Consider the following 288,358-nt stretch of genomic DNA (forward strand, 5'->3'; position numbering starts at 1 on the left):
GACTTAAAATTTTGTGACCAGGTTTGTCAAGTCTTGCATATTGTGTGTTCCCTATGCTTCTCATGTTTTGTTTTTGTATAATCAATGTTACAGATGTTGTTAAGAACATACGGCTTCTGTTGTGATTGTTTGATAATGTTGGTTAAATTAAGTAAAGATTTTTGTTTGTTTGTTTTTCTGTAATATTACTGACTGACAAGTGGCCCTTACAGAAGCTTGTCCTGTGAGACTAGATTTGGGTGACTTTTTGAATGCAGATTTTATTTTATTTTTTTTTTTTTTTACCAATTTTTAATCCATTTTCAATCTTACCTTTTTAATTTTATAAGGAGCTGTTACATTTAAATAATGAACTAGTTAACAGATCCTTTTCTGGAAATTAGAAATGACTTGTCATAATTTCATACTTGGTGCAAAGCAATGAAATCTAAAATGTTAATTTAATCATTTTGAGAAAAAAAAATCCCATTTTTCTCTTTTGTGTAAGGGGGCTTCGTGTTTGACTCAAAAAATCTCCTTCCTTTTCTCCTTTCCTTTTTTTCCAAAGTGGTTTTTATTATCGGTACTTGCATGTACATAGATCCCTGAACTATTCATTAAAATCAATTTAATGTGATCGTTTGTGCTTCATTCACTGAGTGATCTAAAACGATGATGCAGTAGAAATGTAAGGAGGCTATGGCTGTAGGCCATGATAGGATCAGCATAACAAAAGGTTGCACAGAAAAGGTGTAGGCGATCTTTCATATTGCTGCTCGATATGCAGTATAACTTAAACACAAATAACAAAAAGATAATGATAATAATCCACCAATTGTTTCAACTCCATATTTCCATTCCTTTAGATGTTTGGCTAAAGGTATATTTTCACATTTTAAAGTAAATAATTCGCCTTTGAATTTGCAATCAGGGTAAACCTGAAGCTAAATAAGTTATCGTAATGATACTTCTAAACTATCAAAGTAGTGTGCATCTGGGGATTGGGTTTCTCGCGGGATGTTTTTACATACAAGAGTCCCGAGTCTCTTTAAGTGACGCTGTACGTCATGACGTCAGAACAAGGCGGGTCTCCGGACCGTGGGGCAGATGGCACTCAGAGGAGGGGTACTGCCGCTCGTTCAACGTCTGTGTCAGCCCCAACTGTTTGCCCTCGCTTGTGTAAGTGTGAAATATGTGTTTAGTGTCTCTTAGGAGGATGTTATACGGTCTGTTTTTGTGTGTGCGAAGTACGAACCGTGTGTTTGTCCTGTGAGAAAAAGCTGTTAAAGTGTCGGTGTAGATAATGCATCGTATTAGCCGCAGCTGGGTACTATGACACACTAACGGGACTGTCAACCTGTGTTAACACATCACCATTAAATCAACATTATAACGACTTTCTGTTGCAACGTTTTTTTTTTTCTTTGCTTCAGGTAGTTCAGGGGCCTACATGATGGCTAGTCTGTTATTACTTTTCTTTCATGGAGCGTGAAAGTGCTGTTGTGTGTTTCCCTCAACAAATATTAGATTATCTCCCCTAACGGTCGCTATATGTCATCTCCTGCTGTGTCACGTTAGTGCAATTACACCGGCGTCTTGCTCTGAGTTAGCAATAAAATGACAAACAGAATAAAATAATGTACAAGAGGTTTTGTTATTTTCTCATTGTAAACTAAATAATCAGGATAAAATAAAAATATATGCTTGTAATGGACTTTTTAATATTTGTAAATCTGATTTTTAAATCCTGTTAAGTCATTGAACTTTGTATTTATTATGTTTTTATTTTGAATGCATGTGTTGCTTATGTAAGCCAGTTGCTTGTAACTTGCTCAACTTTTAATAAACTCGAGCAGGTTGTATTTAAGTCTCAACTGGCTAATGCAGTCTGATGAGCTATGATATTTAATAGCCTAGCAAGGAGAGATGGGAATCTGCAGCCTCATTAAATGTGATGGCTAATATTCTTTACAGAGGTGCATTTTATTATCAGAGTCTGGAAGACAGGCAGCCATAGGCACTTACACACAGGCATACAACAGGAAGACAGGGAGAAACAGGCTACTGTGTGCCAAAGAAGCGTTTAAAGGATTAGGGTTTCAATCTCACTTTTTTCTCCTCTTTTTGGCAGACCTGGAGGCCTGATGAATCAGGTTGTCATCTCCTCTGCAGTGAAGAAATGAAGGAAATCTGCTCTAGTATCATGATCATGGACTGAAGGTTTGTTTATATGCTTTGATCCATTTTGAAACCATCCTGGTTGTTTTTTATGCTTATGTGTAATGGGCCTGATGAGTCCTATATGACTTAATGTATACTAATATCTGCTTATCACACTCTTCTAAATGGCTGAGAGCTTGGCTGCCCCTACAGGGCACTGCTAACACAGCCATTCATGTCTCACTCTGACGGTCAGACCACCACGATGACGCTGCCCTCCTCCTCCGCCTCCTCCTCCTCCTCCTGTTCCCACTGCACTCACATTGTATCTTTCCCGTTAGGAGCCGAGCTCAGAATTGGGAGTCTTTGAGCAAGTGCACTGCATTTCTGTCTCTATATGTGTTTTCATGCATGATGCCTACAAAACAGAACCTACTGGTCTCTTGAGATGCAGATGCCTCTTCCTTATTTTTGGCATCAGCTTCATGTAACACTTACGCATTAGATGTGGTAGAGATGTTCTTATCCTGGATCAGATCCTAAGATTACCACAGCTTGCAGGCAAAGCTGTCACAGAGGCTGATTAATTGGCTGTGTGTACAGGAAGCATGCATTTCTCACAACAAAGCTGCAAACACTGGATTAGAAAGACGACATAAAGTGAATTATAGTGTAAGTTAGGGCTACTTAATTGTGGCAAAAATCATAATCAAAATTATTTTGAGTAATACTGAGATCAGGATCAACAAACACCATCACTCAATGATTTTGCTAAACCTATATCGTATGCTTCTATTGTACTTTATCACTCTTAACACTTAAGAATTCTATCTGACACTGAGAAACAAGCAATAAATATACGTAAGTAGATGAAAATATAAATTCATGAATTAATATAGTTTTGAGGTAGTGGTGATAAACTTTTGTAGAAACAAGTACTTAACCATTTATCACATTTGACAAAAAACATGGATATAATTTCATTTTTATTTTCATTTTATTTATTCATTCCAATACAGTGATTGGAAAGGAGCAGGATGAAGCAAACTTATAATACCTGCACCTTTCTTAAAACAAGCAACCACTTACATCAGACAAATTGACATTATAATAAACCTGTGTACATGAGTCCAATTAAAATAAACAAAACTGAAAAATCCATAAATAAAGATATTCCATCATGACGTGCTTTTATATAATTTCCCTATTCTCTGCTTATACATCTTCTTAAACTGAAAAATGTTTTTACAGCCCTTTTCTTCTACTGTCAGTGAATTCCACATTTTCACACCAACAACAGAAATACACATCTGTTTTGTATTAGTCCTCGCCATTTGGTGTTTGAAATTAAATTTTCTTCTATGCTTGTCGTCCTGTGAAACTAAAACAAATAACCCCTGCAGATTTGCAGGCAACAGTCCACTTCTTGCTCTGAACAAAACCAGTAACGTCCCTAATTCAACCATCTCTTTAAACTTCAACAAACCTGACTTTACAAACAACTCATTTGTGTGTTCCCTGAAATCAACATTGTACATTATTCTTATAGCTCTTTTCTGTAACAAAAACTATGGCTTTGTGCTGCTAATATAGGTGTTTCCCCAAATTTCACTACATAACTCAAATATGGCCTGATTGGCGAACAATACAAAATCCTCATTGCTTTATAATCTAATACATATTTTGCTTTTCTTAAAACAGAATTTTTTTTGACACCTTATTCTGAATATAAGCAATATGCGGTTTCCATGTTAAATTTTTATCCACTATTACACCCAAAAAACGAATTTCTGACACCTTTTCGATCACAGCTCCATTAATAGACAACGATACGTTTTCATCCTTTTTTCTATTTGTGAACACCAATTTACAGACGATTTATTCATATCGAACCATTTTTTGAGTTTAACCATGTCATTCTCTATACTCTCTGTTAAAATTTTTAAATCATCTCCTGAAATAAGAAAGCTTGTATCATCTGCGAATAGAGTACACTCCAAGATCTTTGATACATCACATAAATCATTAATATATAAAATAAATAATTCTGGCCCCAAGACCGAGCCTTGTGGTACTCCACATTCAATATGTAAACAATTATATATTTTCCCAGCAAACTGTACATATTGTTGTCTATTATATAAAATAACTTTTCAACCAATCTAAAACAACTCCTCTCAAACCATAAGAATATAATTTTGAAATAAAATTAGCACAACATGGAATGCAGCAGCATGGCATGTAATCATTTAATCTCAGTTATCTTGTTATCATGATCATTGGCAACCAAAATTGAGAGAGATTAACATTTAAACTCAACTAATGTTCCAGCACTATTGTATAACTAATCCACACTGTCGTGAAAATATAGGTGTAGTATAGAGAACTCCTATGCAAATAAACCACAAAAAGAGGTATTTATGTGAAGATACTTAATCCTGCAACTTATATTGATATTCCACACGTTTCCTTTAGATGGGCTGCTTTAATGACGACCTTTATATAAAAACAGTGAAAATCTTTAACAGGATAATAGTAGGGGTGCACTGATCGATCAGCCACAATCGGTATCGGCACCGATTTTCTTAATTTTAGGAGATCGGCGATCGGCCGATCCTTGTACATAAGATCGGTGGATAAGATCGGTTTCATATGCCTCTACCTGCTAAAATGTGAAAAATGAAAGACTAAAGGAACTGATATAATTTAGTAGTTTGGACAGCAGTGCCTTAAACTTTTCATTTATATTTGAGAGAACTACCTCATGTGCAGTTAAAAAAACAAGTTTGTATTGTTTCATGGGTATTGTTCAATGTTATTCAGTAAAATAAGATTGGAACATTGAGGTGTATGCTGTCAGTAATAAAAAAATCGGTATCGGCCAAAATCGGAATCGGCAGGTCAGGCTTTTTAAAGATCGGTGATTGGCCAGAGAATTGCAATGGGTGCACCCCTAGATAATAGTAAACAACAAAACCCCACAGTGAGGTGGTTGGGTTCATGCTTTGGGATTGTTTCTGGTCCCTTTGGGATAGACCTTTTAAAAGTTAAGGTTATGAACTGTTTCAAATATGTGTCAGTTTTGTCACAAAACCTTCAGGCATCTGCTAGAAAACTTAAGATGAAGAGCCCAATTTTACCTTCCTATGTGAAAGTGGCCCAAAAATGCATCGAAATAATGGCCTCACCAAACTAAGATAACATTTTTTTGGATAGCCCAGCCAGAGCCCAGAACTGAATACTGCTGAAAATCTGTGGGGTGACCTGATGAGGGCTGTGCATAGGACACGTCCTCTTAATCTGACGGATTTTGAGTGCTGTTGTGACGGAGTAAATTTTGTCAGGTCATGGTACGTTATGCTGATAAACTTTCACCCAAAAAGGCTTCATATTTCTGATGAAATCAAAAGGTGCTTCAAGAACATTTTAGTTTAGGGGTTGCGTATTCATGCAAATACTTCTTGGATTTCTCCATGGATTCCTCCGATTTTCTTCGTTTTTTTCCATTGAACTGTGCATGTTATAAGTTACATCAGAGTGGTAAACATTGTGTAATGATTGATCTTTGTTACATTTTTTTAAACCCCAAGAATGTGGAGGGGTCTGTAGACAGGGGTCTGTAGACTTTTGAGAGCCACTGTGTATATATAAATTTTATAATTCCTCTATTCCTAACCATAACTTAACCATGGACCTCATTATGGGTTGAAAAGGAAATTTGAGGGGCAGATAAATTTTGACTTGTGCACTGAGCTGTCTGTGAGTGTTTTAGTCAGTGAAACAAGACATTAAGGTGCAGTGAAGTTTTTTACGGCTGACTGCAGAGGTCAGCCCTACACATGGGTGTGTATGTGTCTGACTGACTGGCTCTTCTTTCCGAGCCATATATATGGAGTTGCGTTGTACTAAAAGCCATCAGTAATGACTGCCTCTACTGCGGTAAATACCTCAGATATAGCTTTAGCATTGCATCCATTTTACTAGAGCTGGACCCTGTGTCTGTGTGACATAAAGAATAAAAAACAACCCTAAAAGCTTTTCATGTTGGGAAAGATGTTTTTGCTCTTCGGCTGACCTGCTTCAGCATGAGTATGTGATAGTTAAAGGGAAGGGTGACGACTTGTGTAAATGCTTGTATACAATGACTGCTAGTGGAGCATTTAGTTTGGCATTAGCCACAGCGGCAGTTTGGTCAGTACTGGACAACATTTCTTTATTAAGAAACACAGAGAGCAACACTGAAAGCCTTCTTTTTAAGATTTATTTTTGGGCTTTTTATGCCTTTATTGATTTCAGAGCACGGATAGAATGAGAAACAGAGATGATAGAGCTGGGGAGAGACATGCAGGAAAGTGCCACAGGCTGGATTTGAATCCGGGCTGACAGTGGGTGGACGTATCTTAAAACCGCTAGGCCACCTGTGCCCAACTGAATGCTTTCTTTGACAGAAAAGGTGTTTTCTCTCTTCTGCTGACCTGTTTCTGCATGAGTGTGCCATAGTTACAGGGAAAGGGTGAGTTGTTGTGAGTGGTTGTATACAAGGCTTGCTAGTGGAGTGATTATCTCAGACTTAGCCACGGCGGCGTTTTTTTGGTTCTGAACTGGACAAGGTTTCTCTATTACAGCAAGGGCAGAGAGCAACACTGAGAGCTTTCAGTGACAGAAAAGATGTTTTTGCGCCTCTCCTGCTCTGACTCGGCATGGGTTTGGGATCATTATGCTGCTGTGGTAGCTGTTAGCTTGGATGTAGCTTTAGGAAAGCGGCAGTTTAATCGGAACTGCACCACATTTCTTTTTGAAAGAGAGTCACACCGAAAGCTTGTCTTGGCAGAGAAGATATTTTTGCGCATCTTCTGTGGTGATGTGTCCCCTCCCCGCATAAAAGAGCACAGACTAATTTCTCCTCATTGGTCTGCCACAGCCAACACCATGAAGACACTTCCTCATTAACATAAGGCTGTGGTTGACTCGATGTGTGTGTGCATGTGTTTGTGTGTACAACTTTTAACCAAAAAGATGTGATAAGAGAAAAGCTGAAGGGGAGGACTCAGGACTCAGAGAGAGGGAGAGAGGAGAAAATGTAGCTATATAAATTTAATTAACCATTAACAATAAATTTCTTATAAATAAGGACTGGTACCAAGTTGTGAAACAGCTTTTACACAAAACAGTATGTAAAATTTTGTCATTCTTTGTAGGGATGCAGGGTAGTGGATTTTTGCTGATATGCTGATATTTCAGAACTCATTTTGCCTAATACAGATACCGATATTTAATTACATTTTTTCCACTGTGAAAAACATAATTCCATCCTGTATTAGATATATTTTCTTTTAAATATGGGTACTCTTATGTTTTTTAGAAACTGACAAAACATTTGATTTTTATCAGAAATGAAGGATGTATTGTTTTTTCCTCAAATACAGCCATACTCTAATGAAAAACTTACAGTAATGTCTTTGGGTTACATGTGCATTACATGCTGCATGTATTTTTAACATTACAGCCAAAGTCATCTGCATCTTTGAGGGCAATAAATACAGCAAAATGACCTGCTGACACCGAGCTCCACCGTGCGAAAAAGAAATAGCTTATACATTTAGATTGATTCTCCTCATAACTCAACCAGTTTGCAGGATGGCTCCATGAGATACTCCTGACAAAGTGCTTTAAATAACAACAACAAAAAGACAGGTTCTTAAATGCAAAAAATCTAGCTATACAGTGTTTCTCCTAGGTATACTTCTAACAGTCCCTTGTTCAAATTTTAAATCTAGAGGTGATCGTGCATTTGCAGTGACATCTGTCTCTGTCTGTCTGTCTGTCTGTCTGTGGTGTGTTCCTGTGCTCAGAAATGAACTGTAAAAAAACTTTCATTTTGGATAAAAATGCTCTGTAAAGCACCCATTAGCCACTGTATGTGGATGTCATATCTATCTGCGGGATAATGGGTTCTTAAGGTCTTCAGCAAAGCTTTACTTCTGAGCAAATGCTGCGTACATAGCCAGTTAGGAATTCAGAAAAGCTATTTTTTGCCCTAAGGAGTCCAAATCTGGACTTAATTTGCAGCGATCAGGATTCACTGTTAAACTATCACAAAGGTTTGTGGTAACTAAAGAGGAAGTTTTGTATCTCAAAGAGGAAGCACTCTTTCCTTTCCTCCCTTTTCTCTCTCTCTGTGTTTGTCTGACTAACTCACCTTTTCCTGTTCCTGCAGGGCTTTGCTTTCAGAAAATCCACTGGGATACAGAGGTGGTTGTGCAGCATAATTTAGATGCAGTCGCTCTTTTTCTTTTATGCATTGTGTTTATACTACAATAAAGATGCAAGAAGTAAAACATTGGACATTACCATCCTGCCTGCCTATGCTGTAACTGTAGACACTGGGCTTCTCTAGTAGGACTGACTCCTACACATCTAGAATAAAGGTAAAATTCCTTTATAAAAGCTGTGGTTTCTAGTGGCAACAAGCTACCTACTTCCCTCTGATTCCCTTCCTGTTTAAAGACAGAGGGAGAGAGTGGCAAGGGTCATGGGAGCTTGTACTTTAAAACAGGGCAGAGGTCCAGGTGTAGTTTCACAGAAGTTCATAATTTTTCAAGTCTGACAAAAGTCACATGTCTGTACTAAAATGTAGATGTTTCTTTGCAGAAAGTAGATATGATTGACAATCATTTGATTTAGTTTGTTCACATAGACGGTGAACTTCAGAGCACCCTCACATAGTAGTGTTTGGATGTTAGCAGGCATATCTTCTTTCAGCTTGAATCATCTCCCACTTTAGACCTGAAATTGTTGACCTACAGCCTACGTGTTGAGCCCATTACTACACTCATTATAAAAGCTTAAAGACTAGAGTTTGGTTGTGCTGATCCGCACTAACCCCCCTAGTGGGCTGTGGAGGTGTCTGGTTACCTGAGCTCAGAGATCTGACTGAAGAGTTATTTAAATAGGTGATGATGTGCATGATTTATATCGAACCTGCGTAAAGTTGTTCTCACCTGCTAAAACCACAAAGAGCCAGATGCCCTTAGACCTGGTAACCTGGCAGGTGTCCTTCTACCAGCACACAGTGTCTGTTGACCCCAACTCATTTTCCCTTTCTCATTCCATATGGCCGTGCGCCTCTAACACACCCTCCAGTGTGAGATTTCAGTTGGTGTGTAGGTGCTTTCCAGTCTGTTGACAGAGCTGGTGGAATATGAGCTACGCTGGCAAACTTGGAGGCCTGGTCACAGTTAAACACCTATCAGGTTTGTAAGTGAGCTACTTTATAGAGTTTAAATGTACTGATACTCTAATAATTCACTAAAAATGCTTTAAGGAAAAAAATGGCTTTTCTAGTTACAGCAAGACCCCCAGTCCCACTCTCATTGCTGCTGTTGTAGGCGACATCGATCAGTGTCAGTTCTATGTACATGGTAAATTATTCATCAGGACACTTGCTGTGGTGTTGCACACAGAAACAGAGGTGTCCCTTGAGCATGGCCTCTCCAGAATCAAGCAGCAACCTTGGTTGAAAAATCAAGATAATGTCAAAGTCCAAATAAAGTGTAGTTCCTTGAGTGTTTATATATACTTCACCTGTTTTGGTTTAGATAAGGATATTGATTCAGGCATAATTAGGGGCATGACTGATATAACAATAATGCAGCTTATCAGGAAGGAAGCTTGAGACCCACCTGATCTCCACATTTTTGTCTTGTTACACTGTTTATCTAAAGTAAGTTTGTAGCAGCGTTTTCAATATGGCTGCAAAGACTGGGTACAGCCTTGTGGTGTAATACTTATCATGGTATAAGCCCATACTATGATACTTACCGCAATACATGTTGATTTTAGATCATGTCCTACACAGACTTCAGTACAGCAGCTGCTCTAAAGGGTTACTGGAAAGGAGCAAAGGCATCGTTTTATGATCCTAAACTGTATCCTCAAAGATCCAATGAAAAAATTGAAATATCCTTTTTCTAAATACTGAGGGGTTTTTTTGTATAAATTTAAATAATGAAGTATTTTAACTTTTAAGACTTGAAATAGCCTTCCCTGTTGTTGCTCTTGTTGATTTTGTACAACAGTTATATTGTAGTTTCTGTTTAAGATGAGCCATAGACTGTCGTTTTGTTTTACATTTGCATATAATATTAGCACTGCAGTTTCTTTACAGAACCAGTGAGTGGGGATTAAACAGTGCTACTGACATTAATAGTCAGAATCCTGAAGCCTTTATTATAAGCTGTGCTGCACAGCCCAAGTCTTATTTAAAAAAGCATTATAAAGCATTTTAATTCTTGTGATCTAGAAGCAGAGTAAAATTTTGGCTGTACAGCATCATTCAGGCATGACATACATTCCCCCGGTGTAGTGAGCACTAACTAATTAGCCTGATGTCCTGTCATGTGTTGATGAAGATAGGTGTTGCTGCAGTATTTTACCTTGCAGTGCTTGCATATTGCATGACTTACATCAAACTCTCAGCTTCCTGGTGTTTGAAGAAACCAGATAAATCCAGTATCTTTTAGAGATGTTCCAGTACCACTTTTTCCTTCCCGATACTGATTTCAATGCCAATACCAGAGCGTTGGGTACCAATACTGGTGGAAACTTGAAGCTGTTTTTCCTGCTAATTATTATGAGTTTTTTTATTATGAGTTTGATATATGTATGAGCAGGGAGCAGGTAACCTTCAGTAACCAAATTTCTGACGACACTCAGGCTTTGTGCAACATCACCAATAGTCTATGTTCAGAACATGTACATTCTTGACCATTTAATATTTAACACTCAGCCTCAGGGGCACTATTATTATATGATTATTATAACATTTGGTACGTCGGCTCTGAAGTGTGGTCTGAAGTTTACACTGTCCAACCCTGCCATGATATTAACAGCCCTTTGTGCAACCAAAGAATTGCAAAATAATAGTTCCTCTTTTGTGATGATATTAAAATAAGTCTTATTGTTAAATTGTCTTTGTAATCATCTTAGATGAGTCAAGCTTATTTTATAACAAGTTTATCTCCTGTTTAGTTTCAGATTGTGTGCGGGTCACTGGAAACATCCACGTTTTCAGTCAATTTTTTCTGTTTTTTCTGTAAGTGGTAAATGGTAACTTTTCTCATGCTGCATTAGGAGCAAATGATCAGAAATATTTGGTGAGAAGGGCTTCTAATATATTTAAGCCTGTGTCAATTTTTGAAGTAAAGATTTGTGTCAAGGTCAGTTTAAGACAAATTCAGGGCTTAAATTAGCAAATAATAGTCTTCCTGGCAGCTGTACAAGCAGACAACATTTTTCATTCCTTTGCTGTGAGTACAATTTAGTGGTGTCATTTGGCAAACTTTTGTGTTTGCTTTGTTTGAGCTAATGATTGTTTGTCTTTTGGTTTGTCTTGTTCCTGGAAAGCTGATCACAACTTTGGCAGGAGGGCCTCCCTGTGGGTTTCATCTTGCACAATAGGGCGTTGTGCCTGCCTCTGTCAGGGGACTACCTGCCATTCACCTGCCCTAATTCAGACACGCTCAGTGTGGAGCGCCCCAGCTGAACCCGACACAGCCAGTTGAAAAACACGCCTTGGACGGATGCTTTTGATCCAGTCTGGCCTCATTCACTCCCCTGTAACCCTGTGTCTCCCTTCTCTCACTTACTCGCCCCCCTCTCTGTCTGATTCAGAGTTTTGTCTCTTATCAAGCTCTTTGCAGTGTGCTGAAGTCACCTCCTGCACTGTCAGAGATGACATGAACGCGCTATTCTTTGCCTCCCTGCCCCATGTGCACATGCACACACACACACACACACATACACACACATACAAATACAATAACGATTGTTCCTGTTTCCTGCCTATGCTGTCATTATGCAGCTGCTGAATGAGATATGGTTCAGTTTCCATCGGTCAACACACACAAACATACTGCATCTCCACACAATATAATTCCAGATATATCGCTGCCTCTGTCTCTGCTTCTTAGTGTCTTTGTCCGATTAAAAACACAAACGCACTCACATATTCGTGCGCTCACACACAAACAGTGCTGCCAGAACTCTCTGGCCTAATTCCCCTCTTATTGATGTGTGTCTGTCAGTGAAAGAGTTGCAGCACAAAGAGCAGTGATGGCCCTGTGTGTGGCTCAGAGGGAACAAAGAGTGGTCTATTCCATGCCAGCTCTCAGACTCTTCTGGAAACACTGCAGGGGCTTGTTGAAGCTAGGGCCGTGTTTTGAGTTAAACGACTGTATGTTCAGCAACGAACAACAACATGGCTGCTTCAGTGTCAAAGAGCAGTGGCCAGATTGACCTCCACTTGTGTTGCAAATATCATTAACTAATTTTCTGATGTCCTGGAAGTGCTAAACAGAAGATTGATGATGAAAGAGTGATGAGGTTATTGTGGAATAGATTTTAAAAGTATTGTCTGTATAAGACTGGATTGTTTTGTGTCCCACACTCATACACAGTTTATCCCTCTACTAGACTGCATATTTTCTGCGCATCTAACTCTCTGGAGCAAAATCCCCCTTTAAATAATCACCTATGATTGTCATTATTTTTCAATAACAATAATGGGTTTGATTTATAACTCTTTAGTACATGCGTTCATTACTATAATCTTTATGACTGAATCTGTTTTTTTTCTATCCAGGGAGCTAAAGTGAACATTTACAGGGAGCTGTGACACTTGCAGATCTTGCTTAAATAGGGCAACAAAATCAAGAGGGAAAAGGAGATTGATCTTTTTGTAACGACATCCCTGTGTGTCATTTAACAGATCTGCTATATGAATTTGTCCCTCTTAGCACAGTGACAAATTGCCAGCCTTAAGTGTTTTCCCTCTGACACAGCTCTATAAGTTCTCTCCATCTCCCCACGCTGGTCGGCCAGTGACAATAACAGCAGGACTGGACGATTGTCAGCTCAGCTCAGTGGAATGAGCTGTCGAGTTAAGGACAAGGACATGTGTGTCCACATGAGTATGAATCAGGGATGGCACGATTCCAGAGAGGCTGTTGTGTAGTCATTTGTAATTCACCTTTGACAATGTTGTGAAATTTCTCAGAAACCTGCTGACTCACTGAGGCTGGTGACCTCGGTTGTCACTGACACCTGTTAATCACTGATGATCGCTCATCTGTTTCAGTGGTGGACAGGGATTAAATACACCAAAATAAATCCATCCACTGGCATGTTTATGAGGTTGATCCCAGGAACAAGTGCAGGGAGAATTCCTCTAAGAGGATCACCAAAGTATTGGTGTCTTTATTTAAGCTGTCCAAAGCATATATTGTTTAACATTTTATCCGCAGGGAGAAAGAACTTTACTTGTGACTTTTCTGAATTAAATTGCTAGTCAGCTCACATTATTTAAAAAAAAGAAAAGAAAAAGAAAACTGAAATCAATTGTTAGATAGCGACTAATGTTACAAGAATCCATCAGATGTTACTTTGTTTGCATTATCATCACATCAAAGTAGACTGAAAAGCCTTTTTTTTTATCAACAGAAAGATGCAGTACTCCTCACACATACACCAAAAAACACAACAATTCTGACAATAAAGCTCTGTTCTCTACAGGCTCCAGAAAGAGGATTTAGTTTGAATAAAAAGGGTAGGCAATCAAGAAAACATCCAATCCTGCTCTGGGATCAGCCTGGGGATGAAGGATGGGATTTACGGACTCAGAGAGAGGGATGGGCATCAGGGTCGTGACAAGGCTGCAGGTTCAGATTCAGCTTCAAAACAGGATTACCTTTGGTTTACCCATCCTCTCAACAGCTCTTAACACAACACAAACACATAGATTTATCATAATCAATTGCACTTCACTATGACTGCCAGAAAGATGCCACTTAGTGTCTCAGTGTGAAGGTGCATGAGTGCATGCATAATCAAGTATTCATGTAAATTTGAATGCATGTAACTTGATTAAGTAATGTGTTTACATGAATATACATCTTTGGTCACATTGGAGGTTCGTTGAAAGTTCAGCAAAGAGGAAAAGAGGTAACAAAATAAATATAATCAATAGGGCTGTCAAATGACTAAAATTTTTCATATGATTGATCTCAATTTCTATGATTATTGATTGTCACATTTTAAAATTCCACTTTTTGCATTTAAAACTTTTGTGTGATGTTGGATTTGTGCACTGTCTCAAACTAAGGGTAATTGACTTCCTGTTTCGATACAGACCTACTTGTATTGGCAAAGTTGAAGAAAACAACATGAACTTAAACAGAAAAAGGAACTTGTGGACTGAACAATAAATAAGGGGACAGTAAAAGATAAATGTCTGATAACACAAGGAGCAGATGATTTTGACTTGTCCAGTAAGCTGTCAGTGTGTCTTTTTAAGTGAAGTGAATAAGGAGGCATAAGGGTGGATATTTGCCGATATTTACACATTTTGGTCATTAAAACACACTTTAAGAAATGATGATAAATAATTAAAAAGAGTTTAGCTGGCATAAGTCTGCTGGTTCAGCCTAAATTTACCAGCCAGCCACTATCAAATTGTTCATATTGCCAATATTTATATGCCAGATTTATATAGCCAAAATATCAGTTGTGAATACTGGCAGAAATATTCATATCTGCCGACACTGATAATTCACTTTTTGAATGGTAAATGGGCTTGAGCTTGTATGGCACTTCTCTGTCATCTGACTTTTACACCACAGGCCACATCTACGCATTCAGAATCAGAATCTTTATTAATGACCACACAAACAATTTGGTGGAATTTGCTTTCGGTACAGCACTTGAAAAGGATGCTCGCATCAACTGTGTCATCACAGAACAGACAAAAACATTAGACATCAGACAACAGTACAACAAAAAGGCATATTTAGTCAATGGCTTGATTTAGTGTTCTTATGGCAGAGGGAATGAAACTGTTTTTGAGTCCTACTAACTTGGTTGGCAGAGATCTGTTGCGCCTCCCTGAGGGCATGAGAGTGAACAGGTGATGAAGAGGATGGGAGGGGTCTGAGGTGATTTTGAAGGCTCTTTGTGTGATGCGTCGATGATAGAGTGTGTCTATGGATGGGAGGGGTTGACCGATGATTTTGGAGGATTTGTCGACAATGCACTGTAGTTTTTTGTGTGAGTGTGAGTCCAAATTACCATACCAGACAATCATTGAAAAGGTGAGCATGCTTTCTATGATGGCGGTGTAGAACTGTAGGAGAAGGTTGGGTCTGACTCTGAATTTTTTGAGCTGGCAGAGGAAGAATGAATGTTGGTTGGCTTTCTTGTAGGTGTGGTCTGAGTGGAGTTTCCATTTGAGTGTGTTGGAGATGTGTGTGCCGAGGAATTTGAAGGCTATAATAATGAACGACACCTAGAGGGGTCAGGAGCAGAAAGAATCAAGAAAGATGGAATAAAGGAAAGAGGAAAAGAGAAGGGGACTTGCATCAGAAGAAGATGCAAGATACTCCATTTATTCCACACTCTGACACTGACGACAGAATTGGCCTTCAGTATTAGCTAATCCCATTTAAATGCATCCGTACCCATGTGCTCCCCACCAATGAAGCAGTTTTTTCCTACCAAGGAAATAATCACTTTCACTGACATATTATCTGTATTGTTTGTCTCTGATGCAACACTAGTGTATTTATTTTGCTTTAGCTTCTTACATTAAGAAGTTACACTGGTTTCCTAATCTTATCCCTTGTTCTACTTAAATCTTTTTATATTGCTGCAAATCATTAAAGATACCCTGACAGCTTTTTTTCTACAGCCAACTTTCAACACCCTTTTTTTCTCAAAAGTATTAATCCAGGCCCTGTTTAGGTACCAGCATCATAAAAACTGTATCATTTAGCACCATTATCAGAAAAACAAACAAACAATACCTAACCCTTAACATTGGCCTAATAATGTGGCATGAATAAAATTCAGTTACCAAAGTTGATCTGTTGTGTTCAGTCAATTTAATGCTCACTTCTGGTATATTTAGTTGCAGAATCAAATAAGAGCTTTTTGCCAGGGTGGACAAAAGTGACCTCTTGGATTAATGCTGATCTGATTTCATTTTGGCACACAAGGAGTCTTACACTAAAGAAGCAATAAAATGTCTGTATCGCATTGACATCTGCTAGATTGTTATTTAAAACATTAGATTTACCCCTGACTTTCACAATTGTGCATCTGTACTGATGAGAAATAAAAGTTCTGCTGCTTTTCTGCTGAAAAGACTGCAAGGCCATTTCAAATAGTGACATGCTTACCTACAAGGATGCTCAAACCCCTTCTTCTGCTGTCTCTGGATGTAGTAAAAATTCTGTATCAGACTATATTCATGACAGAGTCAAGCCTGCCACTGTTAAATTTGCATAGACTGCATTCTTGCAGTTATGACATGTTGTGGTGTATTTATGAGTGTGCGTGCCTGTCTGCCCTACTATGTTTTTCTTCATGACCTGACAGTGCAGCTGAAGGAATATAGTTTGAGTATGCAGCCACCCCTCCACAGGGCTCTGAGTGTTCCTGCCTTGCTTGTTTTGCTTCCCTCAATGGAGTCACTATTGATGCTGCAGGGAGGCTTGGGCTGCCTGTCTGTCTTTCAGTCTGTCTGGAGTTGCATGTCTGAGGTGATCACTGCTCCACCAATGAGGTTTCCTTTTGGGGAAGACGTTTGGTATGTTGTCAGGCTACCACTCTGTCGGTTCTGGGGCTGACTTAGATTCAGCCAATGCCACATGCAAAGCTGCAGGGGGATGTGTTCTGTCTTTGACTCTGAGGAAACCTCTGTCTCTTGATACCTCAATAGGATAAGATGCCTTTGGGGATAATAAATGAGCTCCTGAAGAACAAAAACAAAAGCAGTGCTGAGCATTATCAAGCATGTTGTGTGTGCACTGAATAGTAGCTACTAAAAAGAAAAATTGTAGTTATTACTATTATTGATTGCAAGCAGAAAGGTGTTCCAGATTTAGGTCAGTGATTACACTTGAGACTGATTTTTCAGAGTCTTGAAATTTATTCTCTGCACTCTCTCTCCTCATGCTCAGGTTAACCACAAGAGTGAGTCACACTACGCTGACAGCTGGGCTGATGGTAGGTGGGTTTTTCTTCCTCTGATGCAAGTCCCCTTCTCTTTTCCTCTTTCCTTTATTCCATCTTTCTTGATTCTTTCTGCTCCTGACCCCTCTAGGTGTTGTTCATTATTGTCGCCTGCATGTTATCAGTTTATTCTTTCATTCATTTGTGCCTTCTTTTGTAATGTTTGTATCATGCTAGTTAACCTAGGTTCAGTTTGTTTTGTTTTTTCTCATGCAAGTATTAGCTGGTTTGAATGTAGAGCTGATATTCACAGCATGTACAAAATGATCCTGGACTACTGATATAGTGTTCATTTAACATACTTTTTCATAATTACAATACATTCCATTCATTAGAGTGCAGATCCATGCTGTCAAGCTTGCATACTTCACTTTGATTGCATTCACAGTTTCATACATTTGCATGCCAAAGTTGCAAAAGATTGCATATCACTGGATTGAGGCATCATTTCTGCTTCTCACAATGCTTTTTCTCTCTGTGCTAGACCAGCATGGCTACTTGTTCCTGACTCAAAGATGCATGCTCCCTCTTTGGATTCTCCCTCTGACCATCACTGAGCTGATCCACCCTTCATCCCACTGTTCTCTACCATGCTCATCTGTTTTCCTCTTGTTCAGTTGTTGCCCAGATCTGACTCTCTGCTTATTGACAGGGAATAGTAGTAGAAGCATTGACAGAGTAGTATTTTTCTGCTATTCATTAGGGGTCAGCGAGGCTTTATGCAGCAGGGGGATGACAGTCAAAGGGGGCAAGAGTGGGTGGGCCCCAGTTCAGGTTCTGGAGCTAATAAAGAGGCAGGGGAGTCACGAGGCCAAGGGCTGAAGAGGGCCTCTTCTCAGTCAGAGCACCCCTCCTTCATTAAGATGAGACAAAACGCAAGGGAGAGCATGGGGAATCTTGGCCAGGGGCTTAAACATCTGTTCCAGCAGCAGCGTAAACGCCTCTCCCTCTCTCACACCACCATCCCCTCCTCATCTTCCTCCTCGTCCTCCTCTGTAAAATCAGTAGGTGGCTCCTCCCCCTCTGCTCCCGAGGACACCTCAGGCTCATGCTGTCCTGAATCTTACCTCCTCTGTGCCCCTCTGGTTCCCTCTGCAGCTGGGCAGGGCTCAGCCGCTGTGGGCAAGATGAGGCGCGGGACCAGCCTGCAGAGCCGGCGGAGTAAGGGCTCCGGGTCTGGATCAGGGAGCGGAGACCGGGATCCTCTCCTGAGGGGTAGTCCTCAGGCTCCTCACCGCCGCTACACCCATGACCCACAGCAGCACATCAGCCGTCCACGCTCCTCCTCCACCACCGAAACCACGCCCAGCAGCCCCACCCCTGGATACACTGGCGGTGATGTGGTGTCATCAGGATACCAGTCCACAGAGGAAACAGACAGGGTAAGTGGCAGCAGCTTTACAGACTGATCAATTTGTCTCTCTGACCCTTTCTCTGGTGCCTGGCCTTGTTTGTCAGTAAACTGTCAATCAGAAGCTGAAGTTCATATTTGCTGATGATGTAACCCTCTGGCTGTTTAGCTGTAAACATACTAAGTATTTCCTGCTCTCTGACACATCGATGCCTGAGTTGCTGAGTAATGAGGAAATACACATGATCTTGCAGCCAATTTTAAAGGACAGGTACACTTTTTTTTTCAAAATAGTAGCTGTAGCCATAACCAGAGTGTGAATTATTACAAAAACAGAGCAGCTGGTCTTTTATCTAAAGTCTGGCATAAACTGTATGCTTTAAGCATATTCTGGTCTGAGTTTTGAGTCATGGTGTGTAGTTTGTGGGGACACAACAGCTGACCTCTGTATTAGCTACTCTTGACAAATGCAAATATAAGGCTGCTCTACAGTTGCATAAAAACACAGTTCAGGGAAACAATAAGAGAAAATATTGATATAAACTGACTTATGTAAGATAATATTTCACTTCAAATTTTGTATTATATACCTGATTAGGTGTGTACATCCTTAAAATGTTCCAGAACTAGTAAAACACAACCAGAACATTTAACTTGTATGTCACCTTTGTATCATACATCTAGTCTGATGTAGAAAATCAGTGTCACCTTTTACCCATTGACACCTCATTAAGCATTCTCCTACACTGCTTGCTCCCCGATTAGAGTAATTTATCAGTGTCCCAGAGACATATTGTTTCTAGAAAAGACTTTGTAGAGTCACAAAGTAAAGTTAAAGAGATGAATATTAGAATAGAAACTAGAGATGGCCAAAACCAAATAAATGTGAGTGGCTCATGAATTTTGTTTTTTGACTATACAAACGCTTGCTTAGCAAGATTAATGTCTCTGGAAACTAAGTGTTCACTTCGATGTAAACATTTAGAGTAAACAGTTTTTCTTGTTAAGGTTGCATGAGGTGTTTAGTTGGCCCAAGAAGCTCTTGAGCAAGGTACCTAGAAATGGCTGGAGGACTAGTATCCATAGGAACCTGACCGTGTTTATAGATAGATTATATTCCATCTCTTTTTGTAATACCTGTACCTATGGCTATTGTTTAAAAACATAATGAAAAATAAGAAACAGAGTGTGTGTTTGTGTGTGTAATTGGTAGAAATCTGCTTTCACCCCAGGTTTGAATTTTTACGCCCCTCAAACATCAGACTGCAGTTTGTTATGTCTGCCACCAGAGGTCACTGTTAGATCAGCTATCATGCACTGGGCTTGGTTCATTTGGAGGTTGTGTTTGCATTATTAGCACATGAGTGTTGTAGACTTGACTGGCCCTTATCTTAATTAAACCAACGTACAACTTTGTTACACACAAGGTAAAGTAATGGTCAGCTATCTAACCCAGCAAATGAAGCTCTTTACTTAAACTGACAGCGTTTGACCTTTGAGCTAAATTTAATGTACTCCTTTCTGCTTGAAATCCTTCAGTCCTGTGTAAATGACCTTAGCTAGGATGAAGGAGCAGCATTGAGAGTTTATGTCTGTGCTCTCTTCCTCTGTGCTGTGATTGACCGCCGTCAACCTTTTAGTGTCTGTCTGAGACTCGAACCTGACTCACCCATTTCAAGTCAACATTTCTGCACAACGCACCAATGTCATTCAGGTCATGCAAACAGTCACTGTGGTTACCCCTAAACTTGCGGCAAGCCGCCCACAAACATGCCCTGCTTTGGTTGCCATGGTAACAGTGTGGTCGACCTTGGAGAGGTGTGTGAGATCCTCTCTGAGTGGAGGTCGAGGGGAGATTTTTTTTTCAACGTGCATCAATATTTTTTACATTTTTTTCCCCCTCTTTTATTGTCGTTTTTCCCCTTCAACAATTTTCCACATCCCCTCCCCTCTTTTCCTGCTTTTTTCTCTCATTCCCTCTCTGTCCCTGGAGAGAGTTAGCACAGACAGTCAGCTGGTCCCTACTCCTCCTCCCATCTCCCCCTCCTCCACCTCTACCACCACCACCGTTGCCGCCTCCTTCTCACCCCACCCTTCAGCTCTCTGACAGGAAACAGGAGGCAACCTTGCCTCGTCCTAGATGAGTGAGAGCCGGCACTGGATTTGTGTGAATGTGTTTGAGGAGAGGATGTGGAGGGGTGTGTACATGTGTGACTACTAGACCTAATTTTTGGCTACTTAATGTTTGTGTGGGTGTAAACTTGAACTCATCAGTGCTTTGACAGCCATGTGGTGTGATTGACTGTCTCTGAGAGAAGGAGACAGAGCTGAGGGATCTCTGTAAAGATAAGCGGAGGGCAACACAGCTGAGCTGTCTTTATCTCAGCCTGCTCTCCCTCCCTTTTTTTCATCTCCCTCTCCCTCTGTCTCCCTCTCTCTCTCTCTCTTCTCACTTGTGTTTGCATAGTAGACGAAAGCAGTGTGGACTACAAATGTGTGCGCACATGGATGTTTGGAGAGGAAGGTAGTGTGTGTACCTTCAGTGTGAATGTACAGTGCACTATATGAGGCGGTGTGTACTTTGGAGGGGTATCAGTGGAGAGGAGTAGAGCAGGGGTTCCAGCTGTGGGTGCAGCATTCAGTCAGGATGGTGCAGCGCTTCAGTCTTCGTAGACAGTACTCCAAGGTAGGTTTAAGCCAAACAAGCTTATTTAATCATTGAAACCACATCTGTGTATTTCCCCATCTCCATGCAGAAGCTTCATTCATGGCTAAAGGCAGAGTAGTGTTTGATTTTTGCTGCCGGCAAAGCCTTTTTGTTTTTTTCAAATTCTTTGTCACCTTTCTGTCTTCATTTCCTCTCAGCCTTTTAGTATTGTACCACAGAGTTTATGTTTTTAGCTGCATTCTCAGTGATCTGTTCAGGACAGGAAAAAGGATGACAGTCAACTCTGCAGTGTGTTAAAGATTTAAATGTACACTATCAGTGGGATAAAAGATTACTCTTAGTTATTTATCTTAAACTTTTTTTTCTTGCTTTTAGTTCCATTAACTTTAAGGTTAGTCAGACCATACAGTGACTGAGTGGTCTGTCTTTACACTTTATCTTAACTCCTGTTAAACAGTAACCCATGCTACAACAGTAACAAAGTAAGCCCATGAGGTCATTTGCAGCCGTCACCAGGGGATGTAATGATTGGTAAATATTTTGTTTAGTTATTGCTGATCGGGGAGCATTTACGACTCATGTGCAGTAACATCCTGGTTTACTGTGCTTCTTAACTGTCCATGAAAGTAATATCTGTTCCCTGGTGGCAGTGCTAAAGAGGGCAGAGGGGCTTTTTTCAAATCAAGCATTTTTTTGCTGTCCCACTGTTTTGCAGCTGGTGCTCAGCTTGTGGGATTAGCTGCTGATTAACTGATTGTGTGGCTACACCCACCCTATTCATCTTTAGCTCTGTGAGACAATGCTGGTGGATGCTCATGTGGCCAGAAGCATCATGCACATGTGTGCTTGAACCCACACATGGGCAGCTAGCGGCAGAGTCTGACTTTCAGGCTTGAAGGCCTGATCCCAGACTGCTGGAGACTGATTTCCTTTCTTCACAAGGGATGTAGGCACTAGACTGAAGTTTATAGCTGCAAGGTGCAACATTTTTGGTGTCAGGATGTCAGATTTGTTTGGGTCTGGAGATGAGGAAATAAACCAGGGTAAAAAACTCTTATGGGATATGAGTTTAGATTAAAAACGGCAACCTAGCCATGAGGCTGCTCCTCTTTAAAAGCTAAGTGTTTTGTATGTAAGTAAGATTGAAGCTGCATTTGTTTGTGAAGAAGAAAATGTCCTCCAGGGCTCGTCTGCAAAGGGTCCCTGACCTTGTCTCTACTGGAAAGATGACCCTATCTCTTTACTTCAGGCCACATCTCCACATACCCACCTGCCTTCCTGCACAAACCTCCTCTTGTCTGTCGGAGCATTTTGGTTTTTATGCCAAAGATTACATCCCATGTTCTCCTTCAGTAACTTCTAACCAGCTGAAAATGCCTCAAATTTTACACATTTCAGAGGACAAACATCCTGCTGAGCTGAAGTCATGCAGCTGTGTGCTGACTAACACTGAAGAAAACTTGGAGAAACCGTAACGAAAGTTAAATGCTTGCCATTTCTCTGTTTAAATCCAGAATTTTAGCTGCCTTCATATAATTAGAGTTAAATTGAATCCACTAATTGCACCAGAGAGGTGGAAAAAGAGAACTGAGAAACAGGTCTGTTTTGTAATAATGTATAGGGGAATACCACACCACTGAATACTGCAGAAGGGGGTTTTAGGGTTTGTATCCTGGTGCCTATCTTTGTGGCGTACTTTGGTTTAAACAAATAAAGGCATGTATATATCATATGTCGTCATATGATATTGGATTTTTGACAATATCTGAAATGCTGATTTACAGATTTATTCTGGCTGACACTGGTATTAATACTGATATTTAAATATGTATTTAGACAAGTGCTGCGCAGTTTATGAAATCGCAGTTGTGATACCAGGCTGTGAAATTAAGTAATTACTCAGAGGGCTGCAGTTATTTTTGTATTAAGTATTACTTGAAAGGTTTACAAAAATGCCTGCAGAAAGGCCATTATGTTTATAAATTGCACTATTGCAGTTTGTAGCAGTGCATTTAAAAAAGAGAAAAAAAAACATTTTTTAAAAGTTGTTTTGAAAGCAGTAAATCAGGTTTTGTATTTTTTATGCAACTGAATATTTGTATGCTCTGAGCTGAGAAATGCATTGATTTCAGTTCAGCTTTATCGCCCCACAGGGACAATAATTGGATTTGAGGATGCTGATACAAGGACAGTACACACTTCAAAACTCATTTATTTCTACATTTCTAGATAACCATGCAAGTGGACTTATGATACCATTTATGTATTATATATTAATCCCAACCGCATATCACAATATCGTACAGTATTCACAATCGCGCATTTTAACCTAATTATTTATTCAGACTTTAAACTTCAGTCCTTAAAATACATTTTAAAGTTAAAAGAATATTGATGGACAATGAAAAAGACTTCAACTGGTGTAGGACTGTTGGTCAAGCCTTAAACTCCACAATTTTATTAGAACATATGGCCAGTATTTACAGTCTGTATATGAGGTATGGCTATTAAATGATAAGACTGCACTTATGAGGATAAAACCATGTGGTTCAGTCCCACCGAGTGTTATATATGAAAGGTTGGGTATTCTTGCACCATTGCTGTAAGTTTCCAAAAAGTGATGTCTTTAGTTCACTGCTAGCTACTGACTGAAGTGCACTTTTTTAATAAGGCATCAGAAAATGATTAGTTTAAAACTTGACCAAAGTATTAACTTGACATTTTTGGTTAAACTGAACCAAAGTGAACACGTGTGTTTGAATGACACAAAAGATTTTGTGAATCCAGAGAGGATGTCCAAGACAGAGAAGGTTCTGGGCACCCATGTTCATCAAAAACTTCTAAACATTTTCAGAAGTTTTTGATGAACAACAAACTGAACAAATCATTCAAGATGATGAATGACTCAGCATGGTCATTCATCATCTTGATGAATGATCAAATGGTAGCAGAAATGGTTTCCATTGATAAAGAGACAGTTCGGCAAATTTTGCATGAAAATTTGAACATGACAAAAGTGTGTGCCAAAGTTGTCCCAAAATTTCTGACTCCTGATCAAAAGGAAAAACTGAAAGAAATTTGTGGAGACATTTTTGAACAAAGAATACCAAAATTTTTTAGAAGGGGTGATTACCTACGATAAAAGTGCTGTGCTCAAAGAAGCACGTTATGAGTCTGTGTCAGAAATTAAGAAAGGAATGACAGAGGATGTGAGGCAACTGTCTGAAGGAGACCTACTGCACTGATTTGATTAGTGAAGACCTGAATGAAGCAGTGTGTTGCTGCAGAAGGGGAGTATATTGAAGGAGAAAGACACTGAAAAATGTTTATGTTCAATAAAATTGTATTGCAGCTTTTGTCTCATTTCAATAGTCATACCTCATATAGTGCATGAGTGCTCACTAATATAGTGCATTCCTAACTGGAACATTATCGAAAACCAGAGCAGCAGCCAATAAAAAGACACAGAATGTATATGTTTTAATGAAAGCAAAAATAAAATGTAATTCTTACATCTAACAAAAAAACTGTGTTTTTGTTAAACACAGTATAGGCTGGATCAAAATAACTTAAGTCTTCTGCATCTTAAGACTGTTTGTTTGTTTCCAGACATTTTAAATGCATAGTAAGGGAATTTCCCTATCATGGGCTCTCAGTCCAAACAATTATAAAAGATGGCAAGTAGAGACGCAGTGATAAGCTCTGCCCACCCCCACTGCTTACTTCTTGATTTTGGGCTATGTTTGATAAAAATCTTAAGCAGAGCGCTCAGTTCAAGTCAAGCCTTGAGGAGTACCATGTTTTGAGGGGCACTTGGATGATATAATAAGCAGCTGGTTCCAGAGACTAATCTGAAAATCTGAAAATGTCAGCTTTCAGTCACAGTTCACACTCCCTTATGTAGCTGTGTTTGATATCATGTCCTTCACTTTGGCTCTGCCCAAGTGTTAGAAACACACTTCTCCAACTATGAACATGAAAAACTTTTCCAGCTTGACTGTTGGAAAAACAGTAGTTAAGGAAATGTTAGTTCTTAAAAGTATTGGGGTTTTCATATTTATAATTAATGCAGACACATCAGGGTAGAAATGTCTTCAATGTCTACAGAAATTGTACCTTTTAAAGGCCTAAGTTGCATGTAGGGATTGTCTTGTAAAGATTTCCCTGGAATGTTTTGTAAAGAACAGATTTAATGTGACAATTTTGACTGTAAAAACTCTCTCATGAAGGATTTAAATGTGTCTTGTAACTCCACCACTGCTGTCCTGTAAGAGAGCAGAAAGCAGAAGTGTCAGTGGGAGGTGCAGAACATCACCTGGTCCCCTGGGGCTTGTTCCTGCCTGCAAGTTCAACATCCTCATCAGTGTGCTCTCATTGTCTCTCTCCTCCCCAGGCTACTGGCTGCACTTTGATGAAAGCGTTTGTGCCCTTTGCAGCAGGACACGTAACTTGTCCTGGAACTATTTTAGTGACATTGAGTTATTTGTGAAATCTCAAAAGACAAGATGGATTACTGCTGAAACACATTCACTCTTTAGTAAGACTGGGCTGCAGATGCATATGACTTTTCTTTCTCTTTCTGATATTATTACTAAAACTATGACGTCTTATCTAACCAACCAAAGCAGAGCTGGTTATAGAGTAGGCAGAGGCATCAGACCATGCTGTCAAACTTGTGTATAATAAACCAACTGAATTTTGATTGACTGTTAGAGAGAGAGGCATGGGGCTGGTCAAGCATCTGCTCTTACTCCACACGGGAGGTGATGTCATCCCTCTTATCATCCAGAGCAAACAGATTTTTTCAAGCACGGTGTGTGTGGGTGTGTTGTCTGTGTTCAGTCATGACATTCTATGGCTCAGAGTTATTGACTGTAGTAGAGAAAAATGGCTCAAAGGTTTGGCAGATATGTGGCTTGTAAGCTAACCTGAAGTTGTTTTCCCTTCTTGTCTTTTCTCAGAAGTCCTCTTCTCCTCTTCATAAACAAACAAAATGCCACCTTTCCCTCAGGGAAAAGACTAATGAACATATCAACTTCCTTTTTGTCTCCTCATCTATTTTTATTGTGCAGTGTTGGCTGTGGATAAATGTGTAGCAGTCAGGCAGATATTGATTAGAAGTACAAACACTGCCATTGACTGCTATTGACTGTGATAAAACACAATGGGACTCCTGTTCTGGACCCGTCTTGTTATGTAGTCTTCCCTACAGCTTTGTATCTTTACTTATTAGCAGTGGGCAGGGGCATGTGTGTGTTTGTGTATGCTAAATATGTTTTTAATTATTTAGATGGATGGAATAATAAAATAAGGTTCTGGGCCACCATGAGGTGCCAGACTGACTTCAGTGCTCCCTTGCATACTTTCAGCAGTGCTCCAGACTTCGCTGGAAGGGTTGAACACAATTCTCCCCAAAAATAAACCCTTGTGTGAGGATTAAATGGTGTTGGTGGAGGGATCTGCCTGAAGGTTTCTTAACTAAACAAAAACAGACAATGTTATGGCAAACAGAGTTTAGTAGACAGAGGTATTACCAACCTTTTCATTAACAGAATCTGTGTCAGTATTTTGATGCAAGCTGTGTTTTATCATCAGATGCCAAAATATGCCTCAGGGCAGTGGTTACCAAACTGGGAGGGGCAAAATGCCAAAGAGGGAGTCACCTTCAAGAGAACAAAGAAAATGTTTTAATGATTTCTTATGTACCTATTATTTTGATATATATTTACATATATGCTGAAATTGATTTTGTAAAAAAAAAAAAACTTAAAATGTAATTTATCACGAGTCTTATGCTCTTTAAAGATTCACACAGACATCATTGAATTTACTATCCCCACTCAGTGATACTGTTTATTCATGGAGGTTACTTGTGTTCTGCTTCTAGCCTTTTCTTACAATAGATGTGCATTTAAAAGCTGGTCCTGAAGCCTTACCCAAACCCTAACTGTGTGCGTCATGGAGGGGACAGTTAGGTGGATACCTGAAGAGATGGGGGCTGGGCCGGGCACAGGCCCAGAGGATGGCCATCAGGAGGAGCAGGACAGGACCAAGGTTGGTGCGGAGAAGTGCTGAACCAGCATATGCCCCAATAGCTGACCTGACCTGACCCCTATGGGTAGCCTTGGTTATGAGCTCAGAGTTAACATCATAGTTACGTCCACGATTTTCTCCATGTTAGTTGTTTTTATCTTAGACATTGCATAGTTGTATATGCCCGGAGCTCTCTCATGTGCTGTCTGTTGACTTCTAGTAACACGTGTCATGTATAGGCAAGCATATTTATAGTAATGCTCATGACATGTTGGTCATATATGTGAGCAAAAGGTGAAACAACAAGTATACTTCAAGCCTACAGATCTCACACCAAAACTCTTGTACTCATTGAACTTAATCACCATCCAGTGATCATGAAGCCCTTAGTGCATCAGTCACGCAAAAATAAACTAGCAAATGCTAACAAACAATTCACCTGTCCTATAGGAAGACTTTTTCATATGAATTATCTATTTTGATATTATTTTAGGTATTTTTGCATGTGTTTGAGAGCACACTGTTTTGGGAAGAAAGACTGTACATCCTACACAAAGATAATGATATTAATCTGTGGTTCACTTGTTCAAATATTTTTATCCTCCATTCTCTTTCACCTCTTTCTTTACCTTTAGAGACAGTCTTTAGCTTTTACCCCTATCTTAATCTCTCTTCCTCTCATCTGTGTCCACCGCTCAGTGTAGCCGGTTGCACATCTCCATGGTAACAGGTTGATGTTCAAAGAGGGACGTAGCAGCTTTACTCAGTTGAATGCTCACAGGTTCATCATCTGTCTCACAGCCACCTCATCAGCCTGTCTGTGGGAAAAATGACCTTTTAGAGCAGAAGTGTACTCTAAAATTAGACCCCTGAGCACCTTGCCGAACACGCCTGCTTCTGTTAAATTGTGTTTGTTCTAAACCTCGAAAGTGTGCTTTCTTTTTTGTCAAGCATCACAAATGGCACAGGAGACGGGTTGGAATGGCAACCTAACGCTTAGATCTCAGCGCTGGAGACTGCTGTTTCCTGTTTTTCTAAAGATGCATATTTAAAACGAGTCCTCAGCATAACGCTCGGAGACAACTGTGATGTGTTCCAGCGTTAGTGAAGAAAAGTTTTTAACAGTTGACACACCTCTGTGGGACTTGTCTTCCACTTCAAAAAGAATGAACAGAACACATGAAACAGATGGGATGTAAATGTTTTGTGTTACCACGCGGCCTTGAATCAGATGCTGATTTTGTGTGCAGGTCGGCATGTGTATGCATTCATTGTTTGTGTGCGCTTGAACCCTCCACCCAACTGTTTGTGCTCCCTTTGAAGCTTAGCTCCAGCCTGTTTAATTAGGCTGTTGAATATTCATTTGTTATTACACATATAGGCCAACGCCTTTATCTGGTTGTGGTTGCTAATAGCATTCACAACACTGGAAACTCCTTATTTCACACACAGACACTAGTAACGGACTTCACAGTTGAGGCGTAACAACTCAAGCAATTTTGTGTGAACTATTAAAGTGGAGACACCAGTGTTAGAGGAAGGTGGAGGATATTTGATGGATAATTGTTGTGTTTTTTCATCCTGCAATGCCCTTCCTCACACACAGTGAGGAACAAGAGAGGAAGATAAAGTCACTAGTTTCAAGCCATTCTTCCCTCTCAGACAGTTTTATAGGCTCCTAATCTGGGTCTGAATGAGGAAGGAGTCTGCGGCAGTTCTGCCTGTTTCTGTGCTGCTATTAATAGATGTCAGAAGCAGTGCTGGTCAAGTTCATTCATTGTACTAGGTATCGAAAATATGTTAACAGGAGCAATTTTTGGTTGGTCAGTAATCGACTGTGAATAAATCCATCATTATATCATTTCCTGTCCCATTAGTTGTTTTTGTGATCAGACAATAAAAACTGATTCATCTTAAGATTGTTCTAATCAACATTACACTTAATCTGGCAATCTCAGCAGCTTATTAAAGGATGAACTTGGTCTGAATATTAGAGAGTTTTTTGTGCATGTCTGTGCAAGAGATCATGTGCATTTCTCTGTACATTCATGTCAGCAGTGAGTCACTATGGGTCATTCTTTGTGTATTTATTTTTGGCCTGCAGCTGGTCCTTCCTCTTTAGGTTTTGTGTGTTTGTGTGTGCGCAAGTAAGAGGAGGCATTAGCATGAGTATGCACGTGTTGAGCTGTTTTCTCAGCCGTTGCACCATCGCCACATATTTGGCCAGTTGCTCACTGATGCTCTGGTCGATCTTGACCCACTTGACTGAGGTCTGAAAAAATGCAGTTCTTGTCAAAATGCACTCCTGTTCACCTTGATGAAAAGTCATGTTTGTTTTTTTTACCAGAAGAGATTGCTTTCAAAGGAAATTTGTCATTCCAAGAGACAGAGAGAGACAGGAGCAGAGCACACAGGCAGACAGACTCTGAGAGGACATGCTCCTCATCTCTGCCACTCCCTGCTCAGTCTATATCATTTGTGTGACTCTGATGAATTATGGATGAGGCTATAGATCGCTGAGCTCAGCTCTGCTCCACTGACCCACTTAGAACACACATGGCCACACATTTCAAATCTGATGGCAATCTCTAGAGAATATCATCATATTTTCTCTCCTCTAATATCCAGAACCATTCCACTCATTCTTATGTGTGTCAGGCAGAAGGTATCATGGGAATCATTTCTTTTTTTCTGTTTCAGTCTCTTCAGAAAAGCTCAGTTTCCCACAAGAAAACGACCTTCAGGCCACTAAGACATTTGATGTTTTTGTTTCTGCAAATAACTGAGTTGGCTGATGATGAGAAATCACTGAAATTCTCTTTCTGGTTAGCAAGCACACTAATTTCATCCAATATCTACGTTTTATTCTGCTTTTCCTTATCTCATCTCATGATATCCTGCCTGACTAAGCTACAGTGGTTACACCCATCCATACCCTTCATATTGCCATGTCGGCTCCTGACATTTCATTCCTTCCTCCCTCTTCTCAGAATCAGCCCATGAGGCACCCGTGTGCCTCTATAGCACATAAGGTTTGCATTATGTTACATAAAGGACTGCATGCCTGTTAAGGTGGGGGTACGAGGGTTGATAATAGAAGAATGTAATAAAACTGAAGGGTTATTGACAGGAAACCTGTCAGGAAATGTTTGTAGTCAAAGACAGACTGGTAGCAGAGTCAGTTGTCCATATTGAATTTCACACAAACACCGTGTTCTCTAACTCCCCCTTGTGGATTGATGTTGAAGTTGGTTATGATGTTAATTTATATCCTCCTTTATTTCTGTATTGATAGTGAAAAAAACATTCATACTTTGTACTTAAAGTAACCTAAAATATGACAGTCATGTCATAATTAAAAGTCATGGGAATTAGGAGGGCTTTTTTGGCTCTTTCAACTAAGCAAAGTCACTCTACTGTTAAATTATCTGTATTTGTAATGTGAGAATGCCATTTATAACAGCTGTAAACCTGATGGATGCTACCTGAATGTTAATCTTCATTGTATTTCCTTACATTCATCATTACACCGCTCATCCCATTTGTGGTCGTGGGGGTCATTATATTTCCTCTTATTATACAATCCACTGCTTCCAGGTGGCCTTCCACAAAGTTTGCTCATACTACCAAAACAGCACCCAGTCCCTGCACCATAAGACTAACCTAATAAGACTCTGGGTTCAGCTTGGGGCTGCGATGTTTGGTATGGGGTTTGGGAGGAGAGGACAAGAAAACTGAGATGGGGCCAAATCAAATAAACTTTCATGGCCAAAAAGTGGGGACTGTTTGTTCTAGATTTTTGATCTTCCTGCTTATGAATAAGCTGGCAGTGTGTTTGGGCTCGCATACTGCCCCATGGTTCTCTGTGTATTGTACATCAATCAGCCAGACCAACTCTGCACATTGGGCTGCTGTCCTTGCTGTTTCAGTGTTGCATAACTGGGATGAGTTGAACACAGAGGCAGCTCCAACAAATACCAACCTCTGATCAACAAATACTGTTTCTCTGCACGTACCCGCTCTGTTTTCCTTCACATACACACACTTCTGGACATACACATTATGTCTCAGTCACCATACCCCTAATGTTGTTTAGCAAACTATTTTGGGCTGTTACAGCTTGATGATAGATCATATTTTTAGACTGAAGTAACAGTGATATAAATGTTCATGAAGGTTCCTTAAATTAACAGAGACTGTCTGCACTGGGCATAACTAAATGAGCCATGGTTAAACCTAAAACCCTTTCTGCAATGTCTGGAGGAAAGGTAAGTATGATATACAGTATGATGTCCAAATATCATACCATGAACACAAACTGCACACACGTATTTTTCAATAATTCTTACCGGTACCAGCCAGGTCATCTTAGAGCAAGAGTTTGATTTTTTTTTTTGTGTATTTGTTAAAGCATTAATCCACAATAACACAGAGATATAGCTGTAGATTGTCGTTACTGAAAGACACGTTTCAGAGGTCTTTTTGTGTGCATCCCTTCACTTATACTTTTCAATAACCTTTACCCTGAGTTACTTGAAGTTTTGTTTTGTCTTCATGGTGTAATGGTAGCCAGGAACACTGACTAACCAGTGACTGGACCTTCCAGACACAGGTGTCTTTATACTACAACCACTTGAGACACATTTACTGCACTGTTGTGAAATTGCTAGCACCATCTGGCTGGACCTCTGTTGAATTAGGTCATGCAGTCACTTTTAAGGGGGTGAATATTTATGCAGTGGCACACTTAGAGACTTGATTGCACTACTGTGAATAGTGTCCTTTTTATAAACATGCAGTCTTTTTGTAAATTGAGCAAAATTTTATTTTATCTTTGTTTTTGTGTTCTATGGTAGGTCATAAAGGGTTAATTTAACACTGACATTTTTATTATTTAATGCCATTACTCTGTAGAAATTTTTCAGTTGGACATTAAAGAGAGTTTTTGTTAAATATTTTTGGTAAAAACGAAAACACAAATCAACCATGATTGATTTATAAAATCAATAAAAGGGTAAGACATACATGGGGGTGAATACTTTTTATAGGCGCTGTGATAGACCAAAAAAGTACAGAGATTTTCCTGTTCATATGTTGAGCAAACTGGTATGTGATCATGTTTCTCAGTGTTTTTTGTAGATAGTTGGCCCTTTCATTGTAAAGCAGCTGAGTTAACTATGTAAAAAAAAAAAAGCATTAAGGCTTTTTTGATTGTCACAGAAATGTGTGGCACTTTGAGACATTCATTATTGTGCTGGTTTCTAGAGTCAGACTGGTTTGCCAATTTTTACAATCATAAACAGTGCTAGCAGATCTAGCTCCTGGTCATTCTTGCATTTTAACGTCCACATGGCACGTGCTGGATGTAGTTACACATCAAGGGTTTGTATGTGAGTACTGCCAAACTGTGTTGCCCTATGACATGCCAACTGTCCATGGCTCTGGCTTGTATTCGCCCAGTAAAACAGACTGAGCAGGCTCGTTTAACAGAGCTACAACCCTGGCTGGTGATGGGTGGCTGCATTACAGCTCATACAACATTTAACCTGCATTGTGGACTTGAATTAGTAAAAAATAACTTTCACTAGCCAGTATTTTTGTTGATGTTTTATTACTGGTTGACTAAATGAACCCACGCCTAATCGTTTTTGAGATCTTATGTAACCTATTAAGCTGTTGATGTGTCCCTTGACTAGCAAGTAAGTAACACAGATTGTGCAATTATTTTTTAATAGCCACCTCACAATTTTCACTCAACAACAAGGGCAGGATTAAACAAGTAGATGGAGTAAATAGAGCATATAGGATGACTTTATCTACCTATCTCAGTGCTCCTGCTTATTTGTCCATACTTAGTCACATTTCAGACAAATCTGCTGTGAAGAAAGCAGGTGATTTTTCTGTTAAAGTGCAGTGAGGCTCTGTGCTGACCTATCTTGTTAGACTGACAGACACACAGAGTTTTCTGACATGCTTGTCCAGACATGGAATGCTTGTGTTGTTATTGTTGTTTGTTTGTTTTCCTTCCTGCCTGACCCTTGGAGTTGCCAGTGTTTAAGCTGGCTCGAAAGATGTTTCACGCTCTCTGACCTCGCCAGCCATAATGGCCCCTGTGTAAAAAGTTGCCAGTGGTTTATGTAACTGCTAATAGGGCCATTGATTATACCCGAGCTCAGACGAGGGAGAGCTGGACAGCCTGGGTTGCACAGAAGGCTTCTTTTTTATGGGGTTGGTATTGTTCAGCAAGGCCTGAGCCCCGAGTCATGGTTGTCTCCTCTCTCAGGCTTGAATTACCCCCAGTCCATGCAGACAAAGCTCTCGCTCTTCTGCCTTTATGTAACCTCTCACTCCCCAAACCACACCACAGCGTAAACCCTCACAGTTTACAATCACATGGTGGAGCCTATGGTGTGGACCAATGGTTTGGTTAATTCTACACGAACACACACCCACACACACTTAGATATGTAGATTTTCACGTTTTTATATTTTGGGGTTTATTCCCTTTATCTCTTTAGCTGTTCCACTTCATTACCATCAGAGCTTCTTCCCCTTCTGGTTTGGATTCTTCCAAAACTTTCTGGCTGTCTAACACCCGCCTGGCCTCAGTTCAGCAACAGGCTCTGTCTTATGAATGACAATGAGGATTATGTATCATGAAAATCTTGTTGCTTCTGTCCTTAGACTGAGAAAACATCAGCACAAGTTTTTTTGTACGGTAGATAATAACTTAGCCCCAGGACTCACTAAGGCCTCCTTTATGACAAATTAAAGCCTAAATTTCTGCCTGTTTTCAAACACTACCATTTTATCATGAAAACTGGTGCAGAAACAGACCAGAACTTCACAAAAGCAACCTTAACGGATTAACATTTTTATGTATGTTGTATAGAAAACAAGACTCTGTCTATATTTTGAGAGAATTTGAAATCTTGAACTCACCCCTAAGCTGCAAATGTTGTTGATTTGCTTTGCACGCTTGGTATTGTCGTCACCTGACAGCTTCATTTTTTCCTGATACTCTTTTCCTTGTGATTGTCATTCATCAATCCTTTTTAACAAAGCTTTTAGAACAAAATTAAATATCAGGTTCTTTGCAGATAACATCACACAGCAGCAGAGAACTCCCTTTGGGGGCAAGAAGTCATTTCTGCATAGAAAAACTGCTAAAGGCCATGTTTTTAGCTGTTTATGACTATGCCAAGAGTCGAAAGTAAGAAAATATTAACATTCTTAATTCTTAAGATACTTTGTTGTGGCTTCCAAAAAGCTCTTTGTTTGGTGCCAGTTTGTCATTATTTAATCCACATTTTAAAAAAGCAAAAGGAAAGGAAACTGACACTTAAACAGGAGCTAGCTACAGTGGCTAACTGTAAAAAGCTGTTTAGGAGAACAGGCTCATTCATGAATGGCTCATCAATTCTTGGTCTCTAAATCCACAAGTTTTTTTCTGTTGATGGTTTATCACAGTTTCAATTAAAGCATGTTTGTGTCAAAATGAGGATTTTTTTTTTAAAAAATATATGTTAAAGGGGCTAAGCTAAACTCTTTAAGACTCTTGTCTCCCTTCATCTGGATGGACAACACTAGAAGGTCTTCAGGACTGGGTAATTTGTCATATTGATCACCTCAATGCTAGGTAAATCAGTTAAACTGTGGTAAAAATCACTTTTGTGTAGGGATCATATCAGTGTCTGTAGAAATGATCTGATGATAACTGACCCACATAGTTCCATTTAGAGCTGTAAAGTCCTAACTTTCATCTGTTCCCATTTATTTCTAATGACTGTGCCCACTTCCAGACCCCCCAAAGACATTTTGGATCATGGCAAAAAACATACACCATAAAAATGAATCCAAAAACAGAAAGAAATGATCATAAATGCCAAACAAACAATAAAAGCTTAAAGAATCATATCCAACACAAAAAAATAGTGAAAGGCAATTCAAAAATGAAGTTCTGTAAAAGTGATTTAAACAAAAACCCAGAATTTTCCACCCTGACCTCCTCAGGTAGGTTGTTTCAAAGTCTAAGAGCTGTGATTGCAAAAGCTTTGTCACCTTTGTTTGTTATTTCACTGGAGAACAACAAGGAGGGACCCATCAACGGTCACGTGACGAAAAAATATCTTTTTATACACATTTTGGGTTGTTTAAAACTAAACACAGTCTTCACACTGACTACTACAGTATCAATGTTTTACCCAGGAAGACACAGTTAAAGAGATGGAAAGATTTCTAATGAATATTAGAAACATATGAAATGTTTGATATTGTCTCTAGCCCTACCTTGACTGTCTCCATGAACTCTTTTAAATGCTGTACTGCTAATCCTGAAAATGATGCTCTTTAAACCACAATAATGGATGCTAAACTGTAAATCAAACAACACTGTTATGTCTTAAGTCCTTCTGCCAGGCGTGTCATTCTGAAAAACCAGATAAGCATTGCTGCTCTAGATTGGCCACATACTTCAACAGTTCAGCGGGTCATGTCCCTTAAAGACATGAGCAAAATGCACGTGATGTATTCATCCAAATAGGTCATTGTTTTGTCAACAAGGTACTTCCCAGTGAATGTGATGGATGTTTTTTTAATTCTCCAACACTGACCTATGAAAGCTTATCTTGATTAAATGTCAGAGACAAACCAATTGCTTATATGAGGAAACGCTTGTATTTCCTCTTATGACTTGTTTTAAACGCGTCTTTGTAAACATCTTTATTCAGTCCTAGTTTGGGTTGAGATGAGTAGAAAAGATTCAGTTTTGAATATGCTTTGATGTGATACACCCTTTGAGTTCTGAATGTCTACATTTACAATTCCTCTAGCTCTTTCCCTACACGTCAAAGCAAGTTTATTTCCTCTTTTTATCATAAATTTCCAAATTCTGCCAAATAAAACCTGATGACAGCCATAGATTTTCTTTCTATTCTCTAATTTTGAACAGCTCCTGTGGCAGGAATATGATTAGCCTTTCCTTGAGGACGACATCTCCATTTTCTAATTAGCTCTTAGGCAACAGTCACTTGTCAAGGCATGAGTGACCCCCCTGTGAATTTGTCATTGCGGAGCCTCTCTGTTATTCAAGGCATGTTATTAAGGAATGCAGTCAGAGTTTGTAAAGATATCCTGAGTCACCCTGAAGATTTCCTGGACAGACAGGAGCTGCTGGGGGCCCCAAAGCCTCCATAGGAGACTTGGACCTTAGGCTGGAATGACGTGCTGAGGCCAGGACAAAGAATGATAGTAATGGTAGTAATGCATTCCTGTCTGAAAGAAGCCTGTTGGTCTGAAGATAGTGTGGGATTCCCCAGTGTGACTAATGATTGACATCTAAGTCATCCGTAAAATAATACCTGATGTTGTTTAGTACTTTTAGCTCTGACATGATGTTTGACTTACTTACTGATGATTCAAGTCCAGGAACCAGTTTCACCAGCTGCTCATATTTTTAAACTTAGTGCTATGTTAGTGGTTTTATTAAGTTGAAATTGCTAAATTGCTAAATAAAAATGTGGTAAACAAACAAATGGGGGCCTCTGGGGATATCGACTAGTAGTAACTATACCACTACTAACTTAATGCTAGATGGAATAAGACAAAAAAACTATTGTGCTAAGTTATGTGTGTAGTTTGCCATCAGTGTTTTTTCCCTCTACTGTAATAATTCAACTGGCAAGACTTTAAATTATATGTTTTACAGCTCCTGTAAGGAACTTTCTCTAAGAGTTTTGGTAACCCCCTGTGGACAAAGTGGTACCTTTGTTGATCCTCATTTTTTTTAATTAGTAAACTTCCCCTTGCTCTATTCTGATAGATGCATTAAATGTATCATTCATCCAACATGCAATTCAGGCTATGGCTAAAGCTTGACTGGATCATTTAATTAGACTACTGTCTTTATCAGAATCAGTTTACTGATGGTTACACTGTAGAGGGAAACAGTGTGGTTCTAGAAGTAAAATTTACATTCATTTTCTCCAGCAGATTTGATAATTAACAATATTGTCAAAAGTATCCAAGCCAGACTTACCATGGGCTATTTCAGTGTGAAACAATGGTATATGCTCCTATACAAGACAAAAGTTCAGAAGATATCAACCTCTTGAAAGAAAGATTGACGACAATACACTGAATAACGATAAGATTCCCAACCTGGGGGGGGGGCGCCAAGGATCTCCCGAGGTTTTGTCTGCAAAATTAGATTTGCAAATATTGACTAAAGCCATGATAAAGCAGTTAATAAGTCATTTACACAAAGGTCTTTAGAAAAGGAAAGCATGCATAGGCCTTTTAGAGGGTTTTATCAGTGTCACAATTAAAATCTAAGTTGATTTTTGGCGGCAGTGTGTCACTTTTTCTTTTCTCTTGGGTCCTGGGGGGGCTCTGCTTTTCGTAGGTACATGTTAGGGGAGCTCCAGGAAAAATGGTTGGGAAACACTGGCATAGTTCCTTCAGTCTTGTAGAAAAATGTGAACAGTCTTTTACCTTTTAATCCATTTTCAAATGCCATTTTTTGTGCTACATTAAATGCTTTAAATTCATGAGTACTCACGTAGCTGGTTAGCTTGCTTCAAGCATTAATAATAAGGATGCTGTAATAAGGATTTTACAAAATGTCTATGGGATATTTGAATGCCGAATTTTTCTTCCAGAACCACAGCTGCTGAAAAAGTGGTCAGGTATTATTTTGCTCTATTACCCCACATACTGAACAAGTTAGGAAGCGCAATCGCTGACTGGTTAAAAGTGGAGTTAGGTGAATTTCATTTGGAGTAACATGTTGACATCGGTGGTTCTCAACTGGTCTAACAACATGACCCACCACCACCTCCTGAACAACAATCTGCAACCCAAATTTCTTCATTTGTCAATCATAAGCAATTTTATTGTACGGAAAATGGGACAGGATGTACTTAGGATGGAGCAAAAGATATAAAGGAACAAAGCAAAGGAGACAAATCCTTAAAAAAAAAAAAAAAGCAGACTTTTGCCACAAGGCTTTTTCCAGGCACACATCTGGGACCCCCTGAAACACCCTCTTCTAGTTCTGCTTGACTCAGCCTATCTTAGCGCTGGAGACACTTGGTGGTTTTACAATTAAAAAAAAGTTGGATAAATAAAGGTACTGGCTAAAATGAGTTTGAAAATATTTGCATATCAGATCTCTGCAAAAATCAAATATCGCACAAATCCTCGTTTAGCCTGTAATATAAGATAATTGACCAGATAAAATAGGCTGGGTCAATGTAAATTAAATTTTCATTTTCCAAATAAAAGCAACTGAATTAAAAAAAAATATCAAACTTAATCTTACAATTTAAGATGCTGTGGTGACATTTATTTTTGATTTAAGATTGCTTTAGATGTTTTCTATCAGCATGTTTGATAAGATAAGATAAACTAACGTATTTTCTTTAACTGACTTTCTTTTGCACTGCTAATGCCAGGATCAGACATTACAACTGACACTACCATGCGTCCATTCGATGGGACACTTGGAACAATCCTACATCCCACACACTTCCACTTTCATCTGAACAAGTCTGAGTTGCTCTTATATAAGCAGCCTTAACCTTCTCCCTCCTGGTCCCCCCCAACTCCTCCTGCTCACTCATTAAAGCCTGTATTCATGCTCTCCTCTCCCCCTCCCTCCTGCCGGCCTCTGCATTGAAGTCTTTAGTAGTTGTTGTCCTGCTGTACCCCCTTGGCTCACTGCGTTGCTTCTCTGCCTAATTGGTTTGTACACTTTAGGAAGTGATGGCTCAAAAGAAACCAAGACTTGCTCTGGAAAACTATGCACTGGAGCTCATAAACTAGTGTGTTTGGGGGCACTTGAATATGAACTTGTAAACCACTGAATTGATATATTGATAGTCAACAAGCGTAAACAAGTTGGAGCGTAAGATTGTATTTTCTATCTTACTTTATAACGTTAACACTGCCTAAGAATTTTTTGTTGCATCTTTGCTGTGAAAATTCCCTAAATAAATACTAGTAGTCCAAAGCAGTGATGAAGCATTTCTTTCATCGGTGGATTTGTAACATAGTGACGCAGTCTGGGGCTGATGTAGTGTGTCCCTACATATGCACACTTTTCAATAGCAGCTTTGTAATCATCATATGACTGGGTAATCTGTGTAATCTGGATGTTTTTATGTGTGCAAATATTTTCTCCACTTGGAGCTAAAAATAAATCTGAACTCCTTTTCATCTTTGTATTTCATGTTATACAACCTGTGCTTAAAAACATACCTCTTTACTTTAGGTCAGGGGGGAGCCATGCTTGGTATTTTTGAGCAGAAACCTTCAGTTTAACAGTGGTTGTGAAAGCACACAGGCAGCCGAAGGTGACTCATGATCACTCTGTAAACTGATTGTCTGTGACAATCAAACTGTGTGATAATTGAAAAGCAGGAGACTAAGGTTTTTCCCCTTTCTTTCTGCCTGAGCTAGCCACTGTTTTGCTGCTGAGCTGGCCTAGAATCTCCAACAGAAGAAAAGCCTTTCCCCCCCACCCTTCACAAAGCTTTCTCACAACCCCTCTCTCCTTTGCTCCCTCTCGCTCCGTCTCCCTCTCAGTGACAGCTCGTGGTGGGCTCTTTTTTTTTTTTTTTTTTTTTTTAAACAGTCTGCTCCCCTCACTCTCCTCACATCCGTCCTCTGGGTCTCTGCCTCTCCTCCCTCTGAGGATTTTATCCCTGCTGGACTCTTTGAACACTTTACTTCTCTGTAAACTTTTCCTTCTTTTAACCGAGTGTCTAACAGGCCCTGCCAGCCTTCATCCGATTAACTGCGTCCGCTCTATCAACCTAAACCTGCTTCTGACGGACCCTTTGCTCCAGAGGAATCTCTGCTTTCCCACTGTTGAAGGCTGTCTGTGGGAGTTCTGCTTGTCCAAGCGTATGTGTGTATTTCATAGGCTGTCTGACGGTTGCTGTGTACGGTGGAGCGTGTGTTAGCACTGAAGCATGCTCATGGGCTTTGAGGAGCTGCTGCTCTATGAACCGACAGCACAACACTCCCTGGACTCTGCAACCATCAACAGTCGAGGTTTATTACTGGAGGGGCTGAGAACTCTATGGATTCTGAATATTCAATCAAGCTTTAAAATCCAGACAATCTGCTTTCAAGTGGAGTCTTTGTCCAATTGAATTTGAGTCAAGTGGATTTTGTTTGTCCTGAGTGATGGGTGCTCTCCTTGGGCCTAGCTTTTTCCCTCTCCCTTGCCAGTGGTCATCACCCTAGGGAAGCAAAACAGATAGACAGACCAAACAGGATCCAAGGTGCACGCATGCGTCTCCCTGCTATGGAGGTCATCCTCAACCTGGTTACTGCTGATACCTCTCCTCTCCCTTCTCCAACTGTGAGTCTCCACCTTTGTTCAGTGTCATTGTTTTTGTTTTACTTCCTCTTTGACTCAAGCCTTCATGCATCTAGTTCCTGTGTTTACATTGATATGTCTGTTCTGTGCCTTAAGATTGGACCTAACGCAGCACTCCAAAAGGAGGCATTTCAAACACTTAAAAGCTCCAAATCTGGAAGGAAACCAGTCTCTTTATGTAAAAAGGATTTGTCTGGAAATCATTTGGACTAAAGGTCTTTGTTGCAATTGTTAGGCCACAGAAAATCCTCAATTCTTTTCTTTTTCCCAGGATCAGACCTTTCAGCTGTTCACGTGTTTCTTTCTTCTGGATGTGAACACAAATGGCTTTTCTCACAACTTCTGAATTCCTTACAACACACTCCACCAGGTGTTCGTGCATTCACGACTGTGCGTGTGCCTATTTGGTGCAACTTTGAGCTTTGTGCTAATTCATGAGTGCATGTGTGAATCTGGCCAGCATAACAAGGAGTTATGTAATTTTCTATATCTGGTGAAAAGCTTTCATTGTGGCTACACTGGATCCCCTTAACAGCAGCAAAAAGCGGATTTCCATTTAAAAAAAATTAACATCCCCTGTGTCAGTCAGTTTCAGCACTGCTTCATTTGGCCCCCATTTATGAGAATTGAAACCATGAGTTAGTGGGTTTGTTGTATGTGCTGATATTTCTAAATAACTCAAAAGTGCAATCACATACTGCATGGATCAGGGTTGGAAATAAACTTTTTCACCTTCTTTTCACAGTGGCTAGTGGATTCAAAAATCTACCAGCCACTCACTTTTTTACCAGCCACTTCTTTTTACGAGCAGCGTAAGGTATAGTTTAATAGTCGAGGCTTACAAGATAATCAATTTATTGTTATGAGCTTTTATTTTCTTCTTCTGTTTGCTTCTGCACACTTCAGAGCACATTGTTAACCCTTATTTACAACCCTTGTATACAAATACAGTATAGTTTTATATTAGGTGAATATTCACAATCATCTGGGTTATGCTGGAAAGTGTGAGTGTTGTTTTGTTGTCCCGTATTATAATGCTTTTTCCACATGTCTGTATCAAGGACATATTTTAGAATTACTTAGGCATGTACTGGACAAGGTTAGAGAGAACGAAGATGCCCCATTTCTTTACTGAATCACCAAAGTTAACACCAACTATTAGTTACTGCTGTAATTTTAACTATAGGTAGGGCTCTTTGGTCAGGGAGCAAGTAGGTCTGCGTAGCTCTGCTCATGAAGTCAGTGGGAATAAGCAGAAAGCCAAGATTTAGTTCATGCTGTTATTGTCACAAAACCACTCCATTACATTACTTTTATTTACCTGCCCCAGTGGCTGGTAGGTTGATTTACATCCCTGTAAAGTTAAATCTGAAATTTGTGTCTTAAAACACTAAATATGCTGGAATAAAATTGCTGTAAACATGTAAAAACACTGAGATCTATGTGTGACTTAATTTTGGATTTAGACTATTAGAACTTTTTTCACCTCTTTCCTGGCTTACTTTAATTTGCAATTTGCAAATACAGCGCCCCACCCTATCACTGGCTGCTATGGGGAATCATCCTGCCCAGTAACGCTAAAACGCTATAAAATCACTGAGCAGTTCATCTCTGTACAGTTGTTAGCTGAAGTTACTGCCTTCACTATGTTAACAGCTAGCTATATTTTATTTTTGTCCATTGTGAGGTAAATTTCCCAAATTTATCAGCCACAGTCATTAAACATATAAAAGAGAAATTTGTACCAGAAAACAGTAAATTTAATCCCCAACTTCTGTCTCTGTTTTGGCACAACGCAAGCTGCACTCTGACCAGAGTTCACCACAAGGTCAGGGAGCAGGCTAATTGCTGGAGTGCTTGTCTATTTTTCATTTGAACCAGATACGATACAATACAATACAATAAATACAATACAAGAACTTTATTCATCCCCGAAGGGAAATTCAAATGCAGCAGGATTAAACATCTTACCTGCTGAAGGTGTGTTTTAATTCATATTTCACTTGTCTTTAGCTCTGGATGGTTAAAAGAAGCAGACTGTGGCTGTCTCTCTCCAAGCAGCAACAGTTTAATCCCTCATGTCTGTTAGCATCGCAATGCTAAACTTTAGTAAAGCTTCTGATGATAGACATGTTATAGTCCCACCAAGTCTGTCCCAATAAAAGCCTCCAATGCTAACCATCATTGAAGTCTTGAACTTTGAAGAGCAACATCAGTAAATTAAGCGTTTTCAGCTGCAACTTAACAAAGGCGTCTCATAAACAGAAGAGAGACATGACTTCACACAACTCAGAAAATTAGATAAAAGGAACACCTAAAGAGTTAAATACAGGATGAGAAAATGAAGCAGAGACTTTTTAGCTCTAAGCTGTCTTTCTGTCATGACATAATTTCCTCCGCCAAGGAGGTTGTGTGATCGGGTGGGTTTGTTCATTTGTTCGTTTGTTAGCAACATAACTCTAAAGGTTGAGAACAGATTTTGATGAAATTTTCAGGAAATGTCAGAATTGGTATAAGGAAGAACTGATTAGATTTTGGGAGGGATCCGGATCACCATCTGGATCCAGGAATTTTCTAAAGGATTCTGTACTATTGGGAGATAGGGCTAATGGTGGAGGTCTGCGCTCTTACCACTTTACACCAGGGGATGGCAGACATAAGTAACTTCAATCCTAGGGTGTGTTTCTATTCAAAGTTTTGGAGTTTATAGAGTTTGAAAGACGCACGCCTGGTCGAGGAGACGAGTCAGAGCATAACAGAGAGAAAGACAGCGAATTGTAGCGAGAATACTCACAATGCTGGGAGGAATAGAGGAATATTCACCCTCTGCCATGACTTCCAGTCGTCCAGTGAGACCATGGGTGAGACTGTCAGTGCATCTGTTGGCACCGGCAGGCAATGCTTCCGCCATGTCAGTCCACCCATAGCGAAGCCAATGCTTTGCCTCACCACGTGTCCACCCCACTGGGGAGGGATTATTCGGCGAATGCCATGGTGGGGGGCACATGGGGATGGATCCAGGAATTTTTTTAAAGATTCTTCACTATTGGGAGATAAGGCTAATGGCGGAGGTCTGCGCTCTCCGAGTGCTTTTCTATTTGTGATTGTTTCTCTGGTGGCTGACAAGGAGAGCTGATAGGTCCAGGAGAGCACACAGATGATTCCCCCATTTAAGTTGGAGCAGTCTTTAGAATTTGAGAGGATCAACACACCCACACCTTTCCTTCCTTGTAAATGAGATTATTGATCTCAATGAGTTTTTCCTGGTTAAATAAAATTAAATAAATAAATGGAGCAGTGGCCTGTCATGCAAAAAAACTAAAAAAAACACCTGATTTTTATATCACTTTACAGGGGCTTTAAATTCACAATTTAGTCAATCTGATGTTGGCATTTAATAAAGAGACTAAACATGTCATACTCTGCACTGCACAACAGTATCTACCATCATGACATTGTGAGTGGGACCATGCCTTGTTAATGTTTAAGAGCCCTAGGCTTTTGTAGGGTGAAAATAAATAAATCATTGAGACACATTGAGTCTGCATGCCTAGGTGCTTGATTTTATACACCTATGGCCATGGAAGTGATTGGAACACCTGATATCAATTGTTTGGATGAGTGAGTGAATACTATATATATATATATATATATATATATATATATATATATATATATATACACACACAGTGCCTAACAAATTTATTAGACCACCACCCAAAGTAAGGTTTATGCCACAACTGCCCTAAATTAACAGCACTGGTAATTACCAAAATCATTTTTTATGTTTTTGCAATGGTTAATACACCAATATGTAAAAGCTCTTTAACCCAAATGATATTCTTACTGCTAAAATATAACTATTGTTGTTATCCATGAATTTTCAAATTTACTGATTTACAAAAAAAACTGAAAAAATAGTAAAGCACATTATTATTTCTTGATTAATATGTCAAATTAGAGTTAATTTCTTGCATTCCTGAACAGAAAAAATGAGTTTTAGTGGTTGAATGCTTGATTCATTTCTGACTTCTCAGAGAAGCCCAGTGAGCCAGATCACATTTGGGTATAAAAAGGTGACTTCAGTTTGAAATTCCTCATTCCTGTTCAAAATGGTAAAATGTGGAGAGCTGACTGAAAATGAAAGAGTCTGCATTAAAGCACTTCATGATGCTGGATGGTCTCTGAGACAAATATGGCAGGTGGACTAATTAATTTGTTAAGCACTGTATATGCCCATGTATGTAGGTAATATGTTTTAATTGATTGTTAACATTATAGGTGATCGAGTTGGCAGGTTTCTTCCAAACGCCCATCCCTACCTGACACTGCTCAAAAATACCTGCATATGGTGGGTGCCAATTTCCCTGACATGGACCCACATGCAGTTCACTCTATGCTTATGTCATCTCCATTTACACATCAACCACACACTGTCACACAGAGGCAACCTGAGGCACTTTCATCTATCTAAAAAAAGATATCAAGATCACTAAGTACTGTCATGTTGTCACTATGACAACCACTTTCTGATCCTCAGACTGCAGGGTCGAAGATCAAACTGAGTAATCAGGGGTGTGAAGTTCAGTCAGTCAAAGACGATTGGCTTGGATTCATGCTGAGTGATGAGGTAAGAGATATAGAGGGTATAAATGGAGAGAAGAGCTGTAAAATGTAAAAATGACTGATTACAGGTGGAAGGATCACAGAGAGGAGGATCACAGTCCTAATGATGTCAACAATGGATGTGTGATCTTGTATTTCTTGAATTTTGGACTATTCAGATCATCTGGTTGGAGAGCCACAGCTAACCCATGCTGACAGCTGCTAAAACGTGCTTGGACTTAGCCTGGCACATTTTCTCTAAATAAGAGAATGTTGCCATAGGAAAGATATAGAGCAGAACAGATTTCACAGAAAGTTAGATATCACTCTTGCGTCTCTGCATGCGAAACCAGTGCTGCACAAGCAGACATGACCAGCAGCTCACAGCCCAGCCAGGAGGAATGCGAGGCTTAACTACCAGTAAGGTACTGTACTTTATACTAACACGCTCAAAAAAGAAGAACTTGTTTTGAGCAAAGTTAATGAAAAAGAAAACGGAGAAAGGGCGAGATAACAAGAGTTTAAGACAAGAATGTTTATATTCAAAACAATCACAGTGCTGCTTTATCACTGCCATGTTGAGGCTAAATACTGTAAGAACATTATATAAGTCGAAAACATAACAAATGTTATGAGGAAGATGTTTAGTTGTAGGGCTGTAGTGGAAAAACGCATATCTTTAAACAGAGTGAAAACAGTCCCTCCTGAGCTGGTCAGGATGTAGATATCAATCGCTATGTGACAAGAAGCTTAAGTCTGTCTGTTTCCATTCTGTAACCATCAGATGTTCACTGAACTTGAACTCAATGAATCATGATCAAAAATTGCTAAAGTAGAAACTGTAAAATTGCCTAAAAATTATGGAAGAGTCTTATGACAACACCAGTGTATTTTCTGCTCTGTGGAGTTCATTCAGTAGGGAGGAACATTTGTTTGCCCTGTTAGGCTGATAGAAATTGAGATGGGGTAGTACAAGCTGTTCTTGTGGTGTGTGTATCTAATTATGTGTGATGCATATTTAACAACATTAGCATGCTAATGCTCTCTAAATGCCTGTTTTTGTATGTGATGTATGGCTGTAGGTCTGAATGTTTAGGCTTGGATTGGTTTCTCCAAGGCTTCTCTTGGATTGCTCAGGTAATTTGGAGTTGCACCTTCATGCCTCTAACCAGTTTTACATGGATCAGAGGCTGTTGCACAACCAGACCTACCAGCAAGCAGACCCAGTTTTGGGATTTGTGTGGGGTGAGCCTTCTTCAACATTTGCATTTGTATGTAGGGAGCCACCAGGCAGGCGACAGAACCAGGCATTACTTTTTCTTACTGATAATCAGAGATACAGCAGCACCCCCCCTCCTCCTCCAGCTTCTTCCATTAGGCTACATAAACTCCAATAATGCAGCGCCTATCTCTTCTTGCTTCACTGGCTCAGCACATCAACATCATGTTTGGCTGTGTTAACCCTGGGAAATTAGCCTACTCCTTCAACTTAGCATCTTTAATTACAAGCATGATTAGTTACAGAAAAAAAAATCGGCCATTAGGGGATGATACTGATCTCACAGTCTGCAAGGTAACTGGAACTCTTTATCTCCGTCACAGAGCTCAGGATGAAGCATCACTTTTCCGTGTGGTAGCATAACAGTATTAGTCTTTGTAGAAATGAACCGTGCAGGGCCCCGTCAGAGAGAAGAAGTGATCCTTCTGTACAGATAGGAAACCACCTGAATGACCAGTTGATTGTTGTTTCCTCACTTACATAAGTGAAGAACTCTGCTGACTAGGATTTTTTTCATCAGTGTAAGGGCGTTGATTTGGTGCCAGTGTGTGCAGGTCACTAGGCCCTCATATATCAATATCTAAAACCTTTATCCTCTCTGTATTGCAGGGCATTCCAGTTCAGGGATAATCTAAATCAACCTTTGCCCTCTTTATCTATATGTTTGCTTTTAGAGGCATACTTGATTATGCAGATGACCAAACTTGGAAATCTCTACATCTAGTCCATGCATTTATTGTAAAGGCAATGAATAAGCACTCCCTTCATGCTGTGCCTCATAAAGCTATTAATACTGCTTTGTTAATAGCCGAGAACAGGCCAGGTGCTGCTCTGAAGCGTCACCTCTTAGATCTTTACTGCACCAGCACAGCAAGCTATTCTCGTTCTCTGATTCATTTGATCGCCTCGGCTGCCTGTCATGAGAATTAAATTAAGATGAGACTTACTGTAAAAACACAGACTGTGCCTTCTTGCATTTCCCACTACTGTACAGCAGTAAATGCACTACAAAAGCCTAAAATTTCATAGCTAATTTAGATAAAAACTTTGAATTAGTTTGAAATCTTTTGTCTCCCATTTACAGAGGAATGTGCCCCTGGCTAAATGTGTGTGTAGTTTAGGGATGTCAGACTGGTTTTTCTTCTCTTCTACTGTAGTACTCCTTTCTATTGGCTGGCACATATTCAAACAGCGAGACTGAGAGGTAATAAAGTCACTGGGGGGTTACCTGGGGTCCAGACTCTTACTGTGCCCTTTGGCCCTTTATTTGACTTGATGACATGATTTCACTTGACAAATCTGAGTGCAGGATATTTACAGACCATGCCTGTTCTTTGTTCTGTGCATGTCAATGTAGTTGTGTTGTTAAGTCTTTATTCCAGTTCATATTAGGTACAAGATTAAGGATCTAGCCTGTATGCAATCTGATCCCCAGCTCCTTAGTGGTTATCGAGTATGTTTCAGTTTGTGTTAGTCATTTAGCTTGACAGCCTGATTGAAAGCCTGTACCTGTATTTTCTAGGAAAAAATGCTGCAACTAGGAAATATACTCCATTACATGTAAAAGTCATGCTTTAATAAGATCACTAAAGTGTAGATAGATTAGCATCAAAAGCAGATTTTTAAAAAGTTGAATTGTGTAAGTTTATCGCATCTTTTTAACTTTTAATCCAGGAAAGCATTGGCAGATATGAGAATTTCTGTAAAAAATTACAGTTTCGTGTAAATATTGGCAGAATGTAATTTCCAAGTGTTTGTAAAGGACTGTAGTTTAAGGTCTAACCCATAGCTAGTTTTAAGTTTTACACCATAGAACAATTTGTTTTTTATAATAGGCACTTTGTCATGATTGCTTCAGAGAACCACTATGCACCGCTGCTGTTTAATTAGCAAAATTAATCTCAATAGCTGGTCAAAACTTCTGTAGTTCAGAAGAGACTTGAGACTTTTGATACCTGAACACTATATATATGTATGTATGTATATATACAGTGCTTGACAAATTTATTAGACCACCTGTCATATTTGTCTCAGAGACCATCCAGCATCATGAAGTGCTTTAATGCAGACTCTTTCAATTTCAGTGAGCTCTCCACATTTTACCATTTTGAACAGGAATGAGGTTCAAACTGAATTCACATTTTATACCCAAATGTGATCTGGCTCACTGGGCTTCTCTGAGAAGTCAGAAATGAATCAAGCATAACATTCAACCACTAAAACTCATTTTTCTGTTCAGGAATGCAAGAAATTAACTCTAATTTGACATATTAATCATGGAATATTGATGTGTTTTACTATTTTTTCAGTTTTTTTGTATATCAGTAAATTTGAAAATCCATAGATAGCAATAATAGTTATATTTTAGCAGTAAGAATATCATTTGGGTTAAAGAGCTTCTTCATATTGGTGTATTAACCATTGCAGAAACATAAAAAATGATTTTGGTAATTACCAGTGCTGTTAATTTAGGGCAGTTGTGGCATAAACCTTACTTTGGGTGGTGGTCTAATAAATTTGTGAAGCACTGTACATATATATATATATATATGTATAGTATTCACTCACTCATCCAAACAATTGATATCAGGTGTTCCAATCACTTCCATGGCCATAGGTGTATAAAATCAAGCACCTAGGCATGCAGACTGTTTCTACAAACATTTGTGAAAGAATGGGTCGCTCTCAGGAGCTCAGTGAATTCCAGCGTGGTACTGTGATACGATGCCACCTGTGCAACAAGTCCAGTCGGGAAATTTCCTCACTCCTAAATATTCCACAGTCAACTGTCAGTGGTATAATAACAAAGTGGAAGCAATTGGGAACGACAGCAACTCAGCCACGAAGTGGTAGGCCACGTATAATGATGGAGTGGGGTCAGGGGATGCTGAGGCGCATAGTGTGCAGGGGTTGCCAACTTTCTGCAGAGTCAATTGCTACAGACCTCCAAACTTCATGTGGCCTTCAGATTAGCTCAAGAACAGTGCGTAGAGAGATTCATGGAATGGGTTTCCATGGCCAAGCAGCTGCATCCAAGCCATACACCACCAAGTGCAATGCAAAGCATTGGAGGCAGTGGTGTAAAGCACACCGCCACTGGACTCTAGAGTAGTGGAGACGCGTTCTCTGGAATGACGAATCACGCTTCTCCATCTGGCAATCTGATAGACAATTATCTGGCTGCATTGTGCCAAGTGTAAAGTTTGGTCGGGGGGGGGGGGGTTGTCTTTCAGGAGCTGGGCTTGGCCCCTTAGTTCCAGTGAAAGGAACTCTGAATGCTTCAGCATACCAAGAGATTTTGCACAATTCTATGCTCCCAACTTTGTGGGAACAGTTTGGGGATGGCCCCTTTCTGTTCCAACATGACTGTGCACCAGTGCACAAAGCAAGGTCCATAAAGACATGGATGAGAGAGTTTGGTGTGGATGAACTTGACTGGCCTGCACAGAGTCCTGACCTCAACCCGATAGAACACCTTTGGGATGAATTAGAGCAGAGACTGAGAGCCAGGCCTTCTCGTCCAACATCAGTGTGTGACCTCACAAATGCGCTTCTGGAAGAATGGTCAAAAATTCCCATGAACACACTCCTAAACCTTGTGGAAAGTCATCCCAGAAGAGTTGAAGCTGTTATAGCTGCAAAGGGTGGACTGACATCATATTAAACCCTATGGATTAAGAATGGGATGTCACTTAAGTTCATATGTGAGTCAAGGCAGGTGAGCGAATGCTTTTGGCATTATAGTGTGTATATATATTAAATATATATAAAGTATTATGTTAGGCCCACATATTTTTTTCACAGTGTAAAGTTAAATAAAAGCATCTCTTAAATTCATTAGTGACTTCAGGTTCGGTATAAAAGGAAATGTAAAATGTGAGTAAATAGGACTTGTACCTTGAATTAGTGCTTGTTAGTAATAGCATGTACAGTTCTGAAGATGAACTGTACAAAAATAAATTAATCTTGGTTACAATAGAAATGCATTGAGAACATATTAGGAAAGTTTAAGATGAAGCTTATTGTGCCTTCAGTTTTTCCTATGTAAATTCTAAACTACAGGGTTTGAGTTACATCATAAAATTTCAGAATAAAGACGCTTTCATTAAAAAAAAAAAAAAAAAAACCTGAAAGTTGCGGTCACGGTAATCCGACGAAGATAGTTTTATAATTTTTTTACATTATTGCTTATCTGGTCTCTGGTCATCTGGTCATTACTGCCTATCTGGTCTCTATATCTTTGTATCACCTTATTTTTCAACATTTTTTAAATTAGGGAAATAAACACATTTTTTTCTTCTTTGTTGCAGCTGTTCCACAAGTTTCACCCCTCTGACAGATAAACCTCTGCTTTATACTACTCTCATTGTTTTCTTTAAACCTGTTCTCTAAGTTCATACCAGCTGTCTCTGATTTCAAACAGCCTCTGAGGAAAAGTAAGTTATTTTATGCTTTATATGAGTGCTGTTTTCAAGTTATCTAAATCGTAAAATTTGAGTGTATTTAATTCAACAGTTAACAAGAATCATTTTACCTTATACCTCCACACAGTAAGTCATGAGTTATAATATGTAAAGGCAGGGGTAGAAAGTAACTAATTACATTTACTCAAATTACTGTAATTGAGTAGTATTTTGGGGCACTTGTACTTTTTTGAGTTCAGTTTGGAATCAGTACTTTTACTTCTTCCTAAGTAAGTTTTATCCAGAGTAACTGTACTTTTACTTGAGTACAATAGTGTTGAATTTTTTTCATTTCTGTTGACTACACGGTAGCACATAGAGGAATGATTTCACATCGCATCCCAAATCAGCTGTTCTACACAGCAAAAACTAGATGTGTTGATATCTCAGGTTAAACATTTCAAAGTTGATTTCAACTCCAAAAGTGTCATTTTACCTCAATTTTGAAAGATATGGTCTTCAGTATTAGTCATTTAACAGTGTTGAACCACCAGTGTTAGTTCAACTCCATAAAGAGCCAGCTGATCTAAGCTCCACCCACTGCTATTTCATATCTTAGGGGATTGTGTTGGTGGAATTCCCCATCATGCCCTTGGGCAGAGTGTTTAGATATGTTTTGGATGTGTTAAGTTGTGTTGAGATGTTACCTGTTGTACATTGATCCTTGCTTTGTCATATTTCTGGTGGATTGTTGTTTTTGATGTGAGACACATGAGTTAAGTTATCCACTGAGTTAGGGTTCTCGTCTGTGACTTTAGGTGCTTCTAAAGAACCCCTCTACGGCCCTCATTTGTAATACAGTCCAGCCTCACCCCCACCCCCTCCACTGTTACTACAACAAAAAAGAGTATTTTAAACTAATATGACTTCCAGTTAAAAGTGAGGTATGATAGACCATTTAGACTACACAACATGATAAAGGGGAGAGAGAGCAGTGTTTAAAGAAACAGTACCATAAAATGATAGTTAATACAGGCTAAACAGTGCAGCATTACATTGAATAAATGACTAGAATTGAGCATAGTCAATGTCTGTGAATAATAACAACAAGAGTGATAATAGTAATATATAATAATAATAATAATAATAATAATAATTACATAAAATCAATTGTCAACGAAATGCATATAAACTCCAAATTTGAACAATAAAAGTTAAAATACATTGTCACTGAAGAACATTTAAGGCATGCATTTCAAATTTTCATCAATTAATTAGATAGTAAATAAAGATTTTCAAAAATAACTGCAGCCCTTTCATATTCTAAAATGTAATATGGACAAATAAAGGCACGTGCAAAGTGTTAGATGTAACTCTCTGTGAAATTAATTACCACCGACAATCTTTCTGTGTATTTAACTTTATTATAGATGTGTGCCTTTACCTGAACAAACTGGTTGGAGATCCATATCGTCTTGTAAAGGCTACTTGGTTCTTCATAGTCAGTTTGTAGCTTCTTCGTTGAATAGAGCTGTTTTAAGTGTATTTATTGTAAGCGGTTATAAACAAGTGAAAAAAAGCATTACAGAATTGTTTTATTGCTTGTTATTTTATTCCTTCCTGAGTAAACCTACAAGAAAGAAAAGTCCCTGACTGAGGAGCTATTTCTGTCCTCGTGAGCATGATTGACGGCTGCGTGCCGGGCAGCTCAGAGGGTGATGTCATCCCTCAGCTGAGGGGAGGAGGAAGGGGCGGGGCTCCACGCTCAACCCAGTTGAGTGAGTTTCAGGTGCGCTTCAACTTTCACAACAAGAAACCTGGAGAGTGGAGGCGACCAGACAGGAGTGTCCTGCGAAACTAAACTACCGGCGGGGAGGATTCATATGCTAATATTTAGCTGGTTAGCTAACTTCAAACTGATGAAAATATTGAGCTCCTCTTCACTTTTGGGAACATGCATTGGGAACAATTTCTCCGTCTGACCTATGGAAAGGTGAGCAGCTTTGCGCACGTTTAGTTCGTTTTGTTGACAGAGCATGTCCTATCAAAGAGAGCTATTTTTGTTAGTTCGAGGTTTCTGCTTGCTTAAAATCTTTTGGGAGGCAGAAACTTGTAAGTGAGTCTTGGTTTTGCCCCGGATGTTTTGTGGTTTGTGAAGCTGGCTTTTGATTCAGTCATCAATTAGTCACGATGAAGCACTCTCAGGTGAGCCTCCGCAGCATTTGTTTTTACCTGTTATGGATCTGTAGTAAGAGCAAGCCTCTGTTGAAGCTGCGGGATGTGTGGGCAGATGATACCACTTCTCAGATCTAAGGCTCTCCCTGAATCTCTCCTTTTCGTTGTTCAGGGTACTTTCTGACCTCCCACTGTGTGGTGTCTTGATCAAATGCATATTTTTTGTTTACACTTAGCGATGAGAAGAACATTTTGATCACAGTTCCTCCCCGCGGCACACACTATAGCTGGAGCAGTGTTTTGTGTGTTATCCCTGAAGTGTTTGAGGAAATGAATCACATCAGCTGTCTGTGATTGAAGCTCCTGGGTTCATCGTCCTCTCATGTAGAGTTTATCTGGGTTTATAAAAATACAGGAAAACCCCATTTAGATGTTGTCTTTGGTTTTCTACATAGATGCTTCGTGGCTCACTGGTAAAATCAGATCTCAGAAAAGGAACTATCACAAATATTCCGTGGTAGTATTGTAAACAAAAATCTAATATCCTGCCAGTTTTGTCTCATATTGTTGCTCTCTGAGCAAACAACAATATAGATTTGGCTGATATTATTTTCACTCTGTTCTCATACAGAAAGACAGACTTGTGAATAGCTCTCAGATCACAACTCACCTTTTTATATGTGCATCGAATTATAAAGTAGTATTTCTTCCACTTTCTGTTCCTTGTAAAGACAAATGTTTAAAAACTAACCGTCATCTTCCTCTTTATTAAAACTGACCGTAAGTGGCTTTTCAATTGACTGGATTTGCCCTCTTTCTAGTCGACTGGTCACAGAAATGCAGAAGTCCTTCTCTTTTTGCATCTGTCAGCAAAATGATGAAAACACCAAATATGCAACTCACTTTTTCTTCCCTGTTTTGCCTCTCTTTTATTTCCATCTCTAATCCCCCATTTTCCACTCCAACCCTTTGTCCCCCCCTTCCTTTTCCCCCCTGCCCTCACCTCACTCCAGATCGACCGGCTGGAGGTGAGCGGGTTGGGCCAAACACCCCTGGCTGTTTCATGTGGGGCGGACGGTTCATTCCCAGGAGGTGATGATGGCACTCCAGACCCACAGCGCACCAAGCAGGCCATCGCTCAGCTGCAGCAGAAAATCCTCAAACTCACAGAACAGATTAAGATTGAGCAGACTGCCAGGGATGATAACGTGGCAGAGTACCTCAAACTGGCAAACAATGCTGACAAACAGCAGAGCACACGCATCAAACAGGTAAAATGAGCCGCTGTTGCATTTTATAGCGAAAACACTGTGAGTCGGCTGGTATAATTATATGTCAGTCACTTCAACAACATTAAACCTGTTTGATAAGTTTGTTTGTCCCTGAAGGTAGGGAGGGAGCTTTCTCATTTTATTTTAGTGAAGTTGTTTTTTGCAGAGTAATAATTCAAAAGCTCAGTAAACCCCTTCTGTCATGGACAGGTTTTTGAGAAAAAGAATCAGAAGTCTGCGCAGACCATCCAGCAGCTGCAGAGGAAACTGGAGCACTATCATCGAAAGCTGCGGGAAGTAGAGCACAACGGCATCCCTCGCCAGCCAAAGGATGTTCTGCGGGACATGCAGCAAGGCCTGAAGGACGTGGGAGCCAAAGTCACAGGCTTCAGTGAAGGCGTAGTTGACAGCGTAAAGGGAGGACTCTCCAGCTTCTCTCAAGCCACTCACTCTGCCGCCGGGGCCGTTGTCTCCAAACCTCGAGAGATAGCCTCACTCATTCGCAACAAATTCGGCAGCGCTGACAACATCCCCTCGCTCAAAGACTCTCTGGACGACCCTTCAGTGGAAGAAGCTGTGACGGGGACTGGCGGGCGCCCCCTAGGCAGTGCTGGGCATCACCTCCAGCCCAGTCCTAAGTACGGTAGTGAGGATGACTGCTCTAGTGCTACATCAGGCTCTGCAGGGGCCAACAGCACCACAGGGGCCCCTGGAGGTCCACCCAGTTCTAAAGGCAACACATTAGAGAGGAGCCAGAGCTCCAGTTTGGACATGCTGCTGCAGGAGGTACAAGAGCTTAGAGAAGGCCAGTCGAGGTTAGAGGAGAGTCTGGACGGTTTGAAGAGCCACTATCAGAGAGACTACACTGTTGTTATGCAAGCACTGCAAGAGGAGCGCTTCAGGTACGAAGAGAAAGGAGAATGTATGAGCACTCATGTCATACACATTCCTGACGCATTATCAGTTTAGCTCAAGAAATTCCCTAAAAGTCCAGCAAGGTGTTTAAAGAAGATATTTTTATAAATATCATACTTAACATATACTGATCAGTCTTACTGTTTAACTGTTTATGCTCATATTATTAAGGTATGCGTCCAGAGAACTGCTGATTCAAATTATTACACATTTCATGTGTATTATGACATCTAAAGCTCCTCTTGGGACTTTTAGATAGTAATGAGCTCACTATAATTAATACTGATGCCTCCCTATGATCTACAAAGGCAAACGAGACTGCAGAGAGGAAATGTATTATTTCAAGATGCTTATTTGACATGCCTGTCACTTCAACAAAGACGTCGGTTAATCCTTATTTGTACAGCTAGACCAGTTTCTAACAAATGTTATCCTAAGACACTCTACAAAAAGAGCAGGTCCAGCTAGACCACTGGTTCTCAGATGGTTGGGTGTCACCCAGGTTTTTATAAATGTTCTACCATTCAAATTTATCAAATGAAAATTTCAGACTGTAAATGGAAAAAACATATTGAACAAAGAGACAAGACAAAATAAGTGCTATCCAAAGAAAAGGAGATAAACAAATACTGAAATTAACTTGTAATAATCGGAAAATCTAAAGAATAAATGTATACATTTATCTCATGTCCACTTAGGGCCTCTGCATATAGAAGTTATGCCACATTGTTCCTGGCACACATTAGCGACCCACTGCAAAGAGCTTCACAACTCACTTTTGGGTCCTGACCCACCAGTTGAGAACTGCTAGTCTAGACCATACTGTTTATTAAACTGTTTACAAAGACCCAACATTAGTCCACCATGAGAACAGCACTTAGTAACATTTAACAAAGAAGCAGTGGTAAGGATAATTTGCCTTTTATCAGAAACCTTGAACAGAACCAGACTATGGAATAGCCATCTGCCGTGATGGATAAATCAGCCCTACTTTTGCCTTTTTACAGTTCCCTTATTTTCATAACATAACTTAACTTATTTCCATTAAAAACTTATTTTCAATGTAGTTTAGTCCATAATCTTCGTTCTAACTGAAGTTTATTTTCCTTCAAAATAAAAGCAGGTCTTATTTGTTTTATTAGCCCCATCCTTATAGAAGAAAATGTATTTTTTTCTGTTGTAGTATTTGCTGTTTAAATAGGACCCTTTTAAGAACTTATAGAAACACCTGGTCAGATAACAGTTGTCCTCTTTGTACATGTTTTAATAGTGCCATGCCTATTAGTCCTATTTCCCATCTCTGTGTCTTGGATAAAGTTCTGGTCAGCTTTTAATTTGATATGTCTGTGGGCGGTTGGCCTTAAAAACACACTGGCATTCCTTGTGAATGTTTTGACAAGAGGGCCCTAAGATTAAGAGGGAAGGACAATGGCAAGGAGGGTAGTTAAGTGAACAAAAACACAAGGATTTTTCTCCCAAAAAAGTCCATCAGAGTTTAGAGCTTCCTTCTTTGTTCTCTAAATTAAGAACAGTATGACCACTGCAGAGCTCTATAACATGCCTCCTGGGAATAAAAACTTACAAATGAATCATGTTGCTAGATAGCTCCTCAGGGACTCAAATCACTCCTTGTATAACAAGAAAAATGTAAAAAATGTGTGTCTCTTAATATGGCTGCATTCAGGCATAGCACATTTATTTTTCCCTCAGTTATTGGAATATAAAATTTATAAATTGTCAAAAAAAATGAAGATAGACTATACAGCATGCATTTAAGTACTTGACCAAGAGGGAAATCCGTTGTTTTAATTTTGAGATGTTATTTAAAAAAAAAAAAAAAGTGACTTAAATCACATCCTACATGATATCCTGTTTTTACTTATTGTACCTTCCTGGAATGATCAGTAAAATCCATTAAAAAAGGGAACAAACTTCAACTTAAGAGGCACATCTCCTATCTTTCATACCCTGATGTTGCCTTTCTAATTGTTTGCCCCAGCCTGAATAAACAGCACTATAGATCCCTCTCTTCCCGCTGCTTACCCTCTATTGGCCAGTCTCATGCTGCTGACCATTCCTGATTGGCCAGTTGGATCAGCAGATGAGTAAGCATGTCCTAATCTTGTCATGGCCAGTCGTCAGTCCCGTCAGGTGCCATTGGGTCAGATGGCTTTGGGGTCTGTTTCTACTAATTCCAGCATGTGTCTAAGCTAATTATGGTCCAGGCTCTCACGTGTGTGCTTGCATGTGTGTTCAGGTGTGAACGGCTCGAGGAGCAGCTAAACGACCTCACAGAACTTCACCAGAACGAAATCCTCAACCTCAAACAGGAGCTGGCGAGCATGGAGGAAAAGATCGCCTACCAGTCGTATGAGAGGGCCAGAGACATACAGGTCTGTAAGGCTGATGTGAACAAGCACACAGAGCATGTCAGATAAAAACACAAATATCTACTTTTAAAATTGAACACACAATCACATTTTCTCTTTATCTTTGTACTAATAAATTAACTGTTTATAAAAATGTCCGTCTGTACAGAGAATTATCAGAAAAGGATGATAAGAAATTAAAGAGGAAAGAGCAAAGTCTTCAATTTAATGGAAAATTCTTTTAATCACTTCTGAGCTTTTGAGCCATTCACAGTCCTTAAATGAGCTGATAAATAGATACAATAGAAGAATACATCAAATTTCATGGTGTTTTAGAATATGTTTCTCAAAAAAAAAAAAAAAAAAAAGAGGAGAAAAGGATCCAGCCAATGAAGAATTGTGCCATTTAAAAGTTATTTATCTTAAACATCTGAGTATTGCTTTTGGTACTGAAATTTGTATTTATTTAATAATAGATTTATTCTTTTTCCTCTTTAGGTTGTATCCTATTAAAGTATCCTTGTTAAAAGTGTACTGTCAAAGTGATGCTGGCTTTGTCAATATGTTTCTTAATTATACTATCTAGTTCCTGCTTTCTGATCAATCCGATCAACTTCTTTTATCCGAGGTCTTAGCAAGCTTAGTGACAGTAAAGTCAGGAGCTCCTACCAGCAAGAGTTTAAATATCATTTCCAAAGGACAATTGCTTGAGTTTAATCAGTTCAGAGTGCGTCACGAGTGGCTGGTCTACTTGTAGAGTTTTCATTCAATTATATCATCATGCCTTCTTTATCTAATTTGGTAATTTGGTGTTCCAGGATGATGCACGTGCAGAAAAAGGGGCTTTAAAGCAGTGGCTCTCAACTGGTCCAGCCTCAAGATCTATCCTCACCTTCTTAATAATAAGAAAGAGCAACTCAGATGTCCCAAAAATTCAACTGCTTGAATTTATGTCATGACAGATTTTGCAGTGTGGGCATTAGATGGGAGAAAATGATTGAACAAAGGGACTTGGTAAAAAAAACAAAAAAAAAGGATATCAGAACAGAGGCTCTGGGAGGACAAGCACACATGCACCACATTTGGTTAAATTTCCTTTGATAATAGGTACATTTTAGTGACTTTCTAGAGATCTTGGGAAATAAACACATCATCACAGGAAATCTGCTTTATTATCCCAAGTAAACAAGATAAATAATATGGGATTTTCCTGATTGTTTCCTGATTTGACTTCTTTATTGAGAAAGGTTCCCGGAGGTCCTTGAAAAGTCTTAAAAAGTCTCAAATTGCACATTTTAAATTTAAGGACAAAAAAATTATTAAAAAGTCAGATTTTTACAAGTGAAAGGTGTTACATTTTAGATGTCACTAAGACATGTCCTTATCCAGTCTTTGTTTTCAAGCCAACCTTTTATGATTTTAACCTTCATGCATATCTTTCATTTTGCACCTGTTTGTGTCCCTTTGGACCAAAATGGCTCATTTCATACAATTAAAAATAATACACGTTCATAATGTTTCTAACTTTTTCAAACCTAATAATAAATATTAAAAAATTATACGTTGAAAAATGTTAACCCCTTATTGGCCAGGTTCTGCCATGGAAATCCCTGGTGTTTTAGAAGGGGGAAAAAAATCAAAATATTCGTTACTTTCAGTGTTATGCGTGCAAAGTTAAAAAAAAAAAATCTGGTTATCAGAGCCTGGTCTATGCCAATGATTTTCAGCAGCATCGATTTTCATGCATTGCCACTTTTTGTGCAATTCAAAATATGCAAAAAAAACCCTGATGTTTGTGTCCCTTTGGCCCAAAATGCCTCATTTCATATACTAAGCAAAAAAAAGAATACATTCATCATTTTTCTCTACAAATTGTTGCATAAATGATCTCCATGATTCAGGGAATTTGGTGTCAGATGCTCTAGATTTCCTGAGGGACGACTCCAGACCCTACTCTGATTTTATCAGACTCGTGATTTATTTAACTGTAATGCTGTGAAACTCTAGTTCTCTAACATTTGGGCAACCATGTTGCCCACTTAAAAATCCTTGCAGCCCACCCTTATTTTAACATATCTTCCCTGACAAAAAGTATTCTTCTTCTTTTTAATAGTTACACTGTTTAGAATCAACTGAGCAAAAATTCGTAATGAGTGTCAACATACTCTGTATTGATAGACTTGACGCATTAAATCTGACAGAAATAATCTTATTTGGACATTTTAGACCAAAAAATCTGTTTGACATTTTATAAAAAGTTCTGGTGTACTGGGAAATCTTATGGCATCCATTTTTGATTGTTTTTCATGCATAAAGTCGTGCTTTTTTTTTAGTTTAGGTCTTAAAAATCTTAAATATGATTTTTAAAAGCATGCAAGTACCCTATTGCAGTGTAGTAAAATAAAATAAATGTGTATTTGTTTTTTTTATCTTTGCAGGCATGCCTATGCAACCCCCTTTTAGGTCCCAACCCATCAGTTGAGAATCACTGCTTTAGAGAACTGTCACTCTAAATAACTCAGTGGTTAGCTGATGCAGGCTGCTAAGATGAGACGTCATATTTAGAGAAAAGTTGACGCTGGTCACTAACATTGACAACAGTTAAAGACATGAGCTAATCGTTCATGTTGACACTGAAAACAGAGAGATGAGGCAGAAAAGCCAGTCTGCCCATCTGCTTTTATGTTGGTTCTAAACAAATGCATTTTCTTGTAAAAGACTCACATTACTCCTGGCCTTCTCTGTTGTCCGTAAAGGTTTTTGTGTTTAGTTCATGCCATTTATGCTTTCATGAAATATAAATTTATATAAAGCTGAAGTTGTCCCTTGACTGCATTTCTTTTCTTCTGCAGTAGGTGGTGTTAGAGGGCTAGAAAACACTTTAAGACCAGTGTGAAATGCACACAGTTCAATAATGATATTTTGTATCTTGAAAAGACTTACTCAACTCTTAGTTTATTATTAAAATATTTTTCAGTGGTATTGAACTGAGATATAGTGTACTGAATGCTGTGCCTTTACACATAAAGAAGGCAGGTCAATTAAACACTGGATTACACAGCAACTGAATTAAAAAAAAACATGTATAGTGGATTAAGCTCTTACAAATGTTTATTTTCACTTAAATAAGGTGACTTTGCTGAGTGATTTTTGTTTTTTCCTCGGCAGGAGGCATTAGAGGCCTGTCAGACAAGGATTTCTAAGATGGAGCTCCAGCAGCAGCAACAGCAGGTCGTCCAGTTGGAGGGGCTGGAAAACGCCACGGCCAGGACTCTCCTGGGAAAACTTATCAATGTGCTGCTGGCCCTTATGGCTGTCCTTCTGGTCTTCGTCTCAACTGTGGCCAATTGTGTGGTGCCCCTGATGAAGACCCGCTCACGCTCGCTCTCCACCCTCCTTCTAATCCTCCTGCTGGCCTTTCTGTGGAGAAATTGGGATGCTCTCTCAGGGTACACACACCGCGCCCTGCAGCCCCCAGGATGACTAGATTGGGGTGAGCACTTGTTGCTCTGATGACATCAGATGACGAAACTGTAGCTGCGGTCATGAAGGAAGTTTGAAGAACGTAGGATGGCTGCATAGCCGTGCACTGAAAACACGCCTCAGCACATTCGGCCGCACTGAAATCAAGAAAAAGAGGAAGAAACCGTCACGTTGAGAAGGATTGTTGTTTTAGAAGGACAAGACTGTTCACCTGTTGAAAATGAACTGTTGTGTTGCTACACCTCAAAAAATGCAGCATCGTACTGTTTTTATCTTTAGAGTTTAATCAATTATAATGTAATTTCTAATAATAATATTTTTATTTTTAACGTTATTTTATTCAGTACTATGTAGCATTGTGCTCCTCTTGTTCTGCAAGGAGGGCAGTTTAGTCAGGAAACTGGGTTGGCGATTCCTCATAAAGGCCCAGTCTAATACTAGAGACATGCAGACATGATAATGTGGTTGATTGCCTTTTGGAAGCGGACTCTTACCTAGCTGTGATTGGTAGATTTGAACCATGGCTGAAAACCTCTCTGGGGGTTGCTCTTTTCTTCATTTGCTGTGATGAAATGTGTTCAGACTGAACATTTTGAAGGACTGACTGTGACCTCTGAGTGTCATGACTTGAGAGTTTTGTGCTTCCTTACATTTCTAATAGAAACAATGACATGCTTTACTTATTTCCCTTTTAAGTTAAACAAAAACATTTTGTTAAAACTGGGAGTTATCTGTGAAACACAAAGGCAGAATGGAGACAGCACACCACATAAACACATTTGGTCATTTCTAAGCATCTGCCAACAATGCTGTATGTATTCATTCAGAAAATAACACAGAAAACAACTTTGCTTTTAAAAGCAATGACAAAAGGCTGTCGTCCGAGTAAAATCAATTTGCCAGGATAATTGACTCCCCCGCCATATTTGATGCGATAAGGTCAGGAAAGAGAGACCACTGGTGATCATCCTACTGCTCTTAGATGAATAGGAATGCTGCTGCTCCATATCTACAGTGCGAATCCTCTCTACTGCCACAGGCAAAGGCACATTGCCTGTATGTGATACTTTACTCTTCATCAGATGTTCTCCCTGTGAATAATCTCTATAGCTGTTCTTTTTTTTATCAATACACTATCTCATGGTGGAATCACCCAGTGCCAAACCTTAGTCTACCCATGGATGCCCCAGCACCAAAAGGGTCAGGATCCAGGTCTTGCTATATTCAAACATGTCATTAATGTCTTGCCTGGATGTCACGAATGTATTTGTGAGAGGCATAACTTTTCCAAAGAAAAAACTTTTATAGATTTCACAATGTGAAGATGAAACTTACTCCTGGTCAGTGTCTCTGCACCTTTCCCCCCTCAAGTACAGTTCTGTCTCTCTTTCTCTCTTCTAGTCAAGGACACAACGAGATGACCCAGCACATTTAATAGTTCACCCTGCATTTCAAGCTGAGAGGCTGATTTCCTAACAGATAGTGAGATCATTTGAACTGTACAGCTGCACTTTAGCACACGACTTGATAACACATAGGTCAGGCTGAGGTTAGAGAAACCTTTGATAGACACTTGAAAGGTTGTCACTCTTATGTGGTGGTCCTCAATGTGATGAGAAGAGTTTCTTATGCTTATGAATAATATAACTGTGATGGTTTTTAAGATAGAACTCCCACAGAGGGACTAAAGCTCATTTCAATGTTGATAAACTTGATTTTTCTCAAGCTGAACATGAAAAACATCGGGGGGGATTTATCTGTTCCAACATTATGAGTGAGCCCAGCTTTGACCTTAGCCTGACCTTGCAGTAACACCAATGATGTATGGTTGTGTGCTAAACCACCAGTGCCTTCTGATGTCCTTTTCTAAGTGTGGGATAAATAAAGTGCATTCCTGACTTACCAATGAGCCGTCACTATGTTTTAACCTGTTTCTCCTGTAAATGTATGTCTGTAGGCTGAACGTCTACTTGTTCATTCACACATTTAAGCCAGCGCTTGCAGAGCAGTCGTTTCACCGCTAGATGGAGCTCTTTTGTTGTGAATGTCCTGTAGATGTTCCTCTGCTGTGAAAGTCTAAGTTTGGTTAGTGTGAATGGACTTCTATGATGGAGGTGGGGGTCTGAACACAAGGAGGTGTCACTCATTATCAGGAAGGAAACAGGTTGGGTGGAAGGCCCCTTCTTTAATCGCAACTTCACTGCCAAATAGTGGGCAGTAAGAGGCAATATTTTCATTATAAACAGTGGAAAGTCCACATCTCCTCTACTTTTATTCTACCATACCCTTTCCCTTAAACATACTTTAATTCCGTAGTTTTGTGACTGAGCAGCACCAAACTGCAGCAGCCAGTCACAGCTCAGAAATGTAACGCTGACAGCTCTGACCCACCCTGAGTCTTATCCCTGCAGGACCTCATGTACGCCCGTCACTGCATGCTGAGGCTCGAGATCACGCGCGCGCGCACTGTTCACTGTTGGTGGCTCCTTTTTTGTGTCGTTTAGTTGGGGGCGTCATTGTGTTGCACTTTATCAGAGCTCTTTCCTTCTTTTTCTTTTTTACGCTACCAGATTTGATGCGCATGGCTGTGCGCCAAGGTAAACAGGGAGCGCACTTATCTGCCCCACTGAAAGCCGCGAGTGGTGACGGAGGGAGCCGAGAGAGGAGAGAGTGATTCTGTCCCCAGAGGAGTCCACAGTAAATAGGCAGAAGCGATTCCGCACGATTTGGCATCAACTTTAATTATTGCATGTATTCAGAGATAACACTTCTCGGGCGCGCCGGCAAACTGATTAATGCAGTGTCTGACACTACTAGATCACTCATTTCTATTCAGAGATGTGAGCATATGCACGCACCAACCAGAGACAAAAAAATGCTAACCATATTCGTGCATTTTTGAGTGGGGGCGCATGTGTTGCGCTTGAATATTTATGAGGTAAGCGCGCAAGAAAGCTATGTGGGATAGATGTGAATGTCAAAGCCCGGAAAGGTGTGCTGATGTGCCCATCTGGTAGCACTTTCACGGTGCTTACCGTGCCGTATGCGCCCAAAAAACGGAACCCTCCGGATCTGCAGAACTAATCTGAGAGCAGGGGGACTGGGGAGCACAGGAGGTGGGACTGTGACCCGTCATTAACCCTGAGATGAGCGGAACCACACAGGGGAGGAGATTCATCAAACGGGCCATACTTGAAAGGAAGAGTTGATGGTCATATGAGCTCACATTACAACTTAAATCAACTTAAATTAGCTGAATATCAGACTTAGTTTGTGATCTTGTTGCTTGATGAGAACAAACTAATTCTATTTAAGCTGAAAAATGACACACTGGATATGATTAAGTGAGCAATGACAAATCACAGCAAAAAGAGCGCGTTATTGGGAGGTTGCATCACAGAGGGGCAGTGCCACTCTTTAGAGTTGCCCTTGTTCACAAACTGTGCTTACATTTGTACTTTAGTAATGTTTTATGTATGAGTGAATTCTTTAGTACGCCGCACTGACTCATGACTCCAAACATTTTAGATCACCTCTGCGGGCGTGACATTGTCCACAAATTGCGCGTAAGGGAAAACCAATTTGAACAATTTAACTCAAATTGGCTTTTGTGTAAATGTCATAAACGAGGTGCTGTGGCTCAGCATGTCTGAGAGAGGCTGCTGAGCTGCACAGTGGGCAGAGAGGGACAGAGCAGGCAGCCAGAAAAGGAAGCACGACTCGCTTATCGCGTCATTCTGGGTTTAGGCGGTGAGCAGGAAACAGCCTTTCCTCTCGGATTGTCGCAGTAGGAACAAACACACATTTTTGTCTTTGCTCAATGCACCCCTCGGCACAGAACACGCGGAAGCCGGTCAGAAGGAAAAATGCCTCCTTCGATAGAGATAGCTGTTCTGCTCCTCGGCGTCCTGGCTTTGGAGACGCGCCGGAGTGCCAGCGCGCTGCACATCCAACAGGCGTTCGCGTCTCCAAATCACACCAATAACTTCGTGGTGGACCCTGTTTCCAGAAAGGTCTACCTGGCTACCGTCAACAGCATCTATCAGCTGAACGGGACCTTGAGCATGGAGGTGGAGAGGAGGACCGGGCCGGTGGAGGACAACCTGTTGTGCCATGCGCCACAGCTGCCCCAGGCTCCATGCGAGCATCCTAAATCCCTCACCGACAACTACAACAAGCTGCTGAAGCTGGACCGGGAGCAGGGGGTCGTGGTGGTGTGTGGATCTGTGTACCAAGGCTTCTGTGAGCTCCGGAAAATGGAGAACATTTCGGAGATAGCGGTGGAGTTCCCACCCCAGGGCGAGAAGACTGTTTTCCCCAGCATGCTCAACATCGCTGCCAATCACCCAAACGCATCCACAGTGGGTCTTATCTTCAAAAGCCACGGGGGAAACACCAGGCTGCTGGTCGGGGCCACTTACACAGGGGCTGGCACCCAGTTTTTCCCCAAAAACCACAGCAAAGAGGACCTGCGCTTTGAAAACACCCCTGAGATTGCTATCCGCTCCTTAAACATCAGGGATTTATCAAGACTTTTCACCTATGACATTAACCCTTCAGAGGATAATGTGTTCAAGATCAAACAGGAGGTTAAAACCAAAAACAAGCTGAACTTTGTGCACGCTTTTATTCAGAAGACTTACTCCTACATCGCCTTTAATAATGATGCCAAAATGGGCCACAAGGAGAGCCTGCCAAACAGCATCCTCGCAAGGATCTGTCTGGACACAGAGAGCCCCCGAAAGCCCACCGGGCCAGAGAGCAGGAAGCTCACGGAGTCCTACATCCAGATGCCCCTCCAGTGCGGATTTAACGGGAACATTTACAACCGGCTGCTGTCTGTTTATCCAGTGGACATCCAGACAGATGACGGGAGCTTAGAGCCTTACCTGTTCGGTGTGTTTTCCAAGGCGGACAGAAAGTCTGCTCTGTGCGCCTTCAAGTTTGGAGACATCGAGGAAGAGATCCGACAAGGCCGAAAGAACTGCTCCAACTCCCCCAGCAGCGACGTGCAGGTGCTGGACAGCGTCATCCAGGGCTCCGGGGCAGCCTGCATTCAGAAAGGAAACCTGGTGGTAAGGCCTTATGGTTATTTTTATCGACCAGTATTAAACATTAGGCTACATGTCGTAATAGATCAGTTAAACTTATTTTACGCAGTTTGTAATTTGGCCTGAAAGTTTAATTTTCCAGAAGAAGTGGACAGTAATTTAGTTTCTTTAGCTATTTGGACTTTGATAAAGATAGTTTTAAAGACAATGGCGTTTCCCTACTCTCTTATATTTAAAAGCTTACGAGAAAAAAGACCAACAATGTCAAATATTAAGCTAACATCACCCTGGTTATTTAAGGTCGTTCCACTTGACCCGAGGTTTCTTTATACAAGTGTCTGAAGAGCCACAGTAAAAAAAAAAAAAAAGTCACTCTTGACCTTGCTAGCACAATTTTCTAAATGATTAACGACAAAATTATGAATTTCTACGGAATCCCTGAGTGGACATGTGCTCTATTTTACTTCGTTTTATGCTAACAATCAATTTTTGGTAGCTAATGTGAGATTTTGACTAATCTATTAAGTGATGATAAAGCAGTTTAACTTGTGAAAACGACTTATTTTCACAGGAATATGAGAAAACGACGGAAACTGAATTGTTTTCACCTGAAAAAGAAGTTAAAATAAACGTATAGATACATGTCCATTTAGGGCTTCCATAGTTTTTATATCTGCAAATTAATGGATTTGACGTGAAAAATTCAAGAATACAGCTTTTAAAGAAGCCCAGAGCAGACACATCCACTTTCTTTTACTCAGTTTACCTATCATTAAGAGCATTTTTTTGTTATTATCCCATAATCTTCGTTTAATTATGTTGTTATCTTGAAGTAACAGAACTTGGTTAATTGTAAAGTTAGATGGTTAGAGATGCACAAATCTGGATGTTTTGCTAATATCTGATATGCTTACATTTAGAAATTGATTTCAGCTAATACATATATTGGCATATCGATATATAATGTGCTTCAGATCTAAAACTTCAGTCCTTAAAACACATTTTAAAGTTTAAGGAATGAGGATTAGCAGAAAAAGCCTTAGGCTGATTGAGATCTGTTGGTCCTGCCTAAATCTCCACAAACTTGTTCATACATACAATCTATTTACAGCCGATACACAGTTAACATTGGTTGTAAACATCGGCAGAAATTTTAATATCTGCTATTATCGACAATCAACTTTTTAAGCCAATAACTTCTTGGACCAATATCATGCCAATAATGGTGTACATCCCTAAAAATAGAATTTATAGATTTATGTCCTCTTAAAGTTTCCACAGTTTTTTATTTTTAATGTCACACTATAAAATAATTTTTTGGTAAGAAATGAAGCGTTTTTCTCTGAATTTGCTTGTACAGGATGAAGAATGCCCGTTTGGTCATTACATAACTGCTACTGCCAGAGTTCCTATAGAAGCCTTGAATGGCCAAGTATTCATAAACTTTATTTTTCTAGTTTTCCCATGATAACAAGCACTTTTGGATTGTTTCCTTCAAATATCCACTTATGTAGGTTATCTTGAGGTAAAAGTGCTGTTTTTTTTCTTGTTCTCATGAAAAAAGGTTAGCTAGTGAAAACTGCTGAAATTAACTCATTGTATAGAAAAAAAATCATTATTTCAATGTAATGGCATAGATAAGAATGATTTTTATAAAAGGTAGAAAATTTACTTTAATCACTGGAGTAAAATTAGATCAGTTGGATACATGTCCTGTTTGGGCTTCCATACAACCCATGAAATAAAACAGTGAGTCAGATTTATGTGAGCTAAAGGCACTCACTGTTGATATGACCCTATCAAATAAGACAAAACATCCTCATGACTGCTGTATCTCTCATAGTTACTATTTTCTGCCTGCAGTGTTTATCCTTTTTGGCCCTGAGGGCTCATGACTTGTAGCGGGGTCTATCCCATGTCACAAGTAAAGGTCATGATAGCTGGAAGGATGCTCAGGAGCCACGCTGGGGGTTATGGGAAGGGTGAGACTCCTCTCACATCCAGCAGCAGCTCCCTGTCTCCTCAATTATGAAGAGAGGACGGGGTCAATAGTTTACTGTGTCTTTCATTGGAGCATGTCTTTTTACAGGCTGTGTGCTGCTAACTATAACTCAACCACACATTAAACAACATTACAGAGGATAAATAGTTCCTCTGTCATAGACACATGGTCAAATATTCATGTGTTACGTGCCCTCCCAGCAGCGTACCATAACTAAATATTTGCCCTTAGGCAAACTTCAGTGTTGCACACTGTATTTGCCCTCTCTCTAGTGATAGTGTGTGATAATCCAGGCTGAGAAAGCTTTGCACAATTTCACTGGAATGCAGCGAAATTCCTGCTTTTCACTGTGCTGTTTTTGACTGACAGAGCGGGGGTCAAAGGAGGCTGTCCCGCGGCCGCTATGCTGTCAGGTCGCAAAGATGCCCTCCTCTCTGGCACTGTCTTGTCGTCTGTGGCCCCAGGGCCACCCCTCCCGTGACTAGTTTTCTGAATACTATCTCAATTGAGATAGACGGCCGCTCGGCTCAAAGTGTTCCTTGCTGGGTAACACAATCTACTTACCGCTCACAGAATAAAGTTAGTCTTTGTTAAGTTTTTGCATTTGTGTTGCCATGGCTGCTGAAATGTGATCTTGTTTGTAGTCGACAGTCTGAAGGCCAGCACAGAGGGAAAGCCAGACACAATTTATGATAAGAGAGATGAGGCCGTGAGCAGAAGGGCCCGTGGGAAACGACTCTACAAATATCCACTGTGCTTAATTCTTCTTTTTTTCTTTTCGCCTGTGCGCGCTCTAAAATATGCAGAGAATTCCCGATAGGTCCTGGTGTTCATCCAAGCATGGCAATAATGTTTTATCATTGCCCGCTGAGGTTTTGACAAAAGCAGAGCCTTATGAGTGTTGAAGACCCTTGTAAGCCCTTTTCAAGTGTTCTCTGAGATGTCTAAAAAGTGATTTGGAAGAATGAGCAGCGTCGTTGTGATAGCTCCTATCAGTTCTTGTTTTTGACTTTGCTTTCATCACACTGCGCTCTCTGTTCTCTCCTGTTCTCTAATCAGTGCATACTGCTACCATATGAGAGCTGATGATGAGCATTGATCTACCCCTCTTTCTGTCTGTCTGCCTTATAGCTGCAGCCCGAGCAGCTGGACTGCGGTGCAGCCCACCTACAGCACCCTCTGGCTCTACGGAGGCCGCTAAGGGCCATTCCTCTGGTTGAATCCTTGGGTCTGAGTTCAGTCTCAGTGGACTACGTACACAACCATTCAGTGGTCTTTCTGGGAACCAGTAACGGACGACTTCGGAAGGTGAGACACATAAGAACGACCACACATGCACTCATGAAACATTCAAAACCAACTGTGATTGGCTGTCTGCCTGATAAGAGGAAGGACTAAGGTTCAAACCAACCAATTTTGTACCTACATTTTTAAGGGTACATCCTCCATATACACAGAAACGTATTCATGTATGTGTATAACTCCTGTTAAATTAAAAAAAAGCCTACCTAAATTCATATTGACGCGTGGCTACCCCTATCCAAAATAACACCTGTGTAGACGCCCAGGCAGCACCTACATACTAGTTAGCAGTGGACTGGTTGCAGCTCTATACATTTAATTTGTACTCCATGCCATGTTGCACATTTGTCTTGTTTTTTAATTATGCTATTCCACTACCACAAAGCCTGACACTGGGCTCTAGTTGGGGCTCTCACTGCCATTTGAAGACAGTATGCTGACATCTCTTTAACATCTCAAATTCAGTACAGACCAGATTGTTGGGGGGAAGTCATCCCACCTCTGCTCCCCTATCAGAGATAGTGACAGAAGTGTAATGGGAGGAAGGAGCAGGTGATTTTAATATCAGAGGCAAAATTTCAGTATGCCAGAGTGTGTGGAGCTCTGGCTGTTTGCTCACACACCTTGTATCTTGTCTTCTCTGTCACTGTTCTGCATTGCCATAATGCAATGTGACGCCAAACACTGGGACACCACCATTACACCACTGCAGATGCAATGTGGAAATACAAATACATACTGACAGATAAACTTCACTAACAAACTGTTGCAAAATCCAAATGTTTTAGCAGCTGATGATGGCTCATAGGTTGTCTGATATCCCCCGATCATTACACTTCCATACATTACACATTGCATGTGAGACATAACGGGGACGTAAGTATTAAGCTGTCAAATAAGTCTGCAGGTGCTAATATAAACATGCAGTTCAAGGGCCTGTTTTCTTGTGCTGGCAGTGCTCATTTTCCATACAAAGCCAATAGATTTCAGCATTTTAGTGCACAGCATCCTATGCACAAAACAGATACAGATACTGCTAAAACCTTACAAAGCCTATGGATTGGCCAGATTCCATGTCTGTCATCAGGCAGATCCATCTTGCAAAGCTCCAAACTGAAATGATTGTGCCCGTCCAGAGAACTGACTGGACCAATCTGTGTCAGATGTAGAGAATGAAGCCTGATTTATGCTTCTGCGTCACATCGACTGCGTAGCTATGCGTAGCCCTCTGTGTCGACGCAGACCCCTACACCGTAGCGTGGCACGCACCTACTACGCGGTGCGGCGACGCTGACCCGCAAGGGCTGTGATTGGTCTGCTCAAAACGTTGTTTCTTCATCCATGTCCCTCAGTGGGCAAACCAATGTGGAAAATTCACCCGTTCTCAGCCTCAACTCGTTTAGTGGTCGTATAGACCACCCCGCAAACGTCTTCCCTGTCGCCTGCGCTTCAACATTTGCAACAAAAGAATTTGTTCGTCAATGTCGAAGAGCTCCAACTCCAAGCACACCCGCTTCGCCATGATTGAAAGATAATCAAGGATTCGGGTGTGAAACCACACACCCCCTAGCGACATGGCGGGGAATTACAGAGCGATGCGTTCCCTCAACGTAGAACTTCGAATGGTCAACAACGACGTCACGTTGATGGCGTACCTACGCCGTCGACGCAACGCAGAAGCATAAATCAGGCTTGAGGCCAGGTTTAGTCATACTGCAAGCCAATACGCAATGACAATTAGCTTGAATGTAGCTGTTGTAGTGGCAGTTTTGATCAGAACTTGACCATTTTTGGTTTTTACTAGAAGAGCAATGAGCCACACGATGTTTTTGTGCTATTCCCAACCACCTTTGGAATGAGTTCGCAATAGTTACAGGCTGGGTTTAGTTGTAATGTAAGCTGGTATGCAATGGTGGCTGGTGGAGGGATTAGCTCATGTGCTGCTACAGCAACGGTTTTAATCAGAATTGGATATTTCTGTATTAAAAGAAGTGCAAAGAAAAGATGTTCTTGCTCCTCTCCTAACCAGTTTTGGCATGAGTTTCTTCACTAACTAGCTCCATTAATAGTGAGCAACCACAGCAGCTACTATAGCAAGTTGCTCTTATTGACCTGTAATGGATGAGATCCCCTGAATGAGACAAAATGTCTGTCTGATCACACTCAGAACTAAGAGGTTCTGCCCTTCCTAAACAATTTTAATGGGCATTTTTTACCAGATGGATATGAGGCATATCCCAAGCAGTGGATATGTGAAACAGTCTATCTGGTGTGTAAACACTGGAGAGAAGTGCTCTGAAACTCTGAAGTTGTTGGTGCTGAAGGTGCAAATAATGCTAGTTGTGGACACAGGCACTAAAAGACTAGTTCTAGTTGCTCTAACATGATAAATAAACTTTTTAACATTGTGTAAACTGAGTTCCCAAATTTGGCCACCCAGGACAGTCACAAAATGAGTCCAAACACAGCCGTGGACTTCAGGTGCAGCAGCTAGAAGTTCCCATAGAATATTCTTGTGTTTTAAAGTGATGAGGCCCTTAAGCGTGGAAAAACTATAACAGTAACAGTTACGTAGTGCTGCTCTGATGTGGCCGCTGAGTCTTTCAATAAACCCGGTTCAGGTGTGTGATGAAACACTAGGTAAAGCAAACAGGAATGTGTGCTTTCATCTGGTACATTCTCAGCCCTGTCACCCCCTTGGTACATCAGTGACCCATCACGGCCCATTAAGTCGTCCCAATCATGCGCTCTAATGTTCTTCAGACCTGCTTACTGCCTGACTGATCACCAGAAAGCTGTTTAACTACACCAGTTGACGACACATGACTCAGTCTTCCCATGTCTATACGACATCTGCAAAGAGCCCTGCTTGTGAAAACCTTTCCCGTCCAATTAGGAGCATTCCTTAATTCTGTCTCAGCCTCTTTCCCAGTCACCCCTGACTGAGCTCACCCGAGCAGCAGCTCTGCCTGCGAGCGCCACAAGCTGCTCCTCAGCTGTGTGCCAAAATAGCAAAATGGGACTCTATTGTTTTACATCAGGCGGGCACCTTTTACTACATCAACACCATCCTGCTGGAGGTGTGCTACCTTTGGGCGCTCGGCTTGTTTTAGCCCCTGCTGAGCGTGCAGTAATAGTTATTTGGATAGCGGCTGCAAAACACTGGTTGGGATGGTGTAAGCAGCTGTGTACATGAGTGTGTTTGTGTAAGTTTGTGTGCATGATTTCATGTTTTTAGGTGTTTGACTTTGTCTGCAGACCAGAGAGAGTGCTTTGGTGATTTCATGTGTTTACCCAGATGAACCCTGTGATTATGTGCTGTATGCGTGTGTCCTTGCGCTGTGCTTCACCTTGTTATACCGAGTGTGTGGTATTACTGTGACCTTGGGCAACTTAGTTTGTGCTTTTTAGTGTCTTTTTGTGTCTTTTATTATTTGAGCGTATTTCTCTGTGTGTGGCTGCGTCTGTCTGTGTGCCCTGAGGATAGAGCTGTTACAGAGGTTAATGGTGCTGTTAGTGTGTGTAATGTGATTCTGACTGTGAGTTTGGCTCGGACTAAACACAAGGGAACAGTGGTTGAGATTAAGTTAGGCCTCTGTTGCCGTCTTGGAAAGAGCCCTCAGTGAAGTAATTTGTAATTACATGCATTTTTTAATGAAGTCTCTCCCTCCCCATTACAGCTGACTTCCATTTTCTGCTCCCTCTCGCAGTGTCCGCACTTTATCTCACTCACTCTCGTCCAATTTTTACTCTCTCAGCCCGTCCACTCCTCCACTTCCCAGTTCATCACTTCATTGTCTCCCCTCTCTGTTGCTCATGTATAAAAGGCTCTTTTGATTCATTTTGCAAACAGACTTTATCTCTCTCTCTTTTTATTCTTCCTCTCCTGCCCCACCTCGGCCTGCCTGTCTTTATTCTCCCTCCTTCACAGGTACACACTAACAAACACCACATAGAGGAAGAGAATGAGCGCACAGCAGCTGAGCACTCGGTGCTTAAATAGGGTCTTTCATCTGCAGGCAGATAGACAGAGAATGGAGTCAGAGCGACCTGCCAGGACAGCAGGTGTTTTGTTTGGTGACCTGGTGGTGCAGCTCTCCTTATTTCTCTTCCTCTTTGCTTCTATTCTGCTCCCTGTCCAGGTGTGTGGGCTGCTGTTTACTCACTCCTCACAACTGTGTCACTCTGCGTGTGTTTGTAGTCACTAGGGTAGGGGGGAAGTGAAGACGTAGCACAGCTGCTTACTATCTCCAAGGAATAGGAGTGTGTGTTTAGATGGGTGGGTGGTGTTATAAAAAAAACAGCAGAGATAAAGCCTCTCATCACATTTTAAGCCAATGGTTTACTAAGCTTCTGTCTGCTCTGGTTTGACATTAACCAGCACGTCTCAGTGGGTGGTGATGGTGTTTAGGGTGTTTGTGCTTTCAGCGGATGGAGAAGTGACACAACTCTTGCTTGTGACCAGATGCCGGTCAGTTGGCCGGTTCCTCATGATGGCAGGATGTCTCCGCTGAAAGGAAAACCTCACAAAATCACAGACATAAGAGCTTTCTCTGTCTGCGTGACAGGAAGTCTCGCACGCGCTGCACAGCTTGCTTTTTCATGCAGATCAGTGTGCATGTGCATGTGTTAGCTGTAGGAAGGCCGGGGTGTAGATTAATCAGTGTTCTGCTAAACAAGATTACGCACAACACTTTAACAAAAGACATGAATTTTAGAGTGTTATATTTCTAAAATAGACATCATGTGCTTTATACATACATTAAAATCTAGCTTTTGGTTATGCATACATATATTCTTTCAATACAAGGGAGAGTTTTTAGGGCTGTCTCGAGTCAGCTTCTGAGGGAGTGAAGTTTCCATATTTAAGAATACATTTATCTTCCTGAAACACCTTACTGCTCGGTTGAAGTCATCTCCAAGTTCCAGCAGTGATCATGATGTGGATTGCTGGCGCGAAACCGCTGCCAAATACGGGTGAAGGCAGTGAATAAAAAAGCTGCTTCTTCTGAGGTGTTGCAGAGCAAGACGCCTGGCCCTGAATATGCACAAACTCAGCTGCTTGATCAACAGAAAGACACTTTAGTGTTTAAAGGGTTTTTTTTGGTATCAGTGCAGGTAAACTGTCGAAGCAACCTTGAGAAAGTATTGATCGCGCCATTCTGTACCTGATCCATCTTTTTTTCCTCTGATTCTCTCCCACAGCTGACCCTGTTGGCGAACATGACCGTGGCCAATCAGTGGACACTGAAGTTGCCAGCAAGCGAGGCCGTCCACCACATCATGACCTTCGATCCCAATGACAGGAACTTTCTCTATCTGATGACTTCTCACCATGTAAGAATGTGTTTACTCTCCATCATGTACTGCCACAGATTTATTCATGTCATCAGTCAGACTTCATTTCACTCATCCACACTTGAATTTAGCTGAACGTGCATATTTGTGTCCTGGTGTGAAGGCCTTTTGTAGGTGTTGATGCTGTATTCTGAAACCAAAGTGTTAGATGGCTGTCGAGTTTATGAAAGGATGTGGTTTAGTGTTCTAAAGTTCTGGTGTTCACTGCAAAATACACCTAACTGCTGTGATTCTAATTTACAAGGGTTTCTATAATACAATACGCTTTATTGTCCTCTTGGGGAAATTTGTCTTGGTCTCCAAGAACTGCACACATTCAGCTGCCATCACAATAATATTAATGATAGATTAGAACTATAAACACACTAGATCCACAAGTACATGGATTAGCACATACCAGTAAAGAAGCATGTACCAATGAGAACCAATAGACCACATAAATTGCTCATACCTATAAGCACCATAATAACATAAAACTCGTATGAGACACTTAGTAGACAAAGCTGAGTCATATTATCTCTTAATATTTGTTCTCAGTGTGTTTAACAGTAGAATTTTTCTCTCATCAAGATATATGGAAAAGTTTTTTTTTTAGCAGCCTACAGTTAAACACTATGTTTGACACTAACCCCATGGTACAAGTTTCAGGTGATAAAAATCACAATATGTTTAAGTTGAAGTAATCAATCATGAGGCTAAAACTCCTCACATGAGCTTTTTATAAGATTTTTGCCATACATTTTATTGTTATTTAATTATTCACAGTATATCACACATAATATGCAATCAAGGGTGTTTTCACAGTGCATTTATTTTTCACTACCGATAATGAAGCTTCGTACAGATACCCCAATGACGTGATATTACATGTACCTGTCTGTCAGTTCACATTGCACTTTATCTTCACGGGGAAAGCTGGCAAGCATGGCACAGTGGGAGCTGCAGTAAGACATGCACAAACATGCAGTAAAAACCGAAGTGTTGACATCTCAGTGTTAAATTTTTTCAAAGTTGATTTAACTCCCAAAGTGTAATTTTTGGCTCAGTTCTGAGTTAAACGACCTTCAGGGCTGGAGTTAATTGACAGTGTTGATTTATCCAACTCAGTAGAGTGTCAGCTGACCTAAGCTCTGCCTACTGCCATTTGTAATCTGCATATGTCGGCAGAGTTTTTCAAGGATGCCCCCGAACAAGGTGATTTAGATGTGTTTTAGCTGTGTTTAAATTTAGATGTAATAATTGTTGGGATTACTTTAATCGATTTCTTTTGAATTTATGTACACTGTGGTGTTAGACACTTTTACACCTTGAGTGAAGCTGTTACCCAAGTTAGTCACTTCCTGGCTGGGCAGCTGAAGGGTCAATTTCTAATGACATTGATTAATTCTGTGTGATGAGATCTCTTTGGCAATAAATCTGATTGTGTCTCATTCTTGTAGTTTTGATGTAAGACACTATGGCACCATGAATAAAGTTGTTACCCGAGTTAGTCACTTACCGGCTGTGCAGTTAAAGGGTCAATTTGTAATGACATTCATTGGTTTTATATGAATGAGAATGCTCTGAGAAGCCTGATTGTGTCTCATTTTTGAACACAGATACTTACAGTTAATCTGTTTTGGTAACCTTGTTTGCAAGGTAAAACTAAGGAAGTCTTAAAATTGGACTGGAATAACCAAATTAGCAATACAAAATTGCCTTCAAATCCACACCTCAAGTGAGAAGGATATAATAATGTAGTGTTAGGAAGTAACACTTTGAGTGCTGGAATCTAACACTTCTAGGAAACGTGGGACCCATGACATACAGATAAACTCAGGGGGAATTTGTGATGACCTTGCAAAGACACGGTGCTGGGCCTGACAATACCCAGAATGCGGACAAAATAAGCATAGTGGATTGAATGCACCATCCTGTATTTGTTTTTCTATCAAATTGTTATGATGAATGATACGCTGCTAACAGCAGTTACTCAACAGGTTGTTGAAGTGCGTCTGTTATATCTTGCCAGCATTTCTCTTTTTTCATTCTCTTGTGGTCATCCCTCATTGACATCACAAAGGAAGAGACTTTGTCAGAGCTTGAAAAAATTTTCCCGTGTCTCATAGTTTCATCTCACAGCACCAATTTTCTTTCTCTTCTCGATTTTGTTTGTTTACATTTGTGACTTCTACACATGTAGAGTCCTCTGTGCTCTCATCACGGAAATAATCGTGGAAAGGCAGATAAATGCTAAAGTTTATGTCGGGAGGTCAGGAGCCCCCCCAAATGTGGCCTTTATTGTTACCCACTATGACACACTACACAGGATAAAACAATCTATTTTAGGGCAGAGGGTCTACAGCTACAGCTGCCAGATCAAATCATGCTTAAAGCGTGTAGTCTGACCTCAGCATGAGAGAAACACAACAGTGCTTTTATTCAACACAACAGCATAACCTTGACTGTGATACCATAGTTATATCAGCCATACAACAAATAGCTCCCAAATTCTCCAAGGGTACCCGAGTGCAGTGTATAAACAGATAACAAAAGAGGATATGAGACTTGTTGGTGTCAAATCTCATCCTTAAATTTCCTTTGTTGATTTTAGCACCCCCTGTGGACAAAGCAGCACACCTTGTCTCTTTGCTAATCTTGTGAAGTACATTTTAATGAGTTTTTTTTTGTAATGGAGAATCCCATACTGTTTTATTTCAGCAAGTAAAAAGTTTTGTTGCTGTGGAAAATGAAATCAAAAGCAGAGAGCTGTTCCTTATCTTGTCTGACACCAACCCTGCAGCTGTGATTGAAAACAGCTCTGTAGAAATAATTAATGATGAACTTATTTATTTCTGTGGCTCCTACAGTGACATCAGAGTAATCTTTAGTCTGTTTATTAAACAGATATAAACTTCTCACAGGACCTTTAAATAGACAATTTTGTTTAGTACAGTACATGATACACAGGCCATGCACAGTGTGTAGGGCATCGTCACCTGGGGGGCTTCGCTGTGAGCAAGTTTGTTTTTCTACTCTCTCTGCACATCACGCTTGTATTTATTAAGATGATCAATGTATGTATGACCAAACATAAAATTTACCTGGGCATTGGACATTAGTAAATTAAACCCAAAGATATTTTTTTTTTGGAGTTAAGTGTGCAGTGTCCGCTCGCTCTGCCTCTCTCTTCCTCTCCTGCTCACTGACACACACACTTGATGCACAATAACTCCTATAAACATCCTGACAGGGATGTGCAAACTTTTTCCACTGAGGGCCATGTACAAAAATATAAGGATGGTGGAGCCACTTTCATATACCTCACCTTGAGGATATTAAAGTTAGTAAAACTAAACTGATGAAGGTAAAGAGCTGTTTATTGACCGGGTATGCTGAGTTAATGGCCAACTATTTTAAGGATTTTGGGGGGGACAGTCACATTTCAGGGATCCTGGTCGGCCCTGCCTACCACTGGCTCCACTCCTGGAATGCCATTGATACTACTGTTTGCTCTGTGAGCCATCAAGAACCAAAATAAGTATATAATTTCTTCATATCAGAATGTTTGTTTACAGAAGTAGCATAGTAGCACTGCCTGTGCTTAAACTTGGGTACAGTACAATGAAGCACAAGCTCTATGTGGCCCCCGAGCCACACCTCTGACTTATGATAGAACCCCGTAGAGTTACCGCGCTGGTTCTGATCAGGTATTTATAAACATCAAATTTCAGTGTACAGGGCTTCATGCAGTGTATGGGAGGGGCTCATATCAGAGTCTGCTTAGGGCGTCACTTTGGCTGGAGGTGGCCCTGATTATACATCTTATAAAACCTACTTAAAACAACACAGCATTGTTGTAATATCCACACATTAAGGATCTGTGTCCACAGCTAGCACTTTCAGTGCTCTCAGTTCAACTCTTGGACTAGGCCACATGCACCAGAGTCACTTCTCTCTCACAAGCCAATCAAATTCAAGGAGTGGCGTGACTTAATGGATCAGTTTCGTCAACAGCAATGGCAGAAAACTTCAAAACACTGTAAAATGTTAAATAGTTCAAAATTAACTATTTAGCTATTTCCAATACCAGTGTTTCATCACTCCTTTCAGTGGAAGACTCCCACTGTGCAAACTTTTTTTTGTAATATGTGACTATGAAAACCGATCACAGTTTGTCCAACAGGTGATTTCCTCTGCCTAATAAAAACTCCCCTTTGAATCAGCAGTAGGGCAAACTAGATGCCAGCATTTTATTATTGAACAGAATAGATAAACATTGGCTACTGACAACTGTTAATGTTACATTATCTGTTGATGGCCAGTGACTGTCAACAGGACCAATATTGTCCTATACTGATGTAAAACTCACGCATCTGTCCACCATTATTTGCAACTATATTTTTAAAGGTTTTCCTCTTTCACTTTCTCTTTGTCCAGCTGTCCAGAATCCCAAATAATTTACTTCAGAGTATATCGAAACTAAAAAAAAAAAAGCAACATAATGTCACTCTAACTCAGTTAACTTAACTTTAACTCCTAAATTGTTGACTTCATTCTGAGATAAATTGTCTTCAGTGTTGGAGTTATTTGACAGTGTTTACCCATAGGTGTCAGTCCAACTTAGTAGAGAGGAGAGTCAGTTGATTTCAGCTTCACCCAATGCCATTTCAAATCTGGAGGATACAGGTTGAGTTTTTCCATCATTCCTTTGGGCAGATTGTTTAGATGTGTTATAAATGTTTTTAGATATGTGTTTAGATGTATCTACAGAAATCACTGCTGGGATTCCTTTGCTGATATTTCCACTTGGGTTGTTGCTTTTGATATCAAAATTTTCCTAACGTGAGTGAAGTTATCAAGTGAGTTAGTGACTTACCGCCTGTAGTGAACACTAATTCGGAAACTATGAGAAATTTTTGCTATTTTTGCATCAAAATGCATTGATTTTCAGTAACAGCTTTTTATGAACAGCCACTATGACACCAGTCAGATTTTTCACTTGATTTATGTTGTGCGTGTCTTATGTTTGTGCTCTGGCCTGCAGATGCTCAGGGTGAAGGTGGCAGAGTGTGACCAGTGGAGGAGCTGCGGTGACTGCTTGGGAGCAGGTGACGCCCACTGTGGCTGGTGTACTCTGGAGAATCGGTGAGAAACACACACCTACACACACGCACATACACACACACCGTTTTAATTAATTGGTATTCTGCCTATTGGTTTTCCATCTTTCCAGTTAATTGTCCTTCTCAGACTCGTCCCCCCCTCCCAGCTCTCCTCTGCTGCCGGTAAAACAAATAACTTAAACAAATCATCACATGCTGTGGTTTCAGACAACATGCAACATGCGTTTTTTTGTTATGACCAGTTGACAAAACACCACCGCCTGCATTTCAGCATCGATCCATCTGCAGCTGTTTATTTGAATGATTGATAGAAATTAATGCACATTTCGAAGCACTGAAATAAAGAGATTGATGGCTTAACAAAATGATCCGAGCTTGTCGTTTTAAGCCTTTGAATCAATAAAACCACGGAGACCCATGCGCTGGTTTTCATCATCCTCTTTCTCGATTTCAAAACATCTCTCGGCTGGATGAGTCTTGGCAGGAGCAGAGTGAGTTTTTTTTAGGGGCTGGAAGGCTGCTGTTGGATCAAGTGAGAGTTGATTTGCTTTTCATTAGGCCTCTGATCGGGGAGCTACATCATTGTTCGGAGTGGTCCCCTGCCTCTCTGAGATAGTTTTGGGAGGGGGTATCAGACCAGGAGCGGTCGGCAGAGGGGTGACTTGGCTGAAGTGCTGCGAGCGAGTGAGAATACACTGTGATTAATGCGGTTCTGTCAGGACTGGCTCTCTGGCTCTGTGTTCCCTAGCTTTTTTTTTGCAGAATATGTGTGGTGTCGAGTTGTGTTTGTTTGCATCTGTGTGTATGTGTCAGTCGGCCGGTTGCTTGGTGATTAAAACAGATCTGACGAGATAGTGAATTTTGTGATGAGTTGAGCTACGGCTCTGGAGGCTCTGGCATTGCCAGGGGCCATTCAGAGCTGGAAGAGTGGAACTGATGAGACTTGTGTGTATTTGTGTGTGTCTGAATGTGTATGTGTGGTCAGACTGTCTCGCTGTCATCTCCCTGTCTCTTCTACTTATTTATCTATCTGTCGTCTCTTTATCCCAGTCCCTTTCTCGCTTCACTGCATTATTTTTACCCTCGTGATTCTCTCTGTCTTCATTTTTACCCCTCCTTTCTTGCCCTCTTATTTTCCAGTAGCTTTGAGAATTTAGCCATCCTTCTCTGTCTACTACTAGCCTCCGTCTCCTCCTCCCCCAGTGCCCTTGTCCTCCTCTCTCTCCCTCTACAAAGGAGCGTTGATTGTGATGATGGTGGTGGGAGGGAGAGTGCACACTGGCTCTTTTGACAGGGAAATGTCAAAGTGTGTAAGCCTGTGTGTAAGTGTCAGCATGAGTGTGTGTCGCTGTCTGGCTCTCGGAGGCCAGGGAGCTGATGTCATGTGAGTGTATGTGTGTTTGATGCACTGTTTGGCCAGTCATGCCAGCCGCTGGGCAGGCGCTGTGGCCTCAGAGCCCGGGGGATCAGGGAGGTTGATGTGTGGGGGTTGATGGTCTCCTCCATCAACATACTGTCTCATACAACTACAGAGGAGGAAAATAAAAGGAGCACTGGAGGACTATCTTACAATCTGTGGGGCCAGCACTGCCTCTGTGGGCGTCTGTTTGATTATATGCATGGATCTGACGTCGCTCGGCATGTCTGCATGTAAAGAAAGCACTAAAACACTTCTGTTCAGTTATTGTCATCTGAAATAAAGAGCACTCATTACTTCACCAGAGATAAAGCCCAGTCCTTGATCACTCTTTTCAAACTGGAGCTGGTTTAATCTCCCACATGTCACAAGAAGGCACTTAAATATCTTTATCTGAATCAAATTATGCGTCATGTGCAGTCTGTGCTATCCAAAAATTATCATGCTTATCTTTATGTGCATGTCTAACAAGGACTGTGCAGTATGAGTGTGTGCATGTGTGTGTTTAAAGCTCATATGTTCTCCTGCTGTTTAACAATCTCACTGCTTTGCCACCTTATCTGATGTGCAGACACTTAGGAGGTGATGAGTTTTCTCAGGGCATATTTTAGCTGCATATGTTGACTCTGGTTATTTTAAGTAGCTGTTTGAAACATTTAAAAGTCAGCGTGCTGTCAAGATGCAGGTGCTGCACTTGCTTAAGCTGTTGCTTTTATTAAGGGGAAAACGGTGAATACATTTAAAGATAGAAATAAACACAATGCGGAAGGATCTGTGAGATATTCAGTACTCAGGGCTGCTATAAGAAACTTTTGTGTTTTGTTTATTTTAGCGCCCCCTGTGGACAAAGTGGCACCTTTTGTCTCTTTGTTGATTTTTTTTTTTATACACAAGTAGCGTAATGTGAAATGTTGCCTGTCATCAAAAATCTTTGTTTGACTCTTATCCCTTCAGCAGTGATCTCAGACTCTAAAATAGCCCATTTCTTTGCTAATAGTTCCATTTGTTTTTGTAGGTCAAATAGAGGTATTCCATTCATTTTAGTCAATTTCATAATCAGCTTAAAACTCCTCACTGGAGCTTCAAAGATAAAAATGTGAGTTTACTTGACTGTAATATGTTTAGGACACCAAAACAAGGAGCCATTGCAACCAGTGAGTTCCCAAAACAATAGTATGCCACACTGGGTATCAAAAACTGCTCCGTATCAACAAAGCTAGCATTAGTCAGATAGGTTTTTCCCTGCTTAATACAGCTTTGCTTTGATACATTGCTGTCTTGAGAAGTCAGGTTAGTGAACAACAAGTTTAGAAAGCAAAACAGGTAGGATACAGCCTCACATAAGCTAACTTAATCAGCAGTTAAGCTACTAGCCAGGCAAGGCTGCTTAGCTAATCCAGCATACTAGTTATCTAACAATCAGTGTGTCGCATATCACATACTTCTGTTAATATACTGTAATACAGTACATTTAAATATGGTACAGAGCACTTTGTCACAGTGGGTTAGTAATGTCTCAATCGCACACTGCCACTTTGTACTAACAGAAGTGACAATGGGTAACTGCCTTGGTTTTCTTCAGCAAGTTAAAATAGACGTTAGGCCAATATGGTAGAAATCTGATGACTATTTTCACTCACTGTCACACTCAGGTTACTTGTATTTTATGTTTACATTATTCCATTGCCTTGAAGACTTTTCTTGATTGAAATCTGCTGCCGTTGTTAATATCACATTATTAGCTAGCAGATGATAATGCTAGCTAGCATGCTAACAGTACAGTGTCCGCTACATCACCAATATTGAGGGTGCAAAGTGTTCAATGTTCCACTCTCAGTTCTCTGACGTCTTTGAGTGTTCCAGTAGTAAACTGTATTTGAGTATAGTGTGAATGCACCTATGTATTCAAAGTATTACGTATTAAGCATGTGATTTGGGACGCACTGACTAACAGAGCAAGTATGCTGTTGCTACTTTAGGTTATGCTAGCATCATCTGGGCAACATGAACGCATCACTTTTTCTTATGCAAGTCAGTGGACTACTATATTTTTCAAATGATATTACACTCTTAAGTGCTGAGTATCCAAAACTGCCCTCTACCACCATGAGTTAGCATACAACAGATTTGGTTACATACATGTTGTCTCTATGTGAGTTAGCTTGTTACACTAGGTTACTTTATATCAGTCAAATTCTTGTTTGAGAGGTCTAGTGTGTAAAGAGAAATTTGTAGGTTTTTTTTAACATTAATACTGAAACTTGTCTGGTAATCTCCTTTGAATTGGCTAATTTTTGATTTTAGACATTTTACACCAGACAAAGGCACATTTAGAAGAGGAATTGTACGTTACAGTGAAGCTGATTAAAACACCCTTTTTCATATTCTGTGACAGCCGTAGCAATGGTTGTGATGACTCTTTCTTTTGGCTCAAAGAATTGTGGTCGTAGGTCATTTCCGACAGGAGGATAATGTGATGTGATGCTCAGGAGTGTGAGACTGATGTGTTGTCCCTTCAAGGCATGTACATCAACAGCTTCTCTCACAAGTATTAAATATTTGTTCAAGCCTTTGCTATGTGACAAAATGTAAATGGTTGTGATATAAACACATTGTTAGATATCACTAGCTCATGTAGAGTAATCACTTGCCATGCCATTGCCTTGTTCTTCACTGGTTCTTGTCATATTACAGCTCAGTCTCTCCACTTTGCCATCATTTCTCCATTTCCTGATCTGTTCCTGGCCTTTCTGACACCTTACAGGTTTTTAATTAAAGCATGTGGTACATCTGCATTTGAATAAGTTTTCTTTGTCTTCATTGACAAGAATATTTATTACTGTTTAGCATAACCTAGCCAGTGGGACTTCCTTGAGATACGTTACAGTTGCCTGTTATTGATGTGGAAGCAATGGCAAACTTACAAAAATGATTTCTGGGATCACTTTAGTATATTAATTCTAACATTTAATTCAAAATAAGTTATTTTTCTTCAAATGGATTTGCAGTTCAACCTGCAGATTACTCTTTAAGTAAACTCATCAGTAAAGAAAACATGTGGGCTAAACTTTAGCTTACTGCTAGCCAACTATGCTAATTTTCTAACAGTGACACATCTAATATGATAGCTTACTCTTTTTTACCATCTTAGCCATCCTTTGAGCAACATGAATGCATTTTCTTCTTTTTTTGTGAAAACTGACTCTACATTTCAGTCATGACTAAACCGACTAACTGATAATAGTATGTTTTTCCTCAAATTAATCACAAAAAGAGCCCACTTGGTGAAACTTTTGAGGCACACTGTCAACAGAATAAGTGCATTTCACAGATTGTCTGTAAATCTAGTGTGGCTGTTGAGTTTGCTGAAAGTGTGTTCACCAGTTTATGACTTTGTTTTTATCTAGAGGATTTTTGTGGGGCTTACAGAGACACTCGTTTCTATATTTAGTTCAGACCTCATGGCCCCTCTCAGTCCCTCAGTGCCAGTGGGACTGAGAATCTGGACATTCACTCTACGCACACAAACACCCAACATTTAGAGGCATACGGGTGCGCAGATGCACACTTTATTTTTAAAACAACTGTGGAAGTGTGAGAGGGAAGTGGGATGTGCCAAACTCATTATGTGGCGTGTAAGGACGTTGCTAAATGTGGCCTCTTGGTTTCTCCTTACTCTAAGGTCACTTTGTCCTCTCTGTCTACCCTGCAGATGAACTGAGCTCTGTGCCAGCAGTCAGCGAAGTTCATTAGTGAAGCAGAAGTCAGAATACGAGGCCACCTTGCTTGTTGAATGCCCTTTTACAATCTCAGTCCTAGACATTCATTATACTCACAGATGGGCACACACTCTGTGCTTTGTGTGTCTGTACCAACACATGTTCATGAATTCACCACAGATCAAAAACAATAGTATTTTCATTCAGCTATCCGTAACTGCCCCCTTAGCAGTTGCAGTATGGGTTGCCATAGCAATGTGCATGACCTAGAGTCAAGAAGACTCTTGTGTTTGGCCAGACAGACTGACAGCCGAGGTCCGAATGTGGCATTAGGAGACAAGAGCACCTCATAAATCAGTGGGAAGCAGACCATGAAATCAAACGGTGAAAATTCTTCAAGTTCAGGAATGAAGCAGAAACATGAAAGTTTGTTCTCTGCTCACGGAGGAGATGAGGTTAACCTTTAAGGTTTGTATTCACATACTGGCCGGGTAGACAAAAGACTGTCTGGAATTCAGGAGCAACTGGGTGCATTGACAAGTAATAAAGTATGATTCTGATATGAAAAATTAACCCAAAATTCAATACACAAAGTTTCCTGTGCAGGCTACCAAAGGAATGTGTATGGACTTTAGTATTTTCTGTGTCATGATACCTATGTTTTATTACTTTTTCCAGATGTACCATCCAGAAGGAGTGTGCTCAAGGACTGCTGGCACGTTCCTGGATCAGCATGGGTGAAGGCCCACAACAGTGTCCATCCATGACCCTGACACCCCCAGAGATCAGCATTGCTGCAGACATCAAGGTAAAAATCACCTTCATGTTACTGTCGTCCTTGAGTTCAGTTTCGTGAGCCAAAAAGTTACAGTTGTTCTCCATCACGTTATAGCAGTGTATTTATAGCCGATGAATTTGAATGTCTCGTGTCCACATTCACAGCCTGACACCTCTCACTATTATTATACCCTGTATTTTTATTACTCTGATAATAAAGTCATGCCTACAGTGTTTGCTGTAGCAGCTCCTCCCCCACCATTCCCACTTTCCCCTTGCAATGTGCGCTGTGGCTCAAATGACAATGTTCAAACAGTGTGACTACAATTTTTACAGCTCTTTAAAAAATACTACTTGCTAAACAACAAACCGTAAACAGAAAATAAGAGCAACTAGCCCACTCAAGTAGTAGAAGTTGAAGGGCTAGTCATTTCATAAATTTCCTGCGCAGTCAGTGGAGATTAAAGACAGAGCCAAAAAACAAAGTGACTATTCATTAGATGGTGTAAAAATGACTCTGAGCAGATAATAATAATGTTCTGTACCTGTATAATATGTTAAAATCAGCTGTTTAGAAACAATGTCACCACATTAAATCCCCACACACTACCAACCGATCCAAACACACCACATCCTTTGTTCCGAGTTGCATGGTAAATCAGACATTTAGAGCTTGGTTTACATGTATCACATTAGCAGTAAAACACTAAACCAGCTCTAAATAAAAGGAAAAGGCACAGCGTGATACCGCATGCCATACATAGCTGTTTTGCTCTCTCCTGGGTGTCTGAGCAGTGACTTTAACTGAAGGTGATTCAAGTGTGTTTAACAATGGCTGGTGTTGAGGAAAGAAGATGAAAAACACACCTGGTTATAGCGTGCATTCAGAATGGCTGGATTAAGACAGACTCAGTAACTCAGGCCTTACCTTCTGAGCTATTTCATATAAAGTTTCTTTATGTAGACTGCAATGATGAGGCCTAAAGGTGCAGTGTGTAATATATAGCCTAGTAGCATTTAGCTGAACAAACTTGGTAAAAATGGAACAGAATTTTTTCTGAGTAGGCTAATCTTAAATAGGCAATCACCTAAATATATAAAATTATTTTATTATTATTTGGTCCCATGTAGAAACATGCAAGATGCAAAAATCCAAGACAGTGGAGTAATGGAGGGGAGCCTCCCTATATGGATAAGCTTTGATTCCCATACTTTTCCCATTAGTTTATATTTTGTACAAATTCAAGCTGCATTTTTTTTCCAAAGTCACAGAGATAGTAGACACAAGGTTCTCGAGCAAGAAAAAAAGATGAGACATATAGTAGAATTAACTTCTTCATAGCATCTTGACTTGAAGCATTGTTTGACTTGATTGCACAGTTTGTTGTATTGATTTGTTCTGGGACAAGGAGAAAGTGTTAGATATTGAATGCTTTACATAACACACAACAGTGATTTTAATCAAAGCTGACAGGATGTGATATTCTGACACATAAGAGTGTCTGCACCATAGTCAGGGTACGACATGTAAATTGTTGTTTTCAATAATTACCTCCAGTCAGTATATCATGTAAGAGAAGCATAATAAACACTATGATAATTAGCTCGCTGAATTTTGACACTTGGAATATATTTGACCTTTAATTACCGCTCATAATTAGACGAGGCTGAGAGACGACAGGCCATTAATTGGTTCATTAATCGTGGATATTTGCTTGTTATGTGGGTCAGTTTGGCTGGGCTGTAATAGATCTACAGGCTGCCAGATTCACAGGCATCCTTCAGACTCACAGGAAGCTCAGCTCAAGGTTGTCTCCTCAAACAGGAAGCAGCAGGCAGGAAGTCAGGGCTCTGGCCAGGAAATGATCAATTCCACTGAACAATAGAGCGGATTTTAAAACATGTTTGCAAGTTGCAGGCTATTTCAGCTCATCTGCAGAACCACAGCAGATGCTGTTCTTCTCTGCTTGACAGTTTGCTCAAAGGCCCCCCACCATTACTTTTCTAACACTTAATTTATTTAACTGAAATTCAGACGTGCCAGTGAGGTGTCATTTCACTCATTATAAATCTGTCATTCTGCATCACAGATCCAGATATAGATGTGAATGTATCACTCTGCCATCTGTTTCTTCATTGCACATTTGTTGCTCTAATTTTCTCCCTAAACTTTTCAACAAACTTTAAGTAATGCCAGGACTCTTTGTCTGAACCAGAAAGGCTAACAGCACATGCTCTTGATGTGAACATAATGTGTTTTGTTATTATAATTGATTGTAATCACACAGCAGTAATTTCTCTGTGGCGTTATGCTTAGGCTTGCAAAGTTGAAATGACAATATGATTTTGTGTTCCAGTATTCTAGCTGTATAAATTTTATGTTGGCCATCATTTCAATCCTCTCAGTTGATCAGCTGCTGTAAAGTAAGTAAATATTGATGACTGAGGATTATTGGGCCTAATTAAAAGTAAAAATTTTATAGCTAAAGTCAGACAACAACTTGTTTAAACATTCAGTCACTCACTGGCTTTTATTTCTGCCAGTCAGGTTGTGACTGGAATCCATATAGCATTTTGTTGTCATGTTTCAGGAGGATTACAGGATACCTGTTACAGTATACTAAAGAAAGGATGTTAACTAGAAAAAATCCCTGTCAAAGAAAGCTCGGAATTTATTTTCCTACTGCCTTATAGTAAGCAAAGAATTAGATAAATGCAATGTAGGCTTAGCCATAAACAGAAGCAGTCAGACAACAGGTAATGTTGGCATTAAGTTCCTTAATGATATGTCCGTTGCAAGAGGCAGAAAGGTTGAATTACAATATAGTAACATAACAGGACACACCTTAGGCCGCTTGTCTGAGGCTTTTAGCAACAGCCAACATTGGCTGTTGTGAGAGGACAATCTGAGAGGACACTCCATTAACTGTTTCTTAAAAGCTTTTAGCAAGACCCAGTAAACAGCTAGCACAGCAGTAAACAGAAATGAGGAATTTCAAACTGAATTCACCTTTTTATACCCAAATTTGAGCTGGCTAACTGGGCTTCAACCACTAAAACTAATTTTTCTGTTCAGGAATGCAAGTAAATAACTATAATTTGACATATTAATCAAGAAATATGAATGTGCTTTAATATATTTTCAGTATTTTTTTTTTTTTTTGTATATCAGTAAATTTGAAAATTCATGGATAACAATAATAATTATATTGTAGCATTAAAAATATCATTTGGGTTAAAGAGCTTCTACATATTGGTGTATTAACCACTGCAGAAACATAAAAAATGATCTTGGTAATTAACAATGCTGTTAATTTAGGGCAGCTGTGGCATAAACCTTACTTTGAGTGGTGGTCTACTAAATTTGTTCAGCACTGTAGATTGTAGCTGAAAAGTTATGTTACGTCTTGAGACAGGACACACAATTAGCTGCTTTTCTGAAGTTTGTAGCATCAGTCAGATATGAGCAAGTTAAGCCTTAGTGGTTAATATGTCTGTTAGCTAGAGAGTGGCAGAGTGGTTGTATTATAATACCAGTGTGACAGGACACGAATAACAAATGTTGTAGCCCTAGTGGCTAAGTTGTCTGTTTGCTAGAGAGTTGCAGACAGGACACTCTAATATAGTGTTGTAGCCCTAGTAGCTAATTTGTCTGTTGACTTGAGAGTGGCAGAAAGAATGTATTACAATATTTTTGTGACAGAACACCCTTATAACTAGTGTTGTAGCCTTTGTTGCTAATATGTCTTCTAGCTAGAGAGTAGCAGAATGACTTTATTTAAAATATTTAGTGACAGGACACTCCAATAGCTAGTGTTGTAGCCCTAGTAGCTAACATGTTTGTTAGCTAGAATGTAGCTTAAAAGTAGTGTTACAATAAAGTCATGCTACAGAACACACCATTAGCCGCTTGTCTGAAGTTTCTATCAACAGTCGGATATGACCTAGTTAAGCCTTAGTAGCTTATTTGACTGTTAGCTAGAGAGAGGCAGAAATGTTGTGTTATAATACTTTGGTGACAGGACACTAAGAAGTAGTGCTGGAGCCCTAGTAGCTAATTTGTTGTTAGCTAGAGAGTAGCAGAACGGTTGTAGTCATATGACAGGATACACCATTCACTGCTTCTCTGAAACCAACAGTCAGATAGGCTACCTAATGTTACAGCCTCAGATGCTAATTTGTCTATTAGCTAGAGAAGGGCAGGAAGGTTGCTTAGTAGTGTGGCAGAACACAAGGTTAGCCTTATGTCTTAAGCTTTTCACAACAGCCAGAGAACAGCTCTGGTAGCTAATATGCCCTCATGCTATAGAGTGGCTAAACTATTGCTTTTAGCAGCAGTCAGACTATAAGTGTTAACATTTTCTATAGAAATTAGTGTTTCTTCAATCATCAGAATATAAAAGTTAATGTGTTTTACAAGAAAAAGCAGCCAAATTAGCTAGGAATATATCCCCTTACCATCATATTTTAAGCTGTCGCTGTGAGGATGCCGCTGTAAGCTGTATTGAATGTTAGCTGTTGATTCACAGATGCAAACGGGTCTGCCAGATGTCCTCCTGAAGATGAGATTAGCAACAATGATAAAAAGAATAAATTTAACTCAGAGCAACTCAGCAGTGCAATATTTTGACTGCATGTTTCTCACTGTGAGCATGACTTTTCTGTGATACTCTTTTTATGTTTATGTTCATATATTTTTGTCACAGGATGTAGGCATTCTGATAAATGGGAGTGTTCCTGATCTGGTTGGCTCCCGGGTGGAGTGTGAATATGCGCCTGGCGTTTCTACATCTGCCACAGTGCACCTGGACTACGGTCCCGCCCAGATTCAGACCTGCCCCCTCCTCCCTCGAGAAAACTACCAACCCATCCTCCCTGGAACAGGTGAGACTGAACAAAGGCGTGCATTTGGCTCGGTGTCACTGCTGCCAGCCATTTTTCTCAACACAAAAGTATGGTTACATTATGTGAAGCATTTTGTGGAGCTGTCTAAGAACAAATGCAATTTCCCCTTTTGTCTTTCAAAAGTCAGTGTGGCATGAGGATATTTGCTGTCTAGTTTGTGTTATGACAGTGATAACGTTGCGGGTGGTTGACACATACGGCATTGTTTGCTTGCCTTTGTTTTTCCAGATCATCTGAGTGTTTCTGTGGCGATAAAAGTGAATGGTACATCTGTGGTATCTGGGAGCTTCATCATCTACGACTGTGAGAGGACTGGAGCAATACACCCCAAGACTGCGTGAGTGACACATACATTGTCAACGTTTTCAATCCAAAATTTTCAGTTTATTTGTCATAACTAAATATCTACTAGTTAACAATATTTTTGAGCCTCACATTGTTTTTGCTTTAGAATTTTTTTAACTACTTTATCCTCATTCTCTACTGCTGAGAGCCATAGTATCGGTTATGTATAAAATAAGCTTTCACCCAAAACAGCATATAATATGGATGCACTTCAGGGCTAAAAATAGAGTTCCTAACGCTTCTGACTTGTGACTCCTTACAAAAAAGCAGTTGGCACCTTGTCATTCTTCCTGACAAGGTATTACTCCAATTTCCCCGGTAAAGGAAAAAATAGAGACAAGTCAGAAACATTAACACAAAATATAGGGCAGAAGCTTTTCTCCCCTTTCCTAGAAAATCAATTATCTCTGGACTTCTGAGGTCTCACTTTTGGCTTTTTGGAAATGGACAGCCCAGTAGATGGGAAAGCTCTGTCTATAAAGAAGCTGTTAATGGAGCTCTAGCTTCACTAGATGATTGTAAAAAACTGCTTACTCATGGATGAACAAGTGTTACGAATATAATAATGTAATAACCAAAATATGTCACTCTGAGGCAGCACTTTTTTCTGCAGACTGACGACTTTACAAGTGCATTTTGCTGATAAAATTTCTGCTGGATTTCAAGCAGGATTTTCATTGCAGGACTAGTACTTAAAATGGATTATACGCACATCTTTCCATAGCAACTTTATCCTAAGAACAGGATATAACTAGTTTTTTTTGTGTGTGTGTTTTTTTTACAACTGCTTGGACCTTTATCCACTAGCTACATGATTTCTATGACTCCCGCAAAACAAACCACCCTAAAATGAGATGTAAATACCAATAAACTACGATTATATCTCACTCTAAACAGGGGTGCTCTGCCAAGCCATAGCAAATGTCAGCTCTAGTCTCTGTAGCATTGCAGATGCGCACACATTGCTAGAAGCTGAAAACAGAGATGCTTCTCTGCTGTGTCTCATAGGTCTTTCCGCTTTGTCCCTAACCTCTTCCTCTCATGTTTTTTTTTTTTTCACTGGCTTTCTATTTATTCCCCAGTGGGTAAATACTGCCGACACGTCCTCTTGGAGGGCTTATTGTGTGTTTGGCTTGCTCAGGGTTTTTCAGTGAAGGATCAAATGTGGGATTAATATGCTGTAAACGTTAAGCCAGAGGAAATTGGATATGTATGTCTGGCTGGTCATGTTGATGTTTGTTTTTGTAAAGGACTGCGACTTGTATGGCCTGGTCACAAAGAGGGGTTTCTCGTAGCTGGAGGCAATCCAGCTGGCTTCCTCCTGCATGTTGTACCATGTCAGAGGATCCACTTTATCTGATGGGCAGATTCAAGGCTTAGAGGGGCATCAGAGTGTGTGTACGTGTGTTTGACTGATTCCCTCGGATCGAAACCATTTGGGTGTGTCCCTTTTGTTCATTTTTTATAAACAGCTCCGATGTGTGAACATAGCAGTTGCAGGTACATGTGTGCAAGACTGCACCCAATATACGCACAGGGCGTCGGTGCTCAGCGAGGTCCAAGAGTGTGAAATTAGACGGTGGATTGTTGAAGGTGATAATGAGCAAAGTGCCATTCTCACAGGATGAGCATTGGACTGCAAACTGCGGTGCTGCTATACTCTATCTGATTTTAATCACTTCAAGCTGTTTTTTTTAATAATCCCTAAAGACTCTTATGAGCCACACCTCCTTAGTGAAACTAGATAAATTCTCTTTGTTCTGGGCTTATGAGAAAAGCCAGCACTTACGTTTTTTTCATATGTAAAAGCTTAATGATAAGACACTGATATCATTATTGTCTGTGCAAACCATCAAGGTCACAAAGGAATTATTTTAAAGTGAGTTAAAGCAAGCCTATTTTTAGACAAAAAAAGCTGTCGTCTCACTTCAGTGTTACATATAACTGCGGGAACAAAAATAGATTTTTGAATGCAGAAAATATAACATACTGTAACTGTCAATTGTACATGCAACAAAGTAAGATAAAGTGTAGAGCAATGACTGACATTGCTCCTAATTTGAAAGGATAAAACGGACATTTTCTCAAAGCTCGATATGATATCTTTTCATTCTTGAGTTGTTCCACCATCAATCCAAACAAAACAAATAGACTATTATATGAAACACAGATAAGCAGCAAATCCTCAGGAGCCTGCACCCTCAACCCAACCATGCTTTATAGGTTTGGCTTAAAAAAAATCCCATCAACAATCACGTCAAACAAAAGAGCGGCTCATCTTTGTAGGTGAAATGGTTGATTGATGAATTGTTAAAGGGCTACGGGTTTGTCTTTGACAAGAAAGATCTAGATTTTAAATGTAGAATGTAGATACAGATTTTAGATGCAGAGCTTTATCAGCCCCTGAGGGAAGATTCAGTTTTTACCAAGAAGCAACCTCCATGGTTGAAAAATGAAGCCAATGTGGATGTGCAAAAAATTTGAAGTTTTTCAAGTGTCTGCGTAAGGATGGTTACAGAAGCACCTGAAGTCACATACAGTACACACCACATGTTAAAATGCTGATTTTTTCCATCAGATATTCACACGCTCACAGCCTGGTTTAAAGGTTGATTTTGGTCAGGAAAGTTATGCCTTTAAAGGCAAATGATATTAGACGTGAAAGACTGCCCAAGCTGTCGAGGTTTGATGCCTTGCTAAAGGGCACCTGGGCATTTCACAGGATAATTACTGGCACTTATGCAGCAACCAGACCCTATTCTTTCTTTTGGTTGTTCTGGGTCTTGACCCAGTGTGAGTTCCTGATCTGCTCAGGGTTCTGTGACTGCTAGAGCTGTTACACAATGTGATTGGCTGTCTTTGGTGTGATGACTTGTATGATGACGTGACACAATGTGATTGGCTGTATGTCGCACATAGGAAGTATTCAAAACCTTAAAATAGAATGTTTTATTAAAAAAATAGACATCATTTACATGTATATCTTTTTTAGGTTATATTTTAAAGAAATGTGATCCAGTTCTGATAAAACTCACTCCGATAGCTACAAATTGCTACACCAATGGCAGCCATTGCTGCCATCTTCCAGGAAAAGTAAACCCCACCTGTAGCTACCACCTTGTTCCCTCAAATGACACTGATTGATCAGGTCCATTCTCAGAATTAGCACAATCGTTTCAGATTGGAGCATTTCAAGATTGAATTGCCTGATGACACACATGGAATCTGGCCAATCCATCTGCTCTGCAAGGTTTCTCTTCTCTTCCCTTTAAGAATACTAAGTTTGAAAAAGCAGTTCTTCCAAATTGTATCTCTCATATTTTCCTGCTGTAAACTAAAACAGCATATACCATCCTTTTTTTAACCTTTATTTGACCAGGTAATCCCTCGAGATTAATATCTCTTTTTCAAAGGGAGACCTGTCAAAGACAGCACATGCAGTTGCAAGAAGAGGAACATCAAAATACAACAAACACAACACACAAACCTAAAAGCAAGGAAAAGGATTAAGCCAGCCAAATGAATCAATTACATTTTTCATTTAAATGGCCTTTTAACATAGTTTTAAAATGATCCAGTGAGACAAGATTTTTCATATATAGTGCACGCTGCAAGTTTTTCTGGGTCAAGAAAGCAAATTAAGTAAAGGCTCTTTTACCCAGCTCAGAACAAACCCCCTTGAACCTGGTAAAAAATCCACCTGGAGGAAACCAGCTGAAAACTACAGGAAGTTTCCAACAAGGGGCTACATAAATATCAGGGGGAGTTTACCCAGAACAGCCTTGTACTCAAAAATATGCAAATGAAGTTGTCTGCAGTCATGGCCAACCTACCATCTTATATAGAGTACAATGACGAGTATATGCACCATGTTGGTTATAAACTGTAAATCACTGTGACACACAGAGTCTGAGAGGTGGAGTACGGAAGAGGAAGCATGCATATTGATCACATCACTCTTGTCCAACACACTTAGAAAGTGGTCTGCACAGGTTTATTTTTCTCGCTAATGTGTTAAAACAGGATTTGTTTCTAAAATAAAAACCTAGTCTTAATCTCAGCTTCTTTACTAGATTTTCTTTATGTATTTTGAAGGGGAGCTTTTTGAAACTGATAAACCTTTTTGAGATTTGTATTGTCTGGGGAATTAGAACAAGCCCTGAAAAGTTATGGATCTGTTTTTCCTATACTTTAGAACTAGATCACATAGTGAGAGTTGAAGCTGATTGAATGCTTCCTGAAAATCACAAGGGAAGAGAAGATAATGCAGTGATGTTTACAGGCACTCATCCAGGCACTCGTTTTTTTTAATGCATACACTGCCCATGGCTCCATGGCAGATATAGCATTATGCCTACACCGATGAACCTACGCAGATCTCCAAGTTTACGCGCTGCCTGCATGACTTGCTGAAAAAAATAAACTTACTTTTCATCATTTTTATATCACTAAAGTTCTGTTTTTAGCTAGTCTTTGGCTGTGTCCAAAATCACTCCCCATACATTGAATAGTGCACTATATAGTGAATACGTCATTTTGTAGTGGTGTCCGAATTCTGAGTGAGCATTGTTGTTCACTATATAGTGCACTCATTCTTTCTCACAATGCATTTTGAAAAGTAGTGAACAACTGATGATCACCAGCCCAGCAACAATTACCATCATGCAACGCAGTTGCTGCTCTCAAACATGACAGATGAACAAGAGGAGCACAGGAAAACAAATAAAAGCTTTTTTTTATTGGTTTTAACCAAATCTGTAAGAAAATGTTAAAGATTTAAAACGGAGTAAGTCTGAAGATTACAAGGCATGAGACCATCATCTTTATGCAAAAATAAGTGATAATACACACAGAAATGTAGACTATTTTGCCATTTAAGACACAAGCTTTTTTTATCTAATAGTATTTTTATTTTTTTGTGAAAATACGTTACCTTCAGGATCAGTTTTCAGTGAAATTCTTCCGTTAATTTCGATCCTTAGCTGTTGTCATGGAAATTTACAAGCCATTGTTGCTAAACCTTTTAATTATGAGACGGCGATGACGTCATTTCCCGTGGGCCAGACTTGTGTCCGAAATCATTTTTGTGTTTTGCAGTTAAGTCCACTTTATAGTCCACTATAGGCTGCTCACTATATAGTGGATAGGGAGTAGGGAATGAGTCACTGTCTTGTCCTCCTCATAAAAAAGGTAGTCAGAGAACATTTTTAGTCATACTTTTAGTCAACAAAACTAACACTTAACGGTGGAGAAGCAGGATCCTTTCATGCTAGGCCTAAATTTCTGAAATACTTTTCTCACTTGAACAAAATCTGGCTATTTCTTTTCCCTAATTTGTCAAGAAATTAACAAAACCCTTAAGCCCAATTGATGGAGAGCACTATTAACCAGTAATGTCATAAAAAAACAAATCACTTACAAAAGAAAACAATTTAGGTACATTTTTAGGGTTTTTTTTTTTTTCAAATAATAGGTACTCATTGTGGAAAGTCCCCTTTTTTGGTTGAAGGAAGTCTTTGTTCATGAGATGGCTTCAAGTTTTGACTCAGTTGTGTTTGTTCAAAGAATCTTTGTGAGCATGTTTGTGTCTGTGCGTGTGAGACTGAAAGTGATGAGACATTTCTCCCATGACCCGCTCACAGTGGTCACCAGGCAGTGTTGATAACAACCAAACGATTCAGCATTCCAGCCTCACCAAACAGCCCAGTAGGACGGCCACCTCACCTGCCCTCTCACTACGCGTCTCTCTCTTCATTTTATGTCTCTTACCCACAAGCACAGACTTTTTTCTCTGTTTCATTTGCTTTCTATTCCTCTGTCAATCAAGTTTCACACCTCTCTTGTCTCAGTCCATTCCTTCTCCGTCTCTCTCTCAAAACTGGTCTTTTCTTCAGAGTGTATTTTGTCTTTGACAGAGACGTGATTGAGGGTGTGTGTTTAACCGCTGTGTCCACTAAGAGGCCCTAAAGAGTGTTAGCCTGACTGTGTATTTAGTGTCTGTGTGCTCGCATGGTCATTATGACTTTGGGTGGGCAGTGTCGAGGGGTATTTACTGTCCGTGTTAGGTCAAGCAGGGAGAAAGAAAGTGTGTGAGCATGTGTGTGTGAGCATGTGTGTGTGAGCATGTGTGGGTGCGTGTAGTGTAGGTGTTTTAGCGGGCTAGAGAGGGAGTCAGGGAAAACAGAAAAGCTGCAGCTGATAAGAGCCTTGAGGGGGCCGTCTGCTTCTAATCACAACACACACACACTTTTCCATTCACTTACACTCATCCAGCTCCACTCCCTTCCAGCCTAAAGACCCCCTCAGAGTGCTACTATCACTGGAGGCGCTATCACTCCCGGTGTGGGACATCTGTCTCTTCCTGCAGGCAGTACAGTGACTTCCACACAAACACATGCGGTACAGTGGAGGTGTTCCACTTAAGGACATTTATCTCCAAGCCACACACACATTTGTATTCAATCCACAGCATAGATAAATACAGAACAATCCATATCCCCCAAACACTGTCATTAATCTTTTCAACTTATGCTCAAACTGTACTCATAGACTTAATCTTAGAAAACAGATCACCCCAAATCACAGCGAAGCAGGACTTCAAAGATATTCATATCAAGGTGATGTCATGAATCACTGAGAAAAACGTTGAGAAGCTCAGGAAACAAAAGTTACACTAGCAGCGCCACTTTATTAGTGATTTCAGTCATCTAAACCTTCTTATAAACTTATACTTAAAGTGAGACAATTTCAACATTTTCTGGTAAGCTACCTTTATTGGATAATAATGGATACTAAAGTGGCTCTACAGGGGTAGAAGTCGACATCTAGTCAGCAGACTTTCAGAGTCATGTCAGTTACTAAAATCGCTAAAACAGCAGAAACTATGTGCATCTGTTGAAATCCAAACATGGAAGTCTGTACACTCATTGTTTTCTCAACTACATTATGTTTGGTTCTTGAGAAATCCAGTAAAAAATGGAAGTTGCCAACCGACGACTGCTGCAGCTGCCTCTTACCACAAAATCTGCAGTATCAAAGCTGTGTGAAAACTAAACAGTTTTCTACTTCAAACTTTACTTTTCTATGTAACTGTACATTAAATAATGATGGATATGATTTTAGGAAGACCAGCAGAGTTTTCAGCTGTTCTTACTGTCATTCCAACCTTTTACTTTTGGGAATAAAAAACAAGAAGTGCACAAATCACATGCCTTTACTTCATAAATAGCTCTCCAGATTCACTCAGGTTAGAGAAGTCATTTTATTGAGCTATTTCATTTAAAACCAGACTTTTTTAAAGCATGTAGACATGTTAGTCCTGCTAAAATCATACCAAACTGATTCTCTTGAAGTCAAACACACAACATGATAATTGTGCCAACTGTTGAGCAGCAAAAAGGATTTCTGTGTAGCTTCTGACTTTTTACCGTCTACCTTTACAAGTCGTCCAGGGCCGGCTGCAGAGAAGAATCCCCACAGCATGATGCTGCAACCACTGTGCTTCAGAGTGGGGATGGTGTGTTTGTGGTGAGGTGCAGTGTTTGGTGTCCTCCAAACACAGCATATTGTCTGATGGTCGTAAAACACAATTTTGGTCTCATCAGACCAAATAACTTTCTTCTCTCTCAAATGCCTTTTTGGTGAACTGTAGTTGAGATTGAGCATTTTCTTCAACAGTGGATTTCTCTTTGTCTCTCTCCCATCACGCTTTGACTGGTGAACCCAGGAAACAGTTGTATGCAGAGTCTCTCCCATCTCAGCTGTTGAAGCTTGTAACTCCTTCAGAGTAGTCATAGGTGTCTCAGTGGCCTCTCTAGTCTCCTTATTGCATGGTCACTCAGTTTGTGAGAATGGCCTGATCTAGGCAGATGTCTCATATTCCTTCCATTTCTTAATGATGGATTTAACTGAAATCCAAGGGATGTTCAGTGACTTTAGTCACTCTAAAGAGGGTGAATATTTACTCAATCACTTATTTTACATAACATATTTTTGCTTAATTAGCATTACTTAATGTAAATAGTTTTTCACTTTGACATTAAAAGTTTTTTTGGAAATTGACCAAATTATATTGACCATAATTGACTTATGTAATCAATTAAAGGGTAAAACATTGGAAAGGTAAATACTTTTTATAGGCATTATATACCGGTACAGCTGTCCAGTTAAATTGCCTGATCAAGCTATAACTGTATATCAACTTTATTAATCATGTAAGCATAATTAATCATAACATAGAGGATTAGATTTTCTTCAGATGAGGATCAAGACTATAGTGTAATTGTTGTTTGATAGTGACATTTTATCGTTCATCTCCATAATACTGTCTGTGACATTCTTCTATTTGCTAGAGAGCTTAATCAAGTAAGAGCTGGGTGTAATCATGATTGACAAGGTAAACTGGCATGAAAGAGAATCAAGTGTGCATAATGAACATTTATATAAAGATGCATTTACCATCACTACCAGTGATGACTAATGTTTCTGTTAAATTATCAAACTAATTAGCAGAAAGAGATGTGTTAAATTAAACACCACTTCATTGTAAATTTGTGGCAGACAGTCAAGTGTGTTTCTTTTTCTGCAAATTGGGATCTTTATAATATTAAGATCTCAGTATCTGGAAGGGCTACGGTTCCACCAGACTAAATGGGCATGACGCGTCTGCCTGTGTGCTCAAGAAACCAGCCTGTGCTCACAAGAAAGTTTGATGTGTTCACAATCAAGCATTGTGTGCTCACATGTATCTGGCTCATTAAGATGTCAGAGGCTTATCCAGTGAGACAGACTGGAAGTCATTCTCTCTGGTTTTCAAACTTTTTTCAGCCAAGGCACACCTGAGATCGGGTCAAAAGCTTAAGGCACACCATATCTATTTCCATATAGCCTCTTTAATTCTTGCTTAGTCAGGAATACTCTTGTTGTACATTTTACCATTTAACACTGAAAATGGATCTACAGTTTTACCTTGCAAAGAAAGATCTGCTCAAAGGATGCTCCCTGGGTTAGTCAAGCAGCATGCTTTGAATTTCAAGGGAGTGCATGGCTAGAAACCTCCATATGGACAGACACATTTATGACAATGCATAGTCAGTACAATAAAATTAGTTTAAAAGCAGTTAATCCATAGTAGCATGAATCTGAATATTAGGGTGCAACAAGCTTTTGCTATAAAAGAGGAGGCTGGGGTGGAGGAGGTGAAGCTTAGCCAGCAGCAACAGTGTGATGGATCAGCATTAATGCAAGCAGGGATTAGTGAGAAGGATGTCATATTTAAATACACCGCTGTTTTGAGAGAAAGAGCTGTCATTGGCTGTGGGAGCTGGGAGGTGATAATTGGGATCAGCTGGCCGTCAGCTGATCACGGCTGGGCGTATGGCTACCATGTCCTGCATGAACTAATGCTAGGCTTAATTTATAGTATCTTCAGCAATTGTACAGTCAATATTAATAAAGCATTTTCATACAAAGTCCTGCGGCAGACCTAGACTTGCCTCAAGTCACACCAGTGTGCTTTGCCACACCAATAGAGAAGCACTGCTTTAGTGAACACACAACAGTTTGAGCGATCACAAGGAACTTTCTTGTTGACATGTATTACCTTATAAACTTTCATGCTCATACTTTATTGATATTTGTGCACACCTGACACTTAAATTCTTATTTTTTTCTGCCTGTGTCCTATTAAATCCGATAAAGTAACAAAATTAACACTAGTATTGTGGCTCTTGGTGCCCTTTTATTGACTCTGAACATTTTATTGAAAAACCTATTTAGGTTTTTTAGCTTTATTTTTATTTTAGACAACTGAGAGGTTCCCTGGAAACTCATCTCAGTGTTTGTTTTTTTTGTGAAATTGACCCAAAAAGTAGTAAATATTGTGTCTGTGTGGGCTTTTGATAATCCTTTAAGTTTTGAAGCAGAGAGAATTGGAACTAATCAGAACTAAATTTAAACTAATCTTGTCTCCTTTGTCACACCAAGGAAATGAGTGCAATAGTGTCTCAATGATTTATTTTTCATAGATAAGATACGCTAATGATATAAGAAAGCCTTGTTGTCTATTTTAATCATGTGAAATGGTAATTAGCCTTTGGCGTTCTTTTCAGACTGTGTTGAACAAAAAATAGTTTAAAGGACCATTAAGCTATATGGCAGAGAAGAATAAGTTGGCTTTGGTAGTAACCAAGAATATAACCAGACATGTTTTTAACCTTAATACCAGGCTGTAGCCATTACACATCATCTTGATGAGCAAAGGGCTGTCCAAACACTATTTCCTTGACAGACATGAACATCTGCCTTAGCCACTAACCCTCGTCATAATATGCATAAAACCCATTTTGTATTTTAGCTCCAGAGGAGATAGACTCATAAAACTGTAGTCTGTGATGGTTTTAGTTTGCCTTTTTACTGCTTAAAGCTTGTGTCATCTCATTTCCTGTTGTACTAAATCAGGCTTTATTTAAGAGCTTTTATTTGAAAAGGAAAGACTTCTGCCAACAACAGTAACTTCTTTGAAGAGAAAAAGTACAATAAAACATCAAGGAGTGAACGGTTTTTATGCATTATCACTGCTTAATTAGAAACAGTGCTACTTTTTGCAGGAAAAAAATGTATTGGTAACATATTGGTTATGTTTTAAGGCAGTGGTTCTCAACTGTGGGTCAGGACCCAAAAGTGGGCTATTTTCATGAAGAGGTGCCTGGAAGAAAGTGAAGAAAGTGAGGCATATATGGTTCATCATGTACAAAAGATCTAAGCAGACATACATCACTACATTTAGTTTTACTATGTTTTTCTATAATTATTATATTTTGGTGGTTTCTCCAGATTTCAACTTATTTCACTAATTTTCTGGGAGAAACAAAACTGGTTTTCCCACTTTCATGTGATAAAGACCCTGTTAAGTGAACAAAAAAAAATCTGTATTTAGGTTTGTTGTATGACAGGTCACTGTGTTATGAACCCTCAGGTCAAATTTCAGTCAAATAAAACATCTCCAAGTTTATAAAAGTAAGTTTCAAAATCATAAAAGATGAGGTAGTATAATCTGCTCAAGGATGGGCACGTCTGTTGATTGAGCTGAAGCCATGCCTACTTAGAAGAAAAACAATCCTCTCAAATTTAAAAAATGCTACAATCTGAATTGAGGAAAGCACTCAAGCCTTTAGCCTGCCCCTTGACCTTATGTTGGCCTTCGAAGAAGAGACAAAGTCCATATTCTGGCTTAAATCTCTGTAATGGTGCTTTAAATGATCTATCATCCACTGTGGCTGATAGATTCGGCAAATTTACCTCACAATGAACAGACAAACAGCATTTAGCTGACTGCTAACTTTTAATAAAGGCAGTGATATCAGCCAACAACAGGCTGTATTGAGATGGACTATTCTGTGATTTTATGTTAGAGGGATGGAGTCATTCCCTACTGTGGGCTTGTGACAATATAAGCCCACATATTGGCCCCTCCCACATTAAACCCAGCCAGGAAAGAGGTGAAAAACTTCATAACGGTCAAAATCCAGAATTCAGTCACATGTAGATCTCAGTGTTTTCACATGTTTATAGCAACCATATTCCAAAATATCTAATGTGTTAAGACAAAAACTTTGGATTTCACTTTACAGGGTCTTTAATATTGCAAAATATCAACAAAACAACCATCATGTATGCCTTATCACGGGGAATGGACATTTTAGGGTTTCTATGATCGCATGCTAGTCCTGCCATAGTGTTCAGTCATGTTTTGTTTCATGTGTGATACAGACTTTGACATTCTTTGTTAAATAAATGTAAGCTGGTGATCGGTCCTGAGGGGCTGCACGGCGGCGCAGGGGTTGCTTCACAGCAAGAAGGTCCCTGATTCGTTTCCCGGTCAGGGCCTTTCTGTGCGGAGTTTGCATGTTCATCCTGTGCATGCGTCGGTTCTCTCCGGGTTCTCTGGCTTCCTCCCACCACCACAAGCATGCTCATTAGGTTAATAGTGACTCCAAATTGGCCGTAGGTGTGAATGTGAGCATGCCTGGTTGTCCGTCTCTATATGTCTAAGCGATATAGAAAATGGATGGATGGGATGGGTTGGTCTGGAGGCTACACCAGTTGATAACCACCGTTTTAAAGTGTACTATGAATAAAATCTTTAACTTAACTGCCAAACTGATTATCTTTCATAGGATATGTTACATGACACATGTACAGTAAAATGGCAGTATTGGTTTCTAGAGGTGGCGTTTCTCTAAACTTTACATGTCTTGTAGAAAAGAGTAGATTATCCATGGAGTCTGAAATCTCCTCACCAAAAAGTCCAAATTAGATGGTAAAAAACTTGAAATGTTACTCAAAAAGATGGAAGCTCAGAAGAAAGCCATCACACATCTACAGTTATTAGTCTGGGTGTTTATAGAGAAGCACTTTGTATCATGTCTGCAGAACTGACCCAGTTCAACCTCCTGCACATCTGTGTTGTACACAGTGGAATGAATGTGTCTGCTACTGTGACTAACCATTACTTCCTTTTGTTAACGCTAAAATTTCTGAAGCCTGTAATCAGTTCAGCCTCAGAGTTTGTGTTAGAATTAATCAGAGATAGCAACCTTTTGAATAACTGCATTTATCACCACATGGGAACAGATTATAGGGGAGGAAACGGGCCAGACTTGGTTCACTTTGATTGTTTCTGAACTCTTTCCATGTATTTGTGTGTGTGCGACTATGACAGATGTGTGAGCTGCCTGAGCACCAGGTGGAAGTGTTACTGGGACCACGAGAATCACCTTTGTGTTTCCAATAAAGATGAGTCAAAGCCCTACCTGCTAGAGGTGAGTAATCCTCTGTTTTTAATAATCCATCAACTAAACAGACACCTGGAGAATCTCATAATGTGAAGACCCCTCTAGTCAGAGCGTCAGATGTAATCCAGACTTTCCTGTCCAAGTGTGCTGTAATGCTCCAAGTCCAGACTGGTTAGGCAAGAGCAATCATGATAATTCATTCTGAGGTTTTAAGTGTCTCAACTACAGTATGAAGAAATGTTGTAACCCTCTATAAAATCTCTGGAGGTTTGAGTTTAACAGACTCCTTACAGGGTATTGTACCATTTTAAAGCTCCTCACACCTCCTATAAAGTTTCTGGCAGATTTGTTCCATGCCCCCACATGTGGAAGAATACATTGTCCCCCTTTTAAAGGGAATTATTGCTAAATGTCAAGATTGCTTCTTGCCAGAGAAGTGATAAATCTACACCTACATTTTTAGCTACAGCTCATACAACCCTTCATTTTTAAGTAGGTGACTGTACAAATGGATTATGTAGATGTATGTTTATAGAGCCCCATGAGGGTGTAAACTGCTCTGAAAAGCAAACAACCAAACAGTGTAAAAGGGTTGGCAGTAGCGCATAAAAAAGGCTGTGAAACTGGGGAAAATTATCCAAAACAAGAGCAGTCTCATTGAAACAAATTACAACTCCCCAGCTGCTACTGTCTTTTGTTCACGTTCCTAACAACACAAGGCTATGTCAGCTGTTATAAATTTTTTGCCATCCCCTACAGAGTTTTATCGCTCAGCCAGGTCCCATGACCTGTGTGAGGGGGAGGCATCCTCCCAGCAGACTCTGGCCCTGAGGACATGGGGCTCTGACAGCTCTGGTCCCAGTGAGAGGAGAGAGGATGTGACACACTACTCTGGTCAGCTGCTAGTTAACTGGTCGTGCTATAGCATTGAAGTGTTTTATTGCCAGCTTTATCATGAGACCCCCCTAAAGAGAGAGATGTTTTTGTTAAATAATTGTTGCAATAAAGACATCACTGTGCCTTTTGAAGCAAATAAATCCTAGTCGTGCGTGAAGTTCTGGATCCCAAGATACGCAAAAACAAACATATTAAAGCACAGGAGGCTCATGCTTTTCTAGTCACTTTTTTGTTATTCAAATTTGAACTGAGAAGACTCCATTAAGTCTTTGTAATGTAGGTCATAAGGAGAGAGGAGATGAGTTTTCTGTTTCTGCTGATTCCATCACTGTGTCCGGTGGGTCTGTTTTTCTAATCCCTCATCGTCTCCCTATTTGAAGCTATTGTTGTCTCCCTCAGAGCGAGACTTTACCCCCTCATTTCCTCCTCCTCCAGATAAACAGGACAGGTATTTTGGGTTGCGGATGTGTGGTGTTGAGCCATTGTTTTCTTTAACTCCTATATGTCACTTCCTGCCTCCCTGAACCCCACCTCACCACAGAATGCGGCTTCCTGTCCCAGCCTGGTCGCCTCAGAGGTTCCTCCATCACCATCAGGAATGGCCCAGGACTTCACCTTATCCCTCAGCAACATCCAGGAGGTATGCCAGACAACCCTACGGCTATGGAGCTGGACTTGGACTTTGTCCAAAACGCATGTTGTGAAAATGATTGGGAGAAAACTGAAGCATATGGCGTGTTCGCTTCAAGCTGGGTTAAACACAGATGGAAATTTGTGTGCTGTTATTTAGGTCAATGAATGAGTGAAACCTGAGTATGTGTGCGATCTCCATGTTGTGAGACAGATATGAAAGTGAGTGTCTTTATGCTTATGCTTCTCTCTGCTCAGCTGTTTAGGCCCACCATGCATCTGGTATCAAACTGTGAGTAGCTGAGTTGTGCCTCCGTCAGCACAGCGTACAGTACAATGTGCAGTCGGTCTGAGGCAGCACTCACACGGCAGGAGCTTTATTCCACTCGTGTTCATTTTAGAATCGCCCAGTCCTTCCAGATCGCATTTTAAAACTCCTTATTCTCATCCTTAATCCACGCTGCGCGAGTCAGACGCTGATCCTGCATTGCTGATAAGAGCACAGCTGGGATCTTCAAAAAATTCCTGTGCTGACTCGTTGCCAGGCGTGGTCAGTCACACGCCTAACCCTGCATGGCCTTTTCCTAGCCCTCTCATGGTGTGTTGCCATGGTGACAGACACTGAGTCACATACAAACCCCCACGATCACACACAAACACAGTTTCTCAGGACAGACTGAAAATGTAAGACTATTCACACTTATCTTTATGGTCAAAGTTTATACTAGCTGTTTGGATAACGTCTCCATCTTGTCAGAAAGTCAATAAGCAGGAAGTGCGGGGTCACTCATATTGGTGCTTCCAAAAGGAGCAGCACCATCTCTATGAGCCCTCTGGAACTAGTTGTGAATTTAGTTTTAGTTCCCACACTTCTAAAAAAAGATATAAATTATTTAGACTTACCACTGATAAACAGTCATTCCAAAACATTTAGCAACAAGCAGATGTTTGTGAGTTTCTCCTGCAGTTTAAAAGTTGCACTCAGACGAAACAGATCTGAACATTTTAAAGTTTGGTATGCTGTTCAATTTTCCAGAGCAAGAGGAACCTGCCAGATGCAAAAAAAAATCTCTGGTGTCAAAAAGCACAGAATATAGCAAAGTCATGGAGAGGGCGATCAAAGTAGACCAATTCTAAGCTGGCTGGCTTCACAGACAAATGATTTCTCCCACTTTAATACTTATCTTTTCCTGCTCTTAGCTATCTGAGCTACTTTATGGTCTCCACATTATCCTGGCTCATTTCAACTCAGGGCTCTGATTTTAGAAAGAATGAATTCATATTCATTACCATGGCTCCCTGATGGCTCGCCAAGGTGTGGGGGTCCAGATGTTTATGAATATGAATTTTGAATAGATTGCATCTTCCCCTGGCAGTGACAATTATTGTGGGTTATTTCAGTTTCCTGGTTCTTTTTAGGAGTTTTCAATTGGTACCAGACATGTTTGGAAGAACTTTTTTTTTTTTTTCTTGCAGAAGCCAGCTAGCTCTTTTTTTTTCCTCATTTTGGGTACTAAATCCATGATTATCTCCCACTAAACAAGATAAGTAGAGCCCTACATGGGACACGCATGCCGTCCACACCCACCCACATCCGCATCTGGTCTGTCCAATCCCACCAGCACAGATTCTGACAATCCATGTTGAAGATTCAGAATAATAGAAAGTGCATTTAATTAAAAGGATGGTAATATTAAAGTGTTCACTAAAGCACCACTTTGACAAAGTTTCCTCCCTGAATGAAGGAAAATGCTAAGAAAACAACCACAACCCTCAAATCCTCGTCATGCATGACGGTGCCACACATGGATAAAAGAGTAGCTGGGAGCTTTAGACTAATTTAACTTCTGGTTATGGCTTAATAATAGCAATGTCAAAGTAATATTTAAAGGCCATATTTGCACATCATTTAACATAATTTATTTTTAAGTCATACAGAGGTGGAATTGTTTCCTGATCTCTGGGAAGTTTGTGTGTTATAAAAACTCCAGCTCACTTCCACCAGCTCTCACAGACAGTAGGCTAATCTTTACTCTGTTTACTCCATGCTGTTACCAACCTTGTCATAAGATGCTTATATTATGCAACATACACTTTTTCAGGCTTTTCTAGCAAAAATATGTGCCCCTGGCCTGTCCACCCCCCCCCCCCCCAAGAACCAGAACCCCCCACCCCCCCTTCACATTTCAGAAAATGTGTGCTGAAACAAGCCATTGTCAGATTTTCCCTTTATGATATCATGTGGGGAGTAAGCACGGCCCTGAAGGTTTGGTTGGCCCTCCCCACTTGGAAGAAAGCTCCGCCCTCCTCTCCTGATCCTCCTCTCAAGGAGACCTACATCCATTAAGCCACATCCATTTCCTGAAAGGGGTGTAGTCAGGGGTGTAGTCAGACAACTCAGTAACATTTAAAGCCACAGACACATAAACAACTCGTTCTGAGCAAGGCTGAAACAGAGGGTTTTTTGGACATGCAATAATCCAATACTTCAGTGTTTTTTCAGCAACAAAAATCACAGGTATGTTTTGGGGACCTCTGAGAACAATATAAACTTGTCTTAAAAGGGTACAATATGTGACCTTTAATGCAACGCAATTTGCACAAAATGGGGTGTTTTTCTCTCCAAATAACTGAATGATGACTCAGCGTCTCCTCATGCCAGTGCAAATTTGCGGTGATTGGCTTCAAACATAATAAGGGGAGTATTAAAGCTGTGCTTTTTGACTTATTTACAAAATGTTAGAGCAGCCACTTAATTATGGAGCTTTAACAAAGCTGCACGGTGACAGACATATATTCAAACATGTTTTTGCAGCATCACCAACTATTACCAACAAATAACAGCAAATAAACCATGATTTCTACCACCAACATGTGACACACCTCCTGTATTATCATGTTTAATAAGAGCATGGAGAAGTACTTCAAAGAGAGCTTTCTTTAATCAGGGATTGTGGAGTAGATGTTTCACCACATCCAGGTGTGCCAAATACGTTTCCTTGTGGGCGTGTTTAAACTAAGTCCAGTTGTTTTCCAGCTTTACCACTTTCTCCCTCAGTTAAAAAGAAAAACCAGAATGGTGAGCATGGTGTACTTTCCTTCTTTTAGCACCTGTCTATGAGAGCGATGGCCGTCTCCTTTTCAGCATTGTGGCAGAGTGAATGAAATGCACCATCATGGTGCAGCCATTTAATCTCAGAACTCGGAGTTCTGAGCATCAAAAATGTGCCCTGAACTTGGAATTCGTACTGGGAAAGTTGCAGCAACCCCCAATTAAAAACTCCTACCAAATGGAAGTGACATAATGGGGGCCGAGAGGAGGCAAACTGCATCCCTAGGCTCAACCATTTTGGATCTCATAGAAAATCTGTATATATTTATGGTTTTTTGCATGGCACCAGTTTCAAGCCAGTACACCCAAGACATTTTTGGAGAGGTATCAAGGAAAATAGGAGCAAAGGTGTGGTAGGCAAATCAGCACAGACAGACAGACAGATACACCCCTAATTATAGTAGTAAATATCAGATCTGAACTGCTCATAAATGTTTAAAATATGCATATTGATTAAAAGAAGTGATCTTTATGACAGGGGGAAAATCTGGAGTGTGACTTTGGGACGGAGCAGCGATATGAGGCCACATGGTTGAACAGCTCAACTGTCAGATGTAGCGGAGTGACAGTAAGTATAGACTAGAAAATAACTACTCAAGGAAAGTTTTTAAATCTGAATTAAGATCAGTTAAGATCTTGTCCAGTTACTACAGCATTATCTGGTTGAATGTGCTCATTTTTGTCTGTTTTAAGCCTTGCTTGTAAGTTGTTTCACTGCAATTATTGTTGGATAAGAACCCATTATTATCTCAAGCAACAATGCATGTGAAGGCAAAATGACATGTATTTTACCTGTTTTAATGCTGTCTGGTGTCTCTCTGTCTGTGTAGCTTTCTACCAACCAGAGGAGTCAGATCTTCCACCTCAGCCTGCGGAAGAAAGGATACTTCAGTGGACACGGGGAGGATTTATTTGTCGACAGCCCTCAGCCCATGAGAGGTACAACAACGCGCCCATAATAATGTAGATGTGGGGGAAAAAAACAAATGAAAAATCCTCTTCCACGCTTCACTTGTTTGCTCAGCTCTTCTGTATTTGCATCGTAATTAGACACTCACCAAAAAACAAGGAAAAATCTGACATAGCTGCCACTGTTGCTCCCAGAATGCATTTCACCTCTGCACAAATGTTTTCTGATGAGATTGGTGGATTTAATTAAACCTGGCGAAAATAAAGAACCGCTTACGGGGACAAACGGTGTGAGACTGCCTTTCACTTGCAATAATAGTAGTTGTTGTAATACAACACATAATTTGCCAACAACTAGTAATTTCCCATAATATCATATTCTACTACCTACTGTCTAATTCACATAATGATTATAGAACTTAGGGAGCTCTTGCAGGCCATGTCATCATGTATTGTTCAAAATACAATATGAGCTCCATGACAACAGTGAGATAATGAAAAGTGCTATGCATGTTGTTGAACTTGGCATGTTGTTGTAGTGCAGCTACAAGCCAATCCAAGCCTTTTCCAGTCCCAGATGTGCCATTCACAGTCCATGTGTCTAGCATGTGAACAACAGCCCTGAGTCTCTGCCAGACACTCTGTTAGCTGTTAGCGGACATGACAGTTTCTTCATAACATGCAGAGTCATCAGATTTAAATTTATCGCACACATGCAGGCTCACACTGTAATATGCACACAAATGCATGCACAGATGCACATGCAGGGATACAAATGGGACTTCGCACTGGGAGGCACATTGGAACAAGACCGTAATCATCTGTTTCTCGCTGGCTTTGTTCTTTTCAGCTCCATTAGTCGACCTCTCCTCCCTTTTTTTTTTCTGGTTTATTTTTATAGCCATGAATGTATCACCCTGAAAATGCTTTTAATTCAGAACATACATACAGTGGGGTTTGTATAAGGTTAAAAAAGTAATTTAGAAGTGTTACCTCTGTCTCTCTGACACCTTTCATCTCCCTCTAGTGGAGGTGTACAACTGTAGGGTGGGGAGTTCAGACTGTTCTCAGTGCTGGGGCCGAGAGGACCAGGGACACCTCTGTGGCTGGTGTGAAAACAGCTGTAGGCCAAGAGATGACTGCCAACCCATTATGGATCAATGTCCGGCTCCTGAGATTCACAGGGTAAGATCACAAGTTACATAAATGTCGGCTACAAATGTGTACATTCATTCTCCTACATGCCCCGCTGCCTGCAGGCGCTATTTTCAGGCTATAAAGTGGTGAATCATGGGGTCACTCACATGGTGCAGTGCCCCTGTGCCCTAACTGTCCTGTGTCAGCTGCTGAGGGAGCGTTTGAATGGAGTCTCATTAAAGCGGTTCACTCAGTAATAACACTAACATTCACTTAGTAGCAGCCCTCGAGGGACATATGGGAGTCGATCTGCAATCACTCAGGAGGCCATGGGAACACCTTCTGCCCTGTGTAACTACAGTATCTGTGGAGAGCTCCATGTAAAGGGATCTTTGTGTGGAAAACCACAGAAATGAAAAGAAAGCAAACAAGAACCAGGAGGGGTTTTAGATCTGTGACCACAAAAGGAGCCAAAGCACACTGGAAAAAAGGAATAACAAAGTGTTTATCGAACACAGGATCTGACTGCGGTCACGTCACAATGGTCATCTTAATTACCTGTCAGAGCCTGTTTACAAAGCTCATTTAAATAATTGTATTCATTTGTTTGTCCGCCTGGAATGGGAAAGTGTCTAGATGCGTCTTCAGAGCCTTTTCTCTCCCGTTACCGAACGCCTCTATCAGCGCAGCCACGGCAGGCGGTCATGGGAAGCACGGCTCACATGAGACCCAGTCGGCCTGAACTTCCTGTAGATAAAACCTGGTTGGCCCAGGAGAATAAGCAAGCAGAACAAAGCAGACAAACACACACACACACTCAGAGGCAAACTGTGCGTCACACAAATAGGCCATATTGAAGCATTCACGATCATCCCTCTTTCTTTGTAGCTGTCAGCGCACTGTGACTAACAGGATGCTCTGCGAGAGTCAAACTTGTGTGGACTTCTTATGTGACTGAAGTTAGCCGGGCTGGGATGCCTTTTTGCGTGGGTTGACCATTGTTGTGGTGCTCTCTCTCTCTCTCTCTCTCTCTATCTCTCTCTCTAACACATACACTCCCACCGGCTTTCTCAGGAGAGCAGGCTGCGGAAAGGATACTGGGGCTGTAGTTCTGTGGGGTGTATGATGCAATGCTTTGGCAGCCATGTTTTCCCAGAGAATCCACAGGGGTTTGAGCCCAAGTACTCCGGCTTAAGGAGGAAAAAGATCGTCTCTCCATAAACATTCACACGCTGCAGCAGCTCTTTGTCTTATAATCTTAGTCTGTGTGTCTACAGCTTTGATAATTACATGCGTTTTTCTTGCTCTGCTTTGTCACATGCAATCTCTATTATAATATACAGCACTCAAAATATCAATATTATGTAGGAGGTTTTCATTACTCCCTTAACTCTGCCACACAACTGTAATTGTGAAAGATGCTCCCAATACAGTGCTGTGACGTAACACAATGGAGACATTTATTATCTCTACAGGCCCTCTATTCTCATGTTCTGTGTGGGCCAGTTAAAAAAAAACATTGATTAAGGGTTGAAAACAGGAACTGCCAAACATAGTTTATCCACAACTTAAAAAGAAAGGGAGAACAGAGGGATCTGGGTGAGACGTGAATGCTGTGGGAGAGAGGATGGAGAGCTATTTGGACAGAGAAAGGGTGGAGAAGGGTGCAGTATAGTGAGGAGCCTTTTCCTGTTTTTGTCCTCACGTCCATCTTGATTAGTGTGATGCAGGAGAACTGGAGTGAGGAGAGGAAGATGAAAGCTCCAGCCTTAAAGTGAGCTGTCCAGAACAAAAAAAACAACTCTAAAGGAAAACATATGGATTTTATAAGTTAGGTTGTTATCTTGTGCGTGTTGCTGCAACACATTCGGAGTATTTTTATTTAAATGCGGGGATAAATCAAACACATTTAACAGCTCCAACATTCCTCGTGGAGTTTTTTGCAGACACATTCATACCGTGTGATCTCCCTGGAGGCCTGGCAGAGTTTCTGCTGTAAATCAAGACTCACAGACTTGTAAGAGGTGTAAATGAACAGCATGCCAGCTGATGCTGATGTCAATGCTCAATGGCACCACAGAGACACACACGCCGCTGTAAGATGCATAGTGATAATAAATAACTCTGCTTACTGCTTGTAGGGCGGGGGCTTTCACGAGTGTGTTGACATGCTTGTGCATAGGTACTCGCGTAGATTTATGTGATGTATGCATGTAAACGTATATGGGTTTTTGTCAAGGGAAGTGAATGCATATTGTGGTCACACTTAAAGGTGCAGCGTGTAAAATTGGGAATACAAGTGACATCTAATAGCCATATATAAGACTGAAATGTACATCTGTTATTTGGTCCCTTCTGTGGTACTGAAGAAAAAAATCCAAGATGGTGGAGTCCATGTAGGGGACTCTCTATGGTAGATTTCACACTAGAGCTGTTTGGTCCGCATTAAATGAACCCTAGTCCATTGATAGTTTGGTTTGTTTGGAGTGGTGTGAAAGCTCATTCAAACTCTAGAATGGACCAAACAAATGAACTCTGGTTCGCTTGAAAATGAGGGTTAGCCCTTCCGCGGTTCTTTTGACAGTGCATTCAGAAAGCATTCAGACCCCCTTTACATTTTTCAATTTTGTTATGTAGCAGGCTGATTCCACAGTAGAAAAAAAAACATTTTTATTCTCATTAATCTACACTCAAAACTCCATCATTGAAACGTGAAAACAGAATTTTAGAAATTTTTGCTGGTTTTTTAAAAATATAAAACCAAAATATACCATTATTGTAAATAGTCCACGCTTTTCCAGAAACACTTGAAATGTAGCTCAGGTTCCTCCCATTTCTCTTGCCTGGATCTGATATGCATTTTCAGCTATGAGGCCTTCTATAGAGAAGTGTGTTCCTTTTAAATCATGTCTAATCAATTTATTCTACAACAGGTGCAGTCTATTCAACATGTAGAAACATCTCCGCAAGGATCAAGACAAATTGGATAGCCTGAGCTAAAGTTCAAGTGTCTTTGTCATGATGGAGTACTGAGTGTAGATTCATGAGAATTTTTTTCAACTGTAGCATCAGGCTACTGCATAACAACACTGACAAAAGTGAAGGGGGTCTGAATACTATCTGAATGCACTGCTGGCGTGAAAGTAAAGTGAAACAACTTGTGAAGCAAAGGCAGGAAGTAGCATAAAGTGTAATAATATAATAATAATAATAACTTTATTTGTATAGCACTTTTAAAAACATAGGTTTACAAAGTGCTATACAAAACATAGTGCTTTGACATGTGTAGAAGTAAACAGAAGGACAAAGCAACAAATCCAAATACATCAGCAAAATCCAAAACAATTAAAGAATCTAACCAAAAATATGATTGAGATAATAATTCGTCAACATCAAAATACATCAAACCCAGATGTCATGTGATGCCATGCAAACTAAGGCATGTCAGACATCAATCAGAGTGTAGACATCATGTGATACTACACAACCAAGACATAGTGGACCTCATCAGGATGCAGGCAGGACACAGACTTCAAGTACCATAAAAACAATAGAACCAAATTGGAACCCAGGCAAGGCAGAAACCCAGCTACACATCCTGAAACCGAGAGGACAAAAATTTGAGACATGAGAAGCTAAAAGAGGAACAAAGAGGAGGAAATCAAAATCAAGAGCTAAACAATAGAAGTCAGTAAAATGTAAATAAAGAGGGCAGAAATAGATAAACACAGCAGAATAAAACAAGCTCTACAACAGTAAAGCAGTAAAATTGACAAATATCATAGCAAAGATAAATGAAAGGGATGGGATAAAGAGATTAAAACAATAAAGTGAGGAAGACAGTAGTGATTAAAAAACAGCCAAGGGGCAAGGAATTAAAATGAGGTTGACAGGTAGTAAAGGTGAGTAAAAGGTTGAGAGGAAATGAAATATGATTAGAAACTAAAATAAGGTGAAAAAATTGTGAGAAGTTAAAAACCAAATAAGAAGAAGATGACATCACATAAAAGGAAGTCTATAAAGTAATGATTTACAGATATCCATATGTGATTTAATGCATTTAAATACATGTCAATACCTCACTCGGCATCTGTGCAGTCTCTCTTACTTTGGCTCACCTTCTTCTTTAGTACTGATTTGTTCGTCTCATACAAAGAACAACGTGCTGGACAGCTCGCTGCCTCCCTCACTGCTCATACTGGTGGGCTGTCCAGCATAAAAACACATATATTATATGAAATCAAAGAAAAAGCAGAAATCCTAAGATAACATAAATTTGGTGTTACTCCATTATTTATGTGGTTAAAAAGCCAACAGGAATAGATGCATTTCCAGCTTCTTTTCCAGCCAGTAGATGAGCCATTTTTGTCTTTTTCTACATCTTCTTTTGCATTTTCATTGCTGTTTGTCTGGGACAACAGCACCACAAATGTGCTTGATGTTGCCCAGACAGTATGGTTTGGTTGACTAAGTGCAGTATGAAAGCGAATGAAACCACATGAAAGTGCAAAATATTGCAATTTCAGCACCAAATGGAATGAGTCCCCCATGCTATCAGATGTTACAACAACTTTAATTGATTAAAATATATATTTTTTATATCTATATTCAGGTGATTAAACACCAAATTAGATAGGTCAGCTTCTAAATATTATCTTTAATTTTCAACAAGTTTTCATCTAAATGCTACTAGATGAAAAATTACACACTGCACCTTTAATATCTAAGAGCTTAGCATAACTACAAAAACATTTGCATCACATCCTGCAGTGCAGATCCCACAGAAATAGTGTAAGTAGGAGGGATGGTTTCCAACAGTTTGTTTTCACACGATATTAAAAGTAATACATGCTTTCTTTACTCAACCATTCCCCCCTTTAGCTGGGAAATACATGGTTTATTTATCTGTGCTGTCACTCTTGCAGGCTTCAAATTATCTGAATTCAGAGCTGAGCCTTGTCCTCTCACCTAGACCAAACAGAAGAGCTGTTTTCATTCTTAAACTGGGTGTCTGATCGAGCCGGAGCCAGGCTAATAACACAGAGGGGTCACACTGACCTCGGCACAGCGAGGGGGTCATTCAGAAAAGCATGCTGGGCTAGCTATGCTACAGTGGCAAGATGAGGGTAGATTGCTTCTGTCTGGGCGTTGGAGATGCTATCTGAAAAAGCTGTGTTTCCGTGGTGATTGGAGAGGTGACGGTCCTCTCCTTTTCTTTCCGGTGCTCCTGAGTGGAAAGTTAAGAGACCAAAGGCAAGGGCTGAAATGATGCATGAGAGTGAGCCTCCGAACAACAGCAGAAATGAGGCTAAGGAATTTGACAGAGCAGACGCAGGAAAACAGATGAAAGGGAGTAGCACTGTGCATTAATTCCCCTGTTGAGGCTTTGCTCTCTCACCACCACCATCAGCATTCACTCTCCTCTCGACACTCAGTTCCCTAAATTGCCTCCCCACTCATCCACCTTTCTGCTGTGCTCTCCACCTCGCCTCTCCAGCCCTCTCTCTCTCACTCCGCCTGTCTCTTGTGGGATGTGAAGGGGGCTCTTAGCCTGCTCTTTATTTGCATGTGCTGTAGAGGATTAGAGGCTGAAGAGTCTCAGACTGGCACAGTTAAGAGTCTGCTTTGTGTGTGCGCGTGTGCATGCGTGTGTGTATACCTAAACCGCGTGTCTGTTCTATTAGATCTCAGTCTTTAATAGAAGAACACTTACACAGGCCACTTGTCCTTATCTCCCTATGTGCCACACACCATGTCAACATCAGAGGCAACATCTCCATTCTCTTATTTCTCCGTCACGTTTGTTATCCCCACTTTTAGGGTGGTAATCTCCTCATGAGCTCTAATGTATTAGAGGCTATTTTAGGCTATTTTTTCAGAGGTCTTTGTTCCTCCCTGCTCATTACATCCCTTTGTCTCTGTCAGATCTCTCCCCTGAGGGGTCCTGTGGAGGGAGGGACCCGGCTGACGATACAGGGCAGGAACCTTGGCCGGAGGGCTGGAGCAGCAAAGGTCTCGATTGGAGATGTGCCATGTACCATCCTCCCTGAGCTCTTCATGGTCTCTGTAGAGTAAGTGCAATAACATATGGCTGCATAATGATTCACAAATTTGCCCTTATAAGCTTATGTCAGCGGAGCACCAGTGTTTGCTCAAGCTCAGCAGTGAGCACTGCATGAATCTTTTTTTTCTTTTTAGGTATTAATTGATTTCATTTCGCACCATGTGCATTTTCAAAATGACGAATAAATAAGAGCGTTTTCACTATTTAAAATCCTGCTAAATATGCAATGATGCTGCAGCTAGGATTACTGGGAGGACAGCTGACAATAAAACGTTTTAATGGCAACCTGATGTGCCCCCATGCAGGTGGCTGAATGGTAGGTAGAAGTATGCAACAAGGAAAGGCTTGTCACAGTTAATAAACCTGAAATAAATCCTGGAATATCCAACTCAGCCTTGTTCACAGTTTGGAACCAGGATAAAATAGCTTACAATGAAATCTGCCTGACTTTTTTTTTTAATTAAATGATTGGAGGAAGTTAGCTGTCCCTTACTGTATGTGAGAGGAAATGCATAAAAATAGAACTTATAATATAGTCCAAAGGGATTTAACAGATAAAAGTCTGTTTTACAAGTGTACAGTTGTTTATGTAAAAGAGCTCACTATTGAAAAGGTTTTTTGGCACAGGAGGGAGCTGCATAAGGCAGCAGTTTTGGGGGTGGATGACTACACAGATGGGAAGAAAAAGCATTGAATGAACAAAAAAAGTCAGGGGGAAGTGATGTTAGCAGACATCTGTAGCCCACATTTAATCTCTGCTTGAGGCTACAGAAGCCACTCCTATAATAACAAGGCTGGGTATCTAATCAATGTGCATTGTTGCATTATGGGTAATGTAAGCCAATTAAGAAGGAGAATGAAGAATAAAAGGAAATATCTCTGCTTTTTAAACTCTCCATTCAGGGCCAACTATATTTGAGAATAATTAGATATTTGTAGATTAACTGAAGTTGACAGGATTAAAAATATCTTTCTCAGACCAAATCCATCTCATGCAAATGCCTACAAGGTGGAGAAGCAAAAGATTGATGAAATACAGTAATTAGGGAGTGAAATAAGTCATTGAAAGTGGTTTATGTGGGAAAAAAATGTTTTTCAGTGACATAAAAATATGAAGAAAACCCCAAATGAGCCACAGTTAGACAGCAGAATCTCACTTGGCCACTTTTCACCACATACTGACAATGAACAATATTCCAATAAATAAATAAATAAATATCACAGCAGAATCATAACCATAAAAAGCCATTTAGTGCATGATTAAAAGCTGAAAGGTACCACAGGTCTAAACCGCATCTAAATGTGTTCAATAAAAATTCTCCCTCCCCCAAAATACACGCTGCTTTCTTGTCCACCAGTAAATAGAACATCAACCGTCCCTGCATAGTTTCCTTTTCATGCATTCATGAGGCTAATTTTCACAAATATTATTATGCAGCACACTTCTCATTTTAAGTGACTCCACCGCCATCCCTCTGTGGCTCAGGGACCATCACACTGTCACCATGGAGACGGCAGGACCCCGTGTTGACACCATCATAGCCGAGCTCAGAGGAAGTCTCTAACTCCATGCTTACATCCAAACTTCCATTCAGCACCTGTAATGTTTCCTTGAATGAAACTGTTTATCTGGTCGTGCTCCACTGAAGCCAATCATTGTATTGGGACCAGTTGGAGGGTGACCTGCGGGTCTTACCTGTCACTCCAGCTGTCTGACACATTCCTCAAAAATCGCACATGTCGAAAACAGCGAGTCGTATTTCACTCCTGGGGTGTTCTCATCGCGTGTCGTCATTCCTTATTGGCTCACAAGGCTGGTTGTTATGACAGCGGCACATATATGGTGCCTGGAAGAGGCTCCGACAAATCATAACACGTCAGTGCATCTGACAGCGTCAGCACATTTGACTCTAAAACACGCACACACACACGAGCACACCTGCATGTTTGTGTTTCTCCTTGTGGAGACCTTCTGTATATTTGATTTAATATGATCTCATCTCATCCTCTTAACTTAAACTCACTACCTTAAACATTAAAGCTGCTATGAGAAACTTTCAACGTTTATCTATTTGGCACCCCCTGTGGACACAGAAGTACATCTTATCTCATATCATTTTGTCCTGTACATGGGCGAGAATTGTTTTTAATAACAAAAAACCCAAACTTATCCTGCCCTTTAACAGCCAAACATGTCACTTGGAGCATCTTTGCTGCTGGAAATGTAGACAAAGGCTGCTTCTGTCACATGGTGCTGATCACTTCATTAGTGATTGAAAAATAACTTTTTAAATTTAATCTCTCATAATCCTTTTTTTTTAACTTTTGTTTAAAGATTTTTAAATCTAATTAAAAACACACTCCCCAGTTTTTGAGAGGCATCTGACTGCAGACTTCAGTTTTATGGCTCATCTGTTGCAGACCTCTACAATCAGGTGACCCAGACCCACACCGGAAAATAAAGGTGACTATTTTCAGTGGCAAGGTATGGGGAAAACTTTTGAGGAAGCCAAGTGAGACAACACTTTAAATGTGCTAGCATATTGGTGTGTGGGTGTGGGTGTGGGTGTGTGTGTGTGTGTGTGTGGGGGGGGGGATTAGTAAGTTAGTAAGTAAGTAAACTTGATTTACTGTCTTTTACAGACAGAGGTCACAAAGTGCTTTACATCAACAAAGCAGAAACAAACAGAGCATAAGAAATGACATAGTAATGACACAGGGACAAGAGGAGAGATACAGGGGTCACATAGGCCACCTTATAAAAACGAGCAATTACCAGGGAAAGTTACTGGCAAAACAAGGCAAAAATAATTTACAGTGAATAGCCAAGGTGAATAAGATTATCCATAAGCCCCTGTGAACATGTATGTTTTTAACTGTTTTTAAAAGACTCGACTGGGTCAGAACAATGGATCAGCATGGGCTGGAAGTTCCAGAGTTTTGGTACTAAGGCCTCAAAAGTCCAGTTATCATGAAAGCAATCAAATACACCCATAACAATCACAACTAACTTTAACTGAATCTGTTCATTTCTGCAAGCAAACAGCCACAATAATATAATAACAGCTAGTTCAGTAAGCTAATTAGCACATTTGACATTTACTGTCAAATATCAACATTGAATTTGTGTCACTGATAAAATAAATGAAAATTGGCCTGTAAATGTTTTCCTGACCAGAAGACCCTTATGTAAACTATTCCATAAACACTTTATCACAATTTTAGTTTATATACAAATCTAATTTTGACATCTTCAGAGCAGACAGAGTCTAGTGCCTGCCAAGGAGGTTCTACCCCAGGCTGTGAACTGATGGTCTACATGGCCATGCCATGGGAGTGTCGTGGATTTGTTTCTCGTTATTTTACTGACTACAAGAATCCCATTCCAGAGAGCACCTCGGTCATACTCTCTATGAGTCCACAAAGCACTTCTTTCTACAGATGCAGCATTTGTTCAGAAATATTTGAAACTTCTGTCAAAAAAATTCAAGGATGTCAAAAATGCCTCTTCATGCTTATGTAGATGAGTGGATCTGAGTTCTCCTTTGTGTTTATGTGTTTTGTGTTTTAAAAAAGGCATTAAAACCTGCTTAAAACTTCTGACAGGAGCTTTATCCTGTAATTATAGCTTACTTTTCACATTTATTCATTTATTTATTTAACAGGAACCATGCATGTCAAGCAACATTTCTGTAAATGCCAGTGTTAACCAAAAGGCTCTTTTCCATCTGCAGTTGCAGGCCAGATTGTAGAATAGGGTCCCTAAAAAGTTCTTTGAAAAACATCTACGTCTATTTAAGGGATGATATTTAAGAGAATAATTTAGTTCCCCAGTAATGTCCCCTTTGAGAATATCTAAACTCGGTCTTAAGAAAATACCATAAAAACACACCCACAGTTACACACTCTTATGCTTGTGAGCTCATTTATCGGGGCTGTTGAGACAGGTGTCTGCTCATGTGCTGAAAGGTGAGAGTTCACATCTGTGTGCCAAAAGGAAAATGTGCTGCAGTGGAGAGACTGCACTCTACTCACCCGGTGTCAACATTTTAATTAATGGCACAGTCAGTCCAGGCACACCTCATTTACTGCAGCACTTTGGGCTCAGGTCCTCCACACTGCCCTCTCACTCATTTTAATACGTGCCTTTAGTGGCCTTCACCCCATCCATTTAGCTGCTCCCCAGAGAACACTCTCATTTAAACTCACACAAAGAGCTGATAACTGATGATGATGATCACCCACTGAAGAGAAACAATCAGAAACATCTTAAAAACAAGACAAATATTTTTCTCTGATACCCATTCTGTGGTCAGGGACAGACTGAGCTGGAATGTGGAGCAGGAGTCAGCTCAGGGTCTGCCTGCTGAGTGTCCTTTGACAGTGCATCAATGTTTCAACTAGTTTACACCCACACTTACATCAGATATAGGCATACTTAAAAAGAACCGAGATAGTGTTAAAAAGTCCAAAAGGTCCTCTTTATGGTATTTTTGTACATATTTGACCTTTTGTATAGGTATTTGACCAATACAACTATAAATCTAAATGATTGTTCTAACATTGAATTGGGAGGGGAGTCGATCAACAACATTAGACCTTTAGCAAAGATTTTCACTCTTGCTAGCTGCCAAATTTGTCATTGAAATAAAAGGCAACAGTACAAAGGAGGAGACACTTTGCTCAGCACATTAGTCAGTTTTAATCAGCATTATTAGACTTGGAACCAGATTTATACAAGAGAATAAATGCTTGGGCTAAAAGTTAATACTAAAATGTGAGGACTTTTTCTGGACTAAAACTAGGCTAAAAGATTTTTGAGTTTAGGTCGACTAAAACTAGACTATAACTATTAAAAGGAACCCTGCATAATCAGACAAGTTCATCTTGTTGGGTAGATATTTGTATCTGCAGTATGTGTATTGAATTACGAATCTCGCTAGGTACCTGCATTTTTAGTAATTTAAGTTTATAAACTCACCAGGAGGTAAAACGTAGAAGGAATGACAGAGCTTTGACAGCAGGGAGACAAAACCAACACGCAGCAAACTCATGTCAGCAACAGCTGCAAGCAGAAAAAAAAACGTCTGAAAAATGGTTACTGCATAGAAACGTTGAGGAGCGCTGTAGCGCTGTGATGTCACACTACCAGTGCAGACCAAAACATGGCAGCCTCCTGGTGAGTTTATGAGCTCAAATTTACTCAGAATGCAAATACCTGGCATAATTAGTGAGTTTTCTCAGTTCAATATACATTTGAGAGATACAAATAGATCCAAGAAGATTAACTTGTCTGATCATGCTGGGTTCCTTTAAAGGGTAGAAATGACTAAATGACTAAAACTTAAAGACATGTGATCAAAAGACTAAGACTAAAAATAGCTGTCAAAATTAACACTTCAGAGGATAAAAATGAAATAAATCCAGGTCGTGTTTCAACCCTGTTTTAATATAAGCTTGCAAAGCAGATGGATACACTAATTTCTGTGTTTCTCACTGGCGAATCCATCTGAACAGTTTGGGCACGGTTAGAAGGTGACAGGACCAATTGTTGTCAAGGGGCAGTACTTCTGGGCGCAGCAGAGTCGTGATGTAAACAAGCAGTGACGAGATGCCGGTACAATTATGTACATCTAAGTTTGCTAGCTGTTATGCTAACACATAATAGAAATGGCCATTAAATGGCTAACAGACTCAGTATTGTCTTCCAGTATTTGTGAGAAAGTATTTATTTTATTTGTTTTACTTAACAATTCGAGTAAAATGGACTATGTTCAGCCTTTTCCTAAAGCACAAATGGTAATTAAATCAAGTGTTAGGCCATAGCATCAGTCACTTATTTACACCACAGAAGTGAATGGAGGAAGATGCTACACTGTTTGGGCTGAAAATAAATCCAGTGTAGATATGTGTTTTCTTGTAACTATTAGGTTTAGCTGATATCCTAGGTTCCATCAAATTTAAGCCCATTTTAACCAACGTCCCTGGTCATAATTCACTATTTTTTTTTTACCTTTTCTAGATCAGAACAGTCCTTGATGATCAACAGGAGAGTCCTCTCCTGAAAAGTACAGCTTTTTTTTTTTATAACACAAGCAAAATCATCCCTACTCTGTTTCCATTTTGCTCTTTATCAGCCTAGTTATATTTTAATACCACTGTTAACCATTTCTCTGTGTGTGTGTGTATTAAAACAACTTAAATGTATCTTAGTCCACCCAGCTGAAATCCTGTCACACCTGTTTGAATGCTGTCATATTATTTTCTACACTTTTTGAGAAATATTGGCTTTGTAGTTTATTTTTGCACAGAGAAATCCTCAACATTATGTTTCAATCGCACATATCATAATGTGATGTATTGTTTTGGTATCAGTTTGATTTGCAGACTGAATCCACTTAAGCCTGAAGCAAGCCCACAGGTTCAGGTTGATTTTCTCCAATTTTCTGATGATTTCCCTCAGGCTTGAATGTCTGAGTAGTCATGTTTCATTTTATTTATCCTTTTTTCTCTTTCTTTCTTTTAAATCAGAGCGTGTAAAATGATGGCTTTTCTTCCTACAGGTGTGCTTCTGCTCCAATGGCACATAACTGACAGGAGTGTAATTTCAGTGAAATGACATTCTTTATATGATGAGAAGAAAAATAGATCCTGCTATCTACTCATGGATGGCACTACAGTTTTTTTGTGTCAGGTTTTTCAGGCTTATAAAGAAAATGTGTGTTTCAACTACATATTTTTATCTGTTTGGGCAGGGGTTTAGTTAAAATTGAGTATGACTTTAATATATTAAGACATAAACTAAAACTCACTACTGGTGATTATATAATACCATGGCTGTACAGCAGATGAACATCTTTACAAAAGGGATGAACATGAAGCCCAATGACCTTTTCATTTGACCTCCAAAATCAAATTCCTTAAAGGGATATTTTGTAATTTATGATGTTGGGTTATAAAAGTAAGAAAGCAACTGTAGTGGCATTAGCCTTCAGTGATTTCAGTGAATGTTGCCCCTTTGAGGGTACTCCAGCAGGTTCCCTTTTTCAGCGCAATTTAGTGAATTTTAGGTAAACACTGGCCAAACATTGGCCAAAAAAATGTTGGTTGAAGTGTCTGCTGGAACCGCCAGACCCTGTCCATTATTATTTCCTGCTAACACATTTCCACCGCAAACGCCTCCAACCGTGAAGTTTTGTCTATTTTACATTTTACAGTCCATTCAAAATTTTAGTATTTTATTGAAAATCTGTACACCCTTATGCTTTTTTTTATGCCAGCAGTTTCAAACCAACACACCCAAGAAGTCTTCTGAGAGGTATCAAGGGCAATTTAAGCAACTATGTGGTGTGCAAATTGACACAGACACACAAACACGCAACCAATTATAGTTGTAAGAGAAAGTGGCTGCCATAAACTTTCCTTGCTGACAAATTTCCATTCAGCTGTTGTGGTTAGGGTCAGTCTCTCCAACTTATCTTATAGAAGGTTGAAGAAGGTCCATAAAACATGAGCGTTCAGTAAGGCAGGGAACTCTGAATGGGGAGTGATGCAGGCTGCAGTCATCTGTGAGACACTATCCTCGATCACAAATGTCCTGAAGGAGTGTTGTGAAGTCCCACTCATGAAAACAGTTGGTCTGCGTTTGTGGGTATGGGCTCACAGTTTGCACACCTACACCACCAGGCAACTGGGATCACTCCTGGTCACCCGTCTCCATTAAAGTTTTTCTCCTCTCTCTTTCTTCCTACTGAGTCTCCATCTGTAGAAGTTGTCCCTCTGTGTACTCCAGTCAGAAAAGTATCCCCTCGTATCTGCAGGAAAACGGCATGTCATGTTCACTCGAGGTGAAATCCCTTATTTTTGGTTTGTTGTTGTTTCCTCTGACAAAGCTTGCAGACCTAAACAGCTGTTCGGGTACACCGAGGCGGAAGTACACGTAGGCGGTAGCTGAAGCTTGCATTGCAAAATAGTGCCAACATAGAGGCTGTCTGGGTGAAAAATACACACTTGAAAACACTTGAAAATGTTTATATAGCATACAATTGAGCCAACATTGTTTGTGGCTCATTTTTTTCTAAAAATCAATAAATTAAGCAGTGAAAATGTAGCTTCCCTGCTGGGTCTTCTTAAAGGGGTAAAGGACACTGAAATCCCCGGAGACTAATGCCACTGCTATTGCCAAGTGCCTGATACAACCTAACTTCAAAAATACCAAAATATCCCTTTAATCCTTGAGTCCAGGTGAATATTTATGCAAAGGTAAAAAAAAAAAAAAAAAACGAAGAACAAATCAAAATGTTAAAATGTTAAATTCACAAGTATGGGATGAACGTGAGGCTTAGTGACCTGGATATTTGACTTCCAAAATCAAATCAGTTCATCTTTGTTTTAGAGTTGTAAAAAATTTGAAAAAAATGCTTTGAAATATTTCTTGAGTTTTTGTATTCATAAGCAAGGGATAAACAAGAAGCCTTGTCATTTGACCACCACAATAGAAAAAGATAATTCTGTCAGACTGGAAATTTGGGAAAGTTTTAAGAAAATCCTCAAAAGCCTTCTTGAAATATTGCGTCCACAAGAATTATTGACAGATGTAGGGACAGATGTACGGATAGACAAACAGACAACCAGAAAGCATACAGTAATGCCTCCAGCCTCGGCTGTTGCTGGTGCGGAGGCATAAAAAACAGACTCATGCACAGCTTTAAACTCAGCAATCTGGCTCCAAATCTGTCAAGCCCCAGCCTCATCTTATCGTATGTCCTGCCAGGTCCTCCTACATAAAACACAGCTCCTTGCTTATGTAAATTCCCCACAATCCCTCTGTCAATCATCTGATCACTTGCCGGGAGTGTGGAACCACTGTAGCTCCAGACACCTGACTAAATAAACCGACAGGGTGTCAAGCAGGAGGGGGATCATGTGAGGTGTTAAAGGTTGTGCTTCCCCTCCAGTACATTTATCCCCAGTGAGGCCCAAGAACGGTAGATCCCTGCGCCTCAGTACACCACCGTGTCATTAATATGAGACGTCCCTGTAGAGAGCGCTATGATGACACAAGGTTTAATCACAGCCAGGAGGTGAAAGAACGAGCCTCAGTCAACCCTTAATCTCCTCTGTGGTTAGACACATCTGGTCTGAGGAGCTTTGAACTTTACATCTCCTGATATCTGGTATCTCAAGGCTTTATTGGATTCTGTATGTAAATGCATTAGGGTTTGATAAATTAGCTCATAACCACCATTCTCCTCAATTAATTATGAGTCTTTGTTGAGCAGCCATGATCAAGATATCTTTCTTCATCTTGATTTTGGTTCTATTCACTCTTGAGGTGAGATGAGCAGCCTGCTTTCTTAAATTAATTGAGTTAATTAAAGCTCCTATGAGGAATTTCTTGTTTGTGTCAAATTTGGCATCCCCTGTGGACAAAACACTCACACACTGCCTTATCTCTTTGGGGATTTTGTCCTCTCGATGTGTAGTGTTTTTTTCCTGATTAAGAAATAATCTTTTAGCAGTCAATGCTATCTCTCTCTGTGAATCAGGGATATCAGTATTCCTGGCTACCATTACACCATGGCAACAAAGAACATTCCAAGAAACTCTGTTTGGGAGACTCTATGGTCATATGGAAGAAAGTTATTTGGTCTGATGAAACCAAAATGCCAAAATGGTGCTTTTTTGGCCATTAGACAAGACACTTTGTGACATTAAACACTGCATAGCACTACAAGTACACCATCCCCTCTGGGAAGCACAGCAGCATCATGCCATGGGGATGCCTCCTGGCAGCCAGCCCTGGAAGAATTGTAAAGGTAGAGATTAAAAAGAATGGAGCAAAATATAGGAAAATTCTGGAGGACAATCTTATTCAGTCTGCAAGAAAAACTCAGGCTTGGGAAAGGGATTTGTTTTCCAACAAGACAGTGACCTGAAGCATACAGCGTAAGCTACACAGAAATGGTTCTGGAGTGGCTGAGTCCCCAGACCTCAATCCAATAGAGAATTTGTGGCCCAACTTGAAAAGCGCCTGCCATACATTTTTTTCTGTCAAAGGAGCCAAATTATATTGACCATGATTGATTTATGAAACCAATGAAGTGGTATAACATCTAAGGGGGTAAAAACTCTTTATAGGCCCTGTATAGAAATAATCTGTCTTGTTGTTGATGGTCTTGTTTGCTTCTGTAGCTCATAAAGAAGTGTCAGTATATTTTCAGTCTGTTTCATATCCAACTCAAAGCTCCTCATGGAGATTTAAAATAATAAGGGGCAATTTTTTTATTTTCTTGCCAGTTGTGTGTTTTTATTAAATGATCTTTTGCTGTAGTGTTGTGAAAATCAAACAAGGAGGTCTCTTTTTTTCTTCATTTCCCAGGCTGCTTTGCGTCACCGGGAGGTCCGCCCATGAAAGGACTGACATCGTCCAAGTTGATGTGGATCAAAGTGGGGTGGGAACATCCAGGGAGACCTTCTCATACTTAGTGAGTGTCTTCCAGACATCAACTATCCTGCTGTCCACTTTCTTCTTCTTTAACGCTCTCTTGTTCCTCATTCCCCACTGGGAAAGCCCTCCCAAGTGTGTCAGTTGAGTGTTAACAGATGCGTTTTATGATTCTCAGGAATGTGAATGTGTGGGAGTCTTCAAACGTTTATCTGAGCAGCAAACTAAGCACCATTGTCATCCTGAGCTGGCTGCCAGCAAAAACAAATATGGTGATTGTGGGAATGTCCCTCTTCTCTGGCTCCATCCAGACAGGCTATCATGCATTGTGTTTCTGGACCTCAACCCACACCCTGCCATTGGATTAAGCCAGTGGAAATGCACCTCTTGTTTCTTTTTCTTTATAGACAAAGAGTTTTTCCAAGCACAGAGTTGGAACAGTTTGATTTAAGGGACTTCTAGGAGTACTGTGAGTCACTCTACAGAGAAATCACCCAGATCTCCAAGCCCGTTTTTGATTCTTGTCCGTTGTGGGAACTCCATTTTTACTTCTTCCAGGGTTCTTTATTGCAGGGTGTTGAAGGGAAGATGTGGGAGAAAGGGAAAACAGTTCTGGAGACAGGATATGTGCTTCTGCTGCATCTCCTTCCTCAAACCTTTAGACGGAAACATCTGCCTCCTTACGCCCACCCTTAGACCAGAACACACAATAGGTCTCCTCCATCTGTGCACGCTGAGGAAGTGAATCCTGTCAGTGAGGATAAGAGGGTTTCCCTGGAGGCGAGGTTCACGGCGGGGATAGAAAGTTCGGAAAGAACAGGAATGCTGATGCTGGTAGCTGCAGAGCTTGATGAGGATATTCATCTTTGCCTGAGGATCCTTTGTGTGTTTGTGCGCATCCGTATGTGTTTACATGTGCCTATATATGAAGACATGCTTTGCTCCACACGCATGCATCCACGTTATTAATTCTTACCAATAGTAGTCCTGGAAGTTTGAGCCCAAAGGCCTGTTGGCTTGAGAAGCTTTTTAACATACTGCAGCATGGCCTGTCTCTGCAGTTTTTCTTCACTAATTTCCTCTTGTAGTCAGCAGCTGTCTCAGCTGATCTATGGAGACCACAGATTTGAACCTCAAAGGATGAGGAAAGATTTTATTTGGTGTCAAGAAAGGCATCAAAGATCACAAAACACATTTTGAGTAAGCCTGTCTTTTCTAGTGACAGAAGCTGTCAGGCGTCCAGTGATAAATATGAGAACTTGTTAGTCATGTGCTCGATCTCTCGTCTGTATTCAGATCCCAAAGCTGCTCTCCATGGAGCCGAGGAAGGGATCTCGTGCTGGAGGAACTAGAGTGACAATAATGGGGGAAAACCTGGACATTGGCTCTCAGAGCAGAGTCATGGTCAACAACACACTGCCTTGTACCATCACAGAGTGAGTACTTTTGAAGTCTTACATGCAAGTCCGGGTCAAGTTAACACTTGTTTTCTCCATAGTTAGCACAAAGTGGGAGAAATGCATGGACCTAATGATTAAATATTCAACAGCTGAGGGGCTGTGTGGGGCAATGCAAGGCCTGCATGAAGATTACTCTTTTCCAGTACATCAAAAAGTCTGATCTTAGTTAAGCTCTGAGTTACATCTGACTCGGGTTGGAGTTTCATGTTTAAAGTCATCAGCTCTTTCACAGAAATGTATATTATTAATGAGTTCTTATCTGAAAATCTGCCATGAGTAGTTCTTTGATTTTAATTGGAAATGCTTTTATTACCCTCACAGGATGTGTGGTAACAACGGATGTTTCTCATTTTTTAGACAAACAGATGAAACCATTGAGTGCACCATGCCTCCAGCCCTGCAGCCACACACTGAGTCTGTGCCAGTGTGTGTGGAGTTTGAAAGCCTTCCCTGTCAAAGTGTCGAGCTCAGCACCACATATACCTACGAGAAGAACCCCACTATCAGCTCCATCCACCCCACAAAGAGCTTCCTCAGGTACGTTAACTGACACACACAACAAGCACTAAAACCCCAAATCTCTCAAACATCATAAGCAGGATGACTCTGTGGTTTCCCTCCCAGAGTCTCTGACATAAGTCATTACTGTAATGTCATCCTGATGTGCAGCATTTTCTCCCCATTGTGTGTTAAATAGCGCAGCATGTGTGTGACAGGGCAGCGGCATGTCTTTGATGGCATGTGTGGGGATTTTCACTGCAGTGGAACTGCTTAGCATTATTATCTGGTCCCCTGTTTCTGTCTTGTTTCAGAGCATTTGCCCAAAGTATTTGCATACCAGCGGGAATTTGACATTTTTTTGTCATGGTAGAGATGTGACTCTCTGTCTTTGTGTCTTTGTGTTTGCTGTATGTGTGTCTGTGTGTGTTACAGCGGTGGCAGGACCATCACTGTGACAGGCCAGGGTTTTGATCTGGTGCAGAGTGTCACCATGCAGGTGCTGGGAGTTGGACAAACAGTGAGTAAACAGATGGATTCTTTCTTTTTTTTTAGCTTGAGTAAAGCGTTTTCAACCATATTACCAGTGTGTGTGAATCTACACAAAAGTACCACAAAATTAAGAGTGGGTTTTTACTTACTAAAGTGGGAGAATCATGCTGATTTCATGCAAAAATGATGACAAGCCTCTTCTTTGTTTGCAAGCTTAAAATATTAGCTGGTTAGCTTAGCATAGCATGGAGACTTACTTTGACACTGTTAAAACAAGGCTGGTTCTGTTTAAGGCAACAAAAGTCAACAAATCAAATATTACATACACTCACAATGCATCTTGTTCATTTATTTCCTAGACTTAAATGAGATTCAACAGCTTAAAAATTCATTCGGACCTTTAGGCCTGCTGGGTTTTTGTTATTTTCTGTTTTATATCAATATTTTCTGCAAACTATTGATAAGGACGGGAATATGCATATCATGTCAAACAATAAGTCAAACTTTATTCATATGGCTACATTCAAACAAAGTGAAACTTGTTTTCAGTGACCTACAGAGGAGTGGGCAGTGATTGGACAATACAAAATTATTTATAAAGATAATGCATGATTAGAAATATAAGACTAAGCAGTAAAAACATGCACTGATATCCACAAAAAGTAAAATGTTACAGTAATAGAATTGAGTAAAATCCAAACTTTTCTCTGAGAAAGATGTAAACAGTGACAGTTTATAGAGAACATTTTGCAGATAGAGCATGTTATTTACCATATTCTACATTATGGTCCATCAGTCTTGCCCTCTCTGCTCCTTCCTCAGTACTGCACAGTGGTCTCCCCCACCATGATCACCTGCCCCTCTCACGCCTCCAGCCAGTCCCAGGAGACATCGGTGGAGTTCTATTTGAATGGAGTCCCCTACACGGGCGACAGTAACTCCTCTGATGACAGTGAGGAGGAGGAAGAGGACGAGGAGCCTCATAAAGATCACTTCCAATTGGAGTATGTGGAAGACCCTCAGTTCTTCACTGCCAACAAGGAGAAGCTGATTAAACATCACCCAGGAGAGCCGCTGACGCTAATCATCAACGTGAGTGACACTGCTGACATTGGAAGTCCAGATTAGTGCTTCACTGCTGTTTTGGTTTTCTGATAAACCAAGCAAACATTGAGGTTCAATGAATCCGTGCAGAATATGAGACAGAATAGGAGTATTTTTTATTGAATTGCAATAGAACATATTTACATTTTGCAGAAACATTTATGATCAGATTTGAATATGAAGAAATAATTCCAGTAAAATTTGGCTTGTATCATGAATTTCAGAATTAAACCTGTAAATTATCTAAGTCAAAACAATCATAGATAAACTATAAATTGATAAAGAAATTAAGACCAATATATGGCACTTCCCTGTTGAGTAAGAAGCAATCTTAGCTAGTGAACACAATATTTTGAAGCATCTCAAGTAAAAAAGACAGAGGACTACTGGAAAAATACCCAACAGCTCTTAGATGAGAATCATAACTCAAACCCATATCTTATTTGTATATCTATATTTCTATATCTCTTTTGGCCCTTTATTTTCCTTGAAAATGCATGTCATATTCATTCTTATTATGCCTGTATTCCCAGCACACCTATAATGACTATATGTTACCTCTTGGAGCATGAGGCTCTGGGCAATTATTTACTTTTGCTTAATGGTAAAGCCACCTTTGAACATGGTAAGTAAAACTCATTACAAGCACATAGAAGAGGGAGGTGATAACTTTTATTTCCTGCATTTGGTGCAGGATGAAACTGCTGAATTATGTTTTCTCCTCATCAGTTTGTTTGGTTACACTTTATTTCATTGGGCCCTTCTTACCTAGTAATTTTATTGTAATAAGTGTAAGTAGCTAGTAATTTCTTAAAGAAGAGGTGTAATTGCCTAGTAAAACGTGGACATTTTAATAAGTAATAACTTTGTTATATTTACCTAGTGATAATGTGTTATTTATCAAGTTATTTCTCATAAAATTGTGGCATTTTTCTGGTAATTAGGTGGTATTTTACCTTCACCCTCTAACCTTAACCCTAACCCTTACCCTTGTAATATTGTATAAATTCTCTAGTAATTGATTGGTATCTTAGAATTTAGATGATAATTTTCTAAAGACGTTGCTTGATAATTCCCAGGTAATTTCTACATTTTGGCCCACTAAATTAAACTTTGTAATTTTTAGAGTCAGACTTAGGGTTAAGGGTTAGAGTTGAGTTAGACGGTTAGGTTTAGAGTCAGGGTTAGGGTTAGGGTTAAATAACACTAACTACCATAGAATTGCCATAATATCACAAAAAATACTTGATAATTAATATATTATTATTAGGTAATTAGGTATTATTAGGTAAATACATCCTTAATTTTACCATAATTTTGGGTTATCCCTTGGTAAAATGTAAATGCCTAATTACCACCTTAATTTTGAGAAATTACTAAATAATTACACTTGATAATATAAAATTGCTTGGTAATGAAGGCCCCCTAAAATAAATTGTTAAAGTTTGTTCCTCTACACTCTTTCATTGGTGCGGTAAATAGTTAACCTACATTGATATAAGGGCAACAACTGTCACTGTAGCGTTGGACTCTGTTGCTTCCTCTGTCATTTCCATGTTGTTCTTTCTACATCCTGTCCTGCTTCCTGACACCCCTACCATCCCTTTCATTCAGGGACAGGGATCATTCAGGGGCAGCCTGTCCTTAAATTTTCTCAAACTATTCAGGAGTGTGTGATCAAAAACAGCTTTCACTTGTAAAAACAAATATTTTGTAACCAGATCTAAAACTGGGGCATTGTTTAGCACAAACTACCACAATTGTTTTTTTCTCAACGATTGAAGCAAAAGCCCCCCCCCATTAGCATCCTGAGTTTTTTGCCAATAGCGTTGTGAATTGTACTTAACCACATGCTTGCAGTCACCATGGATGAGAAGTTAAGGAATCATTCACGGGATGTCAGATTTGAATCTGTAGATTAATCAATAAAAAATAAATGTCAGCTTCCATACTGAGAGTACACATTAGCTGCATAGGCTATGTAGATACTGTAGTTATGCCGCTAAGTTAGCTAAAATAAACCTCATGAAGCACAGCTTCCTGTTGTTTCTGTCTAAACTTTGCATAGAAATGAGATGTTAATCCTGATTATTAAAGCGATTTGGAGATTAATATACAGTATGCCTAAACATAATCTGTTACACCTCAAACGGGATATTAATATTCCCCTACTTTCTGCTGGAGAGGACAAAATCAAGAAACTACCTTTGACAACTTTTCAGCTCGGTAAATCCTAAATGCCATATTGAGAATTATTGTTAATTAACTGAGTCACAGATTTAACTTTGTCTAGTTATTAATACAACAGAGCAACAGGTGCTAGCATTACAGAAAACATGTATAACTTCAGCCTATAATTGCATTTAGCTAGATGTTTGATTTAAACTGCTTTTTCTAAATTTAAGATTTATTCCTTTCCAAACGACCACCATTCTTGCTAAATCAACCTAGTAAACCACTGGTAGAATCACATTTTTGCTGTCATCGTTACTGTACCATAAGTGCCAACCACATTCATAACTACAGTAGACCCCCCCTGAAAGTACTGACAAATTACAGTATTTCCATTCTGACAGAGAGGGCATCTCACGGTAACAGTGTGCAAGAGGAAATTATAATCACAGCAACTGAAGCTGAGCAGCTCTTAGATTCACTTAGCAAGTCATCTGCAATAGCAATCCAGCAGAACCTCAAAAATAGGGGGCTCACGAACTTTCAGGAGTATACATGGATAGTAACTTGAATGGTACAGAAAAATGTCAAGTTAGTGACATGCAGTAATATGATATGAATGCATACAGATGGAGAGAGAGAGTCACAACAAATCCCCTCAAAGTAGGACAGTCAAAAATAAACAACATTGGCAGTCAATGAAACTCTCCTAGAACAGGAAAAATCAGTGCTGATAATAGGAGCGTTTCAAAACAGAATTAGATAGTGACCATCTAGTTAGAACTCCTAATGCAGGTTTAAACGTAAGTGTGAAGGAGTTTTCCTGAAAGTTTTGATCATCTGGGGGTGAACAGTGTGAATCAAGTCAAACTTTGAGATATCCCCAGCAATAAGCAGCAGCTTTAGACACTCTAGGCTTCTGAATACACTTATTCAGAGTGAACAAGTGATGGTATTTTCTAAACGCTTGTTGCCTGTTTCCAAGCCACAGCTGTAAACTCACTGCCCCCACTGTGAGATGCAGACACAGTTGAATGTTCCTTTATTCATATTCACATAAACCAGAGGCACATAAAACACATCAAAGGCCCTGTCCTCTGAAACGTGTTGATTTCTGTTCGGCGGGGGGGTGTCTGTCGGGGGGGAAAGGCACAGTGGCAGCTCAGTGGGAGGCCCCATGTTCCTGTGTCCTGGTGAATCAAGGCACCTGTCTGCATGGATTCATCATCCTAAAGGCCTGCTGGCTGTACGACACGCACATGCTAAGAGCACGGACAGGGACGTTTGAACCCGACGCAGCTTCCTCTTGATGTGTTTGCGTGTCAGGAAGAGGCCCCTGCAGGAATCGCTGCCTCAGCCTGTCTACACGAGCAACTCGTCTGTTGTTTCCTGTTTTCTTTAGGAAGGTGGATTCCACTTGTGGGTGACCTGAAGGGGGGAGAGAGTCTGGAGACAGAATGTGTTTGCTTCATAGGGAGCTTGTTAGTCAGACGGATCCTATATTAAGAACCTGAGCTGGAATGTGGGTGGGTTTTGTTTGTTTTCATCCTGTTTTGACCTTAAGAATCTCTTGTTTTGGTCCAGTGAGTTTAAGTGTGAGAATGTTGTGTTGTATATGGTGGTTATACAGTTCATTTTACAATATGCTCAGTGCTCAAACATGTTTTGTATGTTACTCAGATAGAGGCTTAGGTGTCGATTTGTGTGTATTGAGAATGTGTATGCATATGTGTGTGCGTGTGAGTTGAGTCTATGTTAGGAAGCATTTGTTGACAGAGACCCAGGGGGTGGCATCCTGCAGTAGGGACAGGACAGGGCCCTAAGGGTGTAATCAAAGCAAGGAAGCACACTGGGAATAAACACACAAACGCACAAACACACACACATTTCCTCACTTGTCATTCTTATATTAAAGGGAAATTGCAGTTTCATACAAGTGGTGTCCTATTTTTGTAGTTCCTTCCATCATCCCTGAATGTAAATAGTAACAGGATACATTCCAAGGTAATTAAAGATAATAAGGAGTATTCCTCTATCAGTAAAATAAATCAAACAAGATAAAACAGACACTTTAAGCAAACTCCCTGAGCTTTATTCACTAAGAATGAATTGCACCCATTAATAGCTCCAAAACATGTTTTTCATTTAATTCACGAATCATATACAGTGAGGCTTTTTTAAAGACAGCTTTTCCAAACATCCTAGTTTTATTTTTGATGCTTACATAATTTTATTTCCACACAGAAAAAAATGATTTCAGAACAAAACAAACACAGGGTGTGTATAATAAGCCCCCTTTAGAACTGACCTTTTTGTTAAGCTGTAGCACAAACCACTGTTGTGCAATGATATACTTCAACTTTCTAATACTCAAAGCTTCTAAAGTCAAGATAAAACTGTGGGTTATCTTCCAATTTACACTCAGTATAGAAAACCTCTGTAAGGTTTTGAGCTGTCACTGAAAAAGCAACACAGCAAAAACAAAACAAATAAGTTTAGACTCTAGAAAAAGAATTGTTGATCCTCACAAAGCAGGAGAAGGATATATATAAAGTTATCACTGCATTTCCAAGTGTCAAGAACTGGAGTGAGAAGTATCATCAGGAACTTCAAAGAGAGCCACACAGCCCAGGACAAGCCTGGCAGAGGTAGGAAAAGAAAAAGTTCAGACTGGAAAGAAAACTAGTGAGAGATGTTTCCCCAAAACAACTGCCAAGACACTAATGAATGACTTAGCACAGTCAGGAGTCATAGTCTCAAAGAAGACCATCACTGAAGCCCAGCACAGGAATGGACTACGAGGTTGCAGAAAAACTGGAGAAGGATTATGAATACTGCAAGCATGTCCTTTGTTCTGATGAGACCAAACTAGAGCTCTTTGACTATAGAGACATTGCTTATTTTTGGAGAAAGAAGGGAGAGGTGTATAACCCAAAGAACACTGTCTCTACAGTGAAACATGGCGGTGGGAGTGTTATGTCGTGGAGATGCTTCAGTGCGTCTAGAACTGGGAATCTTGTGAAGGTGGAAGGAATCATGAAGAAAGAAGGATATGTGAAGATTCTGAAACAAAACTTTTAGCGGTCAGCAGCAAGACTGGGTCTGGGTCGTCACTTTGTCTTCCAACACGACAATGGCCCAAAACATTCTTGGCTACTGGTGAAGAACTACCTCCAGAAGACCAAAGTGACCATTATTGACTGTCTTGCACAAAGCTCTGACTTGAATCCCATCGAAAATCTATGGGATGAACTGAAGACCAAGGTCCATGCCAGAAGGCCATCAAATCTAGAGATGCTTGAGAGATATGCCAAAGAAGAATGGGCTGGGATTCCTCAGGAGACGTGTCTGAGACTTGATGAAAACTACAACAAGTTATCCAACCAAAAGGAAACACTGTTGACTTTTAGCATTGGCGGGCTAATAATTTAGACCCTGGTAGTTTTTGTTTTTTTGTGAAAATATTTAGTGTGCAAAGTAAAATAGTGTAAGCATCAAAAATAAAACTAGGATGTTTAGGAAAGCTGTGTTAAAAATCCCTACTCTGTTTAACAGTACTAGGGAAATACTTGGGAAACACTGAAATTTTCATGGGGGGCTAATAATTTCATCCTCATCTGCTGCAATAATCATATTAGGCACAAAAACAAACAACAGATTGTTGTTGTTTTGCATCTGAACGTGATGAAAAGCTGTTTGCACCTTTCCAGTGCGTGGAGCTGTGTTTCCAAGCTGGTGATTTTGCACAGTTTTGTCTACATGCAGATGATGAACTAGGAAACATTTTTCAAGTTTATTGTGATGCTGGAATGCAAAATGAGTTACACCATATAATACAAAGCTTCCTCCCTGAATGGAGCAAGCCAGAGCACTCAAAGGTCTGCACTGATTTAAGTCATACGGGTGGGATTGTTGTCCTGATCACAAGAAAGTTTGTATGTGACACTGCAACATGATTGCCATCTTACCTCAAAAGATGGGAATTTTTTTTAAATTAAACTTTGCACAGCTTATTAATTTCTGAATCAGACACTTCTGCAATGAGGCTGATTTATATATAAAAGGACAAATTTCTCCTTAAATGATTGCCTAATGCCTCGTTTCAATACATGCAAACATCACTGACATAGAGATGCTGTTTGCTCTGCAGCATATTCAGGAGTACATTTCACCCATTTTATGTCTTTTGTGAACAAAACTGTAAAATTGCAACATCTGTCAGACTTTTCGGCTGATTTCAAATTCAGTTTGGTGATGTTGTTATATTTCTTGATCCTTGAAATCACTGAAAGCTGTAAGATAAAGGCTAAGGCCAAACATTTAGAGGTAGGGCTAAGGGAAAGGAGCAAAGGGTGAATTGGAAATGAGTCTAATTAATTATGAATTATAAAAATGAAAATCCTAGAAATTTATGACGAGGAGCTATTTGTTTAGAGATTTTAAGTCGTATGTACATTGGAAGGCAACTTTTATATCCCTCTGTTAACTTTTTTTTGGACCAAGTTACCTCCTTACCACTTTGTTTGCTAGCACAGGGGAAAAATGTCCAAAAGTTGTTTACTGTGTGTTTGAAGCGCTACAAAGACAGTAATGAAACAAGAAGTGTTTTCCTATCCAGATAATCTGTAGAGGTGGAAGTTAACTTAAGCAAGGCAGAATGTGAACAGATTTTAGTACCTTGTGATTGGATCAAACAGATGTTTATCCAATTACTGATTTTACATTTTGTAGTGTTTCTGTTGGAATTTGTGCCCATTCATCCTGTAGAGCATTTATGAGGTCAGGCACTGATGCTGAATGAGAAGGCCTGGCTTGCGATTTCCTTACCAGTTAATCCCAAAGCTGCTTATTTGGGATTTAAGTCAGGGCTTTGTGCTGGCCTGTCAAGTTCTTCCTCACCGAACTCATCAAACTATGTCTTTATAGTCCTTGCTTTGTGAACTGGAGCACAGTCATGTTGGAATAGAAAAGCCACCCCCAAACTGTAGCCACAAGGTTGGAAGCATAGCATTGTCCAAAATGTCTTGGTCTGCTGAAATGTTAAGATTGTCCTTCAAGGGGCAAGGACCAAATTCTGAAAAACAGCTTAAACCATCATCCCTCCTCCTTTACAGTTGCACGTCAGGCAGGTGACGTTCCCTCAGCATCTGCCAAACCCAGACTCACCCATCTGACCACTCCATCCAACGCTTGACATTGGACTTGATGGTGTGAGGCTTGTATGCCATTGTTCAGCCATGGACATCCATTCCATGAAGCTCCCACTCAAGTTTTTTGAGCTTGCATTAAAGCCAGTGGAAGTTCAGAACTCATCAGCCTTGGAATCAGCTGGGTGTTGGCGACTTTCACCTTAAAAGCTCCTTGCTGTTGTTCCTAAATGCTACCACTTACTCATGATATCACATACAGATGTCTGTGGGAAATCATTTCTGTATCACAAATGTTTGCAAATGGAGACTGCATGGCTAGGTGCTTGATTTTATACACTTGTGGCAACAGGTCTGATTGAAACAACGGGTCTTATTGAAACACCTGAATTCAGTAATTAACAGTTGTGGCCAAATACTTTTGTCTATATAGTTTACACCCGAAACAGGCAGTTCATTGAATGTCAGGTTGTTCACCGTGTATATATATATATATATATATATATACTAAACCACTAAAAATGTTAAATTTAATCAGAAAACAGTAAAGGTTGTTTTGCAGCCTGGACGCTTTTGCTCATAACTTAAAAAATCCTACTAAATGAAATAAATACTACGTTATTTGTAGCTGTTTGAATTTTCTCCTTACTCTAAAGATATCAGTGACATCAGGGTTATTTTAAAGGTTAGAAAGCTCAGTGTAACGCCAAAAAATGTGCAACTGTGCCATTTTTTGTGTTTATTTTGATATTTGCACTACAGGATGCGTATATGTGGTAAGGTGGTTAGGGAGCTTCTTTAATTAGCATTGAGAGGTGGGGTTTGAACTGACTCATAGTTAGGATGATAAAAACTGTGCAGCTTATTCCAGCGGGCTCCTGTAAAGGCCCTGAGAATGTTATTTTGGGCTGAAGCAAGGATGACTGTCAGCGGGGTTTGTTTGGACAAACTTCCATGGCCATGTGAGAGAGGCAGCGGGAATGTTTGCTGCTCTAAGCTGAACTCTAGCCCAAAAACTAGATGAGTTTTCTTCTGGCTTCCTCTGTGTGACAGCTGCGTGACACGCCTGTGCAGCTCCATTTCTGCATAGATGTGTGGAAAGGCTGCATATGTGCCTGATGTATGTGGGTTTAAGCTGCTGTGGTCTTCATGAATGTTATCTATGCTTGGTCAAACCAAACCATTTCACTATCACCACTGACTGGCTGATGGCTGTTTTTGCACTTCTTTGTTGCAGAAAGGACCAAGCGGCCTGGAACTAATGCCAGAGGAATACTTAGTGATGATTGGCTCCTATCCCTGTAACATCAGCTTCCACAATGACCAGCTGTTCCACTGCACCATCAACGGACTGCTCAGCTCTAGCGAGAGAGAGCTGCCTGTCACTGTAAGTATGCAAGCAGGTACTACACCCATAGGAGGTATAAAACAGGGACATATCAGTGATTCCAGTCACCCAGAGCAGAGTTTTCAAGCTGTTTCAATAAGCCTGGTTTCTACTTATTTGTAAAATCTACTCCGCAGCATCACCATAGTCCTTGTGTCACTCTGCAGTACCCCATCCAAACACCACTCAGTGCAAAGCAATTTCTATGCCAGTTTCTGGTCCCACCACAGCATTTCCTGTGGCTTCGTGTACAGGAAACTATAGCCACTGAAACTGAGCTTATTGTTAGACTTGGATTTGATAAATTAGGGGTAAAATGATTATAAAGCAGTTATTTCAAAGATGAAAAGAAAGGAGACATTGCTTACTGGGCCACTGAGACTGGCATGGATGAAGAAATCCAAATCTGAAATTTTCTGGTGATATGACTGGGTGTAATGCTGTCTGCAGAAAGCATGCACCAAATCCCTCAGGAGTCAGCATTACTAGTCGGTTAACCTAATACTTAATGTTTTCTATCAGCTCAGGCCCACAATCCCTGCCACTGGCAGCGAATGTAGCTTTGGTTAGGACTACTGCCATGCAGCCACAGTGCTCTTTAACAAACCAGTAGCATCTCATAGGAACTGTGTGGTTTAGCACTATTGTTATCCAGAAAATAGTAATAAAGTTCTACAAGACTGCATCAGGTTTTGCTCACAAATAATCAAAGCATTGAGTGGTGACTGCACAGAAATGTTGATTTTAACCTGCAAAGAGGATTGAAGGCCAGTGTTAGTGATAATAGTATTAGCAAAATCTGCATCTTGTCTTCATGTTGCTTGTCTACTATCACTTTGAAGTATTAATAATGCTTGATTTTGACTGATTTCTGGGTGTTTTGTTTATTTGTTACAATCAGATGTGAAATTATTTGCCATAGCAACATCACAAGTCTGCAGCTATTTATTTCTCTATAGAGTGTACACGATATTTCTGTAGATATTACTCAAAGACTGGCAATCACTAGTGCTAACCAGAGATCCAATCACAGGGCTTGCAGTCTGTGTGGTTTCAACACAGTTACATAATAATAATAATAATATCTTGAATTTATATAGCCCCTTTCAAGAAACCCAAGGACGCTTTACAGGAACACATTTTTTTGAAGGGGGTGTACTGTACATTGGCTTCATACATAGGCCTCTGCACCTTGTTCAGTTGACCTACAGCGGGTGCTATGGCACAGATTGGGCATAGAAGTATAAATCAGTGTTAACTGTGGCAACTACTCTAAATTTAGTCTCAGTCTTTGGATCAAAATACCTTGTTTAAGTCCCAGTTTAGTTATTTTCACTTTTAAATGTTTTAGTTGATGGAAACTGAAACATTTTAGTCAATTTTTATTAGCCATATTGTAAAATGTATATGAATATGAAACACTCGATTTAATGCACTATCAATACTTCAATTCCCTCATAATATTCTGAAGAAAATAGGGACATACCTTGAATGCTCCCTCACCTAACCTCTGCTTGTGTTTTCCCCTAAGTGGAAAAATTTCCAATGTTCAAGAGTTTGAGCTTGCAACAGTCCAGCACCAACATTTTAGTCTCATTTCAGTCTCTTTGATGAAAACTAAATTTACTTTTCATTCAAGTTCTTATCATCAAAGATCTATTTTCAGCTTATCTTAGTCTTGTTTTCATCATGGAAAAAGAAACTATTTTCAGTCATATCTTTCAGTCACCACTGGTTCCCAACCTGGGGTGCAGAATCCCCTAGGTGGGGGTGCCAAAGATCTCATGGGGGGCAGATGGCTTTGTCTGCTCTAAGGTTGTCAATATTAGATTGGTATATATTAACTAAGATAATGGAAAAACTTGTGTTTGGAACCACTGTTTTAGAAGATGTAATTAACACTGGTATAAATCAGGCTTCACTCAACCAGACACAGGTAGAGAGGTGGGGCTTAGGCAGACATTTATCTGTTTTGCCTGTCTTGGCCAGAACACCCCTGTAAATAATATTTGTGATATCAATGAAGTTTTTCTGTTTGAATAAATCTAAATAAATACATTTAGCTTACAAAATTCTTACCCATCAGTCAGGTTAGCCATGCCTCTTACTGTGTAAAATCCTCCTTGAAGTAGGCGGACCTGTTTGATTCTGCTGTAAAATCTTATCTTTTTTTTAGATTATTTTCTGGATTTTTGCCTTTAGTACATAGGACAGCCAAAGAGAGACAGGAAACATAGGGAGAGAGTGAGGGAAGCTATGCACAGAACATGCGCCAAGACCAGAAACCAATCCAGTGTGTCAAGAATTATAGTCTCAGTACATGGGTGCTCACTTTACCAACTGAGCTACTTTTAGGATTTGTATATGGGTAAAGGGACTTCTAAGACCAGCCTCACTGGAGCAACTGCGTTTTGTTTGCACCTTTACATTGGCTACATATATCAACATTTTAGGTTGCCATGTGACTACACCTCACTAAATTACCCATACAGCCATGTGTGTTAACAAAATATGTCTGATTAGACCCTGATTATTTCAGGATATCGCCCATCTGTCACACAGCGACACATTTAGTCAGCATTCACACCATCTGTGATGTTTATTCAAATACATTTGATCTGTGCAGGTTCACGCACAGCCCCTGTGTGTCTCTCTCCATGCATTATGAATGGTTTGCAGTCTCTGAGCATGCCACCGTGAATCAGCAGTTTAGTGGGGGTGGTGAGCCATCAGTCTGCACCACAGTGAAACAGTGAAATGTTTGCCTCTTATCATATATACCTTTAATCCAGCATCGGTTGGTCTATCATCACCTACGCTATCTACTGTCTCCTCACAGTTGAGATTTGAATCTCCTGACTCACTCCCCGCCTGCTTTGTGTTTTTGTTTTGTCTCCCATCTCTCTCCATCACAATTAAAAGTTTTAACCAAAACCTGGTCCAGCCTTTTCCTAACCCTACCCACGTTTCCCATCTGTTGCAGTCCTTTCTGCTGTTTTGATAGAGTTTTATTAAGTGGGGGAAGCGTTCATCTATATTTAAATATGAGCCAGACTGTAAGTGGTTTGCTGAAATAGCTCTGAAACATATGTTAGTCTGTCTCGGTCTATCAGCTGAGTTGCTCTGTAAGAGCTTATCCTCCACTTTGACACAGAAATAGAAAGAGGGCTTTTTTATTTTATTCCTCCCTCACTCTCTCCATCCATCCTCCTCTCTTGCTCTTTGTGTACCTGTGGCTCACTCCTGCACCCCAATCCCCCCTCCTCCTCTCCTCTCTCTCAGGATGTCTGATAATAAACACAGGCAATTAGCAAAGACATAAAGGCAGGGGCAAAGGCCAAATGGGAAGTCATAACACAAATGGGTGGGCTGCCTGCACGTGAGGAGTGAGGATGATTAGTGGGCCTATTCGACATTCGGGGAATAAACCGAGTGCAGATTTGAATAAATGCATACATGTCGGGGTGTTGCATTGCTTATGGCCATTTATGTGTCTTCACTTAGGTTCGTCGGCGTATCTATTTTTACATTCCTGTGTTTTGCTTGGCTCTGAAGTAGAGCTGAGCTGCAGAAGTGGATGTGGGGAAGCAGTGTTTTTTGTACCCTGAGCAAAACAGGAACATGGAACAATGGCATTTTCCCCTCCATTACACCAGGCTGGGCCATTGCAGTCTCTGGAAGGAGGCCTTCTCTCGCTGGTCTGAGTAGATGAACGCCTGGACCGAAAAGAGAAAGAGGGAATGTATAAAAGAAGGGGGGGGGTTGATGGGCCCAGTGAGCCAGATTCCCTCTCAGAGTAAGACCAGTGTAAGAAGGATTTGGTGGAGGCTTTTTATCTGAGGCTCTTTTTATGAAGTATATTCGGATTGGTGGAAGGAAAGAGAAAGATGTGAGGAGGGACCACAGAGACCCTGCTGACTAATCAGAAGGCAGAAGTGAAAGTCCTTTTCTTGTCACATCTGGGTTACTCTGAACTGGGTGACTCCTTCAGTTCAATGCAGCGAGAGGCCATTTTTCAAAATCCACAGTGTTATTTTCCTTTCTGTGTCTGCACCTGTGTTCGTAAAAAAAAATGATGTGTCCAGGCCTTTGTGTTCCCATTAAAAATTGCCTGTTATACAGCACAAATCTCAGCAAAGAAAATACTCCATGCACCGTCTATCCCTCATTATCACTGCACTAGCTTTGTGTTTATCTTAATGATTCTTCTCTCAACTCCATATTAGCTCTACAGGATGATCACGTTTGAATACAATATTGCCACAACATATATAAATAGTTTAAAATATCCGTGGTGGGTCGAAATATCAACGCAGCAATAAATTGTTGTCCTGACTCATTTGTTACAATCATTGTATCACCACAGCCAAATGTAGATCATTTAATAATTTAATTCTTAAAATGTGTCACACTAAACAGACTTCCCTGCCTGTTTGACTCATCTAATTACCACTTCATGACTCCTCATGCTTAGCTCAGCATTAAAGGCATGAATGAGTGTAACGTCAGTGAAAGAGGAAGCTGACAGCTGGATTAAAGAGGAAGAAGATGGTGCGATAATTTTGATAGCCGTTAAAGAGGCCAAGAGATGAAAGGTGATAAGAAGTGTAATTGACACCATGTTGATGAGAATACATATTTGATTCTGCGCCTGACCTTTTGAGGGGCACATTATAATCTTCAGTTAATCAGATATTATATTTTTATCCGATATAAATCAATTATCCTAGAAATGATGTATTAGTGCGTTATCATGATAGTGGGCTATGTATTGTGTGTCGTAAGTATTTGTGTTTTGACACATTGAATCATACCTTATCACACTGTATTGTATTATATCATGTTTTAAGTTTCCCTATCATTTCCAGTCCTACAGAACACTGATGAAGATATAGATAGCATCCACAGAAGATTCAAACAGCCCCAGATCTTACGGGGACAAATTATGAAAAACTCACTTTTCTGTATTTTTGCATATGTATTTGAGAATTAAGCCAACCCAGTCCTTTGTCTGTCTTTTGACCATGTCTGAATAAATGAAATCTGACAGCCTGTTCAGAATCTGAACCCAATATGACATCACAATGAGTCATCATGATAATAGGCTGTTTGCAATCACATGATCCCAAATGTCCATTGGGGGTCAGAAAATGGGGGCCAGCTTTGAATGATTGGGAATGGAGGAAAGTTAGTACTTTACAGTTCAAACTGAACCTCTACCCTGCAATTATCATCAGAAAATCTCTACATGCTTTTAAAGCGATCCATGCACTTTACAAAGAAGTGATTTTTACTGCAGTTTAACAGATTTAGTTGGCTAGCAGGCTAAACCTTCATAAGACTACATGAGGGTTGTGTGACACCGCTCATCCAGGCTTCAGACAGAGGTTTTTTTTAATTCCTGCCAGCCACCGTTTTCTTTTTCAATCTTTGTCTGAATATCTTACTATTTCCGGGGTTTCAAAAGTTGCTTAATAATTCAGAATGTGCACTTTGAACACTTGGCATAGTTGTAAACCACTTAAAACATGGCCATTTTGGCAGCATTTTGCTATGTAGAAATCACTTCTCCACTCACTGTAGTTAATATCTAATATCAGATCTAATTTTTACAGTCTCCGAGCAAACAGAACCTTGCGTCCTCAAGGTCTTTACCCCCTCAACATGAAAGACACAATGTGACATGATGAGATACAATATGGTATCATACTATACCATATGAAACAGCATGACATGAGACAATTCAGTGCGGTATGATTCGACCAGCGCCATGTGATGATGCGATACATGATACATGGTCTGTGATAACAGTATATTCACAGTACAGCCACACTGCAAAGCATTATTATAGATAGTTGCATAATGATGCTTCACAATACTGGATGAACTGAAAAATGGGCTAACACCCGTTACAAGGTCTAGTCCAGGATGCATGTAACTAATTGCTGCAGTTTTGTGTCACGATTTCATGCTTCAACTTTAAACTTCTATTTCTGGTTCTTCAACATAAATCCTGCTCCTTCCTCTTTATGGTAGCTAACATTCACATGACCCTCATCATGTCATAGACACCAACTTGAGAAGTTATGAAGTGACACAAATGTCAATATTTGGCACCAGAAATTTGATAATTGTATCACATGAGCTAGGACAATGAAATAGTGCCATATCAATAAGTTGTCCCACCCTGATGTTTGATACGTCTATTCTTCAGAGCACTCGATAGTTTAGAGAAGCGCTGGGCAGTGAATCAGGTTTCAATTTCAATCACAGTTTTCACTTCCCCCGATCATGAAAACATGATAATTGAAAATAACTGAGCTGCATGGCATGCTCGTTTTGATTGGTTTTGTCATGTGTGATAAATGGAGCGCACCCTCCCTGCCTTTACAGCACAGCGTGTGCTCTGCCCCTCCCACCGAAAATGCTCTCACTTTCATTTAAATGAGCAGCACGGCACATGCTCGGGTTTGTTTGAAAAGTGAGAGAGCTAGAGGAGATGACAGAAAGGCGTTTGATAGGAAACAAAAGAGGTGCAACAGAACCACTCAGCTTTTGAGAAGTCAATGCTGGAACAATGCAAAAGAACATGACCGATCATTTTAACATACAGAATAGTATCTCTCATGATGCCAATCGCATATCAATCAAAATTATTGTGATTATAATTTTAGCCATAATTGAGCAGCTCTAATTTATAGTATTGGTCTTAACACACAAATGCTCCTTATTTGTTGAAATGAATGTCGCTTATTGTGGCATAAATCTAAATGATCTTCTCATAAAACCCAGCTACAGTAAAGAAGACAGTGTGAAGGACAATTTGAGTTTATGTTTCTGTAATTTATGTTCAAGCATGCTCCTATTAGCTATAGTAAGAGGAGGTTTAATGGCCTGCCTGCAAAGAATTTTGTTTTTTATATGATTTAAGTTTGTTTTATGGCTCTTTATGTAATGATTTAGGGGCTATATTAAAATGTTCTTCATCTCCTATGACAGCTCCTAGAAGGATGATTATAAAAGACTGTGGTTGTGATTCAGAATGGGAGCCTTTTGTGGTAGGTTTTATTTATAGTGCTGAAGGTGAAGAGACAGTTTTTTTTTTATCACTATATAAGGTTTTCTTCTGAGATGTTATCTACTTTCTCTGACAAATTTAACAGTGCAGCCGCATATTTAGTGTCCATGTGGACTAGACTGAAATAAAACATCTACTGTGATAAAAGAGAGCAAATACTTGATCAAAATGAAATGAAAGGATATATATGACATGATAGGATACAGAGATGGTAATAATGAGGGCTGTAAAGGGAAAAATGATTAAATGTTTTTCTTCTTTTGCTTATCAGGTACAAGTTGGGAACTTTCGTCACACCATCGCCAAAGTGCAGCTGGGCGGGAGCGAGCTCGCCATCGTCGTGTCCATCGTGGTGTGTTGCGTGCTACTGCTGCTGTGCACTGTGGGTAGGTTGTATATCCTCAGACGATGATGGATGTGTGACTGCTGTCTGGATGGATGCATGCTCCAGATGTGGGAGAGAACAAAAGGATTTGGGGGTCATAGTTTCTCTGCACTTGCTTCATCCTCCTTCAGTACTCGAGGCACAAAGACCCTACTGTTCCCCTCGCTGTCAGCGTTGTCTCTCTGTCTCTGTGTACTTTATTCTGTAATCTCAGCATGAACGTGCAGGGCAGGTGTAAGGGTGGAAATTGGTGTGTTTTCACACAATGCCCTCCATCAAATCTGTTCTTGGGAATTTGCAGAACCTATTTTTATTTTAATTTGCAGAACCCTTTTCGTGTGGCTGTTGAAATAATACGCTCACAAATTTTATCTGCAAAAGTTCACACCCTTGGGTTTCTGAAAATTTTACGCTCTCACAGTCGGATGCATTCATAGAAATATTTTTCACAGCCTCACAGGCTTTTGGACACATCCTATTGATCCTATTTATTTTGTTTTGATGTAGTGGAAGCTGTCAGTGCCTGAAACATATCGTATACAAACTGCATTTTGTCTTTCAGCCCTTGTAGTGTACTGCACAAAGAGCCGAAGGGCGGAACGTTACTGGCAGAAAACACTACTCCAAATGGAGGAGATGGAGTCCCAAATCAGAGAGGAGATCCGCAAAGGTGTGTTTACACAGGGACACACACATGCACGCACACACCGTCTCCTGTTGTACAAGCTCTGATATCAGTGTGATTCAGACCACAAATGATGTTTGTGTCGATTGACATGAAAAAGGAGCTTGTGGGAAGAAATATTGACCACATATATTTGTGTGTTTGTTTGTACACGTCTGTGTGTGTGTTTGTTTGACTTTTTTTCCAAGCTGAAGTGGGAGGATGATACAACAGTTGACAGATTTGTGCCTAGTAAGCGTGACTCATGAAACACAGTGTCTGACAAATGATCAGTCACACGCAAGACACACTCTAGTGTCCGTATCGCCTCTGTTGTGTCTGTAAGAAGAGGCCTCTGCGTGCGTGTTTGTGTCTGGAGCTCTGTGCATATATGTGTGCATCTGTGTGAGTCTAGGGCATTAGGGTAAAGCCGTGTGAAGGCCACTCCACGTCTGAGCACCCAGATTTATGGCATAGAGATAGCAGGGACAGATAGAGAAGAGATGGGAGTTAGAGACAGGGGGAGAAGCTAGGAGAGGTTATTTAGTCAGAGGATGCAGACAGATTTGTGGCAGAGTTCATGTTAAGAGTGCCCGGTCGTCGAAGCTGTAATAAAAAACAAAGAAAGGGGAGTAAAGGAAAGATGAGAAATTGACATTTTCCAGAGAAAGGTTTTGGCAGAGAGGAGTTTCAGTTTTCGGGCCTGCTGCTTCCAATCAGCAGTCGATGGTGTGAATAGACTGGTGGTTCAGAGGACGCTTTCGTGAGCAGGAGGATAAATAACCTGGAGGAGTAATGAAATATGACTTAAATCCCTCAGGTCTAGTATTCCTCTCTTTCTACACAAACACAGAGTGAAAAAAGTCGCATTGTAACCCCAATACGTCTCTCATCCTGCAACAGAAAAAGCGTTTCCATCAAGGGATCTCCGGCGTCTCATTAGGAGAACATCACCCTCTCTCTGAACATGCTATCCAATAAAGTGGCGACAATATTAGCATGCATATTCAAGCGTGTGTCTGGAGATGCTGATACTATTTCTTCAGCCTCCACACACATGTTTTGGATGAGGGCCTCAGACTGGAATTGGCTGCTCTCATTGTTGTTTGGTAAATATTTGCCTGGACTGCAAAATCTGGCAAAGACACGGAGGAAGAGAACGATTGGAAAGAGATCAGAGGATTGGCGGCTGGTGTATTTAATATTCAACCAGAACACTGCGAAATAAGATGATACAACTCTGATTTAACTTTTCTTTAATTTTATCTTTGATTCTTACAGATCCCATGACGTCCTTGGAGAATATGAGGGCTATTGCATTAGCCTGTGAACAGATTTCTGACTCATTTCGCTTAGCAACAAATGAAGCACATGGAGCCAAGAACAAGACTTTAGTCTTAAACATTCCCATGATTCAAGCCTTTTAGGTCATTCTGTGTTTTCTTTTCTCTTTTAGGGTTTGCAGAGCTGCAAACAGACATGACAGACCTCACCAAGGAGCTGAATCGCAGCCAGGGCATCCCCTTTTTGGAGTACAAACAGTTCGTAACACGCACGTTCTTCCCCAAGGTGAGAAAACCTATTTTTCCGCCCGCTATCTGATTTCCACTGGCACTCTGACAATACCATTTTTCTCAATGGGGTTTTAATATTATGTTTTTCTCTCCCTGCATATCCCATTTCACATTTCCCACAGCTTGTAATATGCAGCATCAAAATTCACCTTGGAACTTTTTAAACATACAGTTTAAGCAAAGTGTAGCTTGGTGTGGCACCCTGCAGGAGATTTAATGTGTTCTCTATAGGTAAGCATTTTCTGATGTGTGATCCACCCTGAAGGTAGACTGCAAGCCTGACTATCGGTGGGTGTTTTTTCCACTGATATAGACAGACAAAACTCAGCAGGCTTTGTCTTCCAACCACAGGCTTTGCCTTTCAAGGAGACAGAACAATGGCAGGCACAGAGACAAGGAAACTTTCCCCCCTCTGATTTTTTCAAAAACTCACTCCTGACTCTGCTTACACACCCACACTCTTTTGCAAGGATATGGTGTCTTGCACAACACTGGTTTGTTGCAGTGGACACTGGACAATGTTTTCTGTTGTGAAGGAAGTGAAAGGGGAGAGTGTTGAAAAGCTGCACAGAGTGAAACATAAATCCAAATGTTGCTGCTGTAGTGTTGTCTCTGTAGTTTTCCGCTAACGCAGCAAACACTACCCACGACCACTTTGTGCTCGTGTTTTACCACGAGAGCTTCTGGTTCTTTGAGATTATACACAAACACAAAGCAGTGCTAAACATAGACTTTGACACAGTTAAAACAAAAGACAAATGTAGCTGCCCTTAGATGACAGACTGTGTTGAAAGGCTGGCTCTTGGCTCTGGGTCACTTTGCGTCTGAAGGCTCATGACGGTTGTGTCACAGTGTCGTGTTCCCTTTTCATGGTCAGTCAGGGCCTTAAAAAAGAAAATCTGCCCTTTGGTTCCAGACTGCAAAGCTTTTTGTTTCCCCCGTCTGTGCTCTTTCCTGTGTTTATAACTTTGTATCACAGTTTTCCATTTGTGTTTATGTGTGTTTCAGATGTTTTCGGATTACGAGAAGAGTCTGGTCCAGCCCGCCTATGAGAACGATGCTCTGGGCCCTCGAGCGCTGCCAGAGACCCATCCACTGCTGCAGGACTGGCAGGTGAAGGGTTAAGCCATTAGGATGTTAGGTTAGGCTGCTTTTTTCTGCCAGAGTGCCTTGATTTGGGACCTTTTTTCGCTCCCCTTGCTCTCAACTGGGTCACACTGAAGCTTATTAAGGTTTCACAGTGGGGCTGTTGTTGATGAAGACCAAAGAAAAGCATATAGAGCATTTTTGTCTTCGTGTGCTTGTTTTAGCTTGTGAAGGGAGTATGTCAGGTGTGTTTTGTGTGTGTGTGCACCTGAACCCCTTTTGTGCACAAATATGAATACTAATGCATGTCATGCAGTGGTTTCTAGTGAGAGAAAAAATTCAGCTTGTCAAAAAATACAGCGCCCACTAAGTTGATGGCAGGTTGTTGACACTCTTCCCACTGTCTGTAGGACGACCAAACAGTATGCTTTTCATCAAATCCATCTCTTGTTGTTATGTGTGTGCGTGTTTCTGTGTGTAATGGAGGGGTGGACATGAGTTATAGAGAGAAAGTGGGAAAGGGAGCATGCACTTTCACACACCTCTGACTGAGCGCATACTGCAAATGTAGGCATGTGCGCGTACGTGTGAGAGAAAGTAACGATTGCGAGCGCTAGTTTTGGGTCGGCAGCCGGGGGAGCCTGTCTAACCGTGATGAAGTGCCTTGGATCCACATCGTCTTCCCAGGAAGTGTTTTCCAGGTCACAGCAAATAAATCTCACAGGCGGGCATTTATCTTAATGGACACCCCTGTTCTCCTTCTGTCAGGCTGCAAAACCACACCATATGGCTGCAGTCCAGAGGGAAGACTTCATCACGCTGCTGCTTAGTCGCACCCATAGATAGACCATACTCATTAAGTCGACTCGGCACATTTAGAGACAATCACACACAGTCAGGGGCTGGAGAAGGAGATATGGATTCTGTTGAGGGAATCAGAGAGGAGGCGGGGCCTGAAGATGTAGAAGGAAGCGCTGTGATGGAAAGATGGATTGTTCAGCAGGTGTGTAATGCACTTTAAGAGAAATCACATGAAATAACTTTTTCATCCACTTTCTGTCACCAGGCCAACAACACGACAAGGCCGAACGTGGAGGAAGGCATCACTATGTTCTCCACACTGCTCAACAACAAACACTTCCTCATCACGTTTGTCCATGCTTTGGAACAGCAGAAGGACTTTGCCGTGCGAGACAGGTATACATATCTCCTGTTACATATGTTTGGCATAAAACGCACCCTTCTGATTGGCTGATTAAGACATACAGACACAGCCATTTTGAGTTATGACTAAATTATATGGTGCCTCTTTATGCTACAGTGAAGGTCATAAACTCTGCCTCCTCCATGTTTACAGATGTGACATGGATCAGAGTGTAACATGGTACTTCATGTCAAAATTTTCTCAAACCTGCGGGCTAGCACGATAGCAGAATAATTACCAGGTTAATTTATGTCAATGTTCATTTTTCTTAGAAGTTTTTTTTTTTAATAAATTAGCTGAAGCAAAAAAGACAGACATACTGCCATGACTAGAGGTGCTTTCAATCAAAGTGCTGTACATAGATTAACAGTACCTATAAAAAGTATCCACCCTCTTGAATGTTTTACCTTTTTATTGATTTTATAAATCAATCATGGTCAACATTATTTGGCTAATTTGAAAAAAAAATCCTTAAAAAAACTCTTTAATGTCAGAGTTAAAACAGATTTCTACTATGTAGGGCCAATTATTGACCATGAATAATTTATAAAATCAACATAAGGGTAAAACATCTTTATATAAGCACTGTACACACAAATTTAAACAAGACAAGGTAAAAACCTAGTATATGGCTGACCACAAATATCTGGGATGCCTGTTGAAATGCCTGACAGGCAGAGTGATTTTTTCATTATTGTTATTTTTTGTGAGCAAAATTTATTGTGGCAACTTAAATGTATAGCTACATGCTGTCCTCTCTCTCTCTGTCTCTCCTCTTAATAAAGCTCTTTTCTGTGTACATATGAAACTCTACAGAGAAATGTGTCAGACTTCACTGAGGCACTGGAGATTAAATGTTTTTTTGGTAGATATAAGTCTTTAATGGTAGTAAGTTTATACTAACAATAAAACACTAACTGTTAATGAACGGTTTATTCTAAAATAAAATAAAAACTGCAGCAGGTTTCATGAACATTTGTAATTCTCCCCAGACAGGTGTGTAAGGGACTTTATATGTGTAAAATTAAGCTGAATGTCTACTTTAGTTTTCCTATTGTTTTTTATATCCGTTAATTATCAATAAACAGCACATTTATCATATTCCCTGCAAATAAAGACGTGCTACATGTTTAAGTAGCGTTCTCTTTACAATGCAAATGCAGAGATTTTTACATTTATTTGTTCCCCATAAACATATAGTGTTAGGGAATATTTACCAAATATTTTTTAACATAGCGCACACCCCTGACTCACGCGAGCGACACAGACACACACAGCTGGAGCGCACACACACACACACACACACAGCACTGACGCTCTGGTCCTCCATGGTCAGAGAGGAGCTTTAAGAGGAGAAAGTTCTGCTTTTTATCCTTCATTATTCTGAAACTTTTTCCCTCAGCAGACAGAAGCCTGAAGTCTACACTACCGACATGTTAGCGTGTGTTTCAGTGTAGGTTTGTGCAGGAGCATCGTGTTTGTGTGTGTCATTGTTATGCAGCATGAAAGCAGATGAGGATGAGAGGAGAGCAGCCGATGTGCTGCATAAATGACGCATGAACGGTCAAAGAGAAAGGGCTAATGGGTTCTCTGCATGAACTGCTTCCGCATTTGGCATTAGACCGCTCCCACACTTCCAGTCGGGAGAAGAGAAAGGCGTATGATGGCAAATTCGTTGCGGTTTACTCACTGTTTGCATGAGTTACCTGAGCTGTCAATGACGAGTTAAATTTAGCTGAAAATGTACATTGCAGCACGCAGCAACGATGTCCAGAAGTGCTTTTAACTTGTTTTTGAAACATCATTCTTCTCATTAGCAATGATGATAGAGTAAACACAAACAACAATCGAAACAAAAAAAACACAACGAAACGGACAAAATAAAGCAGTATAGGAGAGTTTAGATTCTGTTTTGGCTTAGCACGTATCATTGGGCGGAAGTTGTGAATCAGTCTTATTTTCCACCGGAAATGCGCCACCCCCTGCCATGCATAGAGTCCATAGGAGAAAGAGTGACATTGTAAGGCTTATAAATTAGTGTCACTCACTCAGTCAGTTACTTACTTACTTACTTACTTGCTTACTTACTCAGACACAGACATTGCCACGTGTAGGGCTGACCTCAGCGGTCAGCCAAAAATGACAATAACATTTAACAATCTAAATAGCAGCAGCTTCCAGTGTGGGCCTTTGGGCAAGGTCCTTAATGTCAGGAGCACCTTTCCCAGATGTAAGTCTCTTTGGACAAAAGTTCACCACACTATGAAATAATAACGTATAATTATGTAACATTACGACACATAAAGCAAATAATCGGAACTATTTCTTGAGTGAACCACTGGGCGGAGTGACACAGTGCAGCAGCCATGTCTGGAGTGTAGTTCCGGCTTTGCGTTTAGCTTTAAAACATCTCCGTCTCGTAATGTTACATGATTATTTCATAGCATGGTGAATGTGCAGGTCACAACTTATCCACGAGAGCGTTCTGAAGTTGTTGGATTGTGTATTTGATGAGTTTGATGAGGGAAAGCCGGAATACCGTCTGCTTACATTGAGTTGGCACAGCAGGTCTGAACTCGGCAGCGACAATCTAAAAATAGCTTGCACCGACAGCTGAAGGTAACGAACCTATTACTAAGACTATAGGAATTATGGCAATGGGCGAAGTTGCCAATATGTTGAAGTATCGCTTTAAACGCCACTGAGCATACCTGTCGAATGTTTTTTGTGTTGGTGTACGGAACGAAAAATCCTGCTCCCAACTGTCTTTGACTGACATTTGGGACACTAACAGACGTCTCCCCTGGGGGCACAGAGCACAAGTAGGCACACAGGATCACAGGTCAGTTAAAGTGCATAGCCATTTACGCTTCTTTAAATCAGCAGCAGCACCTTAAAGTCTACTCTAACCTTACAATAATAATGTTCATATTTATTCACTCTGGTCAGAACACAAGCTGCTGCACTCTGTACCATCTGCAGACTTAGAGAGCTCTTCTTTGGCAAACCTGACATCATAATAATCCAGTCGAGATTTAACATGAACAAGAAACCCAGATAAATGATAGGCTTGGTCTAATTGTGGCAATATTTCTCTGATGAATAAAGGCGATTCTAGTCACCTCCAGTATATGAAAACCAAACAAAGTGTCAATCAAAAAGCACACCAAGATTATTTACTCTGTCACTGGAATAAATAGCACAGTCATCAGAAACAAAGTTAAATGATCATACAGATGACTCAGTCTGGTCTGTCTTAGCTGAGTTTGTTGGCAATAAATTTGTTGATAGCCACTTCCTGACAGCAGCCAGACATGCCTCAAGTTTAACTATATTATACCCAACACTTAAGATAACTGGCATGTATAACTGTAAATCATCTGCATAACAATGAAGGCTCAGATGAAGGCTACAGCTGACCCAGTGGTGCCAAAAATCTGAGTGTTAGCTCCAGAATCACACAATATTCTGTCCTGCTGTTGGTTGTATCAATCTCAGGTGTTTTAGCCCTCTTCTGGCCCTAGCACAATAAGTCAGTGCCTGATGTGGGGCTATTTTGACTTTTACTTTTATAAAAACAGAAAGAAACAGACCCATTTTTTACACATCAACATATAGTCAATGCTGTAAACTATTACTAAATTGTTTAATTACAAATAGTCTCCAACTTTCTTTATCTTACTGTGATTAATCTCCCCTTTTTGTAGCATTTTGAAATTCTCCTCTTTGTATTTAAAAGTTTTTGTTTCATTGAGGATATTTCTTTAATGACGTAATCAAAGTGTAACTGACTTCCTGTTATGGTACAGACCAATTGTTTTAGAGGAAAATAAGGAACTTTTTGGGGATTAAGAGTATGACATGAACTAAACCACAGAAGTTATGGATTGAAAAGAAAATAAGGGAACACTAAAAAGTGAAATGCTGAATATGATCACAAGATATTTCAACTTTAATGCTGACAGCCCAAGTTTAAACTTCCTAAAATAAAGTAAAAAAGTCCTTTAAAAGCATTCTTGTATTTATTGTTCAACTAAGGTGTTGCAATTCATTACTCTAAACACAAAACCAGAGTAGGAGCATGGGCAGGTTTAGCTTAGTTGGTAGAGCTGAAGCCCATAATTGGAGACTGCAGTGGTCACAGCTTTCTTGTTGATCTTTGTGTTGTTTGGTGCTTCTCTTTTCCCACTATGGGCCACCCATATTTATGGTCTATCTTCAGCTCTCCTATCCAACAAAGGCAAAAGACCCCAAAAAGAATCTTATTTCTTGTTTTTAAAAGTGGTTGACCAGCTGAATAAACAATCACTCATTTGTCAGTTTAGCATGTTTTGGTCCTGATGTCCTCAAAGTTGCCAGTCATTGTGGGGAATAGGAGAAAAACTGAGGTAAGACCACATCCCTGTCCCAGTTCAGAGTCAGAGCTCCCTGACTGATGTGGCCCCTTCCTCCTGGATTAAAGGGGCTTTGTCAGGGAAATCCCCTGCACCTCTGGACTTACTCACCCGGACGCTCCCTGCATTAGATCAGGTCTTTTTTTGAGACTGTAGTCACAGGTGCTGGGATCTGTTTTTGCGTCTGCTATGCAGTTATTTTTAAGTCTAATCGACCTCATGCTGGCAGAACCTGTTTAGAAGAGCATGTTTCTGCTCATCCGTCTCTCCTGCTAATCTATTTTTCTCGCCCTCCAGATGCAGCCTGGCGTCTCTGCTCACCATCGCCCTCCATGGTAAGCTGGAGTACTACACCAGCATCATGAAAGATCTGCTTGTAGACCTGATCGATGCTTCAGCCTCAAAGAACCCTAAACTGATGCTGCGCCGCACTGAGTCTGTTGTTGAGAAAATGCTGACCAACTGGATGTCCATCTGCATGTACAGCTACCTCAAGGTGAAGAAAGAGATAACTTAAGAGCAGAATGATGCAGCAGTTTTTGATTAAAAAGAATTGCCAGAACGCTAATGTCTCATTTGTCTCATTCTTCAGGAAACAGTGGGTGAGCCTTTCTTCCTGCTGCTGTGTGCGATCAAGCAGCAGATCAACAAGGGCTCCATAGACGCCATTACAGGGAAGGCTCGCTACACCCTTAATGAGGAGTGGCTGCTCCGCGAGAATGTGGAGGCTAAGCCGCAGGTCGGATAACGCACCCAGTTTCGGTTCATCTTTCACTTCCTCAGGGGAAGTTGTGCAGAATTACAAAACTTTTACAATTTCACAAAGTATAACATTTATTGATTTTTTTATTTTTTGCAGAACATCAATGTGTCCTTCCAGGGCTGTGGCATGGACTCTCTGTCGGTCAGGGTCATGAATACAGACACAATCTGCCAGGTGAAGGAAAAAATCATAGAGGCCTTTTATAAAAACTTGCCATTCTCCCAGTGGCCCCGAGCAGAGGATGTAGACCTGGGTAAGAGCACATCTTCTTCTGATTATTTTCATCCTCTCCCCTTTCCCACCCCTATGAGATATAGTAATCTCCTTTGCTTGCAAAAGGTCAATTCCTCTCATGAAGCCCAACTAACCTGAGGCTGCAATATAATAAATGACAGAATGCATCGAGGAGAGTGTACAGTCATAATCACAAAGAGTTATTGCTTTCAAAAGCTGTGCAGCCTGCAGAGCTGATTTGATTAATGGCCCGAGAATATTTCCACAGGTCGTGACACAGAGATTTAGAGCACGACTGCTCTCTGTCTCGCATATTCTTTTCCAAATTTAGGATGAAATTGTCTAATATCTTCCTCCCCCCTTCTGCCATCTCTTCTTTCTCCTCCAGAGTGGTTCGACTCCGGCAGCAACAGCAAGCTTCTGCAGGACCTGGATAACTCCTCTGTGATGGAGGACGGCAGGAAGAAGCTCAACACAGTCTTCCATTACCAGGTGTGCATGTGCATGTATGTGTGAATCTGCTGTGGTGGGTGTTGTCACGGTGCACCTGCGTCTCTCTGATATTGTAACAGCTACAGCGGGGGTGTTGAAGGTGAGAAGTCCTTATAAATGGTGTCACTGGCTGTCCATGGGTGTGAGGACGCTCGCTGTTTCTATGTGGCTGCACACAGTTAGTCTCCGGTGTTTCTGCTCACGTTTGTCTGCTGCTGTGTGATGCCTCTTTTTGTCATCAGGTCATTTGCTGCTGCAGAGCAGCTGATTTTGTGCAGTTTTATTGTTCAGATTCTGCATTCATGTTAGTGCAGATATTGATCCACTTAAAACCTTAAAAGTGGTGTGGATAATCCAAAAACTTGAACTAAATAAAAACAATAATCTACTTGTTTAGTAAGAGCACTTATATAGTGCCTTTAAAAAGTATTCACCCCCTTGGATGTTTTACCTTTAGGATTTTATAAATCAATCATGGTCCATATTTTTTTTGACAAAGTAAAAATAGATTTCTAAATTAAACAAAAATATGTTATGTAAAATAAGTGACTGCATAAATATTTACTCTTCAAAGTGGCTGACCTAATTTAGCAGAGGTCCAGCCAGCTGATGCTTGAAGTCTCACAGTTTGTGAAATGGGGATCAAGTGTGTCTCAAATGATTGTTGTATAAAGACACATGTGTTTGGAGTATTCAGTCACAGGTTAATTAGTATTCCTGGCTACCATTACACCATGAAGACAAAAGAACATTCCAAGCAGCTCAGAGAAAATGTTAAAAGAGAGGCAATATTATGTATTCACATGCTCTGATCTAAAATATAATAATAATGGATTTTTTTGTTTAGACATTTTTGGGTGCTTTAATTGGTTGGACAGTAAATAAGAGTAGAGTGTCAGAGAGACAGAGTAGGAAATGAAATAAAGGATGTAAGCAGCAGGTTGTGTCTGAACTCAGATCACCTGCTTAAAAGACTACAGCAGGGTTCCCCAATTTCCCAGCAGGTCCAAAATATTTCAAGGACAGAAAGCCAAGGGCCAGACATTGAATTTGTTTTTTTTTTTTTGTTTTTGTTTTTGTTTGTTTTTTTTGATTTGCTATTTTATATATATATATATATATATGTATACAGTTTTTAACAAATTTATTTGACCACCACCCAGAGTAAGGTTTATGCCACAGCTGCCCTAAATTAACAGCATTGCATAGACATAGGTTGTAAAAAATGTAATTGAAGACCCCTGCTTTAAAGAATGCTTAAAAATCATGTTAATATGGCATCATCATAAAAATGATACCTGTGGTGAAAGGGTTACAAACAATTATAATAACATCACATTTAAACTTATACAGTGCTCAAAAAAGCTTCAACTGTATCCCACAGTCCCTCTCAGCTCTGATCAAGATACATTAATTTAGCAGCAGGTGGTTTCATCCCAGTTAAGTCAATAAACTTCTAACCAACTGCTCAAGAGTTTGTATTTTCCAATTCGAAACAACTTCTCATTTGGCCATCCAGTGTTACAAATGTAATTCGAGCAATAGATAACCCATTTTTTATCTCACTGTAAAGTGATTTTTGGAATAAAACCTGAATATCTCAGTGAGAATCTGTGAAATTTTAAGTGTGTTGTGTAAAGGCTCCATGATTTTTTTCTCTAATATAGCATCTTGTCAAATTGAAAGTAGCATCCTCATACCATACTTTATGAAAACACCCAAAATGCTTGATTATAAAGATATTGTGCATTTAACGCTCCTGTAAGGAGTTTGTAACGGTTTTCTATGATATATTTTTAATGCCTAAAGCCACTGCTCAGGGTGGGTAAGAGCACTACATTATTTTATTTTTAGAGTTGTTCACAATAACTGATATATTTACTGTTTAAGAAAGATAAGATGGGCATTTTTTGTTAGAGAACACCGCTTTCACATATAAAAAGATAAGACATACTGCTTTAACCACAGATGTCACAAAAACGCCACAAACTGCAAGTTCCTCATAGAGGCTTTAACAAGTTATAAAGGAAAAGGGCAGCTCTCACACTAACACAATGCTTTGTTGATTTTGAAGTCGATCTATAAGGTGTCTTAATCAGGTTATAGTAACATTAAAGTAACAGGCATTATTTGATGACCACCATTTTTAATGGTGTTTTGTTTGTAGGCACATACTGTACTGTACAGAACTTTTGGACATGTTTGTGCCAAAAACTGAGGCTGAAGTAAGGCGTAGATGTGACAAGTAAGACACTTGAGTGTGCCGGCTGGCAGAAAGGAGGATTGACACAATCCCAGCTTTGGATGTCCTTACATGTTACCAGAAGCATGGGAAAATAATCTCTTAAAATAAAGTACTCACCTTTAGGGCAGAGTAAGGGATGGATGTGGTGAGTAAGCATGGCCTAGGGTACTGTCTGGGTGGGTAGTAGGGTTGAAACTAGCCTCTGATCATACAATAGAAACCCCAAGGGTCTTAAAACCACTGGCAGTGTGTGAGCGTACCACCAGAGGGGAAAAGACCCAAGCAAAAGAGGTACCATCGAGCTTGACCTTGGCTGCTGAGTGGTACACATGTTTTGACGAGTGTTGAGCTTATGATAAATCCTTAGCACCCTACATGCGTAAAACTTATACACCTGACTGTATATTATAACAAAAACATGACTGAAAGTAAATAAAGTAAAGATTTCTTTTTAAATTCTAGAAAGCAAAAATTCTAGTGTCATATATCATTAGTATCATATATTACTATGAACATATTTATTGCAAATACAACATTTTTTAACCTTTTCCTTTGGATTTGATTAAAGTCTTTATTTGAAACATCTAAGACTAGATGACGGATAGATTAAAGAAAGCAATAAACAAAGCAAAGATAATGCCAAAATGAATACTGATTAATGTGTGAGGAGTTGAAAGAAGTACAAACGTATCAAATCTTACTGCCTTTCCATAAATCATTGATTGATAACTGTCCAGTGTCCTTATTTACATAAACCCATTTGTTAATTAACTTTATAAACTTGTGTTGATATTATATACCATGTTACAGATTGTTTTTGCGTGTAAGAAATGACCTTCCCTTCTGTATATTTAGCTATGATACATGTGAAGTGAAACCAAAACACTGCTTCGTCTGGTATGCCATTAGGAAGGTGTAAATGTGTGTTTGCTTACGTCTGCATTCGTTTGTGCGTGACCAAACAGAGGTTCAGTGACCCTCGTCTGTTAACCCTTTACCTGTACTTGTTAAGTGCTCTGTTTAGTTTTTGCTTGACCGTTGGGACAGAGCTGTGAACGCAGCGAGCTGCAGCGTGTACTAACAGTCTGGGTTCAATGGCAAGGCTGTTCAATCCATTTCACCACAGGTTGACTTTAATGAGCCCAGCCAGGCTCCTGCAGAGTCACCACCACTCTACACTGACACACTCGTATACACCTCTCAACACCACTCTCCCCTCGAGGGCATGCTTAATGATGCTGTTCTGGTGCACCCCAGCTCACCCCTGACCCTGTGCCCTCTGTCCTCTCTCACCCAACCCCCCTCCCCCTTCTCTTCTCTCCCTTCACAGATCCCAGAGGGGGCATCGCTGGCTATGAGCATGAAAGACAAGAAAGAGAACACCCTGGGGAGAGGTACGCCACCTTTAAACACACCACTCCCCCTGTCGCTTTGTCACACATACTCACCCACACTTGGATAAATATGCTCACTCTCTCCATCACAGGAAATGGCACATGCTTAGTTGATCACGAGAACATGATACGCTCGTGTAAACATGCATGAAACCACACACCCTCCTGCCCCCCAAAGGACCCAGCAGACATCCAAACAGCTTATAAATCCAAACACTTTAACAAGCATGTCTTGCTGGAGTTATACTCCCGCCTCATTCAAAGCTTTTTCTGCGTTATAGATGTACTCCATTAGCAAATGTGGGCCCATTGTCGAGCCTCAACCGGGAATATAACACTAGATCCGCCTGTTGACAGACGAGTTTACATGCAGCCTTTAATGGGCTTGTCTGTTGGTTGTCTGTGGTCCACCTTACATAATCAGTACCAGACCAGAGCACAGGCTCTGTCTATCAAAGCCTCCCCTCTCATTCAAACTGGGCCAGAAATAGGCTTATGTGGACTCAACCTGGCCCTTTCTTCAAAGCACTCAGGGAGTGTTATGAGCCTGTAGTGCTCCCTAGCTAATATAAAACACTGTCCTGCCTGCCTGTGATCAGTGGTGAGGGTCTGGAGCGAGGCCCGTTGGGCAGGAGCATCTCTGGCAGAGAAGCCTGTAATGAGAGTACACTCACTATATTGTTGTGTGTGTGTGTGGCTGCCAAATGCCTGCTTTTGTTTTGCTGCTGTGTGTGTTTGTGTACAACAATCTACTATATTTGTTTGTGTCTGCTTTCAGTTTAGGTTTGGACATGCAACTGCGTGTATTCATACGTGTCATGCATGTGTATGAGAGAGTGTTTGTGTTTCGATCTATATATAAACCAGGACGGTTTTAATGCTCTTTTCCAGCGCTGGCCGAGCATTACCATCTCATTACACCGGCTCCAGAACCAATCACAGACTCCATGTGTCTGTCTCCGCTAATCTCTCTCTTTTCTTTTTTGCCTTCACTCGTAATCTTTCTCTTTCATTCTCTCAGACAGCTCCCCTCCCCTACCTGCCCACCGTCCACCTTAATCACTTTCTTCTCTCGCATGTACTCTATCTCCCCTGCTCTCCTGTCAATCTCCCTTCTTTTCCTCCCTCCTATCTGTCACACTCCTCCGTGCTCCTTCCTCCTGTCTCCTCTTATTTTTTCAGGTCTCCACCTTTGCTGATTGCGCATTGTTTCACACATGTGTTTCTTTTTTTGTCCCCGCAGTTAAAGATCTGGATACGGAGAAGTATGTACACTTGGTAAGTTCTCCACAAAGGTAATCAGAATGCTCCTTTAAAGTGAGTTTATTTCCAGAGCATTTCCAGGCCTGGGGACGGAGAGAAAGTGGGTGAATGGAGGTGAAAAGGAAAGCTGCTGAGAGGACATGACAGCGCTAATGCTGCTTAAGCTCTTTTATAAACGTCAGCCAAGATATGGGACCTTTGACTTTACAATAATGAGTTCTTCAGAACGCAATTTGCCGGGTGAATAGTTAGTTTTGCAGGACAGTTCTGTGTAGCCCCCTTTTTTTGACACACGTAGGTGAATTTTGACTGCTTCTTTCTTCTCCCTACCCTTATTTAGACCTGTGCGAGCAAGTCAGAAACATGATCTTACACACAGCAACCACAGAAAAGCATAAAAATTTCCCAATTCCCATTGCTTCCCTATTTCTGCAGATGATTCAGTGCTTCAAAATACCCCGATGTGGTTTCAGGATCATGTGCATAATGCAAGAAACAGAAAAATTCCCCTTTGACAAGTGAGAGATCCCAGACAGAAGAGCATTCATTTAGGTGATCATGAGGGGTTTATTATTCAACTTGTGGGCTGTATGTTGATCTTCGGTCTCTGCTTCTCCAGGTCCTACCTCATGATGAGCTAATGGAGACCAAGAGGTCACACCGGCAGAGTCACCGCAAGAAAGTCCTGCCTGAAATCTACCTTACACGCCTTCTGTCTACAAAGGTCTGTGCCTAGAAAAACAAATCTCACCACAAAGAGATTTAAGTTACAGGTCGATATTAAAGTCGTCTTCTTGTTTTTGTGGCCCATATTAGCCTCTGAGGCCGTAGAGTAATTCCCACATCCCATGAAGCCATGTCTCTGCGTATGTATGAGCCGCCTTTTTTCTCCCTCCTCCACAGGGAACTCTTCAGAAGTTCTTGGATGACCTCTTTCAAGCCATCCTCAGCATCCCTCCGGACCGCCCCCCTCTGGCTGTCAAATATTTCTTTGACTTCTTGGAGGAGCAGGCTGACAAACGGGGCATCACAGACCCAGACACGCTGCACATCTGGAAAACCAACAGGTACACAACTTAAAACCCTGTGATTAAATTCCCATTTGGTCGTTTCACTGTACAGTTGCAAGGTTTTTTAAAAGCTTCTCTTCCCCTTTTCCCCTGTGCAGTTTACCTCTGCGTTTCTGGGTGAACATCCTGAAGAATCCTCAGTTTGTGTTTGACATTGATAAGACGGATCACATGGATGCCTGTCTGTCTGTGATTGCCCAGGCCTTCATTGACGCCTGCTCTGTTTCTGACCTGCAGCTCGGCAAGGTGAGATTATCTTTTTATCTATCAGTTCCAGGAGCTTTGAAATCCTCACAATGTAGGGTCCCCTTAAGGACTTTACTTTTTTAAATTAATGATGGTTCATCCGCCACATTGAAATCAGTCCCTGTTTGTTAGGCACCTGTTATTTTGCAGTAATTAAAAGATTATTTTGATACTTTATCCAATTATTGATCCTGTTGATTATCGGGCAAGAGGCAGGGTTTAGAAAGCATCTTTTTTCAACTATTTTTAGATAGATTCATCACTTTTATCACAGGGTACAAAAGAAATGTGATAAAATAACATGGCAATTGCCATTGCCATGACTCATGTGACACTATTAAGACATTGCTGATGCTAAATTTTACTTTTACAATTTGACCCACTTCTTAACAATTCCATGTCTTCTTGGTGGCATTTCTGAAGTTAGAGAGGGTTTTTCTGTTATGTATCATACCGTATCAAAGCTTATTAAATCCAATTAAATGCTGCTGTATATCATATTGAATCATATTTAATCAATGCTATTATGCCCCATTGAGTCAAGGTTTTTATCACATCGAATCATATGTATGGTATCATTTATTTTCATTTTTATGAAAGCTTTATTTGACAGAGTACACCTTTAGGATTGAAAAGTGTTTTTCTAGGGAGACCTGACCAAGACAGCACAGCAAAGTGAATCCTAATATAGTGTCATATTCTGTCTTATAGAACCATATCGTATCACATCATACCACATGGTGTTGCATGTTGTATCATATCATATCATATGGTATCGTTTTATCATATCATATCAAATCATAATGTGTCCTATTGGATCATATTGTATAGTATCTTTTCATATCATATCTTATAGTATTAAATCTTTTATCATATAAATTGGTATCATATCATATCGTAAACTAACTTATCTTATCCTTTCCTACGCTATCATACTGCATGGTATTTATTGTATCTTATCATATTTTATCATTAGTATTGTAGCACTTAGTATCATATTCTACCATGATATATCATATAGTCATGTATGTTGTTGTAATCCTAGTATCATATCATTTATTGTGCAATAATATACTATATCTTTTATTGATATATTATTTATCTTTTATTTGACCAAGTAGTCCCTTGAGACAGCTGACCAAAGTGAATCCTACTATTGAATTGTTTAATCTTAAATCGTATTGTTTCTTGTCATATAGTATCATATTGTACCGTATCATACCGTTGTATCCTACCGTATCATATCAAATCAAATCGTACTGTATAAAATCATACTTTATTGTAATATGTTGCAACGCACATCTTGTTTTGTTGTATCATTTTGTGTAATATATTAGATCGTAACGTATCTCGCATATCAAATCAAATCAAATTGTATTGTATTATATTATATTACACCGCATAGTATTGTACCATATAGTGTAGCACCTTATAATACTGTATTTCATTTTATCATATCATTTGTATCATATCCTACCCTATTTTTTACTGTATCGTATAATTAACTATTTAGTTAATTATTTAATTTAGTATTTTATCGTATGGTATTGTATTGGGGGGGCTGGAGCCTATCCCAGCTGTCATTGGGTGAGAGGTGGGGTACACTCTGGACAGGTTGCCAGTCAATCATATTGTATTCAATTGTAGTTAATTTTTTAATCTTGTACCATATCTTATCATACCACTTTGTACCGTTTTGTATTTAATCCTAGTATCATATTGTATCACATCATATAAAAAAAACAATCAAATGGTATTTAACTCTTGTAAGGTGTAGTTTTGCATGGTGCCGCCCTTTGTGTACCTTGAAGCCATATCATATCAATTAGAAGTGTATTTCACTTCAAAACTTTAAAAATACGTTGCGTGTTGGTGTGTAAAGATGATTCAGTTTTAACTCTAGAGGGAGTACAAATTTCAATATCTTTGCTTCACTTCCCTTGACAGAAGGATTACTAATTTAATACCTAATTAATTAAAGACTCTATGTAATCAGTCAGTATATCTATTCATCTATACATCTAGCTTTGTGTTGTCTGCCCATGTATGTGTCTACCACACACATCACACCTCCAAAGTCCCCCTGTGAACCCTCATCCCCGCGCCTCCAGCCTGTCAGCTCCATCTACCTCTCCTCATGTTATTTCATCCGACTCGGCTGATCCAAGGTCATGAGCACCAGGGATCTCTTTTTTGTGCTGTGAGCGAGTGCCTGTGTGTATGTGCACTGGTGTTCTTATGTCCATCTGTCTGTCTCTCTCTCTCCTTTGTCTGTCTGTGTGTGCGCTTGCATGTCAATGTCCTCACTGCTCACAAATCCGTCTCATCCCTCAGACACTGTGACCCTGAGCACGCTCTGCTTCCTGTCTCTTTCTGACCAGCTTCCTCCCTGGAGGGGGCCAAGGACTCATCAAATAATGATTCTCTTTCGCTATGAAACACTGTGATTTATCTACTTCAGTCCAGTGCCAAGGAGACAGTACACTCAGAGCAGTAATATTCCCATGTTTATGTAGGCAGGTACTCATCTAATGTATTGATGGAAGGATTTTATAAGACCTTCAGCAATGGGAGATTTTAGCTCAGCATGTGTTTGCAGCATCCTCATTAACAAGTCACATCTGGCTGTGCTTGGATTGCGGAGTCACCAGCTTCAAGGATAAGGCCACGCTTTCTCCTGCAGGTCAAGGAGACTAGCATGGCACACCTCTACATCTCCTCCTCGCGTGTTACAGTGGAGTTTTTTTTTTTTTCTTTTGCCTGTGTACAAGTGAGTGTGGCTGCCTCGGGACAGGGCAGTGAAGGGTACTGCGTCTGGATTAGCGGTGGCATAGCAGGGATGAGACAGAGGGGTTAGGAAAGTAAGCAATGCTTGCTGTTTCCACGGAAACCCTCTTATCTGGCGAGATGCAGACACGGTGGGCCACGGGGTCACATGGGGGTTACCATGCAGATGGACAAGCAGCAGGAAGTGACCTTGTGGACAGGAAGCGTGAGGGTTCCCTATCAAAAGGGAGCGACCATGCCCCCCCCTGCACATTTCGCACACACAAACACGCAAACAAACATATATAAGGTGACACAAATAAGTCGTGACACATAGAAATATTAAGGTGCTCTGTAAGCACATTCACTGATGCTGAAAGCTGAGACTGGCCGTCTCTTTTCCCTCCGTCTTTTTCCCTGTCCTACTTTCTCCCTGGCCCTTTCTCTCTCTCTCCCACACTCACAATGCTCACAAAGAACTACACACACTCGCTCACAACAGTAGTCACCACTAAAACCAGAGTATGCCCACAACCTCTTAGCCCTTCTACTTTTCTTTCTGCATGAATAAACACTAGTGCGAGAGCCTGAAGCGACTGTGCAGAGAGTGGCAGAGGTATGAAGGAGTATGGTTGAGTCTGGAATGTTCTTTCTCCCACTCTGGAGTTTGTGAGTGTCCTGTTGTGTGAAAGGAAACTTTCCCCTCCCACTATTGTCTTAATTTAGGCAGGTTAATGGTTGGTCAGTTGCAGAAATATATCCAGTTTGTTGAGCAGCTCCCTGTTTGGACAGTAGCACCCAATTACAGAAGCAGCAATGATGAACAAACATCCAAAATAAAAGCTGGAGTCCAGTGCATGATTGTGAATTTAGCCACAGAAGGGCAGTTAAGATTAGGCTTTAGAATGTATGGAGGCACTACAATAAGAGCTTTGAAATACATGATGGACCAGGAAGTTAGGAAGCAAAGTCCTTTTAAAGCTGAGCACAGACTGCACAATTTTTTTGTCTGGTATGCTGGTCACTACATCAGATTAGGTGATTACAAAGCCAAAAACATATGCCACAACTCTGCTAACAGGAATGAACCACTACATGTAGGTACATGATCAGTCATTGCAACTAACAGAATGACACTGAAGAGTAGAGAGGCTGGCCTGGACTACAATTGGAAACATCACTGCAAACCAACAGAAAGTACCTTTAAAGTTTTTTATGTCTATCTAAACATTACGAGGCATAATACGCTAGCTTTATGCAAAATTTAATGGCAGTTTCACACTGGTTGCTTTTTCTGGCCAACATTTCTCTTATGAAGTCTTCCTTCAATGACAAAATATAAAGGCAGGGATGTTGTTCCAAGATTTAGACAAACTTTTCCTCACCCTCACAGTTCCGTCTCACAGCTCCAGCTCTATCACTCTTCTGTCTTTTTACCCATTTGTTTTGTTTACATTTGTGACTGTTGAGCAGGCAGAGCTCTCTGTGCCCTTATTGGTATAAATTGTGAAAGGCAGGAAAAAAGTCAGCCATGCTAGACTTTCTGTCAGACGTGCTCTTGATTATCACTCTCTATGACACACTACAGGAGATGAAACAAGGCAGATTTTCATGGCCCACAGGTCCCAAATCCCTACAACTGTTAGATCAGGCCACAGTCATTCTGAAATTATGTCTGACCTTTGTTTTATTCATGTAGTTTGACCTTAATTTACCATAAAAACTGAAATGTAAGTTGTAGAGGTCTAAGACACTGTCTGGGTTTTTTCAAGGCCTTCCAGAGGAAGAAAAAAGGTTAAAACTTTATGCCTGTATTATAATTTTCAATGCATTACGCAGGCACAATGTGCTTTTTCTCTCTAGCTCTAGTGCCATGTTTGTAATTCTGGTGACACTTTATTTGAAGGGGTATGCATAAGACTGACATTCACATAAAAACGTATGAATGTTGTCATTAAATGTCATTCAGTCAATTGTGACACCTTTAATGCAATAAATCAAAATCATACCCACTTCCACATACCACTACTACACTGGACATCCCAAATCAAGAGTGGAAGTTTTCAGTGTACCTTGGATTCTTAGGGCCACATAAGTAAATACTGGATATCACCCCACTCTTCCATATTGTTTCCATTCTTTATGCTTAAAGTCCATTCTTTAAGGTTAAGACAGCTGGCTACAGCCTTACCTTACTGTACAAAGAATCAAAGGAGAATCAAAAATGTCAACTTTGCATTAAAGATGACATAATTGACTGAATGACACTTAATGACAATATTCATAAAGCCTCCTTTACGTGAACACCAGGTGTCATGCCATTATTATGACAGTGCTTATGCATACCTCTTCAAATAAAGTGTTACCGTGATCCTTCTGGTATGGCATCAAGCTCTCAGCCTACATTCACGTAAATACTTTTGTAATACGTACCTATAGCCAGCAACCAATTTACCAAGAGTTGCGCCGCCCAACTCTGCTGATCACTTGTGATTTTTAGTTGAGTAGGCTTTTTAATCAAACCAGCGCTCTACACAGTTTATGTAAACAACATTGTTTTCTTCAAATGTGGAGTTATGGCCCTAAAGAGGGAGAAAAACTGCTAAAAAGGGACAGCACCAGCCTGGTTCATGCTGCTAAATATATTTATTTTGATAATTTGCCCATAGATGCCAGGCTGTTTATTTGTAGATCCTCTCCTTTCATAGGGTTACATTCATTATGAGCTGTCCCCATCCAAGATGGTGACTGCAAAGACACATCTCAGAACCCTACAAATGGCATCTACATGTTTAAGAGAGCAATTCATTTATAGCTTACCCATGTCAAGAAGCAGAGGTTGGTGAAGGACAACAAAATAACTTATAAAATAAAATGCATGAAAACAGATGAAGTCTCAGTAGTTGAAAATGCTAATTTAAATGACTATTGTCTGTGTTTAGTTACCTGATAGCAGAGGGGATAAAAGACGGAATATCTCTGCAGGGACATTGCTATTGATAGATATATAGATTAGAAAGATTATAGCATCACAAAAACACCACACTTAGCATTAGCATAACTATTAGCATAGCTATATAGCAGTGACTTCACCACTATATACTGCAGGATAAAGCCAACTTTCTGGATGGAGCAAAAAAGCATTATATGGTTTTATCCCTATATTTAGCTTGATTTGATTTGGTTTATTTATCAAGGATATCTGCAATGAGCATTGCTTCATAGTGTGTGTTAAAAGACAAAGTAGATGCCATTCATACAGGTGTCTGGCCATAGCTAATTGCAGCGTCTGTCTCTGGCTTGGCTTTTAGGAATAAAAAAGAGAATAAGGAAAATTAGACTTAAAGGAAGGAAGAAACAATGCAAACAGTGAAATAAAGAGACTAAAATAAAGGCACACGGTTAAATAAGTATCGAAAAGAGAAATCACAGTCTCTGCTCATAGAGTTGTTTCAGTTTCAGCTTCTGTTTTACTGCAGACTTTAATATCTTACATGATAATACCTCCATATCTCCCTGTATTAGATAAACTGTTGTAATTTGTCTAACCTGGCTCAGGTCAGATGGAAATCTGTCTGATCAGGAGGGGGTCCATACACATCTGTCAGAACAAATTAAACCTGAGCTTACAGATTTATCCAGTTCCTTGGCTGAATCATCTCTGCCGTTCTGCCAAAATTAAACTCATATTGCTGAAATAAATGGTACAACTTAACATCTGAAATGTGTTTTCAGGATTCTCCTACCAACAAGCTGCTGTATGCCAAGGAGATCCCTGAATATAAGAAGAGAGTGCAGTGCTACTACCAGCAGATCCAGGACATGGCACCTCTTAGCGAGCAGGAGATGAATGCTCACTTGGCAGAGGAGTCACGAGTGAGTATATCCCCTTTGTGTGTATGCATTAGTCATGAGGAACCCAAGAGGCTGCAATTATTGTAAGGATTTATTTTGAATACAGTTTAATATGAGTTTCCTTTCTGTAGAAATACAGAAATGAATTCAACACCAACCTGGCCTTGATGGAAATCTACAAATATGCCAAAAGATACAGAAACCAGGTAAGAGAAAGAGAAATCCTATGTAACTTGAATGTCGTTGAGATCTTCAGTAAGATTATTCATGTTTAAACTGGCCTTGTTCTACTGTGATGGTAAACCCTGATCAGGTTTTACAGGCAGGTATCAGAGCGTGATGTATCAGCGTGGAAAATCACTAAAAGATGCTGTAAACAACTTTACAACTTGTCTCTCAGTTTGAACCCTGAATATCTGCACCAAATAGCTACTTTCTTTTCAAGCAGGAATCATCAGATATGAACTAAGCAGCAGCCGGCATTCACTCCCCCTCAAGCCCTCATATAGCTTTCACTTTAAGCAAACAACTCTGTGTTTACCTTCTCTCTATCCACCACCCCTATCTGCCTAATGACGCTGTTACAGTTGCTGCTTCATATCTACTGATTCTCTTTGAACTAGCCCTCCTCTAGCCCCTGCCGTCCTCCCCCATGTCTCCTCGCTGCTGTGACTATTCTCAGGCGAGGCTTTAGTCAGCGGTGACTGTGCTTTAATGGAGCACCCTCGTGATAATGCCGTTTAGATGCTTTCCTCTGTCATGCTACTGTACTGACGTGGGCCAGGGGCTTAGAGTCTGATTCACAGTGTTCTGTGAATGGCCCTCTGATTGCCTATTCTCTCGCCTCGGCTCAGTTCTCTCTGCCTGGTAGCGCACTGCTGCTAAGAGCCCATAAATCCCACTGAAGCGGTGACAACTATTGGGCTTGAATAACAGAGCAGATGTGGGTTTTGTAAATATGTGAAGAGCAAAGGCTTTCTGTGGTGTGGAGGCATGCGTAAAGGCTGGAGAAGCACTTCTCTTGTTCTTCTGCTGCTCTCGTTCAACTCTCTATGTCCACGCAGGTGGCTGATGGATGCATGAACGCTTGACAGCAACTGAAAGTCACCCTTGTTGTGTTTTTCATTTTGTTTTGTCCCCCCCCGGTCAGGTGGTGAACGCTTTGGAGTCGAACCCTACAGCACGTCGCACTCAGCTGCACCACAAGTTCGAGCAGGTCATTGCCCTGGTGGAAGACAACATCTATGAGTGCTGCAGTGAAGCCTGAACCTACCAGTGTCTTTTCTTACTAGCCATCTCTTTCTCCTGCTGACAGCTGCCTTTCTCCTTATTCCTGGGAAGGCCGGCCACTGAAGAGTAAGCCTTCATCGCTTATGTGCCCACGGACTCTAAAAAGTGTGGCAGCGAAATCGACTTGAACATGCCTTTAACGTGACATACATTCGCGAGGTGTTCCTTCGCTGATGTTGGAGCGTGAAGCAATCTTCCAAAATCTTTCCCAGAGACTCAGACAGTCTGGCTCGGCTATGCTTTAGAGGGAAGGTTAAGGAGCTTTTTCTGGATGTCTTTGTGATTACTGGAACCTACAGCAAGCCCTGGTGGCAATCTTAACGCACTGAACCCTTTACACAAAGGGAACGAGCCAATGATGCACTGTACTGTATTATAATGTCCATAGCAATATTTATAGATGTGTTATAATTCTTTAGAAGAGGCCTGTTTGTCAGGATAAGTAGGAGGGACCTAAATAAGCTCCTCCAATCTCCTAAAGCCTGCAACACTCTCATATGTGACCAGTGAAGATGGGCAACACATATCCCATCGGTGCTTTGAACTAGAGTACCCAATGTGCTTTGCAGGCTGATGATGGGTTGAGGGGGAGAGGAGGGAAGAATATAAATGACTGAAATATATGAAATCAGATGTAATGTGGTTCACTGGGAAGAACCACATCAGTATAGAGATGTTGATCTGTGTGTGCTTGTAAACGAATGAATTTCATGTTGGATTCTGACCAATCTAAAAGAGGGAAATTTACATTTATGAGAAAAAAATGTGAGCTCAATATAACCTGAGGAGAGACTGTATTTGTGATGCCAAATGACTTGTCAGAGTTTGTGAAATAAATTACAGTATTTAGGATTTTAAATGTGTCCAATCATGACCCTGTTTATTGTACTAAGTCTTAAATTGCTCCATCTCTAAATGCCATTACAGCAGAGCAAATTTTAACAGCATTCAAGAACCATTAAGATCTGGCCTGCCACCCAAAGGCCTGCATAACAAGCATCTGGAACTTCTCAGAAAGCTTGTAAAAAGCTCTCATGAAAAACACGAGTGGGGGAAAAAGCTTGCAGACATTTAGCTTTGTTTTTATTGCAGGACACAGAGCAACTTCCACATCATCTTAGCTGTTACACAAGGAACAAAATAACTTCCTCATACCGCTTTAATATACAAACTAACATTCTTACATCCATTCAAACACTTAACATCCACCACACACACACATATACTCACAAACACACGTTAACTCTCTTGCAGGAGGCGCCTTCTCCCTGCAGAGGCTCTTTTAGGTCCATCTGTTTACACTCATGTCTCAGCTGAGGCTTAAGCAAACTGAAAACCTCTGCTTTGTCACCACAAAGACAGGAGAGGCGACAGAAAGACCAGAATACAGCTTCGTCTGATACCATCTGAGATTTCTGAACATATTCAGGGGTAATTTCACCAAAGTATCCTTTAAAGTCCCTGTAAAGCAATAAATAATGACATTTGACTGTCATTAATCACCAGTGCCCAGGGCAATGTGTTAACAAAGTAATCCATTAGAGTACTTAGATTACTTTTTAGTTGTAACAGGTAATGTGACATGTTAGTTTTGTAATCCAAGAAATCTGTTATCAGTTACCCTTTTCATAAGAAGCTATTGGTTACTGAAAAAAAACAACCTGAAGCAACAGAAGTGTTTGTTACTCTTACCTGTTTGCATGTAGCTATGTGCCAGCAAGGCAGCAAACACCACTAGCTTACTGAGCCTGTGAGATGGCAGAGAAGACAACGTTACATTACACTCTGGATTTATCCCCTTTATAGTCCATTTTTATGACAGGGACAAGAAAAATATTATGATGGAACATAAGTTTAAATGCATGTTTTGTTTTCATTGAAACAGCTGTTCCAATGAGGTAGTATAATACACACTTTGCATAATACTGAATACCCTGCCCAGTCTTTTTTCAGAATGTGTGCATATTAAAGAATTGTATAGGTTTTTACTTCCATTAGTGATGCTATTAAGCTATAAAGGTACAGAGTTTTGGCCGTAAATGAGGCTGTAGAATGACATTAATATTCAAAGAAAGATGTAAAGTTAGTTATGGACCACTGTTATACGAACAAGTGGAATTTTCTTGCACAAAAGTACTCTAACGCATTACTTTCATCATTGGGTAAAACAGTAATGTAACGAGAATTTCGACATGCTCGTGTGTGCTACGATCTGCTTGCAAAGCACACTGTGAAGCAGATTGCTCCTTTTCTAGTCAATCTTTGCAGTCCCACTGTATGAGCTCCAGTCTGTCTTAGTGCATCCTAGCGGCGCCACTCTGCTCTGCTGGAGAAACACGCCAAGTCTATTTTCAGCACCAGCTGCTGCCAAACCACGTCAACCCACATAGGGCAGATCTATCCAAACAGCCAGAAAAGGATGCAAGCATCCTGTCAACTTCAAAATACAACACAATGCACGGACTCCCAATAGTAAATTAGCCCTATATGAGCACAACATAATCATAATGTCTCATCCTGTGCAGTGGGTCACAGAGCTACTATGGTGCCATTGAAGAAGAAAAGTTAACTTTTGAGTTGGAATAATACAGAATTTTCATAAAACCACACATATTTTGTAGAAAACAAAACTTTAAACTTCATGATATAAATAAAATCATGGAATTATGTTGAAATGAATAACAAATAACCCCCCAGGCAAAATAATTCATACTACTTCCATGTTAACTCTGATCTCCCGTGATCCTGTGATCTAGAGTCTTGAGCTGCTCTTGGCTGCAACACGCTGTGCAAGGCTCCAGACATGCTTACAGTGTACGCTGGTCAGAGCAAAGCAATGCACACCTGGGTCGCAGCGCAAGCGACGTGTGTGGAAATTTCAGGAAGAAATAAACCCAGCGGTAATCACCAGTGCAGCAGAGTGAAATGGCGCTTCTAGGATGCACCAAGATGGACTGGAGCGCATGCAGTGGGACTTCAAAAGTTGACTAAAAAGGAAGTGATTTTTCCTGCAGTGTGCAACCGGATAACATTGCAGGCAGAGTATATGGAAATTGGAGGTTGGGCTTTAGTTTTAAAAGTTGTCTGAGGTGTAAAGATAAAACATTTCATGTTGACAAAAATAAACAGGCGGACTTGATGGCACACTAGATGACACACTAACTCCAGTCAACAGTATTATGTTTACTTTCTCTTTAAAATGACTATCTGAATAAAAGTGTGTCTAACAGTCGATAACATTTCAAACAACCCTGAAACACAAATCTACCTTTTATTGTGTCTGATGAAAGCCAATCAGCATTTCGATTCCACCACTATCTCAAACATGTCGTCAATTATTAAATCAAACTCCATTCAAAAAACTGGATGTTTTTCTGTCTCCTCTTATGTACAGTCCTGAAAAAAAGGTTTTAAAAATCTGCATTATAACTTGTTACAAAAGTGCAGACTGTGATGTTGAAACATGTAGTAATGTGTGATGAAGTGGAAGAATCAAAGATTCTGATGTTCTCAGTGGTTTTCTATGACTGCGGCACTACAGGGACAAGATTATGTTCATGAACCTTAAGCCCCCTCTGCTCGAAATGTATGAAATCCGTAAATTAAACATCCCCCCATCTTTTCACATTCACACTTTTTTAACACATTTAATGTGTGTTCACAGAGAAGTTTCTAATTTTGCTTTACAAGGACTTTAAATAGATTTTTTTGAAGCACATGTTGGAGATATGTAGCCGCAACATTTACTTTAACAAGCGTCGATGTGGTTGAAATGATAGTGCCTGGTTTTAGTAATTAGACTTTCAGCTGTTTGGTGCCTTTTGTGGTAGTTGGAATGTGTTCAGCTGGATCACATGGACAAACACCCCCCCTTGGAGTCAGGTTAAACTCTGTGAAGCCAGCTGAACACGTTTATTGATCAAATGGATTGAAAACGCTGGCTCTTGAGTTCGTCAGTCTGGTTGTGCCACTGCGGTGAAGACACATGGAGAGGTAAGTCAAGAGGATTGGCCTGTAGAACAGTAGTGCGGCTTGGCGGTGGCGGGTCCCTAGGTGTTTAGGGACAGATGGGATGTGGAGGGGGGGCAGGGAGGGAGGAAAGAGGGGGGGTTGCAGGTCAAGCAGGGGCCACCTGGCTGGAGGAGACGGATGAAGTCTGGGTTTTGGAGATGGCAGTACCAGCAGGATCATCGTCTCCAAATGGGTTTTTTCCACAGCACACTGTGGTTATCATGCAGTTTCTGAACTGAAAGCCAAAAGAGAGAAGGTCAGATAAACACTTGGTGGTGAGGGATGAAATATTAAGAGAATTTACTCTACTAAAAAACATAATAACATAAATGAATGTACATGAATGTTAACTTAGGGATAATTAAGTATTAAGTATCTCCCGTGATAATGAGTTCATTTTTCAATATTGCCTTGAAATAACTTTTAACTAACAATCACAAGAAAACCAACAATAATATCCCAAGGAAACAAGAGAAGTGAGTCAAAGTAAAGTAAACAAGAAATAGAATTATTACCAAGAGTATCATCCAAGAGTAAACAGAGTAGAATAAAATGTAATGGTTCATATCCTAATTGGGCCTCTTTTTATACTACGTACAGAAAAAATTGAAATAAATCATAAGCAGAAAAATATAGTGTGAATATGAATAAAATACCAAAGTACAGAAGAAATGTGACACTATATAGAGGAATGTCCTTAAAGTTTACAAGAGATAATTTTAGTTGAGCTGTCATCATTAATCTCCATATATTAGGTGCATAATTAGTGAATTTTTTTTTTTTTTTCTGTTACATCAATTTCATACTTGATTCTCCCTTTCAGCACACTTTGTTAAAGCATCTGCAATATCTCACGTCAATTTGCTGTGGTTAACTTTATGTCATAATCTTTGATCTACACTTTTTTTCAAAATAAAAGCAAAAGTAATGAATCAAAACATTAAGTTCACTACCCTCAAAAAACAAAAATGAAATCATAAAATAAAATAAAACAGTTTTGAATGAAAAACAGTGGAAATTCAAAATACATCAAAAAGAGAGATTAATCTGATTAAATATAGAATTTCTGTAAGTAATTGTGATTCAAAATTTTAATCATTTGATTGTTACAAGTTTACAAATATTGTAAATAAGTTAAGTCAAAGGGTTTATCATGAAATATTCACAAGAGAAATATAAAGAGTCATTATATAATGCAATATGAACAAGAAAAAACCCTGATAACAAACAAAAGTTAAACTTTTTGAACTTTTTTGTTTCTTGCTTTTTTTTCTGGAAGAGTAATTGAAAATGAAACCTGTGGTAAATTGTTTGGTGGAATCTAAACATGAATTTCAGAAAACTAAAAAACTGACAAAGTTAACCTTCAAAGCAGACAGGCTTCTTGTCTGTCATCAGGAAATTGCAAATCTCCAATCTACGATGTTTGTGCTAGGTCTGAAAACAGATCTAGCCAACCAGCGTTATTTGAAGAGAAGAAGGCCTGGTTGGGTTTTACTGGAAGCTGATTGCAATGGCTGCCTCTGCTACAGCATTAAGTTCTGATCCAGCTACAGTATAGTGGTAGTTCTATCTGAACGGAACTATGCTTATTTATCAAAACAAGAGCAGTGAGCCACACTGAAAGCTACTCTTGGGATAGAGGATGTTTTTGCATATGTCCGGATCGCCTTCTGTCTGAATTTTATCCACACTGACAGACTCTACTGTTCATAAACTATGGTAGTGCTAACCTGTAGAGCTCAGGTTAGAACTGGAGCTGCACATATCTACTACCTCATTTTGTCCTGTCACTCTAATTGGCCTGTAATGAATGTGACAGAGTCTTCATGGGATCACTTTTCAATAATTTCTTGATAAGCCCTGCCCTTCCCTAACACTTTGTATGGGACATTTCCCAGATGGATGTAAAATATATCCATGTAATGGATAAATGAGTCAGGTTATTAAAAAGTGCCAAGAGCCCAAGCACTCCTCTTGAGAGGACCCAAAAATACTAAAGTCACAGAGGTAAGAACAAAATATTTTTAGTCATCAAGATAATTTTGCCTTTCTAATATTAGAATTTGAATTAATATTTTTCATCTAAAATGCAGAACTGTCAAGTCATATAAAAAGAAGACATGTGAAATACCTTTAAAGCTACATGAATGCCAAAAACTCCACCAATAGTGCTAATTTTTTAAACTTTTAGAATTTGGTAGTGAACACTTTTATAGTGTTGGCTGTCAACATTTTATTAGTGTTATCTTAACACTTTATCAGTGGCTCCCACAGAAACCTTGGAGGAGAGTTCATTCTAACTCTGAGGGTTGTTAAAACTGTAATTTCTCATTCGCAGTGTTCAGCTTTATTTTGGTCTAAAAGACCCAAAAGGTGTGCTTCACTAACCTGTCTGTTTAGCAGAATGTAGATGATTGGGTTGTACAGAGCAGCACTCTTAGCGAAAAAGGCCGGAGCAGTCATGAACACCGGTCCAAACTCGGCCCCCTGATTGACGAAGATGTACCAAGCCACGCTGGCATAGGGCAGCCAACACACCAGGAAGGAGATCACCATGACGATGACCATGCGTGTCACCTCTTTCTCTGCTCGCTGAGTGGTTTCAGACTCCTGCTGCTGGGCTGCAGCCTGAGGACAGACACATGCAGGTTATTTACTTATTTAAAGACTAATCTGTGATCTGTTGAAATAAAAGGTGAGCACATCAGTGAATAGAGCAAAATACAGGATTAGTCTGACTAACAAATTTTGATTCTATGGCTTCAAAGTGAAACACCTTCATCTACAACTGTGTTATTTATTATGACTGATTAAATTAGATGTGGATGATGAATCATTCCCTTACAGTAAAAAGTACAAAAATAATATCATACAGACTTTTCAGAGTAATTTTTCTAACATAATCACACTGATTGTATTATTGGTTGTAATATTATTCTCATGATATTACAACCAATAAAAGTCTGTAAAATACCACCCCCCCATGTGGCCCTCATACTTTGTCCTACATTTGATTTGTTGTAATAAAAATCTAATTAGCCTTTTAGATGAAGATTCTCTGCAATATATTTTATCCATTAACGACTACTAATACATTATCAATGCCGTTTTATTATTATTAATGAGGGTATCACAGTGAGCAGGCAGACTGCCCCCCAGCTGGAGGACCTGAGTATAAGCCGCCATGTTGGCAGTGATCTGCCCTCCTGAAGTGTCCTTGAGCCACTAAATCCCCTCACATCTCCTGAGACTGTGCTCTGTGATGCTGCTCCACCTCTCCATGGAGGGGAGACAGGTAAAAAAGAAAGAAAATAAAGAGTTTCTCTACAGGGACCAACAAGGTATTGCATCCTTATTATTAATACGGTGTCTGGGAGTCGTGTGCTTACCGCTCGCACGGTGCAGAGCAGGCGACTGTAGCAGAAGAAAATGATGAAGAGGGGAACACAGAAATGGAGGACGAACATATAGATGACGAATGAGGTGTTGTTGATCTCAGGCTTGGGAGTGTAGTAGTCAATCCCGCAGGAACACTGCATTCCCTCTGGGATGTACCTGCATCCACACAATAATAATAATCTCTGGAAATCCATCAACACCATCACACCCTGCCTCTGAAAGATGTTTGCGTTCAAGTCAGTAAAAAATACTCTGTGGTACTATGAAAAGATGAAAACATGTGATATGACATCCTAAATTCAAGATGCTTATTGTCACTCTGGTTATACAAATACAGTTGTGTAAAATTCCTATACTGGGGGCTCCAATGGACAGAGATAAAGTGTTCAAAATAAAATATATGAATCAGAAGCATCAAGAACCAGAATAGGCCAAACCACTTGGCTTTCACATTGAGTTTTTTGCAAACTGTAGGTGGACTTTCATCTTCTCCACACAGGAGCTGGAGCTTGGCCAGACAACCAGCTCTTGAAAGAGTCCTGGTTGTGCCATACGTCTTCCACTTGAGAATTATGGAGGCCTTTAGTGTGCCATAATTCTCTTTGGAACCTTTAGTGCAACATATTCTTTGTAGCCTTCTCCAGATCTGTGCCTTGCACTAGTCCTGTCTCTGACCTCTGCAGACAATTCCTTTGACCTCATGGCTTGGTTTCTGCTCTGAGATGCATTGTCAGCTGAGAGGCCTTCTATACAGAAGAGTGTGCCTTTCCAACTCATGTCCATTCAGTTTATTTTACAACAGATGGACTACAATTAAGGTGTACAAACATGTCAGCAAAGGTCCAAAGAAAAGGGAGGTACAGTACCTGAGATATATGTCAAGTGTTTTAGGAAAGGGTCTTAATACCTATGTCACTGTGATATCAGTTTTTTATTTTTTATTTTTAATTAATTTGCAAAAAATCCAAAATTATGTTTTAACTTCGTATGAGCTGAGTGTAGATTAATGGTAATAAAATTTTTTTTTTTTTTTCCTGTAGCATCAGGCTGCAATATAAAAAAGTGAAGGGGGTCTGAATGCATTGTATATGAGAGCATAAATATACACTTAAGAATTGTTCAGTGGTAATGCACAACAGAGTTTGTCTTGCACTTTGCCTAAAAGTCTAATAGCTTAGGGGGAAAAGAGACTAAATCATACAGTACCTGGACCATCCAAAGAGAGGTGGAGCAGCACATGTCAGGGCCATGACCCATGTGAACGCCAGCCCAGTGATGGCGTGTTTCTCCCCAAAGCGGAAGTTAGTCATTGGCTTACAGACCACGATGTAACGTTCAATAGCCAAAACCACCAGGGACCAAAGAGCAATCTCTCCTAAGAAACAGGAGTAAATTAAAATGGTTGCACTTTTTATGCTTGAGTATTTGGAGGCACATCTTTCAGATTTAAGGAATTCACATTTGATGTGTTTGCTTAAAAAGAATGATTTTAAAGCCCCTTCTGGGGGGTTAAGTTGGCTATGAAACATGCTGAAATCAATATTCATTCCTCTTTATGACCTCCAAAAGCAAAAGAGGCTATCAACATGGATTAATTATTAAAGCAATTGTAATTTCTAAAAGTGCTGTTGAAGGGTAGGTGTCAGACAAATTGAGTATTTAACTGAATGCTTGAAAAACAGCCTTTTTAAATAATTTCCACAGAAAAGACTCTCAATAGATGGTATTTTTGATGCTGAAAAAAAAAAGGAGGGCGAGATGTTTTGTTCAGTAAGGACTGTTTGGAGCACATGGGTCGCAAAGATCAGCAAAAACTAAATTTGCTCACAGAGCTGTCAGAAAGACAAAGACCAAAAAAACAACCCATTAATATGAACAAAATCCAACTGCAACATTTAACATGGTAGGAAAAACACACAACTGACCCCCTAAGGTGGCGAAGAATCCTTCCACGTTGCAGCCAGTGACCCCTAAGCTGAAGTATCCATGCAGGGCCGTGTAAAGGGTGACTGTGAAGCCGCCGATAATCATGAAGAGATCTGCAACTGCCAGGTTGAGAAGGACGTAGTTCAGAGGGGTCCTCAGCTTCTTGTGCTTCACGGTGACATGCAGTGTGAGGAAGTTGATGGGAAACGCAGTGATGATGAGGAACAGCATGTATGCAGCCACCAGAGAGTATTTCCAGGGCTCCGCCAGGTAGTACTGAGGGTGCTCAAATGGGCTGCGAACCAAGCCCGTCTTGTTAGACATAGGGACATAAAAGTTGGGTCCCTCTGTGCCATTCATGGTGATGTTTTTGTCCTTGACACTGGATAAAACAGTCCGTGCCTCTTGTCAAAATAAAACACAGGGAGGGAGTCTTGTGCAAATGGGAGAGAAGGATGTCTGGAGGGATGGAGCTTGTGGAAGTACAACGTGCTCTGCAGCCCCCTGAAGTGGTGCCGCACCTTTTTAAACAGGCCGACGGGATTAGGGACATGCATAGAGCAAAGTGTTAGCAGAGATGGAATTAAGACATTCAATCCCCCCTCTCCCTCTCTCATTCACACATAAAACATGGGGGGAGCAGGAGCAGGGGAAAACTCTAGAAATAGCTATGCAGTATGTTTAGCATTCTCAAGGTGAGAGGTTGCAGCGGCAGCTATCAGAACCCCGTCATTATTCTGTCTTGTCCATCAATGTATCATTACACTGAGATGAGAGTGGGAGGGGAGGCAGAGAGGGAAGCAGCCTATTTGTAGTTTGTCCACTCTTAACGGTTTGAATCACAAATGAAATTTCTTGAGCAATCCAACTTATTTGCATCCGTGAAAGCTTAATCCCCCCAACCACTGCATAATGCAGAGCTCAACTCACAGCTTTAAGTGTAATCAGAGTCAGTGGGGCATAGCACTCATAGTATGCACTCACTCTCCCCTCAGCTCTCTCCTTCATGGACAAAAAGTTCAATCTGCAAGAGTAAGAAGTTCATATTACTCAAGTTTCCTTTAATATCATTAAGAAAAGCCACTGTCATCAAAAATACCAAAATATTTTATTGAAAAGGCGTGTTTTCCCATGGATATGGAATAAAAATACATTCTCATGACTAGGCAAAACCTGACATTTCTTAATCGGTATAACGAGCAAAGTATACTTTTGTATAAGCATTTTAAGTTTAAAATTGTGTTTTTGCTTCAAATAAATATGTTTCCCATTTTTACATTCTATATCCATGGTGAATTTAAAGTGAAGATGTAATCGGCCAACAGTAATCTGATCCTGATCCGGCTGATGCTGAACTTTGCACAAACACAAACACTACATGGAGGATAAAGCGCTGCTTTCAAAGTAACAATTAACAGTAAAGCCTATCGAAAACAATATTAACATACAAAAGTTACAAGACAACAAGTGAAAAAAAGAACAAGTGGTGGAGTAAAAAAGTTGAAATGTGAGAAGATATGCTCTGGTTTTAATTAAATCAGTTTGGTTCATCGATGGGCCTGCGACAGTATGGACAACAGTTGTGTTGAAGCACTAGAAGCTCATAATCCTCACTATGAAACATCTACAAAGAAACACAAAGACAGAAAGATTAGAGCAGTCTGGAATGTACAACTGTTACTTATAGAAAGAGAGTAACTGACAATGATTTTACTGAGACATGTAAACAGAGACAGAAAAACTTCCTGTGTGGGACCTAGGAGCTGTACCTTGAAGCAGGTGGGGCACATGGTGATGCTCACATCAGGCAGCAGGGAGCGGAAGTATTCCCATTTGAGTGGCCTTGGCCAGCGTTTGATCAGCACATCCCTCCTGCTCATGGAGCGCAGCGACGAGCGATTCACCTTGACTGGGACAAAGTTCGAACCCCCCTGCTGTTTGGACACACACATGCTCTATTATGGACCCCGTCCTTTTACCCTCTCCAGCTGGTTTGCCCAGTTGGTGGAATATTAATCGTCTCATCTCCTCTGTCCTTTCTTACCTCAAAGCTCATTTTGGCTGTGAATGGATCTTCCTCTGAGTCATCCAAACCATCATCTATCCTCAAAGCCTGAAGCTCTGATTGGTTGTATTTAAGAACAAAACAGCTCAAGCAACATATTTCACACATTTTAGGATCATATTTACATGTTATGCATTTTTTCTGTAATTTCCAAGACTGGGAAAGCCTTTCTAAAATTATCCTTCTGAGACTAATCTCAAAGTGAGAGTGGTAAAAATGCCAATCAGTCGTGCCTGTCAGTCACATGGTGGCTCCGGAGGAACAGAGCAGACCTCAATGCCCTTGAGTAAGTGTCTGCCAGCTAATGCAGGTTAATCCCTGCACCAGGGCTGTGGTTACGGCTCGCGGAGGGTTAGTGTCATTAAGATGAGACAGGAGAGCCTTGCTAACCCTATTAGCTCAAGAGCTAAGATGACTTAGCTCTGACAGCTTACCCACCAGCACAGAATCGAGGCCAACACAGACTAAACAGCTTCTTAGAACCGTCACAGGGCAGAGGAGAGTCACATGCTTCATTTTTGAAATGCAGTGTGTTAGAGCAGGGATTCAGACTCTCAGGGGCCGCAGAGTGAGGACTTAATAATTTATAAAAAGAATGTGAATCATGAGTTTCTCTGCCTAAGCGTGTACGTGTGTATGTGAAGTCACAGTTTGCAGAAAGACTGAAGGATACCGCCATTGTCCATGCCTTTCCAGCGTGCATCCCCCTCGTCTGTGTGAGGAACTTCTAGGTCAATCAGAGACACAGCCTCTTCATCACTGATGTCCTCTTCGAGGTAAAACTGCACCAGAGGCAACACCTCTGTACACAGGAGGTACGCTACATTAAAAACACAAATGGACTCCTCTGAGGACAAAGTAACGCACACAATTCTTTTTTTTGAATCACTGACCGTATGATGAAGCAGAGTAGATGAAAGGCTGCCTGCAGTTGATGCACAGGCTCCCCTGGTTGTGCAGCAGGGGGTTGTTGGTGGAACAGCGGTAACACATCATGCCGTCAATCAGGTCCTGCAGAAAAAATGAGTTTCAAATACACACTCATTTACTTAAGTCAGGGATTACCACTGAATTTATATTACTATGGATAATGCAGCTCTGTCTCCTTGATATGTACAAAAATGAAGCCAAAATAGCCTGTGAATACCGCAAATTCTGAGCACAACAGAGCTACCCAGATGGATGTGAAATCCCATGACATGGATATGGATATGTGAAAGTGTCTATCTGGTGTGTCAGCTTACTGTAGACACAGGGTTATGGAAAGTTTAATAACTTTTTTTGTTTAGTTTTCCTCTACATTACTAACCCAGTTCAGAACACAGCAAGAGCTGCATTAGTCAGCACAGCTGTGGATCTTTTTACTTTCATTTTAATAACTTATTTAAACAAGCATGCTAAGAACCAACCATAAAACAAAAAACAAAAAAATCCAAAATAAACTGCAACACACTGTCTGACTTGCAAAAATGTCATTCATCTGCAAGACTCTGAAGCTAGACTTATCAGGCAAACAGTTTGTTAAAGATAGTAAGACATCTTGAATAGGAAGTGCTTACACACCTGCAACCATCTTCTCATCATGATGTCAGATCTTAATCAGAAAATTAACAAAGCAAACAAAAAACTTTTTCTAGACTGAAAGAGCAAATTCATGAACAGACTACTAAATGTCTAAAGGGCCGGTTTCGGAAAATCTATACTAAATAATGTTAAAAAAGGGACTAAAGATTATCAGACAGTTCAATCACAATAAAAGACAGGAAAAACTACAATAAACCACAAAAGGGGGGGTTGTCGTCCTACTTACAAAAGTCTACCAGAAGGACCCCCAAAATAAGGCCTTCCCAGAAAAGATCAACAATGGAGAATCATGTAGAGCTCTTGGAGGAGTCCTGGTTGTACCAAATGCATTCCATTTTAAAATTAGTAAGGCGACTGAGCTCTTGGGAACTTTAAGTGCAACATATTTTTTTGTAGCCTTCTCCAGATCGGTGCCTTGCAACAATCCTATCTTGGAGCTCTGCAGGCAGCTCCTTTGACCTCATGGCTCGTTTTTTGCTCTGTTATGCAAAAACCTGTGAGGCCTTGAATAGGGAGGTTTTTGTCTTTCCAAATCATGTCCAATCATTTTAATTTACCACAGGTGGACTCCAATCAGGGTCTTAAATATCTCAGTAAAGACTGACAGAAATAGGAGGAACCTGTACTAACTTTCTAGTGTTTTTGTAAAGAGTCTGAATACTTGTGTCAGTGTGATATTTTAGTTTTTTTTCATTTTATTTCTAAAAGTTTTCACTTTGCCAAGATGGGGTTCTGGGTGTAGATTAGAAGATTAAAATGATTTTTTGACTGTAGCATCAGGCTGCAACATAACAAAATGGAAAAAAGTGAAGGTGGTCTGAGTACTTTCCAAGCGCACTGTATATGAATGAAAATTTTTCCAAGTTAAACAGTGGAAGGGAGTTTCCTTTGATCTTTTTTGTTGGGAGTGTTGCCCTCAATGCCCCTATCTTAAGGAATAGATGTGCAAAGCAATTTTTTCAATGTCAGCTTTGTACTTTGCACCATGTCTCTTCTGTTAACAGAGGGGAGGCCAATCAGTTGAAGGAGCTATAAATATTTTGGCTTCACTCACAGGTAGCTGTTGCTAAAAATGGTCTACGTGTATTACACAACAATATTAGAGAACACATTAAAAAAACTAGTGCATATATCAAAGTCTTACAACACACCTCACTGTCGTGAAAAGGTTTAGAGCGGATGGTGAGGACGCCAAGCTCAATGGACTCCTGGAAGCGGGAGGGAATATGCAGCTCCTGGAGCTTCTCGTAGGAATACCTGGCAAGCTTATAGGCGCCGAGTTTTCGACTCTGCTTTGCCAACGTGTACAAGGTGTTCCTAATTACTAGGTTAAGGAAAAGTATTAAAAAAAGAACAATTCTTAAAATAGTTGCAACAGGATGGTGATTTTTAGTTGTCATAATAAGAATCTGCATATAGAGAAATACCGTGATTATCAACAGTCATGATTGTATAGTGCCTCATTTCTCTTAATGAGTACAACAAGAGCTGTGCTGAGCCAGCAACACTGGCCACTTGCCTTGAAAGTAATACCTTGTTATGGCTGTTTGTGGGCGGCTGTGTGTGCTTGTACAGGCCTGCATGCCTGTTTTGTTGTGTTTGAGAAGAGGAAATTGTTGCTTATTTGTATTTATAAAGAGACAGATTGTTAAGAGAACAGTGCTGAGAGTGGCAATGACAGGTCAATGAGCTGCAGCTGCAGCAGCTCTCTGCTGGCATACCTTCATCACCTAAAACTTAACACTCCTCCTCTCCACTCAGCTGCTCTCCAGCTCCTCCCACACACCCAATTCTGTTCCACTGCTGGGACTGTTGATAAATGCACGTCCTCCTATTGTGTGACTTGTTTAGCACAGCTCTTTTATGACAATGTGTTTAATTGTTCACACCACGTCTCATGCATCCTGGCTAAGTCTATAAATCTAGGTTCAAAGTTTTTGGAGCACCTCAGCGCAGCCATGGAGGATTCTAGCGGCTCAGCCTCATTTCCTCCTCAAAGACGGGGCTTTTCCTCCTCATGCTCTGCCTCCTCTGTGTGAGACCACATGGATTTGTCTGTGTGGCTATTTGTGTGTGTGTGGGTGGATATGTGTGTGTATTTGTTCAAATGAAAGCACATTGTTTAGTGTGTTTGTGTATGTATAAGCATTGCTCAAAGTTTAACAATCAAAGCATTTGTTTAGACATTGGAAAATGTGCCTCTTGCTGACATCTTCTCCTTCTTCTCATCATCATCCCATTTCTTTCTCTCAGCAGCGGCATGCTTTCCACTGTGGCGCCAACACTTCCGTTTTCACTCTATTTCTATCCCTGTTTATTCCATCATTTTCTCATCACTGTGTGAGCCAGTCTTGATTTCAGATTGGCATGCCTGTACTTGAGAGTTTTCCAAAGAGGACAGGCCCCACAATACTCAATTCTAAAAATATTTGCTTGATATCTAGCACTATGTTAATTCACCATGGAAGGATACACTTTAGAAATGCCTGGTGGTACGTTCTTGGTGAGGTTGCTCAGGAGGAACCTGCAGATGTTGAAGAGTGTCTCTGGCATGTGGGAACTAAAAGGCTCATCCTGTGGGAAAAAAGCAAATAGACGTTAAAAGGATTATACAGTGAGGGAAATCTCTCAGTTCAAAAAGCTCCATTTGACTCAATTTCTTATTTAACCTTGTTTAAAGCAGCCTAACCCTTTATCGTGCCTAATCCAACCTCATTGTGTCCTTAAGGGGAAAAAAGATTTGCTAAAGCAATCGCTAACAGCACTTTATCCAAGAAGTTGATAGTTCAAATCTATAGTTCTTGCCCAGGGGAGTCAAAGTGAGATATAGAGGTTTTCCTGCTCTGGTCTGGATCACAGAGATGCCTCAGTGCTGCAGGGGTGCAACCACAGCCAAGCAGAGAGCTGAAACAACAAACTGAGGACACTGACACAGGCCAGCTCACCCATATAGCGCTCATAACCAGGAATTATATGTGTCTAAGTACGTTAAGGCAGGGGGGTTGGAAACGATCACTGATTAGGTAGTCATCACGATCAATCAAGCAGCTGGTTACCATGGAGAGAGGGGTCAGAGAGGTTTCGAGAAGTGAATTATTTTAGCGATTGCAAAAAGGGCTCATCTATCACTTTAAACAGCACAATGTTGAAGATTCATGTGAGATTTGTTTTCGGGAACTTTAAGCAACAAAAGCTAAAAAGGCTAACACCCACAGCTTCTTAGAAGTTCAAATAATGACCTTTACATTTACTCCTTTTGTTCACTTTACATCTGTGCATTTCTTCTTAGCCCTGATTTTTTTTTCTGGATTGACATAATCTTGCATAGCCAGACCTCCCTCTTGTCAAGCTCACAGCCGTTTGGAGAAATTTGAGTGCAAAAGTTGATTAGACAGCGGGCAGAAACGCAGAGCGGTTGTCAGTATACCTAGAAAAGGAATAGGAATGTTTTTCTGCCCCAACAGAAATCTGACCACATAGCAGGTACTGTTTCCAGAGCTTTCAAACTGACAGCCAATCTCTGCTGCCCTGGTGATTTCTAAGGCCTCCTCCCACTTCAGTCTGGTCTGGCTTTCTAAGATTAGAGCTGACATAGGTAGCATGCTCTCACCGTGTAGCGCTGAATAGAGCGGTAGACATGGTAAAGCTCGGCGAGATGCTGAAAACGCTCAAACTTCTTCAGCATTTCATCTCTCTGGTCTTCATTTTCTGATTGAAAGAACAGAAGAATAAGTACAGTAAGAAAATATCTAAAGGTTCAGTATAACACAACACATTTACTTTGATATAAAAAAACAAACTATGCAGAGAATGCAGGTCTCACCTCTAGCGATGTCTAGACACTGCATAGACAGCATCCAATAATAGTAACCTGCATCGTTGAACCTGTTCTCAACTACAGCATTCTGGGTAAGCTGTTCCAAGACTTTCACAGCTTCATTTTGTCGCCCTGCCTTGTGAAATGCTAAAAAGTGAAAACAAGAAGGAGAGAAAGGAAGAGGTGAGGGACTGATCGTTAGTGTGTGTCCTTGAAAAACTGTCGAGTCTCAGGGCATTGCTATATTTGAAGTGCCAATAGAAAACATCCTTTATTTATTTATTTTTGGCGGACACCTTTGCAGATAAGTAGTGATGCTGTGGTGTTGTTTTTGCACTTTATTTCCCATAAATCATTCCAAAATGGATTGCTTCCTTTTTTCATTTGGATTTTTGTAGGAAGAGAAGGAGAAGGAAAATATTTGTAACTGCAGTTAAATCAAAAATGCCAACTGGAGAAACTTAACTGCAAGCAAATGCAGAATCAACCTAACTTAATGTATACAAGCTATACTTTCCTAATATGTAAGGTATAATAACTAACATATGTCTTCTAAACTCCTGGGTTGTTCCTGAATATGAAACACCAAAACAGTTTACTTTTATGGCTCTAATAAGCCTGAGCTCCATTCTTCATGTCCCTATCACAGGGATAATTAGAAGCAGCTTTAGGGAGTCGACCCCACCACTGACCCTTTCACTGCAACCACAGCGGGGGTCAGGATATTTAAGCGGTAAATATTTATCAGTCTACCTCACTGGATAAAAACTACATTCAGCTGCTCCTGGTTAACGTCAGAATAGAGCACATACACACAACTTTCTCTTTCCAAAAACACAAAGCATAAGCTGTCAAATAAACAGGGAACAGCCACGGTTCTGATTTTCTGTTCCACAAAAAAACAGATACAATATACAACGAGCTAGATGGTAAATTCAAATCAAATGGTTTGCTTTAGGACCATTTTCATATCAGCATTCATCATGTTTTTAGTATGGGTGTAGAAGAAATATAGTCAGTCAGTGCATAGTTCAATGTTGATGCATCTTTCTGCTCATGGTTATCCATTTTAAGAGGAGATTTTCACTGTTTTCAGTATTTAACCCCGTTGGATTTTTTTAATCTTTCGTTGATTTTATAAATCAATCATGGTCAACATAATTTGGCTTTGGCTTTCACCCCCTCTAAGTCAGTACTTCATAGATACACCTTTGGCTGCAATCACAGCACTGAGTCTGTGTGGATAGGTTTCAGTCAGGCTTGCACATCTGGACACTGCAATGTTACTCCATTTTTCTTTGCAAAACTGCTCAAGCTTTGTCAGGTTGTACAGGGATGGTGTTTGAACAACCCTTCTCAAGTCCAGCCCCGAATTCTCTATTGGATTGAGGTCTCTCCAGAACATTAACCTCTTTAAACCATTTCTGTGTATCTCTTGCTGTAAGCTTCACGTTACTGTCTTGTCTGAGAAAAAATCTTCTCCTAAGCTCTCTTGCAAACTGAATAAGATTGTCCCCCAAGATTTTCCTATATTCTGCTACAATCATTTTACCGTCTACCTTTACCAGCCTTCTAGGGCAAGCTGCCAAGAAGCATGGTGGTGCAAAAAGCACCATTTTGGTCTCATCAGACCAAAGAACTTTCTTCCACTTGACCGTGGAGTCACATGCTTTGTAACGAACTCTAGTGGACATGAGTTTTCTTAAACAATGGCCTTCTTATTGCCACTCTCCCATAAGGCTTTGACTGGTGAAGAACCCCAGCAACAGTTGAGTCTCTCCCATCTTAGCTGGTCTCTTTCTCTTCACTAAGTTTGTGAGTACAGTCTGATCTAGGCAAATCAACTCATGTTCCATATTCCTTCCACTTCTTGATGATGGATTTGACTGAACTCTTGAGATGTTCAGTGCCTTGGAATAGTTTTGTATCTATCCTCTGACTTATACTTTTCCATAGCCCTTTCTCTGAGTTGCTTGGAGTGTTCCTCTGTCTTTATGATGTAACAGTAGCCAGTGATACTGATTTACCAGTGACTGGACTTTTCAGACCCAGTAGTCTTCATACTACAATCACTTGAAATATATTCACTTTACTCTTAACCCATTTCACTAACTGTGAAACTAGAAGCACCAGACACAGACCTCTACTGAATTAGGTCATCCACTTTAAAGGATGTATATATGTAAAGGATGTTATACTCTTCTATTAATGCTTAGATTTATGTTGAGTTTTAGCTAAAATTATTTTGAAACAGATAGGAGTTAGCCATACTAGCTGTTTTTAGTGACTATTTTTGAGCCTGTGTTTTATTTCAAATTGTGATACACTTTTGCTAACAGCAACAGCAATAAATCTAAAACCCAGGTGTACCAATTTGAGATGTTTAGTATGTAAATGAAGTATTTAAGGTTGTGCCCCACCTCCTTTGACAAAACACTACAGACCGGATCACTACTGCTGCACAATTAATATGTTCGCACTTGCAATGTCAGGTTGTGCAATTAAATAATTGCATTGGCTGTCATTATTTTTATATTAATACTTGAAAGCTTTACAAGAATGCCCTTTAAGAAGTACCTTTACTTCAAAGACGAATATTTTTTTTTGTCTTTGGGACACTATTATAATATTTTAAAAGGTCTACTCTAAAAACTCCAGGTTTTGTAATTTTATTTGTTTTATTTATTTAGTCATCTATTTTTTTTTTTACCAACTGAGCTTAACTGCCAACCCCCGTCCTCCATACAACTATTTTTTTGACTTACCTGGTTTTGTGTTGATCTAAATGAATAAAGCTAAGTAGTATAAATAAAGAGGAGGAAGGTGGACATAATATCAGAGTTTATAATTGATACATGCTAGTAAACTGAAACAATATTATTACCACCACAAAAAACAGAAATCCTAGCTACCCAGTGTGCAAACTGTCTAAATTACACTGATACATTAGCAACATTTTGGTACAAAAAACAAATGAGACAGCGCTCCTCCATCACAGCCTGCCTTGTTCTCTGTCTGTTAGTAAGAAACATAAAGATACATTTTGTAACATCATGAGATTCATTTAGAATGATTGAAAACACATTTGTATTTGCCAACATGTGAGTATGGAAGTTCCCAGCAGCTCTGTGTTAAAATATGACAGAAAATCTGTAGTTTTTTTTTTTTTTCAAGTCTCAGTATTGTCCACTTGTTTGGATTATTTAGATAATGGAGATTGAATCCATTTTTTAATCACAGTGTTGAAAATAAATCAAAGTTCACAAAATTTTGACAGCCTCAGGAAACAGTCAAGCAGACTTCATGTTTGTGAAGAATCCTGTAGCCCCACAAGTCTAGATGGAGCCCTGGAAGTAACAAAGTATGCACCTCACTTAAGTGTCTAACATTTTTAAAGTCGTTATTGAGAAGTAGCAGGCAGTGGGCAAGTGACAAAACCAGGACCTAGGGCTCAATTACAATCACAAGTAACACAATATAGAATCCCTGTCTGACTAAAATACACACAATCAGCAAAATGCATGACCAAAAGCAAGCTCCAAAACAATCAGGCCTGTTCAGTCATGTATCCCATTCTGAGACGGGCAGAGGAAGATTATGCAGACGAGGAAATATGCCTGCTGAGATCATAATTATAAATCTATGAGCTGATTATAACTATGGTTACAGTTGGTAATCATCATCACAGCCGCTTGTAGTACTGGTGATTAGGGGCATGCATGCATGTCATTCAGTTAACAGGCATCCCAGCTCTGTTTTGCTCTGCTCCTGCAAAGAGGATCATGTTTTACAGTGGATAGAGAGCATCTTAAGGAGGGAATGAAAAAAGTCTGTGTCCAGAGCTGGCCAGGGCTTTATCACTTCCATATGTAAACACTGGCTGTGGCTGCAGATTTGAATGTTCACTGAAATAATCCTGCACTTCAAAATGAGAACATGAAGTGGGAAGCTGTGATGCAAACTCACCTTTCTGCGCCTCTTCGAATCGGTCGTTCTCAGCCAGCCACTGAGCGTACGGCACAAAGACATTGTTTTTAAACTGGGGGTGCTTCTCCACCAGTGAGAAGGCCTGAAAATTTGAGAGAAACACACATCACTTCCAATCAAAACACTGCTACAGCACTAATAATAAGTTTAGAACAGAGACAAGTGTATGAGCTAAGTTGATTTCACACTCAATTAGAACTTAAACTGCAGCTCTTACACTGTTTGAATGACAGGATATAAAGACTTGTTCTAGCACCCCATGGACACACATTTGCCTGTCAAGGTGACTGATTAATCTAAAAGTCCTGTGGCAGAACGTGAGCCAAGAAACACACACCATACAGTAAAAGAGAAAGAAAGGGAGGGTGTGTGTCTCAGGTCTGTGAGCCCAAAGTCATTTAAAGAAATGCTTTGTTTTAGAAAAGAGAGGGTGCGGTGAATAGCATCCATATGGCCCATTTCAGTCTGAGCTCTGTCCTGTCTCGGTGTCCACCTCACTCAGTGTAGAACATAAAACCAAACAGTTCCCTAAGCTCCGCCGCCCTCTCTCTACTTCGTCTTTATTCCTCTCTGAGGATCAAATAAATATCTAGGAAGACTTACTCAGATGAAACAGCAAGAACCATGTCATCCTTATTTAAAGTTCTGTTTTTGGCTCTTCTGTTTCAGCATTTAAATCAGCAATATGCATCTCTGTTACGCCTTCAACTCGATTACAGTCTGCAGATGGATTAAAGAAATGCAATATTTTCTTCTTCTTGTCTGTGCAGTGTGATCGGCCCTGATGGAGGAATTTGATTGGAGGCAGAATAGAGCTTTAAGCTGATGCTCTTTCAGTGCTTTGTGCTTCTCACTCTCTAATCATCATGTGGGCTTGGATTCAGAGAAATCCAAAGCCGGATGATTAGCTCTGGAGCGTGCGTGTGGTTTAAGTTTTGGTGCATAAGAACATTAGGTAGATGTATTTTCTTAGTGTTTGAATTTAGCAGTGCTACAGCACTTTTCAGGAGATTCCTGCAGGAAGTAAATAACCCATATAAATCAAGTGATCTATTAAAAAAAAAAAAAAAACGGTTTCTCAGTCCTGCAGAAGTTTTTTTTTGCACAGACATATGTGGTTCACATTTATTTATGTGATTGTCTCAGGATGGTATATATAAGCCATGATGAGCAGAGCGGGTGTGCGAAAGTATGTCAGACCTCTTCCCAGTGCCGGGCCTGCACATGCAGCTGTATAAGAGCCTGCAAGTCTCCCATCTTGGAGTAAGTCTCCGAGGCATAGCCGTGGTGCTTTAGTTTCTCGAAATACTTTGCACACTTTGTCAGGGGCTCCCGTTCAGCCTTGTCCAGCTTGCGGGCGATGTCGATCAGCCTGCACAATAAGAACAGAAATCAAACACAGAGAGTACAGAGAGGGCAAAGGCTGAGGAATTCATCCACAAAGGACAGTTGTGTAAATTCTGCTTGTGAATTCAAATGAAAATTAAGCTGAATTAGATTTAGCTTAAACGTTCTTGTTTTTGTTGTTCTGACCTATTTGTGGCTCCACAGAAGGCATACAGCTAGTGTGTTTATGTGCATTTAAAAAGGTCGAATTATGGTGTTAGTTCAACTAAGACTGGACTTTAAAAAAATGGATATACATACATTAGTCTGGCCACAATCAGATTTCTTGAAGTCAGACTATCAACCTGGATAAAACAGTTGGAGATGGATTTTCTCCTGCAAGTATGCACTTCAATCCAAACTGGACTAGCCGCTCTGCACATGCTCCACAGTTTCTATGCCAGGCTTTGACCCAGAGTTGAATGGCATAAATACTAAGCATAGCAGGAGTCACATTGCTATAACCATAAGTTTCTGAGACTCATCTGTGTCAAAAGTATAGCGTGTGTAAAAAATCTACAGAGCTTAAAGCTTGTCCATACTTTCACCATGAAGACAACCGGTAGTAAACTGTTAACTTTTCAGCATGTTGAACAGGAAGATGGTCCACAGTAACTAGCTGATAAAGGGTATATCGCTATCCTCTGTATCAGAGACAGCATGCTCCCATCTATAAATCAGTTCTCCTGCTGCGCGTGCATACTGGAACAAGGACAGTGGTTGAATTGCCAAACCAAGCCATAACCGTAGCTCAGTTTAACTATGCATATAAACACACTGGATGAGAACACTTTAGATCAGACAAAATCAGTTGAGACTTTTGGTTGATCAATTTTCTTGTTTCTACACTATCAAATTTATCATTTAATACTCAACTGAGTGAGAAACACATTCTTGAACATTTTCAACTGTTTTCTACTGGTATGCTACAAAGATTAAGATTTAAATATTCCACCCAAACGTCTTTTGAGCCAATTAATGTCTGATGTGTTCTTTCCATCAAAGGAAAAGGTCAGGGACCCAGTTAAAAATAACATCTACTTTTAAACTCACTTTAAAAAAATCCAGTTGTCTTTGGGTGTGTAAGACATACTGGACCATGATACTGGACCATGGATTTCTGCATAAATTGGTCATAAAATGTGTTCTGATCTTCACAAACACAGTCTGCTTAAACTAATACCGCACAACAAATATGTTTTCATGTTTTTATTGAACAAAACATGTAAACAATCACAGTGCAGGGTGGAAAAAGTATGTGAACCTTTGGATTTAATAACTGGTTGACCCTCCTTTGGCAGCAATAACCTCAACCAAACGTTTTCTGTAGTTGCAGATCAGACCTGCACAACGTTCAGGAGGAATTTTGGACCATTCCTCTGTTTCAGTTCAGCAATATTCTTGGGATGTCTGGTGTGAATTGCTCTCTTGAGGTCATGCCACAGCATCTCAATCGGGACTCTGACTGGGCCACTCCAGAAGGTGTATTTTCTTCTGTTGAAGCCATTCTGTTGTTGATTTATTTCTATGCTTTGGGTCGTTGTTCTGTTGCATCACCTATCCTCTGTTGAGCTTCAGTTGGTGGACAGATGGTCTTAAGTTTTCCTGCAAAAGTCTTGATAAACTTGGGAATTCAATTTTCCGCCAATGACAGCAATCCGTCCAGGCCCTGAGGCAGCAAAGCAGCCCCATCCATGATGGCCCCTCCACCATATTTCATAGTTGGGATTAGGTTTTGATGTTGGTGTGCTGCGCCTTTTTTTCTCCACACATAGCATTGTGTTCCCCCAAACAACTCAATTTTGGTTTCATCTGTCCACAGAATATTTTGCCAGTAGTGCTGTGGAACAACCAGGTGCTCTTTTGCAAACTTCAAACGTGTAGCAATGGATTTTTTGGCCAGCAGTAGCTTCCTCTGTGGTGTCCTCCCATGAACTCCATTCTTGTTTAATGTTTTACTTATTGTAGATTTGTCAACACAAATGTTGGCATGTGCCAGAGATTTCTGTAAGTCTTTAGCTGATACTCTAGGATTCTTCTTCACCTCATTAAGCATTGTGCGCTGTGCTCTTGCAGTCATCATTACAGGACGACCATGCCTAGGGAGAGTAGCAACAGTGCTGAACCTTCTCCATTTGTAGATCTTCTGTCTTACCGTGGACACATGAACATCAAGGCTTTTGGAGATACTTTTGTAACCCTTTCCAGCTTCATGCAAGTCAACAATTCTTGATCGTAAGTCTTCTGAGAGCTCTTTTGTGCAAGGCATGGTTCACATCAGGCAATGCTTCTTGAGAACAGCAAAATCAAAACTGGTGTGTGTTTTTTATAGGGCAGGGCAGCTTTAGCCAACACATCCAATCTCATCACATTGACTGGACTCCAGGTTGGCTGACTCCTGGCTCCAATTAACTCTTGGAGAAGTCATTAGCCTTGGGGTTCACATACTTTTTCCACCCTGCACTGTGAATTTTTACATGTTTTGTTTAATAAAAACATGAAAACATATTTGTTGTGCGGTATTAGTTTAAGCAGACTGTGTTTGTCTATTGTTGTGACTTAGATGAAGATCAGAATACATTTTATGACCAATTTATGCAGAAATCCAAGAAATCCCAAAGGGTTCACATACTTTTTCTTGCAACTGTATCTCTTAAGTTGTGTATCAGATCCATATGTTAATACCTTAAAATAAAAACTGAAATGTTCATATCTTGTCTCATATTCATCTTTTTGTGTCAAACCCAAATGTTTTAAGTCTTCAGCAAAAATAAAGGAATTGGGCCCGTTGTTCCAAATAGGAAAATCTGGAGGACAAACTTATTCAGTCTGCAAGAGAACTACAGCTCAAGAGAAGACACTGACACAAAGCATTCAGCGAAAGCTACACAGGAATGGTTTAAAGACAACAAGGTGAATGTTCTGGAGTGGCCCAGTCAAAGCCCAGACCTCAATCCAATAGAGAATTTGTTGCTGGACTTGAAAGGGGCTGTTCCTGCCTGATCCCTGTGGAGCCAGACAGAGCTAGAACAGTTCTGCAAAGAAGAATGGAGTAACATTGTATTGTCCAGATGTGCAAGCCTGACTCAGACTTATCCACACAGACTCAGTGCTGTGAAAAACAGGTTTTCTTAGAGGGAGAATTTGGCTGAGCAGGGGTTTGTTTCATGTAACAATTTAAAAGGTGGTAAAGTTAAAGGTTGTCTAGCCAAAATGTTTATATTTTTTTGTATTTTATTCTTACTTGTACTTTAAAATGTTCTGAACAGTCTACTTGTTTTTCCTTTTTTACTGTGTAAAGCATCTTGAGATGCTCTAAATAGGAATACAGCTCTATGAATAAACCTCAAGGTAAAAGGGATAATTGTGAGCACGCATCCAGGTGCAGGACAAGAATATCACTAATTGAGGGAAAAAAGGTCTGCTAACTATTCAACTTTAAAAGGGTAACTTTGTTGTACACAGGGCAATGTTTTGATCTACGAGATCTTCCTCAGGCAAGTACAGCAATGCCTGGGGAAGATCATGTCGATCAAAATGTTGCCTTGTGTAAAATAAAGTGACCCATTTGGAATTATCAGTATGCAGACCTTTTCTCTTGTTTCAATGCCTGCCATTTCTTGAGTTGTTATACTATTCTACAGGGTTTTACACTGACTGACACCTACATGTCCGACCAGCCATGTTCGCCTATAATTTCTATGGCTTTAAGATGTTCTCCTGCTGACAGGTACATCTCCGCTGCTGCCCGGGGCTCGTTGCTGCTCTTCGCCCAGTCTGCCTGCTTGGTCATCAGGATCCGAGAGCTCTTAGGGTCTGTCGCACCAACAAAGTCCTACGAGAAATGCACACTGTTACAAACTTACTGAAATACCAGTGGTAATGTTTTTTTTTTCCTGGAATGAAGGAGGGAAGTAAAGTTCAGACAGCCATAACCATGTGGGTCAAAGCCGACACAGGAGGAAGAGAGTCACACAAACACCGGGCTGCTGGAAGGCCTTTCCCTCCGGTGTCCATCCTACCTAAAACAAACAGCCTTTAGGAACAGATGGCCACACAGCCATATAAATATACAACAGGCACATCAAACACACATATAATCTGATACACACACACACACAAATATACACACGCAAGTCATAGTTGTGTCGTTTGCTCTAGCATTGTGAATGTGATGCTGCTGATCAAAGTGTCTCCCTCACATGTAAACATAATAAAGCATGAATTTGTCTCAACTCCGACTGACCTCCTCATCAAAGTATTTATGTAAAAGCAGACGCTCGTCGTATTTCTCTCCATTTCAAACTGCTCTTCTATGCGTGAAGGTGACCTTTGTGTTCTATAGGAATATAAATGTAAAAGCACAGTGTGTGTATACTGATTACATGATATATGTGGAGATTCTAGTGATATATGAGGAGATGAAAGACAGACGGTAAAGGGGGGGAGTTTGAACACAGTGCAGGGCCCCAACTTGGCATAACTGCACATGATGAAGAAAAACACATGTTCTTCAACCCTAAAACAAGCAGACTTTCAGGTCCTGTCCATACTGATACATAGGTGTATTATACATGTGCTTTTGCTTTGTAAATAAATAATTTAATCACCTTGGCGTACTCAAACATGCGCAGGTCAGTGTACATGCTCAGGGCTCGGGATTCGTGGCCGGTGCGTTTGTAGAGCTTGGCTGCCTCGTGGAATTTCCCTTGGTAGGCATAGACGTCTGCCAGGAACAGCTCGTTGTCGTTCTCACCCCGCTTCTTCCTCTCCTGCAAATCAGTCAACACCGACACTGGCATGGGTGTGGAGATCAGTGGTCACATGCATGTACATATACACATCAGTAAGACTTGTTTTCACACACTCAGTAAGTCAAACAAACCAGGAAACACTAAAATCTACCATCCTGCTGGAAGGCACACTGTGGAATCCAAACTTAAAGCTCCTGTGAGGAACTTTTGCTTTGTGTTGATTTTGACAATCTCTGTGGCATTTTTTTGCTAACTTTGTCCTGTGAAGGTTTTGTCTAACATAGCTTGCAGTCACATGACTACAGGGAGACCTAGAAGGCAAAAAAGCTTAGAACAGTAGTAGTTACCATAAAAAGCTATGTGGTACTGCTGCCTCAGGCATTTTATTCCCCCATCTCATCAAATCGCCACATGAAAACTGAAGAAAAATTTTAATTCAAAATTTCAGATCGGGACGCAGATGGTCTAGTGGTTAGGTCGCATCCCATATTCTGCAATACACCATAAAACCCAACAAGTTGAAAATACTTGTTGTTCCTGCACTACTTTTATAGTGCAGGAAGTGCTCCTCCACAGAGTTGAGTACACATTCTTGCTATGTTACAATGTTCCCCACAAGCCGGGACTGAGTGGGTAACTTCACGCATGGTGCAAAGGTGTCTAATGTCCAAAGGCATTTTTGGAAAGACATGCAGATTAAGGGATAGTTGCCAAATAATTTGAGTACAATGACAGAAAATACTTTGAGTGATTGAGTATTGTTTAGTTAAAACAAAAAATGTGTTCTATCAACTTCGAAAAATCAAGCTGAAATAGATATTTTGGATTTTTAAGTTAGCAAACTTTTTTTTTTTTAAACCTTTCACAGCTTTGTCTTATAGTTTAGTGTAGGAAGCCTTTCTTATCCACCAGGAGGTGGCTCCATGAGTGTGCAATATCAAGGGAAGGCTATTAATGCCAACTTTTTTTGGCCCAAAAGTTGAACGTATCTCTTACGTGTCTATAATCTCTGCTGTGCTGCACAAGACTCAACCATCACTTTGAATGACACCTTCCCCTGCCTGAGTAGCAATTTTGGGGCTGGATTAAAAGACATCTTAAAACTGATAGCCTTGGTTGCTTTGGAGGTCATAAAGAAACATCAGTTATATTTTCACTCTTCTTCATAAACAACTATTAAAGCCCTGCACAGGAGCTTTAATGCTTATGCCATCAGTCACAATGCAGCCTATAATCAAGATTTAATAGAGCAAACATTCCTTTTTTTTTAAAGAAAGAAAGAACGCATACCTTCCTTTTGTCACTAGCCAAGCTGAATAAAAAAAACTTCTCTCTGCTTTGCATTCAAATAGTCCAGAAATGTAGCTGTACTTTTTGTCTTTTTTCATTTCTTGGCTATTTGTAGATACTGCCTTAAAAGGGCATGCTACAAGATCCTCCCTTCTGGAGCATTTTTAGGAGTAGCTCACAGTGTAACATAGCAATTTAATATATGATAGTGTTAATAAATGTGTTAGACCCAGTCCCCCAAGGCCCCCAAGCCTTGTTTAACTTTGTCAGCTAGCAGAAAGAAAAACTCAACTTGGCTTAACTTAATATTAAGGTTTTTTTCCTCATAAAATCATATATTACCTCAATGCTGTTGATGAGCTCCAGATAGCGCAGGTCCCTTATTCTGATGAAGGCCTGCAAAAAAAAGGCAAGACATAAATTTAACAGATCAGAACGGCCTCTATGAACTAGATTTTTTTTTTGTTGTTTTCTTTTGCATTGTTCACATTACAGGGATGTCTTTTTCCAAATTTTTTGATTTGAACATTGTTTGGTTGATGAACATTTGATAAAAATGTGGCCAGTGTTTTCAGAAGCCTGTGAATAAGGGCCAGAGATGAAGTGCTTTGGACACATCTGGGATTTGCTTCTATTTTTATACTCTTTGAACACAGAAGAAGCAGGTTAGTGACACTGATGTTGTCAACAGCAATTTGTGTGACCGGCCTTTTTGGCAGTGTCGAAGTCAAGTCCCTCCAGGGCTTCTGTGGCCAAATCCCTCCAGTCACTGTCTGTCACACCCAGACAGGCAATCTGATAGGCCTCCTTAAACATCTTCCTCTCCAGGTACTGATACATGGGTGCTGACTGTAAAGAGCAATAAAATAACAGCATATTTAACATTCAGTAATAACTGACACAACAAAAAAAACAGAAAAATCAATCCACCATAGTTTGTACCATCATCTTCTGTAAACTGGGATGGGCTATTACAACACCACACACCTGAGGCACTTCCACAGCAGACATAGAGTAGACGTGGAGACAGAAGATCTTCGATCCGTTGTAGCCGACCATGAAGCCTTGCATCTTCTGCTGATGTACAGGAAAGTTGCTAGCCTTTATGTTCAGGTAGCCGTTGCCAGAGAAGCACAGCATGTCCTCACACTGGGTGTTCCAGGCAACACTGTTAGCATTAGGCTCCTGCAGGGAAAGCAAAAGAGAAAGGGGCAGGTAAAGGAGGGAATAATTCTAGAGGTGACTGTGCAGCACAGACTAGAAATATCACCATGAGTACGACATGTACTTTATTCAAATCATGCACAGTCTTTTTAATTCCACCCAATTTCACCTCTGAATTGCATTTTAACATCTTCCACGTTCCTCCATGATACACTCTATGCTCTCCACTGCCTGCTGACCTGAAAAAGCAGCTCTTTACTGTTGATGTCATACACTAGAAGAGTGTTGTGTTCATCCACCACAGCCAGTTTATTGCGGGAAGCACTCATGTCCAGACAGCGCACTGAAGTCGACAGTTTCAGCAGGGTGATCGGAAACGGGTTGTCAACAAATATCTTGAGAATCTAAAAATGAGGAACAATGTATAATTAGAAGAAAGCAACATGTTTGCTTTGAGAAGGATGAAATTCTTCGTAATACTCACAGCTCCGTTTTTTAACCCTACTAGCAGGCCTTCTCTGCCTGGTGGGCCACCAATAACTTTGATGTAACGAATTAGAGACTCCATCACCCATTCTTTCTCCCTGACGCTGTTAAAGGACATGCACTGGAGCCTCTTCTCCTGTAGAGAGTGAAAAATAGCACAAGAATTTTATAGAACACACAGTAACTTTTTTGTACAAATCATCCTGTTTTAGTTTTTTGCAGTCTGTTATTCTCACCCTTTACATTATTTAAACATCCTAATAAAATGTCCAACAAATCCCAGCACTTTGTTCCTTTAAACACCATAGCATGGCTTAGTGTCAAAAAGCAACACTTCAAAGATAAACAGTGATTTGATTTGACACAGATATACACAGCCCATACAATCACAGTCCATTTATATCGCCAAGAGCTGTCTGAGGCATGAAACACGAGTATGCCTCCATGAGAGAGATCTGAAGCCCCCCTGTCACACACAGACAGATTTAAAGGGAAATAACCTCTGTGTTATGGCTGCTCCTCCTCCCTACCATCCTCTGTCAAGCGCACACACAGACAAGAAGCAGAGAGGAACCCCAAGGGACACCCACTGGTTCAACACACTGTGGTCCCTCCCCTCCATTCTACTGTCTCACTTTATCCCGTTTGTAGAGGGGCTGAGAGACAGAGCCTGCAGAGCACATGCACAGCTGGAGCTTTTTGCGAGCAAGGCAGAAACATCTGGGAAAGCAGCAATTCCAGGATATTATCATTTTTCTCTGGGCTGTTTGGGCTGCAATTGAATGGCTAAACACAGATTCACATTGCTTCCATCATGTTAATAGTGCTCAAAAGTCTCTACAGCATCTTGTGAAAATCTGTCAAGTGTGCATAAGTGTTATTTAAAGAACAAAGAGAGTTACTGCAGGTCAGCAGAATTCAGTCAGAGAGGGATAACTGTTGAGGAGACTACTTAGTATGGAAAAGACACAAACAAACGAGGTCTGAAAGAAAAACAACAAAAGATTTAGAAAGCTCCTGTGAGGCACTTTAACTGGTTCTAGAGTAGACTGAAATTAATACTGATGCCTCTTCATGCCCATTATACTTAAGAATATCTTTTTCAATGGTACATGGTAGGTATGTAAACTTACGGGATGTTTCCATTACATTAAGCTGCTTGGATCTACTTGGTTTGACTCAGCATTGCAGCCCAGCATGGCAGGGGATTTGCATTTTCTCCATAACTAAGCTACCTGTTTGAAGTCGTATCTAGAGCTGATGTGTCGATGAAATGGCTGTGTTTTAGAAAAGACTGTTTTGTTCAAGAGTTGGCCATTGTTTCAACTTCAAAGTATCGTCTTATTCTATTAGTATTTCAAAGTTTGGTGCAGCAGTTGCTACCTAAACAAATCTGCGAGAAATTCCTGAATGATGGCAAACCACTGTGACACCAACATGGCACACTTGGAGGCGGAGCAGGCATGCTGCAGCCCTGCTCCAGAGCAGGACCATTCTGGGCGTGGCCAAACTGGTGGAAAAGAAGATCCACGCAGCTTGGTTTTGATCAGCACAGCCAAAAGTCATAGTGGAAAAGTCCCATTAAAGGAATACAAACTGTAGTGTTAGCACTTTGTCCATGTTGGGCATCAAAATCAACATAAACCTAACAGGAGCTTTAAGTAAGCAAATTTAACCATATTTCTTCTGACCTGACACAGTATTATATGCTGGGAGCAGACCACAAGTAAGTTGCATTCAAACTTCCTCCCAATCCTCTCCTTAATGCAGTAGTGCATGTCTGAAGAGTCGTCTGAAAACAGCTCGTAGATGAGGATCTTCTCTGGCAGCTGGATGGCGAGACGGTTTCTGTAGATAGCAATCTTTTTCACAAGCTCACGACACTTGATCCTTACTACAGAAAGCAGGAGATAAAGGAGGTAAGTCATGTTAAGTGGGAGGAAAGTTTACTTGTTTGACTCGGCATCACAACAGGTCTTCAATTATAAACTTATCAGCCTGTTGCTAAAGCAAAAGTGCACCTTTTTGTTCAGTAATGAGGTGCTGGACGATGACATCAGTCATGCTGTCTCTGTAAGCATAACGATCCTTGTAGAGGCCGTGAACTGTACTGAAGATAAGTTGGTAGCAGGCAATGGTTCCATCCTGGCAGCCCAGCACCTAGATAAGAGATAACAATGTAGCAGTACATCCTATTAACGCCTCTAAGAAAAGACTGAGAGTGGGAAAATGTTCCTGTTGTTAAAGCATCTACACAGTGCAACTAAGAGAATCTGCCAGCAGCTCCCATGTATGCATCGTCACTTTCAGTTAAATATGGTGAAGAAAGCGCTTCTGAGGTGTTATTGTAAAGTAAAAATGGTTTGTTTATCTGTGTAGCTGCAGAGACAATGTGTTATCATATCAAGAAAATGTATTAAATGCAGACTGACAGTCTGAATCTCATGTCTAAGCTTTATCAGTGTTTTGCTTTACATTCTCCTACCTCTACTTACTCTCTTGCAAACACACCATTATTCAAAGATGGGAATAACTTGCACTAAAATTTGTCTTTGCAGACCCACCACAAAGTTGGAATCAGGCTTAACCCGGCAGGAGCACACCCAGGCATTCTGCTCTCCAATGGTTCCTAGCCGCACACCATCCTTAGTGTAGAGGGAAGCCTGTCTATCAGAGCCACCCATGACGATATACTCCCCCTTGGAGAAATAGCTGACGCAACATGGGTCATAGGTGAGGGTCCTGTCTTTTCCAATCTGACAGAGACAATGAGAGAAGAAGACATTAAACCAAGAATAAAAAGAGTGTTTCTCATATTTATTGCTCAGGGGCCTGGGCCAATACTTCCCACTGTCTGGGGCTTAAACACATCAAAGTCCACGGCACATTCAACCATCCCTTTGAGTGTTTGATGAAAAGAAAGTCTTTCTCCGATTTAAATGGCCTCTATTGTATAAATGTTCAAAGTCCATTTGCAAGACACCATATTAATTCCTGAACTTTGCGCATCTGTTTCTTTTCACCAAGCTGCCTAACAATACAACATTTTTTCCCTTTAACTGCAAACAATCCCTGGTGTTGTAATCAAAACTGAATGTTCAGTGTAAGAGATGAATAGGCCAATGACAATATATGAGCCTAAGGCTTAACAGCACAGTAATGACTAGTGCATATTTGTCTATAATTACGGTATAGCCCACAGGGAATTTAAGGGGAAAGAGGGACAGTGAGGGGGCCGTTAAAGCCGAGCAGGATCACTTCCAATGTACTGTTATGGTTTCAATAGACCCTGACAGACTGATTACAACAGGAAACACAGATTTTAAACTCACTTAAGTATTTGCAATAACATATATTGTACTTACAGCAGGCAGACTTGGATAGGTATTCTTAGTTTAATTGCTATAGAAGTTCAATAGACACCCTGCAGTGAGCTGACAATGTTTCAGAATGCCATTACAACACTGGTATTTACCATGCAAGTTAATGAGACAGCCTTTATTTAGTCACCTAAGTGCCCTTTAAACAGTCTGAAGAGGCAGACAAGTGTGTGTACTTGAACATATTGCATAAGAACTGTTCAATGTATTCGTACATTTCCAGGACTCTGCCTGTTGTATTTAGGTAACTTAGATCAGGATGTTTCTATGGAGGTGTAAAATATTCACCTGCTTTCCACTGAGCTGATAGAAGGACAGCTTCTGACCCCAGTCTGCCACAGCCAGAATGTCATTGTGCTCATCTCTGTGAAAATACAACACAGGTGATTTTAGATACAAGTACTCCTGTTAACATCATGTGCTGCAGCTGCACTGGTTGTACAGTATCAATTGCACTGTAAATCAAAATTTAGAGATTACCTTTGAACAAGGGGAAACATGGTCAAGCTCCTTATTGAAGCCCCAAACTTTACTCTGGAAGTACTGTATGCAAAGTGCCAATAAAAAGTATTCACCCCCTTGGATGTTTTATCTTTTTATTGATTTAATCAATCAGTCATAGTCAATATAATTTGTCTATGCCAAAAGGCATGTGGGAGACACCATGTTCAAGTAGAAGTTCTTTGATCTGATAAGACCAAAATGGTGCTTTCTGGCCACCAACACTGCACATCACCACAAATACACCATTCCTACTATGAAGCACAGTGGTGGCAGCATCATACTGTGGGAATGCCTCTCGGCAGCCGGCCCTGGAAGGCTTGTAAAGGTGGAAGGCAAAATGAAAGCTGCAAAATATAGGAAAATCCTGAAGGACAACCTTATTCAGTTTGCAAGAGAACTATGGCAATTTATTTTCCAGTAAGACACTGACACAAAGCATACAGCGAAAGCTACACAAGAATGGTTTAAAGACAACAAGGTGAACGTTCTGGAGTGGCCCAGTCAAAGCACAGACCTCAGTTCAATAGAAAATTTGTGGCTGGACTTGAAAAGGGCTGTTCCTGCCTGATCCCTGTGGAACCTGACAGACCTTGAGCAGTTTTGCAAAGAAGAATGTAGTTAAGTTGCAGTGTTCAGATATGCAAGCCAGACTGAGACCTATCCACACAGACTCAGTGCTGTGATTGCAGCCAAAGATGTCTACTAAATACTGACTTGAATGGGGACAAATATTTATGCAGTCACTTATTTTACATTATATTTCTATTTAACTGATGTTACTTTGTAAAAACCTGATTTCACTTTGACATTAAAAAGTTTTTTTGTTTTTTTGCCAAAAAGCCAAATTATATTGACCATGATTGATTTATAAATCAATAAAAGAGTAAGCATTCAAAGGGTGAATACATTTTATAGGCACTGCATGTGAACCTAAACCCTTGTTCTAAGAAGAGTTCACCCTTTTAAAGCACCCATGAGCTAGACAGAGACTCCTCAGCAGCTCAAGAGAAATCATTTCCTGATGGACCTCGTGCTCTGACCTCTTTTACATTGCTAATAAAATTCCATAAAGCAAGTCAGTGCTGCTGTATCTAGTGAATCCTATCATTGTTTCTCATCACTGCCCTCCTTGCCCTTCCTCCTGAGACATTTTTTTTCTGTCTGCCCCTTTCTCTCACCTAACCTGTCCGGCAGTCTTGGGAGGAGGATGAGAATGGGAATAGGGCTAAAGCTGAGGTCCTCGCTGTAGGGGGCATCAGAGACAGGGGACAAGCCCCTTCATCTGATCATAAACCTTATCCTCTTTAAAACTGTCTCAAAGGATAACTACTGCCCCCTGCTGGCCCTACACAGGCTTTTCAATTAAAGAGTAAGGTGCTCTTATTCTTGAATCATTACTTCAATATATTAATGGACAATGCACAAGATGTTTTTTTTCATTAAAATGAAATAATTTATGTCAATAGGAAAGCACTGTTCCTTTTTTCTACGGTCTTGTACAGCAGTCATTTATAAGGACTCACTTAGAGGGGTTCCAGGCTATAGACCAAATAGGAGAGGAGGAGCCACCTGGACGCTCTATCTTCACTTTTTCCTCTCCATTCTTGTTTCGAATGCTTACCACTCCATTCATCATACCAAGGGCAAGATACTGGCCATCATTTGTCCACCTATAATTGAAGGAAACCCTCAATCATAATTTTTCACATTAAAGTTGACTAATACTGTAGATCACTGCAAAAAACACCCTGCTTACCCACAACATGTTATTTTGCAGCTCACTTTATGTTTGTTTACAGATTTTTGCTCAGGAGACCACAGACCTGAGAATGAGCAATAGGGTGCATAAGCCTTTAAAATATATAAATTATAAAATGTGAGGACAAAAATTAATATTTATAAATCCAAAATAGACTCAGACTCACCAAAGTCACCAGAAGAGCAGGAGGCAAGTTGGTGAGTGACAGGGTTATAGGCAACACATTGTATTGAGTCATTGTGCCTGCAGATAAACACATAAAAATCATGTTCGACGATCACACACACTCTGGATGCTTTAATGATAAAAATGTGGAAACTAAAGTGGCACTTACGTATATTTTAAAATACCCTCAAGTTTAGATGTCCAGATAATGATGCTTTTGTCAGCTGACCCTGAGGCAAACCTTTTACCTAGAGAGTGGAGTGGTTGGTAAGAAAACAAAAGGGACTGGTATAGAATGGCAAAAATAGAGAAAAAAGCCGCGTACCGTCTTTTGCATAAGCCACACAGTACACTATGTCTTTGTGTCCTTTTAATGGTTGTATAATATTTCCATCTGCTGTGTCGTACACCTGCCACAAAAAGTCAGTACATTTAATGAATTTATGAAAAACATTGCACTGTTTAGATTATTTTCCCTGCAAAGTCTCCATGGGAGCCTTACCAGGACACGAAGCCCTGCAGCAACAATAAGTTGGCTGCCATCTGGCTTGAAGGCGAGGTCATAAACACTGTAAAAGAAAATTATAGTAAAATGTCCATTTAGTTGCAGTATTAGCAGAAAGACATTGTCATGATCTGCTTGTCATGTTGGTAATTTACTAAGAAAAGACTTCAGTATAGACATCCTATATACTTTAAAGGGAATGCTTACATTTTCCTTGTTGATAAAGCCTGTAGTTAAGGCTGGCTTTGGCTAAGGCAGAGGTTGCCAAACTTTTTAGCCCTTTTTGTATTTCTTCATTTTCAACTGTTAAAACACTTAACTTAACTGCCATATATTAAAAGTCCTACGTATTGTGGAAAAATGGGCAAAAGCACTAACTCACAAGACATGTTCTGGGCCTTTTATGGCTAAAATAAGAAAAAGAGTCCAAAAACTCAGGAATTAAAGGGTTAAGCACAGACATCACTAGATAACTATGTTTTTTATTTTAAATTGGACTAATTCTAACATTTTTTTTAACATTAATATACATCACATTCCAAAACAGCAGTTTGACACACTAAAACTGGAGTCTTGATGTCTCAGTGTTAAACATTTCTGACCTGATTTTAACTCCTAAAGTGTAATTTTAACTCCATTCTGAGAGAAATGGTTTTCAGTGTGTGATTTATTTCCCAGTGTTGCCCTTGGGTAGATTGTCAAGATGTGATTTTATATATTTTTAGATGTTGCCTGTTGATTCCTGCTGGACTTCTTTTGGTCAAGTTTCTAGTGGATCATTGTTGTTTTTGTTGTGAGACACATTTGCACTATGAGTGAAGTTATCCACTGAGTAAGAGTTCCCGCCTATGATTTTGGGAGCTACTAAAGGCACAAATGCAATAGTAAGCATTGCCTCACAATGAGGCTGACTAGACTCTTTGCTTTGTTCTTGCCAGAGGAGACACACAAAGACACTTATAAAGTGTTAAATTTAACTCTATATGAGTTGAAGGGGCACTGTCAATTTTGCTGTGTATTTAACTTTATCAGAGTTGTGACTTTACCTGAATAACCTGGTTGGAGATATATTCTCATGTTGTTATTGCCAATAAGGCAAGATCTTTTTTTTTTACCATACAACTCCTCATTATCTACTCGGTATTTTCAAGTAAACTTCCAATGAAATAGCTTTTTGCTTTTACTTGAATAGATACCAGAAAGTATATTCTTACTTAAGTACATTTTAACCAGAGTAACTGAACTTTTAATTGAGTACAATCGTTGTTTACCTTTCCACCTCTGACTTTAAGTAGCATTATAATTTTTAATATTAATCTTGAGCTGCTCGACTCACTTACTATTATTAACATTATCAGTCCCCATCATAAAGCTGTTATACAGATGTGACAGATGTTAGAGATGTCTTCTTAACACTTCTTGAATGTATTATAAATTAAAATGTTGAAAGCTCTGGACTTACAACAAAAGACACGAGAGCAAAAAAACCACAGTAATGGATGGCTGTATTTTCAACCAAAAGATTTAAAAAGACTTAGTATTTACCTAGTATTACACCTCAAACATGCCAAATTCATTGTTTTAATATATAAACATCGAACTGTTGATTATGTTTATATTTTTAGCGTACTAACAGAGATGTAGGTATTAGTAGCTTCTAAACAGAAAATGTTTCATTCAGAGCGAATAATCGTGCATTTAAGCCCAGCTCGCTAGCTTAGCATCACAGTTAGCTCCTGCTTTAAACAGTGCAACAACACAGACACAGACGCCATGCTTCGTCAATAAAACTGCACAGATGTATAATTAAATCTTACACTCAACAAACTCTTAAGACACAAGCTCCTATATTGCTGTATATCATAAACGATGAGCGAGTTGCAACAGTGCTATCGCTAGCCAACGCGGCTGGCTGGCTAACGCGGCTGGTTTACATAGCAACCGTCGTTGCTAACCACCTAGCGTAACATCCCAGCGTTGGGCATAGGTTGTAAGGATAAGCACCAAAAACTCACCATTGCTCACGAACTGTGTCTTTCCATGCTAGGACGGCTCTCATTTCCACCTATTTACACGCAGAAAGGGTGGGTGGGTTGTCTTTTCAACAGGTTGTTGTTGCTTTGAGTAGGTTTTTTTTAATACTAAGCTCTGTTTTCATGATTTGTCTGTACTGCGCATGCTCGAGTCCGCTCGGCACTTCCTGCATGTAGAGGTTGTACGGTTGTACATTGACAGTGGAAAGTAACTGGAAAAAATAGAGATTTGTGCCATACGACCTTAAATGAGGAGCGACTTTGTCCTGTCTGCATGTATGTAGCTCGGTTATCATTTATGTGCTTCTCTATTAAGGTCAAACCTCTGCTGTTTCCCTCCATGTTAACTTCTCTGTATTGTGTTTACTCTAGGTAAAGATGGCACCGAGCAGGAATGGCTGCTGATGTAGGAGTGAAAAGTCAGCTGCTGGATAATGAGCTGAAGACAGTTAGCCTCCGAAATGACACCTTCGCTTCAGCGTCTGAAACTCCCTCAACCAGCCTCAAAGACAACAACACACCTATTCAAAAGCACCCCTCTAGCTGTGACATCCAGCTGGAGACAGATGGAGACATAAATAACCACAGTTGCAAGGACATGGATGATTCATGCCACAATTTCACAATGCCCCCTGGCTGGGTCAGAGAAGTGAGGCAGAGGAAAACGGGCAAGACAGCAGGCAAACTGGACGTCTACATTATAAGGTGAATCAGTCTGTTAAGTTTGTATCTCACACCATAACTAAGTGCTCTGAATATTTCAGTGTGTAATAGATCTTTTTGTTTCTAAAGTCCCCAAGGTTTGAAGTTCCGGTCAAAAGCATCCCTTCAAGCTTTCCTGCTTAAAACTGGAGAGTGTAACTTGGACATAAACCTTTTTGAATTCACTGCAACAAAAGGTGATGATGTAAACACTGGCTCCCAGGTGAAACCAAGGAGAAGAAAGAAAAAACCTACAGATGAACAGCAGAAGGATACAGAAGATGCAACGGAGATGCCAGGTCAACCTCTAAATAAACCCAAAAGAGCCATCCCCAAAAGGAACAAAAAAGAAGTAAACAATCAGATTAACCCTGATATTGAGATCTCTCCATATATTTACAAAACTGAGGACATGAAGTGCTCCATATCCTCTGTAAACTTTGAATGTAAACTACAGAGAAGCCCTCAGAAGGCAGGTTTGCTGAGGGAGAAGCTGCTAAGATTGGCTCCTTCTACTAACAAAAGCAACACTTTTATTCTTCACAATGATGGACAGACAGATTCTCAGCTTCCAGTCCCAGTCCTAAATTTTGAGGCTGCCACTGAGAGCGAGAACAAGGTTGATGATGAACGAGGAGAAGAAGGGATACAGATTCACAGTAAAGGTGACAAAAAGCCTAATCCTGAACTGAAAGGTGATGCTGACAGTCTCGGGGATGTGCAAGAGGAGGTGTTGTTACCTGACATCGCTGCTGAGAGCTTCACACCAGTGAGAGATTCCCAGAATAGTAAGTCTAATCCACACCATCTGATAGCTTGAGAGCAGCAGTGAAAGGCAGCTTTCTTTGTCTCTATAATTCGTTAAAGCAAATTTGACCCTTTTTATAGCATTTTATAGGGTGCAATACTTATTCAAACAATTTTACATTTCAACACATCAGTTTTTATAACCCAGTTTCCTGCTGCCTTCATTTCTTAGCAAATATGAGAGCAAATATGTCAGATAGGAAAGTAGGTGTCAGCGATTACAGAACCTATGGCATATACATTCAGAATTCAGCCTTAGCTGATATATGATGTACTTTATTTCTACACGTTTTTCTTACTAAAAGACATTTATATGAACTATTTAATTGTGTTTTTATCATGATTTTAGTCAATATTTGTTAATCCAGTTTTTACAACCTCAGAGCAGACAAAGCCTCAGTTCCCCCCTGAGATCTCCGGCACTCCCTCTAGGGGGTCCCAGACCCCAGGTTGGGAACCAATGATTAAAGACACTTTTAAAAACAGCAGGTCTAGGCTGTACCCTTTATTAGATTTTATTTCAGCATTAACCTATCATGAGCTCAGCAACAATTAGAAACTACCTTCCCAGCTGTCTTCTATCCACCATTCCTATTGTTAGTATTTCTTTCTTCCCTTTTTTATTCTCTTTTAAAACATGGATACCTCCAGCTGATCATTCACTCACTCAAGCTGTATACATTTTCATTTACTGTTTTTTTTTGTCTTATTGTCCTGTTTGTCTCTTTTTATTGCTGCTATTGTCTTTTCTGTGGATTCATGCATCATCCTGTAATGCAGTCATTTTGTACTTGTCCCTTTTGTCAACCACTCTTCTTGCACAAAAAAGTATTTTTTTCATTTGGTCATTTAGTTTCTCAACTTTAGATTCAGCCTCAAAAATGCAGTGTTATCAATTTAAGTATTTAGAGCCTTACAACAGTTTGCAAATAAAGGGTAATTTATGAAGGTTTGTGTTTAGTTCATTTTAACTTCAAATACATGTTTGACATAAATAGAAACATTACTATTGCAGTTTGTAGTTGTTGATGGAACTGCTGGGGTGCAAGAATTTTTATCTCATATGTCATACCAAATTTCTCCCTTTTTCTTACATACATAAATATTTCTTGTCTGCCTAGAGTCCAAGTGTGTGGAAGGCAAACGGAAAACCAGCCCTTATTTCAGCCAAAAGAATCCCCTCAGAGGTGATAATATTAAAATGATTCATTAATAAGAAGCAGAGAAAGTTTGTGTATATTCCTCTGTGAGACATAAGTATAACTCTAGATTTACTGCATGAATTAAGTTGTGTGTGGCCTAAGCTGAGATTTACATTGTCTTTACTCAGACCTCAGCCCACCCAGAAGGAAGGCCTTTAAAAAATGGACCCCCCCTCGCTCCCCCTATAACCTTGTACAGGAAACTCTTTTCCATGACCCCTGGAAGCTCCTGGTGGCCACTATTTTTCTGAACAAGACCAGTGGTAAGATCCAAAATAGACAGACATATGTAAGATTTGTATTTTTTCTTTGTATGGTATTTAATAAGATTATTCTTTAGGAAAAATGGCTATCCCAGTGCTGTGGCAGTTCTTTGAGCGTTACCCCTCGGCAGAAGTGACCCGGGAAGCTGACTGGAAGCCAATGTCTGAGCTCATGAAACCTCTAGGCTTGTATGAACTGAGAGCCAAAACCCTCATCCGCTTCTCAGGTGAATTTGTGACACAACTGAAAAAGATTGCAGTATCACTCCTGTGTACGCCATTTCCTGTTTTAATTTACATTTTACACAACATCCCTGCTTTTTAGGGAATATTGTATTTTCAGTATTTATATTAACTTTTAATGACAATATTAACATGGTAATAGTGTTGTTAATATAAAGTTGTTTAGTTTAAGTTAAAACATGTGGAATCATATCAGTGGGCAGAAAACTTCATACTCTATTCTCTCCTGTACAGATGAATTTTTAAATACACAGTGGCGTTACCCCATCCAGCTGCACGGTATTGGGAAGTACGGCAATGACTCCTACAGGATCTTCTGTGTGGAAGAATGGAGACAGGTAATTCCCAATATATTAAAGTCAATTTAATAAGTTAAGCAATGATAGTGAAATCTGATATTGTATTGGTATTTCTTTGTTAAAGGTGACACCTGAAGACCACAAGTTAAACAAATACCATGCCTGGCTGTGGGAGAACCATGAAGCACTCTCTATATAAAACACAAAGCATGAAGATCCACAGGCGACTACTGGAAAATCAGTGTACTATTTTACAGAAGAGTATTATGATGAAGTTTCTCTCTTTATCCTGCTTTGTTTAGAATAATGCATCAATATTTCAAAGATATCAGTGTTAGTCTTCTTTACACAAGTTTTTAATAAAGTGTTTTAAATGCTTTGAATGATGACGTGATTCAGGAGTGCATTTTTCAGTCACTGGCTGTCTTGTACTGTCTGGAGACATCTTCTGATCGGGTGGTCCTTGTCAGAGGCTCATAATCTTTCCTTTTAAATGCACTGATGCATGACTTTCCTCTATACGCAGTAGCTTTTCTTTTTGTGACAGGGTAACCTGATTCCCAAGGCAACTGTTGCCACCGCAAAACTCTCAGTGAACGCAGAGGCATGTCACGGTTTAATCTGTAACAAGCACATCTACAGTCATTTGCTATATTTATGTTGTGAGTCGTGTTATGATTTATTGCCAATAGAGCTTTAAGAAGCTAATTGAATAGTGTAGGATTTGACTCTGGCAGGCTTTCACAAAGACTGGATTTCTACAGCGCAAGAAGAAACAGCTTGAACTACAAAATGAAGCTACGTAAGCAAACAGATTTGATTGTATATTTGTTGTTTGTTTTTGAAGGAAACGTGGTGTAATTCTTTCTGTCTCAATACCACAGCAGCCATCCCCCTAGGTCCCACACAAGTGTATGTTCCTCTCAACACGCCTCCAGTTCAGCAGAGTCACTGCCTGGTGGTGCCTCCCAGGACATTCCCCATCATCTCTGACTCTGCTCGGCTATGGATGAGCACTCAGGTGAGCAGAGGTTCACAGGTACATAATACAACATCATTTCATTTTCTGTGTTATAGGGCAAATTGAAAAAATATTTGTATAAATTTTCTCCCTAGGCTATTCCAAGACTGAACCCTTTACATCCCCCTATGGTCCTTAAGCGCACTGTGAGTCTGGAGACACCAGCTGTTCATCACCACAACCAGCAGAGGACACTTATCCTGCAGAGAAGAGAGCATTACAGGTATGGATAGTTGGCTAAGATTTCTCTGTTTTATGAAATCACATTCCCTAAAAAGTTTGGACATTGTGTATTCCAAACAGAATATAGTTATTTGCACATCATTTCCAATCTATAGTCATTTATTACAGTACAAAGACAAGATATTTAATGTTGAAACTTAAAAATGTTATCATTTTTATGGAATTTTTCAAAATAAGAAGTCTGATGCGTGCAACACATTCCCAAAAAAAGCTGGGACAGGGGTGTGAAAAGTCCAGGACAGTTGTAGAATGCTGAAAAAAACACAAGATATGGCCATTACTTAATGAGACTGTGCTTATGAGGATTAAACCACATGGGTCACAGTCACACTGGGTGTTATACTTTAAAGGTTAGGTGTTCATGCACAACTGCTGTGAGTTTCCAATAAGCATCATCTTTAGTTCACAGCTAGCTACTGACAGTGCAGGTGTCTAAGCCAAGGCAGAAATTGTCTCAATTTATAAAGAGGCTGTTAAATAAATAGAGATGAATCTTACATGAACATGACAAAAGTGTGCGCCAAAGCTGTCCCAAAACTTCTGACTCCTGATCAAAAGGGAACAAAAAGCAAATTTGTGGAGACATTTTGGAACAAATTGAAGGAACACAGAATTTAGGAGGGGTGACTGTATGTGATGAAACTCTGATCTTCCAATACAATCCTGAGACAGAATGGCAGTCATTGCATTGAAAAACACTGTCCATACCAAAGATGAAGAAAAACAACAAACCAAGTCCAAACTCAAGACCACGTTGATTGTTTTCTTTGACATTAAGGGTATAATTTCAGAGGAGTGGTTTCCAGAAGGGTCAACAGTGAACCAACACTATTATAAACAGGTTCTAGAAAAACTGTGAGAAAAGTCCGAAGATAGAGACCCAATCATGGAAAAAAAGAGTTTCATTCTTCACCAAGACAATGCGCCAGCTCACGCTGTGCTCTCAGTAAAGCCGTTTTTGGCCAATAAAACAAATCACAGTGCTTTATCACCCTCCCTGTTCACCTGATTTAGCACTATGTGACTTTTTCCTTAGATCAAATCTGTGCTCAAAGGTACACGTTTTAAGTCTGTGTCAAAAGTTATAAAAAGAACAACAGAGGTTCTGAGACAACTGTCTGAAGAGGACATACTACACTGCTTTGATTAGTGGAAGACCTGAATTCAGCAGTGTGAAGATGCTGAAGAAGAGTATATTGAAGGAGAGAGATACTGAAAAAAATTTAAATAAAATTATATTACAGCATTAGTCTCATTTTTTAATAGCTATGATTGGTTGTAAAAGAAGCTCTCCTGAAACACAGGAGTCAACAGTCACTGCTCCAGAATCAACAGCAGTGTGAAGTTCTCCACTTTGCAAAAGTCCTTAACATGCAATTGCACAGAATTTAGAGACTTGGCCATCTACAGGCCATGATAGCAAATGTTTCAGAGAATCTGGAAAAAATGTCTGCATATAAGGGGCAAGGCTAAAAAATAACACTGAATCCTGGAAACCTTCAATCACCCAAGTAGCACTGCATTAAAAATCAGGATCATTCTGTGATTGATATTACTAAGTGGGCTGAGGAACACTTCTAAAAACCAGTTTGTTAAGACTGTAAGTTGCTGCATCTCCAAATATAAGTAAAGACCTTGCCATGCAAAGTAAAAATCCTGTATCAAAACATAGAGAGGTGCCATAAAATTGTTTGGGCCTGAGCTCATCTGATATAGGATAACTTAAAGTGGAAAAGCATGCTGTGGTCTGACATGTCCATGTTTCGTTTGTTGTTGTTAAATAATGATGGTTGAGATCATCTTGTTATCAACACAGAGTTAAAAAGCCAGCATTTTTTATGGAGTGGGGTATTAGTGCCCATGGCATGGGTAACTTGTACATCTGTAAAGGCACCATTGATACTGAAAAGGTGCATACAGGTTTTGGAGCAACATGCATCAAGATAGTGCCTTTTTCTGAATCAACCACTGCTTTTTTCAGCAAGACAGTGCCAAGTCACATTATGCACAAGTTACAACAGCATGGCTTCACAGTTAAAGAATGTGGGGACCAGACTGGCCAGCATGGTAATGCAAGTATTGTTGGAGGAAAAGCTGATGTAACACAGTGTCCCAGCTTTTTTGGATCATGTTGCAGGCACCAAATTCAGAATGTGTCACACATATACTTTATTTATATTGTATAGGATTTGCAAATCCTGTTTTCAGTTTTTTTTATCTACATTTTACACAATGTCCCACCTTTTTTAAATTTAGGATTGCATTAAGAACTACTAGACTTTGAAATGATGGATTAAACATTTCTGACCTGTGGTTTTTGGTCGGCTCAGGTATCATCAAGTGTGGAGAAAACCTTTTTATGGAAGCAGCACTGAGAGAGAAGAGTACAGGTAGAATAAAAACACCCATGTTCACCTCTAGCCTTGATAAATTATCTCTAACACTTCAAATCTCTCACTGCATAATATACTTCTTAAATACTCCTTAACCTTTATTGGTGGCAATCTCTTTGTAGGAAGGAGCTGCGTGAGCACTTAAAGAAGCAGATAGAGGAAAAATATGCATCACTGAAGCTGCAGCTGAGCGGAAAAGTGAAGGAAGCAGAGTATGTTCGTGAGGTGGACCGCCTCGCCCTGTCCAGTGAAAGAGAGCAAAAGATGGAGCACAGAATAGCCATGACTGCATACAGAGATGAGAACAAGAGGGTAAAGTCAAACACATGCTTGTGCGTTTGTCCTATTACAGCTGTGTCTTGAAAAGCTCTCAGGTTACAACAATAAGGGGAGTGTTTGAGGTTTTGCTCTCTCTTGTCTCATCCTGTGTTATGTGTGTGCAGCTAATGGAGCAGAGATGGAGGGACAGAGCACTCACACGCTCCCAGGAGGCCATGAGGGAGCGAGAGCTTCTGTGTCTTAACCCCATTAACTGGAGTGGAACCCTGAAATAGGCTGTGAACTTCTACATCTCTCTGCAGCACTTGGGCATGTATTAAGTGTTATATGAAATGGTATGCAATATATGCAATTATCAAAGAAATCAGTGATGAAATAGTCATTGAAGGAAGTGAAGTGGACTCTTTCAAGGATTTTTGAAACTTAGAATGATCAAATAATGTAAGATCAGATTAGAATTCTCATTTCAATCATGCTTGATATATATATTGCAATGCAGAGGAGCTAATGTCTCATTTTTTTCCCATGCATTCTTCCTCTTTGTCAAAACCTGGTGCCTGTATTGCCTACAATTCAACTTCAGACAAATTCATTCGCAGTTCAAATTGCTCTTAGAAGGTAAAAAATGTTTAAGGAAATAATGAACATTATTCTGAAAGAAATAAAACAATAAAAAGAAAGATAAATGATTAAGAAAATATGAACTATACAAACATTAACAAATATATGAAAACCCCCTAGGGATAATGTTCTTGTGTTTCAAATACTTAGGCCAGACGTGGCTATCGAATAGGCTGGGTGGATCTTGCACCGTGTAGTTCCTAGAGCACCTCCTCTTTTTGCATTCTTCATACGGGATAGAAATAAAGTAGCATTGCTTCAGGACAATAGAGGTTCGTAGGTGTGAAGCAGAAAGCCCTCCACAAGATAAAGTATTAACAAAATGGGATAGCTATGCAGATAGAAATAGAAATAGGGAAAATTGTAATTTAAATAATAATTGCAATAAGCAAGTTAACATATAACCATAGAATTAAGAACATAAAAGTACTACATCAAAGCCAAACTGAATAAATTAGGTCTTGAATTGCATCTAAAAATCTCCGTTTCTTGATCATCCTATTTCCTCTGGAAGTCTGTTCCAGTCTCAGAGCATCACCAGATGTTTTCGTTCTGCTCTGTGGAACAGGTCAAAGAGATGAGCCAGAGCATCTGAGAGCTGTCCTGGTTCATAAACTGAAACTGTCTTTGAAAGGTTGTCTGGTGAAAGGCCATCCTGAGCTTTATTAACTGATAAGAGAAATTTAAAACAAAGACCGAAACTATCAGGAAACCTGAGTCAGGACATGAAAATGGGTGTAATTTTTGCTTTCTTTTAGTTTTTATCTGCACACATGCTGCTGATCTTTTTTTTTGTTTGGTCTCCCAGAAAGAAGTCTGCTAGATATAAAAGTGTGTGTTGTCTCTGTTTTTGATTCACGGAGAAAAATGACCTTACTTTGGGGATGTTGTCCAAATGATAAAGGCTATTTTTGTGACACATGGTGCATGAGCCTTAAAACTATCTCCCAAATCAAAGATCCCCAAAAGAAATTGTGCAATTAGTTTTGGGGTGAGTCTTCTTTGTGTAATTTGGTGGTCAGTTTCTTTCTGCTCCTTTAAATCATTAATTAAGCTTCTGTTTTGCAAAATTTTTAGCATCCAGTCTTTTATATTTAACATATAGAGAATTTGAGTGAGTCATCTTGGCATCTGTAGACATTGCCACATACATCATATGCCTATTAAAAAACAAGAATAATGCGGCAATACAATTTTAATGTCTTTCTCTTTAAGTATACTCCCCCTCAGCATCAACACACAGCTTCATTCAGGTCTCCACTGATCAAAGCAGTGCAGTAGGTCTTCTTCAGACAGTTGTCTCAGATTCTGTTCTTTTCTTAACTTCTGACACAGACTCTAAATGTGTTCCTTTGAGCACAGATTTGATCTAAGAAAAAGATGTTGGTGCTAGATCAGGTGACTAGAGAGGGTGATCAAGCACTGTGATTTGTTTTTGTGCCAGAAACTGAGAGTGCAGTGTAGCCTTGCGCAGTGTTTAGATGAAGAATGAAACCATTTTTTTCACAATTGTCATGTCTTTCTTCTGGTGTTTTCTCGCAGTTTTTCTAGAACCTGTTTATAATATTGTAGATTCCCGCAGACCCACTGGAACCTACTCCTTCATAATTAAACCCTTAATGTCAAAGAAAACAATCAACGTGGCCTTGAATTTGGTCTTGCTTTGTGGTTCTTTCTGCATCCTTGTTGATAATGGTGTTTTGTCTCAGGATTGTATTAGAAGATCCAAGCCTCATCACATATAGTCACTCCTTCTAAAAAATGTGGGTTTTCTTCAATTTGTTCCAAAATGTCTCCACAAATTTGGTTTTGTTTTTCCTTTAGATCAGGAGTCAGAAGTTTTGACACAACTTTGGTACACACTTTTATGTTTGAAATTTCATGCAAAATTTGCTGAACTCTCTCATTATCAATGGAGACCATTTTCGCTATCGTTCTTATACTGAGTCGATCATATAAAACCTTTTGTTCAATTTATAAAATGTTTTTAGAAGTTTTCTGATGTGGTTTTATCCTTGTAAGCGCAGTCTCTTAATAGCCATACTTCGTAAAGCTCACACATACCTCATATAGTTATATCTATATAGCTGTCATCAGCATACTAGAGATGTGCAAAGAGATGTGGTGACCCCTGATGACACCACCCAGGGGTAATGTACAGATTAAAAAGTAATGGTCATAAAATTGATCCTTGTGGTATCACATAGGTAACTTCATAGGCTTTGCAGAAGTGATTTTCTATTGATACAAAAAAGATTTTGTCACACAGTCATGACATAAACCAGTTAGACTCTACTAGAAAGGCCTATGTGGTAACGTAATCTAAGAATCTTTTGACCAACAGTGCACAGCACTTGGTGGCTAAAAAGCCTCTTGCTGTTTTCTTGAAGAAGAGATCTGAGTGTTTATAGATATGAGAACTAAGCGGCAAAATCTTTTAATGATGGCATATTTTAAAATGACACCTTGCAATTTTAATGATAAACAGTTAACGAAGTACATGAGCTTTAAAAAACTGCAGATTTTACAGTAATTTGGTGTTTAAAACTGATGAATCTTCTCTTTGACATGGTTTTTTAACATGAAATTTGTAAATTTTTCCCCTGAACACATGAATGTTTCTTCTTCATCCTCTTCCTCTACAATAGAAGTTTAACCACAAAAGGTTAAAAAAATTATCAGCCTTGTGACATCAGCAGTGACAGACTCTTTATTGTAAAGCAAGCCTTTATTTATATTGAATAATGACTCTGAGGATAACTTTCCTTTCTAGGAAAAACAAAAATAGATGAACACATACAGAAGTGTCACTTCAGCCTTGTGACATTATGCTACTTGATCCGTCAAAATCAGAATAAAACAGATTTAAAAAAAATGTAAAAATACACAGAAATAAATAAATGAAATGTGATAAACATCTTACTAATAAATATTGCTTTGAAAATAAATTAAAGGCAACAGAACATGGCTGTAATCATCCAAATAAGGGCTGGTATTTCCCTTAGCACGTTCCTGCATAAAGTCATCATGTGGCTTCATGCTCAAGTAGGACAGTAAATCAATACATACAGTGTAGTTCCTTTAATTTTAAATCCTATTTTCATGCATTATTACTAAAAAGAATCATTCAGTAAGTTAGGAGGTAAAAAGTCATTCAGTGAAAATAAATAACCAGTGTTGCACAATGAAAACATCCCCGAGTTTCAATGAAAAATCCCTTATCGAAGCAAACGCCCTTTCCTTACAAACCAGTCTGTCAATGGGAAAGCTTCTGCTTCATATCAATGACGTAACAAAAACCTGCCAACATGATAACTGATGGTTTGATTGTATGGGAGGAAACGACATCATTTCTTTAGCAAAGTGAATGCCAGATGAGACATCAAAATGCATAATAGATTTTAACAATCAGTAATGGTCTTCATGTCACTCTTTGTCCCCAACAGAAGTTGAGGTAGGGTGATAAGTTCAGTTCCTTGACATCCGTGCAGTGGTGCTTTGTTATTCCTCTTCATGGCTTCATAGCCTTCAAGTTCTCACCTTTCCCAGCATTATTCTACATAAATGAGTCAAAGCCCTTTCAAGTAACTCCCAGTCGCCAATAAATCCCTGAAAACCTAGAGTTGGAGGGATATGTTCCTGTTCTCTACCTGGCTGGTATTTGAGGGTCTCTTCCCAGAACTGAGACCCAACTCTAACGTCCTTTTAAAAATCCATCCAGCATGTAGTCGCCCTTTTCTGTCAGCCAGTATCCAGCCATAGCAGCCACACCTCCGATAAAAATGGCAGTGAAAACCATGTCACCTTTAGCAGCCAGTGTAGCAAGGGCACAGATTACGACGCCAAAGAACATCTGTTGCAGCACAAGGACTTCATCGTCCGTCATGTCATCAAACAGACCTTTTTCTGGACCAGCTAAGGAGGAAGAGGAAATAAACTCAGCAGACCGATCAGAGAAGCCATCAGACACACATGCCTATATAATCCCTATCCAGACTACTCACCAGGAGGCTTATTTTCAACACAAATGCTGTCTCTTCTGATGAATCCATCGGCACAGTCACAGTGGAAGGAGCCCTCCTCATTGATACAGGCCTCATTGAGTCCCGGGCATGCTATTGCATGTTCATTACATTCATCAATATCTGTGGGAGCCAGCAAAGAAAGTCAGAGAAGCATACACAAATGTGGTGAAGATATTCAGTATTTAAGAGGTGCATCCTTACCAAGACACTTTGCTCCTTTCAGTCTGTAGCCACGTGCACATTTCCTACAGCGAGCAGGACCACTGCCCATACAGCCAACACATGCCGGATCACAGCCTGGATATAGGAAATGAACAGTGGTCGTAAACAGTGAGCAAAAAGGAAGCACTTTGTCCAACAAATGACCAAATAATTAAGTATGACTAAGTATGAAAAGAGTTTATGAAGGCCTGTAAACATGAACATTATTCTGACATCTGACCAGTTGCTTTATTATTCTTTAAGTAATATTGCCAAAAGCTAGCTACTAAAACAGAAATTTGCTTCTATCTTTGACGAAAAGAAAGTTAAATTAAAAAATGACTTGAACAAATTAAGTCACGTTCCACACGCTAACCCAGAAAGACTTGGCACCACCAGTAATGTTCAACCTACTGACTGATGGATGCCTGTTGCCTGATGCGGAGGGATTTCCTCCTCATCTGGTAGCGAGGACCCCAAGGGCTTTGCCCCACTGCATTCATGTGACGTACAGCTTGTCTAACGGCTGCAGTATCAGGAGTACTACCCCTGCACAGATCTTTCATTCATAGGTGTTTATGTGTAGTTTAAGGCCGTGGGGGTCCAAACCCCACCCCTGAGGCTCTGGAGGCAAGGGACGCCCACCCTCTTCCCACATATCTTCAGCAGTGAGAGCAGCAGTGGTCCATTTTAAACTCACAGGTCAGCAAAAATTGACATCTAATGTCCTTTTTGCTTTTCATTAAGATGTTAAGAGTTACAATTATGTCTCTAAGAAGAGATAGCTGAAAAGGTTACAGTCAAGGATAGGCATGGGTCTGAATTGTCTAATTCAATTGGCAGCTCCAGTATTTGGGCAATTGAGCCATGCTTAAAACACTACTCAATATCTATTGTCTCCTACTTATATTTTTGTTGCCGCAGCATTGAAACAGGTATCGATATTTATAGGATTTTGCAAGAATTGTATAAAAATTTTAAATTGTAGATGCATTACAGCCTTATTTGAATACAAATTCCCTCATGTGAGAAATTTTGTTAAATGTTAAACTTATAAAACCTTAAAAAAAGTATTTAATAATAAATCAACAAAAAGATTCATTTATTTACCAGAAACACAGAAAACCAGACAATTTTGTGATGAGATACAGAACATTCTGATTTATTTCTAATATGTTGGAAATGCACCTACAAATCTACCTCTAACCTACCTCTGCATTCATATGATCCATCAGTGTTGTGACAGTAGGTGTTAGAAGCACATCGAGCCAGCTCAGTGCCACACTCGTCAATGTCTAAAAAACACAAGCATTCAGTCAAACAACAGAAAAGCACAAACCTGTACAGTCAATAACATATTTACAAATGATCTCTGAAGTGACACCTACCCACACACTTGTGGTCATGGAGGATCCAGCCAGGTTTGCAGTCAAGGCATTTGTAGTCCTGCGGCCCTGAGCATTTCTTACATGAGTGGTAGCAAGCTACACAGGATGGGAAAAAAAAACAAAACAGAAAGCTAGTGAGATCACTTAGCATGATCAGAGACGCATTCAAACACAGATCAAAGGCTGGAACAGATGACTACATCTGAGGCACCTGCACAGGCTCCCGCGCTCTCATTGGAGCTCTTCTCTCTGAAGTAACCATCAGCACAGCTCTGGCAGAGACTTCCTGAGTACCCGGGATCACAGACGCACTCTCCATCTCCAAGGCGAGTCCCCTCTCCCTCACAGCGGCCAAGACCTCCGCAAACGCCACCAGGGCCAGATGGACACTCTGGAAAGAAATACACAATCAATTGTATGTTTGAAATCTCCATATAGTTTCACTTAGATTGAATGTTTTTCATACCTTTACAGTCAGGTCCAAATCGCCCGGGCAGACAGCAGAGTCTCAGCTCTTCTATGCAAAGCCACTCAAACAAGTCCGGAGCCTCTTGCTGCCTACAGGACACATACATGATGTCACTCATGGAGTTAAAACAGGGTCTTGGCAATAGATATTTAATACATAGCACAAAAGCTGAGGCTTACACAGTCAGAATTTAAAGAACAGATATGAGATTAAAACTTATTCATCTACAGGATATTAGGTCTACCTGTGGAACCACCATGTCTCCACTTGGTCCTCGATCTGCTCCAGCAGCCGGTTACATTCAAAATCTGTTTTCTCACAAGCAGCTTCAACAATCTCAAGGAGTCGAGTCTCACTGAAATAGAGATGTAAGAAAGGATGTTAAAGCCAGATGCTAATCCACCTCCACAGCCCTAATGGGACTTCACTGTAGTCCACACTAAGGCTTTGCATCCTCAATGGACCAAATCATTTAAAATATACTCTTACCTAATTATTCACATGTGACAATATAATGAAAATTTGAAAAAAGGGACTGTAGAAAATTAATAATATTTTGTAGGATGGTTCTAGTAATGTAGATTTTAACACATAAAAGTCGTAACAGCATGAAATCACTTCCACAATAACAGCATTATTTTTTAAGTATTTTTCTTTTTGGTTTATAAAGTCAAGACCAAACGCACAATCACAATTGATCAAATTAAATACAAGTTTTCATTTTCAAGTGTTTTTCTTATTCTACTAATACTTGCCTGCGTGCATACTTTGCCAGCTTTTCTTCTTCCCAGGCAGTGTTACCTCCCCCAAAGTTCTTGTTAGCTGTTTTCTCCAAGCCCTGGAAGAAAGAAAAAAAAAACACAGAGCATCAAACAAAAAAAAAAAAACATCTCAAAAATGCATACATAAAACAACAGTATGGCAGTTATTTGCATACCTTGATGAAACTCTCAGTCAGCTTTCGGCAGGTCTGGCAAGGTGCAGTCTGGACTTTCACCACAGAAAACTCTGAAAGAAGCACCAGGGCAGGTAGGAAAGGCCAGGCCCACCACATGATCCTTCAGGGGGGAAAACACACAAATACATAAAACAAGTGGTGTTGATGCCTAGTATTGTGTTAAATTGTTCTTAGAGATCATTACAGTTGGAATGGATGAATTTGTATACACTTTTAGAGGAATTATCTATCGTGTATTACTTCATATCGTGTCTTGACTTGCATTTGCTGGATTATCAGGGTTCCTATAAACTTTCAAGAATCAAATTCAAGATTTTCCCAGACCTTTTCTAAGACCTGAGCTAAGAAATGGTCAAAACTAAGAGGTGTGTGAGATTTCTCAGTACACCCAACAGAGCTGAATTTTCTAATTTAATGCACTGTTGATGCAGAATATTGGCCATACAAACACATAGGTTAGTGGAGTTTCAGGCTGGAACAACAGACCTACTTCAGCAGAAGTCTTTTTCTTTATTGATCATCATTCCTTACACTTAAAGTCTGCTTTAAGGATGGAAATTTGTTAATCTGTTCATACTAAAAGTTTAAAAATTTGTTTTGAGGACGTCAGTTTTAAGTCTGAACTACATTTAAATATCAGTGTTGATATCAGTATATCAGATATTGGCAAAAAAAACAACAATATCTTGCACCCCTAAGTATTTGATTATGGTATGTAGAGAGACTTGGCATTACAACCAGAACATTTTTACGATATTAAACGCAAATCCTTTTAATACATAGTGATACTTACACAAATCATATGGTTATTCTTTAATGGGGCGCTATGAAAGTATAATATATGCTTAAATATTCATTTAAAGCTGTGTTTTTTTTAAGTTGGTTTACACTGCAGTCTAATACCGGCCCGTTTAGCTCAACCGTTGGTGATCAAACTCAATTACTTAATTACAGTTTTAAACGATTATTGACAATAACAGACATAAACAAACTAACCTAAAAGAGTCTTACATTTACAAAGCTAAGTTTGCTCAGTAATGGATCGGTTTTTTTTAACCCAATCTAATTCAAAAAGCTTAAATGAACAGATTAGCCTGTTTGGGATGCTCCTCTGTCAGCTAGCTTAGCTAGCTCAGCATCAGTACCACAATAACAGGCTAACTAGCAGCTGGCTAAGGTCAATAGTTAGCTGCTAGCCACGGCTAACATTGTCTATCATAGTCTGGTTTAGTCCGCTGTACCTTTAAGTCAAAATAACTCAGCGGGAAAGACCTTTAACGTTATTGTTACCTTAATTGTAGTTAGCCTGAAAGTAGCCGAATTGTGTTCATCAGCTGTTCTTACCTTATTGCAAAGCCAGCACGTCCGCTTCACCACAGATGATAGTCTATTTCCCTGCTGGTTCACACAATGCACGCAGGAGTTTCATATTTTGGGCAGCCCCCTTTTTAAAGCTTTAAGTTTGTCATTTTGCCGGGTAAGCCACAGCAATGGCCAACCAGCTGGACGCCTAGCTAGCTAACACTAGTGTTTCTTATGCAGGCTAATGTGGAGCTAGTCTGAATCAATGAAAAGCTTCCAGTTGGTTCTCTGCTTTCCATGCAGTAGCTGTCTGAGCCATACAGGATAACATGGCACCGCCCAAACCCCACAGGGATTTCAGCCTACAACCAATCACAGCACGCCAAATTTTTAACAGCTGGACCATATGTAGCGCAAAGGAGCATCCTGCTTAAGTACACAACCTGTTTAAATAATAATTATTTGGCCCATTGTTGGCTGTACTTATTATGGAATTTGAATGGATTTAGAAAACATTAACATGACCTGTGGGGTATATTAATTTTTAGAAAATTAAAGATATTTGCGGTTACTAATAAATGCTGAAAAGATTCATATAGTCTCTACTTTCCATCACGAACTGCACAGTAAAGTACTGTATTTTAAAGCGAAAGAGCTGACAACAGGACACCTTTACCTCCTATGACCCTGCATGCACTTATGAGGACATCTTGGCTTTCCAACAACAATGCAATAATTCCTGCTTTCAGAATTATAATTAAATTATAAAAGAAATCTAGATCTCAGTGGGTTTCTATCTGGTTAAATAAAGGCAAAATAAAATAACAAAACGTTCAGAATGTTCACTAAATTTAAGTGATTTGCTTGTAATGCTTGGTGATTGCCGTGTAATTTTCAGGACTTTCGGGAAATTTTGGTTTTATTTTCATACTCATGGGAAATTGGGAAAACAATTTGTAATCTAAGGGACGTAATTTGAATGTGTGTGTGTGTGGGGGGGGGTTTAAAAGTTTTAGTTATTTTCATGGAAATTAAGGACATTTATTTGTAATTGTAATTTTTTGAGAAATTGACCCGAAACACTGGGGGGTCCTTTAAATTTTTAAGAATTTAATGGAAATTTTGATAAATTATGTCCATGGAATTTGGGAAATGTGTTTGTTAATTTGGGGTGAATTTGATAAGAAATTTTAGGGGGGGATTTGCTTTGCAATTATGGTGAGTTTGCCTGAAACTTTTAGGGAATTTATGTGGACTTTTTATTGGAAAGTTTAGGCTTGATGGTAAAGTATCACTTAAACATTGAGGAATACTGAAGGAATGTTGGGGTACTTTTATTGGAATACTTATGTTTATAATTTTCCACAGAAGTTTTAGAGAATTTTTTTTAAATTCCAGAGAATTTACACAGACCTTGCAAAGGAAATTACATTTTAAAAACTCAGCACTTTCAGTGGAAATGTTGTTCATACCTGAACAATACCTTGTGGTCAATCTTCAGAATAACAAGAAAAAAATGACTCCACCTACCTCTCTCAATGACTGACACCATGAAGACCCACAACATTTAACCAACTGGCTGACACTCAGCCAAAACATCTGCTCTAATCCACTCTATTTTCTGCAGAAACAGGACCTTCAGGGGATTTGCAGGTCTCAGGAGAAAAAAAACATCCCAAATGATAAAAACAAATCAAGACAACAAAAGGAGGTATTACAAATGTAAAACATACAATACACAAATATATAAAATGCGTTAAATCAGAATGCATAAAAAATTCAAGAAGAACACTGACAAAATCTTTCAACTGTTTTTGTGATAATTGTAGTGCATTTTCAAACTTCCACAATCTCCCTAAATAAAACCTCATCTCAGGACCTCATGTATTGTCCTCTCCTGCTGTCAGACCCACTCCTTTACATTGACCTTGTGGTTTGAGTTGGGGCTGGAGGGAGGCGTAACAAGGCTTGGTTTCAAAGGAACTGTTTCCGTAGAGTCTTCAGCTTCAATAACCACACAACCCTGAGACACTCCTGCAAGGCGTAACACACTTGTCCCTGCTGTGAACCCAGACAGCCTTCGTGCCAGAGCTCGGGATGCCATCCTCAGCCCCCCTGCCCTCTTCCTTCTTGCAGAAGCTGTTGCCATTTGTCGAGCCCCTGCCAGCTCAGTCAGAAAACCCAGGCTCTGAGAAGGAAGGCTGTAGACATGAAGTCCACGGAAAAGTTCTGGCAATGGCCTGAACCCACCTGGAGGTTCAGGTGGGAGTGACTCAAACTGTACCAGCATGAACCGCTCACCAGCACGGCCCTGCAAATAGTCTGCAAGAATACAGCTCAGTGAAGCAGTAAAGACATCTACACATTGAGAGGATGTAGTGCAGTTTCTTTCCACTTCCTCCTCTTCCTTCATATCTTTGCTCCTGGTAGTGTTCCTCTCTGAACTCTGAGCTCCCCACTCCTCAGCTCTGATCCAGGCAGTCTGGGTTAGGACCAGGACCACTTTACCCCCCTGCCTTTGCAGTCGGTTTAGTCTTGAGTGGAGCCAGGGCACAGGACCCAGAACACCCAGTTCAGTCTGGCTCCACAAGTCTAAAGACACGCTGAAGCCCAGAGCTTGAAGGGATGAACCCAGGTGACTCATCAGCTCTGGTAAAGCCTGGTCATCATCAGATGGGTACAGCAACACCACATGACCACCACCCACAGCACCTGAACCAGAGAAAGAAAACATTTTATAACTTTTGAAGGACATTATTATAGTTACTATTTAGTAGTGTAAAATGGTTAGATTTGTGTCATCTTCCAATAAGCTATTAAATACAAAGCTTAAGTCAGGTATTTGCTAGCTAAGCTTAGCAATTAAATTATTCCTCAACAAAAGGCCTTTATAAACAACAAAATGCCTTCAGTATTCTGCTAAAAAAATAAAATAACAACAATCTAACTATAGCTAATACCAACAACTGAGAATAAACTTGGGTTAAAAACCAAGAGAAATGCAGGGTAGATTTTTTTTCACAAGAGAATACGAAGATGTAAACATTTCCTCAAAGCACGAGTAACAACATAAACTTTTCTGTTTTTTAAATACTGATCTTGTAAAAAATGATTTTCTTGTAACCAATAAATCCACAAGACAATCTGGCAGCAAAGGGTTCATCTTATACACTGCCTATTTCAGAACAGAAATGCATGCTAAAACTTTCTAAATAAAATTGGATTAAACTTCGTTTAGGGTTGGCTAAGGGTTAAGGTAAGGGTTGGGATACCAAAAGTTAAAAGTCAAAAACCTAAGCTGCAAAATCTGATTACAAAACATTTAATAAAGTCAAAAAACAGTCTGTTTAAAGGTAAAAAAATAAAAAAAACAAAACATGTCCTCCATGAAAACATTGTAACATTGTAATGCAACCAGTGCAGCTTATGTAGCTCCATTAGCTACTTAAGCTACGGAGATAAAGAAGCTAGGTAGCTACCATAGCTAAAGCTAAGCTTACAAAACAGCTACATAAGTGGCGTATCTATGTTATCTGTGTAGCTGAGTTAGCTTTGGATATGTTTTCTTAAGATCACATTGCTATAGCTACCTTGGCTACATTGGCTTATGCAGCAACGTTAATTATGTAGCTAGCATAGCTATGCCAGCTTTAGTTCAAGCTTTACAAAGCTAAAGCGAGCCACTTTTCATGGTACTACCTCTAAAATGGGTCTATACATAATTTAATCCTAGGTTAGACCTATGACCTTTTTTCTGATGTATTTATAAAATGTTTCTTGGTCTGTAATGTTTGCAATGTGATTATTTCATAAATGTATCCACCAAACTTTGTTTATGAATAATGTTGAATTTAAAAAAAAAATCTGAAACTGGAAATATGTTCACCTGGTACGCCAGATTTGTTTCACACATCCATCTGGAAAATCAGTGATAGACAGCGTTTGGGAAAAGGCAGAGCCTTTGAAAAAAAATCTCGGAGGGTGATTGGATGAACGTTCTGTCTGTCACATCTTTACAGGCCAATCAGAGCAACAAAAGACTTGACGTAGCCGCTACAGAGCTGCGCCTCTACAGAGGAGTAAACTCCATAGAAAGTTGCATTACGCTAACCATGGTGATTGTAGACATGTCAGTACACAACTTTTGTCGTTTTGAAGAGAAAACAACTCAGTGCTGTTCTTTGTTCTTCTTTTAATGAAGAAATGTAGTCAAGTTCTGATAAAACTTGCGCTTTAGCAGCATCCACGCTAATCTCTTCCACCATAATTGCACCGGCCTCTTCTTGCTGCTTGCTTACATCACGGCTCTGCCGCGCCTGAAAGTACTGCCCCTCGACACTGATTGGCACTGTCACTTTCTAACTGGGCGCCAAACAGTTCAGACGGGAGCTTTGCAAGATGGATTCGCCAGTGAGAAACACGGAAACGGGCGTATCCATCTGCTTTGCGAGGTTAGAAATATGTTGTAACAGGAAATTATGGCCCTTTCTTTCTAAGATATACTGCAGTGTCTCAGATGAGCAGTCTGTGAGAGTGGCCTTCAGAAATGTACAGTCTGCAGCCAGACCCCTCTCTGTAAATCAGTTGTCAGGCTGTCTCGTACCTTTAACATCCTCTTCTTTCAACCACCTCCACATGTAGCCTGAAAAGAGATTGCACAATGAGGTTTTTTGTCACAGTGAATATTCAGTGACCAATGCATGAAAAACAGACCTTTAAGGACCCCTTGTATAAAATAGGCTCCTAGTATGGCGACACAGATAAGTAGTATTGATATGAGAAGTGGCAGGCTCCATCTCCATCGAGATTCTGGGGAACAGAAACAAAAAGTATTTAAAACATTATTATTATTATTATTTCGGACTTGGAGGAGCAGGTGGCCTAGTGGTTAAAGGTGCTCCCCATGTACCCGGGCGGCCAGGGTTCGAATCTGGCCTGAGGTCCTTCACCACATGTCCCTCCCCCACTCTTAACCCTGTTTCCGACTCTATCCACTGTCCTCCTCTATCTAATAAAGGCACAAAAATGCCCAAAAATAAATCTTAGAAAAAAAAAAAAGTTTCGAACTTTAAAAATCATGTGGATATATCCTCTAACCTGACATGCCAGATGGATGTGTTTCACACATCCATCTAAAAAACCAATGATAAACAGCGTTTGGGAAAGGGCAGAGCCTTTGAAAAAAAATCTCAGAGGGTGATTGGATGAACGTTCTGTCTGTCACATCTTTACAGGCCAATCAGAGCAACAAAACATGTGATGTCATAGCTGCTACCGAGCTGCATGTGCGCAGCTACTGAGGAATAAACTCCATATAGAACAGCATAAAGCAAACCATGGCGACTGTAGACATGTCAGTACCCACCTTTTGTCATTTTTAAATAGAAAACAACTCAGTGCCGTTCTTTGTTCTTCTTTTAATGAAAAAAAAAAAGTCACCGTCATTTTCTAATGGTTCAGACAGGAGCTTTGCAAGATGGATTTGCCAGTGAGAAACACTGAAACGGGCGGATCCATCTGCTTTGCAAGGTTACATATCCTCCTCATTCCTTAGAAATCTACTGTTTAGTTATCTGATACAATTCAAACATTACTAACATTTTATCAGGTTTTGGACAGTAGGTAGCGTTCTTACTTGTAAATGGACAATGAGGCTCAAAGTATGACTGCATCCCATGGATCTTTAACTAGGAAAAGATTAGCAGAGTCAAGGTTAGTGAAGACAGAGAAGCAAGCAACAAAACATGTTTACATTTCTGGAAAGTGACTGCTTTTACTCTGTAAGGACAAAGAGGATCATCACCTGGATGCAAAGCAAAGGGTGTGAAGATGCATTGAATTCTCCTGTTTTCTGAAAAAAAAAACAAAAAAACAACACATGGATAAATAAATTACTAAATTATAACAAAAAAAAGAACACAAAACGTTCATACTTAAACCTACTGTGTCCCAAATTACCCTCAGAGTGAACAATAACATATTAGGAACAGGATCATGAAATACACATGACTATTTTGTCTTAATGTAAAGACAGTTTTTTTATTAACAGAGCAATAACATAAAGTATTGTAATGGACATTTTTTTACCCTTTTCTCAAAAGCACTTGGTCTTTGTAGCAGTGCAGCTATGGTGTTGTGGTTACAGCTTCAGATGAAACTCTTAACGGCAGACTTTGTCATGCTTTCTCCATGTTTATTTAAAGTTACTGTATTTCATGCTAGATTACGTTTTTAGAAGCTTAACTTGTGGAAAGGTTACAAAGTCTAAATACTAAATTAAAAGTACAATGTTTTAAATTGTATGCACATTTACTCATAAAGAGGTACTGACAGTACCACAAGACAAATTACTCTGTAGGCTGTTTAATTTTTAGGTTTTATTTCTTTATTATCTTATTGTTCTTCATAAATAACTCATGAAAGTGGGCAAAGCTACTTTATTTTTTGAACACTGAAGACTTTAAAGCTTCCAAAGGCCAAGCTCTTCCTCTTACCCAGTGTCCTTTGCGTGATGCCCTCCAGCCTGCATGTTCTTGGTTGTCCAGTTTCTGTCTGGAGCCCGTCACCTCCTCACACAGCCCTCCTGCTGCGTCCTTCTTGCACAACCACAACTCTCCCTCCAGCCTGCAGGGGGCAGTCACATTCCAGCTCAGCCCAGTACCTCCGTCCCTCATCCGAGACTCAACCACAGACACAGACACATTCTGCTGCATTCTTTCCATGGCATCTGAAAAAAAATAAATAAACAAGTAAACAAATCATGTTTGGCTGCAAAATATTTTCCAGCACGGATTTATCATACCCTAAAGCTGACCTTTAATAACCTTTTACCTTGTTTGTTTTTGAAAGGGCAGAATGGTCTGCGGAGTTTCTTTCCCTTCCACCACACCTAAAAACAAAAGTTTTAAGAGTTAAATTTATTTCCCAAATGGAATGTGCAGTCTTATCCTGTAAGCTGAAATTAAATCATGAGCTACCTGGAAGCAGAGGCACGGTGCAATGAAGTTTAATGGGATGGCGATTTCTGTCTTGCCCTTGGGCTGCAAAGGTATTAAAATACAGTTATAGAGACAGGCATAATTAATGAATGGTGAATAGTTTAGCACTTACTGACCCATGAAAGACTCTCTCCTGATATGTTATCCCAAACCATATGAAACATGAGCTCATCTTGTGAGGTATTGGTATTATTTTCAAGCTGAAGGAGGACTTCATTTGTCTTACTAGCAGTCATAGCTTGGAGTCTGGGGGCTAAAACACAGACACAAGACAAATATAATAGACATATTACACTTTATAAATAAAAGTACGCTTTTTACACGTTTGTTGTGCAAAGAAATGTAAAGTCTTTATTCATCTGACTACAAATCCTCTTTCATTTAACATCATGTCTTACTGTCACAGTCCTTTACAGCCCATTCTATGTCCATGGAGCAGACTGAAACAAAGAGGAAGGACCTGTTCAGTAAAATTACATTGATCTGCAGTCTTTGCTAATAGAAGTGGACTTTACCTTCTTGTAAAGATGGTATTGTGATTTTTTTAATGATGTCTGTGCCATCCAAGCCTGTAAAGGCTTGGACTGAAACAGGACTGCCGAACATCAGGTGCTTCCTCAAAAGAAGCTGCAGTAGAAAGAAAATAACTCACTTATTCAAATCAAACACACAGAAGGAAAACATTTTAGAAATGCAGAAATGAGAAGAAAAGAATGTCTTTGTGCAAATCAAAGTAAAGAGATATTATAACACATATGTAAGGTAAACTTTATTATCCCTGAGGGGCAATTCACTGTATAGCCAGCAGAGAATCAAAGTACAAAGTACTCACTCTGCTTTGAAAACCCATCCATTAACTATTATTTTAATGATGCATTATTTTTAATCCTGATGCAAACAGATTTGATCTTTGTTTTGTGCATAGTTCACAACATCTGGGTTGAGCTCCTCTTAAAAGTCACAAGATGAGTTATGAGCACTATTGAAACAGGACTAGAATTACCTGTGGACCTCTGATAGCTTGTGAATTACCCCCTGATGTCAGCATTTGGTGCAGTGCATTCTCATAGGATAAGCAAAGCTCTAATGTACTCAAATTTACATTCATTTCTGAAGGAAAAAAATAACGGTGCTGCATTGTTGCAGCAATTAAAAAGCAAAATTTTTATTTCTAAAATGCAATGTTTTTATCTTACTCCTGTCTCTTTAGCAGTTTTTGTGCAGATGATGCTGTTGATTAACCTTGCATAGCAGATGGATACGCCCGTTTCTGTGTTTCTGACTGGTGAATCTATCTTGCAAAGCGCCCATCTGAATCATTTGGGCCTGGTTAGAAAGTGACAGGACCAATCAGCGACAAGGGGTAGTACTCCCTGGCACAGCGGAGTCGTGACGTAAGCAAGCAGCAACAAGAAACGGGTGCAGTTATGGCAGAAGAGATTAGCGTGGATGCTGCTAAAGCGCCAGTTTTATCAGAACATGATGGCATTTCTTCGTTAAAGGAAGAACAAAGAACTGCAGTGAGTTGTTTTCTTTACAAAAACGACAAAAGTTGTGTACTGACATGTCTATAGTCACCATGGTTCACGTTGCAGTTCCCTATGGAGTTCAGTCCTCGGCAGGGGCGCAGCTTGATAACAGCTACGTCACATGTTTTGTTGCCCTGATTGGCCCATAAAGATGTGACAGACAGAAGTTCATCCAATCACCCTCCGAGTTTTTTTTCAAAGGATCTGCCCTTTCCCAAATGCTGTGTATGAGTTGTTTTCCTGATGGATGTGTGACACAAATCCATCTGGCATGCCAGGTTAACTGTTGATGTTATTCTGCGCTCTATAAATTTAGGAACGTATCCACAACAGCCCTCCTTGCGATCAGCTATTGCAGTACAAAAACTGAATGTTTAGCGACACATTTCAAATCATATATTGTGTTTTGCATTAAATGTACATCTAAATAAAACTGAACAAGATCAGGCAGTTGTAAAGAGAAACTGTAGGAAACAGAGCGCTGTGCATATGAAGAGGACAGCGGTGCACACACCCATATTTGGATAGTAGAGTTTTATAAATGTTAAGTAAAATAAATTCATTTTTACAAATATGCTGAAATTAACTTAAAGAGAAGCACAATTTATAACCTATATTTGCTTATCTGTGCAAAGCTTTGTTAACAGTCTCCTATGCTGTCGCTATCATTTGTTTTATCAAAAAAGACAGAAAAAAAGCCACACAGATCATAAAAAACATAATTACCACCCTGTTACAGAGATGCCTACTTCACACTGCCAACACTGAAATGTGAAAGGTAATTTGTCATGCATTTTTTTTCTCCACAAATTACAGACATGGTCTATTTGCATGGGATTAAAAACACAGATGTCCTGTGTGGTTATTACATCAGAGGTCCTTTGGTAATGCTAGTCCTCTGGGAATAGGGCATAAGAGTCTGTAATCTAGGCAGGTTTTTTCTGATCGTTAAAGGTATAATATGCAGCATTTTAAAAGTGAATATATCAGGTATCAAATATATCCATACTGCATTTATTACTGAGTAATGACTTTCTTTAAATAAGTGATTTATTGTTTTTAGCTCTGTGTTTACACAAGCTGTACTGTGCTTTCATTAGTTTTTTTATGTTTCATAAAGAGACTGCTCCACCCTCTCTGGATTCTGTATGTAGAGTCACACTGGCAGAGTTTCTTCACAATGAAACAAACGTTGCATTTTATGCCTTTAAATAAAAAGAAAGGAACACATAAAAGTTTTTTTTTCTCTTTCTAGCTGAGCTTTATCTCCTCACCTGAAGTGTGTCCTGCTGTGATGCTTTATGTAAACCCGAGATCTTTGGTGTAAACTGGATTATCTTGCAAAGCTCGGGCAATCCTGGTGAACTGTGACACACTTTCACTGCAACACAAACAGCATACAAGGAAACTGAACAGTGTAATTATCATTTATAAATAGTAAAAAATATTTGTTTGGGTTTCAGGTTGTGCTTCTTTACCTCTCCGCTCAGAAACCACAAACTGGACACTCCCCTCCACATTCATGCCAAAGACATCCTCATGACTGCTGTACTGACCAGATGCCTCTGAAATATCCTTTGGGTTGTCCACTCCTACAACTTCATGGGCAATGTAGCAAACAGTCAGCGGGAAATGCAATGTTTTAAAAGCAGTTTGCAAGCTGTCAGCCAGCCAAACAACTATGATTCATGAAAGAACTACCCAAGAAACTATGACAGCAATGAGCTCCACAAACAAAGACATTTACTGTAATGAAGACTTATGATCCTGTAAGGAAAAAAGTGAAGCGTCACTGAGTCACCCTGTCTGACAATCCAAAACTTGGCATTTATTACACTTACTTTGGACTGTGATGTTGATTTGCAGGCAGGGTTTACAGTCTTGTGCAGCAGAACAGCACAGAAACACTTTCAGCTTCGCATGAGTGATGTTTGTTGTTTCATCTGGATCAGGTGGAGCAGCAGCAAACAGAGACTCTGCAGAAGAAAAGGAGTCTGTAAAAGTCCAGTTGTAGTTTAATAACAGGTTGTTAGAATGATATAAGATGCACTGGGGTTGATGGTGTTTTTACCTGAACTCACACTGCAATCAGTCAAACCCTAAAAAGAGAAGAGTTGTGGTTGAGCATTGAGCAATTTCAACATATTCAACTCGACAATAAAGCACAACTCTTGTATGTCTGGCTCCAACAATGAAGAGGTAAGAGAGGTCTTGATTACTTAAGCAAAATAGATTATACGATATCCACGCATCCATGATCCATATCACCTGTAGCGTTTGGGGTTGTGAGGGCTGAGATGTCATCCAAATCAGATGTGCATTTATTTTTTAAACCATTATTTGACATAATGAATAACGGCATGCTAACCCATTTAAGTCTGAAAACACAAATTATAGCCAGAAAATTCTCTTTTTTTGGAACTGTTTATTTAACTTTATACTGAAATTTTAAAAAATCCAAATTTCCATAAAATTTAACATATATATTTATTGTATCTCATTTGATACGTTACGTGTTTTTGGTAACTGATAATCCACTTGAGGGCATTTTATCATTTATTAGATTATATTTAGAAGGGGTTATTTTTTAGGAATTTATTAATCATATTGCTTAGACAGAGGTATCATAAAAGTATGTATCAAAAATGATACTACAGGCATTAAGGGGTTAAGGATGCCAAAAAGATTTAAAAATAAAGAGGATCAGTACCCTTTTAAAGGGGAAAAGTCAGTATTTTTTAGAAAAAAAAAGAAAATTTTGAGATTGTTAAGTCGGATTTTTGCAAGAAATCAAACTGAGTATTTCAGGTTTTAAAAAGCAGTAGCCTAATTTATGGAAAAAAAATCCGAATTTTCAGGTTAAATAGTTAAAATTGTGACCTAAACTCAAAAATGACAACATTTTAAAGTTGTAGGCTACATTTACATGAAACTAAGCTGAAAGTGGTGGTTGGAAAGCCCAAGTTTACAGAAATGTCTCGATTAGGTCTAGATGAAAATGAAAATGTGATCATGCTGAGCTAATATCACTTTTCTTTCTTCAAAAGGAGTATGATATGATTTGGTTCTCAACTGCAATAATATTGCAGGGGAAATGGCTTCATGTGGTAGGATTTTCTTTCATGCAATCAGCTATTTTTGACTTAATAAGCTAAAAAAAAATCCCAAGCTTTGGTTCATGTAAATATGCAACTTTTAAAGTGAAAGAAGATCCACTTTATTTTTCTTTAAATCTAAAACAGTAATAACTGGAAAATGTTCATATCTTTCTAAAAAAAAATAATAGAGCTTTTTATATTTATCTTTTAAAGTGGCACTAATACACTCCTGTGGTAATAGATAGTTTATACGTAGCTCTTTTGGCAAGAACCTGTTATGTAAATAGGCTCAATACGTCGGGATTTTGTCAATGACAAAATCAATCTATTAAAATAGATGTTTTATTTTTCCAAGTGGGTCCTGGGGGCTTAGCGTTTCTTAGATTTAGGGGCCCTAAGGACAAATAAGGTCAGAAACAGAAGAAGGGGGTCTCTCATTGGAAAAAAACCAGATAAAATACCCTTCCCTACCCTGACCAAGGTCCTCAAAATACTATACATCGTTGACAAAAAGATGCTGCCTATCACCTTTCAGTGTTGACTTGTTTTGAAAAAAACAGCAGCCTTTTTCATTCAATAAAAAGTGGTGGTTTTGGTGACTTTTTTTCCTTTGTTGTTTAATATGTAATGAATTTGTTGCATACTTTAAGTTACGTATCAGTCTCTTGTTAAACCGTTTTTTTTTTTCATCTTTTTCATGAATGACTCTAACTTTTCGTTTCTGTGGATGCTTTCAACACTGTTTATACAAACTGCCTTAAGGGCTTTAAATGTTAATTAACTCCATTTTTTAATATACACCTAAATTTTTTCTTAACAGTAAATCTGTTGATAAGCTTTGTGATCTATATATATGTATATATATATATATATATATATTTATATATATACACATATATATATATATAAAGTGCTCAAAAATGGCATTTTGAAATTGCACCAACTAAAAGTTGTTTTCTTTCCATCAAGAATCATAAAAAAGGGAAAAAAAAAACCTCTTTCTAATGAACTTTTAGTTGAATAAGATAAACTTTTATTGATCCCCTATTGTGGGAAATGTGGTTATTACAACAGCTCAATGGTAAATGACAAAGTAATCAGCAGTATTTTACAGAGACAAAGGGGGAGAATGTGCCTACTTTATTTTGATTCCGGATAACAAAAAAATAGCAATAATGATAATACTATTTACATGTTTACACCTGTACACCTTTGCATGTGGAAGAACCACAGTGCGTATGATAATAATGTGAAGGGAATACATTTCAAGGTACAGATACACATTTGAAAACTGCACACTTGGCTGTTACTTCTTTGGGAATGTGGGAGTATATACATACACATCCTTAGTTGTAAAAACGTCATCATTACTGCTTTAACAGCTATTGGAGCTACAGATGGGTGACGATTTAATACTTTCTTTTTTTCTACAGTTTAGTATCATATAGTTTTTATTCCACATTCAGGTCTAGATGTATAAGTTCTGGACAGGAATTTGTGTCATAACATTCCTACTACTGAAACCCTAAATGTGGGGATGTCTAAAAATGAAATGATGCTCCATAATGGGTACATTTATGAACATTACATAACAAAAGACTAATGAGAGCACTATTAGCTTTCAATTCCAACGTAATTTTCAACAGCTAAAGTTCCATGAACATCATAAAAACACATAATATGCAGCCATTAAATATCATTGAGCTTTGTTCAGTTACTTTTTGTCTTCTGTAGTAAAGTTTTGGTTGTTTGGGCTTCTATAAATGTAAAGATGTCTCATGTGGTTTTATGTCTTTTCAACTGAACCTTAAACGCGCTCCCTGAAAGAAGAGCAGTGGACGTACGTTTTCATGCGCAGGTAGGATACTAAATAAGTAATGGACATAAACCCTTATCTCTTAAAGCTTTTGTCACTCTGGATTCAATCCTTGAAAAAACTGTAGTAGTAATTTTTGTCTCAATGCATGTGTGTTACGGACAACAAGTACAAATACATTTGTTTTCCACCTGGCTGTAGCTTTGTGTGTAATGTCTGTAATGTAAAGTAAGGAGGAAGTGCGGATTACCAAAGCTAAAATTACAGTTAAAACCAAAACTCTTATCGAGCTTACTTCAAAGTAAAAAAAAACAGCCTTCAAAAATATAAAAAGATATTGACACCGTATTACAGGCACGCTGTTTTAGTCTATTTCAGTGGTATTTTTTAGCTCGTTACCTCGCTGCAAGTGACCTCAGGAGCTTCTCTTTCAATCAACTCCAGCGCGCTCGCGGACATGAGCAGCCAGGTGAGGAGCAATGACAGCGGCGATGGAGGGACAGAAGCACGAGAAGTCATGTCTCTGAGCAGCTCTGAGCCTATAACAGGCAGACCCTGACTCCCCTCATCCACAACAGCAAAGGCCTTTCACCCCGAGGTCCACCCAGAAGAAGGAAAGCATGGCCGTAAAAATATCTCCGTCCAGCCAGCGCTCATGGCTCCTGTCAACCTAGCTAAGAGTGGTAATGCTCCCAGGTTTTGTGACGCACGTTCTTCCTTCTGATTAACAGTGCCGGAGAGGGCGTGACGAAGCGTGACACCTGCTCAGGTAGGGATTGAAAAAAAAAAAAACCACTGTCAACACAATTCTGTACGGAAGAGTATTAGGGCCACTGAAAAAAAATAATTTGAGACTTTTTTTTTCAATTGTGAGATTAAAGTCAGAATTCTGAGAAAAAAGTCAGAATTCTGAGATTAAAGTCAGAATTCTGAAAAAAAGTCAGAATTCTGAGTTTAAAGTCAGAATTCTGAGATTAAAGTCAGAATTCTGAGAAAAAAACATTTGAGACTTTTTTTCATTTGAAGAATAAAGTCAGAATTCTGACTTTTTTCTCAGAATTCTGACTTTTTTCTCACAAGTGAAAAAAAATTTTCGTCTCAAATTTTTTTTTTCAGTGGCCCCAATACTCTTCCGTAAAATTCTGTTAGCTTTTGCAATTCCCCGGAATTCTACGGAAGCCCTAAGCTAATTTTGCTGAGTAAATTCAGGTTTCCCCTGAGCTCTAGACTTGGGATAACAACGCTTTTTTGTGATACAAGTTTAACTTCTAGAAATCGTGAGAAAAAGACTAAAAATGATTTGTTAACACAAGAAAGTCTAGGATGGTTAGTAAAATAAAATGTAGGCATGTTATACATGGCATAAAAATAAGAGGTGCACTTCATCACGTTTTAGTATTCATGACATCTTAAGGCTAATTTGTCTTTTACATTCACAGATAAAGGCAGAGCCTTCTGTCTTTAGTCTGTGTTCCTTTCATCCACATTTCTGCACACTTCCAGGACCAAATGTTGCAGTGCCAACCAGCATTGTAGAAGCAGCGTTGAATAGTGTGCCAGATGGCAGCAAAGAAATGGAGGTCTGTGTGAGACTGTGACTCGTTTAACATTCATTCCAATGTAAAGGACATGAGCATGTAAATGGATGAAGACAGTTACATTTTCTCAAACATACACTCAGGCGCATATGTTTAAGGCATACAGGGCGCTAAGAATTCATCACAGGTCCAGATGTGCCACAACCCAGAGCTAAAGAGGGGTGAAGTGTGGCCAGAGCCAAGCTTGACACATGTTGACACACGTGTGTTACTCAGCAGTCAAGGTCAAGTTTGACAGCATCTCTTTTGTAGGGGCCTTTTCACGCCTGGTGATAAGCCGAGAGATTGCCACCCCTTGAGATATCCACAGCACAGCTAGTGGCTCATAGCAACCCTACTACCCCCCTGGCTGTTACTCTGGGCCAGAGGTTCTCAAAATTTTCTGTCCGCAACCCCCAAATAAAGGTACCGGTGACTGGGGGCCCCAACTGTACCTGAGGGTGGTTGAAGTATAGTTGAACACAGCCGTGCAAATTCAAGAACTGTCATGTGCGGACTTATATTCTTGGCTACATTCTTACATTTCAAGCTGCAAAAGCTTAACCTCCTCCACCTCAGCCTCCTCCTTATAGCATAAAGCTGTTTCACCCTCATATTCACATTCATGCTGAAATGGATTAATTGCTTTTGAACTAATTCTATTCTTGGAAAGTTAAAGCACGCCGCTTGACTAACCCAGGGAGCGTCTTTTGAGTGGAACTGTCTCCTGCAAGTACAACTGTATATTCATTTTGCAAGAAAATGATGAACTGTATGAAAAGATTGTTCCTGATTAGAATAATTGTATGCATATATTTTTATAAAAAATTGTAAAATATACAATTTGAAATCATTTAAAAACATTCTGGGGTTTTGGGAAGACATCCCATGCCCCTGGTAATATACAAAGACATCCAGAGCACAACCTGGGTTGTGTCATTCTCTTTCCTGCCCAGTGGTGCCCTCGTGCAGCTTACTTGCCACAGCTACGCCTTACTTTAGCCTCAATTTTTGGCCGAAACATGCCCTAAAGTTCTGCACAGTACTGTTTGTATCTATTCTTATTTGTAAAGGAAGAATAAATAAGCATTGATGATTATTATGGCATTCAGATCACAATATTAACATTAGCTAGTTTATAATGTCAGTGTACAGTAGAAATCCTTGGTAACACTGAAGAAGCCCAGGTGTAAATGTGGTAGCTGAGGCTGTTTTCTACCCATTGTTTTTTGTATTCTTTATTATCACAAACTCCTGTCCAGTTGAAGCTTAAGCACCATTGAGACTTTTTGAATTGCAGCTCCTGTGAGTTTTAGCTGGTTATTAAACAGAAATTCACACTGATGCATCTCTATGAGCTACAAAATCACATGAAGAGTAGCTATTTCCACCTGTTATAGTTAGGCTACTTTTAAACATGAAAAGCAGCAGAATGACAATATAAGTTAACACTATTTTACACTATATAAGCCAAAATCATTATAGTAATATGATCAGATAGTTAATATAAACATAACCTAAAAGTTCCCCACAGGAGCTTTAAAACAGTGTCCAGGCTAGAGTGTTTTCAGCTACAGAGCTAAAATTTAATTATTAACATTTCTCTAAGAAAGTAGGTCAGCTAAGCCACTGGTTTGGATGATTATTTCTTTCCTTGTTTATCAGGCTGTATGTTTTGAAGGCCAAACACCTGTGTGAACTTTGTGCTTAAGCTTTAACAAACAATATATTGTATCTCACATGCATTATGCTGATGGTAGCCCAGCCGCCCAGATATGTACCCTTAAACTTTGTGGTGCAGGGGACTTTTTCTGATATGTAACTGAACCTATTAACTTCTCTTACATTAAAACTAATACCATAGATGACTGTACATGTATTATAATAATTTTCCCATTAACATGTTTTAGCATAGTGCAATTATTTTTTGAAGTGTAGGCAAATACCTCATGTCTAGACCCTGTAGTTTACTGTATTGTCTGTAATGTTTAACTGTTGCTCTATTCTGGGTACATCACAACTGCTGCATACCAGTAACTTTCTGGGAAATCAAAAGTCAAAGATATGGATCTACCTGTTGCTCAGATTTTCAGATTTTTGAGTAAAATTTGTCAATATTACTTGTCTGTTATGCCCTCCTCTTAAATTTTCATCTTAAAGTTGATTTTGAGCTTGGTAAATGAATACAAATTAATAAAAATAAGAGCAAGTTACTTTCTTGAGACACCAGGCTGAACTTGATGTTCTGCCAGTAGGACTGTGTATCAGATATACCCAACAGAAGAAGGATTTACTTCCTTATTAATCCTGTCAAGCAGGTAAGTCACTCAGCCTGAAAAAGCTGAATTCCTGTCAGCATTCTGGTTTTATGGTGATACTTATCCAAACAAACAGGCTGAACACAACGCATGAGGCCTATCTTAAAACATTCTTCACTGTAGAAAAGGGTTGCCTTTAACACTCATCGAATGTGCATTCTTAGTCAATAAAGCATTGTGTAATTTCGAATTGAAAAAAAAATAAAATACTGACACTGTCAGGCTGATATTTTGGTGTTCACAAAAGCAGGATGAAAAAAAATCATTCAAGATTAATCTGACAGAGCATTTTTTATTCAATGTGCAATCACATGTTTGCTGGATAAAAAGCACTGTACACATGGGGAGAAAAAACACAAACTTCATTAATCTTTTTTTGTTTTTTAAGAGGTAGTTTGTGTACAAATATTTAATACTATATGTAAAGACAGCCATCTTCACAGAATTCAATAGAAGCAGTCGACCTGTTATGGTTCAAAGTCTAATGGGATAAATATGTAAAGCATCTAAGAGCACCACCACAAGGATTAACTGTCAGCAGTCTTCAATAAGAGTCATTTCCTCTTTTCACCTGTCACGCTTTCACTCTGAAAAGCTTCAGTGTCTGTTACGAAACGCAAATTTTTTCACAGTAAACAGTAGTGACAGTGTGCCACCTGTGCCTACAAACAGTAAACACTCTCATGAAGAAATTGAGATTAAACTGCAACCAGACGTAGACAGCAGCAAAGTCACAGAGATAAGACCGATGGTTTCAGTCAGGAAGGCCACACACAGAGCTTCACTTTAAGGCTAAAAGCGTGACATATTGCGTAATGTTTCTCTTTCACATTTCAAAATTAAGCTTCCAAGTAATGAAAAGCTGTTTTGAGTCATTTGGTGCTCAAATGTAACACTAGCTCCTGCGTCTCATGTTTCCAGAAAAACAAGTCTCTCCCCGTCAGAAACTTGAGCTCAAAGTGTCTCTGCTCCCCATGGAGACACGTTGAGCGGCTCATGCTCTTGTACACTCCCCTGCCTTGCTGTGTTAGCTGCCAGTGGCAACCTGAGCCCACTCTGCGTCTTACCTGAGTTCATTTTTAGCGACGATGTGACACTCAACCCCTGCAATTTCTTTCCACGCGTCTGAGGCAGCAGTGTTTGAAGTCTCTTGGCTAGCCGCCGTGCCAGCCATACTGACAGCACTTTAGAAAGGAGTCTGGGCCAGCAGTGCCACCTGAATTTACCTGTTTTTGTCTGTTGTCTTATCCCTCCAAGCACTTGTATCAAACCCCTGAAATCTGAAGGTAAACAGTAGTGAGGGATTTCTTTGAGGGCTTTTGGGATGTCCCTGTTGCGACAGAGTCCTTGGAAGTAGACAAGGGCCACTCCTTGACCTTTGTTACCCTGCAGTACCCCCTCCAGGCGGGCTAGAGCAGCCAAAAACACAGGCATTATCACTGACGAGGACTCCTTTGGGGAGTTGCAGTCTACATCATCACACAAGTTAACACAATCTTTTTCTGCAATAGCTTTCTCAATTTTAGATTTCCCCTGTCTTCTTCCATTTGGTTTACAATCCTCTTGAAAAAGCTTCACTACTGCTCCCTTTTTTCCCTCATTCTTTCCCACATTTGCCTTCTTCTCCCTCCATGTCTCATAGGTCTTCTTTGCTCCAGGGCTCCAAATAATCAGTACTTTTCCTTGTGCTTTGAGCACATTTTCCCACTGCCCATACAACCAGGGAAGTGGGCCGAGATCTGTCACTCCAGTTCCAGACCCAGACCCAGCCTGTGTTTGAGAGCTCTGGGCCCACAGGGCCATGTGAACTGTGGCACTCAGGTCCCTCTGCAGGATCGAGGCTAATGCACACACAGAAGAGACATGTGCTGAGTGCTCTGATGAGCAGACCAGTAACACTGGCTTCTGGATGGAGAGCCAACCTGGAAAATGGGAAACACAAAGAAGGAGAAAAATATTGGAAAATTCACTCAGAGTGCTTTCACACCTAACCTGTTGAGTTCTATTAAATCAAAATTCAGTCCAATTTTGAGTTTGTGTGGTTCATGATGAAAGTAGAGATTGTAAATATATTCAATTAAGATGATCTGGTATAAACTACGGCCTAAAGTACATGATATCTTTGTTAAATAAAGCCGGTGGAAAACACCTCAAGAAATATCTATCAATCTATCTGTTTCTTTGACTGTCAAATGAATATATTAATTTACAGGATTTATATACATATTTATCTTGTGAGTTCGCTATAATTTATATCAAAGAGAATAACTGTCATTTTTATTGCTAAAATGCAAGAAAGTAGATTCTGCTTGTGTTTCACTGATGAAATCTCATTTATTTTTTTGTCTTAGTGATTTTTATTATTGGAACTTACATGAATATGGCTTACTCAGTATGAAATGATTAATCAAAATTGATTTAATGTGATAATTTGTGCATTTTATTTTATTCCCCATCTACTTGTTTTGCCCTACATGGCGGATCTGCCTCTGGCAATGTGGCAGCGACACTTAAGCAGTCCAGCCAGTCAGTAAGGTGTCTATTTATATTATGTCTATGCTTATAAATGCCCTTTGTGAACACAGATCAAATTTCATGTAATTATGCCGCAATGTAACAAATCAGTCCTTAAGTCGAACCAAAGAAACTGAACTACTGGTGTGAAAATGTTCGTTTGGTGAACCATAGCACAATATTGGGTTAAGAATGTGATTTTAACTTTTTTTTTTTTCATTTTCATAAAGACATGAAATTATTTGCTGTATAACTGCTATTCTTTACTTTTGGTTTACTGGAAAAAAGCAAAATATTCGTTTTCCTTATTCGTCTCTAAACCTGTATATAATACTTTTCAACTCTGAGGTTATATAGTTATGAATAGCACTTTTTTTCTTTATAAAATGTGACTCTTCTGTCTTACAAAGACCTTATTTGAAATAGAAGTGCTAAAACAAATGGATGAGTCTGAGATGGAAAAACATCCAGAACAGCCATATATTTATTTCACTACTCTTCTCTGCTTGTTTTTGTACTTTCTGCATCTCCCTCTTCCCTATTTCTTCATCTCCTTCTTCCTGCATCTTTCTCACCACTCTCTGCAATTTCCTCTGTCCCTTTAAAATCCCAACATCACTTAGGCAGAGAGTGATTAAAAATGAACCTAGTTCTGCAGAGGTTTCTGCCCATTAAAGGGAAGTTTTTCCTTGCCAATGTAACTCTGCTTAAAGTTGCTTGGTTCTGAGTTCATGGTGGATTAATGCTGAGTTTTGAGAACAGTCTAGACCTGCTCTCTTAGTAAAGATAACTTTGGTTATAAACTGGCTGGCTGCAAATAAAGAGAAATTGATTTATTGTAATAGTATTAAAATGTATAGTTTTTTGATGATTTTAATTTGTCCATACCTGTATCAATTTTTAATTGTATTGCAAATTGTCACTTTATCTCTCATTTGTACTGTTCTTTTATATTTGTACATTTACCATGTGCTATTCGGCTGATGCCAATTAGGTAAATTAACTGACCTCTTAAGACTATTAAATATATTATTGAACCTACCTACAGCTCCATTCTTGGTGAGACAGTGGATGATTTTTCCCAGCGACACAACAGCACACACAAATATTAAAGCTGCAACAGCGTATAAACCCCATCTGTTGTGCATGTCTGTAAACAGGAAATGCAGGGTATCTTATCATGAGAGGAATGTGTGTCAATGCATTGTGATGTAAACTCAAACTGTGTATGTGTCGGCACACTTTGGCTCGAGTGTGTGTCTCACTCACAATCCGGGCACAAAATTCTTCTGCCAGAAAGAGCAGGATGAGACCGCCACACCTGCAGAGAAGGAATTAAAAAGATAAGAGGAGGAAGTGTATTACACCATGTCCAGATTCACATTTTTCAGTGCTGTTATGTATGTGCTTCACCTGCACACAAGGCTTGTCAGCAAGGAAATGAAGAGGAACATTTGTCTCGGAAGAATACCCCTCCTGCAATGAAGGATAAGACGCATTTTCCATATTAACTCAAATTTTCCCCTTTTACTTAACTTTCTCTTTCTTTGTCAAAGTACACATAGACTTACCACTGTCACTGAGTGGACCTTGCCCAATGACGAACATCCCTTCTCGTTTAGAATACAGAGCTGAGCTGAATATGTTGCCTGAACAGAAGAAGTAATATGCAGTAACACACTCTGTCGCCCTGGTCCAATATGAACCTCCCATGAAGACTCATCTGTGAAAGAGAAGCAGAGAGGGAGTCAACAAAGACTGACACAGATATTTAGGCAGATACAAGCTAAATTAACTCTTTGTTTTCCTGCTTGACTTACCAGGCTGGAAGGGGCATGACGTATTATGGCTCCCTTGAAGAGAAAGCTGCAAAAGTCAAACACAAATATGTGACTCTGCGACTAAAATTTCACGTTGCAGTTCATGTACAAATGCCTTGTTCTCACCTGTACACACATCTGGGGGTGTTTGTCTACAGCAGATATGTTATATTTCTGTTGAGAAGAGCAGTGGGTGTTACAGAGAGCCTTTTTGCACCTTTAAATGGAAAAAACAAATACTTACCAGGTTCATTCCTTCTGTCTCCAGTGAAGTGAGGTTGAATACAGGTGTACAGAGATGCTCATGTTGCCTCCAGCAGAGGGAGGCAGAGATCTGCAGGTCACTGGCGGGACACTGAGAGCCCCATTCAAGACTGGACTTGTACACTGTGAGTTTGGAGGACTGCCAAACATCTCCAGCATCTGTAGAGGCAATGCGTATGCAGCTGTGATACTATAACCATGACTTTCAAGTTAGTTATTCTGGAGACACAGTTTTGGTATATAATAACAGAAAATTATTGGCTTTATCAGAAAATAAGATGAACACAAACATAGCTCCTGAGAGGGGTTTAATGTGGATACAAGACTGACTAATGCAATAACAAAGTCTCTTTTGAATCAGTGGATCAAGAGCCACCAAACACAGACAGGTCCAAGATATGGGCTACAAGTGTCATGTTCCTAGTGTCAAGCCACTCCTGAACAACATCATCAGTGTCTCATCTGGGCTACAATGAAAAAGACCTGGACTGTTGCTCAGTGGTCTAAAGTTGGTCCACAGTCCTTAATCAAGTCCAGAGTCAACGCTGTCCGTTGTCTACCAGGAGATTTTAGAGCACTGCATGCTTCAAATTGCTGAGGCATAACCCACATACTCAGCTCTGCTGTTCATCCCACAAATGCATGTTCCTTACAAATGTGGCACCATTTAAAAAGGTAATAAACAGGCTTTCCAACGGTATAAGATTTTTTGCCAAGAACCATTATTACAACCAAGACATAATCTACCAAACAAAAAAAAAACTTTCTTTTTGTGCTAAGTTTATGTTTGTCTATCGATCTGGGATTAACTGTTCCCCTGTGTTTCCAATCTTTGTGCTAAGCTTACATTATTACACTGATTTTGAAACTTTCAGTGCTGTTATGCCCATGAAGTTCCTTTAACTTGGATGGGTTACTCTGCCTTTCAATGCACATCCCTGCATCCTAACACAGTCAAGCCAACACTGCCTGCAGTCATTAAATTCCTTTTTTATTCCTGTGAACTAACCCTTTCAAAATAGCATAAATAACATAATTTTGTTAACAAATGCATAGGCGGTGTCTTGCTGAAAATGCCCTCCAAAAATGTCACACAACAGGATAGCTAGTACAGCTGTTTTTCATCCTTGAGCCTTTTTGAAAGGAAATCAAGGGCTGAGGAAGACTATTGTTTGTGTAATATTCAGCAGTACACAGTGTATATGGCTGCTCACTTAAAGTAAAGCAAATAAACTCTTAAATTTGTGATCAGCTACACAGCACGAAGCTTTAAAATGTGACACATTTAAATTCAAGAGGCTTATTTTTTCCCTTAAGATGGAAAAAGCAGATGAAGGTCGCATTTAAATTGAGCTTGATTCAGAGATTCAGACCTAGGTCACTGTGGTAAAGGCTGCTCACTTCCTATGTTTCCTGTAACACCTCATATGTAGAGCACGCTTCATCTAAATAGTAGGAGATAAAGCTACTCTGGAAGAACATAACAAACTACACTGCATGATCCTAGACTGCATGAGCCATCATTGCAACAACGTTGAGAGACTATGGTGGAGTTTGATGTCAAAGAGGGCAAACCAAGATGATAATGACACCACAAAGACTCCATTCAGCGAGAGAAAGGAAGCATTTGGTTTGTATGATTAAGTTTTGAGACAGATAATCTCACTTGTCACAAAAAGGGTCAAATAAAGAAAAAAACATCCTTAACACTCACCTGCCAGACTTTTATTCTGGAATGGGCACTTACGCGATCGTTCAGCATCACTTATATGTCTGTAATATACCTGCACAGGTGTGGAAAAAGTGACTGATAAAAACAATAAATCTAAATGAATATCAAAATGAACCGTTGTTAAAGTACCTCCACACAGACACAGGGGAGTATGTAAGGGATGTTAAGAAGAGCTGATTGAGACTGACATGGATCAATCTGAAAGAAAAAAAAAAGACATGAGAAAAACAACCTTGTTTCCTTGGTTTAGAACATACAGAAAGAGGTATGGATGTGAGAATCATACTTACAACAATTTTAGGGGGTCCAGAGCATAACATTTTATCTTTTGAGAAACACCATCTAGCATTAACTTTGTGCCCAGGCTCCACGGTGACATTGATGGATTTGGACGACTCATTCACAGACAATTCAAAGTTTGGTACTGGATCTAAGTCAAATGCATACACAAAAAAGGATTTAATACACACCTCTTAACAGGTCAAAACATGCAGAGGAATGGTGCATTAACGGAAGAATGAGAATCCATTATGAAACACTGACAAGAGAAAGACATAAATCCTTTTACTTTCATTTTAACCTCTTATGGGCTTCGAATAACATATATATCAATGCAGCAAATGCCCCTATTTGCAGGGAGGCAGATGTATAAGTGGTGAGGATAAAATAAAATAATAAAAATAAGAATAAAGAAATCCTGAACGGACTACCTTTCACTGAGTAGCTGACACTGCAGTTTATTGATGGGGTGATGTAAGACACAGAGACAGATTTTCCAGCCTCAGCCTTAAGAGAATAAACCTGTTTCCAGACATATTCAACTCCAGTTTCACCTTCATTGTCACACTATGGAACAGAGAGAACATCATGCAGTTTTATGAACTATATTTCATGATGTCTAATCCACAGAGTTTTTGGCAGGGGAAAAAAGTACATGCGTTACCCTTTTATTCTTTTCAGGCCGAATCCTTATTGGTTTGAATGCTGAGAATGGATAGAATATGTCTAACCTGCAGGTCTTACATGAACCTGAAAGACAGACTTTTGTAATGTTTTATCAAACAAAGCAAAGATTGCTTTAGAGATGAAGCAATGCATGATAAAAAAAATGACTTTTTTATTTAAAAAAATGAATAAATACCCCAGTTCTTCATCCAAACATTGACACCGACAGTCTCTAAATATGTCCCATCAGAATACTGGGGTGGGACAGAGGATAGTTTCACAGGGCAGTCTCCATTAACGTAATCTGCCAGAAAACAGCATTATAGCAACAAGTCTCTCCAGGCTAGTCCACACTTAAGGTAAAGAAGGTAATTTGGGGAATTAAAAGGTCATACAAGGTTGAAATGAAAGAAAGGGGATTTATATCTCTTTTTACACATGCAATTAACAGGACAGGATAGGAGATGACAAAGTAAAAACTAACCCATCAGTAAAAGCAAAAAGACAGGAGAATATAGCCTACCACCATTAGTAAGACCATGCTATGAACAAGATGGAATTGTTTCATCAGTAAAAACAGGATAAAATGTGTTGAATAAATAAGTAGGGGAAAGCAGGGTAAGGTGAGCCCGTGGGTTAGCTGAGCCACTCCTTGTTTTTAGAAAAATAAACACATAACTGATCAATAAAACAGACATTTTTGAAGAGGTATCCACTGTACCCTCCCACTCTCACTATACCTTAAACTCCTTCAGAGATCCTCCTGTGAGGTATGTGAAATCTCCATGCTGATTGGCTATCGCGATGCGAGTGATTCCGATATTTTCAGATTTTTCCACTGCCTGTTGAAAGCAGTGCAAATTCACCAGATTTGTTTGTTAATTTTAAAACGGATTTTGTTTTAAAAATGTGAAATTGTTAGGCCTTAATGAATACAAATTGTCTTAAATTGTACCCTTTATGTTGAATAGTACCCCAGTTTATAAAATATGCCATTTTGAACTTGATTGTGTTCCAAGAGTTAAAATTTGTGGGTCCTATTAAAGAAAACTTGCCTTCATCGTATTGTTGAATAAAACTTTTTAAGAGGTCATTTGGTACTGAATGTGTCATGCTTTGATTAAGCATTATGAGTTGCCTTTAGCCCTTTTGGCAGTTTTTCTTAGGTTACTTTGCTGTGGGGAGAGGTTTCATAAGACTGAATTGGCATGATTGGCCCATGGATGTGAAGCTCGAAGCACTCACAGAATCGGCACATATACTGCCTTTGTTGTTGGTACTTAATGCAATAAGGCCAATTAGCACGGAAAGGGGTGCTTTTTCCCCAAATAACAGCATAATGGCTCAGCATCTCTGTGTGCTGGTGGGTGTTTGTGGGGATAGGAATGCAACACACTAAGGGGAGCATTAAGGCTGTGCCTTTTTACTTCTTCAAAGTTTTAGCGTGAACACTTTATCGGGACCTTTGACAAAGAATCACACCGTTTGCCTGCACGGAGACAGATAATATTCATAAATATTTATGCAGCACCACCAACTACAACTTACAAAGCATTATAAGGAGGGAAAATGTTCAATTTTACTTCAATATAACCAATGGCACAATTTACCCTGCCATATTTTCTCCAAAGGCTCAATTTACCCCAGGCCAGTTGCAAGTTGGGCAAAGAAACCACTTTCTTCAGACATTCCGGTATCCTGAAATTTATGTAAAGATTATTTATAGACATTAATGCCACCCTGTTACAGTGAAGACACCTCAAGTAAAAACTGGCTCATCTTACCCCACTCTCCCCTACAATTTGCTCCTATATCATTTGAGATATTTTTTGCCAATAAAATGGTGCAAAAGACTTCAATGCCATGAGGTAAGATACTCCAAATGACTTACCAGACCGTTCTTCTTTCTGTAGCACAAACAAAAGAAAGGGAATAGAACACACTGACATTACAGGACGAACACTTTACCCGCCATACATTCAGACTATTTTAGCTTAGTACTAGGCTTTTAACATGTGTCCACGCTCTTATGAATACAGTGAGTAATTTAGCTTTAATAAATATTACTCTACCACGCGTGTTAAACTCACCTGACATGTCCGGGTACATTCCAGCAGCAGCGAAGACACCACGACGGTAATAAACGCCACTGCAGTGAGACTATACATCTCAAACAAGGTTACTACAAAATTTTCTAGCTTTTAAACATCTGCACATGGTGCTCTCGTGACGCTCTAGTTTTCCCGCCGGTCCATGACGCTAGTTTCCTCCAGAAAGAGCGACAACTCCAGCTGTTACACTTGCATAAACACGGCAGGCGCTCGGCATGGGAACTTTCTGTATGATTATAAGCCTCAGTCACCTGCTCCTTTCTCAACCCCTGCAGAGTGACTAACGATGTGGGCGTCTTTTAAAAGGAAAACAACTCTCATGAATAATAACAGCAAACTCCGCCTCTCTTTACCGAAAGGAGCCAAAGGTCTTACACCTAATGCAAATACCAGGGTTACTCAGGGTCAGCGCCTATTTGGTGTCAAGTCCTTGAAAACATTTACCTCATTTTGAGGACAACACTAGATAAGTTGCTGCCAGGAAGTGGTATCTTTCACAATCAATCCCACCTCCCACCTGCAAAAATTCACCTTGACACCTGCTCTCCTCAGTAATGTTTGCAGCTCACGTTAAATGAACTTTTGGGGGAGACTAGGGTTAGCTGTCTCATTACTTTTGAAAGATATACATAAGGGTGCTCATTTCTAACTAGAATTGTGGCTGAGCAAGCACTAAATTTAAGGGAGATGATTGATGATGGTTGAAGGTTCTCAAGTGATTAGCCATTAAACATCAAACATTTTCTTAAAAAACGGGGAGAGTAGGTTCAGTTGCCTGTCACACAAAGTGACAAATAAATGGATGGTTTGATGCAATGGAGGTGGTTAGTGATGCCTGCAGAAGTAGGCATACTCTTTATTTCAAGCAGCACATCCAGCAAGATAACCCTCCTGTGTTAAAAGCAAAGATGTGTAGGACCATCTTTCATATTTAGCTCACTTAAAAATGAGCCCTTAGTATAATGTTACTTCACTTCCACTGCCTTAGGTAGTAAGGATGATTATGACATTAACAGCCAAAGAGGAGAAGATTTTACCATCATCACTGGTCCACAGACTATAGGCTGAGACAACTAAATATTAATTATAGATTTTACATGAGAGGGGGCTGGCCAGTCTGACAGACCATTCATCTGAGATGTAATCTATTTTAGAACAGAAATACATGCCAGAATGTTCTAAATAAAATTGGAGTAAACTTTCGTCTTAGGTTAGGAAACCAAAAGTTGATGGTAAAAAAAACCTGACCTAATTACAAAACGTTTCACAAAGCACACAGCTAACTTTAGCTGCATTAGCTTTACCTACATTTGCTAAAGATCATGCTGCATAAATCTAGTAACAAATCATGGTAGTGACATCAATGCACCATGCCAAACTGGGGTCCCTGATTTCTACAGCTTAGAAGTAGAAGAGCTACAGATGCATTGTATTTTGACAGATTTACCCACAGCGGAGAAATACCATGAATCATGAATGTCTGATGAAAATGAAAATACATTTTGGTATGGTTTTAGTCATACTGACTTGTCAGTTTAAGTCGTCAAAGATCTGTTTTGGTTAATCTTAGTCAAGTCTTTCTCATGGAAAAGAAGGTAGTCGAAGAACAATTTTAGTCATACTTTTAGTTGACAAAATTAACACTGTTCATAAGTCCATTCCTTAAGACATCATGATGGAGTCTATTTGCCAAGGACATTCACAACTTCAGACATTTCCAAACTTGTAAAATAAATAGCTAAACTGGTATTAAGCCTTCCCTCACTGAAATGAGAAGCCGATCAACAACAAGATATTGCAATGTGTTTCTTTTCTTTTTTTAAAGTAATGCCATAGCTTTACAGACTGACTTTTGTAATGTAGGCTGCACAAGCACATATTTAAGTTCCATGTTAAATGTGGGAAATGGTCTTATTAAATGGTCATGTAAAAGCTTTTTACTGGTTATGACATAAACTAATATGAATGCTGATGCCTCTTCATGATTGCCAAAAGCAAATGAGATGATCAACATACAGACAGATTTTACAGAAGTATTTTTATGTCTAAAACATTTGTCACTGTACGTGCCTTTTGTTAAAAAATTTTCAATGGCAAAGGGGTTATACAGTAATCTTTTAAAAGAATGCGAGATGAAATGTTTTGCAAGCATTGACTGCTTGCTTTGTCGACAGACGTTGCCGAGGTAAATACATCTTAAGTTTCTTAACAGTATTGTTAAGTGTTGATTCAAAATTGCTTCAAAACAAGTGGAATGAAAACATTCCTACAGATCATATGTATTACTTTTATCAGGCAGGAAATTAGCAGGGCGTACTCAGGCTCTGGGGTGAAGAAAATAGGACACTAGAGCACAGAAAATGAATCATGTTGAACTAGTGTAAGGCCATCCTAAAATGCTTGGTGTCACATTTTCTCCACTCAAAGCATGCCCTTCACGTTTTCCATTTAATGCACTACTACATTGTCAGTTTCTCTCCACTGGAAAAAGGCCTGAATATTAGACTTTCCCAACCTTCTAGGAGGTATTAACTGCCAAGTTTTTATTTCTTTAAACTAGCAGTGCAAGAGGTATTATTAGAACCTAAATACACTTTAATTTTTAAAAAAGTTTTTCTCTGGGACATATCTAAAGAGCCTACCATGACTAATATACTTTAAAGACTGCAAAAAAGGAACTACTTCTTTTACATAACCCCACAGAGCCTTCAATAGCAAATCTTGATTTTCTTAAGAATATGTACACCTGAACCTGCAATGCATCAAAAACTCCTATCCACCAAAACTCACGCAGTTAGCCCATGCATAAATAAATGCAAACAGAGATAAAAATGAACATGCAAACTTTAAGGTTAGAATAGAGTTTAAAAAAAAAAAAGTATTTAGTGGAAATCATGCAACTTTACTTAATATAGACATTCAACTGTGACATCTTTGCCTGATGCTTATCAGTTGTTTCCACTCCCATTTTGAGCATTGCTCAAGCAGGAAACCAGGCAGCTTTACTCAGAGGGGTTGACGTTTTGGTTGCAAACCTACAGACACATACGCTGTGGTGAGTGGGTGTTTGAGTCGGGTGGGGGATCTTTATCAAGTGTTGGAAAAAATATGACCAAAAACACTAGTGTGAGAAAAGGAAATTTACGGTGGTTGCTGAGGGAGATATTCGTCATCAGGTGCAAAATAGCTAACACAGCAACTGATAATGTAAACAGGCAGTCAGTGTTAGAGAAATACAGTGTTAATGAAAGTAAAGTTTGCTGCTATGGGCTATAACACCTGAATATTTAGTGAGATGGACGGCAGGTTTTTGCTTTAACATGAAAATTTCAGATTCTTGTCATTTTAACTGTTTCTTCAACCTCTAGGCATGCAAAAATGAAATGAGATTCTAAGCATGTGTCTGTGAGACATGGTACTAGCACTTTTTTTTTCCAAGGTTGTCTTACCAGTAGAACAAGTGTACAGTTTATCTGCGCCACATATACCATAGAATACAGCACAAGGCAAGAAACAGGAAAAACCAGCCTGAAGCACATAGAATCAAACCCCGTCTAAAACCCTCACAGCTAAGTTAACCACAAACACCACGGTTCTACTCACTTTGTTAAAATAAAGAAATTCTGTGGGTATATTAAGGCAAATTAGGTCAGAGCAATGTTACAAAAGGAAGTGTTAAAACATAAAGTCCCTAAAAATGCGAAATTCCTTTAGCTAAAAGCCAAGCTCATTGTTTGATGAATTGTAGAACCTAAAAGATATGGCACATTCACACCGTTTGAATCCATATCAAGAGATTTCAACATGAGTCATTATTACATAATATGAATTTCTTTGGAAAGAATCCAGGGTTGGTGAAATATTCTGCTGAACAGTCATATTCTACTAACTAGTCTCCTGAGAAACCCTGAAGCCCACACAAAGTCAACTCTCACATGCACCGACACAGAGTGACCACAACACCAGCCACAAGTTTAAAAAACTCAATTCTTTTTTTATTAAACTTCTATCTTTATGTGATCTGTATATATAAAAGTTCTACAGCCATTGGCCTGAGACTACGACAGACAGTGAGGCGATCATGTGTTTCAATTTAGTCTTCAGTTTTCGTCGACTAGCAGCCTGTGGGACACAGACGTGCGTTGACAAAATCATAAAAACAGGAGACATAATGAACACAGACAAGAAAAAAGGAGGACCATACAAAACTGTCTTGTGTAGTCGGAGTGATAAGAAGTAGTCCATGTTAAAATGAGAATAAGGGACTTGTCAATAAGGAGTCAGAAGAATAAATAACATTGAAAAAGTCTTTCTTTGTGGCCCGCTGACAAATGAAAGGGCTCAAACAGCAACAGCTTCTTTTTGAAGGGATGTGCTTGATTGTTGGAATTAACAGCCAAACCAACTAAGTGTTTTCATGTTCACTTCATGCCCTGTTCAAATGTCATATCATATGTGAGAATCAAAAGGAGACACTGAGTTGTCTAAATGTAATACTATGAAATTTTTTTCAGTCTGTAAACCATTATCTCATTTGTTCTTAAACATATCGACCACTTACTTTGATTTATGAATCCGAACATAGCATATTTTCCACATTATTATTAATAACCTTTTCAATTCTCTTAAATACAATATTTTACATGTCAGATTAAATACGGCTTAGTGTGTATGTCATGGGGCCAATGTAGTGGATTATCATCCCACATTGCTACTGGCACTGTTTTTTTCTGAGTTCTGTAAAGGAGGCTCGGGCTCTTGAAACATAAACTCCACATCACCAGTGAGGACCAACACATTAAGTGTGTGTGTGTGTTCAGTCACTGTCACTGGTCTCACTGCTGGGGTCTCCCTGCACCTTGCTGCGGTGCTGCATGGCACGGTGGTAGGCCACCTGCACTGATTTGCGGATGTTAGATTTCCTGCCCTCAAGCATCTTCTCTTTGTCCAACTCCTGGTCAACTCCAAGTGGTACCAGCTTTGAGCGAGGCAGCCACTGCCTGGAAAATACACATGCACACAGCTAGGGGTTAGATCTGTTGAAACCAAACAGGAGTAAAGAAATTTAATTACAAACATGTAAATACACAGATCAAAAACCAAACAAATACGGACAAAAGTTGTAGCAACACAAATACATCGGTCGGTAAGTCCAGATGGTCTATTAGTAGTTATAACAATGTAAAGCTATTTATAGTTCAAAATTAACTGGTAAACGAGTTACATGATTGCTCCTTGAGTTCGAACACTGCAAGTATTGGCTAAATTGTTTTTCTAGTTGTAGCAGATAGCCCCTTTATAAAGCTTGTCTGTTTATCAAACCTTTTAGCCATTAACTAGGCTAACCATTTCAACCATTTAGCCATTACATATGCTAACAATTTCAAACAGTTGGCCATTCGTTATGTTAACAATTTAGACAATTCAGCCATTACCTTGGCTAACAATTTTAAACATTTATCAGTTACCTAGGATAACAACTCTAACTGTATAGCCATTAGCTATGCTCACAATTCCAATCATTTAGCCATTACCTTGGCTAACAATTTCAAACATGTAGCCATTACCTATGCTAACAATTTCAACCATATAGCCTGTAACTATGCAACTAATTTCAAACATTTAGCCATTACCTATGCTCACAATTTCTGCCATTTAGCCATTACTAAAGCTAACAGTTTCAACCATTTAGCCATTACCCAGGCTTACAATTTCAATCCTTTTAGCCATTACCAAAGCAAAAAATTTCAACCCTTTTACCCTTACTTGAGCTAACAATTTCTGCCATTTACCCTTTGCCTATGCAAACTATTTAAACTATAACTCATAACTTTAGCAAACTTTTTCAACCCTAAATCCAACACTTAAGCAATCAACTTTTTTGTGATCAAATCTTTTTATTCATTATCAGAGTGAGGTTTGGGTCACATATCAACACAAAATAACAGGCACATTTTCCTTACTTCAAACACCCCCCCCGGCATTAAATCGCAGATGTACATGAAGCACAATAAAAACTAAACAGAATTAAACATAAATAAATAAATAAATAAGTGAATACATAAATAAATAAATAAATAAGTCAATAACTCAATCTTACAATAAATGCATACAGATATTACTGCTATATCAGTGAGTACAGAGCTTTAGTGTTTTCCAGAGCCCGGGACAGGGTATCTATTAAGTCATCCCTAGCACCATTAATTCAAGCAATGGAGAGCTCCAAGGAAATCATGTCCAACATTAGGAAAGCCCAGTGCCTTATCTCGAGCTCATGTGGAGGTTTCCACCTCGTTACCAACAGTCTTTTAGCAGCCGTCAGACCTAAAAGAATCAGTCTCCTCTCAGACTTTTTAAAACTCAATGCAGAATCATCATTCAGGAGTAACAAGTTGGCTAAAAAAGGTACATTAGTTCCGCTAATATTGAATAAAATTTGTGATACAGTGGACCAGAAGTGCTTTATATCTGGGCAGTCCCACATAACATGTACATAGGTTCCCACTTCATTACAGTTACGCAAATTACACAGTGGTGAGGGGCTGAATTGGAATCGAAAGCGTTTCCTCTGTGTTAAATAAAATCGATGTATAAACTTGAAATGAATCATTTGTTATAATTTCGAGATGAGAGTTTAACATTTTCCCAAACTCTTTCCCAGTTAATGGGTTCTTGTAATTGCTTCAAGTCCAAATTCCAGACCTTTGTCACACCCATATATGGACACATAACTTCCTGAAGTTTGTTATACATATTGGACACAAAACCCACACCTTTAATTTTGGTGGTCATAAAATTAATGAGAGGATGAGTGGGAAGCATTGCTTTCCATGGAACCCCATTAGTTTGAAGCACTGATCTCAACTGCAAATAAAAGAAAAATGAGGCTGGTGGCAATTTATATTCTTTCCTGAGGTCTTCAAAAGATCTTAGACCATCTTCATTTATTACATGTGAGAGGGAGCGAATGCCCCGATTAGACCAAGATGGGAATATTATTGGTCTGCAGTCTAACCAGAGGAGCTGATTATTGAAAATTAGAGTATGTTTGTGCCATTTTATATCCCATTTTCCCAACTTAACAGCCTGCGGCCATATTTTATTAGAGTGAGATATTATGGGACCAAATTTCTCCATGGCTAGCTTGGGGGTAAGACCACTGAATAAAAGTTGATTTACCTTATATGGAGCTATGATGTTATTTTCAATCTTAAGCCATGGCGTATTGACATCCCGGGAAAACCACTTTTGAAGGGGGCGGAGCATTAACGATATATAATATAGCTCAAAATTGGCTAAACCAAATCCCTCTTGAGACTTACTTTGGCAAAGGGTTCGATTTTTCAGCCTTGGTCGTCCTCCATTCCAAATGAATTTTGAAATTATGCTTTTTATCCTATCCCAGTACTTAGGAGGTGTGGGCAGAGGAAGCATACTTATAATAAAATTAATCTTTGGTAAGATATTCATGTTGATAATTGATATCCGACAACACATGGACATTTTTTGGTTGGACCACCTTTTTAGATCCTTGCACATGGACACACGCATCAATTTAAAATTGGCATTAGAAATTTATTCAATACATGAGAAAATATGCACACCAAGGTATTTGAATGTGGAAACAATTGGAATTTCTGTTTGGACTTCAGAGTAGTCTGATGAGTTACTCAAGAGTAAAACTGCACTTCTACTCAGATTTATTTTATACCCTGAGCGAGTGCTGAAGGAAGAAAAAATACTTATAATATGAGGTAAATCTGACATCACATTGTTTGAATATAGTAGAACATCATCTGTGTACAGGGAAATAGAGTTTTTTATATTCCCTACCACTACAGGAGTTATACTCTGGGATTGCCTTATTTTCTGCGCAAGGGGCTGAAGTGATAGGATGAATAACAGCGGGGATAGTGGGCAACCCTGATGGGATCCCTTGCAAATTGGAAAAGGAGATGAAAAACAATTTCCTGATAAAACCTGGGCAGAGGGATTATTGTATAGTACATTTAGCAGGGTTAAAAAATATTTTCCTAATCCCATTCGGTTTAAAGTAAACCAGAGAAACTCCCATTCAAGTCGATCGAATGCTTTTTCAGCATCGATCGACAGGACAGCAGGCAATGATGTGGAATTGGAGGCTGAGATTAATACATGTAGCAATCTTCTAATGTTGTCCTCTGCTAATCTATTTTTTACAAAACCAGTTTGGTCCGGATGGACTAATTTTGGGATCACTTTATCTAATCTAAGTGCTAGAGTTTTGGCAAACGGTTTTAGATCTGAGTTAAGTAGGGAGATAGGTCTGTAACTTGAACAAAGTGTTGGATCCTTTCCTTGCATGCATAAAAGTGAGATGATAGCTGTATTAACGACTGTATTGAAAGAACCCATCTGAAGTGCTTTATTGAACATCTCAAGCATAGGTGGACCAAAATCTTCCCAAAATTTCAGATAAAATTCTGGTGGTATACCGTCCAAGCCTGGGGATTTGTCTTTTTTCATTTGTTGTAATGCTTGGTATAACTCATTTAATGTTATTTCAGTATCTAAAACATTTGTCTCCTCGAGGGAATGATGGCAATTTTAAATCTTCAAAATAAGAGCTAATCATTTCTGATGTTGCCTTTACTTCACTTTGGTACGATTTCTAGTAAAACTTTTCAAATTTTTAATTTACTGAGAGTGGGTCACACAAAAGAGAGCCCTCTTCTGCTTGAATTGAGGCTATATCTGCAAGGCAATCATTTTTCCTTAATTTACTGGCCAGTAGAAAACTGGGTCTGCTGCCGTCAAGATAGTTTACTTGCCTAGCTCAATGAATCAGAAATTCTGACCTTCTGCCTAGTATACTATTCAACTTTATTTTAACTAATGATATTTCCTCGTCTTTCTTCTGAGAATTGGATATGCTGCTGACGAATAAGACGTGCAAGGGTCTGCTCCAAATCTTTAATTTCTCTCAACTGAGCCCTATTTTGACCTGAAGCAAATGAGATTGAATGATTCCTTATAAACCCCTTTATAGAATCCCATAGAATTTGTTCATCTGAGATGGAGCCCTTATTTATGAGTAAAAACTCTTTAAATGCTTCTTTAAATTGATCACAAAAAACGTATTTTGTAGAAGAGTAGAATTTCCAACGAGTTGCTCTATTTGAAACTGGACCCAACAATATATGACATAAATTTGCATGATGGTCAGAAAGTGACATATAGACTATTTCAGCCTTTAAAATCATGTTTTTCATCAAAGAAGAAACTAGAATGTAGTCTATTCTTGAGAAGGACAGATGACATGCAGAGAAAAAGGTGTAGTCCTTTTTATGTGGGTTCTGTATACGCCATACATCGCTCAGATCGTATTCTGATAGTAAATTCCTCAAAGCTCTTGGACTGATCACACTAGTCCTTGAGGTTTTATCATTTACGTCAACAATTGCATTAAAGTCACCACCTACAATGAGGTTAAATCCATTCATTTCATTTATGATTTTACATAAGGAGGAGAAAAATAATTTTGTCATGTGAGTTGGGGGTGTACACAGAAATGAGAGCTATCTTTACTCCCCTGACAGTTATTTTCACAAATGCAATCCTTCCCTCTTGGTCCTTTCCATTTTTGATGATGCTGAGTTTAAGACTGGAGCGAACCATAATTGCTACTCCTTTTGTTCTGTTATTGGCTGAGGAGGATGCGACCAAATTGAAGTGGGGGCTTAAGCAGTCAACTTTGACCATTTTGCAAATAGTTTAGCTAAAATAGCAATAATTTCAACATTTATCAATTACATAAGTTCAATACACTTGTCATGAACCAGTCATTACAGCTAACAACTTAGATCATCTATTCATCACTTTACCTTGACATTGGTTCTGTTTAATCATAACTTTGACCAATTTGTCATTTAAAGCAATACTTTAGCTGACTGTTTTTTTACCGTTTACATGACAAAAAAAATCCAGTATTTCTAAATATTAGTCATTAACTTCAGCAGAATGTTTATACTGTTCATTTGGTTCTCAATTACTCTTTAACTTTTTCCTTGAACATATTTATACATCTTGTATTTGTTACCTTTGCTAAATTTTTACCATGCAACAATCTTCTTGTTGTTGGCCTCACAATTCAGCTGCTTTATTTTCACTTATGCCAAAAATTCAACTTGAACTAAGATTGCTGTTATAACCTCTTCAACAAATCCTTATACTTAGTGATCCATGACTTCAGCTGATCAGTTTAAATGTTTATATGTTACTTTTAGTTGCCTGCTTTTGGGGGTTTGCCTGATCTGATTTATACTTAATTTTTTAAGGCCATCCACAACGTTGCAATGCGTGACACTGCCTGATTTCATGTATCTGCTATGACAGCAGCACCCTATGACCTAAAATACAACATATTTTTTCCTCTTCTTCAGTTCGCAAAACCACGTTTGTCCTATTTCTGCTAAATGTTTTGCTGTCTTGCACTTCAGTTCATTGACTACAGTTTCCTTTGAACTGCTGCCACAGCATACTTGTGTGCAGGCATCCAGTAACAGTGAAAACATGTTTTGCTTGCATTTTTTACAGTACCTCAACCTTTTTTCAAAGTAAGACCTAAGAAAGATAGCAAAAGAGCGTTAGCCAAAAACAAAAATAGGAACAAAAATCAACAGGGCCACTCACCAGGTTCTCTTGTTGTCAAAGAAAAGGACCAGGAACAGGTGCTCCCTGGCCTCCTGAGTCATTTGCTCTCCTAGTTTCAGCACATCCAAAGGTGGAACTGGGATTGGGACACCACGGTGGAACACCCCCTCTCTGGGCATCTTTGGGTCAATTATCTACAATCAACAAGGTGTAGAAAAGGATTAGATGTACAGTTTTACCTGCAGAATAGCCAAAAGAAACGTTCTCTCACTTTGGTGTATTCTATTAGTAAAGTGAATTTGTGTCTTACCAGAGCAGGATATGAAGGATAGCCTCTGCACTTGGCCCACACCAGATCCAGAGCTTCAAGAGAAGAATAGTCATCAGAAGTCATCCAGCATCCTGACCTGGCTCGACCGCGCACCACTGACGGTAAGGAGCACAGGAACAGGAAGACAGTCACCACTTCTAACTAAAAATAGGTTTTATCTTTACTTTTTTTTTCATTTAACAGCAAACTAAAACATAAGCACTTTTGTTCTTAAATAAAAGGCTTATGCTTTTAGATTTGTTTTTTATAAACTTTACCTTTAAATTAAGAAGTTATTCTGATCATTTTGATGAGTAACTTTGCAAAGCTGATGCACTGGTCAGATTTCATGTCTGTCATCAAGCATATCCATCTTGCAAAGCTCCAATCTGAAATCTTGGTGCCTGGTCTGAAGTACCAAACCCATCAGCTCCGTTTGAGGAGATTTAGACGGTAACTGTAGACATAGTTTAGTTTTACTGCAAGCTGGTAACCGGCAGTTTTACAAGAAGTGGAGAAATTTTCTTTATTGAAAGAGGTGCAAAGAATGGCACCAAAAGCTTTTCTAAGAAGAAAGTTCTTTTGCTCTTCTCCCAACTGGCCATGGCATGAGTTTGCAGTAATTACATTGTACTGCAAGCCAGGAAACAATGACTGATGACGTAGCTCAGATTGAGCAATTGCAGCAGGTTTTATCAGAACTAGACGGTATTTATTTCTTAAAAGAGGTGCAAAGAACACTTTTAACTTACAATCTATCTAATGGGTCAGGTTAGATGAGGAGTGCAATATCCTAAGTGAGCGCATGAATAAGTGAGCACATTAATAATCACATTTGATTGGTTGCAGATTTAAAGAAGAGCCTAATCACTGATCCACTAATCCAGATTAAAATAATTCTAAGAAAACAAAAAAAAAGTGAGTGTGCATGACATATTAGGAGTGTTTGGTCAAAATGTGCTTACAATGTGAAACGCTTCGTGATCCTCCGACTGAGTAGGAGTCATTTTCAGTGCCTGATGTCTCCTCACTGCTGTCCTCCTGGAAGGCTGAGCGAGAGAACGAGGCCTTTCCTCTGCCCTGCTTAGAGGGTGTTGTACTGAAAAAGAAAGAGGAGAGACAGGGCTGTAAGAGACCATTTTATTTCAACTGTCTACATTGAGGCAGGTCAGAGATTTTTTTAGATGACTAATGAAAATACAGCTTTCCACCTTTTCCTCATTTTTACACAAAAAATTGTGGAGAACAAGAGGTTGCTAATGGCCCCCCCTTTCTTTTAGTTTTGCACTTAAGGTTTACAGCTTCTAACAGCAATACTTATTAAATACTGAATTAGAGCATTTGTACCCCTGCCATGGCACTATGGTTAGCAAATACACTTAGATATAACCAAAGGTAGGTAGTAACGCATGACATTTACTTCGTTACATGTACTTAAGTCGTTTTTTTTTTAATCCTACTTCTGAGAGTAGTTTTTGAGCAGAGTACTTTTTACTCCTTCTCCGTTGCACCACAGAGTAAACGGAGGAGTGACTCCCCCGCCCTTAACTATCAACAATTGGAGATGATGGCTGAAGATGTAATACCTGCGTATACTTCAGAGGAGTGTGTTTATCCCTGGCCCAACATCAAGACTCTTTGCTTTTCAAATGATGAGGAACAACAGCCACATAATGTGCTGCCTACTGTGTCTACCTAAAACGGTGGAAATCTCAAGCTTAAAAAATAGCCCGTCAAATCTAAGAAAGCACGTTATGGTAAGTAAGCTAAACAAGCTAACGACTGCACTGCTAGTTAGCTAAACGTATAAGTTCAAATCTCTGTTTTAACTTGCAGACTGCAAAGACACAGTTGTGACAGTGATAAATGATGTCATGTGTCCAACCACCTCTGCAACTCTGCCACAAATGTGATTTTACACAGGACTATTTAACATTACGTCGTAGGTGATACTATCATCATGTGCGTGTGGCATATCTCTTATATCAATGATTATATCTACAATGGTTATAACGTGGGGCTAGTGGGCCAAAGTTGACTTTGGTTTTAGTAAGTTTCAGTTTGGTTTGCCAAATTTGTTGAGTGATAATCAGGATAAAAATTCATAAATTAGAGCTAAAAAGTAAAAATTTAATAAAAAAGGGCAAAAAGTCAAAAAATAAGGTCAGCTCATAAGACTGATTTCATAAATATGAGCCAAAATATCCTTAACACATGATAAAATGAATATAGTGTGATTAAAAAGTAAGAACTGCAAGGTACAAATTCATGTATGAGATAAAAATCATCATGTAGAAATAAGACAACTATTATGACAGAAAGAGTCTGTTTTTTTCTCATTATATTGAATTTTTCATCCCATAATTGTGACTAACAAACATAACTTGACTGCTTATTAATGTATTAAGTTAAGGTTTTAATTTATTTTACTTTAGGCAAGTTATGCTACTTTATTTATGACAATGTGCCGTTTACATTACTGCCCCTGAATAATATGTCGTAATGCAATACATTTTACTAAATTGCATAAAATGAAGTTACTTGCTACTTGAGTAGTCTTGTAATAAAGTACTGTTTTACTCTTACTCAAGTATTTATTTTTATGAGTACTTGTACTGCTACTTGAGTAAATATTACTGTTAAGTAACTACTTTTACTTGAGTACTGTGACTGTGTACTCTACCCACCACTGGATATAACCTGCAAATCAAAAGAAAAGTTGTATATTTTCCATTCAGCCATTTTCTATACATTATACCCCATTGAATATTTAACATAGATTTATTTTCTTTCTGGCTGAGAGATAAAAGAAAAGATCTGTAACAGCCAAAACATAAGAAAAAGAAAGTTATGACTCTCCCTGGCTTCCTTCTAATTTTGTCAAAATGTCTTCTCAGTAAAAGCTTTATCTTGATTTCCAAATCTGGGGGAGTTTGTGATTTACCAGCCACTAAGTCTTAGCTTATCTGGAAGCAAAAAAAAATAAACTTAAGCCTCAGTAACTTTTGCTATGCATGCAATTCACACCTGGTTCTGTCAGAAGCTGCACTGCTACTGCTGCTGGTTGTGGACTCTGAATCTGAGCTGGAGCGAGGGAGGCGGGTATCATTCCTGTACACACGGAAGCTCTCTGTTACAGGCTGGTTTCCTCCATCAAAACCATTACTTGGCAAACCTGAAAAAGACCAGATAAAGAAAGAAGTTAAGTGAAGTGAAGTGAGCGTAAGGGCAACTTTAAATAAACAGTAGTGGACACTTGATTGAGTATTGGTGGTCCTTACCAGGGAGCAGGTCTTCATTGTCACTGTCGCTGTCAGAGGTGGAGCTGCTGTGGGGGCTGCGGGGCCTTTTCCTCTGCCTAGTTGAAGACAGCAGGGGGAGTTGAGGGGGACCAATGGGGCTTTGGCTCACCCCTGCACCAGCATACCCGGCATCCCGGTTCTTGGGAGGACGTCCTGGCCTTTTGGGAGGGCCGGCCATTTTTTGGTTCTTCTTGGAGAAGAGGACAGATGTCCGGCGGCCCACCTCTGGAGCCAGGGCAGACGAGGACACATTCAGGTCTAAGGGGGAAGGGAAAATGAGGAAGAATTTTTAATTGGCTACTTTCCTTTCATTCATCATTTTTATATTTAAATGTTTCATATTGACTAGAGGTGGGAGTAGCAGGGTAACTCATTATATAACACTTCAGCAAAAATATCATGATATAGCAATTCTATCATACAACGACACATCACAAGGAAATGAAGAATACAATGAATATCAGTTTGATATTTTTAGTTAGGCTTTCACCATTGTGCAACAGTTTCCTATTATACTTTCTTCTTTGGCTAATTAAATTAAATTAGCAATACCTGCATTCATGAAAAGGCACCACCATGAGGATTAGTAAGGTAGTGACACAGTAAGTCAAGCTCACAGGGATATCTGTTTGTACTCCTTAAAATAAAATAAAATAATATCTGGCACTAGCAATGGAATGATTGTATTAAAAAGTCAGGATAACGCTGGATAAATACTTTGTCCCAACCCTAATTCTGACAGAATTACATAAAATACCTTTTCCTCCAGTCTCCTGGCTACTGCTTTCCCCCCCTTCATCCAGGTGTCCAGCAGAAGATGGGTGATGTGGCAGCGAAGATCCACGCTCGCCCCCTCCCACTGACTCCCGTCCCCCCAGTCCTGAGCCTCCCTCCCGCTGATTTGCCAGTTTCCTCTTGATGACGCTGATCTCCTTCCTCAAAGTTTTGGCTCTACGAGACTGACCAATGCTGTGCTTCCCTGAGCTGACCTCATCCAGACGCGTCTGCAGGTAATGCAACTGCTCCTCCAGCGGCAACCGACGCCTGTTCTCTGGCAGGAGGAGCTCTGAGAGAGGCGGGGAGAGAGATTAGTAAATACAAAATTAGATTACATATTATAAAAGCCGTCAAATCTTACTGGAAACTAAGGGAAGGCTCTGGGTTGCTAATTGTACTTTCAAATGAGTTACAACTTTATGCTATTTTAAGCAAAACTGCTTAATGCTATACAGCCAAAACATGTCTTCATGGTTTAATAAGAACAAGCAGTAAAGAGGATTTATAATGATATTTTACTGATAAAATTAATGGCATACACCACCTACTGGTCAAGAAAAGATCATTACATTTACCCACATACAGGTCCTTTTAAAAAAAATTACAATATCTTGCTGTGATTTAATTCAAAAAGTTAAAGATCCATATATTCTGGATTTATCTCATACAAAGTGAAATGTCAAGACCTTTCTTGTTTTAATCTTGATGATTACAGCTCACATAATAAAAAATACAGTAATTCAAAATATTAGAATACTGTGGTATGGTCTAGTTTCTTGTCAGTTATTTCTCCCATTCTGGTCCAGTACACACATCTGCAATCATGGGGAAGACTGCTGACTTGACTTTTCTCCAGAAGACAATCATTGCAATCCTCCACAACAAGGGTAAGCCACAGAAGATCACTGCTGAAAGGGTATGCTGTTCTCAGAGGCTTTATCGAAGTATATGGAGCAAATGGACTACAAGTATCGTGCTCTTTGTCTCAAGCCAATCCTGAACCACAGACAACGTCATAACTGTCATACCTGGGCTAAGTAGAAAAAGACCTGAACTGTTGTTCTGTGGTAAAAAGTCTTGTTTTCAGATGAGAGTAAATTTTGCATTTCATTTAGAAATCAAGGTCCCGGAGTCTGCAGGAAAATCAAAGAGGCTCAGAAGCCAAGGTGCTCGAGGTCCAGTGATTTCAGTTTCCATAGTCAGTGATGTCATGGTCCAATGTGCTTTATCATTCTAAAGTCTAAAGTCAACACGGTCAACCATCTACCAGAAGACTTAAGAGAACATCATGCTTCTATCGGCTGAGAAGCTTTATGAAGATCCTGATCTCTTTTTCCAGCAAGGCTTGGCACAAGCCCACAGTGAAGCCAAAACTACCAGAAACTTGTTGCTGACCATGGAATTACTGTGTTTCATTGGCTAGCCAGATTACCTAACCTGAACCCCGTAGAGAATCTGGAGAGATGTCAAGAGGATGACAAATACAAGACTCAATAATTCTTCATAACATCCCAGCAGTGCCACAGACTGACTGCTTCCATGCCACATCACTTTGATGCAGTAATTTGTGCAAAAGGAGCCCAGACCAATTATTGTGTGCATAAATTAGTAAAATCTTCCCAGAGTGCAACATTTCTGTATTACAAATCCTTTTTTGGACTGATGTTTTGTAATATTCTACTATTTTGAGATAGTGGAGTTTTGATTTTTGTTAGCGGCAAGCCGTAATCATCAACATAAAAACAAAAAAAAGTCTTGAAGTATTTCACTTCATATGAGGTGAATCTAGAATATAGGGAAGTTTAACCTTTTTAATTAAATCACAGTAAAAAAAATCAACTTTTTCATTAAATTCTATTTTTTTGAGATGCACCTGTACATGATACAGTTTATGAGTTAACTGTAGGTTTTCGTCTAGGATTCTAAGGGTGTGTAAATGTAGAATATGCTGTCTCAGCCCAAAATGCAAGGCCACTGTTAATCCATGTTAAAAATCCTCAAGAGTAGGGGTCTCACAATACCTCAAAATACATTTAACACTTATGAATACCATAAAATTTGTTGTATAAGATTAACTTTAAATACCAAGTTTTCACTCAAATGCCAGCTGCATCCTATATACTGTGAAATCAATGAACGCACCCATATAAAATGTTGACACACATCATCATTACCACAAGGGCAGCTGCCACATCTACCAAACATAGTTTGCAAGCAGCTGCTTCTGGGATATGCAGCAATACAGACATTGCTGGAGGTGCCAATGTTTGACATCTTTTCTTCTTTATTAGATCATAATTCTGCATTTTAAGGAAGCAGGAATATATTTTTTCAATTAAAAAAATACCTCAGCTTTGGCCGACAAGACTCCTCAATTAAAAACAAGTGCTCAGCAGAGAAGAGTGGGACAACTTTTGAGAGAAGGTTAAAAAAGGTCTATAGCATAACTAAAAACCAAAAAAAGCTCACCATCATCATTAGACGACATCAGACGTTCTCTCTCTCGATCCCTGTCCCTCTCTCGCTCTCGTTCCCGCTCCCTCTCTCTGTCTCTCTCTGTCTCACGCTGACTCTCTGGGCTCGGCTCTCGTTGGAGGTGCATGCCCGTCTCGTAGTCGAAGCCTATCCGCTCAATTTGCCGCCTGGCTGTCCTTATGACAGCCCCGCCCATCTCTCTGAGCCGCAGGGCAGCGCGGTAGAACACTGTGTCCTTGGCGTTGTACTTGAGGCAGTTGTTGACAATGAGGCCGAAGTCAGCCTCAAAGGCCTCGAAGGTGAGGTAGCGATGGGACTCCAGCAGGTTCCACATGGTCTGGAAGTCCATTGGAGTGTCGATGTGGTCCAGGTAGTCAGGCACCTTGATGATAGAGGAGAGACAGAGACACTTTGAAGTGGCATGACCTTCAAGTTCTAAACTGCACATTAAACTGAATTATTTTTGGGTAGACATCTCAGCAAATAACAACATTTTTTCCCGAACAAATGACAGGCCAGTCACCAGTTAAAGCCTGAGTAAACACTGGCATTCTGACACTAGCAAAAGAAGAAAATGTGCTTCATAAAATAACAGAACAACATAATCTACATAATGAGAATTGTAGCTTGGTGTTTTATTTTAGAATGCTCTTATTTACTGTATTTCTGTGTTATTAAGCTGGTTTCGTTGTTCATTTTACTTATGTTTGCTTTTTATACATTGTGTTACAGCCTGTATAACACTTCAACTTAGAATTTAGACTGTTTCAAATGTTTAGTAATAGTACACTTTTGTGTGCAGTCAAACTGGATAAGTGTGTATGATTTTGTGTGTTTACCTCTGCTAGCGGTACAGGCTCTGTGAAGAAATTGTTTGTGTCTCTTTCTTGTAACTGCTCCAGTGTGCTCCTCAACAGCACCAGGAAGGGAGTCAGCTGCATCTCCAACGCCATCTGCTGGACTTTAATCTGAATACAGACACATTGGGAACAATGAACACGTGCTGAATAAATCAACAGACAAATATCACTGAGAGCAGAACTCTGTGTGTGGACATAGAGTAAACTCGACTTTGGATATGTACCCGCGTATAATATGCAGCTGCTGGTGGTAAATTTGTTTTCATGTTCAAATTTTCACATGGCTGACTGTGACAAAATATTACACTGATTAAAAAGTGGACTTATTTGTGTATGCCCATGTATATTGCCAAAAGTATTCACTCACTGATCCAAATAATTGAAATCAGGTGTTCCAATCACTCCCATGGCCACAGGTGTATAAAATCAAGCACCTAGGCATGCAGACTGTTTCTACAAACATTTGTGAAAGAATGGGTCGCTCTCAGGGGCTCAGTGAATTCCAGCATGGTACTGTGATAGGATGCCACCTGTGCAACAAGTCCAGTGGTGACATTTCCTCGCTCCTAAATATTCCACAGTCAGTTGTCAGTGGTATTATAACAAAGTGGAAGTGATTGGGGACGACAGAAACTCAGCCATGAAGTGGTAGGCCACGTAAAATGACGGAGCAGGGTCAGCAGATGCTGAGGAGCATAGTCCGCAGAGGTCACCAACTTTCTGCAGAGTCAATCACTACAGACCTCCAAACTTCATGTGGCCTTCATATTAGCTCAAGAACAGCACATAGAGAGATTCATGGAATCAGTTTCCATGGCCGAGCAGCTGCACCCAAGCCATACATCACCAAGTGCAATGCAAAGTGTTGGATGCAGTGGTGTAAAGCACCCTGCCACTGGACTCTAGAGCAGTGGAGACGTGTTCTCTGGCAATCTGATGAAAGAGTCTGCGTTTGGTGGTTGCCAGGAGAATGGTACTTGTCTGACTGCATTGTGCCAAGTATAAAGTTTGGTGGAGAGGGGATTATGGTGTGGGGTTGTTTTTCAGGAGCTTGGCTTGGCCTCTTAGTTCCGGTGAGAGGAACTCTGAATGCTTCAGCATACCAAGAGATTTTGGACAATTCCATGCTCCCAACTTTGTGGGAACAGTTTGGGGATGGCCCCTTCCTGTTCCAACATGACTGTGCAACAGTGCAAAGCAAGGTCCATAAAGACATGGATGAGAGAATTTGGTGTGGATGAACTTGACTGGCCTGTACAGAGTCTTGACCTCAACCCGACAGAACACCTTTGGGATGAATTAGAGCAGAGACTGAGAGCCAGGCCTTCTCGTCCAACATCAGTATGTGTGACCTCACAAATGCGCTTCTGGAAGAATGGTCAAAAGTTCCCATAAACACACTCCTAAACCTTGTGGAAAGCCTTCCCAGAAGAGTTGAAGCTGTTCTAGCTGCAACGGATGGACCTACTTCATATCAAACTCTATGGATTAAGACTTGGATGTCACTTAAGTTCATATGTGAGCCAAGGCAGGTGAGCGAATACTTTTTGCAATATAGTGTATGTCTAATGCCTTTGATGTTTAAAACAGATGGCCAAAGTCTCCACACATTTTGATTTGCCCTGTTTTCTTTTTTTTATAATTGTATCTTTATTTGGAAAGGACAAAGAAAGTACATCAACATGATTTCATCTGAGAAAACACAAAAACAAATGACCTTCCAGTTTTGTGTTTTGAGTCCAGAAAGTGTGCTTCGCTAGCCACCAGTACACGAGGGACCAGAGAGAAAGCAGTGATTTGCCCTGTTTTCTCTTGATAACAAGTAAAATTCAGATGTTCTCTCAACATCTTGACTTTTTCAAGCTACCTTTTGATATCACCACTAGTTCATTTAGGATAACAATGCTTTTAAGTTGTTTTCTCAAGAACCGGAGAAACAAAAACCGCAGGAAAAACAATCAATGGTATTTGATGATAACAAAATAAGTTTTGATCTCGACAAAAGCAGTTCTTATCAAGGGACATGTACAATAAATTGTAAAGATGTGGGCCCTGAGGCGAGACCATTTGAAAACCACAGCTTTAAACAATGCAATATCAGGAAAACAGCATACAGACAATTTTGGGTGTCCAGGAGATCATTTCTTGTTTCAGCTATGTCAAAATAGGTATCAATATCATTTGATTTTAACTGGTAGGGTTTTGCAATTAAAATTCCAATCATTCATTGCAGGCTTAGCAAAGCAATCCAGACATCTCTATCCCTTGGCAACATTTTCCAGCTCTTCCTTGGGATTTCAAGGTGCTCCAAGGCCAGATGGGACATATAACCCCCCGAATCCTGGTACACCTCCCATGTCCAGAAGTCCTCCACAGTGAGGCAACCACGAGGCATCCTGATCAGATGCCCAAACCACCTCAACTGGCTCCTTTCAAGGTGAAGGAGCAGCGGCTCTACTTGGAGCTCCATCTGGATGCCCGAGTTCCTCACCCTATCTCTAAGGCTGAGCCAAGCCTGAGGAATCTAGTTTCGACTGCCTGAACTCACAAGCTCATTCTTTCAGTCATTACCCAAAGCTCATGGCCATAGGTGAGGGTTGGAAGGTATGTCGACTGTTAAATTGAGAACTTTTCCTTCCGGCCCAGCCCTCTCTTCACCACATCGGTGTGGTACAATGCAGTACTGCCAATGCTAAACCAATCCGGCTGTCAATCTCATGGTCCAGTTTACCCTCACTCGTGAACAAGACCCTGAGATACTCGTACTCATTTACTTGAGGCATGGTCTCACTTCTGACTCGGAGGGAGCAATCCACCATTTTGTAGCAGAGAGCCATGGCCTCATACTTTGAGCTGCTGAGCCTCATCCTGACCACTTCATGCTCAGCGACAAACCGCTCCAATGCCTGCTGGAGGTTCCCGGCAGAAGCCCACAGAACCACATCATCTGCAAAAGCAGAGACAAAATTCTGAGGTCCCCAAACCGGAAACCCTCCTTTCCCTGACTGTGCATTGAGATCCTGTCCATGAAAATCACAAACAGAATTGAGATAATGTGCGGAAGCCAATGTGCACAATGAGCTAGGGGTGGGTAAAAATATTGATTAATCGATGCATCGCAATACTTCCTCCCCCTAATCAATATCGATTCAGCAAATCCTCTGAATAAATTCACCTCCTGGCCAGTGGGGGTCGCTGTGCATGTGATTTGCGTTGTATCAATGGAGGCCACACTCGACCAAACAACAACCAACCATAACCATGTTATGTGAGGTTTATCACAATTTCCAAGAGGACAGAAATATTAATTAAGTTTACATGCACTTTACTTTTTCAGTGTTTATACAGAACTGTCATGTTTTTTACTTTTGTACTCCATATGCACAAATGAGTTATATACCCGCATTACCCCCCATGGAACACGATTGTAAGCCTTCTCCAAGTCCACAAAACACATGTAGACTGGATGAGCAAACTCACATGATCCCAGAGCTGGTCCAGTCCCATAGTCTGGAATGAGCATCTTCCTCTTATATTTGAGGTTCATAATTGGCCGTAACCTCCTTTCCAGCACTGTAGAATTAACTTTGCCCGGGATGCTGAGTAGTGTCATGGCTTGGCTTATGTTTTTTAACATGTTAAGCACTCAAAAAAATTAACGCTCAAGTGTAACTCACCGTCTCCCTCTTAAGTTTCTCCCTCTTGCGAATGAGCTCCACCAGCAGCCTGGCTCTCTCCAGGTCATGTCTCAGTCTCTGCCACGCCTTCAGCTGCTCCTTCAGTGCCAGTTGTTTCTCCTCGCTGTCCCTCTGCAGCACCAACATGGCCAAACCAAAAACAATTTTAGACTGATGACTGAAAAAACTACATTAAAAAGAAGAAATTAACTGTGCTTGAAGAAGTTGTAATACAACAACAAAACTCACTGCAGGGAGCTGTGATGGAGGCTGAGGAGGGAGTGGGTCAATATGTCGCTGTGACTGCAGATGGGTTTGGAGACGACGCAGCAGAGGGACGCCGTTACGGCTCTGTCTCTTAAGGGTCCAGTAGCTGTGCAGTCGCTGCATGAACTGGCTCTTCCTGGGTACCGTCAAGTTACTGGTGATTTTGCTGAGTCTGGAGGAAAGAAACTCCATTTGAGCTCACAGGTCATACATGTAGAATTTATGTTAGTGGTATTTTGAAAAGGGCAGTTCAAAAACAGCACAGATAAGCATGCAATGGAAAAAAAGGGCCTGATGCTTTCCTGATTAAAAAACGGTTTGGTCCTGTTATTCCACAAACACTTCTCCCTAAAAAGATTGATAATCTTGTGTGTCTTTGCCATTGAAGTTTGGTTGCTCTTGTTCACCATACCTGTGGGGAGGAATGCAGGGCACAGACACAACTGGTGCAGCAGCCCTCCTCTCTGCTAAGATCTTTCTTGCTCTTTTCATCTTCAGCCTTGACTTGGCCTTTGCCCTCTTGGCTCGCTCAGAGCTCCAGCCCTTTGAATCTTCATCATGGCCGATGCTGGGCTCATCGTCCTCCTCCAGCTCTCCTTCACTGTGAGAAGAGCCCATGCTCGCACCCCCTACCCCTCCCAAAGGTCGAGCTGATCCTGGAGGTGTGTGGATGTCACAGTAAGCAGTCTTGCGGACACTAAATGAGGTGCCGTTGGCCCCAGTCTCTCTGACAGGCTCCATTTTCATATAGAGGCCCGCTTGCTGGGCACATGTGACGTGGAAGGCGGTGTAACAGTTGGCTTTGTGGCACTGGATGCAGGCTCCTGATCCACGCTGTTTGCAGATGTAGCAGGTGAGCTTCCAGCGGGCAGGAGGAATGTGCTCGATGCTATCGATAGGCTCCAGGAAGACTGTGTTAGCAAAGCAAACCTGGAAAAAAAGCAAAACAATATATTTGCTTTGAAACTATTATCATGGTGTTAAGGTTGGGATTAACCCTTGAAAGTCAAATCCCTTTGATAAACGATGTGAGATTAATTTAACTGTAAAATACAACCAGATTTTTGCTGTGCACAACAAAGTTAATGCAGTCTGTTATTTCGCTGCTATGTATAAGTACTTGGATTTGTATTGGCCATTTGCTTATTATTCTCTTTGCTCGGTTGTTTTTCCACTTTAAACTTATCAATCTACCAACAAAAAATGAATTTTTATTTCAATTTGGCTTTTTTAAAATACAAAAAACACTTCAATATCAAATGTCTACAAAGTAAAGTCAATTAAATAAGAATAAGTAAAATGTAAAATGGCTGACCTAACTCAACAGAGGTCAGACCAATTGGTGCTAGTAGTCTCACAGTTAGTGAAATTGGCATCACCTGAGAGCAGTTGATGTGTCTCAAATGATTGTGGTATAAAGACACCTGTGTCTGGATGGTCGTCCCCTGTCAATCAGTATTCCTGGCTACCATTATACCATTTAAAAAAAAGAACACTCCACGCAACTCACAGAAAATGTTTTTGAAAAGTAAAGTGAGGGGATGGGTACAAAAATTTTTCCAAGGCACTGAACATCCCCCAAAGATCAGTTAAATTCATCATCAAGAAATGGAAGGAATATGGCACATGTGTAAATCTGCCAAGACTAGGCAGTCCTGATTAAGAAAACCAATTAAAGGGTCAAAAATCCAAGGGGGTGAATACTTTTTAGAGGTATTGTATATGCAGCCCCTTTTATGTGAAAGCCCTCATAGAAAATCTGCACTGACTTATGTTGATAACCAGCTTCAAGTTACTGTTTACTGTGACCTTGTTTCTAAGGATAAGTGAACTCGGATAACCCAAAGACACCCTTTGTACATTGAACTTGCTTTGTCGTTTAGACCCCAGGTCTGAATGTGGTGGGGTGCAAATTTACCTCTGGGATCCAGAGAGCACACACGACGTGAGCCCAGCGTGCATCGTCTGTCTGCTTGAAAGCACCTCCCTTGTTGGGACATAGAGCACAGTCTACAGCTCTGCTCGGAGATTGCAGGCAGCGCCGACACAACCACTGACCCTCTGGGATGTAGGGCACACCGTAACACTCCTGGTGCACTGCCAGGTTACACATGTCGCAAAATAGGATCACGTTGCTGTTCTGACACTCTCCGTCATTACAGATGCAGCAGACAGCATCTTCATCGATTAGGGTGCTGGGGTCTGCCTGGAGGTGAAGAGGATGAGAGGAGAATGTCAGATTACTGCCAGTTTTTTAAGTTGTAACATATTACCCATTAATTTTCAAAGTACAGTTACCTTGTTGTGGCTCTCAAAGTAGGACTCTTTCTCTAAGCGGTCCATAAGATATTCAAAGACCTCCTGAGGAATGGGTGTCACACCGTCACGCCGCCGCCTGTCATTCATAATGTCAAGCCAGATGTAGTCCTCTTCATCAATGTCATACTCTACTTCCTCATCCAGCTCCTCCACAGACTTATCAATGTACCTGAATGTCAGAGAGGCACCCAAGAGGAAAATGTGTGGCAAAGAAATGTCAAGATAGTTTCTAAAACATGGAACACAATGAGGTGTACTACAATGAAAAAACTGACATATATTCTCCCTGTGATTTTAATACCTGAATCAGTAAGGGCAACATTATTGTATCATTCAAGTTACACAAACATTAGTTCTGACTCACTTAAACTACTTCAACTGTGTGGTCAAGAATACAGGTGCATCTCAAAAAATTAGAATATCATGAAAAAGTTTAATATTTTTTGTCACTCTTTTCTGAAAGTGAAACCCATATATTGTATAGACTTGTTACACATAGAGTGAAATATTTCAGACCTTTATTTCTTGAAATGTTGATGATTATGGCTTATAGACAAGACAACCCAAAATTCAGCGTCTCAAAAAAATTAGAATATTACATAAGATCAATTTAAAAAGGATGTTTTACACAGAAATCTCAGGCTTCTGAAAAGTATGTTGATTTCTATGCCTTCAATTCTCAGTTGGGCCTCCTTTTGCATGAATTACTGCATCGATGCAGTGTGGCATGGAGGCGATGAGTCTGTGGCACTGCTCAGGTGTAACAGAAGCCCAGGCTGTTTTGATAGTGGCCTTCAGGTAAGATAAAATAAGATTTATTCATCCCACGGTGGGGAAATTTGCAGTGTTAACAGCAGCAAAGGATCAGCATAGCTAACATAGAAGAATAAGTACACTCATGCACACAGTGCACAGATATTTATAATATACAAGAAAAAGAGAAGAAAAATGTAAGCAAACAACACAAAAACTAAAACTGTTCTACACAGTGAACAAAAAAAGAAACTGGACATGTTATTGCACATTATTTGAGTTATTATACCTGAGAAAAAGTAGGAATTTGCAATTGTAATAAACCAGGTCATCTGCATTGTTGGGTCGGGTGTCTCTCATCTTTCTCTTGACAATACCCATAGATTCTCTCTGGGGTTCAGATCAGGCCAGTTTGCTGGCCAATCAAGCACAGTAATACCATGGTCATTGAATCAGCTTTTGGTACCTTTGGCAGTATGGGCAGGTGCCAAGTCCTGCTGGAAAATGAAATCAGCATCTCCATAAAGCTTGTCAGCAGAAGGAGGCATGAAGTGCTCTAAAATGTCCTGGTAGATGGCTGCGTTGACTGTGGACTTCAGAAAATACAGTGGATCAACACCAGCAGATGCCATTGCAGCCCAAATCATCACTGACTGTGGAAACTTCACACTGGACTTCAAGCAACATGGATTCAGTGCCTCTCCACTCTTCTAGGTCCCAGAGTCTGGAGGAGGAGTGGAGAGGCACAGAATCCACCTTGCTTGAAGTCCAGTATGAAGTTTCCATAGTCAGTGATGATTTGGGCTGCCATGGCATCTGCTGGTGCTGTGCTTGATTGACCAGCAAAATTGACTGTCCTGAATCCCATAGAGAATCTATGGGTTATTGTCAAGAGGAGGATGAGAGACACCAGACCCAACAATGCAGATGACCTGCATGACCTGCATTGCAGCTATCAAAGCAACCTGGGCTTCCATTACACCTGAGCAGTGCCACAGGCTGATCACCTCCATGCCACACCCTATTGATGCAGTAATTCATGCAAAAGGAGGTCCAACCGAGAATTGCAGGCATAGAAATCAACATACTTTTCAGAAGCCTGACATTTCTGTATAAAACATCCTTTTTTAATTGATGTTACATAATATTCTAATTTTTTGAGACACTGAATTTTAGGGTTTTCTTATCTGTAAGTCATAATCATCAACATTTCAAGAAATAAAGGTCTGAAATATTTCACTTTATGTGTAACAAGTCTATATAATATATGGGTTTCACTTTCAGAAAAGAGTGACAAAAATATTGAACTTTTTCATGATATTCTAATTTTTTGAGATGCATCTATATTCTTGACCACACAGTTGAAGTAGTTTAAGTGAGTCAGAACTAATGTTTGTGTATAGTCATGTAATAGTCAGTAAGTATAGTCATGTGGAAATTACTGTTAGTCTAGAATAGTGGTGTAAGACTGGACCTAAACAGGTGTCATCAATTGAATTTCCTGAAAGTCAGATTGAAAAAAATTTCCTTAATCTAAGATCCGGAACATTATTTCATTTAACCTGTAATATAATTCCTCTAGATTTGGAAAAACATTGAAAATAATGTTTCATGTACTGGAAGTCATAATAAAATTATTATAATCAGACAATACCAAAAATATCCAAATAAATTATTTTCATGCAAGTAAAACATTCTCTGTAGGCTATTTGAATACAAAATCAGCTACCTACAGACAGCTCTTGAAGGTGCTTAGTTTACATAAAAACTTCTCATTTAGAAAAATTTAGTAAAAGATGAAGTGTTGGTTTCCCCCTCTCTTGTTTTACAGATAGTTATTTTCGAAGCCAATTTTATGTACTTTTCTCCATTGTTCCTTCTCAGTTATCCTGTTATACGTTTAAACTTGAGCTGAAATCAGGACTTTAACTGACAGTCCTGGAGTCAAAGGATCTATATGTCAACCCAAAGCCAAGACAACTTTAAAAGAGCATTGATAGTCCGAGAATAATTGTATCATTGATCATATCTGGCTCTAAGGTTGTTTTTTTTCCAAATCCTCAGATCAGATGTCAGTGTGATTGTTCAAAAAAGTGTGCTCTGACACAAAGTAATGTTTGACATTACCACAGTATTGAAGTATACTAGGACTGTTGTTTCTTCCATATGAAGAATGAACAAACTATTGAAAAGTTTCTTTTTTGTCATCATTTTTAATTATTTAAAAGCTCTGTGTCTGTACTCTTCCCTAACTCTCTCCACTAGTTTCTAAAGCTTCCTTGACCTCTCTGCAGCAGTAGGCTGCTTATACTGTACATCTGCCGTCTTTACTGGCAGTGCCTTGTCTGACTGAAGCATCTGATTAGCTGAGTAGCGCCACATGTAGCCACTGCAAAGGCAAGAAAAGCTTCACAGGTTGAGAGAGGAGTGGTCTTAAGAACAGTACAACAGGTAGCCTATATCCATGGTCCGCTACTTAGTGGCCTAAACTGCGAGTGAAGAGCCAGAATCTACAAAATGCTCATAATTTAGGCTGGTCTTTGGTGAAAGAAAGGAATAGCGTTTTATTGCTTTGTTTTTGAGAAGCATTTCATAGTCTGAAATAATTAACCTAAAATTCAGTTTGATTGTTGTTTTTAATGGACATGTTTCTGGGTGTTATTCTTCAAATGACAAATATACCTGCAAGACAACATTCTTTTATAGAGATGGCCCTATAAACAGCAGAGGGCTCTAACTACTTTTCGCTATTTCTTCATGTCTTTAATGAGAAACTACACAACCTAATACTAAAAGGTGGAATATTGGTCCAAATACAAGACAGTTTACTTTCCATAAAACATACCTGGAAAATAAAAGGGGCTTCTGACTTTGATTGGCCAAATACATTTACAACAACAGACAGAACCAGTCGTCTGAACAGTGGGACACTCATTACTGAGATAATTTTGCAACATTTAATCTGTATGAGACTGGCATTCATGATCAATAAACTAGTGGCTATCTGCACTGAAATTTTGCCCTGTGAGCAAGAGCTCTGGTAATCAGACAACAGAAAGAAGTCTTGCAATAAAAGCATGGAATATACTATACCATGGCAAAAAAATATATATAAAATTGGAGTTCTGTTGATGCATAGAGAGACAAAGATTTTGCTGATTTCATTGATATAATGTCAGCACTTAAGAATTTACCTCTACAATGTTCCATAGGTTTATCTTTGTCTTATTGGTTTGTACTATAGCCATCATTGTGTTTTTGTTGTAATGGGAGTGGTAGAAAATATTTAATTGTTGTCTGTTTTGCCTTACATTATAAGTAATGTAGTCCGTGTGGAGTGTGAATCTTGGAAAGAGTAGCTGCTGCATTAGTAGTGCCTAATGTGGATCCAAATAGATAAATAAAAACTCTGCTGCAGACCTGTAGTAAGAAGAGGGCCGGGGAGGGGCATCAGGTCTCTCTTGGTCCAGTTCTCTGAAAACTGCCTCAGGCAGCTTGACAGCAGGCCCAGACTGAGAGCTGTGATGATGGGATGAGCTGTCCTTCTTCTTCTCTTTACTCTTATGCTTCCCAGACTTTGGGGTGGACTTTCCCCCGTTAGAAGACGGCATATCTGGGCGGTCTTTACCACTGCCTCCCAACTCACTGCCTCCACCTCCTCCATCACTACCATTACACACCCCACCACCACTCCCTCCAGTGGCAGATGCTGGAGCATCATCCACATCACTGTCTTCCTCTGACACCACATCAATGTTCTCAAAGATGCTGATACGGTGGATACGCCCTTGGAGCTCCAGCTCCACCATCCGCTGCGCCTGAGCATAGGTCATTGTCTCTCTACCTGGGGAGTGAGAGTGCTCTGAGCGGTTGGGGCTTCCAGGTGTATTGCCTCCTTGTCCTGGTCCTCCACCTACATTACTTCCACCCTCGTCTGTATCCCCCGACCCAGCCAATGAGGCTCGAGGGGGCCGTCCCTTCCTCTTCTTCTGGGGTACACTCTGTGCTGGAGTCGGATTGTCATGGTCGTAGTGGTAGAGGTGATACTCGATTCCACTGTAGCTCTTGTAGACCTTTCGGCAAGTCTCCACAGGACACTCGTAAGGGGGCTTGGTGGCCCTCAGATTGTGACAGAATGTCTTTACATCAAAGTCTAGCCCCATTGTGCCAACAGCCACTGCTGGGACAAATGCTGTTCACGTTTACATCTGACAGAGAAACACAAAGAGGCAGGGTTATCAAAATGCCAGCATCTAAATCCTAGATATAATAGAAAACAAACCCAAATGATGTTGACACCTATTTCTGTAGGACAGCTACTAAAGTTATAGGTCCTAGGCATCTAACATTGGGAAATTCCTTGGTTTCATTTGGAAATATTGCAAGAAAACTTGAGCCCATTGCACTAATTGTAAATTTGCCAACTAAGGCTGTCATAACACTAGAACTGATGAGTTACTAGTAATCAAATGCCTGTTTCAATATATATACAATGGCAAGAAAACTCTGGGCACCCAATATTGGGTAAACTCAGCTTTTCTATAATCATACATTCCTGACAAAGCACAGGATAAATTCATTCCTTTCCAGCACACCTGTTATATGAATTAAAAAGAGATTTCGGATAGCTGTGTTCATACAATTGATCCATTAATTCGAGAGTTTTGATCACTTTAAAACACCTGATTTCCTAATATAATATATCAGAGTATCAAAACAAATTTGAAAACCGTATTGGCAGCCTTTTACTGCTCTGTTTCTCTCACACATGTCAGCTTTTGGTTAAAAAAATATGACCAAATATCTGTAGTTTTTAAAACCACTTGTTGGTGAAAAGTATCCAAGTATCAAAAATTGTGACGACCCTTAAAACGAGTGTAGGTAAATAGTGAATAGTAGCAAGATATGAGCTACTATAACTCAACTGAGGTTGTTAAAACAGTCTGGACAAGTCTGCATTGACGGTATGCACCTGTTATAGTGCAGTCATGCGAGGATGTCCCTCGTTCCCAGTAGAAAACACACGTTAATTTCCAGTTCCAAATAGCAGGTGCAAAGACAGTCAACATGTTGTCTTCTTTCTCTTAGTCTATTAATTACAGTTATATTCGGTTGACATTGAAGGGAAAAAAATCGACACTGCATCAAGTCTAGCTGACAGTGTGCACAGGCTTGTTTACATTCCTTAAGCTGAACACGATCCAGGTCCATACAGCATGAATACGTTCAAATGAAGTGAAAATAGTCGACAGATAACCATAAAGTCTTACTTTTTTTTAGTAGTGTTAGCCTTAACATTTTGCAAATGCTCCCTGCTTAAACAACGAAAAACTGCAGCCTAGCGCCGTTAGCCACGAAGCTAATGGCAGCTAGCAAACAACACAGTGCACTCCAAAAAATGTAGCTCAAGAAGATACAGTTAACACATTACTCACACTTTAAACTTATAAACTAGCTGAATTTTAATCGTGTTGTTTTATCTTCCATCGTTTTAATCGAAATACAATGTTTCGCCGACCCCAGTAATGTAATGTTTAACAGCTACTCGCGTGCATCACCGTTACAGACGTTAGCACCACAAAGAAGGATGACACTATAACGAAATGCTCATCCAAAATAAGATTTTTTTTTAAACTGTGAACTTGTGTGTTTGGAATTGCATGCATAGTTGCCTGTCTCTGACTTGGTTGTCCATTCAGCCCTCTTGTGTTTCCCTCCACAATGACCTCACCCTGTGAATCCCACACACTGTGCAGCAAATACACAATTTAACGTTTTAATTTTCGAGGTAAGCACACTACTACACTGTGTGTCGTTATTGTATTGTTACCCAGTTGAAATAGCTAAGGTTCATCAAGCAGCTTCCCATCTCTGAGGTAAAATACTTCGGAAATGATAAGCCGTAAGAGGAACATACTCGGGCATCCTTGCACAGCATAAGGGCTTTACTACTCCTTGGTTTTTGAGACCAGAAGGTAACGATAGAAACCCAAAACTAGATCCAAATCAGACCTACAATTTAGCTTAATTTATCTTCATGTGACCTAATTTCCAACAAAGCCGTTAAACACTGCAGACTGGAAGCACTTACTACTCCACGTTCTTCAAGACTGCCTGCTTCGGAAACCTCACACCAGGGCGGACGGGCTTCAGATCGATTTCTTTATTCATTAGATAATCCAAAGTAAGGTCACAGGGTAACGTAAGTACAGTTTTTGAGAAAGGAATAATACAATATCCCGATCATTTCATTGTGTTGGGAATTAATCAGGAACTCGGGTGAACAAAAGGGGTAACCGTTGATGTAGCGCTGCGCCGTAGACGGCGACGGACACATTCGCCACACAAAATAGGGGTCTATTTCTCGGCATAGGTTTAAAACAATCCGAATACTACGCTTTCCACAGTACATGTTTTGAAAGAAACGTATTTTTATTTGTAAATATTAATTATTACACTCTTCTCGGACGTTACATTACCACGAATATTTTTCCATCTAAAAGGCGAATCTGTGACTTTGTTTCAAAGATGTCGGCAGGACTGAGCGTGAAAATACCTTCCATTCTGTCCTCACTTCCCTAAAGCTCCTGAGTGTAGCTAGATTTGAAAGCCATTGTAATAATTATCTTTTTTTGACAAACAAAACCAAACAAGAACAGTTGTGTAAATATTGGCTGCATTACTGTTATTTTAATAACTAATGTGCAGCTTCGTAAGTCAAGCGGTGAGATAAAGTAGTAGAACGCATTTATTTACATTTGCTAAAGCAAAGATTTAAATGGACCGATACATGAAATTGTCCATCAGAAAAACACTCCTACCTCATGTACTACTAGATAAGATCAACCAATGACTAAGTTATGTCCATAAGGGGGCGCCAAAATCAACTAACTGAAAGTTCCTCATAATTCCTTTAAGTAACTACACCAAAATGCCATTAGATACAATTGATGGAATTGTAGGTAGAATTTCCTTTTTCCACCTTTTAAAAAAATAATGTAACTAGCATTGAAATAAAACCATGACACAGATCTTCAAGCACAAAATAATATTTATTTTTCTCTCAACATACAGTCCGTGATTAGTGTGCAGCAGGGTAGGGTAGGGTAAATTGTGGGACAATCAGCAGGCAGAAGCAATCCCACACAGTTTAAATACAAGCCTTTGACAATCAGAGCATATTCACTAGGGGGCAATGTTGTCTCCCAAAGAATTGAAATGTGCAAAGGCAAAGTAACTCCTGCTCCTCTGTGCATTTCAACTCTCCTTTTGATCACTGTGCCCTAATGAATATGCAAATAACGGTTATTCCCTCCTCTGCTCCCAACGAGTTAACAGCGAGGGAGGTGGAAAAAAACATACCAGATACAAGTGACAGAGAACAGAAATCTCTTACTACTGGAAGTATTTCACCAAAGCAGAAGAATCTGCATAATATCCTATAAAAGTCCAATTCAAACCGAATTGATGGATTAATATACATCAAAACAACCCCTCCACTTCGACCACCAACAACCCCCGTACACAAATTCACCATCAAACAAAATGTACAAATATATAGTACAAGACGACTGTACAGTTCACAGCTTGGCAGGATTGGGGGTACTGAAATCTTTTAAATGTGTTGAGGAGATGTGACATTTCTGACCATAGTAGCCATCTTATTTATCTTTGCATTGTGGGACATGAGATTTGACCATGCTTATCTGTGAAAAAAGTACAGGCTGTGATACCCACTATATACAGTGTAGGAAACTTTTGAACACAGGTTAAGGAAATCTGTTGTGCAAATCTCCAGCGTCAAGTATCATAGAATTTTGCAATATTTTAATGAAACAAAAATAAAAAAAAGGCTTTAACAAAATCTATCTGGGGAACACAGACAACATAAAACTCCAAGGCAAAAACACTGTTTGTTGTGAGCGTCTCATTTATTTACCTAATAAGAGGAGTTTTTATTTAAAGTACCATCTTCTGTGAATAGAAAGCGAAACTGTACAGTAGAACTTCAGACAATAGCAGCATCAAAAAAATCAAGCTTTAAACATCAAATATTTAAAAAGTCAGACTTAACTGGTGATTGCACAAAACATTTTACATACACTGTATGCTGAGTAATAGGAAAGCCAAGTTGAAGAACATTTAGCAGTTAGTGGCTTTAGAGTTTGATTTGTGGTTTGTATTGTTTATATATGGGTAGTTTCTTTCTGTTGCTTTGTGTTTTGTTTACTTGTTCAACTTTATCAGCTTGCTCCTGTTGCACACATCATCAGAGATAAGGCTTGTGGCAAGGCCACGATCAAAGCTTTGTGGAGGGGTTAAATTGCACTTTAAAGCCTCAAGCCTTCACATAATAATTGCTACATTCTGATCACTACCAGAGGCATACACTGTAGAAAGAACTATTTACAGTATATATGGCTCTGGACACTGCCTTTACCTCTGAGCACAAGGCTACAACAACTCCTGTGCTGTCCAACAAATCAAAAAGAGGCCGTGTCCAACTAAACCATTTGACCTGAAATGTTGATTTTGGCTGCTGGCATTTTTGTGTTCCTTCTCTCATCAGTCACACATTTCTTTCTGCAAGGCAATGGCACATCTCACCAATATGGCATGCCATCTGTCACATGGGTGAAAAGTAAACAAGGGTTAAAACATGATTTTATTATTTAAATAAGAGCATATACTGTGTTAATAGTGCAGTACTACAAGGGCATTCATATGTAAACAAAAAACTTAAGTGTCTGTTATGCATTAAAAAAAGAGAGACTGCACTCAAGCTATCATCAAATAAAACAACTTGGAAGCAGACATGCTGTTGTTTCACAGAAGAAAACAATCTAGAAATCAATGTTCAAGGCACTACATTTCTTCAGATCTCATCATAAATACTGTCTCGTTTACTGTCTCTGTGTCTCAAACCAATGGTTTTTGGGTTCCAATGTAGTGTTTAACATGTACATAACACAGAGAAAGGCAAAATCATTGTGAAAACTGCAGTATTAGTGTATTAAAGAATAAAGTGACGCATGTTTTGTGACCTCAAATAAAATGTCTGGTGTGGCCGAGTTTGGTCAAGCCAAAGCTGAAAAGCATTATGTATACAGACATACATACTTAACATATACTAAAAAGTAAACACGCATACATTCAAGCACACACTCAAACACACAATAAACTACAGATATAGGTGTTGTATAAAGAATACCAACACTCACATCATGTTATTTACAAGGTCACATTATGTACATGTGGCTCTGGTGAACCACAGCAGAGCCCAGTTGGACCTTAAGTAGTCCTAGTGGTTTTGAGACAGGGGCCACTCTCAGAGTCGTGCATGACCAGAGGGTAGGCTTGGATCCCTGGGTTTGCCATTGTGCCATAGGGCATATTTCTTCCAGCACCAAACAGGCCTGTAGGACCCACTGTCCCCACAGGACTCGGCAAGCCAGGCCACTGCTGGGGGTAAAGAGGACCAGGAACCATGCCACCATAGGAGCCTGCTGGGGGCAGGTACCCAGGAGGGAGCACAGCTGAGGAGTTGAGTGCCAAGGTTGTGGGCATGCCTGGGCCTAAAGCAGCAGTCAGGGGGCAGGAGAGAGGCAACTGGAACTTTCTGGGACCAACGTGGCACTTCATCTGAAACGAAAGGGAATTTTTTTGTACAAAGTATTACAGCAAGCTTATTACATGATTTATGTCAAAGCTGTATTTTCACCAAAAGTACTCAGGAACTTTTAGTTTGTTCTTTTTATTGACTTCAGGCATATTCATGCTCAATGTCTGATATGCATTAGGATGGAGCCTTCTGCCTGTGTTCTGTTTAGTTTACCCATATTTCCTTTTGGGAAAAAAAATCATCCCTGGACACAGGGACAGCCGAATACAACAGAACAGCTGGACAGAGATCAGATTAGAACTAAATGTCAGTAAGACTGCAGTGAAGACGTGGAGTTCTGAACAAGACGGACCCTCTAGTGCATTGATACTCTACCTGCGGCTCTTGAGCCCCATGTGATCCTCTCTTTTATTCAATGTAATCTCCAGTGTTTTACATTGAACATTCTGGTGTATAACAGTGAATTTGTTGCATCTTCAGAATATTCTTAATAGTTCATAGTAAGCAGATGTATTCAGACTACTTCAGGGTTCTACTGGTCTTCTGAATGGTGTGATGCCCAAACCCAAATCCCTGGACTTCTGAGGTTTGTGATGCGAAAAAACAGCTATAGGTCATAAAACACAGCAC

General features: G+C 39.8%; 11 protein-coding genes across 29 annotated transcripts in view; 4 read left to right on the forward strand and 7 right to left on the reverse strand.

Annotated features, from left to right (window-relative positions):
* Positions 1-1,070: 1,070 nt before the first annotated feature.
* tmcc1a (transmembrane and coiled-coil domain family 1a) lies at positions 1,071-63,046 on the forward strand. 6 transcript variants are annotated; one of them, XM_041799435.1, is made up of 9 exons: positions 1,071-1,158; positions 2,111-2,199; positions 9,283-9,392; positions 17,154-17,203; positions 18,304-18,587; positions 54,120-54,377; positions 54,588-55,279; positions 57,550-57,685; positions 60,830-63,046. In XM_041799435.1, exons 4-9 carry the CDS (start codon positions 17,197-17,199, stop codon positions 61,142-61,144), a joined length of 1,692 nt encoding a protein of 563 aa, XP_041655369.1. In that variant the 5' UTR covers positions 1,071-1,158; positions 2,111-2,199; positions 9,283-9,392; positions 17,154-17,196; the 3' UTR covers positions 61,145-63,046. The 6 variants fall into 6 exon arrangements, with proteins under 6 accessions (XP_041655369.1, XP_041655371.1, XP_041655368.1 ...); XM_041799437.1 differs by having other exon boundaries at positions 17,154-17,199; XM_041799434.1 differs by lacking the exon at positions 9,283-9,392.
* A 1,492-nt stretch (positions 63,047-64,538) lies between these two features.
* On the forward strand, positions 64,539-172,230 carry plxnd1 (plexin D1). Its single transcript, XM_041799622.1, has 36 exons — positions 64,539-66,219; positions 69,329-69,505; positions 74,705-74,836; positions 79,884-79,984; positions 85,777-85,906; positions 90,582-90,759; positions 91,009-91,117; positions 103,847-103,946; positions 105,358-105,456; positions 109,037-109,126; positions 109,389-109,497; positions 110,495-110,652; positions 116,530-116,675; positions 127,050-127,155; positions 128,412-128,551; positions 128,933-129,112; positions 129,509-129,593; positions 130,388-130,657; positions 139,226-139,375; positions 146,725-146,839; positions 147,401-147,508; positions 148,959-149,071; positions 150,085-150,189; positions 151,229-151,359; positions 156,058-156,256; positions 156,353-156,499; positions 156,620-156,776; positions 157,146-157,249; positions 160,825-160,888; positions 162,132-162,166; positions 162,771-162,875; positions 163,055-163,218; positions 163,320-163,467; positions 169,969-170,109; positions 170,220-170,294; positions 171,239-172,230. Exons 1-36 carry the CDS (start codon positions 65,011-65,013, stop codon positions 171,353-171,355), a joined length of 5,697 nt encoding a protein of 1,898 aa, XP_041655556.1. The 5' UTR covers positions 64,539-65,010; the 3' UTR covers positions 171,356-172,230.
* Positions 172,231-175,495: 3,265 nt separating this feature from the next.
* Positions 175,496-181,697, reverse strand: LOC121516946 (rhodopsin-like). 2 transcript variants are annotated; one of them, XM_041798386.1, is made up of 6 exons: positions 181,648-181,697; positions 180,717-181,238; positions 179,998-180,166; positions 178,782-178,947; positions 177,781-178,020; positions 175,496-175,624 (listed from the first exon to the last, which is right to left on the reverse strand). In XM_041798386.1, the coding sequence occupies exons 2-6, from the start codon at positions 181,075-181,077 to the stop codon at positions 175,496-175,498; spliced, it is 1,065 nt and encodes a 354-aa protein (XP_041654320.1). In that variant the 5' UTR covers positions 181,078-181,238; positions 181,648-181,697. The 2 variants fall into 2 exon arrangements, with proteins under 2 accessions (XP_041654320.1, XP_041654321.1); XM_041798387.1 differs by lacking the exon at positions 181,648-181,697 and having other exon boundaries at positions 180,717-181,432.
* A 109-nt stretch (positions 181,698-181,806) lies between these two features.
* Positions 181,807-209,717, reverse strand: ift122 (intraflagellar transport 122 homolog (Chlamydomonas)). 2 transcript variants are annotated; one of them, XM_041798383.1, is made up of 29 exons: positions 209,579-209,717; positions 207,561-207,627; positions 207,384-207,468; positions 207,228-207,306; positions 207,060-207,136; positions 206,891-206,957; positions 206,658-206,804; positions 204,919-204,994; positions 203,815-204,006; positions 203,272-203,410; positions 202,942-203,144; positions 201,249-201,386; positions 201,004-201,168; positions 200,588-200,785; positions 200,309-200,449; positions 199,943-199,996; positions 198,167-198,328; positions 197,225-197,391; positions 193,371-193,542; positions 192,150-192,252; positions 188,190-188,330; positions 187,977-188,074; positions 186,840-186,940; positions 185,518-185,683; positions 183,676-183,793; positions 183,456-183,602; positions 182,762-182,838; positions 182,487-182,651; positions 181,807-182,341 (listed from the first exon to the last, which is right to left on the reverse strand). In XM_041798383.1, the coding sequence occupies exons 1-29, from the start codon at positions 209,620-209,622 to the stop codon at positions 182,255-182,257; spliced, it is 3,576 nt and encodes a 1,191-aa protein (XP_041654317.1). In that variant the 5' UTR covers positions 209,623-209,717; the 3' UTR covers positions 181,807-182,254. The 2 variants fall into 2 exon arrangements, with proteins under 2 accessions (XP_041654317.1, XP_041654318.1); XM_041798384.1 differs by having other exon boundaries at positions 183,456-183,584; positions 209,579-209,716.
* Positions 209,718-209,730: 13 nt separating this feature from the next.
* mbd4 (methyl-CpG binding domain protein 4) lies at positions 209,731-213,433 on the forward strand. The gene is made up of 8 exons (XM_041798385.1): positions 209,731-209,872; positions 209,969-210,301; positions 210,389-211,086; positions 212,227-212,292; positions 212,436-212,570; positions 212,648-212,797; positions 213,048-213,151; positions 213,237-213,433. Exons 2-8 carry the CDS (start codon positions 209,991-209,993, stop codon positions 213,309-213,311), a joined length of 1,539 nt encoding a protein of 512 aa, XP_041654319.1. The 5' UTR covers positions 209,731-209,872; positions 209,969-209,990; the 3' UTR covers positions 213,312-213,433.
* Positions 213,434-213,607: 174 nt separating this feature from the next.
* LOC121516947 lies at positions 213,608-218,903 on the forward strand. Its single transcript, XM_041798388.1, has 6 exons — positions 213,608-213,914; positions 213,997-214,133; positions 214,229-214,356; positions 216,707-216,766; positions 216,892-217,081; positions 217,213-218,903. Exons 1-6 carry the CDS (start codon positions 213,905-213,907, stop codon positions 217,321-217,323), a joined length of 636 nt encoding a protein of 211 aa, XP_041654322.1. The 5' UTR covers positions 213,608-213,904; the 3' UTR covers positions 217,324-218,903.
* Positions 218,904-220,379: 1,476 nt separating this feature from the next.
* Positions 220,380-226,297, reverse strand: LOC121517614 (protein disulfide isomerase Creld1). Its single transcript, XM_041799522.1, has 11 exons — positions 226,055-226,297; positions 224,690-224,810; positions 224,508-224,590; positions 223,997-224,107; positions 223,750-223,841; positions 223,495-223,674; positions 223,284-223,379; positions 223,107-223,190; positions 221,896-221,991; positions 221,674-221,814; positions 220,380-221,584 (listed from the first exon to the last, which is right to left on the reverse strand). The coding sequence occupies exons 2-11, from the start codon at positions 224,804-224,806 to the stop codon at positions 221,364-221,366; spliced, it is 1,221 nt and encodes a 406-aa protein (XP_041655456.1). The 5' UTR covers positions 224,807-224,810; positions 226,055-226,297; the 3' UTR covers positions 220,380-221,363.
* Positions 226,298-227,343: 1,046 nt separating this feature from the next.
* Positions 227,344-240,117, reverse strand: wu:fl23c11 (interleukin-17 receptor C). Its single transcript, XM_041799745.1, has 16 exons — positions 239,853-240,117; positions 236,611-236,638; positions 236,381-236,515; positions 236,018-236,137; positions 235,814-235,920; positions 233,526-233,637; positions 233,409-233,450; positions 233,127-233,263; positions 232,990-233,052; positions 232,844-232,901; positions 232,507-232,739; positions 231,816-231,863; positions 231,648-231,699; positions 230,726-230,821; positions 230,616-230,654; positions 227,344-228,724 (listed from the first exon to the last, which is right to left on the reverse strand). The coding sequence occupies exons 1-16, from the start codon at positions 239,970-239,972 to the stop codon at positions 227,916-227,918; spliced, it is 2,199 nt and encodes a 732-aa protein (XP_041655679.1). The 5' UTR covers positions 239,973-240,117; the 3' UTR covers positions 227,344-227,915.
* A 3,503-nt stretch (positions 240,118-243,620) lies between these two features.
* LOC121517064 (interleukin-17 receptor E) lies at positions 243,621-252,986 on the reverse strand. 3 transcript variants are annotated; one of them, XM_041798573.1, is made up of 16 exons: positions 252,714-252,986; positions 252,515-252,530; positions 250,820-250,927; positions 250,622-250,707; positions 250,389-250,524; positions 249,969-250,108; positions 249,808-249,876; positions 249,661-249,730; positions 247,927-248,105; positions 247,809-247,856; positions 247,683-247,728; positions 247,434-247,585; positions 247,276-247,338; positions 247,132-247,183; positions 246,905-247,012; positions 243,621-245,270 (listed from the first exon to the last, which is right to left on the reverse strand). In XM_041798573.1, the coding sequence occupies exons 1-16, from the start codon at positions 252,789-252,791 to the stop codon at positions 244,303-244,305; spliced, it is 2,319 nt and encodes a 772-aa protein (XP_041654507.1). In that variant the 5' UTR covers positions 252,792-252,986; the 3' UTR covers positions 243,621-244,302. The 3 variants fall into 3 exon arrangements, with proteins under 3 accessions (XP_041654507.1, XP_041654508.1, XP_041654510.1); XM_041798574.1 differs by lacking the exon at positions 246,905-247,012; XM_041798576.1 differs by lacking the exons at positions 250,389-250,524; positions 250,622-250,707; positions 250,820-250,927.
* A 3,721-nt stretch (positions 252,987-256,707) lies between these two features.
* Positions 256,708-284,409, reverse strand: brpf1 (bromodomain and PHD finger containing, 1). 5 transcript variants are annotated; one of them, XM_041799803.1, is made up of 16 exons: positions 284,198-284,409; positions 281,527-282,314; positions 277,333-277,522; positions 276,953-277,240; positions 275,447-275,964; positions 275,017-275,206; positions 274,768-274,899; positions 271,070-271,198; positions 270,225-270,612; positions 267,736-268,044; positions 266,958-267,236; positions 266,704-266,851; positions 264,642-264,775; positions 263,677-263,792; positions 263,406-263,560; positions 256,708-257,734 (listed from the first exon to the last, which is right to left on the reverse strand). In XM_041799803.1, exons 2-16 carry the CDS (start codon positions 282,267-282,269, stop codon positions 257,551-257,553), a joined length of 3,903 nt encoding a protein of 1,300 aa, XP_041655737.1. In that variant the 5' UTR covers positions 282,270-282,314; positions 284,198-284,409; the 3' UTR covers positions 256,708-257,550. The 5 variants fall into 5 exon arrangements, with proteins under 5 accessions (XP_041655737.1, XP_041655738.1, XP_041655734.1 ...); XM_041799804.1 differs by having other exon boundaries at positions 263,677-263,729; positions 274,768-274,908; XM_041799800.1 differs by having other exon boundaries at positions 274,768-274,908.
* Positions 284,410-285,153: 744 nt separating this feature from the next.
* The window catches only part of LOC121516914 (serine/threonine-protein kinase WNK2), a 49,245-nt gene continuing 46,040 nt past the window's right edge, over positions 285,154-288,358 (reverse strand). For all 6 annotated transcript variants that reach the window (XM_041798335.1, XM_041798333.1, XM_041798336.1 and 3 more), the window contains one exon: positions 285,154-287,748. In XM_041798335.1, coding sequence (XP_041654269.1) covers positions 287,398-287,748 — 351 coding nt within the window. In that variant the 3' untranslated portion in view covers positions 285,154-287,397. The remainder of the gene's footprint in view (positions 287,749-288,358) is intronic.

This window comes from Cheilinus undulatus, linkage group 11 (assembly GCF_018320785.1).
Source record: "Cheilinus undulatus linkage group 11, ASM1832078v1, whole genome shotgun sequence".
Classification (NCBI taxonomy): domain Eukaryota; kingdom Metazoa; phylum Chordata; class Actinopteri; order Labriformes; family Labridae; genus Cheilinus; species Cheilinus undulatus.

Coding starts and splice junctions, on each gene's coding strand:
- tmcc1a (XM_041799435.1), top strand. Junction 18,588..54,119: donor CCACAGAGGAAACAGACAGG/GTAAGTGGCAGC, acceptor ACCTCACTCCAG/ATCGACCGGCTGGAGGTGAG. Junction 54,378..54,587: donor AGAGCACACGCATCAAACAG/GTAAAATGAGCC, acceptor TGTCATGGACAG/GTTTTTGAGAAAAAGAATCA.
- plxnd1 (XM_041799622.1), top strand. CDS start 65,011: ATGCCTCCTTCGATAGAGATAGCTGTTCTGCTCCTCGGCGTCCTGGCT. Junction 105,457..109,036: donor CCCTCAGCAACATCCAGGAG/GTATGCCAGACA, acceptor TCTTTATGACAG/GGGGAAAATCTGGAGTGTGA. Junction 157,250..160,824: donor ACACAGTCTTCCATTACCAG/GTGTGCATGTGC, acceptor CTCCCTTCACAG/ATCCCAGAGGGGGCATCGCT.
- LOC121516946 (XM_041798386.1), bottom strand. CDS start 181,077: ATGAATGGCACAGAGGGACCCAACTTTTATGTCCCTATGTCTAACAAG. Junction 180,167..180,716: donor ATTCTTCGCCACCTTAGGGG/GTCAGTTGTGTG, acceptor CCTGTTTCTTAG/GAGAGATTGCTCTTTGGTCC. Junction 178,021..178,781: donor TGCTCTGCACCGTGCGAGCG/GTAAGCACACGA, acceptor GTCTGTCCTCAG/GCTGCAGCCCAGCAGCAGGA.
- ift122 (XM_041798383.1), bottom strand. CDS start 209,622: ATGAGAGCCGTCCTAGCATGGAAAGACACAGTTCGTGAGCAATG. Junction 204,007..204,918: donor ATCAGCTCAGTGGAAAGCAG/GTGAATATTTTA, acceptor TGTCTCTGTCAG/ATTGGAAAAGACAGGACCCT. Junction 198,329..199,942: donor AGCTCATCAACAGCATTGAG/GTAATATATGAT, acceptor ACTGATTTGCAG/GAGAGGAAGAAGCGGGGTGA.
- mbd4 (XM_041798385.1), top strand. CDS start 209,991: ATGGCTGCTGATGTAGGAGTGAAAAGTCAGCTGCTGGATAATGAGCTG. Junction 210,302..210,388: donor CTGGACGTCTACATTATAAG/GTGAATCAGTCT, acceptor TTGTTTCTAAAG/TCCCCAAGGTTTGAAGTTCC. Junction 212,798..213,047: donor AACCCTCATCCGCTTCTCAG/GTGAATTTGTGA, acceptor TCTCCTGTACAG/ATGAATTTTTAAATACACAG.
- LOC121516947 (XM_041798388.1), top strand. Junction 214,357..216,706: donor CAGAGAAGAGAGCATTACAG/GTATGGATAGTT, acceptor TGGTCGGCTCAG/GTATCATCAAGTGTGGAGAA. Junction 217,082..217,212: donor ACAGAGATGAGAACAAGAGG/GTAAAGTCAAAC, acceptor ATGTGTGTGCAG/CTAATGGAGCAGAGATGGAG.
- LOC121517614 (XM_041799522.1), bottom strand. CDS start 224,806: ATGTGGTGGGCCTGGCCTTTCCTACCTGCCCTGGTGCTTCTTTCAGAG. Junction 224,591..224,689: donor TGACTGAGAGTTTCATCAAG/GTATGCAAATAA, acceptor TCTTTCTTCCAG/GGCTTGGAGAAAACAGCTAA. Junction 223,675..223,749: donor ATTTGGACCTGACTGTAAAG/GTATGAAAAACA, acceptor ATTTCTTTCCAG/AGTGTCCATCTGGCCCTGGT.
- wu:fl23c11 (XM_041799745.1), bottom strand. CDS start 239,972: ATGACTTCTCGTGCTTCTGTCCCTCCATCGCCGCTGTCATTGCTCCTC. Junction 236,516..236,610: donor TGATTGCAGTGTGAGTTCAG/GTAAAAACACCA, acceptor TTTCTTCTGCAG/AGTCTCTGTTTGCTGCTGCT. Junction 228,725..230,615: donor GAAAGAAGAGGATGTTAAAG/GTACGAGACAGC, acceptor TCTCTGGTTCAG/GTGCTGTGGGTGGTGGTCAT.
- LOC121517064 (XM_041798573.1), bottom strand. CDS start 252,791: ATGTATAGTCTCACTGCAGTGGCGTTTATTACCGTCGTGGTGTCTTCG. Junction 247,857..247,926: donor AGACAGAAGGAATGAACCTG/GTAAGTATTTGT, acceptor TCTTCTCAACAG/AAATATAACATATCTGCTGT. Junction 245,271..246,904: donor CACCAAGAATGGAGCTGTAG/GTAGGTTCAATA, acceptor CCCATTTTCCAG/GTTGGCTCTCCATCCAGAAG.
- brpf1 (XM_041799800.1), bottom strand. CDS start 282,269: ATGGGGCTAGACTTTGATGTAAAGACATTCTGTCACAATCTGAGGGCC. Junction 277,523..281,526: donor CGGCCCTCTTCTTACTACAG/GTCTGCAGCAGA, acceptor TCTGACATTCAG/GTACATTGATAAGTCTGTGG. Junction 266,852..266,957: donor CAATGAAGACCTGCTCCCTG/GTAAGGACCACC, acceptor GGTCTTTTTCAG/GTTTGCCAAGTAATGGTTTT.